General features: G+C 34.4%; 8 protein-coding genes, 1 long non-coding RNA gene and 1 pseudogene across 21 annotated transcripts; 3 read left to right on the top strand and 7 right to left on the bottom strand.

The window, feature by feature from the left end:
* Positions 1 to 25,089: 25,089 nt before the first annotated feature.
* Positions 25,090 to 63,170, bottom strand: LOC123680049 (superoxide dismutase [Cu-Zn]-like). Of its 5 annotated transcripts, none has more exons than XM_045617702.1 (5): positions 63,023 to 63,170; positions 39,904 to 39,961; positions 35,914 to 36,117; positions 26,421 to 26,662; positions 25,090 to 25,243 (listed from the first exon to the last, which is right to left on the bottom strand). In XM_045617702.1, the coding sequence occupies exons 2-5, from the start codon at positions 39,955 to 39,957 to the stop codon at positions 25,171 to 25,173; spliced, it is 573 nt and encodes a 190-aa protein (XP_045473658.1). In that variant the 5' UTR covers positions 39,958 to 39,961; positions 63,023 to 63,170; the 3' UTR covers positions 25,090 to 25,170. The 5 variants fall into 5 exon arrangements, with proteins under 5 accessions (XP_045473658.1, XP_045473660.1, XP_045473659.1 ...); XM_045617704.1 differs by having other exon boundaries at positions 39,904 to 39,975; positions 63,023 to 63,131; XM_045617703.1 differs by lacking the exon at positions 63,023 to 63,170 and adding an exon at positions 40,018 to 40,160 and having other exon boundaries at positions 39,904 to 39,975.
* A 19,566-nt stretch (positions 63,171 to 82,736) lies between these two features.
* On the bottom strand, positions 82,737 to 89,257 carry LOC123680668 (superoxide dismutase [Cu-Zn]-like). The gene is made up of 3 exons (XM_045618673.1): positions 89,006 to 89,257; positions 86,220 to 86,426; positions 82,737 to 83,098 (listed from the first exon to the last, which is right to left on the bottom strand). The coding sequence occupies exons 1-3, from the start codon at positions 89,183 to 89,185 to the stop codon at positions 82,838 to 82,840; spliced, it is 648 nt and encodes a 215-aa protein (XP_045474629.1). The 5' UTR covers positions 89,186 to 89,257; the 3' UTR covers positions 82,737 to 82,837.
* A 15,685-nt stretch (positions 89,258 to 104,942) lies between these two features.
* On the top strand, positions 104,943 to 198,667 carry LOC123680696 (golgin subfamily B member 1-like). Its single transcript, XM_045618728.1, has 11 exons — positions 104,943 to 105,101; positions 105,157 to 105,239; positions 105,302 to 105,414; positions 135,824 to 136,128; positions 136,446 to 137,102; positions 147,981 to 148,273; positions 164,039 to 164,252; positions 176,024 to 176,184; positions 179,897 to 180,140; positions 180,430 to 180,774; positions 198,329 to 198,667. Exons 1-11 carry the CDS (start codon positions 105,084 to 105,086, stop codon positions 198,548 to 198,550), a joined length of 2,655 nt encoding a protein of 884 aa, XP_045474684.1. The 5' UTR covers positions 104,943 to 105,083; the 3' UTR covers positions 198,551 to 198,667.
* LOC123680701 lies at positions 129,747 to 130,072 on the bottom strand. Its single transcript, XR_006747557.1, has 2 exons — positions 130,032 to 130,072; positions 129,747 to 129,977 (listed from the first exon to the last, which is right to left on the bottom strand). It is a non-coding gene; the product is annotated as an uncharacterized LOC123680701 (long non-coding RNA).
* On the bottom strand, positions 155,405 to 174,845 carry LOC123680695. 3 transcript variants are annotated; one of them, XM_045618726.1, is made up of 6 exons: positions 174,603 to 174,845; positions 163,134 to 163,235; positions 162,171 to 163,063; positions 161,746 to 161,917; positions 161,217 to 161,346; positions 156,359 to 160,853 (listed from the first exon to the last, which is right to left on the bottom strand). In XM_045618726.1, the coding sequence occupies exons 4-6, from the start codon at positions 161,746 to 161,748 to the stop codon at positions 157,774 to 157,776; spliced, it is 3,213 nt and encodes a 1,070-aa protein (XP_045474682.1). In that variant the 5' UTR covers positions 161,749 to 161,917; positions 162,171 to 163,063; positions 163,134 to 163,235; positions 174,603 to 174,845; the 3' UTR covers positions 156,359 to 157,773. The 3 variants fall into 3 exon arrangements, 2 of the variants coding, with proteins under 2 accessions (XP_045474682.1, XP_045474683.1); XM_045618727.1 differs by lacking the exon at positions 161,746 to 161,917 and having other exon boundaries at positions 162,171 to 163,235; XR_006747554.1 differs by lacking the exons at positions 156,359 to 160,853; positions 161,746 to 161,917; positions 162,171 to 163,063; positions 163,134 to 163,235; positions 174,603 to 174,845 and adding an exon at positions 155,405 to 155,753 and having other exon boundaries at positions 161,217 to 161,355.
* A 1,139-nt stretch (positions 198,668 to 199,806) lies between the features above and the next one.
* LOC123680697 (zinc finger MYM-type protein 1-like) lies at positions 199,807 to 204,692 on the top strand. 2 transcript variants are annotated; one of them, XR_006747555.1, is made up of 3 exons: positions 199,807 to 200,324; positions 201,225 to 203,952; positions 204,042 to 204,692. XR_006747555.1 is itself a non-coding variant. In XM_045618729.1 (2 exons), exon 2 carries the CDS (start codon positions 201,364 to 201,366, stop codon positions 203,782 to 203,784), a length of 2,421 nt encoding a protein of 806 aa, XP_045474685.1. In that variant the 5' UTR covers positions 199,807 to 200,324; positions 201,225 to 201,363; the 3' UTR covers positions 203,785 to 204,023. The 2 variants fall into 2 exon arrangements, 1 of the variants encoding a protein (XP_045474685.1); XM_045618729.1 differs by lacking the exon at positions 204,042 to 204,692 and having other exon boundaries at positions 201,225 to 204,023.
* Positions 204,693 to 205,670: 978 nt separating this feature from the next.
* LOC123680834 lies at positions 205,671 to 210,418 on the bottom strand (annotated as a pseudogene).
* A 1,672-nt stretch (positions 210,419 to 212,090) lies between these two features.
* On the bottom strand, positions 212,091 to 228,651 carry LOC123680698. 3 transcript variants are annotated; one of them, XM_045618732.1, is made up of 5 exons: positions 228,512 to 228,651; positions 227,955 to 228,052; positions 223,878 to 223,907; positions 216,428 to 217,080; positions 212,091 to 215,534 (listed from the first exon to the last, which is right to left on the bottom strand). In XM_045618732.1, exons 2-5 carry the CDS (start codon positions 228,025 to 228,027, stop codon positions 214,857 to 214,859), a joined length of 1,434 nt encoding a protein of 477 aa, XP_045474688.1. In that variant the 5' UTR covers positions 228,028 to 228,052; positions 228,512 to 228,651; the 3' UTR covers positions 212,091 to 214,856. The 3 variants fall into 3 exon arrangements, with proteins under 3 accessions (XP_045474688.1, XP_045474686.1, XP_045474687.1); XM_045618730.1 differs by lacking the exons at positions 212,091 to 215,534; positions 216,428 to 217,080 and adding an exon at positions 217,111 to 218,249 and having other exon boundaries at positions 223,225 to 223,907; positions 228,512 to 228,650; XM_045618731.1 differs by lacking the exons at positions 212,091 to 215,534; positions 216,428 to 217,080; positions 228,512 to 228,651 and adding an exon at positions 217,111 to 218,249 and having other exon boundaries at positions 223,225 to 223,907; positions 227,955 to 228,140.
* Positions 228,652 to 229,844: 1,193 nt separating this feature from the next.
* On the top strand, positions 229,845 to 231,857 carry LOC123680700. 3 transcript variants are annotated; one of them, XR_006747556.1, is made up of 5 exons: positions 229,845 to 230,774; positions 230,889 to 231,081; positions 231,189 to 231,399; positions 231,506 to 231,722; positions 231,771 to 231,857. XR_006747556.1 is itself a non-coding variant. In XM_045618733.1 (4 exons), exons 2-4 carry the CDS (start codon positions 231,011 to 231,013, stop codon positions 231,533 to 231,535), a joined length of 312 nt encoding a protein of 103 aa, XP_045474689.1. In that variant the 5' UTR covers positions 229,845 to 230,774; positions 230,889 to 231,010; the 3' UTR covers positions 231,536 to 231,857. The 3 variants fall into 3 exon arrangements, 2 of the variants coding, with proteins under 2 accessions (XP_045474689.1, XP_045474690.1); XM_045618733.1 differs by having other exon boundaries at positions 231,506 to 231,857; XM_045618734.1 differs by having other exon boundaries at positions 229,845 to 231,081; positions 231,506 to 231,857.
* A 10,704-nt stretch (positions 231,858 to 242,561) lies between these two features.
* LOC123680086 (syntenin-1-like) lies at positions 242,562 to 266,888 on the bottom strand. 2 transcript variants are annotated; one of them, XM_045617767.1, is made up of 5 exons: positions 266,793 to 266,888; positions 266,337 to 266,591; positions 265,758 to 266,039; positions 244,867 to 245,189; positions 242,562 to 243,272 (listed from the first exon to the last, which is right to left on the bottom strand). In XM_045617767.1, the coding sequence occupies exons 2-5, from the start codon at positions 266,583 to 266,585 to the stop codon at positions 243,218 to 243,220; spliced, it is 909 nt and encodes a 302-aa protein (XP_045473723.1). In that variant the 5' UTR covers positions 266,586 to 266,591; positions 266,793 to 266,888; the 3' UTR covers positions 242,562 to 243,217. The 2 variants fall into 2 exon arrangements, with proteins under 2 accessions (XP_045473723.1, XP_045473724.1); XM_045617768.1 differs by having other exon boundaries at positions 266,658 to 266,798.
* Between the last annotated feature and the right edge of the window lie 11,856 nt (positions 266,889 to 278,744).

Here is a 278,744-nt window from a genome sequence, read left to right as displayed (position 1 = left end):
AAAGAATAGGAATGTGTATTGCTAATCTTGGGAAAACTGTGGAATATATAATTAGGTGTAACATTTTCCAACCAAAATTTATAAATCATGAATTAAGGCGTCTAAGACTTCCTATAGAGTCAAAGGCTAGCTTACTGAGGCTAGCTACTATGTCGCAATATGTCGACGAGTGAGGTTGATATAAATTTACGCTCCGAGAGAGAAAAGAAAATTGTGGATCAAAAATGCGCTTATTGTGCCAAGAAAGTCGTTGATTTCGTTCTTTGTACAAAATACAATGAAAGTTTTCATTCGTCGTGTATAACAACGGCAGCTAACAATAAAAATGCTCAATGTAAACATATTCCATGTGAGAAGAAGTGTGATGAAACAACAGCGTATGAGAAAGTTTTAACGCAAAATAAATTATTGGATATGGAAAATGATTTTCTGAAGAAATTATTGCAAGAAAGTCAGGAAGCATATCGAGTACTGAAGGAATACAACAAATTATTGACTGAAAAGGTTGGTTTCCTTGAAAATAAATACGTAAACAAAAATAATCATAGTCAAGATGTTCCACGTAAAAAAAATCGCAATATAAAGATAAACACAACATCGAGTGAAATGGTAAATACCAATGCTGTCAAAGAAAACGATAACCTTGAAACAGACAAACAAACACAGAATACTAATAATTCCATATTAACCACCACGGTAGAAAAATCGGACACTACGACGTCTTGCGCATCTGTCACGATCCTTGACAAACACATTGCCAATAATGTAAATATAAACAAGGAAAGGAAAGGTAAACAAGATCTAAATGAACGGGACGGCTTTCAAGAAGTCATAAGGAAAAATCGTAAACGGCAAAAGAAAGTGAATGTTGGTTCCAGAATAGAAGTAGATGAGTCAACATTTAAATCATTCAAGCCCAACAAGGGATCAAAGAAGATATGGTTATTTATCTCAAGAGTTAATGAATCTGTCCCAGAACAAGAAATAAAAAATTATATATCAGCTAAAAGCGATTCAGAAATTGATCAAATATCAGTGATGTTATTGAAAACGAGGTCAAATCAAGCAGGTTTCAAGAGCTTTATGGTAGGAGTTCCTTTAACACTTAAAGAGGAAGTATACAAAAATGAATTCTGGCCTGTTGGTATTTCCTTTGCTAGATTCAATTTTATGAGAGGACAACATTTTTTAGAACCTCAACCGAATTCAAAATCGTCAACTCAAACAATGATGATCAAAAACTAAAAAATGTAGCTTTAGGGTGCAATACTCAGTGTTTATCAAGAAAATCTGAATCTTCTAAAGGTACTAGTATAACAATTATTCACCAAAATATTCAGTCAATTGGCAATTGTGTTAATAGATTAGAAAAATTTGTTCAAGATTTTCCTGATTGCTTATTCTTGTGTATATCAGAGCACTGGAAAACAGAGACCCAACTGAGTAACTTCGGCATCAACAATTTTTACTTGGCTGAGGCTGTTTGCCGCAAAAATGAAAACCAGCATGGTGGAAGTGCGATTTTTGCAAGACAGGGTACACAATTCAAGTCACTCAAAACGATTACAGCTCTTTCAGAACAGGGAATCTGCGAATGCAGCGTATGCCAGTTCATAATTCAAGGAGAAAAAATTGCTATTATGTGTCTGTACACACCTGGTGGAGTGGTAGCGGATTTTTTGAGATGCCTGGAGAACATACTGAATAAGTTCGTTTCGTTTCCAGGGCGAATATTCCTAGTGGGTGATTTCAACATCCCAATGCATGAAAAAGATAAAAGTAGTGAAAAAGAACTGTTATTCTCTCTATTAAATTCATACAACATGTTTCCCATGGTTAAAGAATATACTCGGGTTACAAATGTCAGTAGGTCTTTGATAGACAATATTTTTACCAACTATCCTGAAAATTGTGAGGTTAAGGTGCATTTTAATTTGATTTTTGACCATGCAGCACAAAGTATGAGTTTCTTCATCCAAAAACACAATGAATTTGTTTCCAAAAGAATTTTTAATGACTTTAACAAGTTGGATTTCAAAACTAGACTCAAGGAAGAAGAATGGACTAGGGTATACAATGCAAATAAAGCAGATGAAATATGGGATAATTTTCACAATATTTTCCTCTATCATTTCAATGTCAGTTTTCCCATTAGAAGATTTAAACAAAGAAATAATCCACAAAAGCAAATAAGGAACGACCCAGAGATAGAACGATGTAAGAGACACTTGGATGTTTTATATGTGATGAGCTCGGTAGATACAACATTCAAACCACAGTATAAACGAGCAAAAAAAAAATATGAAGATACACTTGCAAAACGAAAGGCAGAACGTTTTCAAAAAGAAATAGAAAACTCAGACAATAGAACAAAAACTGTATGGTCCATAATAAATAACATAAAGAGTGGTTCAGGTATACCCAGAGATATCCAGATGGATGGAGATGGTGAGATGATTGCAAATCATTTTAACAGCTATTTTCTGAACTGTACAGCAGACTTGTTGTCTGCTTCACCTGTAGGAGACCACCAAACTTATTTCGAGCAAGCAGATAGATCAATGTTTCTCAAACCAATAACAGAAACTGAGATAATAAAAGTAGTGAATAGCTTGAGTAATAAACACAGTAGTGGTTATGATGAAATACCAACTTCTTTGATGAAATTTTGTATTCATGAGGTCATTTCACCCCTAACTTTTGCCATCACTGCATCTTTCAGAACAGGGGTTTTTCCAGACAAATTAAAACTGGCAACTGTAAGGCCTTTACACAAAAAAGGAGATGGGTCAGGTGTGGAGCATTATCGACCGATAAGTTTGCTGCCGTGTTTTTCCAAAGTGTTTGAGAAATGCATGAGTATCAGATTGATGGAGTACTTTTTGGATAATGATATGTTCTATAGGGGCCAACATGCCTACATGAAGGGAAGGGGAACTCAGACTGCTCTGTATGAATTTACTGAGTCAATCTTACAAGCACTGGAGAATAAAAGCTACGTGATGGGTTTATTTTTGGATCTGACAAAGGCTTATGACTGTGTAAATCATCAGCTTTTGTTGAAGAAACTGAAGCTGTATGGGATAACTGGGGTTGTTATGTCCTGGTTGAGGTCGTATCTATCGGGAAGGTTGCAGCAGACTGTTGTTACTGAAAAAGGAGTATCTGTGAAGTCAAGGATAGGGATGGTTGAGATAGGCATTCCACAAGGAAGTATAATCGGTCCAATTTTGTTCAATATATATATTAATGACGCTCGGGAGTGTATTGTTGGACAGAATTGCTTGTTAACTAACTATGCCGATGATAAAAACATATTAATAACTGCTCAAGAAATGCAATCATTACTCAATGATTCAGATAGGATTTTTAAATTATTTTCTGAATGGACTTCAAACGAAAGACTGATTTTAAATGAAAATAAAACGAATTGTGTCATATTCAAAACCAACAGATCTAACCTTGAGTGTCCAAATACAATAAAACTAAATGAATCTGAAATTAATATAAGTACTGAAACTAAGCTCTTAGGATTAACGATAGACTCAGTTCTATCATGGGAAGCTCATATAGAAAACCTCAATAAGAGATTGAACTCGGTTTGTTATACTTTGAGAGTTATGTCACAATATCTCGGCAAAGATGGCCTGAAGATGATTTATTATTCAAATTTTGAATCCCTCGTTAGATATGGTTTAATTTTTTATGGTAGTGTCAGAGCAGTGGACAATATATTTAAGACACAGAAAAGAGCAGTCAGGACAATAAATAAACTTGATTTTAGAGCTTCATGCAGAGGTTATTTCAAGAGTAGCAATTTTCTAACAGTAATAGCGCTACACATTGAAGAGTGTATAATGTTTCTTTTCAAGAATAGAGATTACTTCAGTTCAAATTTGCCATCACATTCTTATAATAATAGAAATTGTTTATATGTATATCCAGTTCATAGATTGACTGTAACGGAGAGAGGAGCAAAGTATTCTTGCATGAAGTACTATAACAAATTGCCACCAAGAATAAGGCAAATTGATCAACAAAATAGATTCAAAAAAGAATTACACAAGTTTTTACTAGATCTTGAACCATATACAATCCATGAGTATCTCAATTCTCCAACATAGAATTTATATTTGTTTTTTTCTTTGACATATATTTCGTTCTGATTATATATATATTGTAAAAGTGTATGTGTAAGATTTTCGAAATAAATATTATTATTATTATTATTATTATTATTTATTGGCTTTATTATTTTTTGAGCTACTATTGAATGCAGCAGTCACCGGCTTATCAAGAAATTCCAAGATCTTGAAATTTCTCCATTCAAAACATAATATCATATGTGAAGAAAACGTCAAGATTTCTTGAAATTTCTTTATTTTTACTCAAGACAAGACAAGAAGTTGTTATCAAGTCAAAAAGTTTTGTCTTATCGAACCCTAGTTTTAATAATTATTTTTGGCTTCTTCTTCTTCTTGGAGTGCCTATTCGGGACAAATGTTGGCGACCAACATGGCTATCTTCACTTTATCTGCGGCGGCACGAAAGAGTCCTGTTGTTGTTGAGGAGAACCACTGTCTAAGATTCTGCAGCCAAGAGTTTGCTTCTTATTCCTGGGCGTCGCTTTCCGTAAATTTTGCCTTTTAAAATTTGGTACAATAGGCCATATCTTTGTTCATTTCTTGTTATATTCCCTAGGTATTCCAGCTTTCGCTGTTTGATTTTAGATGACAGTTCTCGTTCTTTCCCAATTCTCCTAAGAACATTCTTATTTGATACGTGATCCACCCAGGATATCCGCAGAATTCTCCTATAGCACCACATTTCGAAGGCCTCATGTTTTTTCATCGATGATTCCGTCAGTGTCCATGACTCAACGCCGTACAGAAGTACCGAGAATATATAGCATCGCAACAAGCCTTGCGATTGAAGTTGGTAAATCATGACTTTTGAATATATTTGACATGTAACTGAATGATGCTCTAGTCTTCTCAATGCGTTGCTTGACTTCCCTTGAATGATCCCAGTCTTCATTCAAATTGGTACCCAGGTAGACATAGTTGTTAACTCTGGTTATTGGTTGTTGATGCACATATACGGTGTTTGCTGACAATCATATATTTTGTTTTTTTTATGTTGAAATCGAGGCCGTATATTCGACTCATTTCTGCTATTCGTGAAATCAACCTCAGTGAACCTTTCAAGATGTTCGCAATGATAGCTGTATCATCTGCGTATCTAAGGTTGTTCAAACGCTTTCCATTTATCAGAATTCCCTCGTTCACGTCCTCCAGTGTCCGCTTCATTATCTCCTCCGAATATATGTTGAATAGTAAGGGAGACAACACACAGCCCTGTCTCACCCCTGAATCTTAACATCCTCTGTAAAATCATTGCCGATGTTGATGTTACCTATTTGATTGTAGTAAAGGTTATTGATTATTCGTAGATCTCGATCGTTCAGACCCATATTCTCCAGTATTGACAACAACTTATCATGCTCAACCTGTCGAAGGCTCTGCTGTAATCGATGAAGCAAATATATACAGGACTATTGACGTCTCTACAACACTGAATCAGAACCTGCACCGCAAATAATGCCTCTCGTGTTCCGAGGGCGTCTCGAAAACCAAATTGAGTTTCGGACATATGCGCTTCACACTTCTGGTAGATTTTTTTGTATATTACCTTTAGGAATGCTTTGAAAACGTGAATCCTAAGGCTATGTTCTTTACACCTTTTGGCATTTTTTTTGGAATTGTCACAAACGTTGACTTCAACCGGCTTCTTTGGAATATTTCCTTCTTCTTCTTCGTATTTTAAGCCTTGGGCTTGTGTTTTTCATTTAACCTTCCTGCGAAATCGACGTCCACGAATCTCTCCATCTTTTTGGAGGTCTTCCTATCGGTCGTCTTGTTCCTGGTGTTCCGTCCCTCGCAATCTTCGCAATTCTTCCTCGTTCATCCTGTCCACGTGGGAATTCCATAGTCTCCTTCTGTTTCGACCCCAACGTACTATATCTTGGACTCCGCATATGTTCCGAATCTCTTCATTTCTCTTTCTGTCTCGTAGGGTGAACCCCAGGGCGTTTCTCAGTATTTTCATCTCGGCTGTTCGAAGTGCGTTCTTGGTCACTTGATTGTCAGCTCTTGTTTCTATCCGCTATTATAAACTTTATTGAAAATTGAGGTGATCCATTTTGTGCCATCGTCATTCATCATATTCAAGAACTCTGAACGGGCGTTGTCTTGACTAGGTGCCTTACCATCTTTCATTCTTTTGATGGCATATCTTACTTCATTTTCTATTATAGGTGGTTATAGGCATTATGACAGATAGAATGCACTCTTATTGGGTTTCTGTAATCTTTAAAGGTGTCCTAGATGTATTTTCTCCAAGTTTTTGCCAGTTGTTGCTTGTTCACAATAACGGTTCCGGTGTCGTCCAATTAACATACAGATTTCTGGGATTGTGAAGTCCTGCCGCCTGCTTGATCATCATATTTGTTCTCCAGCGCTTCTATTTCCCTACATTGGTCTTCGAACCAATAAGTATTTGCTTCTCTAATAGCTTTCCTTATCTATCTTCTTGTATACTAGTTGATCTTTTGAAATTCTTTTCTCCTCCATCATATCTAATATGTGGTCTGTCATCCAGGATTTTCTTTTGGTTCTCTTTGTACCCATAAATCTTTTCTAGATATGCTTTCATCGACGTTATAGCATTCTTGAATCGTCTATCATGATATAATCGATTTGATTTCTTACTATGTGTCCTGGTGCGTCTTGAGGTGACTTCCATGTGTATAAGCGTCTCGCTGGTAATTGGAAGAATGTGTTTGTAATCGCCATTTGATTTTTAGTTGCAAAGGTATAGAGTCTGTCTTCACGTTGATTTCGCTCGCCCAGACCGAATCGCCGACTACTCCTCCATCACCGCCTTTGCCGATTTTTGCGTTGAAATCGCCCTTGCCTATTGTTACCTCTTCTTTAGGAATTTTTTGCAGTACCTTCGTAAGGTCGTAATAAAACAGTTCGATAGTTTCGTCAGACTTGTCACTAGTGGGTGCATAGACTTGGACCATATTAACTGGGAGTTGTTTTTATTTGTAGAAGCATTATCCTCTCAGAGATTGGCACAAAGTTGGTAACATGCTTAGCTATATCTTCTTTTACTATTATACCGACCTCGTTTACATGTTGATCATTCGGACTACCAGAGAAATAAATACGATGATTCATCCTGAGAATTTCCCCTGAATCCATCCAGCGCATCTCACTTATTTCCATCAGGTCCGCCGATAGTCTATTCATTTCTCTTATTACATTGCGGGTCTTGCCTGCTTCGTATAATGTTCGTACATTCCAGGTACCAATTCTCAGAGGCTTCTTCCTGAATATAACGTTAGTCTTTCTACAGGGATTTCGTTTGATGACGACCTAAGAGGCCCTGGGATATGTGGTGAATTCTCCTCCCCTGCCGACTCCTGGTTTCCGATTACCATGAATAGTGATCTGTTTTGATTCATGATCCAAAGCCAAAGGGATATCCTCGAGGATCTTTAATGTAGTGGTTTCTCCTTGCCTTCTACATTCTAATGCCGTTTACCGATCGATGATTTCTCCGCCTTTAGGACCGATTTCTCATTCCTTAAACAAAAGTGTGCCCTGGGTGCTAGTTCTAGTCCACCCGAATATTTGATTTCCTCGGTTCCACACCACCCATATCTGGGAGAGCATTTTTGACATAAGTCAAAAATGAAATCATAATCATTTATTGCCATAGAAGATGATAATAATAAGAATAGTGTATTTATTGCAAAAAAAAAAAATACATGATATAGGGGCGAAGTCTAGCTTAAGCTACTCTACTTCTCTTTTACGTATAAGAAAAATCATAATAATAAACAACAATACAAAAAAACGAGGAAAGCACTGACGTAAAGTCAGGGTATTTAGTACGCTTATTCATATTGATGTTATTTGTTCAAGAAATTTCTTACCATTAATCTATTCAACTTGGAAGTTGCAACGATTTTTGACGCTTCATTCCATTTTACGCTACTGAAATTTTCGAAGACGCGGTAATTTGTCAATAAATTGTATGCGATCGGTCGGAATGCGAATGCGCGTATCTAGAGAGAATTTTCTGAAAGATTTTCAATAATTATCGTGATTTGAGGAAGGATACGTACCTTAGTTTGAGATTTCAGTCATTATTAGTTTAATTTGAGATTTGAAATTTAATTTATCGGCGAGAATTGTGTTGGGATTCTCGGTAAGTGTTGTCATGAATATTTGTATTCAACAAGTAATAATCTCACCGGAACTAATCAATTAAATTTGAAACAGTAGTTTTTTTTTAGAATCATCCTTCTTGTAGAAACGTATTTCAGGTTTGGTAGAATTCTTTTTGTATCAAATAAAGTCAGAAAAACTCCTTCTCAGGTTTATTTTATGATAAATGTAATGATTTCTTTATAATTCCTTGGTTAGAAATCCGAGAAGTAGTTATAAATTCAGGTTAACATATTCTAATATCGTTGTTCATTTTCTCAAAGCACGAGTTTTTGCATGAACAAATGTGAGGATGAGCTTTTTCTACTAGTACCTATTTATTCTAATCCCCTGAATTTTCATTGAAATTAATGAAATGAAATATAAATTATTTTATACTCAAAGGTTCCGAGTTTTAACATAATGATACTAACATAAATAATAATATATGAATTATAATTCTCCTCTATCGTTAGACGATCTAAGCTCATTTTGAAAATAATAATCTATCTAACTATAGTCCGTGCAGGAATTATTGACATCCCGGATGATCATGGAAAATCGAAATTAAGTTGGTAATGGCTCATTCGGTAATATTTTGAATTGCAGATTTCGGGTTGGTATTGAAAATGTCATTGACACAAGATTATATTTAAATCAGACTTCATTTTGTTTGTGTTATTGGTTTTGATCCGAGAAATTGTGAAACTAAAAAGTTGTATCAATTTTGAACATTGATTAGTTATAGAAAACGCTAAACGAGAGCCGACAACAAAAGAACGAAAAATATCCTTCGAACAACGAAAATGGAAAATACTCAGAAACATCTCAGAGTACACATTGAGAGACAGAGAAAGAAACGCGGACATAAGTCACGAATAACAATAATAACAATAACAATATTTATTGATCCTGTGGATTGTAATATGACAATATAGGACAAGTCAATTACAAAGAAAGAAAGGCTCAAAAAAATTAGCAAAAAAAATTACATAATAAAAATAGCCATCCTAGTTCTGATGTAACTCATTATTATTGAGAAACTCTTGAACACAATAGTAACACTTTTTTATTAATAAATTTCTTACAGTACGTTTAAAGGCAACTTTATTCTGCAGTTGCTCAATCGAATTAGGTAACTTATTATATAATACAATACCCATATAGGCAGGGTCATGTTCAAATATGCTCAATCTATGTCTAGGTATAGAAAGCTCCCCACTGTGTCTTGTAGAATAATCATGGTAGTCACAATTTTTCCTGAATTTTTCCAAGTTAGATTTCACAAATATCAATATTTCCATGATATATATATACAAGGCACCGTGAGTATATCGATTTTAACAAACAATTGCCAACAAGGAGCATATCTCTGTGCACCCAGCATTATTCGGATAGCTCTTTTTTGAACGCGGAATACTCTCAAGCTCAATGATGAACACCCCCAGATAATTATACCATACTTTATTCTGGAATATATATGCGAATAATAGTATGACTTCATTATTTCCAAATTGGTCAATCCTCTCAACCTATACAGGGCATAACAGGCTGACGACAAGCCACCACATACAGATTCAATATGACTCCCCCATCCCAAATCATTTCCTAGACATAAACCTAAAAATTTGGTTTTCGAGACCAGTTGGATACTTTTCCCATCTTTTTTCAATAAAAGCGATTCTGTATAATTTTCTGTCCTTGGTGAAAAAGCACACAAATACAGTTTTTTCTGTGTTCAGATGAAGATGATTTTTATTAAACCACTCTACAAATTTGACGAGCATTCCCTGGGCACACTTTCTCAGATCTTCCTTGTTTTCCCTACAGCATAAATAGCTTATATCATCTACATACATTTTGATAAAAATTTTTTCATCTATGTGAGGTAAATAATGGATGTACAGGATAAATAACAAGGTACCCAGTACAGAGCCCTGGGGAACACCGAACTCTGACATTTTTTGATTTGATCTCGTTGAATCGATTTCAACGAGTTGAGTTCGTCTTGTTAAATAAGTTCTCAATAAATCATTCATCCTCCCTCGTAAGCCGTAGGCCTTTTCCAGTAGTAATTCGTGGTGTACCAGGTCAAATGCCTTACTTAAGTCTATAAAAATGCCTAACGTTTTCATATTTCCATCTATAGCATCATATAACCCCCTCATAAAGTCATAAATAGCTGTTGTTGTCGACTTTTTCTTAAGGAATCCGTGATGTGCATCATGCAACAGTTTATGTTTATTTAGGAATATAATTATCTTATCAAAGCGAATTCTCTCAACAACCTTTGATACCACAGATAGAAGCGCAATGGGTCTATCATTTTTCACTCTTTCATGGTCTCCCTTCTTATATATAGGTACAATTTTCGCTAATTTGAATACCTCTGGATAGACTCCCTGCACCATCATCAAGTTTACTAGGTGAGCCAACAGATCCGATAACAGACTAGAATGAAAGGAGGAAGATATTATCAGGTGGGGACTTAAACGTAGAAGAGCCTGGAATAATCACGTGAACAGGATGACTGGAGGAAGACTGGTAAAAACTGCTAGAGATGGTGCACCATGGACACGGCGCCCCTTAGGGAGACCTCCAAAGAGATGGAAAGATTCGTGGTCTTCAATATCTCAGGAGAACTGAGACTTGGAAAATACAGGCCCAAGGCCTACAATTCGTGGAAGAAGAAGAAGAAGATTAGTTAATTTGAGTATTTCTCCCAAAACTATTAGAAGAAAGAAGAAGGTTAGTCATTACTGCCTGGATTTCACCTTCAAACAATCATTGAATGATTAGATTATCACCAAAATCAAAAGCAACGAATATATCAGTCACTCAGTCTGGATAACATTTGATCGAGCATTTGACCAAAAAGTATCTGGGGTTTAATCAATCAAAGATAACATAACATAAAATTAATTGGTAACAAGTTCAAAACAGTTAATATAAGGAAAATTCTTATTGATAAACGGAAAAATTTAATGAGTAGAGTTCGATACAATAATGAATACAAATAAAAAATATTTGCACCAAAATGTGAAATTCATTTATCTGGATTGAACCTGGTTATTTAAAAATGGCAGTCTTATTCAACAGTGGACTCTAGAAAGAAAACAAAAGGTTTTCCAAGTATGTTCAAGGGTTTTAGGTAGAAGAAGCACTATTTTGAATGCTGGATTGAGGGATTTTTACCTGGATGTTTTGACAGTGGTGATCATAAGGATTATATAAATCTATGAATAGAGAATTATTTCATAATTGGATTGTTAAATTATTAATACTTCTTCTGTAGATATCTGGAATAATGTGTTCACAGCTCAGATGACGATTTCAAAAATTCTTTGGAGAATGCCGAAATTATATGATATCAAGCTATATAAAAAATATATGTTAACAAAGTTTTGGAATTGCATCTATAATTCATTTATATTCTATTTTGGAATTGAGTATTGTTATACATATTTATTGTTTTTCAATGAGTAATCCAAAAATCTAATGAATTCCAATTTCTTCATAGAATTTTCATTGAGTATTTAATTGAAAAATTTATTTAGTAGAGTGAATTTAAGAATTTCTTCAGCTCTTAACCACTTGAAGAATATAACAGAATGCAATAAAAAAATTCAAGAATCAAAAATGATTTTATGCAAAAATGCTTTCAGTCAGAAAATCAAAGCAGTTATGAGCAAAATACTCTATGTAATTTAATAGTAAATAGTATAAAAGCATTTCAATAACATATAAGTTTATATGGAAGATAGAATACTCGAGTGTACAAATAGTATATATAGTACATATTTCATACAAGTTCGATCAATCATTCATGTAATGAATATTTTCAATGAAGAATAGTGACTTTAAAAAGTAGTTTACACATAGGCTGATAGATTGATTTCAATTTCGAAAGTACCAGTACAACTGCAATGTTAAAATTCTCATATACTAAATGGATTCTTTGAATTTCATTTCTGCATTTTTGTGATATGACTCCATTTACTCACTATTCAAATTTATCAACCAGTTTCATGGGCGATTATTAAATGAATTAATATATCTTCATTAGATTTCCTTGAAATGTGATAGGATTCTACTATATTTCAACATTATAGAACCTGAATTCCAATAAATGGAAACATGATTGTATGCGTCCCTTCGGGCCTTAGGAATTTCAAAAATTAGGGATCTTTCGGATACAAAAATTATGAAATTAATATAAACTGTTTATTTCTATGATGGATCACAGCCATTTTAAGTATTTTTGTAACCAGAAATGAAGCCGCGACCAGGCGTTCAAGGTCTACTTCGATGTCAATAATTTCTGAATGGACTATACATACCTATAATGATTCGACTTTAGTGTCGAAATATAACAAGTGTTTTTCGTTGGCTTCGAAACAGCAGCTGAGCCACAATCGCCAATAGAGCTCACAGTTTTTCTTGATTTTTTCGATGTTTTATGGTTCTTATCAGCTTGATCAAAAATTTTGAATCACCCGTTGATTAATGCTCAAACTACGCCCTTTGGTATTTATGTATAAAAGTAAATGTTGTCTCGAAGGGAGCAGTCGACGCGTGGATGACGAGCGCTCAAAAGCTTCTGACTACAAGTCAGTGCATTTCTTATTTTTTTCGATGTTTGCATGAATTTTCTATGCTTTTGACGCCGCTTTTGACATGAAATTTCATACGGAGCTTGAAATTATTATTGATACTCAAAAAACAAAAATTGAATTTGTTGAAATTGAATATGTTGTCACTGAAGTGACAACAGTTGCAACTAACCTAATATTTCAATAATAGGTTAGTTAACGATATTCTGATTGAATTTTCTATAATCCTGATGATGCTTTTCACAGGACATTGAATGGTTATTCTATATATACATGCCAAATGTCAGCAGAATTTGCAACAATATTCGGTATTTCTTTCCCTTTATTTTTCTTGAACTTTCTATGGTTCCGATTATGCCTGCTTGGTGCAGGAGGATTGATATTATCATTTCACACCTCAATGCTAATTTTATATCGATAAAATTCACAGTTTTGAATTAAACAGGAATACATAATTTTGATCTGCTATATTTACGTAACCCCTAATCAAATTTTACCCATACGTGACCTGATTCTAGCAGTAAATTTTAATGTCGAACAAAATCGAATTTGGGACAATTTCCATCTGACAATTCAAAAATTGTAGATATTTTGACGAAATATTAGACTGTTACTTTTTTGATATAGGTCATAAGTGCCCGTTATCCAAACAGATTGCTCACATGTTAGCCACAAATAATATTTTCGGCAACCGTCCGGGAAGTGCTCACTTCCCGGACGCTTTTTCTTTGAGAAAGTAGCATTTCCCGGCCTAGTCCGGAAAGTACGTACTTCCCGGACTAGGCCGGAAAAGAATCATAGAATCCATAGCAACCGACATAACGGCTGACAGTTCATATGAAATTAGTTGTCAAAAATTTGCATGTTTTTTTATCGTAATCGCAATAAAATATGGAAAGCAGCAGCGATAGTGTTATTTTACATGGTTGCCGAAAAAATATTGTACGCAACACGCCCGAAAATGGTTTTTTTGGACTCACAGACTTCCAGGACGAGCTTACGCTCGTCCTGGAATTTTGTCTATTCGTCCAAAAAAACCCTATTTTCCGGACTTGTTACGTAAATTACTATTATTCTAAATTTCAAGTTTGATAGAGTAGAGAAAAATTCCTCCTGTTTCACAAGCATTGAAATGAATTCTTGGAATACTCTGGATTTTTTTTTCTGTAGTAACATGCCATACGTATTCCAAAATATATTCATGTGATTTGTTCTTCCATAAATCAATCCTTCGAACTCATCGACACTTCTAATTAAACAAAGAAAAATTTTCAGATTGCTAACTTGCTAATAATCGAAATAATCTCGACGTTCCTTGCGAATTATGAAACTTTTAGTATTTAATCTCCTATCAAGAGTCGGAAGTAATACACATAGCCACTAGGTATGACTAATTGCAACAGATGAAACTAGAGAAAATACTTACCAGCGGTTCAGATTAAATTTGTGGAGTTTCAAGGTATAATCTATTGCGAAATTATTTATTTATCGATAAGAGTTATTCATATTTGACCAGATTCTTAATCTTTTGTGGAAAATCTTGATACTTTCAAATGAACCAGTGATTTCAAGTAATTTTTTATCGTTCTGGTTTTTATTGGTAAATCCTATATTTCTAGAAAAACCTTTGATATAGATGTCCTGGAAGTAACTGTGCATACGCTTATCAGAGGAAGTGTAGGACTACGTGAGTAGGGATTGACTATAAAAAATTAATATCTGCCTCTCCTCAGAAAGCTACAGGTTGAGTTTTCATATTCATGGAAATACTGAGACTAACACCAGAAACAAACTTATTGACTGAAATTATTGAAACTAGTGCTACTGTACCTATGATAAGAGTACAGTTATTCTCAGAAAACCTTGTATACCTTCCACGATTGTTCAATATTCAATTAATAAATATTAATGAATGGATAGAATCATTACTTATCTTTGATGAGAGCGTAGTGTCTGCACTTGGGACTCCGACGTGAGGCCGCTAGTTCAGAAATAACACAAAATCTTCAGAGGAAACTATTAGTGAATATTTCCCTCCTGTCAAAAATTCTATGTATCTGGAGAACAATTATCGAAAATTACAGCGATAATTGCATTGTAGGAAGCGAAACTGCACTGCGATAATTGTTCTGTTCATAGATGCATAGTTTCTATGCATCTTACACAGTTCGAATCTATGGCAATTCCATTCTAAATCAGTTTGACAAGTAATGTAACAGTTTATTCGGGAAATATTCCCCCGAATTACACTCGTGCATCAAAATGACCGGATAATTTCGCATTCCAGCGTGTTTTCTTTGAAAAACTGCATTCGGTCATTTTCATTTTTGGAGAAAGAGCCCTCCACCTTCGGTGTCGGGCTCTTTCTCCAAAAATGAAAATGAACTCATGCAGTTTTTATGACAACACGCTGTCATGCAAAATTATCGGTAATTTTGATGCACTTGTGCAATTACCTACGAAAATTATTAGGTTGAATCAATTAAATAAAGACAACACTGAATACCATAGAACATTTGAATAAATCACTGTGGACATGTATTCACAAGAAAATAATCAGTTTTTAAATGAATTTTCATTATTTGCTCAATTTTTTGTCGCCACACTTTTGTAGCACAGACGAGTTGTCGAGTTATCTTCTTCTTCGTCAGCCTTCCCTTATTCACTCCTGGACGTAGGCCTCTTTCATGTTCCTCCATGCTGTCCTGTCCTGAGCTATCTGAGTTATCTATTTGTAAAAATCTTCAATGATCTTATAAGTAATTTTAAGTATAAGTCTAGGACAATAAGCAATAATCAGTTCTAGGTCCGGACTGAGAATAGTATATTGTGCAGCAAGTGGGGAAAGTCCAACTTTTCTCACGAGCGAGAAAAGGACTTTTCCTACAACTGCTATGAAAAGTAGCGGATTCTTCACAGCTTACTCAATTTCAAAACTATATATTACTCATACTGTTGGAAATATTATTCCCCACGGCACTTTGCCCACACCTCGCTTGGTAGACCAATGAAATTGCGCTTTTGAGTCGTTTCTATGGAAACGCAATAAATTAGCACATACTGTCAACGAAGGCCATTTTGATTTGAATCAAGTCCATTACTTGAATTATTGAAATATGTGCAGTTGTAGGAAAAGTATAGTGTGCAAAATGTGGAGAGAGTCCTTTTCCCGCTCGTGTGTTTGCGGCACTCGCCTTTCAGGCTCGTGCCACAAACTTCCACACTCGCGAGAAAAGTTGGACTTTCCCCACTTGTTGCACAATATACTATTCTCCACATGTTGCACACTATACTTTTCCTACAACTGCCCAAATTTCAATAATTCAAGTAATGGACTTGATTCAAATCAAAATGTCCTTCGTTGACAGTATGTGCTAATTTATTGCGTTTCCATAGAAACGACTCAAAAGCCCGATTTCATTGGTCTACCAAGCGAAGTGTGGGCAAAGTGCCGTGAGAAATAATATTTCTCAGAGTATGAGCAATACAAAGTCCATAGCATCCGACAAGATATTGGGAGGCTCACCCAATTTGCAAAAGGTTCGCCGTCTAGAAAATTTCAAAAAATGGTGAATATAATAGTGGATCGTCGCCAGCAACATACAACGTATGATCCAACAACGAAAATGCTCAACAAATTTTAAACCCAATGAAACAAAAACTTAGTGTGTACCGCGATATACTGAGAAGATATAATGAAAACTATAAAAGAAAACAGGATAATATAATTCTTGAAAACTCCGAAAGGAAATTCTAAAGAATGTTAAACGATAACATGTCAGCAACACCAGGAAGTTATCCAAGCGTCGAGGATATTGAGAATTTTTGGACAGATCAACTGGCTACACCGACCCCCTACAACTTCCAGGCCAATTGGATAAGAAGTGAAGAGAAATCCTGCGAGACAATAGAACATATGCCGCATAACGCAGTTTCTATATAAGAATTCCATGAAATATCGAAGAACGTATTAGTCCCTATTTCAGTGCAAATCGATATTAATAATAAAGTATTCAAGTTGCGCTTTTCATTTTCCTACACCTAGTGCCGCACCTCAATAAATCATTTTTTCGCTTTTTGCATGAACGTAGAAAAAATGTTGTATGCAACTCGTGCAAAAATTGTTAAAACAAACATTCACTTTTTGCACTTGTTGCATAAATAACTATTTTGACGACAACTCTTACTCATATCTGTAATGTTAAAAAAAGAAGTTTGATAACAAAGTTTGAAACCGAATTACTCGCAATAATTTTTTTTATTACTAATTTGGTTGTTCTTACCTTATACTGGGTGTTCTCAAATTAGAGTTAAGTAAGAAAATGAGAAATTACTTGTATAATTTTGAGAAAAAAAAGGTTTATTGAATATGAGTCCACAAACGCTTTGCTTTCAATATACAGGTTGTTTCTAGTGTGTCGTTCTTTTTATGATGGTTATATCAATTTATCAAATATTCATTAATCTCCGCTACAGATTGGGTAAATAAATACCAAAACTTATATGCATTCATTAGAGCTTAGTAGCTGGATCTTTATAATAATTTGGATTTTCCTGGTGATAACTAGAGTTTTTTTTCGAAATCGATAGCAGATACGACAAAACTATAACAAACCAAAAAGTGTAGTACTAGACCATAGTTTTTTCTGAATTTTTCTAAACTAACAGCCATTCACCAAAATATAGTCTTGGAGGAAGGAAGCAGGCATTTTTCCAGAAGAAATATCACCCTGTGCATTCAAAATTAGCATATCACATGGTGAAAACTTTAAACTGGAATACCTATGCCCAATTCAAATTAAATATCTTGTGAAGGGAAGGTTATACGAGAAAAAAAACTTAAACTTTAATACATGTATCACAAAACAAAATGTTTGGGGACTCTTTTTCTTAAAATTATCCGGAAATCTGTCATTGTCATCTCCAATTTAGGAACACCTTGTAATTACCCCCAGCATCCCCGCATTTCTACGCTCTTGTCGTGAACTTTGAGTATAGAACAAAAATATTTTATATTCTATGGTCTGTCATTTGTAGATATTCCATTCATTTGAGTGAAAATTCGAAATGAACTGAATTGTAATTTATTGTGAACGTTTGCAGTGTCTAAAATCAGTATTTCCTTTTTAAACGGCACCTGGCAGATAGCGGGAATTCGAAAAATTTTGAAGAGCGCCACCTTACAGAACTCCAGCTGAACACCAAAGCAACAGGTGGATCTCTCAAAAAGTCTGAAACAAAATCGAATCATTGCACACACCAGGTATTCTATGCATCTTAGTCTAAACTACCAGAACATAATATCCGTTTGAAAAGTTGACAGTCTTTGAAGAATTTTAGAGCTTCTTCGATCTGGTCCTGCGAGTTAAGTATATCTTTGATATCTGCTTTCATTCGTGTTTGTTGGCGATTTTACGCATACCTAATGCGTGCAGCGAGTAAGCAGGTGCTCAACGGTTAGACGGCAGTGCTCGCATCTTGGTTGGTACTCTGATGACATTAATAACCATGGGTCAGCTTGGTGTGGCCTATTCTGAGTCTTCTGAGTCTTCTGAGTCTTCTGACCCGAAACAAAAATTCGTTGGATTAACAATAACAATAACAATATTTTATTGATTTCTCATATATACAAAATAGAAAGAAAAACAGGTCATCAAAAAAAAACAAACACAAAAAAAAAATTCAAATATTGACTATAATTATCCCTACTTGAACAATAAAATTCTTCAATGTTGTATGGCTCAATATGTAAAAGAAAACAATAAAGAGACTTCCCGAAAGACTGATGACCATTTAACCTTTGAATGTTTACTGGTAAACTGTTAAACAGTTTAATTCCCATATATGCCGGTCCCTTTTCAGTTAAAGACGAAGAATGAACCAGAAAATTAAATGGATGTATTCTAGTGTTATTAACATTCAAATGACTACAGAAATAATGCTGGTGTTCACATGCATGAACATCAAGATCTTATAAATGTACAATCCATAGAGTGTCAAAATGTTATTCTGTTTGAACTTACCACGACATGATTCTCTGAAATATTACTCTCAAGGCCGATTTTTGCGTTCTCATAACCTGATGAGATCCAGAACTGCTTCCCCAAAATATGATGCCATAACTTAATTGTGAATGGAACATAGCATAGTAAACCGTTTTTATTACATCAACATCTCGGCGTAGGGAAGTAGCGACCCCACCGCCCAAGAACTAACAACTCTTGCAATCAGCCCACCGAGTGGTCGCCGGTAAAAGCGACTCCCCTTAGAATTGCCAACAGCTTCTTATCGAAGGTGGAAGAACAACTAAGGTTTGGGGCTTTCTCTTGTCCCTGAGGTGAGAAATCACCTCAAAAGGCGGAAGAACTAAGAATTGTCAACGGCATGGGAATGCAGAAAGCCACGGGAAACTACTGCATTAAAGATCTACGTAGATATCCCCAGGACATCATTTGTCCACTCTCTTCATCATGGTAAGGAAATCAAGAAATATGGCCCTCAGTCCCGGGCAGGTGTTAAATCACCAGAGGGTGCTAAGAATCCCCCGGCTTAACATGATGAAAAAACGCATAGGTACATGGAACACTCGAACATTATTTGAATCTGGAAAACTAGACAATGCCATCCAAGAAATGACTAGACTTAGACTAGACATATTAGGCGTAAGTGAAACCAGGTGGCCAGGTAGTGGCATATGTCAGAAGAACGGTGCAGTATTTTACTACGCGGGCAATGATGACCCTAATCACCGAAACGGAGTAGGATTTATTTTGACTGATGAAATGAACAAATCCGTTAGAAATGTGGTGGCGTGTTCTGACAGGATAATGCTCTTTCAACTAAGCGCAAAACCTGTCAACATAAACCTGATACAGGTATATGCGCCTACATTTTAATTAATTAATTAATTTTAATGCGAAGGTTGCAAAGGGCTCTGTCGCGGGAGTGTCTGGTTCTTTTGGACTAGGAGAAAGGAATGAACGTGGAGACACACTAATCCGTTTGTGTCGTGAAGAAAATTTAATGATCAAGAACACATACTTTAAACCCCCCCACGACGTCTTTACACTTGGAAATCGCCAGGGGATCGATACAGAAACCAAATTGATTTTTTCCTGGTTAATCAGAGATTTCAGAACAGCATAACTCACGTAATAACATATCCAGGCGCAGATATCGGATCTGACCACAACCCACTTGTCGCAAATATCAGCTTGCGATGCAAAATGCTGAAAAACCCAACAAAAAAGAGAAAACCTGATATAGGAAAAACGCATGAGCCGAACATACGTGAAAATTTGAAACAGGAGCTCAACAGATTGTGTCTGATATCTGACCCCACAACAGAAGAGAACCCCAACGACATCTGGACAAAATTAAGAGCAAACATTGAAGCAGCCACTGAATCCATAATAGGTTATGAGGAGACGACAAAACACAAACCGTGGATGACAAAGGAGATTCTGAGCCTAATGGAAAACCGACGCCTTGCCAAAAACCATCAAGACCGTTATAAAGAAATTAATCGCATTATAAGACAGAAAACTAAAGAGGCGAAAGAACTATGGATCGCCAAAGAATGCGAAGAGGCAGAGAGCCTGCATATACTTCATGATAGTTTCAACTTCCACAAGAAATTAAGACAAATCACAGGAACAAGAAGGAAGACTCCGCTGTCAGTCCTCCATAACGAACACGGAAAACTAATTCTAGAGGAAGGAGAACTGACAGAAACATGGAAGAAATACGCCTCAACTCTGTTTGACGACAACAGGGATAATTTAACAACAATAACACACCAATTAGATGGGCCGGAAATACTTGAAGCTGAGGTAAGGAAAGCCTTAAACACAATGAAAAACAATAGGTGCCCAGGACACGACAACGTCTATGCGGAAGTTCTGAAGCAAGTCAATACAAAACAGCTTACGTACCTATTTAACAAAATCTACGAATCAGGACATATTCCAACTGATTGGCTGAAATCAACCTTCGTCGCTATTCCAAAGAAGAATAACCCTAAGCAATGTGAAGATTTTAGGCTTATTAGCCTGTTGAGTCATGCACTAAAAGTATTCCTGCGTATAATACACGCCAGAATATACAGTAAATGCGAGGAAATGAGCGGGGAAACACAATTTGGATTTGTGAGAGGACTGGGAACGAGAGAAGCACTGTTCTCGATGAAACTTCTCATACAGAAATTCTACGACCAACTGCAAAGTGTGTTTGTCTGCTTCATCGATTACCAACGCGCATTTGACAATGTAAAACATGACCTGTTACTGCGGAGACTGGGTGAGATTGGTGTCGAGGAAAAGAATATCCAAATAATTAGACAGCTGTACTGGAACCAAACGGCTGAAATTAAAATTAACAACACACTGTCAACGGAATCCTTCAACATTTTTAAGGGTGTCAGACAGGGATGTATCTTGTCTCCAATCTTGTTCAATATTTATGTAGAAAAGATTTTTCAACTGGCATGAAGATGAAGATGAAACAAGAGGTATAAAGATCAATGAAAAACCTTTTACCAATATCCGATACGCTGACGACACCGCCATTCTAGCAAATAGCATAGAAGATCTGCAGATTCTACTCAACAAGCTTAACGAGGTAGGCACTGCATTTGGTTTGAACATTAATATCAAGAAAACGAAAATGATGATTGTCAACCGAAAAGATATAAAAGACGCTACTCTATCATTAAATGGCGAAGATATCGAACGAGTAGTTCGATTTAAATACTTGGGCGCCGTGGTTAACGAAAAATGGGACTGCGATGAGGAGGTCAAGCTAAGGATTGGAATGGCAAAGGAAACTTTTTCAAAACTTAAGAATCTCCTGCTTCAGAGAACGCTACCACTTGAACTACGTCTGCGAGTTGTTCATTGCTACGTGTGGCCAGTGCTCCTATATGGGTCAGAAACATGGTCTCTGAAAGTCAAATCCCTTAACCGCATAGAAGCATTTGAGATGTGGACGTTGCGCAGATTGTTACGAATACCTTGGACTGACCATCTGACAAATCAGGAGGTATTGAGACGAGCCGGAGTGGAAAGACAACTGCTGAACATCGTAAGGCAGAAAAAGGTGTCTTACTTGGGACATATCCTACGAGGAGACCGTTACTCTATCCCTAAACTTATTATCCAGGGTGAAATAGAGGGAAGGAGAGGCCCCGGAAGAAAACAACACTCTTGGCTGCGAAATATTAGAGATTGGTGTGGAGTGCAGGATGCAGAGACGTTATTCCGAATGGCGGAGAAAAACATGCTAACTTTGGCAGCCATTAATTGAAGAGATGGGACATTGACCCCAACGTACAAGTTGTATAAGGGACCGGAAGAAGAAGATTAGATTAGTGGCCATAAGCAATGAGTCTCGTCATATCTTGTTTTAACACATTTTTTAAGGTAGGCAGGAAGATATCGCTTTAGTGATATGCTCACCTATTGCACAATGTAATAAATGATGTAACACTTTGTTATGGCAATAAAGAATTATTATCATTATTTTGGTAGGTTATGCTTTCTGGGTGGTAACGATTTGCTCTTTCAGTCTTGAAAATAATACATTGGGTTTTATCATTATTAATCACAAGCTGATTTTCAATACACCAATTCATTTACTCTATCCAACTTTCTCAGAATAAGTAGTTACTCTTCGGCTCTGATTAGGATTCATGACTTGTTTTTTGATCTTAACAAAAAAAAAAATTTAATTAGTTCAAGATGTGTGAAAAAATGTATGTGGACGGATTCTGTAACATTGACGAAAAACTGCATTGCCCAGTAATCGTACATAATAATGTATGCATTTACTTCTATAATAGGTATAGGGTATAGTAGAGTGTCCACTCACTGATTAGGACAATCTAAATTACTCATTTTATTTGTAGATAATGAGACACACAAATATTAACTTTTGTGGGAATGAATGGACAAACATAAATTCACGACCATATTAACCAGTTATCGAACACATGTCCCGCTACTAGAAATATGGCTAAAGTGATATTCCAGTATTCGACCACTCATTTTTTAATGAAAATTAGTATATTCTTCTAGTTTTTGAAAGTGTTATTATCTTCAGACTGCGTTCAAGGCATATACAGCTGAACAATAATTCAAATGAGGAATAACTATATAAACTCACGGAATAAATTTACTCCTTTGCTATTTTTTCCGTTCAACACAACATACGTCGTTAACATCCAACTTTTCAACGGTAGTATGCTTTAAAATATTGAAACATATGTTCCTTTTAATGTTTGCATCTGCGTTTATAACATGGACAATTATTTATTTTATGAATAAGTTATTATTTGTAGATAAATGAAAGTAATTTTTGGTAGTATCCGGCTTACTGGCATAATCACTCTATTAGGTTTCTTTTTTCGATGAACACCATCAACACAAGAGTTTAAATGTTATATTTTTTTATTTTTTTTTATTTATTGGAATATAAAACTGTAAATCAAACATAGTTTGTTATCACAGAGTAACAACTAATTTCTTAATCTATTTGAAATCTCATAAAATATTTTTTCAATTCTTTTTTAAACTCAATAAATGTTTCTCCTTTTTTAAGTGGATGGGTAACCCATTATATGAGTTTATTGCCGAGTGTGTTGGAAGTCTTGACCCTCTCGTTGTTTTGAATATGAAGTCACTGTAGAGATTATTGGCATGTCTTGTACCATACTTGTGCTTTTCAGATTGCTTCCTTAAATTTACTTTAGATTTTAACAAACCCGCATCAATTTTATAAATCAATTTACATTGCCCCTGTTTCACCACCTTAGAGATCGGGAGCACAGGAAACTTTTCATACAAGTAGCTGGTACTGGTCTCATATGGAATATTATGAATGTTCTTAATTGCCCTATTTTGGAGTCTTTGTAGTCTGCTTAAGTTCTTTTTTGTCTTATTTCCCCAAATCGATGACAGATATGTAAAGATAGAGTGTACACATGCATTGTAAAACATGAGTTTGCAGTTTTGTGACATATACGGACTGGCATGCTTTGCTGCGCTAATCAAACTTGAAAGCTTCCTAATTAACTGCTCACTGTGTGAGTTCCAGTTTGATTCCTCGTCAATCACCAGACCCAGGTACCTATAGGTATTAACTTTTTGTATATTCTTATTGTTCAACTTTACTTCAATTTCATTTGTTTTCTTGTTTTTGGCATAAAATCTCACGTATACAGATTTTTTTTTCGTTCAGTAATAGTTTGTGCACAACCATTCGTGAAATTTCCTTAATGTATTATTAATTAAGTTTTCAAGTTCTTTTTCTGATGTGCTAGAGAACAATAAGACTGTGTCGTCTGCAAACATGAAGTACTGCGTGCCCAGGTGTAAGTCCGATATATTCTCCACATATAAAACATATAGTAATGGTCCAAGGACTGACCCCTGTGGGACACCAAACCTTACAATTCTTTCTGAGCTTTTATTCCCATTTACATAATTATACTGTTTACTCCCCTGGATATAGCTTTTTGTGAGGTCAAATGCCGGTCCACGTGCACCCATGTTATAAAGTTTCTCTAATAGTTTTTTATGGTCAACAGTATCGAATGCCTTCTGTTAATCAGCGAACAGGGCTACTACATGTCTTCCACTTTCCATATTTTTTATTACAGCTTCCACCAGGTCACAAGCTGCACCTAAAGTTGCACTACCTTTCTGAAACCCATATTGATTCTCATGGATTGGAAAAAACCTTCAAATCTATTTTTTATTAGATATACATTCAAAATTATAACCTGATCGGATCAGTTGTCACGGAAATATTGGGTTTCCTTTCCAAATATTCTTCTTTAATTTTCTATGGTTGCAAGTATTTATGACATCAGCTTGAAATTTTGCAAGGAGCTCGGAATTGTTATTTTATTTCTATAACCAAAATAGCATTTCTCTCGGTTTGGTGGTCAATTGGGTTTTTATTTTCTTCATAAATTTTCTCTGATTCTGTTGACACGGTCAACATGATACTTCGCAGGTAGCTTGAAATCGTTAATTGAAAATGCAATATTTCGTTGTGATCGAATCTGTAGTTTTGAATTTTTCAGGAAAACAAAACTTTGAACTAAACTTTACATTCGTGATCCGAACCTCTTCTAAGTGAAGGTCATTCCTTTCATTTTTTTAACATAATTTAGTCGATAGTTATAACTGAGACAGTATTTTGCGAAATATATATTTATATTTAAACATCAGTTCGTACATAAATATCAAATTATTTATTTAATTTCAGTCATTTCATTAGTGGATCAGAAGAACTAATATCATTGAAAAAAGAAGAGTTAAAGATGCAGCATAGGAAGAAGATCCGTTCCTGCAAAAAAAATAAAACTGGTAAAAAGTAGTATTGACTAGTTTTGATAACATTAAAAAACTAAAAAACTGTATTGAAAAATTGAATTTATATTCGTCGCGGCTTTTACTTGATGGAAATACATAATAATCAAAAAAAGAAGAATACGATTGAATTCTCATCAACTCAATTCATCTCGCGAAAAGTTCCGAAAACATAGCTTTTCTTAAATATAAGTACACTTTTTTTTAACCATGTCAAAAAGTTTGTTTTGTTGAATTTTGTATTTCTTCGAGTTTGTAATATATCTAGATCTTAGAATATTAATAACATCCGTCACTCCTAGTGTCACCGGGATACTATAGCAGCAGCGTAACATAATTTGATTTATTTCGAAATGATCAATTATTGCTCAAAAATAATTAACTATGTGTGATTTATTTGTGAAAATTTTTTCGTGAATCAAAAAGGTCGATGTTTTTCTCAGTTTAATGATTTAGTATAGTGAAGTTATGAAAAAAGGATTCCTGATAAAACATTCAACAATCAAATCAGGATTCTACACACCTATGGATTCAAGCAAGCCGAAGCTAGCTTGATTGTTGGCGACACTAAACTTCCTGCTCTCTTGTATTCGGAGTCGAGCGCAAATGTTTACTTTCCATTCCTTCTATCTATATTCTAAGATCTAGATAGATTATCATTATTTTTGTCAATGTCTTTTTGCCTCAAATGATTCAAATGTGGTTATCATATAATAGTTAAAATTTTTGTTTGATTTTCATTCTGACTCTGACAGGCCCCTGTGTGATCTTTCAGCAGCTTAAAGCTTGTACGGATGAAGTTTGTAGAAATCCAATCGTGTTCTTGTTCATTCAATTGAAGAGTCAGGTTTTTAATAACCGTCAGAAATTAAACAGCCCTAAGAATAATAAAAAAATCTTCGTTTAAAAAATATTCTCATAATAATCTATTGAATGGTCTTATCTTTTTTCAACTAAGATTTAGAGTTAGAGATTTTTTTGGGAGCTTCTCATAAATAGGGTACAACTTGATCACAGCTACCATAATTGATAATCATAGGTTAGCTCTTTGCTCCCAGAACTATTGGAGCAGTAAAAAAGGATTGTGGGTTATTCCCTATGTAATGTACCAAATCACCTCTTTCTTGCTCAATTAAAGTCAGTTGTTCACTCACTTGATTATGGCGCACACAATTCTAGCCCCAGCGTGCCCATTAGCTGTCGAATCTTCGAAACCACCTCTGCCCATGTCGTCCGGATTTTCATGTATAACTACAGATCTTCCTATGATACTGGTATTTCCAGAAAGGCTGATCATATTATCGAAGAAGTTGAATTGCGCGACTATTCCATTAGAATCGATATTACCAAGATCTCCGACGTGACGATTAGAATCATCTGGTGGTCCATGTGTTTTCTGTAAAAAAAATTGAGTGATAGATGCTATGTAATTGAAGTATTGAAATGGTTTACATGGGTTGTATCATATTAACCATATGGGCTTATGCGTCTAAAGCTGCTGATATCAAATACATGGTGTTATTCATTTTGAAATGTTACCATGAAAAATATTATGTAATAATAATAATAATAATACACCAAGAAATGGCAACTAAATTAACACTAATTCATTCTGAAAAAGTGCCATACTACAAGTACCGACTGGAAACCATCCTGGAAAACGAACGCTATAAACTGTACTGGGATCGTACAGTTTTGACTGATAAAACAGTCCCTCACAACAGGCCCGATATATTGCTAGTTGATAAACATCAAAAGGCAGCAATACTCATCGACGTCGCAATACCCAATAACAACAACATGCGTCAAAAAGAGGTCGAAAAAATTTCAAAATATAGTGACCTCGAATTTCAGATAAAGCGCCAGTGGGAAATGATATCAACGAGAACTATTCCAATTATCATCTCAACAACAGGAATAGTACCCAAAAATCTCAAGAGAAATATCAAGCAACTAAGACTTAGTGAGTATATATGTAATATAATGCAAAAAGCTGTTCTTTTAGGTACTGCAAGGACAGTGATCAAATTCCTAGGAAGCGAAGGACAGGTCCAAGGATCGCGTGTGAGAGGACCAGAAGTTCGACGAGAACCAGGGGGACCACAAGGACCGGACACGACCGAGCTCTACCCTTCTGATATTTTAAATATCTGGGATTGAGTGAATGTTCCTCTTAGCGAGGAGTGAGAAGCCGACGGCGACGGCGAGGAGAAATCCTACGCGTATAGGCAAAAGTCATAATAAGGCCTTTATTTCTTTATAGAAATCTCATTGAAAAAAAATAATTTCCTTTTTCACCCTCTCGGAGATAGAAGGTGAGTTAGGAGGAACTGAGCAGGTATTCTCTGATTTTTTTTCTGAATCTGTGATCATTAAGTTGTTTCAATTCATAAGTTATAACATTGTACAATTTACATATGTTGTATATCTCAAACTTCTTTGAAATGTTGAGGTTCTATGATGAGGACATGTAAGCAAATTTCTATGTCTGATATTAACATTGTGAACATCAGCTCTGTATTGCAACTTATTGAAGAGATAAGGTGGTCTTCTCTTCACAACTATTTTATCGCAAGTACAGAGAGCATGCTAGTTGAAACGAAGTCTCATAGGAAGCCAACTCAACTCTACCAGCTTATGAGATACATGTTCAAATTTTCTAATCCCGAAGATAAATCTTATACAGTTGTCCTCTACCTGTTGAATTCGACCAAGAGAGTCCTGATCCAAGCAAAAGCTATACACAGGGGAGCAGTAATTGAACTTCGATAATACCAGACTCTCACACAGAAGTTTTTTAGTATAGATAGGTAAATACGATCTATGCGGATATAAGATTCTAAACGCTCCATAAGCTCTACCAACCGTATTCTCTACATGCTCGCGAAACATCAGCGACTCATCCATAATCAAACCCAAATTACGTGCACTATCAACGAAAGAAACAAAATCATTCGCAACTACGATTTTGAAATTATCCTTAACGAGTTGTCACTAAATAAATTTAATCATACTTGTACAATGCGTATATCTCTTTGCTAACAATTTTCAGACATAAGAGAGGGAGAATACTAATAGGTACTTGATACTCTCGGTTAGTTTTACTTACTGAACCCAATCACGAGAATTGAATTGAACGTCCATCGTTCCATCCATCCATTCCGAAGATCATCAAAAGTAAAATACTGAACCGAATCATTCAAATTACAGTTCATTTTCTATATTATTTCCGTCCAAGGCAAACATTTAATACTTGCTCGGAAATTTTTATAGCTTACGTTTTTTAAGTTGCAGAAATTATTTTTGTTGGAAAATTATTATGTCCACCACCCAGAGCTTCTCTCGACAATTATAACAGTAATTTCAATCAAACACATGCTTGAATTTTAAATGAGGAAAACAAGGAAAAATATATAAAAAAATTAGAAAACCCTGGGCTCTCTCCGTGGTTTAATCGGTTTTTCACTAAACGTTTCTTCAGAGGTTTTTCGATAGTAGATTGTATCTCGACATTGTATTTCTCAGAACTGGTTTGTTATCGTTCGGATACGGTATTTATACACAAGTTGTTTCTAAATTGGAGGTGAGTAAAAAAAAGAGAGATTCCAAATCAATTTTAAGAAGAAAACATAAATCGGACCGCGTGATGTAGCAGTTTAACGAATCTTCATGAATCTTTGCTGCATATTGGGTAAATAAATGTAGGCTTGGTTAATCGATCGTCTAGAGGTATGATTCGATTACCTGGCCTTTCGTCTTTTTCTCCGTGACTTTGTTGGATTTGTAATAATTAAACTCTTTTGAATTATTTACATCTATTTACAAAGCCACAATTATACAGTACAAACTCAGTATTGAGAAGATCTTAATTACGTCTTAATTACAAGTTTCTCACTACGGTACTGAATTTCGTCTTTAACTCTAGTTTAATTACTCGAAACGTCTTCGATTATCACGTCTTCGTCGTACTTCCAAGTTTTCGGTGTCTCGTCGCTAACTTGTTCGCGACTCGTCTTAATCTAGTCTGCGACCCGTCCTAAACTGTACCGTCTGTACCCGTCTTTGGTTTAATTTGAACTGTGCTCTCTGTCGATTGGAACAACCCTCTCTCGGATATAGACCTCCCTTCTCTCGGTTTGACCACACCCTTAGGGGAAGGTACCATCCCCTAGTCCAATAAGGGTTTTTGCCGTACCGCCCCCAAAGTTCTTCACGGATTCTTAGAAATCGAATATTCTAGAAGGACTGGAACCTGAGAAAAAGATGTAACACATCTGGTACAACCGTCTTGTTCTAGAACTTTTCCAACCCCAGTAAATCTCTTAAGTTTTACAACCGACATGACACATTCTTCGACACCCCGAAGAATTACACATCCTCTTTACATTATGTACAATAACAATTCGTTCCCTGTAAATTCATTGAATTTGTCATGCCCTTGGCACTTGAAGAGACTAATAGGTCTCCACGCATCCGGTTGGCCATCTCAATTATTTACAGGGAACAATAAACTGGATCCTACATAAATACCAAAATTTATAATTAATTTCTTCTCATCAACTGGATCTTTAAAATAATTCTAAGGCTTGTCGGCGTTCGCTTTACGTTGCCGAATTTTATTGCCAATTGGGGTATGGATTATTTTCTTTTCAATTCTCTAATCAGAATGTTGATTTCTCAGAATGGAATGCAAAATATAAGAAAACAATTCCATTTAATCACTTCCAACTGATCCTTCTTTAGAAATATAAGACGTTTTTTTATTTCATACCATATTCCATTATTTTATAATATTCTTCATTTTTAGATGAAATTATATAGTGTAGGGTGTGGGCGCATTTGAATTAAAGATTGGTTAATCATCCGATTTTTTTACTCGATAATATTAAACAAAAAAAAATGTTCAAGCTTTTTCTGAAATCGAAACTGAGCTAGGAACCCGAAACTGCAGTGCCCACTCTAGGGTAGCGCCAAATAATTGAGGGCGGCAATATCTACTTCTTCTAGAAAATCTGGATTACTGAAAGAACGAATTGATTTTTTTTTTGATTTAAATGAATTTCACTAATGATTTTTTTATCAAATTTACTGATCTTTATCTTAGCATAGTGAATATCTGTAACATCTATTCGAATTTCAATAATAGTTCAGTCGCATCATCCAGTTGTTTAATTCAATCATATCAAACAAAAAACGAATTGTTCGAGCGTTATATGCAGCAGAAGTATCTGAAACCTGAATTCAATTGATATATTTTTTCAGTTATAATTAGAAATCAGTTGAGCACGTTTATTGTTTATTACATTCCACTTATCCTGAATCATCTATTGGATTAAAATTCGAATCCATAAAAAATAATTACTCTTAAAATACATTTTTTCCTTCCTAAAATATGAAAAAGTGTGGAGTTCTTGCCACACTGAATCTTTGAAAGCAAATTCACCAAACCAACTTAGTTGCAAAGTTGTCAAACATCTCTTTATTTTTTTCAGATTATATTTTCATGCAATTTCTTGCAACTAGCAAAGTTTCATTATAATTATAGACTTAAGAAGACTACACCGAGAAGGTAATTGATTTGTTCTCTGCAAACAAAATTCAATTTTGTAATAATGTGTATATTTCTGTGACATATTGATATACAGTGCGCGTCAAAATTATGGAATTCATTCATTTTTCCAGAAGAAAAATATTTGGCAACAAAATCGTGAAACATGTCAATTTTCGTTTCACTTTTACCAAATTTTTATGCATTTTTGAAGAATGTTTGTTGGACCCTGTGCCATCCCCATCAACCCTCTAAATTTTTGGTCTTGGTATCTTCTATACAGGCGTGCAAAAATTTTCAAGAAAATTTTTTTTTTTTTTGAAAAACTATTTAGTTCAAAGAGGTTTTCAGTATGTGCTTTTTGTCATGGCTCATTTACTTTGAGACGATGGTACCTGATGAAATTTGTCACCGAATGAGAGTCGACTAATACAGTTTTGTTCATGCACAAATTTCAACCCCTACGAACCCTTTAATGAAGGAAAAAAATGGAGTGACATTGGAAATTTATTTCGTCATTGAAGCACCATCCGGAGAATCATTGTGCATTACAAGATAAGTTAAATTGAATGTTCAAAATGAGCACCATCGTTCTGGATTCAATAATCAAAGCGCTTGACACATTCTTCCTGTACCTTCTGGAGAGTTTCTGGAGTTATTCTACCTACCTCGAACCGTATTCTGTTTTCAAGTCTTTCGATTTTAGGTAGCCCCATAAGAAAAAATCGAGTGGTGCCAGATCTGGAGACCTGGCTAGCCACTCTATGGGACCGCGTCTTCCAATTCCAATCCATCTTTCAGGAAACGCATTGTCCAGGAACTCGCGCATAGTGCGCAGGTGCTCCATCATATTGAAACCATATTGTGAAATTTGGCATGTTTGGGTCACTTCGGAAAAATATTGGTAAGAGCGGGTAAAAGCTCATTCCGGAAGAATTTTAAATTCCTTGCAACGTTGAGGTTTCCAACGAAAAAAAAAGGCCCTATTATTCTGCCGTCAATGATCCCAGCCCATACATTCTTTTTTCTGTGGGTGTTGCGTATGTGCTTCCCCTATCCATTGCGGATTTTCTAGGCTCAAAAACATGGAATTCTGTCGGTTCACTGATCCATTTAGAGAAAACGTGGCGTCATCCGAGAAGACAATTTTTTTGATGAATTGTGGATTCTGGTTCAACGCATCTTGCATGATTTCACAAAGCTAATTCCGTCGATCATGATCATCTCCGTTTAATTCCTGATGTAGCTGAATTTTATACGGGTTATATTTTTCTGCCTTCAAAATGAGTAAAGCAGTCTTCAGAGAACTAGGTATTATTATGTTCCGCTAACTGTCGTGAAGTACTGCGAGAATTATCTTCAATTTCCACCAAGACATTCAGTTTTTGTCTTCAGAGGTTATGGGTAGTCCGTTATTTGGAATATGTCTAACATGTCCGTACTCCGTGAATTTGCTTTCAGTTTTACTGACCATTGGCCGTTGGTCTTTCTGGATATTTGGCGTTAAAAATATCACAAACCTCCTGTTGAGTACGAACTCTATCGCCCCACCCGATCATCATTGAAATTTCAATTCTCTGTTTTTCATTTAACTGAGGCATTTCTTTTCCGATTTTTAAAACAATGAACTCGAATTTGAGCAACGAATGAATGCAACTTGAATCCAAATTTTCTGAAAGTAAGACATTCATCGTATGATACCGGATGCATTTGAACGCCTTATGTTATACATATACGTTTTTTTTTCAGCCATGAGCATGAAAAACAATTTTATTACTTCGAATTGCAAATCTCTACATGGTTGTACCTGGTTACACATTCATAACATTGATGACATTGCGTTATCAGAAATCTTTCATACATACTTAAGATCATAACTGAAGCGCAGTGTTCCACACATTCTAATTTTTCACTTGAGGGCGTTGAAAGTTGTGCTTTAACAAAACTGTAATGGTCGACTTTCATTCGGTGACAAATTTCATCAGGTACCATCGTCTCAAAGTAAATGAGCCATGACAAAGTGCACATTCTGAAAACCTCTTTGAACTAACTAATTTTTCAAAAGACCTTGCCAAAAAAGTACCACATAACCCACTCTCTATTCAAAAAATTAAGAGGGTTGATGTGGATGGCACAGGGTGCAACAAAAATCCTTCAAAAATGAATACAAATTTGGTGAAAGTGAATCAAAAATTGACCTATTTTAGGATTTTGTTGCCAAATATTTTGTGAAAAGATGAATTGGTTCCATAATTTTGACGCGCACTGTATAATAGGTTATTACTTATTAGCACCCTTTTGTTTCATTTATCGAAAAAATTTATTTTTCTATGAAACCGACCTTCCCCGATTATTTTTTCTGGGCTACGGCCATGCCATTCACCGTTAATACACCAAGAATGGGTTGATTAGCGTGTGAAGTAAAACAGTATTGAATCTTTCTGAAATACTTACTTGAAATACATACCAATTCAATATCTATATTAGGAATTGTTTCAAAATTAAATATAAATAGGGACAATATAGATATTAGATCGGTTCATTTTTAAATTATGTTGTTAATTGGGGTCAATCAATTAAGAAATTATTTTAATAAAATTAAAAAAACAATTAAGTATAAAAAACGAGTGTCATGTCACATTGAATAATTTTTCTCGAAGTAAATAGAAAATCGATCAAGCACGACCAATAACTCCACAAGCCAGTCTTCCTCCAGCGTGGCCCGTTGTAAGCGAATCGCTGAAGCCACCTCTACCTAAGTCATCCTCATTTTCGTGCAGTACAACTGCTCTACCAATCACACATGTTGGACCCGACAGTGCAACGAATTTATCTGCTATCGAAAAAATGGCTATTCCAGACTTGTCAGCAATAATATTGCCTAGATCACCAACATGACGATCTTGATCTTCTGGAGCTCCATGATGCTTCTGAAATTCATTATGGATAAAAATTGGTAAAGTTATTCCATAAGGATGAATGACCTGTTTTAATGTTAGAGGTTATATTCTATTTACCCTAGGAAGTTTCAGAATAATAAACAGAATATGTGGAATGGTCAAGTTTACTCATATTTCAATTCTTCAGAGTCGTGACGCATAGAATAGGGAATTCAATTATAAATACTTCATGCTCTAAATTCTACTTAGACAGATTCATCCCTAAATCATGATCGCACTTATCTAATAGCTGCTTTGAGTAATCTCGATGTCTTATTATCTAATTTTCTAGAGGAAAAGCAGCAAAGGCGTCCCTAGCATCAAATTTTGGGGATGTCACCGTTATGGGCTTTAAGTTTTTTGATGGGACCATTTCGTAACTTGTCTGCTTGAAACGCATATTGAGTGTTAGGTGGTTCCTTTTTGGAGGGGGGTCATGACCCGCTTTACCCTTCCCTGGGACCGCGCTTGAACAGCAGGTAACGTTTCATCAAGATGTCATAAGTTCTCGAATTTTAATGTTTGATTTCAAATCACTGTTCAAAAATCAATTTCATCTTGCCATTCGAACGGATTTTCAGTGAGAAAATTTCTATTAAAACTGTATCTTCAAGTACAGAAATACAAAATATTTGGATATTTCACTTCTAGACCTACAGTTGTAAAACCATGATGTCGGCTCTCATCATTATAGGTAAACCCAAACACAAATATTGTTTCTGTCTTCGTTGGCATGAATGTAGTCCTTCATTTGGGTTTCTGTGTATTGTTTCAGTTCTGATTAACCAGGATGGTGATGTAGGTATTAATTGTTCAACCAATTTCCGGAATTATAACTTGGGCTTTTCTATAGTATGAATCATATTAATCATTATCATCCCTTTGTTTTATTCCAATATTTTTAGATACCATTGTCTATCATCAGCTATACCACATTCCTTCATTGGTTATCACATAGTTGTGTATCTTTTTTTATGTCAATTCATATTTTCTGCTATCTATTTATGCCATTATTTCTAATCTATTCTATGGGGACGATTGATACATTTTAATACAGAACACAGGAAAACACGCATTGAATAATAAAAAAAAATGGAATACCATCAAGAGTATGCAAATCACTGTACTCGTATATACAGTGAGTGATACCTCATTTGAAGGGTATTTTTATACTGATTTCAGCACAGTAATTGTTTTTTCATTTTATGCATTAGTTCTCGAAATATTCTTAACTAAGTAACAATTACTGTGCTGAAATCAGTATAAAAATACCTTTAAACTGAGGTATCACTCACTCCATCTTCCCTATTCAAAAATTGGGGGTGGGGGTTGTAGCAGCAAGGGTTGAAGCGCTATGCGTCCGTAACCTACATCTTAAGTTGTCCCCCTCGAAACAGAAATCGACCTGTCCGAGCATTTCTATCGAAAAACTTTATTTCGTCTGTAATCTCGTCTGTTTCGTTTTCAAATGGCCACCCTGTATATTGAATTTTATTGGAATCATAAATAGTTTATTCGAAATTCGTCACATATTTGTTGTTACACAAATAACAAATATTGAGTGTTCGAATGGCAGTTACCTACCTGATTTACATACTGATATTTCTTCCAAAAATCCAATATTAATTTCAAATTTCTATGTATATTTCATAAAATTCTTGGGGATTTTTTTTTCCATTCAGTGTTGACTTTTAACATTTGAAATTAAAGAATCGGATTTTTCATGTTATTTCATAGTAAAATCAATGCAGTCTAGTAACTGATTTTTGTATCCAATTCCATGCAACTAGCTTCATAAGGCTAGACAACCATTTACAATTTTCTGAAAGTATTGGCATTCCTTAGCAATATACTACAATTTCTTCCGTAATGGACACCTATGTGTATTTCAGATGGAAGACAATCTACTAGAATATTTCTATTGAATATGGATTTCACATATGAAGCCCATAACTTTATTTACCTACTGTCCTACTTCCATTGAAATATTGGTGATAGGTCTATTCATTTGAAAAGCTGTTGTACTGCATTCGATTAAATAATATAGTTATTCGAAATATATCCTTCTCAAATAGATTTGAACAAAATTTAAATCATAGCTTTACGACTACTGACACTACTGTCCAAGTGGTTTCATTAGAAAATTAAGCAGATACTCACATTGAAAGGATTGAAATGACCTCCGGCAGATGCACATTTTGCATCGCTTATATCACCCTTCTCATGGATGTGGAAGCCATGCTTCCCTTCCTTCAATCCCTTGATTTCCCCTTGGATCAATATTCCATGGTCGGTTTCCTCAAACGTTACCTTTCCATAGATGCCTTGTTCCTTATTTTCTAACACCGCAATAGCTTTATGGTGCTGTAACAAATTTTATCATTATTGAACTACAAAATCTGACGTTCCATTTTGTATTCATGCACAGAATCGAATCATATTCTCGAAATGATATAGTTCCGATAGCCAATGAATCAGAATAACATTACGAATGTTGTTAAACAATGATATCATCGCGTTCGGTAGCTCTAACAAAGTAATTTTTGGATAACAAGACCAAGAGACTCAAAATTATCAAAGAATATCAGGTAAATCAGGTAAAAAAATATTTCAAAACCTTGAGAATATCCCTTACTTAGCGCATCGTATTAGAAAAAAATTGTATTTTGTGTGGGTAAAAATCAAAACTGGAAATTTCAAATGGATTCTGTTTTTTTCAAATGAATATTATTTCAATTTTAAATAGCCCATTGATTCTTTCATAGAAAGAATACGAGATGAATGAAGTAAAAAATTACATGAATAAAATTTTGAAAGAGATATATCTACAAGAAATAACTTCACATAAGTATGAATTCCCAAACATGTATAGCTAGGCTGTAATAGATACAATTTGTTTTTCCGCAATGTCGTAGTTGCAATAGTTTTGGAGTTATGAATGAGCTCAATTTGATATTTCTAATATTGAATTTTGAAATATATGATGATATTGAATTGCATGAATTTTCGGCTCAGAGACTTTGAGAATGTTAAACCAATCATTGAACCTTATTCAACAAATTGAGTTGAAAATAAGATATTGATTTCAGATATGAAATAATAATAAAAATGTTATACTGTTACTATTAGCATCCTACTTGACAAAATACAAAGTCACAAGTAATCGACATAAATTGAAGGGATCACGTATTTATTTAAACGAGAATCTATATGCAAGGAGGATCGAGACGATTTAAAACTTCTTCGGTTAGGACTTAAGTCGGCGAGGGCGAATAATAAGAACTCTTACATTAGACAGAAATTCCTTTTTATCGATGGTGAGAAATTTTCTGTAGATCAACTGAGGCGAAAGGCTGAGACTGAACCAGAAAGAAAACTGGAAATAATTAAAAGCGCTACCAATTGTTCGACCCCTATAGCCCCTGTCAAACGGATCATAGATGAATACGATCATCAATTAGAGGAAGAATACTCCAGGATCAACAGGGCAAACTCATTGTCGAACTAAGTTTTAGAGAAGACCAGGGACTGGGAGGAAAAAACCCGAACCAGATCACAGTCATCAGGAAGTGGTGCCTCGATAGCTCAGAAGACCGGTAATGGTGAAAGCAAAACGAAGAGAGGTGGCTAGTTTGAAAAGAAATATTGTGTTCCGACTTTCAAAGTGGTAAAACTTTTTTGTTTATGTTATCTTTGTTCACTTTTTCGCAGAATACAGTTTTTGTTTACTTTGTAGTATAGACCGGAATTAACTTTCTTGTTTATGTTGTATTGGTTGGCTTTTTTCGCTTGATACTTTTTGTGTTTAATTTACTTTGTACCATCGATCGGAATTTCAGGTTATACTCTGAATGTTATATCTGAAATGTAGCCCGACCTTTAGTGAAAATATTGGAAATTATGAATCGTTTTATTAGGGATTACCAAGATGAAAATTTTATCACAAAAACTATTGAAAATGTCATTGATCTTGAGAATGGACATTTTTCAGAAAACTTTAAAATATTTCACACGAACATAAGAAGCCTTGCTATGAATTTTGCCGAACTAATATTGTTTTTAGATTTCATTTCAGTTAATTTGATTCACTTAGTCTAAGCATATTTAGTTTTCTTCGTTATTTTCACATGTTTGGGGTTTTGGATGTTGTTCTAGACAGTTGGGATTCTGGTAAATGGCTACCAATGTATTTATTCATATGATAGTACTCTCTTTAGTTCACATTAGCACTTAATTTTCGTTAGTTACGCACAGGTTACCAAACCCTTGAATTTGGTTACCTCTGCAACATATTTTTTCTGTTTGTTGACTGTATGAGAAAAAATTCGATAAACATTATTATTATTATTATCCATGGAATTAAAATTAAAAAGGAAAACATTTGTCCAAATTCCCGCAATCATAGTTTCAATTTTAATAATAATAATAATTCTCAATTCCTGAAAGAGTACCTCCTCGAGCGGATTGGAACCTACAACCTCCGATTCACCAGTCCAGTGCTCTTACCAACTGAGCTATCGAAGTAGTTGAACGTTCACCGTATATCGAGGAACCGCTTCTCCCAGAATCAAAGGTTAATAGTAGTCTTCACAAATTAAAGTTCTTTTTGCAAGAGTTTGGAAGGTTTTTGAATTTTGTAACGAATCTCATACACTATCAGTGATCATCAAGATTCTATTTACCAAGTCGTTGTCGAAATATAACGACATCAGATGGATTCAAGTTTTTCCAATTCCCCAACTAACCGAATAATTCAAGGCAAACGATTCTAAAACCTGAATCCATTTGATGTCACTATATTTCGAAGACGACTTGAAGTAATGGTGAATAGAATCTTGATGATCGCCGATAGTGTATGAGTTTTCTTCCAATATTCAAAAACTTTTTGAACCCTTGCAAAAAACACCGTAATTTGTAAGGGATTCTATTAACCTTTGAATCTGGGAGAAGCGGTTCCTCGATAACGGTGAACGTTCAGCTTCTTCAGTAGCTAATTTGGTGAGAGCACTGGATTAGTGATACGGAGGTTGTGGGTTCGAGTCCTGCTCGAGGCGGTACTTTTGCCGGAATTGAAAAATTGTCCGCTACGCTGTAATATATTATTATTTAATCATTATATGATATCTAAAAATTTGAAATTTTTATGTCTTTCGGTTCGAGAGTTATCGTGTTTGCAGAAAGACGGGCATACTTGAATATGGGGATGGATTCGACATACTGATCATTTGATGAAATGATCTATTCGGAGAACGAACACGCAAACATTGAAAAATATCAACGAAAAAGTTTCAATTCATATCAAGTAGTAGTAGGATTCGAATTCAGGGCCATGTGTTCCGAAATCCGAAAAAAAAATTTCAAATAATTATAACTCATGAACTATGAGAGCTACGGCTCATGGTGAAGAAAATTATGGTAGCAATATATCTTTCCAATTTCAGATTTGTTTCATATTAAATTTCGGAGAAATTTGCTTCTAATTTTGTTTTTTTTTATTCTTCTGAGAAAAGGTTTACAGATTCTTCTTATTTGATTTTAAGATTCTACTAAAAAAATACAGACATCACGTCAAAATTGTATCGCGCTTTGCTCGAGAAAAAAGCGCTCACATACAATCTGAACATAGTGAATAATCAAATACTCGTTATGTAACCAACTTGTTCCTAAAAAATAATGAAGATAAATGATTAATTCTATCAAAGCAAAACGCAAATAATTGATGATACTGTTCCTTCGAAGCAACGTTATTTGACCTTTAATAAATCTCAAGAAAGTAATCCTTCATAACCGTTTCAATGAAATTCGTCTGATATTTAAAATGTCTCATTATTAACAAAAGAATGAAATAAATGACAGTTATTCTATTTCCACTTTCAGTGGAAAAATTGTTTTTCGGAATTCCGAAAGATTCTGGAACTTGCAGTTATGAAATCGATTCAATTGAAAAAATTTATTTCAACAAACAATTCTTAAAGTTAAAATTTTTGGCGGCATGATTACTGAATTTATGAATCCTTTCATTATACTCCCGTACAATGAGCCAACTCAAAGGGTTCTGTTCGAGTTGGTAGATAATTTACATGTAACATTGATTAATTTCAATAATGGTACTTTCCAAACCAAGAATTATAAAAAATAAAATTTACTCACCGCTGCCGACGTTACGTAAATTAAACTGAGTATTAAAATTCCAATTCGATACATTTTCCTGCAAAAGAAAAACTACATCAAAAATTATAATATTCAGAACAAATAGACTCACACCAATATTTCATATAAACGAACTTTAAGAGGAAAGGAGAGATTCTTGACTAGTGTACTGCTTGAATGATGTAACACGTCTGGACTATATTCAAAGAGATATGAAGAACTGGTTATAAGCGTAAGGTTGTTGGATTAATTTACGTTGATGACATCAAGGTAATTGTCGAGGTGAATCAACATTGATCACCTTTTCTCGTTTGTTTATTTATTTTATACATGTAGAAAGTAAATACCTATTTATTTTTGTTCGTTATTTTCAATACAAAAATTAAACTGGACGGAATCTAGGTTAAAAGTTAACCATTGGGAAACATGCGATATATATGGAAATAGAGGGTATCGGATTAAACATGATTCAATAAAAAAATTCAGTGGAAATGTAGAGATCGAATCCGATCCTGACGGGCGATATGCATATTATAATTAATATTTCACAATATTCTTATCATAAAGGGCGCACCCAGGATTCAATTCAGGAGAGGGCCGAATAAAAAAATGATCCCTCACATAAGATATTGAATATTTCATTATTTCAATATAAAAAATATAAGAAACAACTGTTGGAAATTACCCTATTTTTTAGTTTCGAAATATTCAAGTTGATTTGTTTGTCTCTTGCTAATGTTGTTCTGAAAAATATAAAATATGCCTATCTTTCCCAGTCTTTTCTACTTCCTATCATTTCATCATAAAATATTCCACCAATAGCACCACCTACCGCACATAATATTAACCCGGAACCCCTTGCACATACTGTGCCAAATTTAAAACATGTCCTTTTCAACATTTTGGTTGATCGGTTCAAATGCATTCTGTTTCCTTTTCGGCATACTCGCTTCTCATAATTCAGAAACTTTTGCCGCCATCTGATTATTATTTTGCGAGTTAGATCAATTTTAGTGTGCCGGCTTATACCTGTTAGGAAGTAATATTCGCAAAGTTTTAGTGCTCGAGAAACCTTGAGAAATATGATTTTAGTGAAACAAAAAACATTCAGAAACGGCAAAAAACGCCAGATTCCTGTAAAGATAAACCTTCCACCTTTCTCCTTTCTTGAATGTTATTTGTTAATTTGTTCTATATTCGGCTCGCAATAAAGGCTACGTTATTTTTAATTCGGAGAATATTTTTCCTTTTCCTGGATATGGTGATATTTGGATATTGTGGAGGATAACATGATTAGTCGAAAATACTAGTGGCTATTCACCACCAGCTGAATTCAACTCGGTCTAGTTCTAGCAGATATTCTAACAAGATCTAACATGACACCTAAAGATCACGGTCAATCAAGTTTCTCACTGCAGCCACAATTGATTTAGAAAAATAAAGAAATATCCTTCCTTACAGACACCTGTCCCAGAAATACATTGCGATGAGATTGTAATCTATTTTGTAATATATTTCCTCTATTTCAGTATCGTAATGAGTTCATTACAGTTCTAAAAACAGTGCTGTAATGAACTCATTACAGCATTGTTTTGAGTTATATTTTTCGTTTTGTGGTTGTCTATCTATGACTTCCAATCCTATCAAAATTCAACACACGTCAAATTGTCAATATAATATAATTTGGATTTAGTGAAATGATTTGCAACATTATATTCGCAATTTCTCTTAATTCTGTTGGTGTTAAATCGATTTCGTCAGACATAATTGAAGAGTCATGCGTTATTATAAATTATGTATTTGGAAATTCGAAACGTACGATTCAAATTGAAATTCCGTAATCTGTCAATTTTTGTGAGTCACACCAACTGCCAAAATACAATACAAATGTCACTAGAATGTATAATCTGAATTTTTCATTGAATTTCGACTTGACTGAAATCGAGAAAATATACTCGTTGCAGAAGGCAATTCCAACACTCATGCGTTCCAAAACTCGCTCCTTCGTCGCTCGCTTTCGAATTTATCATTCGTGTTGGAATTAAAACCCATTCTGCAACTTGTTTTAGAATATACTATCAATCTTCTGAAACTGTTTCGGAAATATAAGGCCGAAAGTCACGTTCTCAATGAAAAATCTTTATTATTATTATTTCCAAGTTATGAGTCATTTGACATGACGTACTCTACGAAAAATGTCAATCATCGAGTTTGAACGTTTTCTTGACATATTGCATTGATGTTTCATCAGATATTTTATTCGACTGCACATTTAATGAATAATCTCATAAAATGAGTATTTAACTCAAGTTTTCGAAAAAAGATGATATACCATGGAAGATTAGGTACATTTTCAAAATAATAATAACTAATACTTAATTGAAAGAATATTAGATTAGTTTTTATCTAGACAATCCTTAGAATAAATTCCAAAGTTAAAAGGAATATGATACAAAAATGAGGACTGTACAACAGGGTGGGGAAATAAACGAGGTAAGCGACTATATCTCCAGGATCCACTCATCGACTTGCGGTAAAATTTTTTAACACTCAACTGAACTTACAAGAAAACACACTGGAAATTGTTTTGAAGTTCATACCTCTACCGCAAGGGGGCGTAATAGCTATCGTCGAGTAGAAAAATGAATTTCACTCGAAAATGTTTTATATGAAGTTGAAGAAAAAATATCATCACTGTAATCCTTGTGAAATTCTCCATCTTTTTGAATAGTCACTTTCGATTTTTCGACATCAAATAAGGGTAGGTGAAAGGGAGAAATCTGACTGATTGAAGTGCCTTTAACTTAAAATTTAACTTTAACTTCAACTTTTAACAGTTTGGCTCAACATTTTCGAGCAAATTAGATCTCGTCTGAAAGATAATATCTTGTTGATTGAGGACAAAATATACTCATGAAAAATTTTTTTTTGCTGCTTTCGATAGGGGTCGCTTAGTCAGAATTTCATTGTTTTGTTCATTTTATTTCGAAATTTCAAATGTGATGATAGGATTTTCTTAACAGAAACAGAAATTCCATCAAATTTGCATGAAAAAACCTGAGGGTCGCAAAGCGATAGTTTCAGGTGTTCTGGAGTTATGGCCGAAAGAAGATAATCTTCAACTGATGCACTGCGAAAAACCAAATTATGTCTTTAGATTCTGACAAGAACAGAAATCCCATCAAATTTGTATGAAAAAAACCAGAAGGTCGCAAAGCGATAGCTTCAGGCGTTCTGAAGTTATGGCCGAAAAAAGATATTCTTCAACTGATGCACTGAAAAACTTAATTGTGTCTTCTTTCGGCCATAACTCCAGAACGCCTGAAGCTATCGCTTTGCGACCTTCTGTTTTTTTCATACAAATTTGAAGGGATTTCTGTTTTTGTCAGAATTTAAAGACACAATTTGGTTTTTCGCAGTGCATCAGTTGAAGATTATCTCCTTTCGGCCATAACTCCAGAAGGCCTGAAACTATCGCTTTGCGACCTGCAGGTTTTTTCATGCAAATTTGATGGAATTTCTGTTTCTGTTAAGAAAATCCTATCATTACATTTGAAATTTCGGAGTAAAATGAACAATACAATGAACTTCTGACTTAGCGCCCCCTATCGAAAGCAGGAAAAACAAATTTATTATGAGTATACTTTGTCCTCAATCAACAAGATATTATATCTCAGACGAGATCTAATTTGCTCAAAAATTTTGGGCCAAACTGAAGTTACAGACATTTCAATCAGTCAGATTTCCCCCTTTTCCCTACCCTTATTTGATGTCGTAAAATCGAAAGTGACAATTCAAAAAGATAGAGAATTTTCCAAGGATTACAGTGTTGATTTTTTCTTCAACTTTATATTAAACATTTTCAAGTGAAATTCATTTTTCCACTCGACGATAGCTATTATCCCCCTAGCGGTAGAGATATGAACTTCAAAACAATTTCCAGTGTGTTTTCTTGTACACTTTAGTCGTAAAATTTTTTATCTACTCCTATTGAATTATAAACTCATTATTCAACTGCTTTTGAGCAATTAATAGTATCTATTAACAAACAGCGTGATTTATAATAACTCACTACTTATAACTCTCTGCTTCTGTTCGATTGGCCGAAAGGGAACATTCCATTATTGTTATTGAGGGGAGGAATGTCCGAGGGAATGTCACTTTTGACGTTTTCAAATTAAGTTGATATCTAATTATTGTGAATGTTTTGCTGAAAACGATTAATTCAGATAGTGAAGATGAAATATTATAAAGGTATACATTTCCAAAAGACAAACAGCTAATGTTACCATACAGAATTAATTGCCCGAAAAAATATAAAGGAGTTTGAAAAAATTTTCAAGATTGGTGTAGCAGTAAAATCGTAATCGTTTACAGGGAATATTTTTTGGTATATTTTAATGCATTTTTATTGGCAATTATTAAGGTTTCTATGTCTGTACTATGTACTGGATTCGAGCTAGCCGAAGCTAGTTCGATTGTGATTGGTAGCACTAAGTTCCCATCTCTCTTGTACGGGATCGAGCACATTATGTTTATTTCCCGTTCCTTCTGTCTTAATTCTAAGTCTGTATTTTTTTCTTAGTATTTATTGATATAGTCGTAGATAAAGTATAGTATTCAACTTGCGGTAATGGTCATAACTCACTTGATGAATTACAGCACTCGCCTGCGGCTCGTGCTGCAAACATCATCTGCGTGAGTTATGACCTACATTACCGCTCGTTGAATAATATACTATTACCGCAAGTCTCTACGATGAGTGGATCCCGAGATATAGCCGCTTACCTCTCTTATTTGCCCACCCTGTACAACAGAAGCAATTTGGAAATGAACAACTCCAAAATCACAACAGGTGCGTATGATTGTGTACATGACACTGATCCACAGAAACTTGAAAACGACTAAAAAAGTTTTTCTGTAAATCTCACAGAGAACCTCATAACAGATCCATCTTCAAGCAATGTTCACTCAAACTAGATTAATCATAAGGAAAAGTCGTTCTTTTATGTTCTAGCTCATACGGGGTCGGGTATGAAGTATTGAATATTATTAAGCAGCTGAAAAATATAAATCGATAGGGTATGATAAAATACCAATGAATGCGAAAAAAGTGTCAATTTTATACCAAAACCGTGAAAACAGATTGAAATAGATCTTTAGTTTAGAAGATTTTTCCTGAATCACTAAGGTAAATGGTTAATGTCCCAATTATCGACAATTTCGATTTGTTTTCTAAATAATAAGATGAAGTCTGATGAAAATTTTCAGTCTACATGTTACAACTTTTTAGTTTCCTGAACATATATGAATTTACCACCAACTTCTCCTAATCAATATCACAATTCTCAAAATAACAGCTGATGATCTGTCGAGAGAATATCGTTTTCCTTGCTGAACTGGTTAGTACGCATCCTTTACTTTTATCTCTTTAATTCCACATAATGCTAATGAATTAAAATTTTTTTAACACGAACATACTTCTTTATATTCATTTTCTTCAGTTTCATGGAAAATTTAATATTCATTTCATACTTAATGAGAAATTGGGGTGTCGATAATAGGTACATTCGAAATATGCTGTTTCCAAATATCAACACAGATGTCGATGAATGGGCCTCGCTAGTTGATTTTTGTTTTTCTAACAGAAACCCACTAAACAGGAGATATGTTCGATAACGTTCCAATATTTCGACGGTAATCCTAGTGTTTCGTCCTGAGCTCTCGTATGAAGGAGTTACTTTATGCGAAGCCCCGGTAAATATTGTTTATATTATTTTTCACGCATCTCTGCACGGGTCATATGCAACATATGGGACAGGACAGAAGAAGAAAAAACTCGAAATGTGAGGATACAGAAATCGCCGCTAAAAACTTCGAACACAAATTCTCGCCGGAAATATTAAAGGCTAATTCGCGTATATACACTAGAAAACTGTGATTTTCGCTTTCAAGACGTTGGTGCGCCGCAAATAGGATGTTTGAGGTGGTCGGGAGTGTCCTCCTTTGGATTGACTACGAGTTTCACTCGTTCTTTTGAATCTTACCTTACGAAAAGGCGACTTTGGGGGGTTCGATGTTTGGGTTACAGATCGGCTGAATTTGTTGCGTTGTCTAGTGTTCCCCAGGGATCTATATTGGGTCGACTACTGTTTATAGTCTTCATAAAAGTATTTCTTCATATTTGTTTTCCCAAACTTTGCTTTATGTTGATGATTGCAAGTTGTTCCGTCGAATTCAGTGTGTTGCTGGAATCTCCAGGGTAACATAGATGGACTTAATGATTGGTGTTACGAAAACTTGCTTCCTCTTAACATTGATAAGTGCAATGTGGTTTTCTTTAGCCGTAAGAAATCAAAAGTAAAGTTCCCATATAACGTAGTTCGTAGATGGTCACGTACTCAGCAGAGTCGTTCAGTATACAGACCTTGGCCTTCTATTCGACCAGGAAATTTGCTTCACGTCCCATGTGCGTTCTATTGTTTTGAGTGGCTTCAAGACTCTTAGTTTCATCATAAGAAATTCAGGATGGTTCCGGGAAACAGGAATCAGGAACATATTTTGTTTTATTCAATTCGCTTATGAGGTCAAAGTTTGAGTATGGATGCGTAGTCTGGAGCCCTGGGTATAATGTACACATGAGAGTTTCAAAAAAATATACACAGGCGATTCTCGAAGTAAGTTAGTTTTAGACTCGATGGTATTTATCCAAACCGTGGTATACCACATGATCAGTTGTTGCGTAGATTCCAAGTTGATTCTTCTCTGAATAAAGACGTTATTTATTTATTTATTCTCTAGAGCGGCGTCTTACCTACTTAGGTATACTATTCATCCAGGATATTGTGGATATTTTTCATTGTAATCAATCTGATATAAGGAAGGCTGTTCTTGGATCACGGCTTCGCTGTGGGTAGTTAGGTGTGAGCTTTCTTCTCGATGAGTTTTTTTCGCTCAAGCCTGGCTCCATTTGATTTGTTTTGGATTTTTTTTTTTTTTTCAGTGTAAAGCTCCAAAAATTTCTTTCTTGAATATTTATTTTTCCATTCTGTAATTGGCCTAGGCTGTCGAATGGTCTGATTATTAAATATAATGAAATGAATAAAAAATAAGACTGTTTGCGATTTGGCCCAAAAATTCACATGGTGTCAATCAGAAAATCATGAACTTGGACAACCCAAATTCATCAAAACCTTTAACAACCCTTAAACCTAAATTGAATACTTCAAGAGTTATCAATGAAGAAGACATTTAGAGACATTTAAAGACAGAAATCTAACCAGGGATTCAGCCATCTAAGAGATTTCGTTTGAAAGCAGGCTCCTTGTACAATTAATTCTGCATTTCACCTCATATATTTTCATATATGTCTCTTTCATGCTGCAAAACATTAGAGACTTTTTTCCAAGGTAGAGATCTTATTCAGAGAAAACTGTAAAAAGTTGAGGAAACTAGTAGTTCGGTGAAAGTCCTCTACCATTTTCCAGGAGCAATGGCTGCGTTCGATGAACACAACAGTTGTAAAACAGCCGAAAGAATTTTCGCTGAACGAATATTGTCAGTGAACGCATGCTCAGCATGTGTAGTGGGCGGACGCCATTTTTCTGAGCGATTTTGAATTACGCTCACTAAGCACAACACGTGAAAACTGTCAAAGCAAAGATTTTAGAGGTTAGATATTTTCTAACCTTTCAGAAAACTTCTCTGACCACTTTAGGATCTGTAAACGCTCAGATTTTCAATTGCCAAGGGGTACAAATTGAACCAAAAATCGAGGACGATTACAGGGCGCTGTGTACTATCCTAAAAGAAGTTGACGAAGAATTTCACACTTTTGGTTTGAAAAGTGAAAATAAGCTAAAAGTCTTCCGAGGTGTACTAATGCTAATTATCTAATCGGTGTAATACTACACCGAGTAAGAAATTAAGAACAACATGGCTGATCAGGGTTACCCAGTAACAAAGATAACGAGAATGAAAGGTAAGAAGGGACATCCCGAACTCCTCGTGATTGTGCATATAAAGGATTATTCACAAAATTGAAAGAATGATGTGGAATTTCAATACGAGTGGTAAATCTGAGGATAAGGTCGGAAGTAATCCAGTGCTACCAATGTCAATTATACGGATATTCTCAAAGATTTAGCCACGCAGTCTACACGTGCGGAGAAGTACACGTGACAGCAGAGTGCCCGAAACCTACGACAGCACAACCAAAATGTGCAAACTGTGGACGCGATCATCTTTCGAAATACAGGGTGAGTTTTTGACTTGTACATATATTTTAACCGAAGATTCGTGAAGTCAAAAGAAACACTTTTTTCATTTACCATTTTTTTGCGATTCGGCCCGGTTAAAAAGATATAGCCATTTTAAAATTCTCATTATGAGTTAATTCACCCCTGGAAACCGGAACATTGAAGTTTCTGCAAGTATAAGATATACCAGTTGAACCTTGGAAATAATCTACTAAATTAGAAAAACCATAATAAACACATTTTTAACATTCCATTTGTCGAACAAATTAGTATTTATAATACAATTAATGAGTTATTCCAATTTCATTGACAATAAAGATTAAATATTTTTCTCTTGATTTCAGATAATCATAACGAATTGAACTAGCTACCACCCATATTAGCTGTGTTATTCATAATTCATATCCATTCATTCATTATATCGCATTTATAATATATCGTTATTTATTTCATTTCTTACAAGAATTGCCATTTAACCTTACATTCTCAAATAAATAATATTCATCTGACCATCTGTGAAAGTTCTAACACAGACTAGTAGTCTAAGTCTGTGGTTTTAAGTTTGAACTTCAAATTTCGAGTGTTGCAAATTTAAACACAGCAGTTCGAATAATCTATATTCTAATCTAAAATATTCATTTACAGTTTACACTGTTATTGTTATATGATATTATGTTAGCATGAAATGAAAATCATTGAATATTTGAAGAAACCCAATCGAATATCGAAGTTCCATGCATATTTTCGAGAAATTTAAAAACAAATTTCCAAAATAATTGTGTGGATACAAAATAAATCACTTTGCATTCTGATAGAAAGCAATTCCTTTATGAAATGAAGCATTTGATTTGTTCCAACTATCTTATAAGAATATTGATCAGCATCAATATTTTTGAAGCCATCAGTATGGAAATGAAATGTTATGGCTCTGTAATCAATGGAAAATGTTAGACTCCACTTGTAATCAAATTTGTTCTATAATATATACCTACATTATAACCAACTCAACTACTTGATTCATCTTGATTTTGCCATTGAAAATAAATGAGAAGTATTCAATATAAATATCCACAATTGAATATCCTGTTTCTTTCAACTAAACTAATTTTTTTTCACATAAAAACAATTATGGCACTGTTGGAAATATGTTAATCATATGCTCTAGGATGAATTTATGGAATAGCAAAAGAATAAAAGTATTCAATCTCAATCACATGAAAATTTGTCTAGAATCTACCTAGTGTTATGTTTCGATGTGAGTTTGAATGACCTGAAGAAGAATACAGTAATGTTCGATAGCAGCAGTCTTGAGTGGGATATTGATTGTTGTCATTATAATGTAATTTTTTTTGTGAAAACTTCTTTAAACATGGGCTTTATGGGTGATCTGGACTTTTCAAAATAGAATGTTGATTTCAATGAGGTATGTTCTTATTATCAGAGCTGTTCCAAAGCTCAGTAATTTTTAATCAAATCGAGGAGTTGAGATGAGCTTACCCAAATAACTTCATTTTCAAACTAAGTTGGCTAGTACTTCAATTCTAAAATCTGAGACATGACGTCATAGTAAATATTAATTTCTGTGGTTTTTTTCCACAACAGAATAAAGTTGCATTTAGCCAAAGTACCCAATTTTTTTAATTTTACAGAAAAAATTTTTTTTTGACCAAGTTACTCGAAAACGGCGCTTTGTACGAGAAAATATGAAGAATACTTTTATTTTTCAAATTAGCCAAATATTCTTCAATGAACGTTCAAATTACTTTTAATAGCTGGGTTCTTCAAATTTCTCGTATTTTAATGGGATGTAATGTTCATAATGAAGAAACTGAAAGATGTGTAGGGAATCTTGTGTTCGGAGAAGCTATATTCCAAAAATCATTTCCTTCAGACCATTCACGAGGTATAGCCGAAAATGACATTTTTTTTATCGATTTTCAACAGCATGTATCTTTGTAACCGGGCCGAATCGGGAAAAACTATAAAGGAAAAAAGTATTTCTTTTGACCTCAGGAATCTTCGGTTAAAATATATGTACAAGTCAAAGACTCACCCTATATATAAGATGTGCCAAGAACCCGAAATACCCAAACAATCAAAAACTCAAATATAATGATGCTGCACTACCTGAAGAGAATGCTTGACTAAAATCATGGAGAATGGAAAAAAATATGGAAGCCAAAAAGGAGGAAGCTAAGAAGGATAGAGTAAAAATCATAGAAAACAAAGGAGAGTAATCAAAAGATACGAAAAATCAATTAAAAACGATGTCATCCTAGCAGCCATTCCAGGAAGAATGACTACAATTTTGCGCTATTGATGCGACAATCAAACAAAAGATCGGCTTGTTAGAAGAGCAGGAAAAACTGATTGGATTTTTCCAGAAAAAAATTAATCATACGGATAATAAGAGAACAATTGCGTTTTGGATTGCAAATTCAGTAATCTAAAAAAGACAAGAACTCTATTCTTGGAAAAAAATAAGATTGCTATTCTTCCCTTGGGTGAAACCTATTTGAAGCCTACCAAAGAACTGAAAAAAAGAAATAATGAAGTGTATAGTAATATGTATCTGACTGCTTTGAAATGATAGCGGGTACATAATTAATGATTATACAAATATATAACATATAGAAAAGTCAGAGAACAAGTAAAAAGACGAGATACACCTGTCTTAGTGAAAGGAGTACAGTACATCACGAACTACCATGAAGTTTTGAGTGCAAATATCGAAGAAAAAAAGTATTAAAATGAAAGCAGGTGAAATAAATATTTACTTTGTATACCGATCTCCGAACAATAGGGATAGGGAAGCTGATATAGAAAATTTTCTTCCGAAATAAAAGACCTACTATAATTGCGGAAGATTCAAATTCAAAGCTTCCTGACTGAATTTGTAGCAGGGCCGTCGCTAGCCAAACTGCCTCCCTAGGCAGAGACCCATTTCGCCGCCCTAACAGAAGCTTACTCAGAATGCTAAAAATTAATATTGGATAATCGGGGTCCAGCGCCTGCTCAAGCGTTTCTACCGCCCGCGCCCCTGCAAAAATACAAATCGGAAACCTTTCAAGTTTTTTACTAAGCAATTGAAGGGAGCGGGGGAAAGGGGGTTTGGGGTGGATGTTGGTTTGGTGAATATATTTTCAAAGATTCAGTGTGGAAGTATAAAAAACTCCACACTTTCTCATAAAAAGTATTTAAGGAAGTAAAAAATGTATTTTCAGTGTAATTATTTTTTATGGATTGAAATTTTAATCTGATAGAATTAGATGATTGAGGATAAGTGGAATGCAATCAACAATGAATGTGGTCAACTGAATTCCAATGAATAAATGATAAAATACATTAATTGAATACAGGTTTCAGTTCCTTCTGCTGAGTTTTCAATATATATTACGCTAGAACATTTCGTTTTTTTTTTCTTTGATATGATTGATTTAAACAACCGGATGATCCGAATTCGAAAAATGAGGGGACTATGAGGGGATCACGCCACATCTGGATATTTATGAGTGAAATGTATAATGCGGACTGCGGACCTTTGATGGTTTTTAATGTTAAGTACATTTGTCGGTATTTGTTAAGGCTTACAGAGGAAGAAGAAGAACTCATGTGATTCTACTCGATGGTTTCTCCCACCATGGTCCCACCTCGAGAGAGTGCTTTCAATAATTCAGTATTCATCCAGTAGTATTCATCAGTCAGTAACTCAGAATTCATCAGTCAGTTCACATTCAAATATTCAAGTATTCAATCACTTGGGTTTCACAAGTTATTACTATTATAACATTATAGTTATATACAGTGTTTGTTTCAACATATTAAAAAGTAATAATCATAGGTATTTTCCTTCACCAATAAATCAAGCATACATCCGTACAGTATTCCTTCCTATTGTTGCTGACTGAATTAAAACTCATTTTGGTACTTCGAATTTCTCGAGGGGGTAACCACTTCCGAAATCGATGTAATTCTGAAGACCGAAATCCCGAAATCATCATCCGAAATCACGAAATCGCTGCCGAAATCACGAAATCATCTTCGAAATCCCGAAATCGCTACCGAAATCGCGAAATCGCCACCGAAATCACGAAATCATCTTCGAAATCCCGAAATCGCTACCGAAATCCCGAAATCGCTCCGAAATCTCGCAATCATTCACCGAAATCGCATTTCTCGCAATCAATAGAGTGTGCGCAGTGGCTAAGGCACTGACGTTTGTTACATATCCAGAGGTTAGATAGCAGTTTTAGCACGATTTTCTTTTCTTGAGTTAATCAAGTGGAAGTATTTAGAAAGAGTGTGTAGACGAGGAAAAAGGCAAATTTGGAATTTATGATTTCAATGAGCTCTGATAGAGATGCTGATGGAGATATCGTTTCGGATTTCGAAACTAAGCGGTCATTGAATTCGACGATACAAAGGAGATCGGGGTCGAGCTGAATATACAGAGTGTCTCGGAAGTAACTGTACATACTCTTATCAGAGTTAGAGTAGGGCTAGGTGACTACGGATTGACAGAAAAAAAAATTTCTGTCTTTCCTTGGAAAGCTACATGGGGATTTTTATATTAATGGAAATAATGAAATCAACATAAGAACCAAACTCGTCGGTGGAATTTATAGGAATTTGGGATGTTATTGACACATACCGAGATTGAGTCAGAGAGATATCAATTACTTCAATATCCCATTTAAAGTGTTCAGGTTAAAAATATTACTTTATATTTTAAATTTGAAATGAATCGAAATGAATTGTTTAGATTTTCAAAAAGAGCATAAATTTTTGCTTTAATATGCGGTATCACTCAAAGTTGTCACATCTAACATTCTTTTTTTATGAACTTTTGAAATTGGAAAAAGTTCGAAAAATTTTTTTTATTCAGAATAGAGGTATCTCGTGAAAATCGGGAATGAATATAAAATCTTCTCAAAACACAGTGAACGTCTATAAGATGGTAAGAATATGCTAATATATGGAATAATTCATTCACAGCAATAAAAAACAGGAAAAAAATATGCTCAAAGACGAATTATGAATTCCTTGAAAATATTTTGCGACCATTTTCTATGCTGAAAACATACTGAGAACTGAAATTTGAAATAGTTATCAGTTATTGGTTGGAATCTCGGAGGTGATTCAAATAATGCTATTATATATATGATTTACGAATTATCAAAATTACCAATTTGACAAATAGAGCATTTGCTATAATATTGTTTTTGTTAGGAGTTGAAAATCTAAAATTTTTTATTATGTGTTCAACATTTCCGAAGATGCAATATTTTTTTATGTTTCAAATTAATTTTACGGTATTCAGACAATTTTTCAACTTAAAAAAAAGTACCTCCTCGAGCGGGAGTCGAACCCACAATCTCCGAATAACTAGTTCGAGTTTGAGTTGGGAGGTTCTGGGTTCGAATCCCGCTCGAGGATGTAATTTTTCTGAATTGAAAAATTGTCTGAATGCCGTGAAATTAAGTTCATTTATCAAAACACAGATGTTAAACGATTATTCACGTATTTTTAATAAAGAAATCATCCAAAATCGCCCGAAATCCTCCGAAATCCCCGAAATTCTCCGAAATCCCCGAAATCATGCGAAATCCCTCCGAAATCCCTCGAAATCCTCCGAAATCTTCATGATTTCCGAAATCGATGTATCTTTTTCACGGAGTGATTACCCCCTCGGAATTTCTACATGTGTAATTTTTGTTGAAATGGCGCCCTAGGCGAACGCCTATCCTGTTTACCCTCTGGCGACATCCCTGATTAGCAGGAAACTAGGTCCAGAAGATTCCACTCCTATCCAGGAAACCACATTTACGTTGGACATATTGGACATAGCTTTAATAAAAAATTTACCAGCGCATTATCTAATACAAAACCATAATGAATCTCTCATCGGAACACTTCCCAATGAACTTTACATTAGAAATTGGTACAGACAGACTACACACGGACCGAAAATCATTTAATTGATTCAAAGAAATCTTACAAATAAAAAGTGTGACGATCAAAAACAGAGAACAGTTAGATGAAGCAATCGAGGATTAAAAAAAAGGAATAATCGAAGCTGAAGCACAGTCCACTAAGATCAAAGAACAAAAAATACTGAAGAAGAGTCCACTACCTTTAGACGTAAGAATATTGTTAGAGGAATAGAAAAAGCGAAAAAACTATACTGCATAAATTGACGAAGTGAAAAACAGAGTCAGACGAGTATTCAATGAAGACTGTGGAAAATAACGACAGCATAAACTGGAAGAAAAACAAAAGTGAAAATACCCCTAACCGAAAAAAAAAATTAAGTAGCTATTGAAAATGAAAAGAATCCTGGAATGTTTACAGAATCACTGGAACATCAATTTAAGCCGAATCAAAAAATCAGCGAGGACCAATTCAGCCAATGAGTTTAAATATAACAGAAAATGATCACAAAGAAATGGAAGATCCAAAAGCAGAGATTAAAAAAGAAATTGAAGAAATGATCACAACATTGAAAAAACAAAAACACCCGGAATAGATGGAACACAAAATCGAGCAACTAAAAATTATCAGGAGAATATCGATGTGAAATCATTGAAATAGTCAGATTCACACTAAAAACAGGATATTATCCAAACAAATGGAAAATGGCGGATACAGTCTTAATTTGGAAGAAAGGAAAAGACAAAAAAGAACCACGAACTATCGACCCATAAGCCTATCGGCCTATGGGCAATTAGTAAAGTGATAAAGAAATAATTCACAGAAGAAGAAAATCAGGCGATAAAATGGAAACAGGAAGCAAAATTCCTAGGAGTAGGTAACTCTAAAAGAAAGAATGAATTTTAGCGAAAAGCTAAAAGAAAATAGGAAAAAGGCGAAGCAATTGCACGGGAGACTGTATCTGCTGCCCAACCCGAAAAGTACACTTTCTTTAGAAAACAAGCATTACGTATGCAGGTGTAATTTGGTATAATACGAAAGGCAACAAGAAAGATCAGTTGCAAAGTACACTAAATAGAGTAATCAGAAGAGCGGTTGGTGCCCCATGGTATATAAGTAATCAACAAATCAGGGAAGAATTGAAAATTGAAACAATGGAGGACATAATAAACAAATAATAAACAAAATGAAGTCGCTAAAAGAGCATGAGAATAGGGAATTGAAAAAGATAATACAAATCCCAATAAGAAGATAAGAGGAAATACCTTTTTCAATGAACCAAATAGAAAGAAGTGACATGCAGAAGAAACAAAAGTCTCCCAATTAGACAACAGTAAAAATAGGAGAAATTATAGTAGAGGCGTAGGAAAATAAATTTCAGTCCTTAAGCAAAAAACTAAAAGATTAGCTTGATCATCATTCCTAAATAATAAACCAACCATATGGGATTCATTATTCAATATTATTATTATTATTCAATGACCCTGCGTCACGACATCAAAGATACTGATTGTTTGACCGGTAAAAATCCGGTGTGTGTGAAAACACTTGCCTCCGATAAAATACCAACCGGTGTTTGGCCGGCCGTCCAAAATCGGTATGTATAAAACTACGCTTACTCTTTAATGGTGGGAGGTATGATTGTTTTATCAGCACGATATTTCTTCCAATTGTTGTTGACAGACATATTTGATAGTTCATATAATCAGTGGCGGCACAAGATCATTTATTTTGGGTCGGCAAAAATATTGTAGTTTTACAGCTGGTTAACCATCCAAATTCATAAAACCAATTAAATGCTCTTTTTGATTCCCCGATTCGTTCTGGACCCAACAACTCATTTTTGACAAGGCCTTGGCATACTTCCCTAAAAAAACGAATTCTATTGCATGATTTTCAGCCATCTTTATCAAGTTTCGAAATCTCCCGACCCTGTGGATCTAAACACATTTTACTTTTCAAAAAGTTCTTGGAAATGGTTGGAAATATATGGCTATCATACATTTAGCATGCACTTTCATGCAGAGACTGAAATCCGAGAAAAATTCGTTTGCAGCAATAAGGATCTCTTGTAATTTTTATATGAAACAGAAAAAATAAAATATTCGATAAAAGAATCACTGGATATCAGGCGAATCTGATAATTATCATTATCAGAATGAAGTGCCAATAAAAATGTTTATAATTTGAATTTGTCTTATTTCAGTGGCGGATCCAGGAGGGCGGGGGGCGACTAATTACCACCTATGCCTCGTAGAAATATTCATAGTTTTAGAGCCGAATCAGTTACAACCAAGAGTAAAGTCTGGCACTAATACATCAAGGCCTTAGCCGGGGAGGGTCTGATGTGGTCCGGACCGGAATTTTTTCAGGAATACAGAATTCCAATTTCACCGAAAATAATCTCAACTTTTTCAAATTGAATCTTTCATTTTATTGTATATTCAGAAGTATTTCTCAATTCATTTGGTGTATATTTCCTAAGCTATCTTGAGTTTTTCTCGAGTTATTTGCCTTTTATCGGAAAAAATTACTTTCGAAGGTCTATAAGAAATTGTGTATTTCTAGAGCGCAATATATGAAATTAAATTTGTTTGATGAAAAATATATCAGGTGATTTTTTTGAATTGAATTATTCAAAATATTAAAGAAGAATAATCTTACAGAAAAATGTATCCAATAGAAATTAATGGTTATGACACGGAAGTCTATAAATGACAGAACCTCTTTCATTTAATTTCCCCTCGAGGGTCAACTTCAGAATTTCAAATGAAAACCCATGTTTTTCAATACAGATTCGTATTCTACCGCAAATAATACAAAAGTTTTGTACGTTGTAAGAAAAATTTTTCACGAATCGTCACAGATGGATTTGTAACAGAGTTTAAATTTTCTGTCTATACAACCTAAATATACAGGGTGGCCATTTGGAAACGAAACAGACGAGATTACAGACGAAATAAAGTTTTTCGATAGAAATGCTCGGACAGGTCGATTTCTGTTTTGAGGGGGACAACTTACGATGTAGGTTACGGACGCATAGCGCTTCAACCCTTGCTACTACAACCCTCACCCCCAAATTCTGAATAGGGAAGATAGGGTGAGTGATACCTCATTTGAAAGGTATTTTTATACTGATTTCAGCACAGTAATTGTTTTTTCATTTTATGCATTAGTTCTCGAAATATTCTTAACTAAGTATTTGAAAATGAAGTAGTGTTTTCATGGCACTTGTAGTGTTTTGTGAAAAATCGACATTTCGAGCTTCAAAACAACCATGACTGTGGCTTCCTTCCTAACTAACTAACGCATGAATATTCCGAGAACCAATGCATAAAATGAAAAAACAATTACTGTGCTGAAATCAGTATAAAAATACCTTTAAATTGAGGTATCACTCACCCCATCTTCCCTATTCAAAAATTGGGGGTGGGGGTTGTAGCAGCAAGGGTTGAAGCGCTATGCGTCCGTAACCTACATCTTAAGTTGTCCCCCTCGAAACAGAAATCGACCTGTCCGAGCATTTCTATCGAAAACCTTTATTTCGTCTGTAATCTCGTCTGTTTCGTTTTCAAGCAGTGGGAAATAGGTTGCTGGATGTCGTCAATACGTCATTGGAAAGTGGAATTTTTCCGGAGAAGTGGAAAACATCGACGGTGATACCAATACAAAAGGTCAATGGGACGTTTGTTTGTGAAGAATTTCGGGGAATAAATACGGTGCCAGTGTTAGAGAAGGTGCTTGAAATTGCGGTGAAACAACAACTCGTAGAATATTATGAGCGAAATAAAATTCTCACTAAAAACCAATCAGGACGGGGGATATTGACAGTGGTAAGATGATATTGGTAGTGTTTTTGGACTTTCAAAGAGCATTTGAGACAATTGATAGGAAATTACTGTTACTTAAAATAAAAAAACTAGGGTTATCTGGGAAAGTTTTTCAGGGGTTTGAGTCATATTTGACAGGAAGGACGCAAAAAGTAAAATTCGGAAATTTTGTGTCATCAATTGGGAAAAATGAATTTGGGGTACCTCAGGGTACAAATTTGGGAACAATTTTATTTCTATTGTATATAAATGATGTAGTGAAATATGTATGTAATTGTAAGATAACTTTGTTTGCGGATGATACTATGATATATGTTTCTGGATATGATGTTGAAATTTTGTTCAAATTAGTTAACGAGGATTTAGATAGGTTGTTCATTTGGCTTTGCGACAATAACTAGAAAGTCAATATAAAAAATCGAAGTATATGTTAATAGGTATAAGATGAAATAGAGAGGGTTACTAGAATGAAATACTTAGGATTGATTTTAGACGAGAATTTAAAGTTTCAGTTTCACGCGGATTATATCGCAAATAAAATGTCCAAAAAGGTTGGTTTCATATCTAGAATAAGGGGTAAAATTGGTATGAATACGTCACTGATGTTGTTTAGATCATTGGTACTTCCTCATGTGGATTATTGCTCGTCAGTTATGTTCAATTTAAATAAAGGTAGCATAGATAGGTTACAAAAAGTGCAAAATAGAGGTATAAGAATCATTTTGAAATGTAATAAAAGAACTCCCATAAGAAATATGTTAAATTGTTTGAAATTGATGAGTGTCAATCAAAGGATTATTTATAGAACATTAGATTTAATATTCAAAGCAAGGAATAAAATGTTACCTGAATATTTGAGTGAAAACCTAAAATTTGCTAATGAGATACATAATTATAATACACGACGTCGAGATGATTTTTACATAGAAAAAGTTAATACTACATTAATGAATAAATCCACATTTAGCAGGGGATTAGTTATCTTCAATAATCTACCTGAAAAGATCAAATATTGTAATAATTATAGAGAATTCAAAAAATGTTTAATGAGTTATATTTATAAAGAATTTAATTAAGTTAGTGGATTATATTTGTATTGTTTTCAAAGCCGAGTGCTAAATAAAGTTCATTATTATTATTATTCAAATGGCCACCCTGTATACTAAATGAATAATTAATTGAACGGGTACGCTAAGGTCGTTCAGATGGAAAATTCAAACTCAAGAAGATTCGTGAAAATTGTTTGTACAAAACTTTTTTATTTTTTGCCGTAGAATACGAATCTGCAATGAAAACAGGTGATCCAATTTGAAATTCCAAAATTTACTGCCATACCCCAAACAAGGGAGAATGCAAGAAAATCTGGCCTAAAAAAACTATCAACCTTTTATTCGAAACATTTTTCCGTAATATGTTTCTTTTCCGAAATTTATGACTTACTCAAATCGAAAAAATCACCCGGTATCATGTGATATCCTAATTTTGAATGCAAATCTACAGGGTGATATTTCATCTTTCCTCCAGAACTTATTTTTGGAAGAGTACTGGTAGTTTGAAAAAATGTAAAAGAAACTTTGATCCAGTAGTACACTTTTTGGTGTCTTGTAGACTATAATTTTGTCGTATCTGCTGTCGATTCCGAGAAAAAAATTTCAAACAACTCTCTTGTAATCCACAGGAGAATCCAAATTATTATAGATATCCAGTAAGTAAGCTGTGGTGAATGAATTAATTATGAATTTTGGAACTTATTATTTACCGAATCCGTAGCGGAAGTTTTTTCTTAAAATTATCAAAAGAATCTCTAATTTTTGTATAGCTCCAATTTAGGAACACCTTGTATAAATTATATTATTGTATAATAATTATTGATCACAAACTAAATATTTTTCTAGAGCTCAAGTCCCGAAATATTTTTCTTGCTACGGCCTTGTAATACATATCCACTGAGACATCAATGTCAATGTAGCAAATGTTATAGATAGATTCGGAAAGTTAAAGAAAAGAAAACTGGAAATTTTTGTATAAAATTGATTATCATGATTTTTCTGATGAAGAGATTCGACTGTGCGGCTGTTATATGAGGAATTTTTCACTTGTCTTCACTATGGTTTTTCATTTTCGTGACACATTATTTACACTTCGAATGGTATATTCGAAAAAAAATTCCGAAAGGTATTTTCGGAAGTTTTTTATCTCATTTTGGTTACATACTCAACTATCGTTTGTATTCAATATTTCGTATTCTATTGGAAATATTTTTTTTACTTTTGTCTTATGAGAACTTAAATATCTATTACCTCCATGAATAGTGTACCAAATACCCGCCCCTGTCTTATTTGAGAATACTTTCCATCGATAGATTATGTGGCCATGTCGAACAGAGTGTACCTGAACGAGCGACGTCACTGGCTAGGAAAGTTGAGAACGGGGACGCTTTCGTCTTCGTCTAGTTCGAGAAGAGCATATTTTGTCTACGCATGATTGAGTAGACCATACGGTATTGGAATTGAAACAGCATAGATAAAACATACCTGTTTTTTTCGTTCTTCATAAGATGGATCCAGAGGTATGGAATGTTAGGATTTTCTATACATTATATTCATAAGGAATACAATAATAATAACCATTAAGTATACATACTTCAATTTGGTAATTCGACAGAAGTGAGTATTTCCATTTTTGTTGGCCGATATATTGAAGGTCGGTACCCTGACGTCCCTGAAGAACCGCCACTGCATATAATGATAATTACAAAATGTTGACTATTCAAGGGAAACTCTAATCCGAAATTTGAAAGTTGGTCAAGGATGGAGAAGTATCTTTTTTTCAACAAAAATTCTAAAATATAGAGAACATTATGATATGAACCGTAAGAGAAAGGCACATAATACGAAAATGATATTATTTTTATTACCTAGCAACTACAAAGTACGAGTAGTTTGATCTTCAGGTTAAACACGCTCTTTAGTTCAAACTCCAATACCTATCAATATGAATAAAATTTCGGTCTCCCTTTAGTAAATAAATTAATGTCGAGAGCTGAACTAGTCGGAATTAAACGCGATGATCTTTATCATTTTTGCTTGTTTCAATATCCATTGTGCAATCATAACACAATCGACTTCTTATCGAGATATTCCATTATGTAGGTACTATCCAACATAAATATTAACATAAACGATAAGACGAAACCAAGAGGGCCAAGCATAATATTCAAATCTATATGAAATGCATATAGCATAGTTTGTTCACTTATGGTAGGATCCACGAATGCATAGTAATTAAAAATACCTGTCTAATCCTAAAATTTTCCACTATTGCACAAAACTACTTTTCAACTTTTCTTTTTACACTTTTCAAATGGAAGACTTTGTAGGTACAGAAAATATTCCGAATCAGGGAAGAGGAAATGAAAAGTCCATGAAAAATAGCAAAATGGATTGTCGGAACAGGATTTAGCATTACACAAAACATATTGTTGAGCAACAATATTCTTTTTCATTTATTGCAGAGTTATTTGGATAATAGGTCTCAAGAGATATGAACTCCTTTTCGTTCAAACTTTTTCAATGATATTCGTTCATTATTTCTCATATACTCAGAAATCAATCGTTGAAATCATGAAAAAAATTCAATGCCCCCTTTTAAAATTTCAGAGATTATTTTTTGAAATTTTCAGAATTCAAAACTTAAATGAAACAAGAATAATATTAACTGGGTGTCGAGCACTTTCATGTGCCTATTGGAGACTACAGAACCGTAGTATGTAATACCTATATGAAATGTATGTAATTTATTATAGTGTCATTGTTGTCTGTAATTCTAGAAATTTTAACTCTACTGAAATTTATTGGTAAGGTTTTTCAATATTTTGGTAGAATGTTTCTTGTAACGCGATCAAAATGAAATCCTCGAAAATATTGCATAATGTTTTTCTTTTCTCTTATTCTGTGGCTAAGCCGTTCATTCTTCCGCACCTTGTAGAAAAAAATCGTGCTAGAATACCTATATCAGATTCGCACAGATTTCATGGTTATATTTTATTATTTGTTGTTGATACAGAAAAACTGTTCTATCAACCCACATTCTTCAATGCAAAAATCACTAAACGATATCTTTGGAAATATTTCATTAATTTCAAATGCAGTGGGAAAATAATGTATATTAGTCGTACAGAAGGCTCATTCCAAAACTCGTTCTTTCGAAAACTCGAGGAAGAATAAGTTAATTAACTTATTTATAATATAAGTGCAGAAGGCATTGATATATACATTTTTTCTCACTGCATTTGAAAGAATTTGAAGTGCAATATTTAATGCTCAGATCGTTACAACCATGAGAAATTCAAGATTAATATTGTAATAGTTATTCAAATAACTATGTATTATTATAATATTAATCTTGAATTTCTCATGGTTGTAACGATCTGATCAGCATTAAATATTGCACTTTGAATTCTTTCTTTATATCTACACCCCAAATCGTAACTCGATTTTGTTCTGACCAAATATTGATTAATTTTTTTCAATATTCTTATTGCATTTCTCTGAATCTGCAGACAGCGTCATCATAAAATTTTGCATGGAACTTCGAATTGTTATCCTACATCAAATTGTAAATTTTATTTTCATCGAATCCTCATTTTGAAATTTTGATGGAACAAGATACACTGGATTTTGTGCATTACCCGAAACTGAACCGACATCCTAACCTAGACCAAATATTCGAGTTTTTAAGGTTTCCATTCGCGTGTTATCTTTCCTAAAAACACCTACCTATACCTACAAAGAAGAGAGCGATCTTTTCGGGGAAATACCGCCAAAAAGGAAGTTCATCTATGGTCCAGAATTTTTTTCAGAATTTATAACAGCTATCGAAATGAAATTTGGTTGCCATCGGTACCATTTGATACTCCTCAAATGATTGATGAATTTTTAAGGCTTAGAATCAAGAATTCTCTTCCTTAAGCACAAAAAAAATATTTTCGGTTTATAGTGAAACAGGTACATTTTTAATCAAGAAACAGATCAGAAGATTAGATGAAAATAGGGAAGATTTTGTGGATTAAAGGATAGAATTAACTTGTTCAAAACTCACTTTTATTATTTCAGTCAAACTAAGAATTCACAATTTACACTTTACCGAACGAACACGATATCCCGGCAATTTCTATTGAACTCGATGTTATGTTATAACCTAAATCGCAATCATTCCAAGAACAATAAACACACAACTCACGCGCATTTTCTTGATTCTCTTGCGCTGTTGCCATTTGTAGTGAATAATCTCGCCGTTCATTGTTTTTCGTTGATGAGAAGAACAACCGTTTTCCCTATTCTAGGAAGCTTGACAACGGTGCAACAAATAGATGATGGTTTGCTGCAGCACCTGACTCCGACAAGTCTCTTGAATGATACTATTCCCGATAATTACACAGATTCATGTTTTGCTGAAATACTTTAAATATTATGATATTATTTTTCTTATCTCACAGAAAATGTCTACCAAACTCAAATTTGAATAATACTATATTAAATCGGAAATTGGGAAAACCTTCAAAATTAAGTCGAACCAAATTCTACGCGTCGCTGTCGTGAAAGGTTCGTATTATTTGATGAATTGGGTAGGTACCTAGGTTTGATCTGTAGGAATAATAATAATTAGATCTTTCAGCAGTTCCTTTGTTTCGGTTTCAACTATATTGATTATTTATGCCACATAAATTGAGTGGTTAACAATTTGTTTTCCAAGGTTCAAATACGCAGTTATGATCTTATATTTTCGAACGAAATAATTCTTCTGATAAAATATTTGTATACATCATGAAAGTGCTTTTAAATTTCCTCATCTAAGCCCCTTTTCAAGAGATCAATTGGGAGAAATGGATTAGAAAAATAAAGTAGTATTGATCGAAGACTCAAGGAGGTCAATAGTAACGGGCAACGGAAAAAAGTTTCGATCGGGATCACGTCAAAGTTGGTTGTACGGTTGGCTCGGTTTTCGAGGAAAGAAGAAAAAAATCAGTTCTAATTGGAATCTAATATTTTTGACGAGGTGAAAAATTTTTTTCTGTATTTTGTTCATCTCGAGTGAAAAAAAAATCAAGGCTTATCTAAACCGGACGAAGAGGATTCCGGCAACGAGGAAAAAACAAATCAAAAATGTCAGTTCACTTTCTATTAATATTAAGCGAAATTGTTCTGATTTTGAGAGTAAAAAACAAATAACTAAAAAAGTCCAAAGTTCTGAATTCTGCGAACTGTTAAACATATATTGATGAGTGTTCAAATTTTTCTTGTTGTTTTTTGATAATTTGGAAAGAGGTATTTATTTTGTCATAATTTGAATGCTAAATTTTACAAGACATCATCTGAGCCAATGATTTCCGATTTGCTGTTATTATTGAATATTAAAATTATTCAAAGCTTTTTCTTTTCAATCTTTATCACATCTTTTATAGGTAAAATAAAGCACAAGAAGAGCTGTCCCTAGTGCGACGAGCCGCAACCCACAATATTATTATAACATCATTTTTTTAAGTTGTCAGTGGAAAGCCCGAGGGAAAGCCGCTCTTCCATTGACAAACAAACCCCTCCAAAAAGAAGGGGTTTATTACTGCAATATCGAAATAGTTATTGATGTAATACGAACTCCAAATGAGGGGGAAGATGTATAATTTCTGATAATACCTAAACCTTAAATTTCGTTCAAAAAAAGGCTGCAAATTATTTACCACGGTTTATAATTACATCCTACCTCAAAGAATATCTTGAGTGAAAAATTAGAGAAACCACTTACACAGTTGAAAAAATTATTTATTTTCACCTTCGACTAATTCAAACCTTCCTTTTTTCTTTTCTTCTAATGATGTCACATCAGCTAAGCATATGGAAATATTCCGAAGTTCATAACTTCAGAATCATAATAGTTATTTATAATACAAGTGCAGAAGGCATTGATATTCTTCCACGAGTTCAAAATTCAAAAACGAGCCACGAAGTGGCGAGTTTTGGAATGAACGAGTGGTAGAATGAGCCTTCTGTACGAGTATTATACATTATTTTCTCTAATTCATTGCATTTTCATTGAAATTAATGAAATATTTCCATAAATATCATTTAGTGATTTTTGCATTGAAAAATGTTGGTTGGCAGAACTGATTTCTTTAAGGCAATTTGATGAATTGACAGATAAAGCCGTAGCGGAAAGTTCGGAGTGCCAACATAGAATAATAAAATATAACCATGAAAACTGTGCGTTTCTGATATATTCTCGCACGATTTTGTTCTACAAGATGTGGAAGAATGAACGGAATAACCACAGAATTAGAGAAAGAAAATTACAGGTCATAAAGAATCACTTCGTGGTAAAAAGAGATTATCAGTTAGCATTTGCTAAATTATTCATTTTTCGATTTCTGGCATTTATAATTCACCAATCAAGTTCAAGAACTAGAAAAGGATCAATTCGATATAATTAATTCTTGTAACCAACGAATAAAATGTAGAATACTCCGCCAATTGTTGTGACACTATGCTTTCTAGTCGTTCACTCAAATATCTACACGAATTCATTATTATCGAACACGTGAAAAAGTTCACGTCATTGCATTTCTCAGCCGAAGACAATATTTTTTAGCCACCATTATACTCGGCTTTCAAACAGATTCATTCTACAGAGCGTTCACTTAAATTCGTGGTCAAGAGTGCTGTGGAGAAATCAGAGTGGATTTTCTGTGATTACAAGTAGCGCTTAGCTCGTATCATGTCACAAACATTCATTTATACATACTTCGAGACTGAGAACTATATGGTACAAGCTAAGCGCTACTTGTAATCACAGAAAATCAACTCTTATTTCTCCACAAAACTTTTGACCACGAATTCAAATGAGCGCAGGTTACATGTTATGAAGATAAATAACAACAGAATCATCATTTTTACATACATATATTAACATCCAACATAGTTCTATCTCATCAGATATACCCGAAAATATAACAATGATTAAATGGTGTAGGTACTTGTTCACGCCAAGTGAACGTTCTTTTTTTTGCAATTTGATTTTCTCAAAACTTTTCAATTTTTCAGTTTTCAATTTCGAATGAATTTAAATGCGGTATTTATCGCAATTTTAAAACAGCTGTGATCTCTGCCGCTTAGCGCACATGTTGTGATTTCCCTATCAATCACTATCCTTCTTAACGTATTATACGAAAGATTGATTGTTTTCCATTCTGCTACCAATTAATAATTATTGTTCTAATTTACGTACACAAATTTCGGAAAATATCGCATTTTCAACGCATTGTTCGCTGACAATCGAAGTTGTGTATATCAGAAATACAGTGTTTCTGTTCCATGAACATTAAATCAAAAGACTCCGTTTGAGAAATAAAGTTGTCACCAGTGGCGTACTCTGTGACATTCCTAAGGATAAGTGGAGTCGAATTAATAATTTTCCAGCTTGTCAATCATAAAGGATCTACCACTTCTGGTTCAGTTTGTTGAGCTCAATCAATTTGCTTCTGGAAGCTGAGGACTGCTGCAAGATCCATAACTTAAGTTCACCCACTTCTAGGTAAGAATATTATTTTATTATTACTTTGGTTTCACTTGTCTTTTTCGTTTTCGTACTGTGTTGGGATAAGATTTTACTCTGAATACAGTCCACTAAAATTTTCTTGATAAATCCCCAACAGTACTAATTTAAAAAAAAAATTGTAATTATAATTTCAATTACAATTCTTGATATTAAAGAAAATTTGCAATATGATCTTATACTTATAATACACAATACTGCCTAAACCAAATTTTCACTAGTCGGTCAACTAATAACAAAAAAAAAAATACTTAATAAGTCTTCCAATTAAAAGAAGAATTTTGTAGAGATACACTTGAAATATAAAGTGAATAACCAATATGTCTAGGATTTTTTCTGATCGAGAAATAATATCAATGTTTTGGCATATTATTTTTGACGAAATTGGTAAGACTTATATTCATGAAGGAACGGTGGCCATGTGAAACTCAATATTGAAAACAATTATTAATTATTCAATTCTTGTTTTTTTCACCATGACTTCTGAAGTATGGATAAAACGATACTCAGATAATTGTCAAGAATTATATTCATGAAGGAACGCTGGCCATGTGAAACTCAATATTGAAAACAATTATTAATTATTCAATTCTTGTTTTTTTCACCATGACTTCTGAAGTATGGATAAAACGATACTCAGATAATTGTCAAGAAGATAATGAGATTATACACTATTTTCGGATGCATAAACCTTTTAGTTGAGTAGTAGGTGGTACAGACAACCAGACAAAAAAACAATTAGTTCTCATTTGAAAAGAATGAGATTCGAGGTTTTTGTATGGATGACTTTGACACCCTACATATTCAATTGAATTTTCAATTTACAGGAGAGAAGCATTGGCATGTCTTCGGATAGAAGCTAGATAATTAAAAATCTTCAAACAAAAATCTCAAAGTAATGAACACTGGAATGAATCAAATATTTGAGAAAAATTGCAGAATTTTTCAGATTTCTGACCAATTTTCTGGGAAAATATGTGAATAATATACTAACTGACAAAGAAACTGCAACACCCAGAAGAAGCTGTACATAGATAGTATAACAAGGAGTAAATTATTGAATTTGGAGAAGAAAATCGTGAAGGTTTGTGAACATTTTTGTTACTTGAATATTATAGTCCTTTTTTGCAAGTTTTCAAAATTTTACAACAAACCAGCTGTTCGAGGATATCCAAAGTCGATGTTTAATTGTTGTTGAAATGCCTAGAGCTCGTGTACGCGAAATTTATCGCCAGATAAGTGAATTTGAACGAGGTCGAATTATTGGTCTACGGGAGGAGGGGATGTTATTTCGTGAAATCGCTAACCGTACGAACAGAAATCCAACTACTGTTATGAGATCAAGCTTGGTTTGATAATGCCCAAAATCGAAGAAGAGTAGGCACCGTACGTCGAAGGGGCACAAATGTTCAAGTTCAATATCGACGTCTAAGACTTATTGCCACTAGAGACCGATTTGCGACAACTCAATATTTGGCTAATGAGTGGTTAGAAGAACAAGGCCGAACGGTTTAAGGCCGGAGAAGGTCTTTCGGGCTGCAGCATTATCCACCCCATCTTGTGTTCCCTCAGACGGTAACGATTACAGTGGTGCAGAGAATGTCAACATTGGAATGTGGAATGGCATCATGTCGTCTTTTCTGATGAATCTCGATTCTTCTTGGGTACACATGATGGTCGAAGGAGGGTTACACGATGTCGATCAGAAAGACGTGAACCTCAGTTTGATGTTGTGCGTCATATACACCGGACAGTAGGCATTATGGTATGGGGTGCTATTGCACATGCAAGTAGGTCACCTTTAGTATTTATTCGAGGTAACATGACAGCGCTGCGTTACCTTCAAGAAATAGTGGAGCTATATCTTTTCCCTGACCTTAACCGGCCCAAGAATTCAATATTTCAACAAGAAATGCTCGACCTCCTGTTGTCAGAGTTAGTTCAAACTTTTTCGAAACGACCCATGTGAATCTTCTACCATGGCCGCCCAGATACCCTTATCTTTCACCCATAGAGCATATTTGGGATATCATGGGTAGAAAGCTTGGAAATTTACCCCAGCCCTCACTGACTTTGGTGGCTCTGTGACATGAAGTACAGGTAGCTTGGGATAGTATCCCTCAAGAGGAAAGAAACCATCTTATTGCACCAATGCTGAAACCTGTTGGGGAGTGTATAGATAATCGCGGGGGACAAACACATTATTAACAAATTGATGAATAAAATTGTAAACCCTTCGTTTTTTTCTCCAAATTTCAATCCTTTACTCCTTGCTCTACTAGGTAGATATCTATATTTTACAAAAAAAAATGAAATTTAAACAGCTCTTTCTGGGTGTTGCAGTTTCTTCGTCAGTTAGTATACCTTTAAGCAATGTAGAAGTCAAAGAGTGTTCTGATTATTAATAAAAAAACAGGGTGTTACATTCATAAAGCGTAAGTCATTTCCTGTGAAACTTGAAGTCGAATGAAAGTTTTTTCCAAGAATTCGTCTTTCATAACAAAGTTTCTATGAAATTTCAAGTCTATATCCCGAGTTTCATCTGTTTGAAATATTCTTTCCATTCTTCCTGAATCATCCTGTATAATTTTTAGACATATTCCAATACATTCTGTCATATCGGCATTGCAATGACTATAATCTGCTAAAACAAAGAAGATAAGTTTTCTAAAATGAGGCCATTGTTCGATTCATGAACATTCGCTTTCGATTGTTTTTGCACCCGAAGAAGAAAAGAAAACCACAGTTATGCACCCATGACCCCTTATTTCGGACGCCATGGTTGCAAAGAATTTATACAGGTCAAGCCAATACGATGGGGCTACAAATTTTGAATGGGAACAACTAGATTATAATATATTGGATTGATCCCTATCAAGGATCATCTTCTTCTCTCCCAGAAAACTACAAAGACATGGGGTTTAGTTCAAGTGTCGTATTAAAATATGTCAATACCCTCACAAGTGCGAATTATCGCCCCTAACAGATATTTTGTGATAATTTATTCGCCTCATTCCTTTTTACAAGAAGCATTGAAAAATAGAAGCATCAAATGCACGGAAACCATGAGAGAAAATATAATCTCTTTGAATCCAATAGACAAATCAAAAGTAATGAAAAAAATCATTGGATTCATTTACTCATAGAACTGAAAATAGAAATGCACAAGTTTGCAAATGGCATGATAACAATGTAGTTTCAAAAGCCACGAATTTCTTGTCAGTGCATCACATAAATGAGGTAAATCGATACTACAGGTCTGACAAGAGGCATATTTATAATATATAGATCAGCCCAACTTATCCAACTATCAGAGAAAAAAATGGTATTTTCCACTAGTTTGTCAATGAATCGACATGGCTATCCAAAATACGTGACAGCTTCACCCAAAAAACAATGGTAAACAAGATCAGTTGTCATTCAGGAGAAGTATAGCGACCAATATTTTGGACCTACAAGAGAACTTCTTCAAAAGGAGTCCTTGCAAACTACCTCAAAACCATCATGAATATTCTCGATATGGCAGGTAAGATCATTTGGTTGAATATCGAAATAAACAGGCAAGATGCCTCGCCTGCCATTAGAATTCATCAATCTTTTCAATTATATTCGGATTCCCACCCACCTTTCGGAAGCTATTGGCATAGTAAACTTTCATCACATTCTCCAATTTCACGATATATTGCTCTCTACGAAACATTTCAATTATCGAATATACTATGCTTAATATTTGACCTTTAGGCATCTGCCCAACTAAATTAAAAACCGACATTCTAAGCTCCAATTTATGAGCCATTACAATTCAATCGATTTCTTGAACTGAACCGTCCCTAATTGAAATGACAAATCATTGAAGCCGATGTTTTGGTTTTTTTAAATATTAAAAATTGTTTTCAAAGCTTTAAAGTCATACGTTACCATTTTGAGACTAATACTCTTAGATTTGTTCAGGCAAAAAAATTCGTGACGATTTCACCTACTTACGCCAAAAAGCTCTTGAAGCTGTCACGAGCCGAGTTTGGGGTGATGGTGGGATTGCTGACGGGGCACTGTCGGTACAAACATCATTTGTACCGTATGGGAAAGTCAGCAGACGAGATTTGCAGACTCTGTGGATCGGAAGCAGAAACAACCGAGCACATGGTATGCAAGTGTCCGCCGTCCGGTGCTGGCTGGCCTAAGAACCATTCACATGGGTAAGCCGGTCCTGGATACCAGAGAGGTAACGGCCAAGGCCCCTAAGGAGGTTGTCAGTTTTATTAACGTCATTGACGACCTCCTTGTTTCTATGAATGAGTAGGGTAGAGAACAAAAGATCTGCATGGTCGCAGTTCCCGGAAGGCTTACCGAACCAAAACGACCCCAGTTCAAATTAATTGATCTGATTGATAATAATAATAATAATACCATTTTGAGGAATAATGATGGCCAATCTTAATGGAAGCATTCTCTCCAATCATCATGATGCTGATGCCTCCCGATTTTGTATTTTGTAATTCACTAGGAGAACGAAAACCCAAAAATTGAGAACATATACCTAATATCCGAGGGATCCATGGTTAATAAAGCTATTGTGTACTTTTCGTGTCGCTTCCGATGTAATTATTCAATATAATATTATGCCATTGTCTTTTTGTAGTATATTGACAACTTATACTGATACATAGCATCATAGCGCACTTTTCATTTCCCAAAATCCTTCAAACTGTGAAATCTTCAAGGGTCATGAAAGTAATGACGAAATTCATTAATTTTCACCGCATACCCAGCAGGCAAATGTTATGAAACAGAAACGTCTCATCATTTGGGTATAAAAGACAAGTGATACGACTCGTTGGTTCCTTTTTCTGGTTATTACAAATTAACATATAGTAATCTCCGACAAAATGAATATTTTCATATTTCATTATCTACTATATTATTACATCAAAACGGATGCAAAAATCTATTCACATGACTTATCATCATCTTATTATTTAAGGATAATGTATCAGTTGATGTGTATCAGTTTTAATCGTTAAAAATTCAATAGGATAGTCTCTTCGTTGTCCTGATTATACATTATTACTTTTTTCGAAAGACGTGCTAACTCGAAATTGGCTACAAATTTATAATTAAATCAGCCACGATCTGAATTCGGTAATATCTAGGAGAGATATCTTGAAACAATTGATTTGATTGTTTGTTATATTAAAGAAAAAGTTTATAGTACCTACTCCCGTGACAACCCGCGACGAGCTGATCCAGCGAATAAAAGATGTCTGCGTTGAGATGAGGCAAAATCAGGAAATAATGAAAGATGCAGCTAATTCTGCTGTCGGCTGACGGTCTGCATTTTGAACATATGCTGTGATGTCATATCTATTTTTCGTTACCTCTTGATTTTTAATAAATTTTCTATTTGATTTGTAGCTAATTTCTAGTCAGCACGTCTTTCAAAAATCACTGAAACATAAACTTCAAATTCTGTTCTGTAAAAACAAATTTCACTCGAAATCAAAACAGCAATTCGAAATTGCCTTTGTATTCCTAAAAATAACAGTGGCAAACTTTTTTATTCGAAATAATATAAATGTTACCGAATTGCACGCCACTGGTGTTGCCTCAAAATCGAAAATATTTTCATAAAATGGCCCTTAGGGAGTAGGGTAGTCATGCAATATTTCGTTTGACTCCAAGCTATTTTATGGAAGCTATTGCATAAAAATTATGTTTTCTTGTGAGGGATCGAGATAGAGGTATATAATATACATTTTTCCGAATCAAGACAATGAGGAGACTATCCCATTAAATTTTTAACGATTAAAACTGATACACCCGGTATATTAGGTATAGATGTGAGAGAACGGCAATATCATACATTATTCATATAGGTATCAGTATTTCAACAATGAATATTGGTTTTTCATTTAATTGATTATTCTATAAAAAACAAAGAGAAATAAAAGTTTATAGCACTTGTAACAGTTTCAGAGCGCAAAATGATTGGTCGTAATAAAGCTGACGTCTAACCGATTATATGTATACGACAGTTTTACTTTACTGAAATATTAGATTATTTCTTGATGTTTTGATTGGATATCCTACGTTTTTGATTTTGTTATTAACACAACATTTCGCACACAGCTTCAATTCTTATTTTATATTTACTTGCAAATTCCCAACTGGATCGAGTCTATTGAGAATAGGTATTGGGTTTTTTCTTGGATTTTTTTTTCGCAGACGAGTTTTTACTTGTGCGATTTTGTCTACTTCTGAATCTGCAGCTATCAAAATGCCTACTTTGCCTGCTTTGACCGTATATATTCAGATTGTAAATAACGTTAGTTCTGTCAATAAATAAAGTTATTACATATTATATTATTAGTGTAACGTTGTGAGTTTAATTCTTAGGTAGAACATCTGTTGATTTCACATCTGTTGTTATTACTGATAAAATAAATCAGTTTTAATCCAAACCTCGTTTGAGATACATCCCAGTTACCTAAATCATCACAGAGGCGACGAGGAAAATCTGAATTTCAAAGAAAGTGTTACAAATAAATAAATTAGCCCCGAAAAATGACCATTGGGGACATTAAAGAGTTCAAAGTGAACGTAAATAATTGAAGCACGTATATTACACGTGTAAATCAGTACTTTAAAGTAAACAATGTGGCGGATGACATTAAAACGGCAATTCTTATTACGGCGATGGGAGATGAAGCATTCGAACTATTAACGGATTAATGCGCACCGGAAAAACCGGAGACTAAGAAATTCGACGAAGTGGTCCAAATTTTGACAGACCATTTGGAACCCAAACCGTCAGGGATAGCCGAGAGGTATAAGGCCCGGTGCACACATCCGACTTTTGCAGTTACGCCACCGTTGCTGTGTCGTACTTGCGGCCTGTGGTACAAAGAATCAAATGGGAGCATGCACACTACCCGCCGTGCCGTTGCGACGTCGTAACTGCCATCATGCGGGCTGTGGTACAAAGAATCAAATGGGAGCATGCACACTACCCGCCGTGCAGTTGCTACGTCGTAACTGCCAGCCTACGGTCGTTTTTTGGTAGCATGTCCCTCTAGGCCGCAACTGTGCCGCAGTCGTACATGCGATCTCTCAGTACTCTATTCCAAATTGACCTGTGCACACATACGACTTTTGTCGTGAGTTCGCACAATGGTAGCGAGGGAATTGGATATCGAGTTCTTCATTGAAGAAACTAAAATGAGATGATGTCATCAGAAAAATTTATTGGGTAGTAGTATGTTTTCATCAATTCTTCGAACAACAGGATTTTCAACAATTCATTTCTATTTTTCATGATCGGTGAGTCCGCTGGTAGCCTATATATTTTCTTCCGAACGATTTTATCATTGTCTATAGTTTTTGCGAAAGTAATAAAGTGTCTTATTCAAACTCTTATTGATAAAAATTGAAATTCAATTTTTGAAACAGCTAGAGATTTCAAGATCATATGAGTGAAAGTTTCGTAGAAATCATGAAAAACTGAAAAAGTTTCAAATTTTTATGATCCAACAAATACTATAATCAAATAAGTCCAGAAAGTATTACATTCACGATGCTGAATGGGAAACTAGTGCGCATTGAATTGATCCGGCTCCGCAACCACGCCGGTGTAGTATGTAGTGTGCATTGAATAGGTACGACACCGTTGCTGTGTCGTACTTGCGACCTGTGGTACAAAGAATCAAATGGGAGCATGCACACTACCCGCCGTGCAGTTGCGACGTCGTAACTGCCAGCCTACGGTCGTTTTTTGGTAGCATGTCCCTCTAGGCCGCAACTGTGCCGCAGTCGTACATGCGATCTCTCAGTACTCTTTTCTATATTGGCCTGTGCACACATACGACTTTTGTCGTGAGTTCGCACAATGGCAGAGAGGGAATTTGATATCGATTTCTTCATTGAAGAAACTAAAATGAGATGATGTCATCAGAAAAATTTATTGGGTAGTAGTATGTTGTTCTCATCAATTCTTCGAACAACAGGATTTTCATTAATTCATCTCTATTTCTCATGATCGGTGAGTCCGCTGGTAGCCTATATATTTTCTTCCAAACGATTTTATCATTGTCTATAGTTATTGCGAAAGTAATAAAGTGTCTTATTCAAACTCTTATAAAAATTTAAATTCAATTTTTGAAACAGCTAGAGATTTCAAGATCATATGAGTGACAGTTTCGTAGAAATCATGAAAAACTGAAAAAGTTTTAAATTTTATGATCCAACAAATACAATGCGCACTAGTTTCCCATTCAGCATCGTGAATGTAATACTTTCTGGACTTATTTGATTATAATCAAATAAGTCCAGAAAGTATTACATTCACGATGCTGAATGGGAAACTAGTGCGCATTTAATTGATTTAATTGATCCGGCTCCGCAACCACGCCGGTGTAGTATGTAGTGTGCATTGAATAGGTACGACACCGCAACGGGTGTCGTAACAGCAAAAGTCGGATGTGTGCACCGGGCCTTACAGTTGCGACAACGTTGCGGTGTCGTACGCTAGTGTGCATGCTCTCATTTGATTCTTTGTACCACAGTCCGCATGATTTACGATTTACGACGTCGCAACGGCACGACGGGTAGTGTGCATGCTCCCATTTGATTCTTTGTACAACAGGCCGCAAGTACGACACAGCAACGGTGTCGTAACTGCAAAAGTCGGATGTGTGCACCGGGCCTAAATTCCGTCAAAGGAAACAGGAAAATGGCGAACCCATATCCGACTTCATGGCCAACCTTAAAGAACTGGCCAAATATTGCAATTTTGGAGACAGCTTGGAGTCAAATTTGAGGGACCAACTTGTATTTGGACTACAAAGTGAAATAATTCGTCAAAGGCTTTTTGTGGAGCCCTCGTTAACTTACAAAAAGGCTCTAGGAATTTCTTTAACCATGAAAAGTGCTGAGAAAAATGCGGGACTCATGGAAGCCACCGGGATCCACAAATTAAATAGTAAAATGGACCTGCGAAGAAAATTTGTGTGGAAGGAAAGAAATGCTCAACAAGGAAATGTTCAAGAAGGAGGGAAATGCCGCCATTGCGGAAAGGTCAACCATCTGTCATTTGAGTGTTACTTCAAGAATGCGCAGTGTCATAGTTGCAGAAAGAAGGGTCACGTGAGTTATGTGTGTCAAAATAAAATAAAGAAGAATACTTTCAATAAATATGTAAATTTAGATGAGGACAATAATAATTTAAATGAAGTAGATAATTCCAGTGAAGATTATCCTTTTGAACATCAATTATTTAATATAAGGGATTCCGCTGTAAAACCTATTCAGCTTAAAGTTCAAATTAATAAATTACCTGTGGAAATGGAGATCGACACTGGATCTGCCATTTCAGTAATTTCTGAAAAATTTTATCTAAAAAAATTTTTTAATATAAAATTATTACCATCTAAAGTAAATCTAAAATCAAATGTAGGAACAGAAATAAATTCTCTAGGTTCGATCCAAGTTAATGTTAATTATATGAATAAAACTAAAGAAAATTTAAACTTGTACATTATCCAGAGGGGTGGTCCTCCTCTCATGGGTAGGGATTGGCTGAAAGCTTTAAGTATTTCAGTAGATAATATCTTGAATTTAAATAATTTACAAAATCTGAAGGAAAACCCAGAATTAAAAGATCTCCCATAAATATACTGGTGAAACTTGGTTACCCCAAAGATAATCGACAAAGCTTCTTTTTCGATTTACATTATTGACGGATCATAAACCGTTAATGAGTATTTACCCATTTTTGCATCAAGTAGGCTGCAAAGATGGAGCATTATTTTAGCAACATATCTTTTTAAGATTAAATTTATTAAATCCAGAGATAATTGCATAGCTGATGCATTGTCACGATTACCTGTGGATGTCCAAAATAAAATTGAAGTAGATCAGAGTCACATATTTTATTTAAATGAAGATTTAGTAATAGATTTCAAAGTAATTTCTAGAGAAACAAAGAAGGATTTAATTTTGAACCAAATTATAGGATTTTGTTTACACGGTTGGCCTGAGGCAAAGGACACAAAATTAATATGTTATTACCAAAAGAAAGATCAATTACATGTTGTACAGGAGTGTTTACTTTGGGGATATCGTATCGTAATACCAACATCTCTAAGAGAATCAATTTTGAGGGAGTTACATCGTTCTCATTTGGGGATAAGTAAATGCAAATCGCTTGCACGTTCTTATGTTTATTGGCCGGGTATCGATGAAGATATTTGCAAAATTTGTGCGGCATGTAAAATTTGCAGTAAATTCAAGGACTTACCCCAAAAGACAACCTTATCGCCCTGGCCTAGTCCAAATAAACCTTGGTCACGAATACATATTGACCTTTTGGGACCCATAAATGATAAAAAAATTTTAGTAGTAATAGATTCATTTGCTAAATGGTTGGAAGTTTTCGAAATGAATAATACTCTAGCTTATAGTACGATTTTTAAATTAAGAAAACTTTTTTCAACTTTTGGTTTACCTGATACATTGGTTTCGGATAATAGACCCCCATTTGCGTCCACAGAATTCAAATCATTTTTATTAAATAATGGGATTAGGCATTTAACTATAGCTCCTTACCATACTGCTAGTAACGGCGCAGCCGAAAACGCAGTAAAAACAGTAAAACAAGCGTTAATCAAGGCAAATTATGAAAGACAGAACTTAGACATTTTTTTTATCACGATTTTTACTTGATGATCGCAATACACAACACAGTATAACAAATCAAAGTCCAGCAGAGGCTATGTTCGGTAGAAGGCTCAAGTGTCGTTTAGACTTATTAATGCCCGATAAAAACGTAAGTATTGAAAAGTCTCAAGCTAAGCAGATACAAAATTACGGTGGAAAACCAAGAGAATTTGTTTCTGGAGACAAGGTTTTAGTAAAAGAGTACTCCATACCAAATAAATCGACCTGGGAGGAAGGAACCATAATATCTAAAGTAGGAAATGTAATGTACGAAGTTGAGTCTTCGAGAGATGGAAAGAGTAAAAAAAGACATTCTGATCAAATTAAAAATCAGGTTATTATGGGCTCTGAACCATCTGACGAAAATTCAAATGATAGATTTAATAACAAACAAAACAAAATAGATTTTTCTGTTAAAAACGAGGAAAATGAAAACGATAATAATAATGATGTAGACGCTCTAATAGAAGAGACGCCTGCTAGGTATAATTTAAGACCTGGAAAAAATGTATAATGACTTCATTTCTTATATTTTGAATTATTTCCTTTACTGATTTTATATATAGCTATGTTATGAAATTAGTTGTTAAATAGGGGTAAGGGTGTAACGTTGTGAGTTCAATTCTTAGGTAGAACATCTGTTGATTTCACATCTGTTGTTATTACTGATAAAATAAATCAGTTTTAATCCAAACCTCGTTTGAGATACATCCCAGTTACCTAAATTATCACAATTAGTACATCCTACTTGAATTATTTCCGATTCTGAGAGAGTTCAGTATGAAATTTAACAAGTTTGAAATTGATATTCTATAGATATAAACACACAAAATATTAAATCGGTTGGATCTGTGGTCACTGAAAGATGAAGGATTTTTCAGTATTCCATTTCATTACTCAATTAGTCAATTAGTCATTCCTGAAAGTACAGACAACACAATAACCAGAATTTCAAAAAAATGCAATATTAAATGAATAATGTATTGGATATAAAGTCACTCAAGGATCTTATTGAGTTCTTTATTAAACTTGGCCCAGCTTTCGGTCATTTACATGGCCATCTTCAGGGCACTGGAAACAATTTTTTTACAAGACGAAAAAATATATAAAGACTCATTAGTTATCTAAATCTGGACATTCAATTAATCTGAACCTAACAATGCAAAATTAGGCAGAACCATAAAAATGAGAGTCACCTTCACCTTGTCATAAAATAAAATCTTAAAAATGTCAAAAATGGTAAAATTACAATTCAATCTTCTTAAACTAGATATCTGTTAAACACATGGCAACAAGAACGTAAACACTCGGAAACTATGAAAATTGACACCGACAACAAATTAAAAATACTGAAACTTCAGTCGACCACAACAGCGTTATGTTAGCTATACTATTATGATAAATTATACAACAATTATCTTCATTTTATTTCTAATATTAATCACTTATTTTATCTTATTTAATTATTTTTGTTCATTATTAGGTCAACCACATTACAATAGATGGCGCTAACACTCTCCGACTCTGTGACTAGATTAAACGAAGTATTCAAGTATTTAATCTCCAAAGACTCAATAAATAATCGTTTAAACTTATTATCTACCGTTCTTAATATCGTAGCGTCCTCAAAATTCATGCGGTGACCCGTCTCAAATTTGTGCGTAGACAGACCAGTCGATGACTTCAAATTCTGACAGTCTCTCTGGTGTTCTTTCAATCTAGTTTTAAAGTTTCTTCCAGTCTGTCCGATATAAGACCCCTCACAAACTCCACAATCAATTTTATAAACTATGTTATTCCTGTTCAATTTGTTAGTTCTTTTTTTTATTTTAGTAAACACCAGTGAAGCCAAAGTATGAGGCACCCTTTTAACCACTTTTATATTATTTTCTGTTGGTGAGGAACCTTTAATAACAACCGAACAGATTTTATTGGTTAAATTGCGGATAAATGGTAGCACAAATATTCTGATGTTATTACCAGAGTCCGGAGTAACAACATCATCAACCACCGGATCTGGAGTCCGAAGTCTCGCTTCCAATCTACTGGGAGTATTAAACAGTAATTTGTTAAGCAATCTAACAGGATAAGAATTATCCAAAAATAAACTTTTCAACTTATTGAGGTTAGGTTATCCTGTTAGATTGCTCAACAAATTACTGTTTAATACCTACTCCCAGTAGATTGGAAGCGAGACTTGGGACTCCAGATCCGGTGGTTGATGATGTTAATACTCCGGACTCTGGTAATAACATCAGAATATTTGTGCTACCATATATCCGCAATTTAACCAATAAAATCTGTTCGGTTGTTATAAAAGGTTCCTCACCAACAGAAAATAATATAAAAGTGGTTAAAAGGGTGCCTCATACTTTGGCTTCACTGGTGTTTACTAAAATAAAAGACAGAACTAACAAATTGAACAGGAATAACATAGTTTATAAAATTGATTGTGGAGTTTGTGAGGCTTATATCGGACACACTGGAAGAAACTTTAAAACTAGATTGAAAGAACACCAGAGAGACTGTCAGAATTTGAAGTCATCGACTGGTCCGACTACGCACACATTTGAGACGGGTCACCGCATGAATTTTGAGGACGCTACGATATTAAGAACGGTAGATAATAAGTTTAAACGATTATTTATTGAGTCTTTGGAGATTAAATACTTCGTTAAATCTAGTCACAGAGACAGAGAGTGTAAGCGCCATCTATTGTAATGTGGTTGACCTAATAATGAACAAAAATAATTAAATAAGATAAGATAAGTGATTAATATTAGAAATAAAATGAAGATAATTGTAGAATAATTTATCATAATAGTTCTTATAGCTAACATAACGCTGTTGTGGTCGACTGAAGTTTTAGTAGTTTTAATTTGTTGTCAGTGTTAATTTTCATAGTTTCCGAGTGTTTACGTTCTTGTTGGCAGGTGTTTTACAGATATCTATTTTAAGATAATTGAATTGTAATTTTACCGTTTTTGACAATCTTAAGATTTTATTATATGACTAGAAAGTTTTATTGGAAGGTGACTCTCATTTTTATGGTTCTGCCTAATTTTGCATTGTTAGGTTCAGATTAATTGTAAGTCCAGATTTAGATAACTAATGAGTTTTTATATATTTTTTCGTATTGTAAAAAAATTGTTTCCAGTGACCTGAAGATGGCCATGTAAATGACCGAAAGCTAGGCCAAGTTTAATAACGAACTTAATAAGATCCTTAAGTGACTTTATACCCAATACATTATTCATTTGCAATTTGTTACAAAGTCGATAATTATTTTCTTGCAAAATGCAATTTTATTTGGTATTTATCAATTTTACCAATTTTATCGATTTTTTTTGGTTCACAGAAATGAAACACAATGAAGTTCAGAGGTCTGTATCTATTGACGAAATCTTCAATGATTTCAATTGGTGATATCACCACTGAAAATGATAGCATCTAGGATTAAATTAATTTATTGAATATCTGGATTGAAAATAAACAATAAAGTTAGTTCTGAAAAACATAAACTTTCAATGAAAAACCTTAATACAATAAAAAAGCCTGAGAAACAAAAAATTCACAATAATTGCTGAACCTCTCTGATCAATGCATTTCTACGTTCCTTCAATTAGAAAAGTAATTGATTTTCTTATCATTTATTGATTATTTTTCAATTCGTTACAAGCGTCCTAGATTCTCTTAAGTACCTAGGTAATTCTATCCTTTATTCATGTCGAGAGAACTTTTGATTTTGAGTAACCCCAAACAAAATAATTGATAGGATTCAAGTCGGAGTTCCTTGCAGGCCAGTTATGAGGTTCAGTAACTATCCAACGATTGGAACATTTTCGTTCAAGAAATTGCTCACAATAGCCTTGAAATGAAATTGAATTGTAAACACCACACCAAACATTAAATGAAAACCTGTTTTAGAAATGGGCGTTCTGTAGCAAAAGGATTTGGTTTGGTGCAGACATGTGATTTTTAAAATTATTATCAATACCATCTCTGGTGAATTGTGCTTCATCGCTAAATAAACATATGTATCAAATTTTCGCAACATCCGCCTAAGAACTAGTCGATCGATTTCATCGCTTAACTATAACTTCTCCTATTACTTTACTATGCACTAAATTGATCGAGGATTAAAATCGCATGCGGAAGTTCGAGAAATATTTTGCTCTCTTTAGTTGTTTCTCCTCCATTCGAATATCTTATCAGATTAAAAAAAAAATGTTGATACACAGGGTTTTTTTTTGTTTGAATCCTATTCATCAATTTTTCCTAGACCGGATCTGTAAAACATTCAGTTGCTATGTCTTCATGAAGTAGTTGTTGCAGAAAATAAACGTACTAAATATCATGAAAATCTATAGGGTGGTTCGAAAGTTATGGATAATGGAAGTTGACAAAATCAATAAAACGCTCTGTGTATTGAGTATAAATGAAGATAGACCCTTCACCTTATTTTCCGCCAATTTACCAATGAATCACCCTGTATAATTTAAACTACGTCACTGCGACGGAAATATTGTGCGATTTTCTTACCATATTATTCTTTGATTTTCTAAAATTCCGATTAAGCGATGACAATTGTCATTCTATATCCAAATGTAAATTTTCATCTAGACTAAACCACCAGTTTTGCAATTAATAAGAATACTAAATTTCGAACGAGCAGTTGGATTTTGCTTCCCTATTAAAGAACTAGACCACGTTATTCAAGATTCGAACCAGCCCTTGAAATTTCAAATTTTTAGATTTTTCTGTTCAGTAGTTATATTTTACGGCTTGTCGGACATAATCGAAACTTAAAATTTGAGACCACTCCCGGCTCAAAATTAAATAAAATACAAATATTATAAACGAAATGATAGAGCGATCGGTACAAAGATCCAGACTTCTGCATGAGGCATCAATTATGAAGCTTGAAAACCGTAAAGTGGCCGAATTATATCAAATATCGGCTAAATTGTGAAACCCTAAACGATAGAGTTTTGAAAATTGTGCATTCAATATGCCAGATGATTTGGGAGACAGCGGTTTGACGAAGAGTTTGGACGTCGGTTTTGCTGGCACTTCATGGAAAGGTCCCCAAATATATATAATAAAATCATGCTAAACTTGTTGCAGGCGAAGTTAATGCTTTGATTGATCATCAGATTATAAGATCATATGATAATATATAGAAAAATATTTCAATAATTTTTTAGAAACCTCGAAAACGAATCAACGATACATTCTATGATCTGCGTTCTGATATCTTATGATTCTGGAAAAAGTCTTTGGTGCCTGTTATGCTTTCTTCATCGGAGAGTGGAGACTTAGACTGTTCGTGCAGTGAGACGACTTGATACCGTCGGAATACGTATCCTCGTATCCTTCATCCATTAGACACTTTTGAACTTTATAATAATTCTTAGGAATCTTCTAATGTAATTTGTGAACATTTTTCACTGCGACTTCCATATAAATTCATAATAAGGTAGTAAATGAAAACAAAGCATTTCAAACTTCCACCTCTCAGAAGTGATTTTTAATTTGTTAAGTTGTAAAAAAATATAATTATGAAAAACATAAAAATTGGACTGAAAATCACCATAATAACTATTTTATATATGCTATGACACCACAAACAATAGGTTTTCCAGAGTTTCCATCAACAAGACTATTAGCATCACCACCGCGTCCATAGTCATCTGGATCTGAAGTTATTACAACAGCTCTACCCACAACTCCTCTAGGATATCCGGTCAATTGTACCAAATTATCGATTATATTCACTTCCACTGTTCCGTCATTTCCAGCTTCTACATTTCCAATGTCACCAACATGTCGTAAAGGGTCGAGTGGACCACCATGCTGGACCTATGATAATATATTCAAATTTAATCAAACTACAGTAGGTCATTCCAAGAAATAGTTGTTATTATAATCAACTACCGAATATAATAGGGGATTTTTCTAGGCAGCTGTCACTTTGAACAGTCATCTATTGACATATGACAAATGAAAACTACAATGTCGCAGAATAAAAACACTTTAGTTCGGCGTGAAACACCTTCTCTGCCGGCAATAGTTAAATCGGCTGAAAAATTTGAGATAATATTGCCCACCAAATGGCAATACCACTAAAACACATTTTTTTTTTTTGAGAATTCGACTTTCTTCATCAGCTGACTCTCATTCAAGATTGAAATATTTACCCAAACGTTCCTCTAACTTTTCAATAGCTTTTCTGTAGCAGGTCCATCTCTGCTTTTGGCAGCCATTCATTTGATGTCCTCAGTCTCCAGTAATCACCGAGGGTCAGAACTAAATAATAGGCAGGGTGATCAAGAAGTTGGAAGCGCAATTAATTCAATTCAACCAAGGCTTTCATCTATTTGTGACAAGGAGTAGGTATTCACGGCTTGACTTGATATCCAAGCTACTTGGCTTGATATTCAAGCTACTTCGCTTGAGCTTGACTTGAAATCAACTCAAGTTCAAGTCAAGTAATAATTTTTCAATGACAAGTCAAGTATTTATTTATCCAGTACTGAACTTAACATTGAAAAACTACTATTTGACTTGAACTTGAGTTGATTTCAAGTCATGCTCTAGCCAAGTAGCTTGAATATCAAGCCTAGTCATGAATCCCTAACAAGGAGAGTGTTGGTGAAAGATATTTTTTGTCTTATGCAGTCGATGACGTTTCTTAAATTCTGCACTTAATCGATAGGTGTTATTCATTGTTGATGATTTTATATTTGTCAAGATAGTCAATGAACAATATGATAATAATAATAATATAATTTGTTTTCCCAATCTGAATACAGTTCGAAAATAAAACAAGTCAAACTAAATACAGATATGAAAATGAGAAATGATTGAAAGAGACCGATCAGACTTGGAAATCACAGTTAAAATACTCAGTTATCGAGTAGGGTTCATGGTTCAATTCTTATCAAAGAAGATATAATAATATAATATAATAATAAGATATAATGTACGAATACCATAACCCTGCCAGCTGATGTTTGAGATTTTAGTCGCTTCGGACAGCTTTCACCGACTAATTTCCACTCAGCGGGCACTATCTTTGACTCACGATTGTAGAGATGAATTCATGTTTCATCCACTATTACATATCGACGCCCAATTTCTGTTTATTCCACTCAATCAGCTGCAAACAGCGACGAGACGTTGTTCCTTTTTTTCAATCAAATCATCAGCGTTGAGCGAGACTCGCCCATTACGGACAATGTTTCCTCATGAAATATTATTTAAGCAAAAATAAAATGAGTAAACTGCCTTCTAATGACAACTTTCACTCAACTTCAATTGGCGCTATCTCGAAACCATTTCGTGGACATGTTGGATGTTTTCAGAAATAACTTCCTATTTCGAGCTATCACAATGTTCAGCATTGTCGGTGGTTCTTCGAACATCTATAAAATCATCAGTATACCACTTTTTGAACGTTGATGTTGATGAAATAGAGTCTGAATACCAGTTATCAAGCTATTGCTCCGCGTGTACAATGCTTTTTTCACTAAAAAACATTGTTTCGTCAATAATTATCAATTTTACAAACAACAACAAATAAAGCATCACTCAACCTTGAATATCTTGATCCAGCCTTAACTTCATGTACCTAAATTTTAACACGCATCTTTTGAAGCTTGATGCAAACAATCGTAACGAGGGTGGTTATTGAGTCCATTGATTAGAAAAAATAATAGTATATTCTAAAACAAGTTGCAGAATGGGCTCCTATTCCAACACGAATGCGAAATTCGAAAACGGGCGACGAAGGAGCGAGTTGCCTTCTGCAACGAGTATTAGACGATATTTTCTCTATTTCAGTCAAGTTTTGTGAGATATTGTCGAAATTCAATGAAAAATTCAGATTATATATCCTAGTGACTTTTGTATTGTATCTTGGCAGTTGGTGTGACTGTTACGAACATTGACAGATTACGGAATTTGAATATGAATCGTACGTTTCGAATTTTGAAATAATTTACAATTAAGCCTTAAATTCGTTAGTTATGTCTGATGAAATCAATTTAAAACCACCTGAATTAAGATAAATTGCGAATAAGGCTGCAAATCATTTCACTATATCCAAATTATATTATATTGACAATTATTGACGTTTGTTGAAATTTGATAGGATTGGAAGTCAGTATAGACAACCACAAACCGAAAAATATAACTAAAAACGATGCTGTAATGAGTTTTTAGAACTGTAATGAACTCATTACGATACTGAAATAGAGAAAAGAAATTATAAGTAAGTAAGGGGTTGTCCATTAATCACGTGAGGCTTGAAAGGGGGGGAGGGGTTTGATAAAAATCACGAAAATATCACAAGGGGGAGGGGGGGTGTAGTACGATATCACGTGTATTTATTTTTTCGTCAAACGCGCGATTTTTAAACAAATATTAAGCGGCACGGCGCGGCGTGTAGTGACCTTGACTACATTAAATATATTCATGTACTAGTACAATACATGTTTTTGCTATGATTACACTCTTCGTTTATTATTATTGTTATGGCAATAAAAAAAAACTTGCAACCTGGTGTAGACATTTTTATTATGGTCCTTAATTTCAGAATAAAATAAGATTATAGTTTATACCTGTATTTAAATTAAGATAATATTCAGAAAATTTTAAGATTCGTTGTAGGTACTAAAAATACACGTGATGTTGAGAAGGGGGAGGGGGGGTGATCTTAAACCTCACTACGTATCACCAATGGGGGAGGGGGGGTTAAAAAATGCTAAAAAAAGATCACGTGATTAATGGACAACCCCTAATATAAAGTAAAAAAAATCATATTCAATCGAAAGATTTTGCACCAGGCCCAGAACTTATTGAATGATCTCGTAGTTGGGAATTCAGAAGCAAATCACCGTCAATTCTAAATATTGATGTAGAAAAGATAATTAAAGGAAATTAAGAGATTATTAAAAAAAGTATAATGTAATCAACTCACAAAGTATGGATTGAAATGAGATCCTAATTTTTCACAACCACTCCTCAGATCTCCAGAGTGGTGAATATGAAATCCATGTTTACCTAGAGGTAAACCTGTAATGTTGCCTTTTATATGAACCGGACCGGCTGGTAACTGGGTAAAAGTTATTTCACCAGACACTTCATCATTTTTCAGAACAGCAATTGCTGTTATTTGATGCAGATCCTGCAACAAACATAATTAATTGAAGCCATTATAAATTAGCTATAGAAATAACTATGGAAATAACACCACACTTTGGATGTTATAATAGGTACCTAACTGAAATAAAATCATTCTTGAGCATAAATATTGAAATAAAATAATAATCCTATTCAGCCTCATTCTCAGAATTTATATGCGAAATCATTCCTGAGGGGAGGGGTGGATTACGAGAGATGATTACCTCCCAATAGGGAATTTTCAACAAACAATTTTTCACCGAAAATATTTGATCGATATATTCGATCGTCTTGGCATTTTTAGGCTCAATTTGAACAAATTGTCGCCACTGTGTTTACTCAAGTCGATGTAAGTCATTCCATGTTAAAAAAAGCTCACTTTTCATCATTTTACTATATCTCGTTGATGTCTATGATTTCGGACAGCCCTGTGTGATTAGTGTAGTATTTTATTACACGTAAATGATACACGGGATATTGTTAATCTATACTCGAAATTTCAGCTTTCTAGGATTCAACTACCAGAGCGATAAATATTTTTTTTTATCAGATTATAGAAATTAGTGGGATAAATAAGTTTCAATAAATAATATTTATTTGAAGCTATGTTTGGCATACAAACAGAAGTAAATCGATCAATTACTCGAAAGACTCTAGATATAGGAACAGGAAAGTTTGTACATAAATAATTAATAATTATAGGGCTACAGTGATATATTTTGAATATCGAAGTTGTTAGTACTTTTTGATATAAGCGGCAACACCGCATCGTTGAGAATATTTTTGATCGATATAGCAGTGGTTCCCACCTAAGAAACCGAATTTTCACTGAGAGAAGTGTTTATTTGATATTATCGAAAATGCATTATAGTTAATGAATCATTTATTGGATATATGGACAAACAAATATTAGTTTCATGGAAATAAATAATTTATTTGAAATCTCATCAATAATCATCATTTATTATTACACTTCATTCATTTACGCATAACTTATATTATTAATGCTGAAGAAATATCCATTTGAAGGAAATAAATATAGTTGAGGTTAGGTTAGGTTAGTAATAATTAATAAAACTTATTTATATGTAATATGCTGAATAAAAAAAAATATTTCAATTTAGTAATGGTTAACATATTTCTTAGATAATTATTTTGGTTGTTTCTATTATCCGATTGTTAGGATTTGAGAAGAACCGTTTGCCAAACTAGGTAATTTTTTAGAGTTCATTTTGAGGGTATCCGGGTTTGAACCCTAGTCATCTTGATTACATCTGTTCACTCTAACCACTGTTCTGCCAACATCATTAATAATTGAGCAGGTACAAACGATGTAAACCCAAAATTCAGTACAGATGTGCAGTGTTCAATAAGCCCATAGTAACACAGATTTTATGTTTAAAAAGAAAATTCAAATCAAAGGAAAAGTTCAAGGACAGATCCTTCAAGGAGATGCGCTTCTCTTTGAGGGATGTGTCCTTAAACTTTTCCACAGATTGGATCGCTAGAATTATGTTAGTTTGTTAATTATTAATAAATCCTGTATTCGGAGTGAATAAATTATTGAAGTTTTGTGAGAGTTTATTCATAAATAGCAAATGTTCGTTGACTACCATTTGAAAATTTGTTGTTATTTGTGGAGATAACGTGAGTTCATATAAATTATTTTTCACCGAAATTTATTAAATATTATCAAATTCCTTGTGAACAAATATTTTATTCTCTATTAATAAACTTTTTTGAATGCATAATTCAACTATTAATGAATATATTAAATATAAATCTGCTGTGATAGTTGTGAATAAATAACCTACAAATAAGCGCTTTATCAATAAAAAAATAAGGATTTCTCTCAGTGTTCGATGAAATCGTACCTTCCGTTCTCCGAAAAAGACTATGGTACCATCGACCGTGGTCCACCCTGTAATATGCAGCCACGATGTATGTGTTCACAAGTTCAGGGAATGATCGTATCTCGAATGCCGTGGTTGAATTCGTTGATCGACTGAATCCGAGTAGGTGTTACATGATATAAGTAGTCGTTCGACAAGCAGAATATTGGAAAAACTAAACAATATTTTCATAACAACAGATCTGACCTGATTGAAATTAAGTTAGGTATGTGTAAGATATTCACTCGGATATTCATTCAGGATGATCTTATCATCTAGAAAAACACATCTCATTTGAGTTATTTGTGTGGTCCTCAAGGGCAGTTGAATGAATAGGCGCTCAATAACTTCTTTACTCAGTATAGTACAAATTTTCAAATATAATTCCTCGAGTTTCGCCTAAAAAAGTAAGGATCTTCCAGAGCAGCTAGGAGAGGTTCAATTTAAGTAACGAAATTCATACAAATAAAATAACTCCAATACTTCATGAAAAAATATCCTGGAATGATTCTATACGTTCTTTATTGAATAATAAATCAACAAAAGGGTAGAAACTCTGAGTTTCCCTCGATTTTTCAAGTGGTTGTGCATACAAGCTTTGCAAATGCTCAATTAGTTCTTTTCCTTCTATTGAAATAACGATGTAAATTTATGGTCCCAAAGTTTTCAATTCCTTAAAAAGAATACTCACATAATTATAAGGTTTCGCAAAAACTTCATAAATGTCACTTTGAAACTCCTCAACCGCTGGCACCCTTCTTATTAAAAGATGTCTCCCTTGTCTATCAGAATAGGCTTTTTGTAGTGTCGCACAATCAATACTTGAAACAATTATAAGTAAATTAAAGGAGATATTTACAAGTCGGTCCATGCCTAATGAGATCTATGGAACGAATCCTCACAATGTCTACACACACAAGAAATTATTCAATGAATGAAATCAATAATATATATCAGAGATTTTAAATAGCATATTCTTGAAAATGATTCAACCAGTGATGTCATAATTATAGTATTATTCATACAATAAGAAGAAATACGAAAAAACGTGATTGGGGGATCTGTCGGTTCAGGGCTAGATATATTTCGCGTTTCCTTCCTTCTTACTGTGATGTCTCATCATTAAAAATAAATAATGGTCTTTTTCATATTAAGGATAATTTTGAATGGCACGAGAGTAATAACAAGGAAAAATTGCTATGCGATATCGACCCATCCCCTCATCCTTGAATATTGTTTTTCGATGATGTGTATACATATGTCCCTCCATGACTTGAAATACATAAGAAACATTATATTCATTATATGATGTATGTTCCACAGAATAGTTTACTATTTCCTGAAATTTTTGAAGTCATCAGTATATACGAGTATTAAACAAAATCGGGTTAATTATTCAAGTCAAAAAAATGTCGACCGATTTTATGATATTCAAGTTATGAGATGAGACTTGTATTCTAAGTATGTATTTAATGAATTCAGTCCTTAGGTACTTGATTGAAATTCATATTGATTTGATAGAAATGAATATAAACATTTTCAATTATTATGTCTAGTAAATCAAAACTTGCATTTTTCGAATAGCAGAATAACTATCGAAAAAACGGATATGATTGTCGTAAAAAATTGAAAATTGGGGGACTACAAAGTAAGTACAACGTTTTTTGAAAATTTTGTTTATCACACGGTCAACCTGTCCTCTTAAAAATCTATATTATATACAATCTAACAACAATTTTAAACCTCATGTATTCAAATTGGTGCTGGAATCGGAAGGTATAACAACAATCTTGCGGAATGAATTCTCACATTTTTGTGTATCTTTGATTGTATAATAATTCTATCAAATAGCTTCATTTTTAACAGTTATTGATTTTTTTAGAATGAACAGTTTTAGAGGAAGAGAATAATTTTTTAAACTTGAATGAACCTTACATGATTTGTACCATTGAGTAGGTAATTGAAGGACCTTCAATTAAGGTGTCACATGACATACTTTCCCATTTCAAAAAACAGCTGATGACGTCATCTCTCTCGCATGAATGTCAAAAATTGAATAATCAGAAATATAAATTGACATGTTTCAGCATTTTTCACAAAATTGGTTTTTTTGGTAGAAAATGAATATATTCAGATTCCATACATTTGCACCATACACATATATAAAAGTTGATTCAACCCTTAGAACATTAATAAGAGGAATGGAAATCGCCTTGTAACTGAAGCATTTATTTTGATGCCAACATTCGTAGCTCATTGTCTGACCGGCGTCTATAGCAGTGGCGTAACATATTTTGAAATAATCAATTGATGCTCAAAAATAGTTTAGAGTGTGATTTATTTATGAAAATTCTCTCGTAATTAGAAAAGGTCAATTTTTTCTCAGTTTTATGATTTAGCCATTGTGAAGTTAGGAAAAAAAGGTTTCTGATAATTATTACACATAAATACAGATGAAATATTTTTCACTGTCCGAATTTCAATTTAACACTCAAATTATTATTTCACATTTCTTAAGAGGTGAATGGCAGTCGGAATTCGCAGAAATTCTTTTTTTCTATTGCATTTTCTCATATAAAATATTTTCTGTAAATTTTTCGAGAATCTGATTTAACGTTTTATTCAACACTGAATGGCATGATCGGCTGGTGGATTTGAATTGAATTTATTCAACTTTTTCAAAACATAATAAACTAGTGAAAACTATTTTTCATGAACAATGATTTACTGAAAATTTGAGGTAAATTGTCTTAGGCCCCATTTTGTATTTTCAGAAAAGTTGAAACATGACAAAATGATGGAGTACTGCTACTTTTATAAAATAATTAAAATTACTGACAAAAAAAATTACTATTTTCCCGTGCCTGACTTCAAGTTCCCCAATCTTTCTCTAAAACATAAAAATCATTATTTGCAATTTCATGTCTTTTCATTTCTGCTTTTATGGGTACAATAATATTCTCAGCAAATATATATATATATATATATATACCTAATATAATATATATAATATATACTAAAATTAATAATGCGCGCAGAAGACTTCCTAGATTTGATATAAGGAAAATATTACTGTATATTATTCAATCATATGAAAACAGGTCATGAATGTAGCAATAGAGAGAAAAGACATCAGAAAAAATAACAGAATATATTTATCAAAGAAATACAGAATATAAATATAAAATATTGGTTTACAAATATTATTAGAAAAATCTATTGGTTCAATAAAACAAAGGAATATATTTATCATAGAAATACAGTATAAATAAAATTATTGGTTTTAAATATTATTAAAAAAATCTGTTGATTTTGAAATATAGTTTTTGTCAATCTACTTCTCAACGGATTCAAATCTAATTTTGCACTCTGTCGATTTCTCAATTCGTGGTGAATCCTCAAATTGAAATAAGTTTCCAGAATCATTTAGAATCATTTTCGTTATAGGAGGACCATGGATTCTCTCTGGTTCATCATCAAACAGATGCTGATTGAAAACATTAAACAATTTTGGATCAACACTGTTCAATGTAGTGAGAACCAGACGGGATAACAAGTTCGAATAATTTTTATCGAATAAATTGAAAACTCTTTCTACGATCTAAATGTCTTTTCAGCCTGAGTACAGATATCAACTACAAATTGAGAGGCATTGGTAAGATACCCCAAGGTTTTTCTCAACTGTAATTTTGACTCGGTGCTGTTTGACTTCAGGATGGTCACACGCAATTTTTTATTTTTGACTTTGAAATTGGACAGGATTCTTCGAGACAACCTTAAGTATTTCTTTCGCAGCATAGGGTTTTCCAAATGACGATGTGAATAGTCTCCAATGTAGCGGGGATTTGAGAAAAACCTAGAAAAGTAGAATTTAAAATGGTGTTTTTTTTATATATCTCACTTCATTTTGGATATTCTTCATTTCCCAGAGAAAGAAGTGGCACTAGAGCTAAATGATGCACATTTTGAAGGAGAGCTTAAAGTCAGTGTTTCTTCTGAATCATTGGTAGTTGGAGTGTCAATTCTCAATCGTTTTTTTGATGGAGATTGTATTTTAGAATCTTATAGAGATTTTGTCGAGTCCTGTTCTTCAATACTTCCATTCCCTTCTGAGTAAGTCCTGCAAATTGCTTTATGTTATATGGTAATATTCTGAGGAAGATTTTCATTGCAAGGAATTATAATAAATATGACAAATTATGAAAAAAAGTTATCGTTACAACTTACAGAGGTATTTCCAATTTGATTTCAGAAGGAGAAGGCAAACTTCCTCTTTCTTAGGTTCATTAGTCGGAAGCAATATTCAGGAAAATGATTTGAGCAAAGAAAACATTTTTTTTTTCTAACATCGGTCGGTTCCAAGAAATTCTCTGCAACCATTTTTCTCGATCAAGTTGATTCGATGGAAGTCTTAAAAAAAAATTATTAGTCGTATAAATTATTGGATTGTTTTTAATTATAACTGAATATATGCTTTAAGGAAAAAAATCAGGATTCTGCACGCCTATGGATGGAACTCACCTGTGAAGACTAATCTCACCTCCCACAATATAAGTGAAACCACACAAAAAACACTTGCTAGGCATATCTGATGTCACTTCTAATGGTTATTAATGAAAATTCAAAATAATTAAAACAAGGAATAATGAAGATTTAGCCAGCTGAGGTGGTCTAAAGCCAGAACAAAATGACAGAAGTCCCGAATGCACGTTGCCACATCGACAATTTATCTGAATTGTCGGAAAAATTTTGTTTTTTCCTTCGTTCATTCCTTCGTACTGAAAATAGAGCTGGCAACGTTTTCAATTCGGCTAGCTCAATTGTGATTGGCGCGTCTAAGCTTTCATCTCTCTTGTATTCGGGATCGGGTTCGAATGTTTATTTTCCGGTCCTTCTATCTATATTCTAAGATTCAACCACATATCTTACTCTGTTCAGTGTTTATTCAAATTAAAGTTTCAATGACATGTTAATTTTCTACTCCCTAATAGGAACATAAAACTTTGCCATATCTCTATGCTCCGAACGACTGGAATTGCTAATGTCGGTATCAAGATGAAAAACTCTCCGTAAAAGTATTTTATTTACGCCAGTAGGAAAATATTGTTCCTAACTCATATGGAAAGTGCTTCTTCTGCACTTGACAGCTTGACCAATATCCGCTTCGCATCGTTAGTCAACTGCAGTTTCTTGCGAAAAAGTACCACTTTCCACACTTGTTAGGAAAATAACTATTTTAGTAGATTTCAGGCTATCTGTGGTAGATAATTTTTTCATAGTAGATTTTGGTAGATTTCTGCCTTTCAAGTCTGAGATGGTACTATTTATATAATCTAAGCCTATAATGAATTGATAAACCTTAATTGTTTTATCATTGATTTCAAGTTTTGTCAACCTTTATCATAGCATTCCTCCATTATTTCTGAAATCGATCTGAAATCAGATCCGGACTAGGAAAATTTCAAACCTATTTTCGTGAATATCGGATCGCACTGTACGTGAACATTATGATTTTTTCCGTTTTCGTAACCTCAAGGAATTAATTCATTATAAAAATTCTACATCTCTGCTTGGCACGGTCATACAGGGTGATTAATAAACATTCACCTATGAGTTAGTTCATTAACTCTTCAACTATTCCACCGAATAATTTCGATTTTTGAAGTTTTATCACCCTTCACTATCGCCTTCCTTCAATATTTCTGAAATCGAATAAATCAGATCCGGACTAGGAAAATTCTGGACTCTTTCTATTTTCGTCACTATCGTTAATATCGCATGATTTTTCTCGTTTTCGTAACCACAAAGAACTAATTCATATCCAAATTCCAAAACTCTGCTTGGCACCGTCATACAGGTCCCTCATGAAAAAAATTTCTCAGTTCAAGAAATCTTGATTTTTCGGTAGAATTATTTCCAAAATTGCAGTTTTTTCACCCTTCACGAATGCCTCCGTTCAATATTTTTGAAATCGAATAAATCAGATCAGGAAAATTCTAGACTTTTTCTATTTTCATGAATATTGGATCACCCTCTTCTTGAACAATACGATCATTTTTCTCGTTTTCATAACCACAAAAAGTCAATTCATTATAAAAATTCCAAGTCTTCTTGGAATCGTCAATGAACATTCCCTTATGAGTAGAATTTCAGTTCAATAAATGTTATTCTTGTCAGAAAAAATGTTTCGAATTTTGCTGTTCGCCATTCACTAGGAATGAAATCAACAATTCCCTTTATTTTCACGTATGAGCTTAGGATAATCCAAAATCAGTGATTAATAATAAATTTGGAAATAGGTAGACAAAGGGAATTTTTGAAGATTTTTATAAACATAATTTCAATTCTTAGAAAACATTTCAGTGGAAACATTGTGGTTGCATCTTGCATCAAGCTAATGCGCACTAAGCAAAAAAGTGCTGAGAGTTTTAAAAACAGATGGAGTGGCAGAGTGGAAATGTGGCTTTGCCTCCTCGATCCCTTCATCTGACACCCCTGGATTATTTATTATGGGAAGGTCTATGCGATACAGATTAACAGTAGGGAGCAACTGCTACAAATAATTATTGATGTTTGCGATATTATTAAATCTCAACAGAATACGATAGCAAAGCCGAAATCTGTGAAAAAACGTGCTCGAAAATGTATTGAAATGGGGGGATACCATTTTGAACAATTCCCGCTGAACTGAAAATGTATCATTTATTTTGTTTTTGATTAATTGTTTTGTAGTTCGAATATTTTCAATCATCTTCACCGGGCCAGAAACATTTTTGGCTTTCCAGACAGTCATCAACCGATGGCAGTTAAGGAATTGGAACAAACAGTTAAGGAATGGAAAGAAAAAAAGCTTGTGTTCAGGCGGACAATAAATGGTCAAAGACAGGCTTTTCTCTTACTCGATGAGCTGGACTAAAAAAGTTCTCTTACTCAGTAAACAGGAACTAAGGAAGCTAACGGGCGCACTAAAGGGACATTGTTCCGTGAGGTATCATCAGAAAACATGGGAAAAGCATCTGAGGACACATGTCGCTTTTGTCAAGAAGCCACTGAGAAAGCCGAACACTTGCTATTCGAATTTGAAACTGTTCACCGGAAAAGGCTACAGCAAGTGATGGAATTATCTCCCAGAAAAGTAATGAAGTTCATTGAGACATTGTCATAACTGCCGGACTGGTAAATAGCATGGGGATGCACAATAGATCTTCAGCTCAAGGTGCATGCGAGGTCGGAGGATCGCCCCTCCTGTAATCTAATCTAGGTTACGGTTACTATGGGTGCGAGTTCTGACGAATTCTCTCGAATAAATAAACGCTTGCTTTCTAATGGAAGTGGTTACTATGGAAAGGAAAGCCTCGTAACAATACGCACGTCGCCGTCAGTATGATGTGAGAATATGAGGAGTCATTTTTTTAAAAATTTATTACAAATTTACAATCTACTCAATTCGGTAATAACTAAATATTTTGTGTGATCTTTATTTGAGAGAGTTACCATCCGATTACGGAGTTCTATCCACAAAGATCTTCTGGTCATGTCCTCTTGAGTCTTCTTGTATGAGTAAGATTGAAAAGTTCGTTGACGAGTGAGTTTTCATAAGTAATTGCACAAGTGCATCAAAATTACCGATAATTTTGCATGACAGCGTGTTGTCATAAAAAGTGCATGAGTTCATTCTCATTTTTGGAGAAAGAGCCCGACACCGAAGGTGGAGGGGGAATGCGAAATTATCCGGTCATTTTGATGCACGAGTGTAATTCGGGGGAATATTTCCCGAATAAACTGTTACATTACTTGTCAAACTGATTCAGAATGGAATTGTCATAGATTCGAACTGTAAGATGCATAAAAACTATGCATCTATGAACAGAACAATTATCACACTGCTGTTTCGCTTCCTACAATGCAATTATCGCTGTAGTTTTCGATAATTGTTCTCCATGTACATAGAATTTTTGACAGGAGGGAAATATTCATAAGTAATTGCACAAGTGCATCAAAATAACCGATAATTTTGCATGACAGCGTGTTGTCATAAAAACTGCATAAGTTCATTTTCATTTTTGGAGAAAGAGTCTCTTTCTCCAAAAATGAAAATGACCGAATGCAGTTTTTCAAAGAAAACACGCTAGAATGCGAAATTATCCGGTCTTTTTGATGCACGAGTATAATTCGGGGAAATATTTCCAGAAAAAACTGTTACATTACTTGTCAAACTGATTCAGAATGAATTGCCATAATTTCGAACTGTGTAAGATGCATAAAAACTATGCATCTATGAACAGAACAATTATCGCAGTGCTGTTTCGCTTCCTACAATGCAATTATCGCTGTAATTTTCGATAATTGTTCTCCATATACATAGAATTTCTGACAGGAGGGAAATATTCGCTGTAATTTTCGATAATTGTTCTCCATATACATAGAATTTTTGACAGGAGGGAAATATTCGTGATAATTGCTGCGAGTCTCGTATTTTGTGGAATGTTGTCGTATTATCTAACAAACATATGAAATTTCCAAATCATTATGGAGTGTTTGGTTGGACACATACCATGGAGCATTTGGTATCATTCGCAAGGTCTTGGATTGAAATGTTTGGAGGATTTTCGTATTTGATGGATTGCTGCATCCTCAGAGCTCTATTCCGTATGTCCATTTCTCGTCCATATGAAGCCCTAGATATTTAACTTCTGATTTTCGTGGGATAGGAATATGGTTAAGTGATACTCGGGGGCAAGTGTTCCTTCTTAGAGTGAAAGTAATGTGTGCAGACTTACTATTGTTGACTTTGATCTTCCATTCCATAAACCACTTGTGTAGCAAGTTCAGGTGTAATTGGAGTTTATTAGATGCTTTTATTGGGTCGACATCTGATGACATTATAACTGTATCATCTGTGAAGGTTGCTATCAAAGTGTTGTTGATTTGTGGCATATCTGCTGTAAATATTAGGTACAAAATGGGTCAAAATACACTACCCTCTGGAACTTCGGCTGGAATATTGTGATAATATGAATGTGCATCTTTCACCTTCATTTGAAAATACCTATCACTCAAGTAGGACTTCATGAGTAGAAACAACTGGTCTGTCATATGCTTCTTGATTTTGTATGAAAGACCGACATATCTAGGACAACAAATGAACACTTTCTTGTTTTCTAGGCTTTCTCTTATTTTGCTCACTACTTTATGGCATTGCTGGATTGTGGAGTGCTTCTGCCTGAATCCAAACTGATGATCGGGTTCAAGCCATTCAGAATGCTCGCTCTTTCTATTCTATTCAGTAGAAGTCTCTCAAATAAGTTCGATAGAGTAGGTAAAATGCTTATATAGGTCTATACGTGGTTGACTCAGTAGAGTCTTTTCCAGGTTTTTCAGTCATAGTGAGCGTGTTTTCATTGATTGAGTGACTCTCTGATATTAATATAATGTCTTTTTTTCTAGATTTAAGAATAGCGCGATTTCTTCGGTATGGTTGGATAGCCCATTTGCGTTCCAGACCGTTATTCTCATGGAGCCTTCTTTCAATTGGAAATTTTGTTGATGGAGTAGTTGGCATGTTCAATGTCATGCTGTTTTGATTTGAAAGTTGAATAATGTCTTGAATTCGTCTAGAAATTTAGTCAGTTTGTTTTCAACATCTTAACTTTCAACGTTTGTATGGGTTAGAGATTACCTGAGCCTTGTACCTCCTTAGTTTTTCTCAGGTTTTTTCTCAGAAGGGGACAACAAAATGAATTGGAATGATACGAATAATATTTTTCAGCTTATGCAGCTGAATGTTCAGGGACTCACGCAGAGAAAATTCATGGAGTTTGATGAACATTTTTCTATGATTGGGTATGTTTGTCAGAACAGGCTGTCGGCTGATGAGAGTGAATCATTGCGGCACAACGCATGGCATTGGCGTCGTTTTGTGCTGTAGTAATAACTGGTGATTTAAATAATATTTTTCGAACTGATGAATCAAGTGCTGATGCAAACGCTTTATCCCTCGTTGAGTTGCTCAGTACTCATGGATTTGTGCAGAATTTTTTTTCAGGAACCAGAGCGAGCAATTGTATAGATAACACTAACTAAGACTACTCATTGTAAGTTTCATGCTGTAAACCCGAAACTGAAAAGATCTTTCACGTCTCTCTGAAATGAAGGCCCCTTACAATGGAGGGGTTTTCAGTGTTTCACGCTCACCTTGGAAGAATTGATATGTCATTTCTGTCGTACGACTCATTGAATGCGAATATGTGCTTCAAGATTTTCAGTTCGATATTTGTCAATATTTTTGAGTTGTTTTTTCCTGAGAAAACTATGAAGGGAAAAAGTAATGATGCTGGAGTAAAGTGGTTCAACGGAGGTTTAAGACTGATGCGAGAAAAACTAAGATTAATAAATGAAATGTAGTTGAAGTTTAAAACCGAAAATCTAAAGCGGGCTAGAAGTTTGCTATCTAAAGAGTATAAATCCCCATTAAGACAAGCTAAGACTAAAGCTAATGATAAGTTCATTTTCAAATCAGACAATCCGGTTCATAATATGTGGATATTGATCAACGCGAAGAGAGAAAATAAGTGTAAGGAGTCAAATAGTATTTCTGCTAATAGCTACAGTAACTTTTTTCCTCCATACCGAGAAAAATACTCAAGTCTCTGCCACCCACCAATTTTAATCCCCTGCATTTAATGCCTAACAAAACTGATATGAACTTGAAATTTAAATTCAGAGAAGTAAGTCTGATGGAAGTACGAGATATAATAAATAGCCTAGAATATAGCAAAACCACGGACTATTTTGGATTGTCAACAAGTGCATAAATGAAAGTATTTTTCCTGACTGTTAAAAATTTGCCAAGATAATTCCAGTCTACAAAAGAGGAGGAAAAAGTATTGTAGAAAACTATCGCCCGATATCAATATTGCCTGTATTTTCGAAGGTTGCAGAGAAAGCTTTATATTTCCAAATAATGGAATATTTCGAATCAAATGTGTTATTCTCAAATAAACAATTCGGATTCAGGAAACATAAAAAAACTTTGGATGCAGTTTATCAGTTTCTGACTTTTACACTGGAATGTTTCGAGAAGGGCTATCGCTCACTGTCACTATTCTTAGACCTGAGTAAGGCCTTTAATTGTGTTGAACAGTCAGTATTGGAGAAAATGAAACGATATGGTTTTGAAGTAGCAAGCTTGGACTTTATGAGGTCATACTTCGCAAACAGACGTCAACGAGTGTTCAGTAAAGGTATGTGGTCGCAGTGGAAGTCGGTGAATGTGGGAGTACCTCAGGGCTCCATTTTGGGACCATTCATGTCCTTATATTCGTCAACGGTTTTTCTGACTATATGTCTGATTTTGAACATCTTTTATAGGCGGATGATTCGATATTATGGTGGAAGGACGTGATATGTCTGTTGTCTGTGAGGACGTTCAGATGGCTGAACTAAGAGCCAGGAAATGATTTAATACAAATGGTTTATGTTGTAATTATGACAAGGCAGAATATCTACTTTTTACTTTCAGAAGGATCGCTGATAAGTCATCGATGATTGGATCATCGAGGTTCCTGGGAGTTCATGTGGATTCTTAACTGACGTGAAACGTGCATGTTGAGAATATAAACACGAAGACTAATGAAAATATATTCGTGCTGTGGAGACTGGTGGGAAGTTTATCATTGCCTTTACTCAGAGATGCATAGTGCTCTGTGTGAATCCCACATGAGATACTGTGTTATATTATGGGGACACAGTTCAGGTAGGGAACGCATTTTCAGGCCACAAAGGAGAGCTGTAAGGCTGATGGCGAATCTTAGATACAGGAACGATTGTGAGGCAGCCTTCAGGAGTTTGAGGGTTCTGACATTTCCATCACTTTTTATTTATGAGTGCCTTATGTATGTTCACGTAAACAGAAATACCTTTAACTACAATATTCATTTTCATGATCACAATACTAGAAGAGCTAATGATATAAGATCCGATTATGTGAAACTGAAGAAATCGCACGTCGGCCCAGCATTCTTAGGCCAGAGATTTTTCAATAAATTATCATCGTCAACTAGAAATCTACCTAAATAGATGTTTCTAAGAACTATCAGAGAATATTTGATTGAGAAAACCTTTTATAGCACTGAATCATTTCTTTCTGCCACTATTGAGCTGTGAATTCGAACTTTTATGTAACTTATGATACTACTGATACTTTATACTCGATTTTTCTTCAATGATTTTGAAAACGAATTGTGAAATAGTGGAAGTTTCATGAAGGAAACGTGACTGCGAAAAAAAATTTCTGAAAAACTTCCCAACATAAAACAACTTTTTTAGGATAGGTCTTGGAACTAGACATTACATGCTTAAATTGATATATAAATTGACCAATAAAGAGTCTTACTTACCTTACTCACTTAGGTACTCCTTGTAATTTGTGAAGGATTTTGTTGAGCGTTGTAATGAGCTTGTGTTCCAGTATTTATTTGTGTTTAGCGTGGATGGTTTCTGTTTCGTGCTTTTATTAGGTACCAATAGGTTTCACAACCTATGAAGTTTGAGCAGAGCAGAGAATTTAAAATCAGGAGATAGAGCTCCACCGGTTAGAAGAATAAAATACAGGGTGTTCTATTTTAGAACACCAGCTCACATAAAATTCTTATGTTCATAAGGCTTCGTTGCATTTCCTAGTACTGAATTCTGAATCCTCAGAAAAAATACAACCTATGAACACTTGACTTTGTTGATGATATGAACAGAGAACAATTGTTATCGGACTCGCAGATGTTTTTTATGAATTCTCTTCTGTTATGAATAAAATTAATTCTTGCAAATTTGAATTCTCTCATACCTAAATGGAGCGCTTTTAGAAGGAAAAGTTTACACTTTCATGTTCAGTGATTTTTCCACAACATTTTTCAAAGAATTTCTTTCAGAAAATTTTTTTTGAAATCGAACAAAAAATTACATAGAGTGGTTCGGATGACGTCAAGTGAAACAACATTTGGCTCTTTGGGAGCAATACCATAGTGGTTTTTGATGATTATCCTAGTGGGATAAACTATCAAAGTCCCAAGGTAGTAAAACATTATCGGCATTCCTTGCTGAACCCCTCTACTGAGTTTGTTTTCAGTCAGCACCATCATGCAGGCAACATTTCTCTCCACTGACACAAACAAGATGAATATCATAACTATGCTGAAGGGTGAAATGAAAACCGAGGGGATCCAAGTTAAGCAGGCAGTAGAAGACACTGATGTTTTGAATGTACATACTACTGATTCAGTTTCGGAGGAGTAAGACAGTGTAATTATTACAGGGGAAGACATTGATCGTCTAGTGCTGCTGAATGCTTCAGAGTTTTCAATGAAGAAAGTAAACTCCCAGAAGAGTGGAAAGGGTAACCCCAACTGTCCTTTATTTTTTCCACTTTAATCACGAGATCCAAGACATACTTTTCCTGCACTCTATAAGTGGGTGCAACACCACCCCAGCACCCTTTGGTATAGGCAAGAAGATGGTGATATAGATGTATCAAATGAACCCCGGCCTTTCCGCAATCTCAGAAATTTCAAAAAACCCGAGGCAGTTTCAACTCAAAGTGCTGACGTTGGTAGAAGTTCTTGTTGAAACTGTATGGGGGGAATATTGAACGTGACAATCTCGATAACCTTAGATACCGCATTTTTACCACTGTCACGACAAAGCCAAAATGCCTACTTTCCAGACTGCCACCAACCATAAATGCCGCTATGTATATAGGGTATAGAAAAGCTGCCATCTGCTTCCAGGTGGAAGATCACCAAACAAAGTGGGTATGATTATGCTTACTCTTGTGACTAAGTTGCCAGTGTTAATTAAGTGATTTATATGTTGATAGGTAAGGTTGTGCTTCCTATCACCACAACAGTTCATGCTGCCCCAGATTAGCTGCTCCGCATAGTACGCTGCATGTGAACAACTAGGTTTACCACCGCTGGCTGCCGCTGTAAGGAGGCTGGTCTGTTGGGCTCCGCAATATACAATACAATACACAATATAAAAAGTGATGCGCATACGCAGATGATACGGCATTCATGAAAGAAGCTAGTAATGGGGCATTGGTAGAACTAAAGTCAAAAGACTCTCTCGAGGACGCTGAAATATGGTTCAGTGCTAATGGGTTGCAGTTGAATAAAGAGAAGACACAAAGCATTATATTCACCGGCGGGAGTCGTGGAAATTCCTCATTAGTCTATCTGGGGCTGGAGTTGCAGAAGTCACTGGGGTGGCAAAATCATATCGATACCGTTGTGCAAGGTTGTCAACAGCAATTTTCATGTTCAGAAGGATAAAGCAGATCTCAAACCTTGAAGTGACAAAACTAACTTATTACTTTGGTTTTCACAGTATTGCAACCTACGGTATAATTATCTGGGGCCTCTCAACTGAATCCGAAAGAGTTTTTATAAAACAAAAAAGAGCCCTGAGAACTCTGTTAGGCCTAAACAATAGAACAAGTTGCCGAGAACACTTCGAGAAGGAAGGAATATTAACGATACCGTCATGTTTCATATTCAATTGCTTGAAATACGTGCACCAGAATGCGGCTAAATATGTTACCAACTCAATCTTTCACGAATACGACACCAGAAGAAAAAATAATATCGTTGTACCATACAACCGAATAAAGAAGGCACAATTAGGCCCCAATCACGTAGTGGTCAAGTTATATAATAAATTAACATTGGACATCAGAAGCTCCACACCGGCTGTCTTTGCAGGGAAAGTCAAAAACCTTTTACTTCAGAAAACGATTTATAGTGTAGATGAATTCCTATCAGATTGACTGAGATTGTCTCTTCTGTTTGTTCGTTTCATTTATTTGTGGATATTTAATTTATATATAGTTATTTATTCGTGGATATTTAATTTATATATTGTTGTATATTTGTGATATTTTTCTTGTAAATGTATTTTTCGGCAACCGTCCGGGAAGTGCTCACTTCCCGGACGCTTTTTCTCTGAGGAAGTAGCATTTCCCGGCCTAGTCCGGAAAGTACGTACTTCCCGGACTAGGCCGGAAAAGAATCATAGAATCCATAACAACCGAGATAACGGCTGACAGTTCATATGAAATTAGTTGTCAAAAATTTGCATGTTTTTTGATCGCAATCGCAATAAAATATGGAAAACAGCAGCGATAGTGTTATTCTACGCGGTTGCCGAAAAAATATTGTACGCAACTCGCCCGAAAATGGTTTTTTTGGACTCACAGACTTCCAGGACTCGCTTACGCTCGTCCTGGAATTTTGTCTATTCGTCCAAAAAAAAACCCTATTTTCCGGACTTGTTACGTAAATTACTATTACACATGTCGTGTACATAGAATTGCCTTGTATTTTTTGATGGCATTTTTAATATTGAAACTGTGAACTATGTATATTTTATGATACTCATCAGTTATCATTTAATTGTTCTCATATTCTGTTTCAATAAACAATACAATACAATACAATACAATGCAATATAATACAATACAATACAATCACTGCGTGGGCACAGCATGCTAAAACAGCCTGACACCATCGAAGTTAATACTAAAGTTGAGTTGAGAATATGAGATGAAGTTGATACTGACGACAAGAGCCCTCACCCTTGAAATTTTCTTCAAAATCTCACCCTTACACCTATTTTAGATATGTGCACATGGACTCCGAAAACAGACTACAACGACGAAGAGGAAGAAGAAGGAATTTGTTAGTGGATCCAATAAGTTTTTGTCCATAAATTGTTCACCTATATGCTTGTAATATTGTATGTACTACCATTATTTTTAATCCAATTAGTTTTTTCAATCAATTCATGGTTATTTATTGATATCGCCCAGCTGATCTGATTATTGAGGTTCAAAATAATTAGGGGTTGATAGGAATTAACAATAAGGTGATAACACACCACGATAACATTGAAATATCTACACTTCACAAAAACAGGCTCTTAGTTAAAGCTACTTTCCCTATCCCTATGGTTGAGTTTCTAGATATTGATTACCAACTATAATTACCTGCTGCTGTGGGAGGACTCTGTCAAGTTATTCAACACGAGGACCCTGCGCTTACTTGAGGAGGGCCGAAGAACCTCAACATCGGATTTTTGTGATCATAACTTCTAAATAAGTAGTTTTAGATCAAAACGTTCATTTTCAAAGTTGAAGAGAAATATATTCCCCACAATTGACATTGCTTTCAATTTTGTATTCATAAACTTTTTCCTAAACCTTATATCAATTATCATCGATGGTAATTGATACTTGGAGGGTCAAAACCTTCGTTTTTTGCCATCTCGAGAAAATTCCTTCAATTTTAATCGGCTGTATCTCCGTTGATATAAGGTTTAGGAAAAGTTTATAAACACAACATTGAAGCAACGCGAATTGTGGGGAATATATTTCTCTACAAATTTGGAAATAAATGTTTCGGTCGAAAAATACTTAGAAGTTATGAGAAAAAACCGAAAAAGTCCGAAAATGTTGAGGTTCTTCCACCCTCCTCAAGTTAGCATAGGTTCCTCGTGTTGGATAACTTGACAGAGTTATCGAACAGCTTCCCCGAACAATCTGTAGAAGTTTCACACCCCACTTTTTTGTTCTGTCTACTGAACTAATAGTATTCTATGAAAGTTTCAATTTGATTGATATATCTGTCAATTTTCGATCAATTCAGTGCTGGATAATTTGAATTTACAAATACGAAGTACTGGAAGTGAAAAAATTCATTGTCTGAGAATCTTTCAAAATAATGATCGCGAAATGCAAGGTAAATTCTTTCATGTAGATTGTGATTTTTAGATCTATTGGGTCTGTTTTTGCAGGATATAACAACCAAAATTAATGAGTTAGAGAATCGAGTCAATAGCATTTCTAAACCAAAATTATCATTGTCTGAAGATGAATCGTAAGCTTCAAAATCCTCATTAGGTATATACTTAAGTTCATTAATTTGTAATATTTCCACAGAAAGAGGCCATCTACTGCACCTGTCGATTCTTGTCAAACGAACTCCCGAGTTAAAATTGCCCATCAAATGATTAGCCAAATACAGAGACAAATAAATAAAGAAATGGTTGAAGGTAAAAAAATCTTAACAATTTATTTATTTGAGAGGCAGTTCAGAAAATGAATTGAAGTCATCAATCTTCAATTTTTGTCGCACTAAATTTTGAAGGAGCTACTGTCATTCAAGGCTGTCCAAATTCAAATATATTCGATCGATTTTTTGTTTGTTTTAGGTTAAATAGATTTATGTAACGTTGAATTTTCACTAGAGCAATTGCGCAATTGTGGATCGTATTTACTTTTTACTTATGTCTAATAACACTTGTATTAAAATCTTATTGTGACACTCGAATATCAACCTCCTTAAGGGGTGAAATAATTACCATGCAGAACAAACTCCTTTAGAGGTTTTAACGAATGGGTATTTATGAACAAGAATATAATTATGCAAAGGATACCACAAAATCATAATGGCTAAATTCGCTGAAACTTGAGTACTGAAAGAGTATTCGGTATGCTGATCAAAACTTGCAATTGCTGACTTCTTATAGCATGAGGTCTGTTGATAAGTTGCAGAACCTTCAAGAGTACATTTAGAAAACAGCCTTTTCCATTTAAATGATGCTTACAACCGTTGTATAGATCTTTATCCAATGCTACAAATACGTACATTATCTGGATTTTTTTATGAAAATCGGAGACCTCCATTGAATGATAATCAATGAATGTCATATTTAACTTTGTAGAGGAGTTGAAACTTTTATTCATTAACACACCGGAAAGTGTAATTTGGGGTGATGTAGTTCTGAGGTTAGAAATGGATCATTATGATTTAATCAGTATGCCGAATAGTATCTCTTCGCAAAGTTTCAGTAAATTCAGTCTAAAGCCATTTTCCTTTAGGAATTTCGCGGGCTTCTTTGTGCTCCAGCATTGAAGAAGAAATAACCTTTCGTCTATACAAGTCAATATGTTACTAATCTCATTTACTTAGAGAGCATTCATAGGCACTATGAGTTTTGTTGGGTGTGGAGGTCGTCTTATTAATTGAATTTGCAATTGGAAAATATTGAGCTTCGTCAACTTTACGATACGATAATTACCTATACCAGAGATGTTCAATTATCAAATAAATTTTATTTGTTGAAAATTTCTAGGAATATGTTGATTGTGGATTCCCCAGTTCCAGCGCTACGACGATAAATGAACGACAAACCTTGACAATCAAAATAACTCCAAAAATTGAACTTCTTCTTCAAAATGATTCTCTTCGATATTTCGATTAGCATTCTCAGTAAATTCTTTCGTCTTTTATTCTAGATTGTGATGTTTCATACCATTACCACAGGGGAATAATATTTTCAAGAGGGGCTTATACCATGTGGCGTTCTAACGAATCGTGATCTGTCAAAGTTTACCTGGTCCGCCCTCCTCAGCCTCTCTGAGATCCCTCCACTTTTCAGGATGAGTGATGCAATCTCAAACGTTACTCTGATTTTCTCTTCTTTTGTAACACATGCATGACTTCAAATATGTCTGACATATACGAATGAGAAAATATGGACCACTGGCATCGAAATGTTATTTGAACATTTGGCAAAGCTGCTCAATAGATAGAGATGACACTAGTTTTATCGATGTTCTTGGTATTTACCAGATGTGAAAGAAAAAACACGCATTTTACTATCATAGGCAATACAACTTATTTTAGAGAGGATATAGAAATACGAAATTGTGAAAAATATCAGTTAGGATCGATAATCAGATGGAAAAAAATGGATATACTGAATTTATTCATATAACAAGAACATATAGAGAAATATTTTAATTCCTTCAATCTAACGAAAATTCGTTTGATTTAGAAACGTATTCAGTGGAAAAATGAAAAAAATTCAAATATGACTCTCAAGATCTCGACGCACAGTATATTTCAGGTAATTCACATTCATTGAGCAAAATTTTGGTATTGCTAATTTTGGTTGGCCAAATCAAAATAATCAAATATGATATGGAATAAATGATAGAACATGTGCATGGAAAGTTATTCCATATTTTCACGAAGAAACTTTCTGTGAATTCGATTGGTTATTAGTATTATTAGTAATAATAAATTGCTTGACCATCAGATTCATCACTTGGAAAGTCATAAGAGTACAATATCCATCAAAGAGGATAAAGTATGCAACCTCAAGAAGAGATTTATAACATGTAGAAAAACGAAACAATAATAATAAAATAGTTACTATTCCTACAAATATTGAACGAATTCGTTAATGGCATAACATCATTTTGAACCAGACAAAGCATATGGGGACCACTTGTTGCGCACGAATTTCATATATTTCTATGAGCTAGGTGATGTTATCCTCTCTTGGAGCCAGCTAATTGGATAACGAAATTATTATTAGAAAAATAATGAATGGATGATGATAGGTATATTGATAACATGAATGTGCTTCATGCAAAATTTCGAGCTGATCGCATCATCAAAATCAAATAAAATTCTGTGAGAATATTAGGCATATACATTAAATTAATCTTATTCTCAGTTACTACATCTCTAAGAAAGTGCTACCTTATGTCGATGTGTTTGGTTCGATCATGAAATTCGGATTGCTTGCCAAGTTCTGAGCGCTTTGATTGTCGTTGAATATATTTATTCGGTCCAATCCTCCTGTCAACTCATACAATACATATATTATTCAGGTATATAGCTTCTTTCGCTGCCTCACACAGTGCTATGTATTCTGCTTCGGTAGTAGATGAAACAAAACTTCCTTGCTTACAACTTTTCCATGACACGGAAGCTCCTGAAAATTTGAAAGTATATCCTGAGAATGACTTCCGGTCTGTTCTATCCGAGCCCCAATAAACATCTGCATATCCTACTCAATTAGATTCATCTTTTTGAAATTTCATAAATAAGCGTTTAGTCCCTTTCAAGTATCTGAGTACACGCTTGGCACATTGCCAATGATCTTTTATGTAACGAGTGTTATATTGGCTCAAGAGACTAACAAGCATGAGATATATCTGGACGAGTCATAACAGCCCGGTACATAAAACTTCCTATCCATTCTTGATATGGAGTTTTTAGGTCACACGTCTTACCTTCAGAGTTACACAAAAATACACCATTGTCAAGTGGAGTACTAACAGTTTTACAATCAGACATTCCAAACCTTTTCAGTAAATTTTCAATATACTCTTCTTATCGATAGCTATATAATCATTGGTCCTCCTTATTCTATTGCCTAAACATTTTTTTGCTTCTCCTAAGTTTTTGATTTTGAAGTGAGAGTTGAGATTTTCATTGACAAAATCAATTTCATTCTGGTCAGCTGAAAAAACAAAGAAATCATCTACATAAAGTGCTATTACAGACAATTTATCCCTATTTCGGTTTACATATAAACATGGTTCAAACTTTGATTTTTTGTAACCAATTTCTGACAAAACACTATCGACTTTCTCGTTCCATGCACGACTAGCCTGTTTCAAACCATATATAGCTTTCTTCAATTTGAAAACCATACACGAGCTCCCACGTGGCATTGTCATCAAAAGACTGGATTACCTCCTTCATGGCCTGCATCCACTGGTTTTTATTTGGTCCGGAAAGCGCTTCACTCACTGTATGTGGAAGATTCACTGCATCTCGAACCTTTGCATTAAAATTAGACGAACCATTGAAATAGATTACATAGTCCTCGAACACTTTCTTCTTTGGTTGTCTCTGAGACCTTCGTGTACTCACTTCTTTTATATGGTCTGGTGGTACATAGTCAACATCAGATGAGTTAATACTGCATGGTAATGATTCATCAAGTTCGTAGGAAAATAATTCATGTTCTTCCCCCACTGAGGCGGAATTCTTTCTGGACTATGTTTTTCTTGTGATTCGTCTACAATGATTTGTTTGAGTCTTTCAATGATGGTGACATCACGGGTTACAACGACTTTTATGTTGACTGGATTAAAGCATCTATTTCATTTCGTTGTCTCATCGTATCCGACCAACGTGTGCTTCATAGACTTCTGATCCCATTTCTTCCTGTCATCATTCGGTACATGAACCATAGCCACGCTTCCATACACTCTCAAGTGGCCAAGGTCGGGTTTTCTTCCAGTTTAGAGTTCATAAGGTGTTTCTGGCATTTTTGAACAAGCAGAACGATTCTTCAGGTAACATGCTGTATAACAAGCTTCGGCCCATAGAGACTTATTCAAGTTCTCATCAAACAAAAGACATCTGGCCTTTTCAATCAATGTCCTGTTGAATTTATTTATCTATTTAATGCATTAATTCTACAAATCATCAATACATTGATGTTCCCATAGAATGAATATGTTTATTTGTAAAAATTAGTACAATGCAAAGGTAAAAAACCCCCATTATGAATGTGTCATTTTATAATTTTTAAGTGATCTAATAAATAATTTTAATGAATTTTTCTTCTTTACTATTCTCATAAAATCCCTTTTTGAAGTGTTGAGTATAAAATTGAAGGAAAAAGTCTATAAAACACTTCTGTTGTTGGAACCTTGTATATCAAATCATCCGGTTACATGTTTCGGCATATTCGCCATTATCAAACCAAAGATTCTGAAAAAGATTATACTCTTAGGTACAATATATGAAGTTGAGCGAAAAACTTAAAGAAAAGGTGAAAAAAGGTGGATAACATAATTCAGCAGTATGGTTAATTGCTCACTGAAACTTACGATTTTTAGGTTCCATAGTCATATGGTAAAACATTGATAAAATATGTATAAGTCACGAAGTGAAAATTAAGAATATAAATAAATAAATAAATATCAAAAATACAATGATCAAAAAGGCATACTGTGAAAAGTCAAATAAAATGACAAACAAAACATAAACAAAACAAAACTGACGTTCATGTTGACGGATTCCTCTTCTTCCAATCAAGGTTGACTCAGGTGTTGAATTTCCCTACGATGCAGTGGCGTCCTCGAGGAGCATCAATATAAAATTTGATACGTGTCTTTAAAGTTGTTTGTTAACATAGCATTTAGTGTCCTGTATTCTTTGTTCTTCATATGTTTAAAAATATCTACCTCCTCTAGAATTTCTTGTTTGAAGCCGAACTCGCAGTGATGAATAAGTTTGGTGTTATCTTCCATATCAAAATTATGTTCTTCTTCCCTTACGTGAACACCGAAGATAGACTTATGGTTGTTTGGGTTCCTGGCGCTAGTTAGATGTTCTTTTGTCCTAGTTCGAATGGATCTACCACTTCTTCCCACATAGAATACATTGCAGCCTGGTTCGCCGCACTCGAATCTGTAGACGCCAGGTGTGTCTAGGTTATCGATAGGGAACTTATTCTTTATTCTAAACTGATACAAGATGTTATCTGATTTAAAAGACACTTTGGAGTTCTCAATCTGTCCGATTACGTTGGCAATCTTATGTGAAATGCTGCCATAGAAATGAATGCAACAGTATTTATTGTTCGGAGTTGTACCCGCTTCCGAAGTCGATAAGTTAGATCTTTCCGTGTTTTGTTTCCTCCTTCTCTCCTTAATCACTTAATCGATGACATTCGGGTGGTAACCATTCTCCTCTGCTAAGTACTTCGGGGTGTTAACCTCTTTACTATAATCATCTTTACTCAGAGGAACATTGAGTAGTCTATTAATAGTCTATCAATAAATGTGTTAAAAGCAGCCATTTTATAACCCATGTAATGAAATGAAGTTTTATGAATTTTTGTGGATGTTTGAGAGGGTTTCCTGTATATGCCAAAAATTAATCTATCTAGGTGTCTCTTAACTGTAAGATCTAGGAAGTTGATTTTTTGTTCTGACTCGATCTCTAACGTAGAGTTGATATTCATATGGAGTTTATTGATCCATTCATGGAACGCTTTCAGTTTTTCCTCACTGCCAGTCCAAGCTATCAGAATATCATCCACGTATCTTTGCCAAAAAAAAATTTTATCCCTGAAAGGATTGTTCGCTATGAAAATCAATTTCTTCTCAAAGTATGACATAAACAGTTCTGCGAAGAAAGGAGAAAGGCAATTACCCATACTTAGGCCTTCTAGTTGTGTGAAAATTTCTCCTTCATAATTGAAAAAATTTTGTTGAAGGCATAATTCTGTGAGTTGGAATACACAATTAGTCAAGTCATCAGACATCGAAGAATTGATCAACTTGTTTTTAAATATCTGTAACGTTTGTGGGACTGGTACTGTCGTAAATAGATTGCTTACATCGAAAGAAGCAAGTATAGTGTTGTTAGGGATCTGCAAGTCTTTGATTCTACTTATTAGTTTAAGAAATTATTAACGTTGAATTCTGATGGCGGACATTAGAAGTTTGTTCAGATGTTTTGACAGTTTATAGGCTAAACTATTACAGAACGATACCACTGGTCTGATGGGGATGCCATCCTTATGGACTTTCGGAAGGCCATACAATCAAGGGGTGGTGAATGACATAGGCATAAGTGACTTTCAATTGTCACATAGAAATGGGCCAAGAGAAGAAAGTTTATTTTTGAACAAAATGTTGTACTTGTGGACGCTTGAATTCGTTGTTTTATCGAAACCATTGTTGGAAAGGAATTCATAACCTTATTAATGTATTCAGTCTTATTTAGGATAACTATACAATCGCCTTTATCTGCTTTGGAGAAGAACAAGTTATTGTCCTTGATCTTTTTAAAAATAGTTGTGAGACTCTGTTCAAGATCATTTACATATTTAGGTGTTTTGATTTTGGTTTTCTTGAATGTGTCAAGGATTGAAATTATATGGCTGCGTATTATATGAGGGTTAACTACTCTGAAGATTAGGATCACTCCATTGAGGTGAAATGTAGAATCGAGAAAGCCCGAAGTGCCTTCCTCAAAATGAAAAAGCTTTTTACGAGTACCTTAGCTATGAATACCAAAATAAGACTACTGAGGTGCTATGTCCTTCCGGTGCTTTTGTATGGTGTCGAAGCATGGACATTAACAGAAGCGTCCTGCAAGAAATTAGAGGTGTTTGAGATGTGGTTGTACCATCGTATTCTGAAGATCTCATGGGTTAACCACATCACGAATGCAGAGGTTCTCCGCAGATTAAACAAGGAGAAGGAGATCTTGTACCAAGTAAAAAGACGAAAACTTGAATACCTGGGTCACGTTATGAGAAATCCGGAGAGGTATCGACTTCTGCAACTGATACTACAAGGAAAAATTCAGGGAAAGAGAAGCATTGGACGACGAAGAATATCGTGGTTGAAGAATTTGAGAGTTTGGTTCAACTCAACAACCACAGGGCTATTTCGGGCAGCAATTGATAAGGTCCATGTCGCCATCATGTTAGCCAACATCCAGAATGGAGAGGCACCAAAAGAAGAAGAAGAACTACTCTGCTAGATCTCAGGAAAGTCTCAACCGCAATTACCAGTTTTTCGGTAATTTTTGACTTATTAAAATTTGGAAAAGAAAATTTCAAACCCAAGGTTAACAGTTTGGTTTCTGATTCATCGAAAATTGTATCCGACAAGTTGAGTATTGGCTCTTTGAATTTTACATCATTGTTAAGATACGTTGTTGATCTCCGGGTCATGTACTGATTTGACAACTTTTCAATCTTTTGTCGTTGGATTCTGGCATTTTTAATTTTGAGATTGTGAAGTTTTGACCTGTTGGAATCTACTAACTTCTTGTAATCCCTCTCTGACATCTTATATCTTAGTATATCCAATACTATTCTCAATTTCTTATTATTTTTGTGGAGGCGGTTGAACCATTTCCTAATCTCCCATTTAAGTAGTTTCCTTTTTAGTAGGTGGACCTGGTGTTCGGCTTCAAACAAGAAATTCTAGAGGAGGTAGTTTAAACATATGAAGAACAAAGAATACAGGACACTAAATGATATGTTAACAAACAACTTTAAAGACACGTATAAAATTTTATATTGATGCTCCTCGAGGACGCCACTGCATCGTAGGGAAATTCAACATCTGAGTCAACCTTGATTGGAAGAAGAGGAATCCGTCAACATGAACGTCAGTTTTGTTTTGTTTATGTTTTGTTTGTCATTTTATATTATTCGACTTTTCACAGTATGCCTTTTTGACCATTGTATTTTTGATATTTATTTATTTATATTTTTAAGTTTCACTTTGTGACTTATACATATTTTATCAATGTTTTACCATATGACTATGGAACCTTCAGTTTCAGTTTCAGTGGGCAATTAACCAAACTGTAGAATTATGTTATCCACCTTTTTTCACCTTTTCTTTAAGTTTTTCGCTCAACTTCATATATTGTACCTAAGAGTATATTTTTTTTCAGAATCTTTGGTTTGATAATGGCGAATATGCCGAAACATGTAACCGGATGATTTGATATACAAGGTTCCAACAACATAAGTGTTTTATAGAATTTTTCCTTCAATTCTTTACTATTTCTTCTCTATTTGTTCTTATATTATCTAAATGGTAATTGTTTATTTGTCTTGTCTGGTATTTATGTACGTCTAATCTTTTTTTGAGTTCCGTGTTAAATTTGAGCCGGCCATGTTCCATCTTGTATATCAGTTTACACTGCTCAACGACCTTTGTGACCTTCATGTTGGGTATCTTTAGTATGTCATATAACTCAGTTGATGGTAGATTATGTATAGCCTTCAAAGCTCGATTTTGCAATCTTTGTACCCTCTGTAAATTGCTGACTGATTCATTTGACCACACACGAATCAAGTATGCCAGCACAGAATGAATAGTCGAGTAATATAATGTCTTTTTTGATTGCTTACTAAGATACTCAATGCTCCAATAAGAGGTGTAAGTTTACGTGACAAATATTCTATATGTTCGGTCCATACCAGTTTTGTATCAATATTCAATCCGAGGTAGGTGTGCAAATTTTTTTGATTGATTTTGATTCCATTTATTTCGATGTTTAGCGGCTTCGAGGGTTTATTTTTCTGTTTGAAAAGGAGAGCAACCGTTTTTTCACATTCAAGATAAGTCTGTTTTCAGTTAGCCATTTCTGAAACTTTCTAAGGTCAACTTCAACTCGCTGCTGTGAAGTGTTTAAATCCCTACCCTCGTAGAACAACGCTGTGTCATCAGCAAACATATAGTACAGAGCCTCCAATCCCGCTGTCTCGAGATCTTCTACGAACAGAAGATACAACAATGGACCAATCACTGATCCCTGCGGTACTCCCTTCAATACCCTTTCCTCTGAGCTTCTTGTCGTTTATATTACTGTGTGATGTCTTCTATTCCTTAGAAAGGTTTTTATAAGGGTATAGGCTTTATTGTTTATTTCACAAGATCTGAAGTAGTGATCCAAAAATTTTACTTCACTATAGATTGATGGTGTAGGATCAGAAAAACAGGAAAATGATACTCTGTTAGTTCGCCGACGTTTCGGAAAAATTTATTTCCATCCTTAGGGCTCATAACGGTGCTTGATGTCCTCCATAAAACCCATATAAGAGATGATGTTTTCAAAAAATAACCATAAACTATTTCACAAGCCTTGTAGTGGTGATCCAAAAATTTTACTTCACTATAGATTGGTGGTGTAGGATCAGACAAACAGGAAAATGATACTCTGTTATTCCCAAAATTCTGCAACATGCATCGATAATTTCTTCACAAATATAGATCCTTGCTGGCCCAAAAAATGGAACTAAAATTAATGAAAATCCCTGAAAAAAACACATATCGTAAGGTTCGCAAAATTAATGAATTCAGAACCAGTTCCACCAAAGACTGAGCAGTGTTAACTGCAGCTCAGTATATTCCAACACGGCAGGAAAATCATTCGAATTATTTCATAAATATTTTCTCAGCGCATTTTATGAATGCTTCCCTGAAACAAATATGAAAAATGAAGGAGTATCAAAATCGAAAAAAAAATTTCAGGAACCTATTATAAAAAAGAAGAAAAATGAACTTGACGCACTTTTTACAATCGCAAAATATAAGGGACGAATCAGCATTCAAACTGTACAAAAAAATGAAAAAGGATCTCAACGCCACAATGAACAAATTAATCCAGGACGAAGATACAGCATTTATTGAAAACAGTGAAAATAAAACTCGAGCGATCTGGTCGGTGATCAACTCGAAAATAAAGAAAACCAACAAACAAGGAAAAAAAAGCATCTCATTTCCACAAGAGCTCAATATTTTTTTCACCACAGTTACCGAACAGCTGACGACAAAATTTGGATCAGTTGAAGTGGATGAAGGAAATAAACGGCTACCACCAACAACATCAATGTTCCTAGCTCCAACCACACCAGATGAGATTATTAAGTTGGTGTCAAGCATGAAGAATAAAACATCCAAAGATAAATATGGCCTAACAACTAATATTCTAAAAAATGTAATTGAGATATTAGCAGAACCAGTTGCTTTTATAATAAACCAGTGCTTTGAGCAAGGATATTTTCCCGATGAACTCAAGATTGCCAGAATAATACCTGTTCATAAAAAGAGAGATGTGAATACTTGTAATAACTTCCGACCAATTTCACTACTGCCGGCATTGTCAAAAATCTTTGAGGCAACAATAAAATCCAGGCTAGTGAATTATATAGAAGCAAACAACCTCCTCAGTGATATACAACATGGCTCAGAAAAGGAAAATCTACAAAGACCGCATTAGTAGAAATAGTGAAATTTCTTATTGACGCTCTGGATAATATAGAGGCAGCCACAATATCCAGCATGGACCTAAGCAAGACTTAACGACTGAGTTCATAAGGAGAACCAAAAACATCTTGAAAACAAACCTCAACAGCAGGAACATGACGAGAGCTATCAACACATATGCATGTTCAATTCTAACATACTCATTCGGTATAGTTCCATGGAGCAAAACTTGCAACGTGAAATGAGAACGTTGATGACAAAAGCAAACAAGCACCATCCGAAAAGCAGCATTGAGAGGACTACACTGCCGAGAAATAAAGGAGGCAGGGGTCTTACGGACATCATGAACTTGCTAGTGGGCAGATAGAAAGCCTACGGAAATACTTCAGAGATCAAGCAAGTACATCAGAGTTTTACAAAATTCTGTGTGAAGCAGACGAATCACCACCTTTACAAGTTCACAAGGAGCAATTTTCATACAACCACCAGACAAACATGACATTTTCACTTAGGGAACCAGATCAGCCGCAGTATCGGTTAATACACCTTCATAATGATCAATGTAGTCAGCTGGGTTGTGAATGTCCTGTGATTGAGAAAACTGTTTCAATAAAGTATCTCGGTGTTATTATTGATCAGCATTTGAGATGGAGTGAACACGCTTTCTATCTAGTCAAACGGCTCTTTTATATTTTCTACAATATCAGGTATGTTCTCTCCGCTAAAGAATGTTTAAAAATATATGAGGCAATTGTTCTTTCGATCTTGAGGTATGGAGTTGTTGTTTGGGGTAGTATGTGTACAAATAATATGGGTTGCCTTGATGTTGTCCATAAGACCATACTGAAGATAATATTAAAATTGGGTAGAAGATTTAGAACGGAGAAACTTAACGTGGAATCTGGACAATTAAGTATCAAACTGCTATACATATATGAAGTGATTTTATATCAAATAAAATCAGAAAAGAAATTCATTAATCACATATTTCAGACACGACAGATTTTACGTGGAGACCTTTTCGTTCCGAAGTTCAATAAAAAACATTCGCAGAAAAGCCTCTGTTATCATGGCCCCAAATTCTATAACATTCTTCCCTATGAGCTGAAGGCATCAGCTAATATAAAGAGTAAGTCATTCAGAAATACGCTACGTTCATATATTATAGTGAATTCTAGTAGATTCGAGGCAATTCTTTCATCATAACTTGGTTTAAATTATTCTTGTTTTTTTTTTTTTTCTTTCATAGTGTTATCTTTTTTTGTTTTGTTCTTGATTATGTATGCAGGCTCAATTTTTTTTTTCTACATATCAGTTGTTTATTTGAATATTAGTGGTAAGCAGGGAATGTTCATCACTTGTTTTTGCGAGAGTATTGGCAGTATACAAGCCTAGCTTAGACTGCATACTCTACAAATTGGCAATTCAGTTTTAACTTTTAATCTATTGTATATATTGATGAATAAAATTGAATTGAATTGAATTGAAACCAAGAAAAACTGGAAAGATGGAGAGAGAAGCCCCTGCATGGAAGACATTTCAACGAGGTGAACCAGGATCATGTCGACATTGAAGCGTCGAACTATTGGCTCACTCAGGTGCAATGTACCCAGAAACAGAAGGTTTTCTTTTAGCCATCCAAGATCAAGTGATCTCAACTAGAAATTACTGCAGGCATATCATAAAGGATCGAACTATTACTGACGATCGATGCCGATATGGGTGTCCAACAAATGAGACAATACAACATATCACGGGAGGATGTCAAATGTTTGCAGGAAATGAATATAAAGAGAGACACGATGCAGTAGGAAAGATACTACACCAAGAAATGGCAACTAAATTACTACTAATTCATTCTGAAAAAGTGCCATACTACAAGTACCGACCGGAGACCATCCTGGAAAACGAACGCTATAAGCTGTACTGGGATCGTACAGTTTTGACTGATAAAACAGTCCTTCACCATAGACCAGATATATTACTAGTCGATAAACATCAAAAGACAGCATTACTCGTTGACGTAGCAATACCAAATAACAACAACCTGCGTCAAAAGGAGGTCGAAAAAATTTCAAAATATAGGGACCTCGAATTTCACATAAAGCGCCAGTGGGGAATGATATCAACGAAAACTATTCCAATTATCATCTCAACAACTGGAATTGTGCCCAAAAATCTCAAGAGAAATATCAAGCAACTGGGACTTAGTGAGTATATATGTAATATAATGCAAAAAGCTGTTCATTTAGGTACTGCAAGGACGGTGAGAAAATTCCTAGGAAGCGAAGGACAGGTCCGAGTATCACGTGTAAGAGGACCAGAAGTTCGACGAGAACCAGGGAGACCACAAGGACCGGACACGACCGAGCTCTACCCTTCTGATATTTCAAATATCTGGGATTAAGTGAATGTTCCTCTTAGCGAGGAGTGAGAAGCCGACGGCGAGGAGAAATCCTAAGCGTATAGGCAAAAGTCGGGGAGATAAATCGACTTTATTTAATGAAATATGTACAAAGACATATGATATGATTAGATGTTGGACTAACCATGCCGAGGCGGAGTTTAGTCAAAGACTATTCTTACACTCGATGACTATTACGTATACAGCGGTAATATAAGTGTAAATTTATGTAGAACCGATATTCCAGATACATTTCAGGATGCAATTAAATAAGATGAACGCAAATTTTAGTTAAAAGCAATGGATAGGGAAATAAATTGTCTGAAAAAAAAAAAAAATTGGGAATTAGTAGAAAACGTTGAAAATAAAATGATGTTAAATGGGTTCACACAAGAAAGTCAGAGAATATTCATAAAGCTAGGTTAGTTGTTAGAGGATTTCAACAAACGGGTAAAATTGATGATGTTAATTCTCCTGTAGCAAGAACACAAACTATGAAAATACTGTTAGCTTATTGTTGTCAAAATGGGTTATTAGATAGATAGATAGATAGATAATTTTCTTTATTTCAAGTTTTACACAACAAAAGCTACATAAAAGATGAAATGACGTCAGAATAAAGAACTTAAATACACAAGTTTTCAGAAACAAAATAATCCCCACAATTGTAAGGTTCCAAATGAATTAACATTCTCTTAACAATTTTCTTAAATCTATATAAACTATCACAGCATTTAATATAATTAGGTAGTCTATTGAATATTTTAATACACATGTAATAAGGACCTTTTTCACTCAAGGTTAATCTATGATAAGGATATAATAAATCTTGAGTTCTTGTATTATAAATATGACTAGCTCCCATATCAAACTTATCTCTATTTTTAAAAACAAACAACAAACATTCATAAATATACAAAGCATATACCGTCATTATATTCATATTTCTGAATTTACCTCTGCATGAATCCCTGTACTTCATTTTGCATATAGTTCTAATAATTCTTTTCTGAGCTATGAATATTGATTGGACTCTAGAGTTGCCACCCCAGAAAATGATTCCAAATCTAATGATCGATTCACAATTTGCATGATACAAAATTTTCAAAGTACCCTCATTCATATACTGAGCAACAACCCTGATTCCATACCCAACACTGGCTAATCTTAAACAAAGTTTATTTATATGTATCTCCCAATCCAGAAATTCATCTATTTGTATGCCAAGGAATTTTGTACTTGATACAGGTTCTATTATATTATTTTCAAGATTAATACTGCTTGGTGTAGATGTTTGTGATTGTTTAGTACGAAAGAACACCAAACTTGTTTTTGAAGTATTTATCACTAGCCTATTCATAGAAAACCAACTATCAACCTCATTGTAGCAATTCTTTGTTTGTTCAATTATTTCATTGGAACTATTTCCATGTAATAAAATGTTGGTGTCATCAACGTAATTAGTGATGAGATATTTATTCAATGACAATGGCAAATCATTTATGTAGATTATAAACAGAATAGGTCCGGCAAGACTACCCTGAGCTATACCCACATCAATAAAAGAAACTTCAGATTTAACTTTATTATCAACAACGATCTGTTGACACCTATCTGAGAGGAACGACCGTATCCAATCATTAGCCCTACCCCTAACACCATACCTATCAAGTTTCTGCAATAAAATATCGTGATCCACACAATCATAAGCTTTTTTCAGATCTATAAAAAGACTCAAAGCTAAATTTTTGTTTTCTAAATGATCTATAATTGCATTTATGAACTGATAAATAGCAGTATCAGTCGATCTCCCTCGCAAATATCCATGCTGACATTGGGAAAAAAGATTACACTCATTCATAAAACTGAGCACTCTTGAACACATCACTAATTCAAAAATTCTGGAAAAAGCGGGTAATAAACTTATCGGTCTATAGTTGTCAAGATCATTTGGATCACCCTTTTTGAAAAGTGGTTTTATCAGAGCATGCTTCAACCTATTTGGGAAGATTGAGAATTTCATTGAGTTATTCAATATATAACAAAGTATAGTGGAAATAACTGTAATTGATGATTTAACGATACTAACTGGTATATCATCATAACCACTGCAGTGTTTATTTTTCAAATGATTCGATAATTCAACCAACTCAGCAACACTTACAGGTTTCAGAAACATTGACCTATCATTTTCTGGGATAATATTAACAAAAGGGGTATCTTCCCGACCTAATTGAATATCCTGAATAACTTTCACTAGGTATTTATTGAAGTCATTAGCTAACTTTAATGGATCTTCACAAAAATTCTGTTCATGCGTTATGTTCTTTCCTGTTATTTCTCTACAAATAGCCCACATAGATTTTATTTTGCAGTCAGATTTTCCGATTCTTTCATCATATGATTTGCGTTTTTCTAACTTCAACAATTCATCATACTCTCTTTTACATTGATTATATCGTATTTTATATGAAACATCAAATCCAGATAATACCATCAGAGTATCTAATTGTTGCTTCATACTTTCTATATTATCATTTTTCTTAATAACTTTACGATTTTTATACACTGGTGTTAATGGAAAACATTCATTGAATATATTCAAAAATTGATTAACAAAAACAAGCCATTGTTCATTTACATCATGCTCGTCAATGAGATAAACATTATCCCAAGTTTGTTCTTCGAGCTTATGCATGAAAATTGTTTTATTGCTCTCATTAATGAACCGTTTCCGAACAATCTCAGTTTCGACTCTATTACTAATACGAAAACAAACTTTTTGAGCCATGTGGTCAGAAATATGGTATTCTAAAACCTCTGCTGATATTACGCTAGAGAAATTAGTGAATATGTTGTCTAAACAACTCTTAGAGTGTTCTGTTATTCTAGTATACTCATCAATCTGAGCTCTTATTGAAAAATTATTGAATAGTGTGAATAACCTATTTTTAACACTGTTTTCATCTTTCATTTCAATATTGAAATCACCTACTATAAAGATTATGCTATTAGGTACAATTTTCTCAAATAGAATATTCTCCATTAAATCAAAGAATAAATCCATACCTCCACCAGGTGGTCTATACACTGAGAGAATCACCAAAGTCAACTTATTTATAACGCATTCCACAGCACTGCACTCAAATTCGCCTATAACTGATAGATCACTAATAATTTCACGTTTTCTTGCCATGACAGGATTTCTTACATAAATAGCTGAGCCCCCATGTTGTCCTGCTTCTCGGCATACACTTGCAATTGATTTGAAATTTTCCAAACCCAATTGATCCTGTGATTTCCAGTGCTCTGTAATGCATAATATCATACATTCAGGATTGTCCTTCAGAAGTTTTTCCAACTTATTTACACTACTCGCTCTGCTCGCCGAAGGGGCTCCGCCCCTTGGACCCCGTCACTATGCCGGTAGATCCTTCACTGGGTATCCCTCTAGAAAATAAAAGATTTTTTTCGGAAACCATGTATCGTTAGCTAATTTTAGACGATTCACTCGGTATCCTATGCTGATTCTAGGGTAGAATTCTATAAGACTTCTTTCCTAGAACATACCGGTTCGCCCTTGCTCACATGAAAATATTATTATTATATTATGATGCAAATAACTTTCCATGACGACAAACCAAGGGCGGTCCTAGCCTTAAATTTTGAGGGGGTTCGCCGTTAAGGGTTTCGAGTTTTTCTATGGGACCAAATCCCAGATTACACCGATATCGAGCTTAACCTCTCAAAAATATTTATATTTAGATATTTATATGAATATTTATACAGGGTGTTTCAAGTTCGAAGGCCTATTAGACGTTTCTGGAGAACGGGGCCGATTTGAAATCTGAAAATTCAGAATATGACATTGTTCATGATGCCCTATTCAGCTAAAATATTTTAGAAGTTCTGGCACTTCCGGTTATACAAGAATTTAAAAAAAATTCTTCGAAAAAAACATTTTTTTTCATTTTGTGTCTCAGATATTATAAAGATTTCCATTCTCAATTACTCTCTGCTAAAATTATTGCGTTAGTTCTCATAGTTTTCAAAATATTAAGAAAAAACCGTAAAAAAGAGAGAATTTCCTTAGTCACTATCACGTGAATTATTTTCACTGTGAATATCCTATGCGTATACTCAATTCACTTTCACAAACTAGAATGATGTTGGAATATCGTGCATATCTTGAATTTGAAAAATATCATCACAGGGTGTTTCAAATATTGTGCCAAAAATTGTGAACAAAATTTGATCATAACTTTCGATTTTCAAATCAGAACCCTATTTTTTTGTGATTTCGTTGAATTCTACGGTAAAAATAAGGGTAGTGTTCAAACATGATTATGCTCCCAAATTCAATAATTCAAGAGTTATTCCAGATTTTATGAATTTATGTTATACGTAGGGTCAATTTCATTCAATCTGTTTCTAGAGTGCGTTTCAAATATTCAATTATTTCAAAGTGACAGGTGTACTCATTATTGAATCTAGTAGATTATAATTTGATGATATGAATCCCCGTTATTCAAATAATGAAATTCTGGATCTATTCCATATCCACGGTGAATGCAACAGAATTGTTTCGAGAACTTGTCGAGCATTCAATCAGAAATATCCACATTTACCACCAATTGACGAGAAGATAATTCGGAAGGATGTTTCAAACTTTCTGTTACTCCCTTTTCATCACCACGCTGATTTTTTCCTGAATTCATAAAATGTATTCTACCGCTTTTTCATATGAATAGAATTGGCACACAGGAGTCCTGCATGATTTTATTTCATTTGGTAGGTAGAGGTTTTTTTCTTCTAGGTAGGTACTCCATCCAGTATAATGGATATTCATGAAGTATGCAACATCCTTTCAAGTAGATAAGGAAATTTCTGATTTAAAATTTGATGAGTTCTACCAATAATTCTATTGCATTCATCGTGAATATGGAATTAGATATTTATAATACAAGTGCAGAACTTATTGATATTCTTCCAAGAGTTCAGAATGACCGAGTGGTAGAATGAGCCTTCTGTACGAGTTTTAAACATTATGTTCCCGAATTCACTGCCTTTTTATTGAAATTGACGGAAATTTCCATAAATATCTATTAATGATTTTTGCATTGAAAAATGTTGGTTGGTAGAACAGTTTTCTGTATCACAAATTTGACAAATAATAGATAAATCCGTTCCAGTCTATTTTGTTCCACAAAATGTGCCGGAAAGAACTGATTTGCCACATAATTAGAGAAAAGTATATCCAGAATTTTGTCATTTGAATATCGGAAATTCAATTCGTGAAATCAAATTAGTGAAGCTTTGATAATGAAAATACCTGTCACATGTAAAGTAATTAGATATTTAAATTTCTATGGTCATGCTAGTCTGTCTGGAAACAGATCGAATAAAATTGACCCTACGTATAACATAAATTCATAAAATCTCAAATAACTCTTGAATTATTGAATTTGAGAGCATAATCACGTTGGGACACTACTCTTATTTTTTACCGTAGAATCCAGCGAAATCACAAAAAAATAGGGTTCTGATTTGAAAATCGAAAGTTATGATCAAATTTTGTTCACAATTTTTGGCACCCTGTGATGATATTTCTCAAATTCAAGATATGCACGATGTTCCAACATCATTTTAGTTTGAGAAAGTGAATTGAAATAGGCATAGGATATTCACAGTAAAAATAATTCAGGTAATTGTGACTAAGGAAATTCTCTCTTTTTTACGGTTTTTCCTTGATATTTTGAAAACTATGAGGACTAACACAATAATTTTAGCAAAGAGTAATTGAGAATGGAAATCTCGATAATATCTGAGACATAAAATGAAAAAAAAAGTTTGTTTTGAAAAAAATTTTTTTAATTCTTATATAACCGGAAGCGCCTGAACTTCGAAAATATTTTAGCTGAACAATGTCATATTCCGAAATTTTAGATTTAGGCGTACAACGTTGCTCTTGCCGTTTTGCAATAGCTGGCTGTAACGGTAAGTGGTAGTCGAAATAAATATATCGTAGATGTCATACAATAAGTTTAGTTATTTGTGAACATAACGCCATCGACATGTTAGTCGATTTGTGTCTGCATCATAAAGTTATTCACGATTAACCATGTCAGCTTACGAGTCAAATTCTCGTCATTTGAGGGAGGTTTTAATTTTCTACTGAAATATGAATAAATCTGCGGCTGAGGCTCATCGAATGCTCTCAAATACCTATGGTGAGGCAGCTATTAGTGAAAGAACGTGCCGAGAGTGGTTTCAACGCTTCAAGAATGGTGATTTTGATGTCGAAGACCAGCATCGCGGTGGAAGAGAGAAGGTTTTTGAAGATGCAGAATTGGAGGCAATACTTGATCAAGACTCATTTCAAACGCAACAATAATTGACAGGATCATTAGGACTACAAGCCATTTCAAAACGCCTGAAAGTCATAGGAATGATTCAGAAACAAGAAAAGTGGGTGCCGTACGAGTTGAAGCCGGGAGGTGTTTGAACGGAGTTTGTTTGTTTGTGAACAGCTGCTTTCGAGGCAAAGACGGAAGGAATTTCTGCATCGGATTGGGACTGGAGACGAAAAACGGGTTCATTACGATAATCCCAAGCACATAAAATCATGTGGATATCCCGGCCATGCTTCCACGTCGACGGCTAAACCGAATATTCTCGGTTCTAAGGTCATGCTCAGTATTTGGTGGGACCAGCTCGGCGTAGTGTATTATGAGTTGTTAAAACCGACTGAAACGATCACAGGCGATCGTTATCGAACGCAATCAATGCGTTTGTGTCGAGCATTGAGAGACAAACCGCCGCAATACGACGAGAGAGTAGATGAATGGATTTTACTGCATGACAATGCTCGACTCCATGTTGCGAAAGTCAAGATATACTTGAAAAAGTTGAAATGGGAATTCCTACCCCACCCGACGTATTCTCCAGACGTTGCTCCGTCGGACTATCACTTGTTTCGATCAATAGCACACAGCCTGGCTGACCAGCACTTCCTATCTTATGAAGAATTAAAAACTTGGATCGCTTCAAAAGATGACCAGTTTTTTCAATTCGTACGCTGCTCGAAAGATGTGAGAAAGTAAAGTGACCAGCGATGGGCAATATTTCGAATCATAAATGTATAACCAGTGTTTTACAATAAAGCCTCAAATTTCGGTAAAAAATTTGTACGCTTATGTATTTGTTATATTATAATATATTTATTTACTTATCACGGTTTTAGCTATTCAGGTAGAAATTAAAAAAAAAATAGTCAATCTATTGTTTCATATGAAAAAAAAAGAAGACAATTGGCAAGTATAACACAACATCTAATTTGGTCTGTGAACCCTTTGAAAACCTTGTAATCACAGCGTCCTCGTCAACATCAATGTCCCTGTATATGTTCAGGAGTACTAAACCACAGATTACTACAGATGTTTCACTCTATGCATTTACAAAGGAAATCGTCACCGGCGTTTCGTTGACCTCGAATTCGCTCTACTCGTATTTATGAATGAGTTCGGGGTGATTCGGGGTGACCAATCAGAGAGCTAGATTGATTCTTTCGACTAATCGCAGCGATAGTTCAATTTGAATCGTGGATTTTGCGTTCGCTTAGGTTATGTTATTGAAAATGACGGTTCTAAGAAAATAAATTTTATTTTGTTCTTGCTTGATTTAAAATATTAATCGCATTTCTACATTCAAATATTTCTCTCAATGTAGGATCGCTGCTCGAGCTCTCCTTGCAATCATAGTCTGCCGTAAACAGTCATTCATCAGTAAGACGAAAAAGATTTTTTGAATCTCAGAGATACCAAGCAACCCTAAGAACATTAATGAGATTCTAAAAAGCAACCAATAGACGTTTTTTTTTAGAATCATGCTAGTATTCTAAGGAATTTCATTTTTGATACATACTTTCATACTCAGTTATTTTAGTGTATTGTTAGAAGTGTGGTGTAATTTTTAATTCTTGAGGTGTGATAAATTTAGCTTAGCATTCAATATTCAAGAAGAATAGGAGTTGAATATAAGCAGTCGGGTGAATTCAAAAATTTGAATGGGTTAATCTGACAAATCACATGCGTTTTGAACCTTTTAGAAAGAGTGGGAAGTTCGGTTATCTTTGTCATTTCTTACTACAGTAGTTCATAGTGAAATTCAAGGTCAACGAAACGCCGTGCCTAAAAACGGCAGAGTGAATTGTCTGGTTAGTCTGTGACTAAACTGAATCCGATGCCAATATCGAAAAAACCAGAATAACACCAAATGAACTACCATTTATTAATTTCGAAAATAAACTTGCCGAATTTTCTGCTCGAATAGCTGTGCGAAAATTATGAGTTTCCATACAGTTTTATAATACGTCATAATCTCAAACAATCTATTAATATGAATTTCCACCAAGTAAAAAACCGATCCCATCAAGAAGATCTGGCATACAGGGAACGTTACAGATTATTAGACCTAATATTAGGTCTATGCATCTGACAGACGTTACGTATTAAACATGATGGCCGCCGCCATATATAAACAATCGGTAAAACCATCGATTTTGACGAAAAAAAGGCATTTTTATTTCAGGGAAAGCTTTAAATGTGATTAATTAATCATTTCTAACGAGAATCAGTTAATAAAATAAAAGAAAACTAGCTATTAATGTGGATAACCTCACCTTCATTAGGCCAATTTCACAATTAAAAAAAAAACTAGCTGAATTAAGGAATTTATGACAGCGGATTCGTGATCTAAGACCCAAAATAAGTAAGTCTGCAAAATTTCATCACTTTTGAATCATTATTAAAATTAATTCTATATAGTAAACATTGTTTTTCTTTTCAGAAGATGGATTATTCTCGTTTGGATGGATAATTATACAGGATATTTATTTGTCGAATATCAATTAGAAGTATCTAGAGATGTTGGACCAATTTGAGTCTGAAAATTGAGATTAAAGCTTCAAATTATTAACTAATTTGTAAAGAAATACACAATATTTGATCAACAATTATATAGGGTGTATATATATTTGAAGTAGTAATTAGACATTTTGAAATCTGAAATTCTCATTTCTCTAGAAATGGCAATTTCTTCCTTCTTTAAAAAATTTGGGGATAATGCATAAGCAAAATGTGAGAGTTATTATCAGTCAATAAAGATACTACCTGAAAAAGAAACTGCATTCAATGTTTATTTTCAGTTTTGACAAATATTGAATTTTCTTAATCATTCGATAAGATCTATGAAAAGACCTACAGTGAAATTTTTGTTTTAGGAATATTCAGTATAGCTTTAATAACTTGAAAAGCAGCAGAATGAATAGATCTACCTTTCAAAAACCCATGGCTTATGTTACCTCACAAGCAATCGTAACATTTTTGAGAAATCAGGTTATAAGAAGTCCCTCATTTCCAAGGTTCATCAATACTTTTTTCAGTTGAGCAACAAATTATTCTTCTATTCCATAATTAATTAATAAATACAATATATGATCAACAATTATATAGGGTGTATATATTTAGAATACAAGGAAGGACACCTTTTGAAATCTAAAAATTTGGTTAATAGTAGGTTATTTTTCATAATGTATAAACTAATACAATATATAATTTGCAATTATAAAGGTAGGTTGCATAGATTTAGAATACCAAATAGTGATTTCTATTTTGCTTACTCTTCTGTTGCATATTTCTTGAAGGTATATGGACAAAAATGATTCTTGTGGGTTCTGGTGAACGATCAAAGGGATACAGAATATAGGTAACAATGTCATCAGTCGAGATGTAGTTATCATAGATAAGGGATGATATAGAAATTTCACTAGATAATTCTCATTCAGTGGAGGACAGCTTGTAGCTCTGGGTTTTACTCAGAAGTAAATTGAACAGGGCAATTTATGTCCTATATAGTAAATAAAATTTTGACAGATATTAGTAGAAAAAGATCAACAATTGAGCATTGTATTTACAATCCAAAAATAACTTGCTAACTGTTGTTGCATTGTACGTGGATGATTTCTTTGTTTTAACTAATGTTTATTCTGAATGAATATATCTGATAGAAAATTTAAGTGATAATTTTATCATAAAGAATTAAGGGAACGCTAAAAAATGTTTAGGGATGAATATCCCTAGAAATTATGAAAAAGGTAGTATAGTAATTGTTTATATTCTTCAAATATGTATTGTAATAATTCAACATGTCTGATTGTAAACACATGAAAACTCCTTTGAAAACTTAATTGAAAATTGATTCAACATAAGAGAGTTGTAATGATTAACCATATAAAAAAATTAATAGGTTTATCAACGTCTTTAGCAGTATTAACTAATCCTGATAAAGCACACTTTGTTAATCTCTTGATTCAATTTAATAATTATCTCATTATTGAACACAGGAAAAGTGCAAAACTCATTTCAAGATGAAAGTAAAAAAAGATCATCGTTCAATGTTTACTTCAGGACCTGTGTTCAGTATTTGAAATGACTGCCTCGGTACTAAAATTGTGACTTGATTTTTTCAAATGTTAACTTTGGATCTGAATCAATGAATAATTTAATTTTCACCAAAATGAAAAGCAATTACTAAATCAGTAGGATAGCATTTTTGAACTGGCCATATAGTACCTATTCCTATAACGATTAAAAGATTGGAAACTTTAGTGAACAAATAGGTATATACATTTTTATAAAAGTTTAATCATTCATTCATGACATGGCAAGTATTAATAAATAGTTACCTTTTAAAGTATTTTATACCTACATTGAATTGCTGGAAAATTTATACCAATTTCGAAAGTAACTGCCATGTCAAAATTCTTCATATACTGAATGATCCTTCAAATTTTATTTCTGTCGTAACATTTTGACTAGTAATTCAAGTGAAAAATTTGAACTGATTTTATATATGTACATAGTATAGCTATAAATGAACAACCTGAAAAGAGACAGAATGAATAGACTTGCCTTTCGAATACCCATGGCTTATGTTACCTCATAAGCAAATTTAATATCTAGATAGAACCTTTTTGAGAAATCAGGTTATAAGTTTGAGAGTCTCTTAATTTCCAAGGTTTCAGTTGAATGACAAATAATATTATGATAATATAAAAGGGTATATATGGTTGAAATTATTCGTATGAAAGATTTCACAACGATTTGATTTCTTCATTATAAATTCAACAGCACTGCACTCAAATTCTTCAAAAACTGATAGGTCACTTATATTTTTGCACTCTTCAGTCGTAAAAGTGTATATTTTAGATATTCAAAAATCACATGGAAATTTTTGAATGTCATCTGACTAACTTCGCTCTTTTTCCAGTAATAAAGCCAATTGTGAATTATCTATAAGGAGTTTTTCTATCTGTTTAATACTGTTTCATGGTAGTACAACTTTTACTCCAATCCAAGACTGAATTGACTGGGTGATTCATGTTTATTAAAAGTTTACAATTTACGAATATCGGTATTCCTATTGATGATCAGATGAAACTTCTGTTCTCTTTTGTAGTTCCATCTTCTGTCGCAATAGATTCAAATTCTCACGAAAGAGAATGTAGTTTTATAGTTTGTGGAAAATAAACTAAAAATTCCTGAAATGAAGTAACATTCATCCAATTGAATCAATATTACGAACCTGAATTGAGGAAAATGCATTCGATGATATCAATGTTCATTTCCAAATTTTGACAAATATCTATCGAATTTTCGATTCGCCGAAGACTTTGCATTTTATCTGTCGGCATTTATTTAAATATTGAATAACAATTTTGTGAAACTGCAAACTTTTTCAAGAACTTTCATATATGGAAATGGAATATTTATTATTAACATGACACTGACAGCCAAATTGTCCACAGATACCACAGAAATATGGGACTTGAAATGTCAAAATGATCCGAAACACCCCGTATACTCGAAAACCGCGGGGAGAATCGAAGGTTTGGGATTTTTCCCGGGATCTCCAGACGATTTTGAGGGGGGTCTTATTCTTGTCATTTTTGCTCTAGATGGTCCCGTTTGGGCTGTGATTTTACGTTTAAAGTTTGACGTATATGTGCAAGCGGATTTATATATACTTAGATTTCCCAGAGACCGCACATTCTGATGAATTATGCTCGCCACTTGGAATGTACGATCACTAGGAGCTACTATTCTTAAGGGTCTAATTGTTGCAGCCTCTTCTTGACAAAAAACTTCGAAACCAACGCGCCTGAGGGCCAAACTTCTTTTTTCCATGCGTCCTTGAGATTTTCTTGACGAATATTGACTTTCATTGATACGTATTTATCAGGGTGTCGTGATTCATGTATCTCACAACTGACTCCAGGAAATTTATCTTTCAGAATGTTCAGTACATCAGTGGCTTTAGTCTGTGGATGGAGTCTTGTAACATGCAGAGACACATATTTGGGAACAGTTGTAATATTCCCCATATTATTGTTCTGCCCTACAACGAATTGACGATTTCTCTTACGTTTTACGTACTTCCATTCTGTGTTATTATCGTCGTCTTTCGTGGTTGAATTCTCCTTCATTTTATTTAGTTGATTAGCTTCCATTATTGCTGATCGAACTTGTTCTATTCTGAAAACTGGTTGTTTATTATTGTTACTCATTTTGAGGTTATGATTCGAGACAGCTTGACTTTTCTGGTTTTGTTTGATTGTCACATTTGAAGTATCTCTGTCTCTTTCAACCACACTGGAATAAGTACACATGGGAATCCGATGAACACCGATGAAATCCGATGAATTATCTTTGTTTACACCGGCAATCTCATGATTTTTTTGTTGCATTTCCGAAATTTGCAGTTTTTGTACAAGATTTTCAATTTTCTCTTTGAGAAGTACTATGTTATCCTCCAAGATCAAATTCTTAGAATCTTTTTCGTCGATAAGTTGACGTAAAAGCACATTTTCAGCGGAAAGAACATCATTAATTACTCCACTTTTCTTGGTTGGATTTTGATTTTCTTTACATGGATCACAAACCCATAACATATTAGCATTTTCATTGAAAATTTTTAGCCAATTATCTTTGATGGCCACACAGCTAGCATGGTACTTATTTTCACAGAAAAAGCACTTTATATACTTGTTTGAAACTATAAAATTCTCCGAGCATCTTTCACATACGTCCGCACTTGGCGCCATCATAACTATAACATCTATAACTATTAATAGAACAAATGGACGTAGAAACAGCATTTTTGAATGGTAACATAAAGTCTGTATTCATACATCAACCAGAGGGATATATATATATATTCTTTTGAGAAAGAGCAAAATACAAAATATTAATTTCAAACAATCAAGCATATGTGGCCGATGAATCTCAGTATTAGCAGAGGAAATGTAACGGGGCATCATACATTTCAACGTATGATATACAAGAGAACAGATAAAAACCTCAGCAAAAACTCTGTCTCCCCGTATCGGTGTAGTGACTGGTTTGTATAAACGTTTACAGAATAAGCTGACATAATTTATATTGAAGGACTTCCTCTTCAACCAAAACAAAATTTCCTTTATCCTCTCTTTTCGGTTGACGACTCTATAATTTCCAATTGGATCCTAAAACAAAAAAAAAAAAAGAAGCAGAAAGGAGTACTAAATATTAGTTTTCATTATATCGATTTGAAGTTAACTACCCATTCTAAAAAAGAATCTGAAACTGAATGGATAGCTTGGAAACCATCATGAAATTTATAAATCGGACAATCATTCACCAAGTGGTCAATGGTCTCTTCTACACCACACTCACATAGTGGGCTATCAATAGAACGCCATTTGAAGAGGGTACTATTACCAGAGGGATATGATAATGGTACAGAAAGAGTTTGTAAATTGAAGAAGGCATTATACGGTTTGAAAGAAAGTCCAGGGTCATGGTACGAATGTTTTGATAAATACTTGATTAGTTTAGGTTTTGAGAAAAATAATTTTGACTATTATTTGTATACTTACAAGAAAGCAGATAAAACTCTGTATCTATTGATTTTCGTAGATGATTTGTTGATATGCAGTAAGGGCCAAACGGAAATAAGTAGAATCAAAAATTAATTGTCACAGAAATTCCGTATGAAGGATTTAGGAAAAATAAAAGAATATTTACGTATAATGATTGACTATAATCCGTACCAGCGCGAAATGAAACTGAACCAAAGCAAATATATAAAATCTTCAGCTGAAAAATATGAATTATAAAACAGTAAATTATATAATACATCAATGGAAACAAACTTAAAAGTAGATAGAACCAGAATTTGTGAAACAAGTCTAAATTATAGAAATCTAATTGGAGCTCTTTTGTATATAAACCAATCTACAAGGCCTGACATAAGTTTTAGCGTTAATTATTTAAGTAGATTTCGAAATGATTATGATAATACACACTTCAATTATGCTTTGAGAATCCTTAAATATCTGTACTTGACGTAAAATTTGAAATTAACATATAGAGGTAATAATGGGAATGATATTGTTGATTGTTATATTGATGCTGACTGGGCAGGTGATGATTTAGATAGAAAATCCACAACAGATTGTTTGGAAATATAGTGTATTGGAAGTCTAGAAAACAAAAATCTGTAACCAAGGCTTCAACTTTTGCAGAATATGTAGCCTCATCAGAAGCTGTAAGCGAAATGATATTTGTTAAAGAATTACTAAAAATATTTGATGTTGAAATTGAAAACCCAATAAAATTCTATGAAGATAAATCAGGTGCAATAAGCATAGCTAACAATGGAAATTTGACAAAAAATTCCAAACATATTGAAGTTCACAACCACTAATTTCATGATTATGATATGATGATGATAAGTCCCTTGAATGAAGTTATAACGAAAACTTAAGTTTATTCCACCCCTTCACATTAACAGTTAGGAAAAATATCGGATTGCAAATATTCAAATTTGAATTTTTAATCGGGAAAATGAATATACTATATATTCTATATATATATATATACTATATATTATATTCATTCAATATAATATACATTCATAACGATATACCTAGTAAAATTGTGGATTTGAAATTATATCACAATCCGTAAAATGTAAAAATTTATTTTACTCCCTCTATGTTTATCACTCTATGGATCTTGCAGATAAATGGAAAATGGCAATTTTATCTTGATCACGCCATTAGAATCATAGAAAATTCAAGAAAAATTATTGTGTAATTTTCTTCGATATTCTCTTTAAGTTTTTTATGGTTTTGATGACGCTATGAAAATGAAAACTTTAAGAAAGCTTAGTAAACTTAAAATGATTATTATTTATGTATATACCTACTTGCAAAGTCTCAACACGATCGGATCTTTAATCATGGAAATTTTGAATATATCTTATGCTTATTTTATTGTTAAATTTTCTATGATTTTGAGGATCTTCTGATCTACTTTCCTCATTTTCGACAAAATTTTCACGTACAATCCTTGATCGATCATTGTTATCATTTTTAGTTGTTTTCTACTTCTTCAGTTCCTCATGACTTCAGTTGATCGGGCTATTTCTACCCTTCTTGATGCAATTTGTAACTTTTGTTTAAAAGTGAGATATTCTCTATCTCTGTTGTTTATTTTCTCCTTTTTTTAGATTTGATCATCACGGTAGATCATATCATAAATATTGATATAATTTCCAGTTTTCTCAACCATCGATGAGAGTACTCCAGGTTCATTGTTTTATTATTAGTTACAATGTTTTTTATGTTTTTTTTTTTTGGTGAGTATCTTGTTTAGAGATTTGAAGGCGCCTAGTTGAGACCACTCCTTTGTATTTTGAATTTTCTGAAGTACCCATATTTCTCAGCCCTCCAGTCTTTGATGGGTTTGTCATCCTCGTTCTGGAATACTCATCTACCTTCTATCTCTACTTCTAGTTATTCAATCTCAAAAATCAAATTGGAGGTTAAAATTTTTTTCGAAAATATTTTAAATAATTGCTCATTATAAATTATACGAAGGAAAGGATATATCGGGTGTCCCAAGGTGAGTGGCCTATTAGATTATTATGGAAACTATTGATGGTGAAGATTTCAAATTTTGTGGATAGATATTTGGCCATGTAAGGTACATTTTTGAAATAATTTCACATTTCCAGTGTTGCCGGATGTACGACAATTTGGCAACAACTTTGTTATTTTAAATGGGACATCCGGTATTTCTATTTTTTTATGATACTCCATAAAATATTAAATCTATTCACTCTTACTTTTCCATCCCTACCTTCAACGGTTTTTGAGTTATTAATTATTTTTCGAAATTTTAGATCAAATTGGCGTATTACGAAAATGACTCTAGTTCGCTCAATATTTGATATTTGAGTCAGAAATTTTGCAAGTCGTTAGATATTGATCTGATCTGTGTCACTGCTTTTGAATTATGGTTGTCAATAATACAGGACGCACCAAAAAAAAAATCATCATTTGCCAAGTTACAAAATTGTAATAAAGTCTATTTTTTCAAATTAGACACCTAGTATATTTTTCAATTTTTGGAATCAGTACAACACTCTCTACAATTTTTCTATTCACGTCCCTATACCTATCTCAACTGGATTCCGAGTTATATGCGTTTATTAGATTTCACATTGATTCAATAAGCGTTAATTTCTTTTGTATTGTTATTTTCTCTATGTCGCTTATAGATCGATATATCAACGAATCAGTTCAATCCATAAATGTCAAAATAAATAATTATTGCCTAACAGGTGTTTTGTTCCGAGGTTTTTCTATAAATAATGGCTCAAGAAGGATATACACATATAACGCATATAACTCGTAATCCAGTTGAGATAGGTATAGGGACGTGAATAGAAAAATTGTAGAGTGTGTTGTACTGATTCCAAAAATTGAAAAATATACTAGGTGTCTAATTTGAAAAAATAGACTTTTTTACAATTTTGTAACTTGGCAAATGATGATTTTTTTTGGTCCGTCCTGTATAATTGACAACCATAATTCAAAAGCAGTGACACAGATCAGATCAATATCTAACGACTTGCAAAATTTCTGACTTAAATCTCAAATATTGAGCGAACTAGAGTCATTTTCGTAATACGCCAATTTGATCTAAAATTTCGAAAAATAATTAATAACTCAAAAACCGTTGAAGATAGGGATGGAAAAGTGAGAGTGAATAGATTTAATATTTTATGGAGTATCATAAAAAAATAGAAATACCGGATGTCCCATTTAAAATAACAAAGTTGTTGCCAAATTGTCGTACATCCGGCAACACTGGAAATGTGAAATTATTTCAAAAATGTACCTTACATGGCCAAATATCTATCCACAAAATTTGAAATCTTTACCATCAATAGTTTCCATAATAATCTAATAGGCCACTCACCTTGGGACACCCGATATACGAAGGAAAGGATTTAATTTGATCACGAACGTCTATTTCTTCTTTTAGATTGCATGAAAGAGCCCTTGAGTTTTCCACAAACTGTAAAATGTGACGCCGAAAAAGAAAGTGATGCTTTAGAAATGGATGTGAAAAATGATCAATCCATAATTTCAATAAAGAGTCCACCAACAACCAACCGAAAAACTTTTTGCGAATGTATGATGTGTAATCCTATCAATAAGGAAAGCGGAAAAATTAGAGATATAACAGTAATGGGAATGGTAAACAATTTTTCTAGCAAATGGCCGAGAGTGAAATCATTCGAGAAGACTTCTTCAAAACTCGAAAAGCCATTGAGTGACGATGATAAGGTATGCATATCCATATCAACTATCGAATGTTATTTCAAGAATGAGTTTTTTCTCTCTCTCTTCAACAACGGTTGATGACTTTATAATTAAATCCTAAAATATTAGTTTTCATTATATTGATTTGGAGTTAGCGTTATACCTTCTGGTAACTGGTAACAATTTTTGAAATTATAAACGATAAACTCAGTTATTAGAAGAGTTCACGCCTTATGAAATTTTCATTTTTATCAGTTGGAGTGAGAAAAGAAATTTTATTATAATTATTTAGACTTCGAAGTGAAAATATCCATTCATCATTCAGGAGTTTTTTCTTCCAGACCATGGATAATTTCCTGATCGACAGCCTGAGAGGTGAAATTGAGAAGGTGAGGCACAGACTTTGTGAAATTGGCAAACGCCCCTGTGAAAATCAACACTTAGATTCAAATATATTGAAAGAAAAAACGATTGTTTCTATCAACCCATCAGGAGATCATGACTATGAATCGCAACTCGTTAAAGAAATTAGGAATCTTCAGATGAAAAATGAGGAACTTACTGAAAAACTTGAAAATTATAAAGATATACAAGCAAATTCGATGAAGAAGGCAAAGGATACTGCTTATCTTTTGAGTGCTTATGAAGATAAGGTAAATGCTTTGCATGAGCAGGCCTTAAAATCTTCCAAAATAATGGCTCATAGTAAAGAAAAATTTTGTCAAATATTACGAACAAGAAATGCACAAATCAAAAACTTATTCCATATAAACCAACAATTAAGAAAAACCCTCGCTATTAATCAAGAACAAATGAATCAACTCAATGAAAATTACAAATTATTGAAAGATAATTATAAAGAATTGGAGAATAACGATAAACAGAATCAAGAGGAGAATTTAGCATTCCGAGAAACAATGGCTAAGCTAGAAGAAGAGCTCAAGCTTGTTTACAAGGAATGCAAAGAATTGAAAGAAGAAAATGTTCGATTTCTGAAGGTAATTCGAAGAATGTACAATTCGGTATATTTTTTAAAGCTCTTTTAACACTATCACATCCAAGAACACTGCAAATTTACACTATCGTTTATATTAAATCTGACGGCTCCTTGGAAACACTTTGGAGCCGTCCCAAAAACGGATTAAAATAGGTAAAGCTTATCGAAGAGAACGCCAAAAAGCCTGATGAGTGCATAAGTTTTACGTCAATAACTAGTAAAAGGGTTTTATGAGGGGGATTATACGTCATCTGAGTGGAATGAGCGGAATGCAAACCTAATGCAGTACTGTCGACACCTTTCATAGTTTTTTATGTTGAACTTTTCTGTATTCCTTCCTCTTGTTTCTGAGTGAAATACATTCTCATTCGACACTTTGAATTTCCACACATGAGTTTTTTAATGAAATTTGAAATGCCGCTGAATTTTGGCGTTCTAGGCGACCGCCTACTTCCTAGCGACGGCCCTGGTTTTTCTCTGTCCGAGATGCAGTTTACGTGTTATCTATCACTCGAGAGACGTTACCTTAGGTTCAAATTTCAGCCAATGATGAATTTATTCTGAAATCAAACAACGCAAATAAAACTATGTGCAAAATCATAAACGGTAAAAGATCGTGCCCAAAAGTGTCTTCAATACTTATAAGCTCAGATGATTTGAATGATTATTTTATTTTTATATCGTCAGGGCCGTCGCTAGGGGGTAGGCTGGGTAGGCGGTCGCCTAGGGCGGCAAAATTCAGGGGCGGCATTTCAAGCTTGATCAACAAAAATCACACGTGTAGAAATTCAAAGTACCAAATGAGATTTAATTCAGTCAGCAACAACAGGAAGGAATACCGACAAATTTAAATAACATCAAAAACCATAAAAGGTCCGCATTATACATTATATTCATAAATATCCAGATGTGGTGTGATTCCCTCATAGTGTTGTTTACGAGTTATTGATGCTAAAAAAACACATGCACTCATCAGGCCCTTTACGACTTTACGTTGCCGAATTTTATGGCCACTTGGGGTTCTGGATTATTTTCTTTTCAATTCCCTAATCAGAATGTTGATTCCTCAGAATGGAATGAAAAATATAATGCCCGCCACTCACGAAGCGTTTCTTCCAGCGTTTGGTAGCTAGCGTCTAAGAGATTCCATTCAGACAGCTCGGGACACGGCCGTACGACTGTAAATCAGAGTATGAACTTGACTGCCCGACTGGAATCTCTTCGACGCTAGCTACCAAACGCTGGAAGAAACGCTTCGTGAGTGGCGGGCATAAGAAAACGATTCCATAGAATTATAAGAAGTTCTATTTCTATCTCATACGACATTCCATTATTTTATAATATTCTTTATTTTTTATATCAAATCAACTAGTGTTGGGCGTGGGCGCTTCAGAATTAGATAATGGTTCATCAGCATTATCCGATTGTTTTACTCGATAATCTTAAACAAAAAAAAAATTTCAAGCTTTTTCTAAAATCGAAACTGAGCTAGGAACCTGAAACTGCAGGGCCCACTCTAGAGGAGCGGCAAATAAAGGGAACATTTTTTTTATATAAACGACATAGATGATTTTTATTATCAAATTTACTAATCTTTAAAATCTTTGTATCGTGAATACATATTCATCATATCAAAAAAAAACGAAGGATCAATTCATATATTTTATCATTCATTCAATAGAATTAAGTTGAGCACGTTTATTGTTTATTACATCCCACTTATCCTAAATCATCTATTGGATTAAAATTTGAATCCATAAAAAATAGAACGGTAGAAACGCTTGAGCAGGCGCTGAACCTCGATTATCCAATATTAATGTTTAGCATTCTGCAGAGTTAGCTTCTGTTAGGGCGGCAAAATGGGTCTGTGTCTAGGGCGGCAAAATGAGTCTCTGCCTAGGGAGGCAAAATGGGTCTCTGCCTAGGGGGGCAGTTTGACTAGGGACGGCCCTGTATATCGTTGCCTCAAAAATTGAGGGAGTGTTTTGCTGGGATATACAAACGGAATCCCTCAGATTTCTTAGCACCCAGCCTAAATGCAGTGGGAGGCTTTCATTTTCGCGAAGTAATATTCAATGATGTTAGACGAATTGCAATCATGTAGTTGTCCTCTCACTAAAATAATCAAATAACCAAGTGTGTTAAATCGAGTGAATTTACTGATGTTTCAAAAATATCAGAAATTATTCCATTATATAAAAAAGACGATAATAACGAACTGTCGAATTATATGCCGATCGCTCTTCTGCTAACGTTTTCTGAAATTTTTGAAATATTAATAAACAGGGTGAGAATTTGACTTGAACATATATTCGAACCGTAGGTTCCTGAGGTAAAAAAAAACACTTCTTTCTTTATCCATTTTTTCCGATTCGGCTCAGTTAGAATTAAAAAGATACAGGCTGTTGAAAATCGTGAAAAAATGGAATTTTCGGCTATATATCGTAAATGGTTCTATCAAAGGAAATGATTTTTGGAATATAGCTTTTCCTTAATGGTATGAATCTTCTTCAGAAGCAACATTCCACGCACATCATCCAATTCCCCTATTATCTATTTACAGAAAAGAGTTGAGGTAAACCTATAAAAGACTCAGAATATAAATTTAACAAAAATGAACACAAAATTCTAAATAATCAATCGAAATTTGTGAAAAAAAGGTTTGCTCTCACTATGTAACAACAAAATCAATCGAAATTTACGCAAAGCCGAAAGAAGTAACACAATTAAATATACCACTAGATTAAATCAAACATCATATAACCTAAGAATATCTAACCGATTTTTGAACACATTAACACTGGGTGAGTTCACTGCTTCATTTGGCAACGAATTCCAACCTTGGAAAACTCGGTATGTAAGAAAGTGCTGTCTTGGTGTTGTCCGGAAATTTTCTTTGCGGAGCTTCAAATTATGTCCTCTCAGGTTGTTATGGTTGAGTGTATATAGCTCAGATAAATCAAGTCCAAGACTCCTGTGCAAGACCCTGTAAGTGAAAATCAGATCACCTCAATCCTTGCGGTCAGTGAATCTCGGTAAATTCATGATCCTCAAGCGGTCATTATTAGCAGGTCTAACGGGTGACCCAGCGCTGGACCGGCTCCAACAATTCAGCATCACCTTTGAGATTGGGACACCAGACTGGACCGGCATATTCTAAAATAGGGCAGACATAGGTCTTATATATGTTGCTGCATACTCCAGGATCACAATAGCGGAATGATCTTGAGATGAGATGTATTATCTTTCGGGCCTTATCACAAATATTTTGTATGTGTTGGGACCAAATTAATAACCATTACATTTCACAAAAATAGCAGAAATTCGAAGAACCCAACTCTTACATGTAAGTTGAACGCTAATGAATATTCGACCATTTTGAAAAATAAAAGTGTTCCTCATATTTTCTCGTATAATATGCCGTTTTCTAGTGATTTAATCTTCAAAAAATTGAGTACTTTGGTAGAATGCAACTCTGTTCTCTGTTTAAAAGAATAAACCACAGAAATGAATATTTGCTCTTTCATGTCTCAAATTTCAAAATTGAAGTACTAGCCAACTTTGAAGTTTGGGCTTTCAAGTTATTGAATGAAGTTATTTGAATGAGCTCACCTCAACTCTTCAATTTGATCATAAGTTACAGAACTTTGGCACACCTCTGATAATATGAAGATTTCCATAAAGAATCCAGATCATTATTATTATTATTATTATTTGAACTGGAGTCGTTTTGCTTCGGTGAGCCTTCCGGGAACTGCGACCATGCAGATCTTTTGTTCACTACCCTACTCATTCATAGAAACCCAGGGAGGTCGTCAACGACGTTAATAAAATTGACAACCTCCCTAGGGGCCTTGGCCATTACCTCTCTGGTATCCAGGACCGGCTTGCCCATGTGAATGGTTCTTAGGCCAGCCAGCTCTGGACACTTGCATATCAAGTGTTCAGAAGTTTCTACTTCCGATCCACAGAGCCTGCAAATCTCGTCTGCTGACTTACCCATACGGTACAAATGATGTTTGTACCGACAGTGCCCCGTCAGCAGTCCCACCATCACCCGAAGCTCCGCTTGCGACAGCTTCAGGAGTTTTCTGGTGTAAGTAGGTGAAATCTTCACGAATTTCTTTGCCTGAGCATGTCTAGGATTGTTAGTCCAGTGGATTGTCCTACTGTTCAACTCCCATAGCTGGACCGCAGCTTTGTATTGGTCTTTTCCTATCCCACAGAAAGGCTCAGGTCCAGCAGGTCTTAACCTTGATGCACTTTTTGCAAGCTCGCTCGCTCTCTCATTTCCTTCAACCCCACAGTGCCCTGGTACCCATAGTAGAGTCACCTTATTTCCTCTGGCCAGTTGCTTTATGGTGTTACGGCACTCCCAAGTCAGCAGAGACCCCTGACAGCACGATTCCAGGGATCTCAGCGTGGCTTGGCTGTCCGTGGTGATGTAGATATGCGCCCCTTTGAGGTTCATTTTGAGACACTCCTGGGCGCATACATAAACAGCCATTATCTCGGCTTGTAGAATCGAGGGCTCATTTCCCAGGGCTTTAGAGATCCTCAGTCAAGGTCCATATATCCCAATGCCGGTGCCCTTCTCTGTTTTTGATCCATCTGTAAACCATATGGATGACTTTTTGTCTAGACGATTTATGAAACTTATTGCACTATGACGGTCATTTATAACCGTTTCAAAGGGCGTTTCAAAATCGTAGGTGGTTGGCATAATATCTGATGGTTTTGCGAGGAGGTTTGAATCTAGTTGATTCAGTATCCTCATATGTCCAACCCAGTTCCCAGGAAGGAGCTTTCCATTATGGGAAATCCTTATTGCTTCGAGCAGGCTACATTTCCTTACATGTAGGTGTAAGGGAGGCAAGTCTAGTATGACCTCCAGCGCTGCCGTAGGAGCTGTGCGCATAGCTCCTGTGACACCAATGCACGCCAGGCTTTGCATTTTCTGCAACCTGATGCGTGTGGTGACCTCCTCGGTTTTTGTCCACCATGCTAGGGCGTACCACCGCTGTGTATAACCACAGTACCATTTTCGGTTTCACTCCCCATGTCTTTCCAAAGAGTCTTTTACATGCCCACATAGCCGCCGTGGCTCTGGAAAGAGATGCATAGGTGACAATAGGGCGTACCACCGCTGTGTATAACCACAGTACCATTTTCGGTTTCACTCCCCATGTCTTTCCAAAGAGTCTTTTACATGCCCACATAGCCGCCGTGGCTCTGGAAAGAGTCTTATCTATATGTTTCCCCCAGTTCAGTTTACTGTCCAGGATAACACCTAGATATTTACACTCACTAGAGAAGTGCAGAGTCTGACCATTTAAGACCAGAGCTCTGAGGTCGAGATTCCTTCTTCAAGTGAACAGGATTATTGATGTTTTCGAGGGGTTGACAGTAAGCCCCTCTTCCCCGCACCAATTTTCAATAGTTTTGAGAGCAAGTTGCATTCGGCTACTTATTGGGCCCCCATGCTTGCCTCTAACCGTCACCACTATGTCGTCGGCGTAAGCCTGGACGTTAAATCCGCCTGTTGTAACCAAGCTCCACAGCAGGGGTGATAGATCCCCTCCCTGAGGGCATCCCCTGCACGTCAGCACAGTCACTTCGGTTTCTCCCAGATAGGCTGTAACGGTTCGTCCTTTCAACATAGCTGATATCCACTTTACAGTGGAGGGTTCTATCCCTTTCCTTTTGGCTCCATTGCATATGGAGGTATGTAGGGTATTGTCAAAGGCCCCTCCGATATCACCGAACATTGCAAGCAGAATCTCCTTTGCGTTGAGGGTGCCTTCCACCTCTCTAAGAAGATGATGAAGGGCGTCTACAGTAGATCTACCCGCCCTATAAGCAAACTGTTTGCTGTGGAGTTTTACACTGCCTCGTATGTTGTTGTCAATTATTTTCTCCATGGTCTTCAGGAGAAAGGAGGTGAGGCATATGGGTCGATAGGATTTAGGCTCTAGGGAGCCTTTTCGACCCCCTTTGGGTATGAATACTACCCTCGCCTCCCTCCATGATTTCGGGATATAGCCCCTTGTAAAGCTGGCCTTGAAGAGCTCAGTTATCGGGGCTATAAGCACTTCAACACCTTTCTGAAGCATGGCTGGAAAAATACCATCCATGCCTGCTGATTTGAAAGCTCTTTATCGCCCATTCAATTCTTTCTGGTGTGAATAGTCTACCAGCTTTCTGAGAATCCCACCTGGTGGGGTTGTATACTTCCCCAGCGGGGGCCCCATCTTCACTGGTAATCTGCCTGGAGCCAGGAAAGTGAGTCTCTAGTAGAGCTCTTAGGCTCTCTTGAGGATCATTCGTAAATTCCCCACAAGGCTTCTTTATTTGGCCAATTGGGTTTGAGGGATCCTTAGATAGTACCTTTTGAAGTCTAGCTGCTGGGGCCGTTTTATCTATTCCCTCACAGAAGCTTCTCCAGGACTGCCTTTTGGCTTTCCTGACCGCTTTGTTGTAGTTGGTCAGGGCTAGTCTGTAGGCATTCCAGCTGCCTTCTCGCTTAGCCTTATTGAAGGCTTTTCTAGCAATTTTCTTGAGGTTTTCAAGATGATTGTTCCACCAGGGGACGTCTCTGGAGATCGTTTTCTTCCTGAGTGGACAACTGTTTTCAAATGCCCTCTTCAGACATGATGTGAAGTGAGCAGAGGCGTTCTCCAGATCCTCATTGGAGCTGATGTTGTATTTCAGGCCCTTCAGATCAGAACTCATGTGAGCTATGTAAAGTTCCCAGTCTGTCTTCCTGGGTATCCTGCACTCAACATCAGCTGAAGCAGTTGCTTCAACGTTGAATACTATTGCCATATGGTCTGACATGGATGGCTCTTCTGAGACCCTCCAGTTCTTGACCATCCCCGCAATTAAAGGTGTCGCCAGTGTAAGGTCAATTACTTCCCTTCTGATCGCATTCATGAAGGTTGGACTATTACCCACATTTACTATCTCTATGTTAGTAGAAAATAGAAAGTCAAGTGAATCCTCACCTCTATGATTTATATCTGTGCTGCCCCATACTTTGTGGTGTGCGTTCGCATCGCAGCCCAGAATCAGTTGTTTCTTCTCTATGCGGCACCATTCGATGAGGCGTTGTACTTCCTCTGGTGGTGGGCTGATGGCATCTCCTGGAAAATATCCTGAGGCGATAACAAGCTGCCTCTTGATGTTCTCAGTTCGCACCTCAACCAATGACGCAGCAAGATCCCTTGTCAGGAACTCTGTAAGTGGAAGACAGGTTAGTCCTCTTCTGAGTATTATTAGGGCTCTTGGACTTACTGCCTTATCGCAGTATATCGTCTGATATACTTTGTTTGGTAGGCCTCTTACTTGGCCTCCATTGATCCAGGGCTCCTGTATCAGCCCTATGTCAACATGCCTTCTAGATGTTCTCCAGCATAAGGCACTAGAGGCTGCCTTCGAGTGCTGGAGGTTTATCTGAAGGCATGTCAGACATCTACTCCTTATGAGGTAGGATGTCCGCTAGGCTTTTCGGAAGGGACCGCCGGTTTTTCTCCGTTGGACCCCCCTTATCACGCCCTTGCGGATCAGCCCTCCCCCCAGAGCTGGTGGTCAGTGTTATGGCCTCTTCATTTCCTGGAGGCTTCACCACCCTCTTCTTTACCTCCCCTTTGGGCCTTTTCGATGCCGGACCAGAGGTTGGGGCCTGAGATGCTCCTCTCCTCTCGGCCATTGTCTTTGATCCCTTAAGGCGGAGATTTGTTTGGCCGAAAAAGTAATTTATCTGCCAATTCTTTGCTCTAAGTCTCTCGACCGATGTTCTATCAGCCGAGATGATAATCTCGAGCATGGGTCCTGATGGTCCCCTTCGAAGGACTCTCCAGCTGGAGGTTTTGAGCCCTGCGTTCTGATTCTCTACCGCCTTGAGAATTTTCTCATTGGAGAGATCAATGGCTGTCGGGGAGATATCCGACCAGGATCTCCGGGTGAGGCAGTTCTGCCTCTTCGGCTATCCTTAGATCAGCTCCCTCCCAAGGTTTGAGTTTTGGCTGTATGCTCTTCAGCCACTCCACAGTGGCTTTGTCAGAGCATGTCAGCCCAAGCCAGCCTGCCTTTATCAAGATGAATCAAGTAGTAGAGTTCAGGTGTATGTACACATAAAATACATTTGATCACAACTGGTATCTAACTCATTTATTATTCGTTGAATACAATGTCATAATATTCTTTCAATTCATTTTCATATCGATGGCTTCAGAAATATTGAAGCATGAATTACTTTCGATGAGAATGAACTGATATATTACAAAGTAATTCATTTTGTGTCCACTCATTCTTTTGGGAAATAGTACTCAAATTTCTTGAAATTATGTACGGAACTTCAATATGGCAAAAAGATTGAAAAACAAGAACTGCAAAAACTTTCACTTATTGTCAGTAACATTAAAGAAAACCTCAATAATATTCTTTGATGATAAGCTCAACCCCATTCTTAATGAAAACTCAGACTTCCATGATAACAACAAGCATTGGAAAAATACCAGCAGCTAGAATAGGGAGGAGCCAACTCGACCCAAACCACACATGTCTCAAATTAAACACAATGAACTTTCAAAATCTCTCAAGAACTTATATTTGACCGTTTTTTGCAAGAGAATGAGAAAGTCGCTTTTAGAGAAAACAATATACAGGTTGAGTGATTTTATATTATATTGAATTTATTACTAACTAGGTATTTGTTTGATTATATGTTTTCTCTATGTATAGTCTTAAACAACCAAATGTTTTTTTATACTTATTGTATATCATCATCATCATCATCATACAACCCTTTGCGTCCATTGTTGGACATAGGTCTCTCCCATTTTATTCCACTCGCTTCTGTCCTGTGCTGTCCGAATCCAGTTATAAGACATTCTTTTTATGTCGTCCGTCCATCGTGTAGGCGGTCTTCCTCTACTTCTTTTGTCTGATCGTGGTCTCCACTCCACCAATCGCTTTGTCCACTGTTCCCGTCTCATCCGTGCGACATGACCTGCCCAGCTCCATTTAAGTTTGGCCACAACGGTGACAACATCTTCTACGCCAGTTCTCCTTCGTAGGTCTTCCTTTCTTATGTGATCTCTCAGAGTTACACCCAGCATAGATCTTTCCATCCTTCTTTCACCACTTTAAGTTTTCTGGCAGTTGCAGTTGTCAATGTTAGGGTTTCGGCACCATATGTTAAAACCGGAAGCACGCACTTATTAAACGCCTTTCTTTTGAGGTGGATAGGAATATTACCCTTGAAAATATCCTTTAGTCTTCCATAGGCCGCCCATGCGAGAGATAGTCTTCTATTCAGTTCAGTTGTCTGATTATCTCTCGAAATACGAGCTTCGTGGCCAAGATATATATAGGCTTCGACTCTTTCAACCTCACAACCATCGATGTCGATGTTAAAACTGGGAACTAGATTTGTCATGAATTTTGACTTACTCATATTAATTTTTAGCCCAATTCCCTCGCATGCCTTCATCAAGTCAGATATCATTTCTTTTATTTCCCCGAGATTATCAGAAATAAGTACGATATCATCTGCAAAGCGTAAGTTAGGATTAAGGTATCTTCCGTCAATACTTTTTTATCCCAATTCATCTGTTTGAATGCTCTCTCGAGGACTGTTATGAACAATTTTGGGGACATTGTGTCGCCTTGTCTCACCCCACGTCCAATGGGTATGCGGTCAGTGTTCTCAAACAACTTTACCGTCATTAAAGCATTTTTATATATGTTGTTAATAAGTTTGGAGTATCGAAAATCGACTCTACATTCTTGAAGTGCCTGCATAACTGCCTTCAGTTCAACTGTATCAAAAGCCTTGTGGAAGTCGATGAACGCCAATACCAAGGGTCTTTTATATTCATTTGTTTTTTCAATGAGTGTTTTTATACTTTGGAGGTGATCATTTGTTCCGAATCCGCGGCGAAAACCCGCTTGTTCTACAGGTTGTAGAGGTCAATTTTGTTTTCTAGCCGAGTGGTTATAATTCTAGTGAAGAGCTTATAAAGGTGACTGAGTAGACTTATTGGCTGGTAATTCTCTAAATCGGCTGTGTCACCCTTTTTATGGAGTAATATGAAGATGGGATCATGCCATCTCTTGGGGATCGAGCTATTGAAGAGGCAGAGGTTAAAGAGATATCTTAATTTTTCAAGTAAACTCTGGCCACCTATTTTGATTGCATCCGACATTATATTGTCTTCACCTGGTGATCGGTTGTTTTTTGTTTTCTTTAAGGTAGGTAGCGGGTAGGTACTCATCTATGACCCCGATGGGTGACAGACCTATCTCAGGGATGCGACCCTGCCTACGCGAGCCGTGGTTCATCCCCTAGTACCATACAGGGGAAACCATTGTCCTATCCTAAATCCTTGTTTATTCCCATAAATTTCCTTCCGATATCCACGTAAATCCATTCGCCAACTCGTTTGGCCAACGCGGCGAATTATGGCTAATTCACCTCCTATTATGATAAAATCCCAATGATTAAAACTTCAGTACCCCAGGCGAGTAGAGCAAAACGCTCAAAATCTCGCACTGATTCTATATCAGTCTGTCCCACGGATTCTGGGGGGGGGGGGCAAAAAGTTGGTAACGAGGAAAGCATCATCAAAGATTTGGAAACTGTACCTTATTGTATATATAATTGAATAATTTATAAGATCCTTACCATACCATGTAAATTTTTGATCTCAAAGTTACCTCATATTTCGTCATGTTCAAATAAATATGTATAATTATTTATTATAATTATTAGATTAATTCATTTTTGGGTTTTTTGACGTGTAGAAATAATAACACAGTCAGTTTCATAGTTATTAATTACATTATTTCTCTTATTCATTATTTCATTAATTTTCAGGAACTTAGTGAGACACGAGAAGGAATTGACAGGAAATACTCTTCACAATTTGATAAACATAAAAACCATTGTCATAGCCTAATAATGCAAACTGCACGAAGTGGGGCCAAATTAATTCAGGAAGTCACTGTTATATCTGAAAGTTTACATAGTCAAGGAGATGATCTTGTGAATCTCAGATCAGAAGTTAGAAATGAAACATTTGAACTGGATTTGAAGTACAATAAACTATTATACCAATATGAAGCCCTAGTAAGAAAATTTCGTGAATACGAACAGTTCGATGAAATCAAGTAGGTAATATTTCAGTAAAACTCGTACTTAGTTACTTTACTAACCGAGGTCCGCACTTTACTGTTGAATCATGCAACGAGCCTTAACCGATAATGATGAGGCGATATATCAACGAAACGGAAAGGAACAGAACTGGAATATAAATTGATGAACCTCTGCACATTATAATTATCAATTGATCTTCAAATTAATTTGAATGAGATATAATTACTTCAAAACATATGCATTCACAATGATATTCATTTATTTCATAATATGTTCAATTTTTCTCTAAAGCCAGCTAAATTAGTTCGATTTTTGGCAATGAATATTTTAACGAAGTTGTCTTCAGTTATAACATGAAATAAAAATTGGAGAAACGATAATAAAAAGCTAAAAGTGTTAACGAAATCGACTCGAATTGTCAACAGGGAATACCACCACGTGACTGCTCAGTTCAAAAATTATAGATTTTTCTCTTACAACCACCGATTCTTCGAACAATAATCTAAATTGTGAAATGACAATATTTTCAATTTGCTAGTGAAAAAAATTTTGGTAACTTTTCGTACATTGCTGCCCTCTACTTATATGCTTCGTGAAGAGAAAGAAGATAAAAAATGTACATCTTCATACACCGTACAAATTTTTGTCATAGCAGGAGCGTCAGAGGGGAAATGAATGGGTTCATAGTTGTCCGTCTTTATTATTATTATTGAATCGGTGTCGTTACGACCTTTCGGGAATTGCGACCAAACTGATTTTTTGTTCTTACCCTACCTAGTCATAAATACAAATAAAGCAGTCGATACTGCTAACGAAGCCTTAGGCCTTAGCTGTTACGTATGGTTGGGTATCCATGACTGACTTTTCCATATGAGTAGTTCTTAGGCTAACCCCAAACATTTGCACTGTTCGGCTGTTTTTACCTCTTTTCCACAAAGCCTACAAATCTCATCTGCTGACTTACACATGCGGTACAAACCGACAAAGTCCTTTTAGCAATCCCACCATTGCCCGAAGTTCAGCGTGTCAACTTCAAGAGCTTCTTGTTATAGGTTGGTGGAAGCAGCATAAATTTCTTTGCCCGAACAAGACCAGAAGTGTTTCTCCAGGGGGCTATTCTGTTGTTCCTCTCATATTATTAGACCGCTGTCTTATATTGCATTTTCAAACCCACATGTAAAGCTCAGGACCAAAAGGTGTTGACCTCGATGATTTTTTTCCGCAGGTTGATGGGCTTTTTCATTTTTCGAACTGATTGCTATGATATCGTCAAAATGTCTGGAATTTTCGAATTTTGTGGCGGGAATTGTCTGAAACGAGTTTCGACTTGTTGATTGGAAAATAAATACTGAATATTTCCATGATTTCAAATTCGATGGGGTTCAGATTTGGCGTCTATATTTAGAAGAACCATTGCAGGCTGCGAGTTATGTGGATAGCGTAAACCTTATTATAGAAAAGTAAGGAATAATATTTAAAAAAACAGAACATTCAACGAGTAACGAAAAATATGAGGAAAGCACTGAAGTGAAATCTGCTGTAGACTCGCTGCTTACTCGACTGTTTGGGTCAGACAGCGATGATCTTTCGGCTGAAATATTCTGATACAAAATTTGAACCATGATAGTTGAAGAAATGATTTCTGGAATATATGTTGTTTGTGTGACGAAAGGGAGAAATTTTTTCTATAAGCATTTTCATCTCTCAACAAAATTCATAATAAAATTTCTTATTAATAGCTGCGCCAGAATCATAGAAAATTTATCGAAATGGTTAGGAAAGTAATGACGTGAGGTGGTTTGACCGTATGGTCATTGAAAATTTGGACCAGTTAATCTCTGAATAATGGATGTTTTCCATTTTGCACATCATTCGAATGATTTAATATTTGTCTTAAATACTCAAATTTTAGGATTGAAGAAGTACTTTCTTCAAGTGAAAATGATTATTAAAATTCATTGTAACGAATATACTTGATTTGAATGATTATCATGCCAAATGTGAATTACCTACGTCCTACACAAATAGAGATACCGTTCTGGTTTAGAGATAAACATGATATTTTCAAACTTCATTCAAATTTGTCTCGATCGAATATGAAGTTTTGAAATAAACAAAAAAAAAATTCGAACGGCCATTATTACAGAACGACATGTCAAATTGTGCTCATTATTATACTCAACTGCGAAATTCGAGATGTGAATCTTCTTCTTCTTACTTTCATCGTTTGGCAGTGTTTACGGACAAACGAACAGAATCGAATCTAAGAACAGATTCTCAGTTAGCTAGTTAAACCTTTTTGTTTGAAATCATTCATGGTTCAAAACTCGAAAACCATAGACATTGTGACGAAATGATAGACCAATCTGTTCGGAGACGAGCGCTCGAAAACGTTTGTTATGAATACAGATTATGAATCTATATAATCTGTTGAAATGCAGAAGGTATAGAATTCTCAACACAATTATAAATGCTATCATGGTCTATATCGAAGGTGGTCTCTCAGTGATTATTGTGAACGATCTGGTCGCATTAGTGATGTCAATTATTTGAGATATATTCCAAAAGGCTACTCATCCAGTACATCTTGAAAAATAATTTTTAATACCTACCTATATGTAAATGTTTACATATCAATCAGAATCATGCTCACAGTTCCATTAGCGCAGCCGCTAATGAGAAAAGTTTTTCAAAGTAAATTTTGATTAAGAATTATGTACTTAAGAAACACGGTGAGAGACTATCTGCGGCATCAGTTTTGTCGATTGAAACTAAAAATAGCGCCTGGTGTTAATTATGATTAGATTTTGGAAAAATTTGGTGGGAATCAAATCCAAAAAATTCGTTCATTTTAAATCTGTTTATACATTTTTTATTTCATTGATACTCAAACATGCGGTTATTCCAACCTATCGTTTTGATCCTGACCAGAAAATGCAACTGGCCTCGCGATGAACGCCTGAAACAGGAAAGCTGTGGGGAAGGTCTGTTTTATATTCTCAAGATGAGTTACTTAACTAAATAAAACAAGCGGCTAATTGGTCAAATTTTGCAAACCATACCCGAAGATGGAATTATGTAGTGAAGTGATAAGCTGTTCCTCAATAAACTTTGAGCCTTTGAAACTCCGAGGGAAAACGTTCAACAAGAAACTAATGCCAGTTGATAGGCTTTAGTAATCGGCTTCAGCAGTGGATCGATCGGGAGGCCCACCATTTGAAAGATCTTTAAAACGGAATTGACTTTTTGTGTGTTTGAAATTCCAACATTCCATCCAAATCGGAAAATTTCTTCGAATAATCTCGTTCAATTTAGAAGCTTATTTGATGGGATGACCAACCAAAATTCGCTGAATGGAGAAAATTGTTGTTTTTAACCATAAAAACAACATTGTTTGTTCCTTCGAGCGAAAGAGATTAAGGATTTAAGACCCTTATATATTTCACACAACCAGCGCCCGTGAAAAACTTCCAGAACCCTATCGCAAAAATCCCAGAGAACATCACGAGTCTACTGGCAAGAAACCAGTAACGAAACATTCTAGTGCCACCACATCTAGCGTCCGAGAAGAAACTTCTAGAGCAACATATGATCAAAAATGCCGAGGAACATCAAGAGTCTATTGGAACTTTCAAATAATAATGAATAATTTTTTTCAAAATCCGAAAAAAATTTTTTTTTACATATCTACAGCGAAACAAAAATTTCAAAAAATTTCACCCGAAATCAATGAAATTTCTCACGATTATACTTTTTTTATACCTAACACGAATATGAAAACAGAATCGAAAAATATCCAATGGTTCCTTAATAACGGCCATCCAAATTTCTCCTTCGGTCCTCTAACATAATTGAAAAAAACAACTGGTTGGGCTATGATGGGCAAAACTTTGAAATTGCATTGTCAAAACATTCTAGATGGTAGTATAAAATTATCAAAATGCGAAAAAAAAATTTCGCTGTAATTTCAATGAATCTCTGTGGGGGAGTCGAACTCTCGACCTCTCGAGTTATTACCCAGAATGTAAATTTGAACTGATGCAATAATATTAATTTTCGTAACCAAGCACAGAATTTGACAGTGTAATCGCATTTCACCGAATACTATTTTGCAAGTTCCTTGGAACGAATTTAAATTTGAAGTGAATTCTTCAGGTAGGAAATTGAGGGAAATTTGCAGCTGTTGAGTACTTCAATAATTTTCCAGATATTAATGGTATTTTATTATTCTAGAAATTTTCAAAAATAATTATATTTCAGAAACCTGAGAATTAACAGCACATCAGCAGAAGAATTGCAAAAAAATATTCAAATGTGGATACAATGTCAAATTCTCTGAATTGTTGGTAACGAAAATTAATATTGTTGCATCAGTTCAAATTTACATTCTGGGAAATAACTCGATAGTTCGACTCCCCCATAGAGATTCATTGAATTAAAGCAATTTTTTTTTGGTTTTTGATAATTTTATACTACCATCTAGAATGTTTCGACAAGGCAATTTCAAAATTTTGCCCCTCATAGCCGAACCATTTGTTTTTTCAATTATGTTAGAGGACCGAAGGAGAAATTTGGATCGTGGTTTTGGAGGAACCGTTTGAAATTTTTGGATTCTGTTTTCATATTCATGTTAGGTATAAAAAAAAGTAGGATTGTGTGAAATTTTATCAATTCCGGGTGAAATTTCTTGAAATTTTTGTTTCGCTGTAGACATGTAAAAAAAAATTTTAGTTCAATTTGACCACCAAGGAAAAAAATTGAAAACGTTGCAGGTCTTCCGCCATTTTGATTTTTTTTTCAAGGTTCTTTACCTTTTCTGAATTGAGCACTCGAAAATACTACTATTTGACCTAGAATTGTAACTTCAAAGGTTATACATAACTGACCACACTCAATAGATTATTGCTCAGAAAAATGTTGCACACCCTGTCTCTCGCTTATGCTTCGAAAACGAGTTATATGTGATAAAGCAAAAATGGGTCTCCTACACGCCATATAAGATTGTCCAGTTTATGATGAAACACCCTGTATGCATGGTGTCCCGGGAAGAATGCGACAAACGGATAGTACCGTGAATTGAGGTCATTGTAGAGGACTCGTATCAAGAAGTTTCAAGTTTCAATCGCCTGAGTGCCTTCGTTTGCGATATACAGGGTGATGTTCATTTTATGGGTGAAATTTCACAGATCAATAACACCTTAACTATTCGGACGAATAATTTCAAATTTTGAAGTCATGTCACCCTTTACTATCGCCTCCCTTCAATATTTCTAAGATCGAGTAAATCAGATCCGGACTAGGAAAATTTCAGACTTTTCCTATTTTCGTGGATATTGGTCACCCTGTACGTGAATATCCTCATTTTTTTTCGTTTTCGTAACCACAAAGAAATAATTGATAATAAAAATTCTGAATCTCTGTTTGGCACGGTCATACAGGGTGTTCAATAAACATTTCCTTTAGAGAAATTTTTTTATTTCAATAATTCTTCAATTAATTCACTGCATAATTTCAATTTTGAAGTTTGGTCATCTTTTACTATCGCCTTCCTTCACAATTTCTGTAATCGAATAAATCAGATCCGAACCAGGAAAATTTAAGACATAAATATTGGATCACCCTGTACGTAAACAATAGGATTTTTTTCGTTCTCGTAACCACAAAAATTCAATTCATTGTGAAAATTCTAAATCTTCTGCTCAGCACGTCATACAGGGTGATCAATAAACATTCTCGTATGAGTGAAATTTCATAGTTCAATAAATCTTGAACTTGTCGGAAAAATTATTTCGAATTTTGCAGTTCGCTATTCACTACTAATGGAATAAACAATTATTTTCACGTATGGACTCATGATAATCCAAAATCAGTGATACATAAAAAGTCCCAAGTTAGATTCTCTATAAGTATATAGTGCGGTGTATACAACAATCGTTGTAGGAGAATTTATGAAAATTTTCAGAAACATAATTTTGTTTGTTAAAAAACATTTCAATGGAAACGTTGTAGTTGCAACATGATGGATCTAATGCGCACTAATCAAAAAAAGTGCGTGAATATTTGTCTGTTGAGAACAAATGGATTGGCAGAGGTGGAAATGTGGCTTCGCCTTCTCGATCCCTTTATCTGACACCCTTGGATTATTCATTATGATGAGGTCTACAGACTAACAAGGGAGCATTTGCTACAAAGAATTATTGATGTTTTAGATATATTATTAAAGCTGTGACACTATGTCAACGTGCTCAAAATTGTGTTGAAATGGAGAAATACTAATTTGAGGATTTCCTGCTCAACTGAAAATATTTTATTTATTTTTTGTTTGATTCATTGTTTTCAAGTTCAAGTTATTCAATTCAGTTGCTGTTTTTGTTTTGTTCTTCATTCAGTTTGTTGATTAGAAGTTTTCTTGAATAATTTGAGCAAAATACAGGGAAAGCATTCATGAAGTGTAAAAAAACTGTGGTTCTCGAAATAATTTACCGATAAATTCAAGATTTCTTGAACTACGAAATTTCTTTCATGAGGGAATGTTTATTGATAGTGCTGATCACAGCTACAGAATTGAATCTTTGTGATTAAGAAAACAAGAAAAATCATGATATCAACGTACAGGGTGATCCAATATTCACGAAAATAGAAAAAGGCGAAAATTTTCCTAGTCCGAATCTGATTTATTCGATTTCAGAAATTGTGAAGGAAGGGGATACCAAAGGCTGAAAAGACTTCAAAAATTGAAATTATTCAGTGGATTAATTGAAAAGTTATGGAACTAAAAAAAATCACTCTCAGGGAAATTTTTATTGATCACCCTGAATGACCGAGCCAAACAGAGATTTAGAATTTTTATCATGAATTAATTCTTTATGATTACGAAAACGAACAATAATAATAATAATGAATTATTATTAAAAATCATAATGTTCACGTGATCCAATATTCACGAAAATAGGAAAAGTCTAAAATGTTCTTAGTCTGGATCTGATTTACTCGATTTCAGAAATATTGAGGAAAGGCGCTAGTAATGGGTGACAAAACTTCAAAATTTGAAATTATTCGGTCGATTAGTTCAAAAGTTATTGAACTGTGAAATTTCACTCATGAGATGAACATCACCCTGTATATCCCTATTGGAATATATTTAAGGTATATAAGATACTAATACACAGTTGTTGATATTAATCGTTTATTATTAAACACTCTAGCTAGTCTCTAAGCAAGCTCTGTTCAGAAGGGAAGTTTTGAAAGGACTTGCTAACTCAGGTTATATCGCTGACATTTGCTCTCGATCATTGAAGGTCTTTCTTGTTCTTCCTCTCGATGGCCTCGTAACTCGCTTGAGCGCTAGCAGCGCTACGGTCGTGAGATGAAGTAACAAGAATAGGTAGCGAGTAATGTTGGTTGCCTCTCTCGGGATTTGTTCAGATGAAGTAATACTCTAACACTCCCTCCCTTCATCGAACTACAACCAGCATTATCCACTCTAAGATTAATCTGTAAACAGAATTCAATAAGCTTATACTCTAGAAATATTCTGAAAACAAAAATTCAATTAAGTCATAAGTTTTTGAGTCAATCTCTTATGACCGTCTGATGGTAAAGGTTTTGTCATTATGTCAGCCACATTCTCCTTGGTTGGAATCCATCTCACTGTGATTTTCTTTTCTTCAACACATTGTTTTATGAAATCACCATGTGTTTCAGCCATGTGTCTTCTAAGTCCAGATTTCTCTCTATGTAGTAGGTCGTCATTTATTACCTCTAAATGATCATCAAATACTTTTAGTTTGTGGCTACCATCTTTCTTGGTGCAGTCTCCAGCGGATTTGTTATCACACCAGACTGTTATAGGAAACATAGTTTTTCCTACCACAAATCTAAGTGCCTTATCGAGAGATATTAATTCTTGACACGCATCACTCATAGCTAGGTATTCGGCTTGACAGGTGGACAATGTGACATATGTTTGTTTATGGCTTCTCCAAGCTATTACATCTCCAAACAATGTAATAACATACCCTCCAGTTGATGAAGAGTCAGTATGGTCCCTAAAGCTTGCATCGGTAAATGCTTCTAAGCCTTCAGTTTGAGTTTGAATTTAAGGCCCAAATTCACAGTACCTTTCAAATACCTGAAGATCCTCTTTACATCTTTCCAATCAGCTTCGGTGGGCTTTAGTTGTTTTCTCGCTAAATAGTTAACGGCAAATGTTATATCTGGCCGTGTACCATTTGAGAGATACATTAGGCTACCAATCGCTTCTCTATAAGGAACTCTCTTCATCTCTTGTTCATCTGAGTCATCTTGTTGATTTGCTGATTGATTTTTCTTAATCCTGTTTTCTACCTGTCTGGTTACCATAGGAGTATTTTGAGCATTGCAATCATTCATATTAAATCTCTCTAATATATTCAAAGTATAATTTGATTGATCAATTTTTATATATCTATCTTCTCGGTTTCTTTTTATATTTATACCTAGAAAGTTTTTAGCTTCTCCCAGATCCTTCATTTCAAATGCTGCTCGCAAATGGTCTTTTATTTCTTGCAGTTTTTCTATGTCATTACTGGCTAGCAGTATATCATCTACATATATGACTAGTACTGCCATTTTACCATTTCTCCTCCAAGTATATAAGCAGGGCTCATGTAAATCATTCTCCAAACCTAGTTTCTTGATTTCTTCGGTGAATCTCTTATTCCATCGCTTTGGACTTATCTTTAGTCCATAGAGAGCTTTCTGGAGTTTACATACATGAGATCGTTTGATCTCATTGTCGATGTCTACTCCATCTGGAATCTCCATATAAATTTCCTCCTCTATAGTGCCATTTAGAAAAGCAGTTTTTACATCTAATTGACAAGCATGTAAGTCATACTTATTTATTATTGCGAATGTAGCTCTAATTACAGGAAGTCTTGATACTGGTGCATACGTCTCTTTAAGGTCATAAATATTTTTGTCCTTGAAGCCTCGTATGACTAATCTTGCCTTATATCGTGTAAGGCCGTTTGCCTCTAATTTTCTCTTAAATACCCATTTCGAGTCTATAATGTTTGCCCGTTTTCCAGATATTTGAAGATTCCTTTTATCTACCAAAATCCAAACCTTGTTTTGTATCATGGAATCAATTTCTTCTTTTATAGCTTTCTTCCATAAGTGGCCTTCTTTAGAATTTATAGCTTCCTCAAATTTTATTGGTTCTTTATATAATGAAGAAATGAGATAAAGCCTCATTTCTTCTTCTCTATCGGTTTTCTCATATTTCTCTAAAATATTATTCTCAGAGTAATTAAGAAACCTCGCATAGCTTACATCCTCTACGGTTTTCTCTAAGTGTACCAGATTCCTTGCCTTTTCATCGGCATTTCCCTTATTTTGACTCCTCGTATATGGTTTCGAGGTGTTAACTGTATCTCCAAGTTTTGGAATATTTGATTCAGTTTCTTTTCTAGGCCTGCCTCGTTTCCTCGGTTCAGCCAGCTCTACCTCTTGTTGTTCCTCATTGGTCTCTTCAATGTTTTTCATCCAATCCCAGTCTATTATATTTTCCTGGGTCTCTAATTTTGCTCTTGTGTCTTCGAGTATCTTTGTAGACAAGTTTCTCGTTACATCTCACATGTCGAGATTCGAAGAACTTTCCGGAGCTTGGATGCCACATCAAGTATCCTGTAGCGGTGTAGCCCACTAAGACAGCTTTCAGGGCACGTTCTCCAAATTTCAAGCTGGGTTTTGGAATTTTTACGTATGCAATACATCCAAATCTCTTGATTTGATCAAAGTGGCATTTTGCATTTGGTACAAACTTTGTCAATGGTGTTTCATATCCGATAGACTTGTGTGGTGTTCTGTTGTACGCATGTATAGATGCATCAACAGCAAGCTCCCACATACTCTTAGGTAGTCCGGAATCAAACATGTATGCACGAACCTTCTTTTGGATTGTAGAGTTAAACCTTTCTGCTACTCCGTTGTGTTCAGGCGTATATGGTGCTGCAAACTCGTTCTCTATATTTTCTCTACTTAGTACTTCTAGGAATTTCTTTCCGGTAAATTCTGTTCCTTGATCTGACCTGATGTAACACACCTTCTCATTTTTCCCCAAAAAGTTTCTTGTTGATATTAGGAATTTTTCTAATGCTTCAGCCGACTCGTCCTTTGTTTTTAATGAGTAGGCTTTAGCAAGTCTCGAATAATCATCTATGTAGACGTTAATGTATCTTTTCTGACCTGGATGAGATGGTGGTTTGATAGGTCCCATCGTGTCAGTGTGTATCAGCTGGAGTTGTCTCTCAGCTCTCATTCTAGTTTCTTTAAACGGTAGTTTCTCCATTTTTGACATAATACATACTTCACATTCTAAAATAGATTCGTCAAATATGACTTTCTTAAGTTTGTCATTTAACTTCTGCATTTTCTTAAGATAGTTAAGTGAAGCATGTCCAAGTCTACAATGCCATAACATTGCTTCGTTAATTTTTCCTGAATTATATGAGTTATTGTCTAATGGACTTACGATACATAATTCCTCTAAGTTTTGCAGTGATTCCAAGTCATCGATCTTAATTACATTTCTACTGATATGACTGCAGTCCCAATTTTTCTCTTGTTGCTCAGATTTCATTTCGTCTGTTTCGTCAGTTGACACTTGTAGAACTTTCTTTTTAGGTGAAGAGATGAGATTATTCTCTTTCTCCCTCCCAATCGCAGATTCCGGTTCTCCCTCCGAACCTAATAACTGGTTATTGGAATGTGTCTGCGATTGCAAGCTCATCTCATCTTCTTCGCTTATCGTTGCTCTGCAACAATAAACTTCGTACTGATTTTCAGTTTCAGTTTCATCGGAAGTCTGCTTTCTCACTTTGAAGTTTAGAATCCAGTTCGGTTTTTCATACTGTCCCTCTAAAACAATCTCATTATTAACCTTGTTGTAAACTCTTAGAACTTTGTTATCTAGGTAAATCTTGAACCCAGAGTCTGCAAGTTTACGTAAGGAAAGCAAATTCTCAGAAACATCTTTGGCTGCAAATACATTTTGCAATTTCATCGTTTTCTCACCTCTAAAATCTGAATCCAAGATTAACTCACCTTTACCATCGATTACAATATCTGCTATCTCCTTTTTATTAGCACTCTTTATACTCGTATTTTGACATCTCTCAAAATTTCTCAAAATCAGACTATCATTTACGATATGGTGTGTTGCTCCAGAATCTGCAATGAAGGTAATGGTTCGACTGAGCTTACCTGTTTTGTTTTTGGGTTCTCTCGACTCTATACTTCCAACCCTTCTTGCCTTGACATGAACATCTTTGACGAGTCTTCCGTTTCCTCTCATTCTCCTCTGGCCTATGTGGCCCTGTCTCGTAGTCCTCGTCTTCGTGTTGAAGCTCGACTTGATTAACCTGCCTCCACTCGATCCTCTGAATTTAACAGGCCTAGTCTTGTTCGTATTACTGTTGTTAGGGCAATCCTCCTTCTTATGGCTCTTGATTTCCCCACAGCCGAAGCAGTACCAGTGTCCCTCTTCGTTGCAGCGGAAGCATTTCAATTTTTGTACCCGTTGAATTGTTGGGATCTCCTCTTTAATCTCAGACCTTTTCTCAGCCTCTAATCGAGAGATGAAAGTCTTGATCTCATCTAGGGTCATTTCTTGATTTGAGGTCTGTCTCCGGATCAGATCTGCATTTCTTAGTTCGGGTGTGACTGGTGATACAGCCTGGTAAAAAGCAGATCTCATCTCTTGGGCGGTGAGCTCGATCACATCCTCACACGCTTCATATTCTCTCACTATTGAGTCAAATCTTTCACAGAAATCATCTACTGTTTCGTGTCTCTCCATTTTGATGGAGTACAAGCGAGATCTGACTGAAGTGTGCGTCACATTTGATTCGCACTTCCTGGAGGACCTCAAAATTCTGATTATCTCAACAGGATCTCGGATATTGAGAATTTTCTTATGGTAGTTCTCGTCAATCCTGTTGATGATTATATCTCGTACCCAATTGCTTCTTTTGGATTTGTTTGCCTCTGACCAAGTGTGGTCACTCGAACTTGGCTCTATGACATCCAACAAATCATTTGTCAAAAGCTCGGATCTCAGACTGTCGATCCAGATCTCAAAATTTGCATTTTTCTTGAGCTTATATTCCCTCTTAATACTCATCTTGTAGCTAAGCAGCTCTTGCTCCGACAAGTCTCTCGATCCTTCTTCCTGGTTTGAGCTGTTGTCCACAGAAGTTTTTGCCCTTTTTGCCGCGGTCCCATTGTCTTCCGTGGTTTTTCTTTTTGGGGCTTGAGCTTCCGCTTGAACAAGGTTCCTGTTCTTTTCTTCGATAATTTTGAGACGGGTTTTCTCTGCTTCCAGATTGTTTTGTGATAGCTGTGTTAGAGCCTGTACCATTTGTCTAGCACTGTTCATCACTTCCTTCAATATAATGGAGGACTCTAGTAATTGATCAGCCATCACTTTATTCCTCTTGGCCACCTCTTCAGTCCTATTCTCTAACAATCTCAGCCGTTCTCCAGCATCTTGAATTGTTATATTTTCTACTAGGTTAATTTCATTGTTTTGTCCTACATTTTCGGATCCCTCTGTAACATGGATTTGTTTTATAAACCTGGGTTCTCTCACACTCTACATCTCTAAAATTAACCTCTAAAAAAATATTCTCACAACTCTAAATCTCTAAAATTTAATAAAAATTATTCTCATAATACTAGTTACCTCTGTAACATGAATTAATTTTTATATACCTGGGTTTTCTAATACTCTTATATTCTCATAACTCTACTCTCTCTATTGTCGACAATTTCTCCTCTCTCAAATCTCTAATATCTCAAAAGGGGTCAATTCTCTAAAATATTTCATTTAGTCTCTTAAGTATCACTCATTGATACTGCTCTAATCAAGTAAAATCAAGTAAATGGCAACTATTAATCTCAGAAGAAACTTACGTTGGTTCTGCCAATTCTCTCTTTCCTCGTTATGTATGAACCCTCTGTGTTCTGCACTTATGGAAGTGCTGGAATCTGAATCACTATCATACTCCACCAATGGGTTTCCTTGATTTTCTTTGGCTGCCATCTATTTCAGGTTTTATGAAACAAAAATATTTATATCATGTATTTCAAGCAATTTTTGTGAATTATATGCTCTCTTAGTACATCTAATATTTTCTACTACCAGGTATAGGATATAAAATTATGTTTCGTGCTTCTGAATTGTCTCAGACGCACAGCAATCTAATACAATTCGAAACAGGCTATGAAGTTTTCAAAATATCACCACCTCATATATATACACCTTACTACAAAAAGCGGTATCACGCACTGCAATGAATACCTGTTGAGTTAGGTATGGCCATTGTACAGATACGGGGTGAATACTTGAATTCTATAATAACCCTAGCTTACAAACAAACAACACAGCACAGCAAGCATTGTATGAAAGAAGCCCTGAAATATTGATTATCACTAATCTTACCATACTGCAGTTTTTGTAGTTTAGTGAAATAAATAGTTCCCCAAAATTTTATCAGGCATTATGAATATATATACTTTCAAAATATCTACATCTCTGGCTTATTTATGTGGAATGTGAAACATCCAATTTTACATTACCAAACCTCTAGGTGCTGTATGTAGAATCTTCAAATCTAAAACAGACAGTATGTTAGCAAAATCACTACAGTAAAACTAAATTTCAACCTCTGAATCTAAATCTATAAATCATGTGTATAGTAAAATATCTCATTTCTCTAATAGAAAGGTAAACACATTATTTCCAAATACAATATATACTGTATAACAGGAATTCTCTATTTCAGGAATGAATGTGAAATAATTCATTTCCATTCACTGAACTAAATAAAATATCTAGTATTGTAATTTTGTTGAAATTCAACTCACCTCAATATTTTTCTCGTGTGTACAGAACAGTTGTTTACCTCGTTGCGCAGTTTAAAGCGTGCACTGAGCCTATAACCTATTGGAATATATTTAAGGTATATAAGATACTAATACACAGTTGTTGATATTAATCGTTTATTATTAAACACTCTAGCTAGTCTCTAAGCAAGCTCTGTTCAGAAGGGAAGTTTTGAAAGGACTTGCTAACTCAGGTTATATCGCTGACATTTGCTCTCGATCATTGAAGGTCTTTCTTGTTCTTCCTCTCGATGGCCTCGTAACTCGCTTGAGCGCTAGCAGCGCTACGGTCGTGAGATGAAGTAACAAGAATAGGTAGCGAGTAATGTTGGTTGCCTCTCTCGGGATTTGTTCAGATGAAGTAATACTCTAACAATCCCAAACTAAGGCACTCAGGTGATCGAAACCTCTTGATACGAGTCCTCCATGATGACCTTCATTCATGGTATCCGTTTGTCGCATTCTAGCCGGGACACCCTGTATAAATTCTCTTTTTCTTCAACAGCCGCCATGGAAGATAGAATAAAAGAGCAATTCAAGATCGGTCAATAACTTAGAAAAATCCTATGGTCCTTCAAGAAAGATGAAAAAGAGATCAGGTGACCTATAAACAAGATTTGTAAACTTTCAGTCATCCTGTCAAAGCGGGAACTTCATCAAGACCCCGTCACAAACTTTCTTGTTCAGTTCTATACCGAGGAGTCGAAAACAGAATTTAAGAATTAAGAATTTAATAACAACTCATAATACAACATCATCAGTTCCTGACTACGCACAACAAGAATCATATTACCATTTGCAAACTGGCATATCAACTCAACCTTGGATGGCACTCGATAAAGAAGTCACCTGTCTCCATGACGCCACAGAAAAGTCTGCAATAATGGAATAATGTTCTAAAAGCAAACATGAATTCGAATTATTCAATTCACAATGAAAAATTACTTCCATAAATTCTGTTCAACTTATAATTGAATTCCATGGGATGACCAATCGAAACTTGCCTACTGGAGGAAATTCCAGCGAAACTCAATGACTGCGGATGACCTGAAAATAATAATAATAACTAATATTGTTATCATTGAAAATAGCATAGAAGCTCAGATTATAATCAATAAATCGTCATTCCCTTCAAGTCTGATCATTTAAACTTGTGGACAAACTGTGCAGTTTAGAGTGTCTCTTGAATTCCTGAGCCTGGTTATTCAGTATATCGCACAAAAATCATCCTCAAGTCAAGTTACGTTTCAAACCATAAAAACAAAATTCGAATTTCTAACGTTTCAACAACGTTCTTGCTGAACTAATTTCGATTAGAATAAAATTATTTTGGGCTGAAAACTTCTTAGTATTAAAAAAAAAATTTATAATGATTATTAATTCGGTGATCTCTAACAGGTTTCTAGGTCAGGGATTCATTCACAAAACCAACTTTCTGTAAAAAAGAAAGAAAGAAATGGAACAACAAGAACTACAATCAAATACAGATGCACGAAATTACAATGTATTTGATTGTAGTTCTTGTTGTTCCATTTCAGAGCCCTGATGAAGACTTTGAAATAAAGTCGAAACTAGTTGGCCTTTTTTACAGAAAGTTGGTTTTGTGAATAAATCCCTGACCTAGAAACCTGTTGAAGATCACCGAATTAATATACATAGGTCTTATCATCATTCATCGAATGATTATTAATTTATAATTCGTCTTTCGCAGTAAGCTTTCGATGATAACACTGTAATCTGATCGTCATACACCCCAATAATGTTTGGTTTTACTCGTTTTATCATAATTTCTGATGCTTCCATTGATTCATACATCATAGTACTTATTATCCACGTTTTTCTTTCTATAGATGTAGCTGCATAGAACAGGAGCTCAAAGAATTCTCCATCAAAATGAAGGAGAAAGAAAGTATAATTTTAAGAGAAAGAGACGAGCTCAGAGCACTGGTTGAAGAACTTGCTAAAGCAATAAGACGCAACAAGACTGCTATACAAGAACTCAACTCAACTAATGAGCAACAAGAAAATGTTATTGACAATATGAATGCAATAATCAAAATGAAGGTTTGTAGGCTAATTCCCAAAATATTGTCAATGCGTGTATGCGTATACAATAGGCAGAAAAAGTTCTTCCTCTTTCATTAGGTTTAAAACCTGTTCATTATCCCTTCCACGGGCGTAGCCAGAAAAGGGGAGATATTACCACAGTATAGAAACTATATATAGTTCCTATACTGTGATGTTACCATGTTGCTGTGCTGTGCTGGCGTTCAGCAGAACTGTCGACCTACCTTCGCGCAGACGTAGTCGATAATCTGAATATTGAAACAGTTGCAAAAGAGTAGTTCACACAGTTATGGCTGCGTTCAGCGGAAAGTTGGACGAATCTGATCAGTGAGCGCTTGCTCAACATGTTTAGTCAGCGGACGCCATTAGTCTGAGCGACTTTGAATTATTTATTTATTTATATACAGAAAAGAGTCGAGGTGAAACCCATACGAATTACGCTCACTAATCCCAATACGTTTTGATAACTGTCAAAACAGAGGTTTTAGAGGTTAGTTATTTTCTAACCTTTCAGAATCATATATTATTCATGATTCCCTATTCAGTTAAAATATTTTCGAAGCTACGGCACTTCCAGTTATACAAGAAATGATAAAATGTTTTTCAAGAAAACCTTTTTTTATTTTAGTTTTTATATATTAACATTATTTACGTTTTCAATCTCTCCTCAAATTCTTGCGTTAGTCCTAATTCGAAATATTGAAAAAAAAAACAAAAAATAAGAAAATTTCCACTCACTATTATGTGAATAATTTTCACTATAAATATCATATGATTGGACTCGATTAATTTTTTTGTAGTAGAATGATGTAGGAATATCGTGTATCTCTCGAATTTGAGAAATATCATTACAAGGTGATTCAAATATTGTCAATAAAATTTGATCAATCGTATTTCAAATAAAATCCAATTTTTGTACGATTGCGTTGGATGCGTTCGATCCCCTAATCCACCAAAGGATTTTTTCCAGTGGAAAACACGAATATCAATGAATCAATTGAAGAATTGTGAATGCTTTAGAAACATCAGAAATATATTAAGTTCTATAAAGACATCTTTATGCACGTGCTTGAAATGTTTAAAAGTAGGTAGATGGATACCACTTGGAGCAATATCTAAACATTCTAATCTAAAAATTATTTTGGTCAAGTGTTTTTGTTGGATTTATTAATGGTTTAATTTAATTGATCGATTTATATACCTCTCTTCTCTCGGTTTCTCTCTATATTTATACCTAGAAAGTTTTTTCAGTTACTAGCTAGCAATATATCATCTACATATATGACTAGTAGTACCACTTTATCATTTCTCCTCCAAGTATATAAACAAGTAGATCATCATGTAGATCATCCTTTGAACCAAGTTTCTTGATCTCTTCAGTGAATCTCTTATTACATCTCTTTGGACTTATCTTCAGTCCATAGAGGGCTTTCCGGAGTTTACATACATAAGATCGTTTGATCTCATTGTCGATGTCTACTCCTTCAAGAATCTCCATATAGATCTCCTCTATAGTGCCATTTAAAAGAGGCAGGTTTTTACATCTAATTGACAAGCATGTAAATCATACATACAGTCTAGATACTGGTGCACATGTCTATTTAAGGTCATAAATATTTTTGACCTTAAAGCCTCGTATGACTAATATTACCTTGTATCGTATAAGGCCATTTTCCTCTAATTTTCTCTTCGTGTAGTAGGGTACTTGCCTTTTTATCGGCAGTCCCTTTATTTTGGCTCTTTGGAGTTTTTCATCCAATCCAAGTCAATTATATTTTCCTGGGTCTCTAATTTTTCTCTAGTGTCATCGATTTGTTTATTTCTATAAACATCTTTGTAGACAAGTTTCTCGTTAAATCTCACATGTTGAGATTCAAAGGGCTTTCCCGAGCTTGTATGCCACGTCAAGTATCCTGTAGCGGTATAACCCACTAGGACAGCTTTCAGGGCACATTGTCCAAATTTCAAGCTGGGTTTTGGAATCTTAATATATGCAAACATTACAATATATAATAATACATACAAATACATCCAAATCTCTCAATTTGATCAAAGTGGCATTTTGCATTTGGTGCAAACTTTGTCAATGGTGTTTGATATCTGATAGACTTGTGTGTTCTGTTGTACGCATCTATAGATGCATCAACAGCAATCTTCTACATACTCTTAGGTAGTCTGGAAGCAAACATGTATGTACGAACCTTCTTTTGGATCGTCGAGTTAAACCTCTCCGCTACACAATTATGTTCAGGCGTATATGGAGCTGCAAACTCGTTCTCTATATTTTCTCTACTCAGTACTCGATATAACACACCTTCTCATTTTTCTCCAACAAGTTTCTTGTTGATATTAAGAATTGCTAATGCTTCAGCCAACTCATCTTTTGTTTTTGATGAATAGGCTTTAGCAAGTCTCGAATAGTAGTCTATGTAGACGTTAATGAATCTTTACTGACCTGGATGAGATGTTGGTTTAATAAGTCTCATCGTGTCAGTGTGTGTCAACTGAAGTTGTTTCTCAGCTCTCATTCTCGTCTCTTAAAAAGGTAGTTTCTCCATTTTCGATATGATACATACTTCACATTCTAAAATAGAGTCGTCATATATGACGTTCTTAAGTTTCTCGTTTAACTGCATTCTCTTCAGATAGTTAAGTGAAGCATGTCCAAGTCAACAATGTCATAACATTGCTTCATTGATTTTTTCTGGATTACAGGAGTTATTTTCTAATGCACTTACGATACATAATTTCTCTGAGTTTTGGAGTGATTCCAAGTCGTCGATCTTAATTACCTCTCTACTGATATGACTGCAATCCTAATTTTCTTTTGTTTCTCGGATTTTATTTAATCTGTTTTGTCAGTTGAAACTTGTAGAACTTTCTCTTTAGGTGAAAAGATGAGATTATACACTTTCTCCCTCCCAATCGCAGATTCCGGTTCTCCCTCCGAACCTAATAACTCGTTATTAGAATGTATCTGCGATTGCAATCTCATCTCATCTTCTTTGCTTATCGTTGCTCTGTAACAATAAATTTGAAGTTGAGAATCCAGTTCGGTTTTTCATACTGAATCTCTAAAATGATCTCATTCTTAACCTTGTCAACTCTTAGGAGTTGGACTTGTTCTCTGAAACAAATTCTTTATTAACCTTATTGTAAACTCTTAGGACTTGGAATTGTTCTCTAAAGCAATTTCATTATTAACCTTATTGTAAACTCTAAGTAAATATTGAACCCAGAGTCTGCGAGTTTACGTAAAGAAAGTAAATTCTCAGAAATCTCTTTCGCTGCAAATACATTTTGCAATTTCTTAGTTTTCTCATCTCTAGGATCTGAATATGAGATTAACTCACCTTTACCATTGATTACAATGACTGCTATCTCGTTTTTATTAGCACTCTTTATACTCTCAAAGTTTCTCAAAATCAGACTATCATTCACGATATGGTCTGTTGCTCCAGAATCTGCAAAGAAGTTAATGGTTGGATCAAGCTTACCTGTTCTAGTTTCTCTATGCTCTATACTTCCAACCCTTCTTGCCTTGGAGCGACACTCTTTGTTGAATCTCTTGCTCTCTCTCATTCTCATCTGGTCTACGTGGCTCCGTCTCTTAGTGTTGAAACTGGGCTTGTTCACTCTACCTCTACTCTATCCTCTAGATTAAACTGGCCTAGTCTCGTTCGTGCCACCATTGTTAAGGCAATCCTCTTTCTTCTGGTTCTTGATTGCCCCACAACCATAGCAGAACCACTTATTCTGTTGCCTCAAATTGCAATCAGTTGACCAGTGTCTCTTTTTGTTACAACGGTAGCATTTTAGTTTATGCACTTTTTGAACTTTCGGAGTCTCCTCTTTAATTTCAGACCTCTTCTCAGCCTCTGATCCCTCTAATCGAGAGATGGAGGTCTTGATCTTGTCTAAATTATATCTTGGTTTGAGGTCTGTCTCCCGATCAGATCTGCATTTCGTAACTCGGATATGACTGGTAATACAGCCTGATAAAGTGCAGATCTTATCTTTTGAGCAGTTAGCTCAATCACACCTCACATGCTTCATACTCTCATACTATCGAGTCGAATCTTTCACAGAAATCATCGACCGATTCGTGTTTCTCCATTTTAATGGAGTACAAGTGGGCTCTTACCTGAAGTGTGTGTCGCATTTGACTTGCACTTCCTGGAGAACCTCAAACCTCTACTTACTTCAACAGGGTCTCGGATATTGAAAATTTTCTTTTAATAATTCTCCTCAATTCTGTTTATGATAATGTCTCATACTCAATTACTTCTCTTGGATTTGTTGGCCTCTGAAAAAGTTTGAGGAGGTAGCTCAATCACATCCTCGCAAGTTTCATAGTCTTATACTATCGAGTCGAATCTTCCACAGAAATCATCGACCGATTCGTGTTTCTCCATTTTGATGGAGTACAAGCGAGCTCTTACCTGAAGTGTGTGTCAGATTTGACTCGCACTTCCTGGAGAACCTCAAACCTCTAATTACTTCAACAGGGTCTCTGATATTGAAAATTTCCTTGTGATAATTCTCGTCAATTCTGTTTATGATAATGTCTCGTACCCAATTACTTCTCTTGGATTTGTTTGCCTCTGACCAAGTTTGGTTACTCGTACTTGGCGCTATGACGTCCAACAAATCATTTGTCAAAAAGCTCAGATCTTAGACTGTCTATCCAGATTTCGAATTTAAATTCTGCTCTGTAATATGAATTAATTTTAAATACCTGGGTTTTCTAATAATTTTTTCTCTCAACTCCAATTACCTCTGTAAATTGAATTGATTTTTAAATACCTGGGTTTTCTAATACTCTAAATTTCTAACATTCTCATAACTCTAATGTCGATAATTTCTCCTCTCTCAGATCTCTAAATCTCTAATATCTCGAAATGAGGTTTCGTCTAATGACTCTAAACTTTCTTTAGCATCTTTCATCTAGTCTCTTAGGTATCACTCATTGATACTGCTCTAGTCAGCTAAACTCAATGAAATGGCAATTATTAATTGCATGAAACGGACTTACATTGGTTCTGACAATTTTCCCTTTGCTAATATTGCATGAAACCTCTATCTTCTGCACTTACGGAAATGATGGAATCTGAATCACTATCATAACCCACCGATGGTTTTCCTTGATTTCCTTTGGCTGCCATCTCAATTTCAGGATTTATGGAACAAAAATATTTATATTATGTATTTCAAGATTTTTGTGCATTATATGCTCTCTTAGTACATCTAATACCAGGTATAAGATATAAAATTTTTTGTCGTGCTTCTGAATTGCCTCAGACGCACAGCAATCTGATACAATTCGAAACAGGACTATCAAGTTTTCAAGCAGCACCACCTCGTACATGTACACCTTACTTCAAAAGCGGTATCACGCACTGCAATGAATACCTGTTGAGTTAGGTATGGCCATTGTACAGGGTGGGCAAATAAGCGAGGTAAGCGGCTATATCTCAGGATCCACTCATCGTAGAGACTTGCGGTAAAAAATTTTACCACTAAAGTAAACAAAAGAAAACACTGGAAATTGTTTTGAAGTTCATACCTCCACCGCTAGGGGGCGTAATAGCTATCGTCGAGTAGAAAAATGCATTTTACTCGAAAAATTTCCATATTAAGTGGGAAAAAAAATATCATCACTGTAAACCTTGGAAAATTCTCTATCTTTTTTATTTGTCATTTTCGATTTTGCGACATCAAATAAGGGTGAGGGAAAGATAGAAATCTGACTGATTGAAATGTCTGTAACTTCAGCTTGGCTCAACATTTTTGAGCAAATTAGATCTTATTTGAGAGACAACATCTTGTTGATTAAGGAAAAAATATACTCATTATGAATTTGTTTCAGCTGCTTCCGATAGGGAGCGCTAAGTCACAAGTTCATTGTTTTGTTCATTTTTCTCTGAAATTTCAAATGTAATGATAGGATTTTCTTAACAGAAACAAAAATTTCATTGAATTTGCATAAAAAAACCTCAAGGTCGCAAAGCGATAATTTCAGGCGTTCTGAAGTTATGGCCGAAAGAAGATATTCTTCAACTGATGCAATGCGAAAAACCAAATTGAGTCTTCAAGTTCTAACAGAAACAGAAATCCCATCAAATTTGTATGAAAAAACCAAAAGGTCGCAAAGCGATAGCTTCAGGGGTTCTGTAGTTATGGACGAAAAAAGATATTCTGCAACTGATGCACTGAAAAACTAAATTGTGTCTTCTTTCGGCCATAACTCCAGAACGCCTGAAGCTATCGCTTTGCGACCTTCTGGTTTCTTCATACAAATTTGATGGGATTTCTGTTTCTGTTAGAACTTGAAGACTCAATTTGGTTTTTCGCAGTGCATCAGTTGAAGAATATCTTCTTTCGGCCATAACTTCAGAACGCCTGAAATTATCGCTTTGCGACCTTCAGGTTTTTTCATGCAATTTCAATGAAATTTTTGTTTCTGTTAAGAAAATCCTATCATAACATTAGAAATTTCAGGGAAAAATGAACAAAACAATGAACTTCTGACTTAGCGCTCCCTATCGGAAGCAGCTGAAACAAATTCATCATGAGTATATTTTTTCCTTAATCAACAAGATGTTGTCTCTCAAATGAGATCTAATTTGCTCAAAAATGTTGAGCCAAACTGAAGTTACAGACATTTCAATCAGTCAGATTTCTATCTTTCCCCCACCCTTATTTGATGTCGCAAAATCTGAAATGACAATTCGAAAAGATAGAGAATTTTGCAAGGATCACAGTGATGATATTTTTTTTCCAACTTAATATGGAAATTTTTCGAGTAAAATTCATTTTTCTACTCGACGGTAGCTATTACGCCCCCTTGCGGTAGAGGTATGAACTTCAAAACAATTTCCAGTGTTTTTTTTTGTTTACTTTAGTCGTAAAATTTTTTACCGCAAGTCTCTACGATGAGTGGTTCCTGAGATATAGCCGCTTACCTCGCTTATTTGCCCACCCTGTACAGGTACGGGATGAATACTTGAATCTTATAATATCCCTAGCTTAAAAACAAACAACACAGCACAGCAAGCATTGTATGAAAGAAGCCCTGAAATATTAATTATCACTAATCTTACCATACTGCAGTTCTTGTAGTTTAGTGAAATAAATAATTCCCCAAATTTTTTATCAAGCATGATGAATATATACTCTCAAAATATCTAAATCTCTGAGTTATGTATGTGGAATATCCAATTTTACATGCTTCAAGCAATGTATGTAGAATCTTCAAATCTACATGCTTCAATCCTCTAGGTGTGGTATGTAAACTCTCTAAAATTATCCACATCACCTAAATCTCTCAAAAGGTGGATGTGACATCTCTCGTTAACAATGAATATATAAGATCTCAACAGTTACATATGTGAGCGATGAACAAACATCTGAGACAATGAATTTGCAAAATCTCTACATTTGCATAATCTAAATCTCTTGATGGTGAACATCATCTTAATCTATAAAACATGTGTATAGTAGAATGTCTCACCTCTCTAAGCATCAACGGTCAATAACCGTTAAGAATCAAAGTTACAAAATCTCTACATTTACAAACATTGACTCTCTTGATGGTGAACATGATCTAGATCTATAACACATGTGTATAGAAAAATATCTCATTTCTCTAAGCATCAACGGTCAATAACCATTAAGAATCAAAGTTGTATAATCTCTACATATACAAACATCTGATTCTCTTCTCTGATAGATATAGAGCAAGAGTCCGTGAGTGCCAGACCTTCGGATTTTTATAAAAGCTGAAAGTTCTTCTATGTGTGCCCCTAGTACAGGTAAGAATGATCCCCACCCATGAAGCTAAGGCAGCGATGGTTTTGGCAGGTAACAGGTAACAAAGGTGTGTAAAATTCCATCTCGAATTCATCATAAAACTGAATTTTTTTATATTTGATTCATAATGATATCAAAACTCGCGTTGCTCATTGCCAGACAGTTAGTATGGTAACAACCCTCTGCCGGACACCCCTAAACTATTATAATATATAATTTTACTTACGTTATATTATAAAACCTAAATTTATATATAATTTTTTGGGAGCCTATTAAACTATGTTTACATAGTAGCCAGACAGTTTCGAAGGTTCTATCATCTTGCCAGACGCATTCAAAGTGAGCAGTAATCGGGAGAGCAAGGAGCGTATACAAATTACTGCGAGTGAAACAGAGCGCTTGGTCTATTGCGGCTCTTCACTGCGCATCCACTGTTATTAATTTCAAATTGTACAGTTAATTTTTTCCTTAATCCAGAAATTTCATTAAGTAAATTGTTACAGTTTGAATAACAATTATTTAAAATAATACTCAGTAAATTTTTTCTAATACAATGTCAATAATGTCGAAAATCTAATAATTTAATTGATATCATTTTTCATTTTTAAGAAGTTTATTATTTTCAATGCTATTAAAATTATAAAGCCAATGAATCAATATTTTCATCATTTTCATTGTTATCGTCTATATATCCATATTCCTCGTCACTATTATTAAATTCTGTGGATTGATCGTCTTCAATATTGTCTTCTCCATCTGTTTCTGTTTCTGCAATAGTAAAAAGACCAAGTTAATTTAATTACAAACAGTCCCAAATGAATGTACAATAATTTAACATAATTATCAAATACTTGGAACTGTTTTTAGAGATTCGCTGAAATAATTCGGTCAAACCATTTAAAATAGTAATGGTTATTTCCCAGTATCCAAACATTATTTACTGGTTTATATGCTGTTGGTTTTTATAAGTGAGCATTGTTCCATATGCTATAATACATATGTAATTCGCTCGCAAAAATTGCTGCAATAGCTCACTTTTGCAAGGTGCTAAACTGCTAGCATCGAAATTTTGAAACTTTTTTCGATTAAAAGCTTCGTTCACATCGGATACTGTATACGAATCAATAAACATTTGTAGCCTAGCAGCATCAACATCATTGATACTATCCATATTGTATAGATAGCATATAAAACTTTGAATTATATCGAAGATTAATACTTGTTCATTGTTATTTTCGATGATATTGCTGTCACCAAACTTCATGAATGCTTGTTGAAATTCTACATGTTTTTTTAACAATTTGAACGGTTTCGAGTTTGCTTTTCTGAAAAATGCAGGATTGTAATCACATCCTGTGAAAGCGTGTAGTCCAGGTATGCTTCTGCAAATAGATTCTCCTAATTTGGCGTGTATTTTAGTAAGGTCCACATATCTTGAATTATTTCCAGCTCCTGTAAGCATCCAAACGTGCGATCTATCATTAAGACGATGCATATGACTTAGCATTATAGTAGCAACATCGGTGTCAACAGTTCGAATCACAATGTTTGCTTCATGATTGATTTTACACGCATGATACACTATCTTGGTGTCTGCTTCGTCATGCTCTGGGCAAGGCAATTCCTCATTTATATTTGACATTACTTTGTTGGCCTCATTAACAGTAAACGAATGACATTTTCTGAAATTTATATGTATCATTTTATTGCCAATAAACGGCGCCATTTCGTCAGAAGCCCAATGTAAAATAAAAAAATCAACTAAAGCTTCTTTAAAATTAGAATTTTTTAATTCTTTGATAAAGTCACTAAAACTTTGTATACTCCAATAGATCAAGGACTCTGTTTCACTCGCACCAGTTACTGTATATGCTCCTTGCTCTCCCGATTACTGCTCAATTTGAATGCGTCTGGGACCGTATTCTCGACAAGTGATCTTTCAAAACGTATACGTTCATTCAGTGTAATTAGCACTGGCAAGATGATAGAACATTCGAAACTGTCCGGCTACTATAGATAAACTATAAACATAGTTTAATAGGCTCCCAAAAAATTATATATAAAATTCAGGTTTTATAATATAACGTAAGTAAAATTATAAATTATAATAGTTTAGGGGTGTCCGGCAAAGGTTTGTAACCATTCTAACTGTCTGGCAATGAGCAACGCGAGTTTTAATATTATTAAAAGTCAAATATAAAAAAAATCAGTTCTATTATCATGATCAATTTGTGATAAAATTTCACAAACCTTTGTTACCTGTTACCTGCCAAAGCCACCGCTGCCTCAGCTTTATGGGTGGGGATCATTCTCACCTGTACTAGGGACACACATAGAAGAACTTTCAGCTTTAAAAAAAAAGGTCTGGCACTCACGGACTCTCGGACTAATAGGTAAACAGATTATTTCCAAATACAGTATATACTGTATAACAGGAATTCTCTATTTCAGCAATTAATATGAAATAAATCATTTCCATTCACTGAACTAAATAAAATATCTCTAGCCTCAGAATTAAGTTGAAATTCAACTCACCTCAATTGAAGTTTTTCTCGTGTGTACACAACAGATTTTCAGAATAAGTGTTTACCTCGTTGCGCAGTAAAGCGTGCACTGGAGCCTATAACCTGTTCGATTAATAGGTTTAGCAGAGTATTCACTAATACACAGATAATGTTTTAATAGTTTAATATAGTCTCAAGAATGTCTCTCTCCGAGCAAGTTCGATGTCGAATAGTCTTATCTTTTAGATTAGACCTCTGTCATCTGCTCTAGATCCTTGAGGATCTATTCTTGTTCTTTCTCTCGATAATCTCGATGGTCTTGTCACACGCTTAACGCTCGCGCGCAGCGCAACGGTGACGTGATGAAGTAATATTACCAGTGTAGGGTAGGATGTAATGTTGGTTGTCTCTCTCGTAATTTGTTCGGATGAAGTAATATTCTAACAGTTTTTATGCACGTACTTGAAATGTTGAGAAATAGGTAGATGGATACCTCTTTGAACAATATCTATCTGGATTTTTTTTTAATTTTTCTCCTTGTTCAACTTTTTTCTAATTACTTGTTCAATTGTTCCTTTTTTGTTTTCTAATTTTTGATGTGGAATTAAAATTTTTGTAGACTGATTCATTCTAAATCACCTACTTAAGATGAAGCCAATATTCGAGTGAATTCTTGAATAAATTATATACGTAACATATTTCATCATCAAGCTTATATTGGGCATCTAGTACTTTTCCTTTTACAGAATATTTTATGTTTAATGATTGAATTATTTACATTTCAACCAACACATTAAAAATATGAAAGAGTATTTTGTAATCATTAGCTGAATAGTTATATTTTACACCATTTAAAGAAAGGAAAATTAGGAGAAAAACTATTTATTCAAATCCCCGTATATTTCCGAGCAAAGTTTTTAGATTTTCTTCTCGAAATGCTTTGCATTGATTATAAAAATAAAGAATATGGTCTGATATAAATGTAAATAGAAACGTCGAAAATTTTCCTTCTTCAATCCTGGTCAATTTGAAAAATGTTAAATGGCGAAGGACAAAAAGAGTGGCAACTATAAAATTTGAAATCGGTTTGTTTAAGACTTATTGAACAAAGAAATTTTACTCATTATCCGAATATCAACTGTCGGTTTAATTCCTGAACAATTAAAATCTCCTGATACGAGTCTAGCTATATGTTCTCAGTTTATGGTTTCCATTTATCGCATATTTTTCGACTTCCGTGGCACTCTGTATACACATAAAATTTCATTGTTATCTGACTGATTCTGATGGCTGTTTACTGAAATTTTTCATATATACATACTCGTCTGACGAGGTAGCATTTGTTCAGGATATTTTCTGTTGTTATGGAGGTTATGATTCCATGATTTACGAGTACGAGTTGCGAACGCATATAGTTAATGATGGATAATAATTGAAAATATTCTTTTTTAGGATGAGCAATTGCTGAAATATCAAAAAAATATTGAACAAATCAATAACGATTATGTAATTGCTCAAAAAGAAATAGATACACTTAAGAAGATCCTGAATGAAATAGATCACAAAAGTTTACCAGAACATCAAGATATGGAAAAGGAATTGGCAAATCTGAGGTGTATTGATGATTTCATCATATTAACTTGAAATTTGTTGACTATATCGAATATTTTTATTCAACATAATGATATCTAAAAATATAATGAAAAATGTATTTCTCGACATTTCGTCGTACACATTCTTCTGAAAGTGTATGTGAAGAAGTTCTGTTTCTCCGATTTTGAATATTAATTCAAATAGAATATAGAATTTGCAGCGGAAGAACAATTATTGAATGAGAAATCGATAAATTTCAGGAAGATAGGAATAATGTACTCGAATGGCGTTTCTTGTAAATAACCCACAAATAATAATTCTTTATTTATAGAGCAACATTCATGTATGATATTCCATTGGGAAACAGAAAAACGACAACTGTAAATAGAGAGCACCGAGGTGAATCTGCCATATTGGTTGGGTTATGGGTCAATTGCACCGTTCAAAAAATAAACACTGTTTACGTTATCAATATTTAGTACTAACCGATGTTTATGATTTCTACCGATTGCACTGTTTGATAATTATCGATGTTTAGCTAAACAGGATATATAATATATATTTGTCAACAGTACAAAATTTCGTCGATGAGCACAGAAGAATCAGGAATTTCAATTTTCTTGTATAATTTTTTCCTGCTCTCATAGTGGTAAAGTTTACAAAAATTATTATTACACATTGTCTTTAAATGATAATTAACGATCTGAACCTGAATTCTTATTTCAATTTTGAATTTTCTCACAAAACCAAACACAGAAATACATCATGTGACAGGTTATGTCCATAGAGAAATCATGTTTATGATTATGTAATAACTTTATTTTTCGACGTTTTGATTGGTGCAGAACCCTGTTCGAAATTAATCGGGAAAATAAACGTCCAAATATTCCTGTTTAGTGTAAACGGCGATTAGGCCACATCAAACGTCATTTAAAAGTTGTTCCAACAGAAATTAGAAAGTAATCAATAAAGTTGAAGGAAAAGTCTATAAAACACTTTTGTTGTTGGAACCTTGTATATCAAATCATCTGGTTACATGTTTCGGCGTATTCGCCATTATCAAACCAAAGATTCTGAAAAAGTTTATACTCTTAAGTAAAATATATGAAGTTGAAAAAAGTGGAGAACATAATTCTGCAGTTCGGTTAATTGCTCACTGAAACTTACGATTTTCAACGTTTCATAGTCATATGGTATCACATTGATTAAAATGTGTATAAGTCACAAATAGAAAAATAGAAATTAAATGAATATCAAAAATACAATGGTCAAAAAGGCATAATGTGAATAGTCAAATAATATAAAATGACAAACAAAACTGACGTTCATGCTGACGGATTCTTCTTCTTCCAATCAAGGTTGACTCAGTGTTGAATTTCCCTACGATGCAGTGGCGTCCTCGAGGAGCATCAATATAAAGTTTTATATGTGTCTTTGAATTTGTTTGTTAACATATCATTTAGTGTCCTGTATTCTGTGTTCTGATATGTTTAAAGATTTCTACCTCCTCTAGAATTTCTTGTTTGTAGCCAAATTCGCAGTGATGAATTAGTTTAGTGTTGTCTTTCATATCAAACTTATGTTCTTCTTCCCTTAAATGACAACCGGAGATAGATTTATCATTGTTTGGGTTCCTGCCAAGAACCCAGAGCTCAACTTCGTATATTTTACTTAAGACTTCTTCAAAATCTTTGGTTTGATAATAGCGAATACGCCGAAACATGTAAACAGATGATTTAATATACAAGGTTCCAACAGAAGTGTTTTATAGACTTTTCCTTCAACTTTATACTCAACACTTCAAAATGGGATTTTATGAGATTAAAGTAATCAATGTTTGAATTTTCAATCAATGTTTAGGCAAACGGTGCAACTGGTCATATACGTTTTATAATTGAGATATAGGGTGGTTTGTCGAGACCAGTCTGTATATTTTTTTTATATTCGGTAAACTCGGTCTCCTACCCCTATCCAAGCAACTTTTCTATAATTGAACTTTTTTTTGGATTCTCAAAAAACATCCCGAATTCTCCGAAATACGCGCACATATTCGAAAAAAAAAACAAAAAGCTGAATCAAACTGTGTATGTTTAATATCACCACATACTTTAATTTTTGTGCTTAATTTCTGAATTATGATATAAGCTTTTATGATTTGGATATTTAAAAATGGAATATTTCCAAATATTCACATAGAATTATAGAAACTCTGTAATGTTCTTTGATATTGTATTGAACACTCATTGTACGGATTCATGAGCCCGGAGAATAGCCAATGTTTCTCGATATATTATTTCAAGTTTACGAATTAATAACTGTTATTGAATTATTTTTGAAAAAAAATCAAGAAAGCAATCAACATAATACATATCATTGTTGAAGTTATTTTATTTTCTCAAATCTGTATAAGAACCATGAAACAACTCGCCTAAAATCATAAAAATGTCTTTAACCACATTTTCTATGATCTGTTCAAAATATTTCAAGCTGATTTTCGAAACAGACCCTGATTGTTATTCATTCCCCTCCATGCTCCTTTAGTTATTCGAATAAGCTACTTCCTGACATTAATTTCGAAAGAATACACTTGCGATTCAAGATAACCGCACAAATGATAATCCACGGGATTTGAATCGAGCGATCCTAAGGGCCAGTTGCACCATTTGCCTAAACATTGTTTTATCTCCGATTTTTCTTAGAGAATCAGAAAGTAATCTATGATTAAATTTTTAATCAACGATTAGGCAAATGGTGCAACTGACCCTAAGGGCCGCCTCGTTCAATTATGAAACCTTCCATGTATTAGCAGCTAATAAAAGAACTGTGTCCAAATGTATTGCTATTGGGTAGTCTTCAATCAGGAAACCACTTTTCATGCTCTTTTCTTGTAGCTAGTCAATTTTCATCACGAAAACCATTAATATATTTCCTATCAGCATATTGTCGGTTGGAAAATTGATAATAAATTCTTGAACAAATAAATCACTAAATAAAAACAATGAATATAAATTCACGGTGATAATAATTGATAGTCATTAGGTAGGGAAAGAGCATGTGGAAAAATTAAAAGCAGCTGGTTCGATTCAACTCTATCTGAACATGTAGGCGGATTGCGCCTTTTTTTGCTAATTCAGAAAAATGTTGAAATTTTGTTAATCCAAGCCTGGATTTATCGCCTGACTTTTAAGCAAGTCGCTTGGGTAGGAGCAGTAGAACGTTTGTACTAAATATATATCATAAAAATATACTGAGTGGCTCGTTAGTAATGAAGATATATTTCCACAATAAAACTAGTGAAACAACAAATATATCTTCAGAACCATCTTGGTGCCTTCACAGCCTTCTGTCCTTCGTTTCCTTTTTCCAATAGAACATTGTAAAGTCTTTGAACAATATAGGATACTCAAATACAAAAACACCAATATGATTCAATTACACTTAAATATTCTTCACCCAAAAATCATACTACGTACCTACCAATAATAAAAAATGTTGAAGCCTTGTTTCGGAACAAAAAAGTATTACAGATAATAATTGGCAAGGACTCTCTGATCATGGCTTCTGGACTTTCGCACTATCTCATAATTACAATATTCAAAAAATGTCAAGAGTTTCAAAAAGGTGTTTATTAGAATGTTTTTCCTTTTCAAACTATGAGAGTATAATTATTATTTCATTATAAAGTCCAAATACATATCCATCAAAATCATATACTGACTGATATTGTTTCAGGGAAATAGTGAACCAAGAGAAAGATAACAATTTGATCAAGCAGAAAATCATTGAAGGTCATGAGGAAACTATTGGCGAACTAAAAGAACAACTAAATAAGAAATCTAACGAAATTGAAAACAGAGTTCAAAGCCTCTGCAAACTTAGGGATGAAGTTGGCCAACTCGCAGAAAACCTGAGGTATAAAGATATGGACCTAAAGAAAGAAAAACAGGAGAAATCGAAAATACTACATGAGTTAGAGGTGATGATATTTCAAGATGTATTACAGAAGAAAATTCCAAATAGTTTAGATCAAATCGCTTGTATTGTATGTCCCAAAAAATACGTTCACTTTGAAAAGTCTCGACCCCCTTTATTAGCAGACTTATGTAAACTTGCTAGAACCTTCGAAAACCCAGGGTGAAATATTTTCGAAAGCATCTACAAGAAAGTAATCAATAATTTTTATTTTTCTATTTTCAGGGGTTATACAGGACGGTCCTAGTTATTTCAGCTTTCATTTTCTCATATTTAACTTTAATTTTTCACAGAGCATTAATACATACAAAGAGTCCCTAGTCAAGCAGATCTCAGATTTGGAGAATATAGTCAAAGGTCGTTGCATGGATGATGAAATTAATCAAATAAATCAACAGGAAACCATAGAAAAGTTAGAAAAACAAATACAAGATCAGAAAGAAGATTGGGAAGTGCAAAGAAAAGTTTTGCAGAAAGATAAGGAGAAGGCTCTGCATGCCGCTAAATTTGCTTCCCAAAAATTACTTGACACGGTGAATGATTTTCAAAAACAAATGTCCCAACAGAAAGTTGCTCAAACAAAGTTAGCAATGCTACTTCATGGAAAGGAGCAACAGTTAGAATCTTTAACAAAGAAAGTAAGTACATTATTTACTTGAATAATTACTGTTTTTTTTTTGGAAAATGTCATTCACTGTTTTCGAATTGTATTTTTCCAATGTTGTTGAATTCATGCTTCCTGCAAAAAGATAGACATGGGTAAAATTATTAGATGCTAATAATTCACTTCATTGTGATAAAGTAGTAAAGACTTTATACATCATACCAATAGAGCCACGTTGAAATAACAAAATCAACGGGATGCTATAAAGAATGAGTTTTTGATGTCAAAAAATGTATCTACCATAAGAGGTATCCACGGGAAAGCAAGTCAATTTTTATTTGAAGGGCCAATTCATGGGTTTACGATTATCTCCTTGAGTGAGTGACTAAACTCTTGAAAATTTCAATATGACAATAAGGATGATAATTTTGAAGGTTTTGCAATAACTACTATTTATGAAGATGCTAGAAAATTCTGTTTGGCCTTCCTTTCGGTATGGAAAACTCGTTGGGAGTGATGGTTGAAGTGTATTATGTGAAATTGAAAATTAAAAATCAAGAAATCTATAAAGAAGGTACGGCCTCTTTCAGTTAATTTTAACAATTCCAGAAATCATAGAGTTTGCACAAACATGGCCGTTAGGACAGATAATTTTTCCGAGTTCATGGGAGTGACAATCGATGTAAAGTTTCAGAATACGAATTGATGTCGCATCGACAGTTGGCTGTCGAGTGTCGATCATAGAACGGGTTGGTTCACAATATTGTTCTGTATTCGAAAGAAGTGAAAGGACCACGCAACGCATCAAAGGAAAATTGGCTTTCACTCAAATGTTTTATATGTTGTAGAACTCGTGATGCTGATCAAATGTCCTCATTACATCACCGATCCAAATTCGACCGGCGTTTAGGTTATACAGGGTGATAATCGAAAAAAAAAATTTCCATATGGAAGACAATGAATAAAACTTCTGAAGCCATTTATTTCCTTAAATAGTTTAAATCCGACATATGTTCCCAAAATGTTCGTTAAAATTATTCGATTTTTCATATGGCAAAGTTTGTTGGTTAGATAATAAATCACCCTCTAGGGTGTTAAAAATAACTTTTTTTAAATATCAAATGGCCATTGTGTTTCGAATATATGAATCTAAATCGATTTTCCATACATCTGATTGAAGTCCACTTTAGAGAAAAACGGTTCCTGCACGCACAGAGGATATACAAAGTGAGTTCAAAGATATCAAGTTCTTCAGTGATTTCCAACAAAACGAGCGGTGGAATTATATTCATTTTCAGATTTTGGGATATCAAAATCAGTTGCGATTGATGATATTAATATCTCCTTATTTAAATTGAAATATTCATTACGTTTGAATTTATTATCAAACTGCATATGTATATCTGAATGCCTGAAATTCGGAAATAGTCGATTATCAACTCGATCGTTCACAGTGAATGATCACTCGGCAGTTAGTCACATAAAATATACAGGATGGATCAGAAAATATTGTTCTTTACTGATCCTTTCCTCGAAGTAATTACATTTGATTTCAATTTCATTGAAGCATTTCCACAAATATGTGTTCAACGTAATTACTTCGAGGAAATTATCAATAAAGGACATAATTTCTGATCTACCCTGTATATTTTATGTAACTAACTGCCGAGCGATCTTTACTGTGAACTATCGAGTTAGTAGTTAGTAATCGACTATTCCAAAACTTCTTCTATCTATGCTATCCGTTAACGGATGTTTGCGACCACATATTATGATACACATTTATGATACAATAAACTACAATATTATTACATTTTCCATTTCGTCTCTATCCCTAGCGGTGTGGATTAGTGTTTGTATGTTGTGCATTCCCATCCATTGTCTGATATTTCGCAGCCATGACATTTTTTTCCTTCCTACTCCCCTTCGACCCTCTATCTTACCCTCAATTATCAACTGCAAGTATTTACATTTTTCGTTTTTCATGACGTACCCTAGGTATGCAGTTTTCTTCTTCTTAATAGTAGTGAAAAGTTCACGCTCTCTACCAACAGAATCCAGCACGTCTACATTTGTTACTCTTGCCGTATTTTGAGTATTCTGCGGTATAACCACATCTCGAACGCCTCTAATCTGTTGATTGCGTTTACTTTGAGAGCCCAACCTTCCATCCCATGAAGAAGAACCGACCAAACGTAGCATCTCAGGAATCGTTATCTCAATACGCTCTATTAGTGTGACGTCACACACCGCCATTTTTGGTTCTCCTGTCAGTGTTCGGAATCCAAACAAATAAATTGTCATTCAAATTAGTACGGTATCGTTGAAGAAATTGGCTTATTTTCATGAAAAACAGTATTTGAGGAACGATGTCATTATTAATTGATAGACAGAAGGAACGAGGTTAATACCAGTAAGTTTGAATCCTGTATCATTCCCCTGCAGATTTTGTAAAAAGCCGTGTTTATTAGTTGAACTAGTCCGAACTCACTGGCATTAATCTCGTTCCTTCTGTCTCTCAATTAATAGTAAAATCGTTCCTTGAATTATCTTATTTATCAAAATAAGCCAATTTATTCAACGACAACGTACTTATTTGAATGACAATTTGTTTGTTTGGATTCCGAACACTGACAGGAGAACTTAAATGGCGGTGTGTGACGTCATCACTAATAGAGCGTATTAAAGGTCGAAATCCGAACAAGTAAATATTCTCCTCAACCTAAGAAAAGCCTGTCGGGCCTGTTCAATGCGGCATTTAACTTCGAAATCTGTCGACCAGTCCTCAGACAAGACAACCATACGCCCAAATACTTAATTCTGTTAACCCTTTCTATGCGCATTGCATTGAATGTTATTTCGCAAATTTGAAACTGATTTGGCTCTCTTGTGATTACCATGAACTTGGTCTTCTTATGTTGAGACCCACCGATCTACTGTGTTCCCTGACTATGTTGACCAATCGCTGTAGGTCATCCACACTATCAGCGATTAGCATTGTGTCATCAGCATAGTAATGTTGTTGATCCACACCCGTTAACCTTTATACCGATTATTCTCCCAAAGCTTCGCGGAACACAGCCTCTGAGTAGAGGTTAAACAACAGAGGGAATAAGACACATCCTTGTCCTACACCTTTCCGGATCTGTATGCTACCTGACATTTCGCCACATACTGTAATCTTCGCAGTCTGATACGAATATAGATTTTCGATGCATCTTATATCTTTTTGATCTATATCAAGGCTTCTTAAAAGTTGCATTAGTCTGTGATGTTCAACTCGATCAAACGCTTTTTCGTAATCGACAAAGCACAGGCTGATCTCTTTTTTCACATCGTAACAGTTCTGAACAAGCACTTGTGCGGCCATCATCGCTTCCCTTGTACCCATTCTTTCCCTAAACCCAAATTGTAAGCCACTAATATCTCTTTCACACTTTTATAAATTTTCTGATGTATTAATTTTAATAATATTTTTAAGGTGTGGCTCATCAAGCTGATAAGTCGGTGATCTTCGCATTTTCTGGCGTTTTTTCTCTTGGGCAAGGGAACAAAAATGGAACTCAGCCATTGTTGAGGATAGTGTCCTGTTTCATAGATGATGTTGAATATCCTATGTAGAACTTCGATTTGATTTCTTCCCTCGGTAAATCCCAGCAGTCCCCCTCAGTTTTTTATGTAGGTTAAAACCATCGTTTCGCTTTTGCAGGTGTTTTTATACATTCGACGTTTATCCATAAGTCCCAATATCTCTTCATTCATCCACTTTCGTCTTCCAACTCTAACCCTATATCCTAACTTAGTCCTGGTTACATCCTTTAGAATGTTTTATATTTTCGTCCAAGAATATGTCAAATCATTTTCGATGCTCGTACTGATGTTATGTATCTGTGTGTTGATCTCTCTACTTACTTCATCTCTTGTCATGGGGTCTTCCATTTTTTCTAAAGCTATTTTTTTATTGGTATTTAATTTCTTACTCTTTGCTAAGGTAATTTTAATGACCGCCACCATCAACACATGGTCAGACGGTACATCCGCTCCGGGATATGAGCAAGCTCCTTTGGCAGATGATTTGAATCTGCCGTTGATAAGGATATAGTCCACTTGATGACAAACTAGTTTCTGTGAATTATATGCAGAAGATTTCCAGGTGTATAGACGACTTGGGGGAATCTGAAACCAAGTGTTGGCTATCATGATGTTTTCTTCTCAGCAGAATTCCAATAGGCGGTCGCCTCTTTCATTCTGGCGCTCCGTTTTGGTTGTGAAATTTTGATGGGTCATTGGCCGTTTTTAAGATTGAATTTTTGAGGGATGAAACTTTTGAGTTTATTGCATACGCAGGTGTGTGTTTGAGATGATTGGATTAATTCAATTTCATTGAGAAGTTCTTATTACTTATTTGCATACATTAATATGGCTTTTTTTTTCGTCGATAACAGCGAGCATCGTACGTTCCCCGGGTGGAGCATTGAACACATTTATCGCGTGACTCATTCTCAGAAGGGGACTGTTATAATTTGACCTTTCGTTCGCACCGAATTTCCTGATTCCTCCTAACCCGTGGCCTTCATTGTCTGTCTTGAGTCTTCCTTAAGGGCCTAAGGAAGTGAAGTTTGTCCTCCTGATATCCTTTTTGTGTGTTAGGGATATTACAGCGGTTCGGTTGATCACAGGGTAAATTTTTAGATAAATATTTATTGAGTACTAAGGATGAAAAAGCAGTTGAGCATATATTGAAAAAAAATTATAAAGTAAAGAACGAATTAAAAAACAGTTTTCAGGAAAAAATTAATAACGTGAAGATCGAATTGAAAAACATAATTCAGGCCTCCGAAGCTAACATATTACTAGAGTTCGAGGATTTGAAGTTCCGATTGCGTCAGATCGAGACCGAGAACGAACATCTAAAAGATAACATTGAACAGTTAGAAAGGAAATCTAGAAGAAAAAAAACATCATTGTTCTTGGATGGACTGCGTCAAATGGGGATATCAAGTTGGACTTCATTTGTACTGAATTCAATAGGCTGCTTGGGGTTGAAATTCACGGCGGGGATATAAACGATTTCTTCTGTTTGGGTAATAAATCGGGGCGACCAGTGAAGGTGGAGTTCGTTTCATACCTCCGGAAGATAAGTTATAAAAAATACTAAAAAACTTAAGGGAACTGACATTACAATTCGAATGATTTGACAGAACAACAGCGTAACCAATATCAGATGTTAAGAAATTTTTTAATTGAGAAAAGGAAGAACGGTAGGACGGGCTACATAAAGGGCGCTAAACTGGTGGTCGACGGCGAGGAGTTTTCTATTCAAGAACTGCAGCAATCCGAAGGCGAAAACACCAAAATCAGTAGTACTCCGGCGACACCTACGCAGGCCCTTGTTGTGCGGCCGGAAAGAACAGAGGGGCAGACTCGAGTTCACCGAGCTGAAGCGCGACCGGTGATTTTAGAAGTTGGTCCACTGAATAATACACCGATATTTACTATAGCGGAAACATTCATTCAAACTCTGACGGATTATATTACGTCAAATAAGAATACGGTTCGCAAAAAGAAGGAACAAGTGATCAGGAAAAATTGGATTACGAAAACACTACTTAAAGCAATCAACAAAAAAAAAAAAACTTCACTTTAAACTAAAACATGACATCAAACATGAACAGTTAAAACATCATTATTCATCACAAAAACGTACAGATCAAACAAGCCAAAAAAAAACTACTTAGAAAAATGTGTAACAAAAATAATTCGGAGACCAAGGGCATGTGGGACTTGCTGAAGGAAACATGTAATGCCTCTAAACTGGAAAAAAACATAGAATTAATATAAAAGATCTAGAGGGAATTATTATTGAAAATGAAGAAAAAGTTGCCAATATATTCAACAAACAATACTACGCAAATAAATTAAATGCACCGATTGACTATATTAAGGAAGATGTTCATCAAACAAAAACATTTTATTTGGAACCAACAACACCCGGTGAGAAGGGGAAAGCAATTGATGAATTGAAGCCACGGAAAGCACCGGGGCATCATGGGCTGAAGGCGAAGACACTGACAAAAATAAAAAAGGAAATCTCCCATCCCTTGACATACTTGGTAAACCATTGTTCCGAAACTGGATGTTTTCCAGACATGCTAAAATTAGCAGTCGTTAAACCCCTTTATAAAAAAGGAGATAAGTTCCAAGTCAGCAATTATCAACCAATCTCGCTCATATCCAACCTGGCCAAAATTATAGAAAATATTCTCAAGGTCAAAATAAATATCCTAGATAAATATATCTATATACCTATCGAAGGTATTTGATAGTGTTTGTCTTGAAAGATTGCTGAGAAAGCTCGAAAATTATGGATTTAGGGGAAGGATACATCAACTTCTAGGGAGTTACCTGAAAGATCGTAAGCATCACACGGAGATAAATGGAATTAGAAGTCATGAAGACATAGTTTCTTACGGAGTACCTCAAGGCACAGTTCTTGGACCTGTTTTATTTATATTATATATGAATAGCCTTTTCCATCAAAAAAATAAAGGTAACATCATTAGCTTTGCGGACGATACTGTTGGTCAGTACCACGCTGAGTCCTGGGATGCCTTGAAGGAAAAGGTTGAAATAGAATTTGTCGACATCAAAAGATGGTTTGATTATAATGGACGCACCTTAAACCTCGACAAAACAAAATATATGCCATTCTCCTCATATAGCTCTGGACTTGTGAATGATGTAAAAACCCCTGAAACACATACGATAAGATACCTTGGTATAGAAATAGATGGAGACCTGAAATGGAAGGAACATGTGAATAACCTAGTAAAGAAACTTCGGGGGTTTCTGTATCAGTTTAAAATAATTGCTAGATATGTGACGAGTACGAAACACCTTAAGATGATATATTGTGCTTTGTTGGAGTCACAGATAAATTACGGAATCATAGGATGGGGTGGTATTTATAGTAGTCACCTGCAGAAACTTGAAGTGGTGCAAAAATGGATTCTGAAAATTATATTTAGAAAGAAACTTACTTTTCCGACTGAGCAGATATATACCCTGTCGGGTGTGTTTTCGATCCTAGACAATTGTATACTCAAAAGATTCTACATCTTGTGTTCATGAATAAAATTGAAATTAAATTCCCGGAACATGAACACAAAACGCGAAATAGGGAAAGAAATTATAGGACAGACAGGAGTCAGAAGAGAATAGGACAAAGAAGTTTCATGAACCTGGCGCCAAGGTTATATAAACATTTACCTGGTGATTTGAGAATTATTGACAAAACAAGGACCTTCAAAATAAAACTTGAAATGTGGATTACTGAAAACAAAAACTTGATAAAGACAATAATAAATTAGTTACGAAAAATGATAAAACAAAAATCTAATAAAGATTAATCAAGTTAATCAATTAATTAATTAGTTTAGAAAAAATGTTTGTAAAAAAAAGGAACTTACCTAAGAAGGAAAATAAAAATAGAAAAATTCTAAAACTCACCGATTGGGACTAAAAGCACGATGACGACACTATTTTCACTATACAAGGATCTGAAACCTCTAAAGAAAAAACTTGAAACGACAGATTAAAAACGGTTACACATATTGGCAGGATTCTGATTATAGCAGACTGCACAAGAAAAGAAATATTTAATTGTATGTAAATAATTTCATGTATATTAGAATTAGTTTTTGAGTTCAAATAAATGTAGGCACCACGTACAGGTAATTTTTTAGCAATGAATTATTACCTCTGTGGTAATCATGTTTATTTATGTTACTGTATTGAATCATGAATGAACTTTATTATTATTATCCCAGACTTTTGCCTATACGCGTAGGATTTCTCCTCGACGCCGACGTCGGCTTCTCACTCCCCGCTAAGAGGAACATTCACTCAATCCCAGATATTAAGAATATCACAAGGGTAGAGCTCGGTCGTGTCCGATCCTTGTGGTCCCCCTGATTCTCGTCGAACTTCTGGTCCTCTTACACGTGATCCTTGGACCTGTCCTTCGCTCCCTAGGAATTTTCTCACCGTCCTTGCAGTACCTACAAGAACAGCTTTTTGCATTATATTACATATATAATAATTATAATATGGGGTAGCGGTAGGAATTCCCTAGCGATTCACCTATCAGAAGAGTTGAATCGACTCCTGCCCACCGCAGATTCTAGGAGCTCCCTGACCCGGGAAGCTGTAACCTGTCGAAGGGTCCCTATCCAGGGTAACGGACGAAGCCGTGTGGACAGCAGCTCAAGAATTCTCCCACCGTTGCTCTGAAGACCGTAATAAGCGATCAAAGGCCGTCTCCCCCACGACACAGAGGAACCCATGAATGATGGTGAATTTAAGGAATAGAAATATAGAGCCGCTGCCTGAGGTTCGTCAGGGCGTGTCTGGAGCCGGCGCTGGACATGACAGTATGCGGGACGTCGGTGACAGAGTGCTAAGGAAACGGGCGTCTGTCGAACAAAATGCTACGACTCCACAATCTCAACATTCTAGGAGAAGAATAACACGAGTTTCTTCAACTGCTGAAGGTGCTGTGCAGGATCCCCAACCAGCACTCACCCAAGCAGGTCTACCAAGAAGACGCATGAAATGGACAAGATTCATAAATGAAACGATCATGCGCATATACTATGAAGTAACTAATATGGAAGAGGATAAAATAGGCTACCGGCAAAAGATGTTTGAAGAATTTCACAGAAACTATCCCGCAAGTTTCTGAACAAAGAGTAGCCGACCAATACCGGGTCATATTGAGAAATAAACTTGTACCCGATGAGAGACTTAACACCATAAAGAATGAAGTCCACCTGAGACTAGAGAATAGGAACCTCACTAACAACGAAGTGACAATTGAAGAAAACTACGATTGTCCTGAAAACCAACACAACATCAATGCACAAATTAATACCGAGGAACAAAACAGCAGAGATTTGGCACTAGTAAGAGATGAGCAATGGCGGAATATACAAACTGCAACTATGGTAAACCGAGAAGGGAGTCGAAGAGATCTATTAGAGCAATTACAATGAATATATATTCCATAGAATTCGAGGGTACTGATCCTCTTAAACGACCAATTCTTCCTAGACTGAAGACATCGAAAAAACTCTCACAAATTCTGCACATAATGAACAAAGAGATAATTCCACCGTTTTTTTTCGAATGACCAAAACCTAGAGTAATTGCATCTTATTACCTACTGTGCAGCCTCTACAATATTAGCAGTGCTCGGCGTGAAGCCAAAACCTAGAAGTGAGCAACCAGCACAGAAAAAAACATAACAAACCACATTGGCAAAATAGGCTAGAAGCAAAAGTACATAGCCTACGACAAGATACAGGAAGGTTAACACAATTTGAAAAAGGTTCTCCGTCGAGAAAACTACAAAAAATAGTGGATGCAATTATGGATCGCCATAGGTGACATGCAAACTACGACGCCAACAATGAAAGTGCTCAAGAAACTCTAGATACAATCAAAAAAATTAAGTGTATACTCTGAACGACTGAAAAGATACAAGGATAGCTATAAACGAAAACATGACAATATGATTTTTGAAAACTCACGTCAACAAAATTAGGGAGTCCTCCAAGCGCCGAAGACATGGAGAGTTTTTGGGCCGATCAACCGTCAACACCAACTCCTTTTAACTCCAAAGCGCGTTGGATAAGAAGAGAGGAGAAAACATGTGAGACCATAGAAAGTATGCCACATAGTAGGTATAATAACGTCTGAAGAACTAGCCCAGATGGAATTCACAACTTCTGGTTGAAGAAGTTTTGGTGTCTGCACGGCAGGCTAGTCGAATAACATAATACAACAGAAATGCCAACATTTTTGACAACAGGTATCACTTACCTAATACCGAAGGATTTTCAAAACACTATAGATCCATCAGAATACAGACCTATAACATGCCTACCAACAATACACAAAATCATCACATCATGTTTAGCATCTCGTATCTACAAACATTGCGAGAAAAATAAAATAATTACAACACAGCAGAAATGATGTTCCAAGAATGCTCAAGGATCGAAGGAACAGCTGGTAATAGCTTCCATCATATGCAACCAAGCCTTCAAGAAACATAGAAACCTTTTTATGACTTATTTTGATTAACACCAAATTCATTGTGTGCGATTTTTGTGGAGCGGAACAACACGTCTAATGCGCAAGAATAAAGGACAATTTATGGAAGGCAATTTTGGAGTCCAAAAATCTTCAATTTTACTGCGATGGTTGCATGAGCGAAGTGCAGATTAAGTTGAGCATTGGCTCTAAGGAGGATAAGCTTATTGTGGATTGTTCAGCAGATCAACATCAGAGTAACCGAGAGAATAAAGAAACCATGGCGATCACCGAAATTATTTCAAAATCCTTTGCTACTCTCAAAGATGAAATATCGTCTTTGAGGCAGTCTAACATTGATTTGGTACGAATAATGTCATCTGAAGATTTTCGTAAACCCCATGGAGAAGCTACCATCAATAAGAACATTATAGTGGAAGGTGACCAGAGAGAATTAGCTGAAAAACTGATCGATAACAGAATAGATCACGACTCTGGAAACAGAAGCCATAAAGTTAAGCAAAAGAAACAAAGTTTCGTTGAAGCTGTCAAAACCCTCAAAGTATCAAAGGATAAACCGAAGATGATCCTCAATAAACAAGTTAGAAAATCTACACCTGACAAGGACCCTGTAAATTCAAATAAGAAGAAAAGGAAGAATGCACTCAATGGTACGGGAGACTAAAATGACCTTTTACAACCGGCACCAAAAGGCAGGAATTGGATATGGTTGGGAGCCAGGAATTGGTTTGGATTGGGAGGTTTACATTCAAACACCACCGTTGAAAACATCAAAGCCTACACTGGGATGAAATGGCCCGACAGGGACGTGCTTTGTTTCGATCTAAAATCAGAGTCTCCAAAGAAGTCATTCAAGGTCGGAAGTATTGATATCTCGCAGGAAGAGCTTCTACAACCCGAATCCTGGCCCAGTGGAGTAAAAATTTTTTCGTGATAGGATGGTCACTCATCCTGTAAGTTATTTTCAGTCTCAAGTCGATCTCAACAATAAAACCTCTTGTTACTATCAAAATGTAAGAGGTTTACGTACCAAATTAAAAGAGCTAGCTCTTAGTGTTTCCATTTGTGATTATGATGTAATTATGCTTATGTATTATGCTATTATCAGCTATCAGCTGATTTCGATATTGCTGAATTGGGTTTGAATAATTATTCAGTCTTTCGGAAGGCTAGAGATGCTAATACTAGTAATAAAAAGCTGGGAGGGGGAGTTCTAATTGCAATCAAAAAGAGGTTTCATTCCTGTTTGATAATGTCTGATCCTTATATAGAGCTATATTTGTTTTCGCAAAGTTCTTTTCAGTTAAGTATATAATTTCAAATGTATATTTCCCTCCTAATACCGGAGAATGTTTGTTCGAAACTTATCTAAACGACCTAGAATTAATAGTCGACGAATATAAAGGCGATATAAAACTGATATGCGGTGGCGACTTTAACTTGCCAGGAGATCTTTGGTTCGATTTATCGAGGGATTCCATATGTGTCATGTCGAGACCACAGTTCATGATAAGTAATGCAATGCTTGATGTAAAACAGATCAACAAAATAAAAAACACAAATAATACTATATTAGAGCTGATTTTTGTCTCTCAGGATAACGTCGAGGTATTTAGAGCGAATGATGAATTGATTAGTTGCGATCCTCATCATCCTCCACTGTGCTTCGATATTCCATTTGAGAATAATAATAATAATAATAATTTTATTTAATCCTTTAGGACACTACATGGTGTAGAGGACAGGTCACAATAAGAAAACTAAACAACTAAGGAGTCACATAAATACTCATTTACAGAATAGAAACCTTTTTTTAAGAGGAGGTTCTTGATTTCTTTTTTAAACAATTTTAAATTCAAAGACTTCACAGATGGTGGCAAATGATTGTATAACTTAATACTTCGGTACAATGGAGAGCATTCAAATTTATGGGTCCTATGTTTAGGCAATACAAAAATTTGCGTATTTCTAGTTTCATAATTATGATGACTTGATAATTTCATCCATTTGTCTTCATTTTCCTTTGCGTATAGCAAGCATTTGAAAATGTATATCGAGGGTAGGGTTAAGATTCCATTCCCAATAAAGACTGGCTTACAAGATGCTAACATATTGAGGTTGAATATTGTACGTAATACTCGTTTCTGAGCTACAAAAACTCTGGAGAAGTCAGGGCTACTTCCCCAGAGCAAAATGTTATAAGACAGATGGCTATATACCAGGCTGTAGTATACACTCATTACAGAGGACCTAGGTAAAACATTCCTAATTCTAGCTATTGCAAACACTGAACTGTTTAATTTTTTACATAACACGTCAATATGAGTAGTCCATCTTAAATTTCTGTCCACATGGATTCCAAGAAATTTAGTTGTTTCTGATGTTGTGATAGTGTTATCCCCACATTTCAAACTAAAGGTACTAACTTCATTATTTTTTATAGAGAAGTAAACACATACAGTTTTATCGACGTTCACCATCAAATTGTTTGAGCGGCACCAGTTAACAAATTCCCACATAATAAATTCACAGGTACTCCGAAGTTCCTCAGGACTCCTGCCAGAAACCACCACAGACGCATCATCAGCAAATAGCGTTATTAAGGAAGAAGCTAATTTTATAGGCAAATCATTTATAAATAATATAAATAAAAGGGGTCCTAGCACGGATCCCTGAGGAACTCCAAGACCAATATCGTGGTTTTCAGAATAATTAGATCCTACTTTAACAGACATAGTTCTTCCATTTAGGTAACTACGCAACCAGTCCAGGAATACGCCCCTAAAGCCCAAATTATAGCACTTTTCGAGTATGAACTCGAAAGAAAGTGTATCAAAAGCCGAAGATAAGTCAAAAAATAGACCTGCTACGGACAGGTTCCTATCCAAACACTCGTAAACGGATTCGAAAAAATTTACAGCAGCTGATTGGGTTGAATGACCGCTCCTGAAACCGTGCTGAGCAGAATGGATTATGTTAAATCTATTTAGAAAACACATCATCCTGGTGAAAACTATTTTTCGTATACTTTGGAAAACACGCTCAAAATGGATATTGGTCTATAATTCATTATTTCATTCAGATTGCTCTTTTTCAATACTGGGATTACTATGGATTTCTTAAGAACATTTGGGAACTTCCCCGTTGTGATTGAAGCATTGATGAGATATGCGAAGTATTCACTAATAATTAGGCTTGCGACCTTCAAAACTTTAGCAGATATGAAATCGATACTGACGCTTTTTTTATTTTTCAAAGCTTTAATGGCATCCTCAACTTCGATTTTAGAAACAGGATTGAAGAAGAAACTACTGTTCACTAAAGGAGTCAATGTGCAAGATTGTGATAACTGATCTCCATAACGAACCATCAATTTCGAAGCAGCAATTGTGGAAAAATGTTTAACAAAAATACTAGCTAACTGACTTGAACGCTACACATAATCCCATTTAGATGAACGGTGACATCATTTTGACCACCACTTGATCTCCCAGTAAGATTATTTACAATATTCCAAACCGTCTTATTTTTATTTAGGGAAGAATCAATAGTTGAACTATAAAACTTATACTTCGAGGTCTTTATTAGTGCCTTATGTTGATGTTTGGCCTTTTTGTAATTATTATATGTCAGAGAGAAACCAATATGCCTATGCAGCCAATGAAGATTTGACTGAATATTAGGAATGAACGAAATTGTGAATATTTTAGGGATTTCAAGGCAACGAATTTTGAAGGAATCATATCGTGTTTGTCTCAAGCGGATTGGAATCTTTTAATTCATAATGATATGGCCTAAAGTATCACCGCATTTTACGAGGTGATTCCCAAAAGATTGAAGCCAAAAAACAGATTTCCTTATTGGTTCTCCGCTGACTTAAAAAAGCTGATTTCAAGTAAAAAAGCAGCCCATAAAAAATACAAGCAAACTAGTATCAGTGACGATTATGATGATTTCGTCGTAATAAGAGAAAGGTGTAAAGCTGAAAATAGAATTTGCTTCAGTGAGTACGTGGCTAAAGTAGAACAGTCTATTCGCAGTGATCCCAAATATACCTGGAAATTCATTAACGACCGCAAAAAGGGTAGAGATATACCTAATTCTATGGTGTTGAACGATTTAGTATCCAATGAAACTCTTGAAATAGCAAATTTCTTTAAAAATCATTTTTCGGGTGTGTTCAAATCAAGCATTTCAGGGATGTAAACATCGAATATGAGGATGAAATCGACTTATATGATTGCACTTTTAATGTTGAAGAAGTGTTGATAGGTTTGCGATCGTTGAAAGAAAAAAAGGACGAAACACCAGATGGCTTACCAGCTATATTTTTGAAGCGATGTAGTGATTCCTTAGCAGGCCCTTTATGTGATTTATTTAATCTTTCAATGAAATCGGGCATTTTCCCAGGTCAGTGGAAGCTCAATTATATATTTCCAATTTTTAAATCGGGTAACAGAAATGAGGTGAAAAATTACAGACCTATTTGAAAGTCTTCTCACATTACAAAATAATTTGATTCGTTAGTTGTTGCAAAGATCTCCCCCCTCTACAGCAATGTATTAATAGATGAACAACATGGTTTTATCCGGAAAAGATCGGTTACAACAAATTTACTGATTTATACGGATTTCATATTCGAAGCTATGAAGAAAGGAAAGCAAGTAGATTCAATATATACAGACTTCAAAAAAGCTTATGATTCGGTAGCGCACTGGTTGCTTATCGCTAAATTAAAAGCATTAGGAGTTAAACCCCCGCTTTTAGATTGGTTAGCTGAGCGTATCAGCGGTATCATTCTGAGAGTCTCATATTGTGGCGTGCTCTCCGACGAATTTGTTATGGAATCCGGAATTTTGCAGGGATCGCCACTATCAGCACTATTATTCCTTGTTTTTATTAACGATATTGGAAGGGTGATCAGATTTAGCATCTTCTTGCTGTTTGCTGACGATTTAAACGGGATTTCAATGAATTGACAGGTGATGAGGTTTGGAAGACTAAAATCTCCGTGCAAGTTTGAGTTATCATTTGAGGCAGGAATCTCTTATGAGCACAAATGTAATTAAAGATTTAGGAGTCCATTTCGATTCAAAAATGAGTTTTATTCCTCACATCCAATTCATCACTAATAAGGCTTTCAAAATGCTGGGTTTTGTTAAGAGATCAATGCAGGAATTGAATGATGTAAATGTATTGAAAACAGTTTACTGCTCGAATGTAAGAAGTATTTTAGAGTATTCAGCAGTGGTATGGGCGCCCTACTAGGCTGTTCATAGACAAAGTATTGAAAGGGTACAGAGGAAATTTCTGAAGTGGGTATCATTCAAAACTGGGATGTCAATGTCATCCGAAAATTATAATCAAGAGATAATCGGGCTACGATCTTAAGATTTGAGAAGAGATAACTTTAGCATTATGCTTATTTTCAAACTTATCAATAACCTCATCGATTGTAATTATTTAATGAGCAGAATAAATCTCTACTGTAGTCCAGCGCTCCTTAGAACTCGAGAGGTTTTTCACATTAGCTTTGCGCCAACAAATTATAGTTTCCACAGCCCATTATCTAGAGCTCTTCGCCTAGCTAACAAATGTTAGGCTGATATATTTTCAGTATCTATATTCACCCTGAAGAAGCACTTCGAATCCCAAGCTCTTACTAGCCCGCTGGCATCTCAGATCTGATTTTTGCCTATTGCACAAAATTAGTGAAAACATTTTTGATAGTGTATATTTCTGGAAATTTTACTTTATGATTGAGTTCTTGTGATACTTATGTGCTTGTTTATCTATGTTCTTATATATCATAATGAAGATTGTTTTTGTTGAAATTTTTCATCAATGTAAAATGGCTTTGCCGTCTGATCAAATAAATAAATAAATTAAAAGAAGGCTTTCGACTCACTTCCACATGGCTGACTGAAAAAAATTTATGAGATATACAAAATCGATCCAATTATAACCAATTTTCTAAAGCTTGCAATGGACAATTGGAAAACGAACATCGAGCTTTCCACGGTGAACATAAAAACCAAGCTGATTCCAATTAAGAAGATGCCTGCTATTTCGTTTGTTTGTCATCTTGGGTAGGGTTATGCGGTACTGATGATCCCTAATAAGGGTGAAACCGGTATATCGCTATCCTCCCTTGATGACATGCATTCTCCTTGGGTTGCTTTCGATTATGATTCCTACGTAATGGCGTGGAGACCTTCTGTCTGACAATGGTTGTGTTGATGGCAATTTATATTGCTGATACATTAGATAACCAGATAAATAATTAATATCATACGATGATATTACTCGTTTGGAAATTGTACTAAATATTGTACTCATTGTTAGTTTATGCGAGCAGTTGTTATCATTTCCAACATTTTAATTATTGACAACGGAACCACACAAAGTGAAAATGTAAGTCGACAACTCTAGTCAAAACACGATATTTTTCTAACATGTTTCCTCACTTTCTGAATTTATATGTTTGTAAATATTTTAAAAATAAGATTTCAACTTTTAATGTTGTAATTTCGTGCATCTGTATTTGATTGTAGTTCTTGTTGTTCCATTTCAGAGCCCTGATGAAGACTTTGAAATAAAGTCGAAACTAGTTGGCCTTTTTTACAGAAAGTTGGTTTTGTGAATAAATCCCTGACCTTGAAACCTGTTAAAGATCACCGAATTAATATACATAGGTCTTATCATCATTCATCGTATAATATATAAATTTCTTATCAAACTATAAGAATCATCAAAAGTTTAAGTCTCACACGCCAAATCGACCAAGTGGCTATCTATAATAATTTGTATGGATAATTTAAATATTCGGTGGCTATCAAGGTTTCCGAATTTGACTTCGTTAGATTTTTTTCATTTGTCACATTTAAAGACCAACATTAATCAATTTGAAAATTTGAAAAAAAAATCTTACGGTGTTATATCCGGAGACCTTGGTGGCCGCTGAAGTGAATACGCCTAGGCACTATAGTAAAGAGGATCAGACTAATTTTCCTCTATAAAAACACAAACAGAACAATAATTAAAAGTTCATAACCAATGTCTAGAAAATAACACTAGTTAAAATAAGTAATGCTTAATATTAATTCTACAAAAATGGATTCTTACAAAATATCTAATGAAAAATGATTTGTTCGTTGAACGAGCGTTGAAAAAAGGGGCAAAGTTCTATACAAAAGCATTCTCCCATAAATGGAATTGCAAATGAAAATCAATATTATTTAACGAGATAGCATTAATCACATATGTTCATGTTTTTGAAAGGATCTCATCATATTTTATATTAGTTTTATATTGATGTATTGGGATATAAGTTACGTGGTAGATATTTGGCTCTGATAATTATAAACATATTTCTGCCGTTTTCAATTTGAAATGTGGTAGGTATGTATTTATTTAAGATAGTGGTACAGCTAGTGTCGATTTCACTTAAATGATATTTCTTTATTTTCAAGGTCAGATCCCTTCTACCATCTCACAATGGAACAGATAGTATTTTACCGAATAAGACTTCATATCCACAAAACATCTGCACAAGCTTCTGTCAAATTAGACAAATATTCCCTGGTCCTGAACGAATGAATCATTCGAATGCTTCGATCGAAGAAGAAGATTCCGAATCTTATTTAGACGGATCGAATTCCTGTTCTGGATGTTGTGATTTTTCTGATGCTTGAAATCATTCTTCGTCACACCAAAATAAAAACAAAATCTCTTCCCAATAAATGAATGTCAAAAAAAAATATTAGTGTCAACTATTTCTTCAATAAAGAAATACATAATTCAACCAATAACCAAATAATTATGTAATAACAGGCAGTTGTAGCTACCAGTGAAGCTCAAGACAAGACGGAAATTTTTTGGTTTCGATGAACCATTCAAAAATTAATGGCGATGTTAACAATAATTGGTGTTGTAACTGAATTTACACTAAGATACAAAAACTAAGTTAACATGGAACACATCTAGTGTTCCTCTCAATTGCACAAGACGAAAAATAAATGAATCTAATAATGTTAAATGAATGTCGTAGAATCTCTTAAACTCAATATTTATCAGAAAACAACCAAAAATAAATCGAAAAAACATCGAATCGAATTGGTGCCAGGAGCTTTTGGACACAGAAATGTTGTGTTGTGATATACCTTCCATATGAAATCAGACTAATTAGGTTAGTTTACCTAGATGAGGAATCTAGAAGAAGGATCCTCCTCAAATTTGGCATGGACCTTCTAGGGAATATTTCACATAATGTATAAACTAAATTTCAACTTAGTTCGATCTGTTGTTACGGAAACAACATGGATTTTTTCGATATTCTGGTTAAATTTTCTAATAGCTGCCATCGACATTAAATATTGTGTTGATCTTGAAATTGTTGTTATGCATCTATCCGAAATTTTGCACGAAACGTGAAATAGCTTGTAGGGACTCCGAGATTGCCCAAAAGAATACATCGTGGGCTGCGCATCTCTCTCTAAATTGACACCACTGGGTGTATAAACGTATAAACCCAAACGTGTTACAGAGTCACCATTCTCTGCAATTAAATGGAAGATGTATTTGGCAGAGGTCACTGAGAGTTGAACAGATGATTCCATCACAGTGATTCCGGGAAGAAACACCTCCCAATTCCACGAGTGAGAGGGAGAGAAAGAGAGAGAGGGAGAGCGCACCTCCAAAATTGGCTGAGGTCGCATCGCAAAAGTGGTGACTCTGACGTGTGGTGGAAAAGTCAAGGTTGCAGAGGCAATAGCCTCTCTCAACATCATGGACATGGCTGATAGGACACAAACGACCAATATGTGCAGCTCAGGGCAAGACACTTCAAGACCCCCACAGCTTCGCAGCGACAACGCCAATAACGAATGACACGCTAAGGCTTCCATTTCCGTTCTCACAACTCGCTTGCGAATATGCCTTCGTACCATCTCCTCTGGGCAGGCCCGACGAGAGGGCGGTACAGCCGGTACAAATTACCGGGGCCCGGGCTCATGGGGGGCCCGGGCTCGAGCTCCAGCAACAAGAATTTTTTCATTGATATTTATAATTACATAAAAAAAATGGAACTGATGAAGATTGTGTGATTCCTTTCAATCTTATAAAACAACAATGTAAACATTCAAGATTGTCCATGCTATTAGATAGCCTACATAGGCAATCTTGAATACATAAATCAGTACAACATTGCCTAAAGTATTGACCCGCTTCAGCTCTACGCTCTGGTCACGTTCCCGCCCCTATCGTCAATTCAACGTAGATCGTTTCGTTTACTGAATTTTCGGGGAATCCCTGACCTGATCGATGTTCATTGTCATTGTTGTCAACCGAATTCGTTGCTTGCTATTCTATTAGTGAATATTTCTCCGAGTTCATAATCATATTGATTGGATATTGGATTATCGTTAGTGTGTTTTGTGAAGTACGTTGTTTGGAATAATCTGAATGAAGGTAAGACACATCAGTATTCAGCAAAAGCATAAAGCATACATAAAACGGGTGAGTTTGTTTCAATGAACGTCAGAACTTTATACTTTGACGCGTGCAAATGAACGTCATATTTCCGTACACATAGAAATCTTTGAAGCTGATACCTTTAATACCATTTTCATTACCTTTAGTCCAAAATCCGTCTGTAGTACTGTAGTATTATTGCGCTCTTCGGTTTCTTGCTGAAAACCAAATTTTTATGTTTATTTATAATAAGGAGAATATACCGGATGGTTCAAAAGTCTGGAAACGGTGAAATTATGTCGCGCACAGGTGGAAAATCTGAATTCTGATACTGGGGTCTTCAGTTATTCCCAGTGAGAATAGAATCAGTGTATTCAGCAAAAATTTTACAACCGCATTGGTCGAAACCAAATTTTTTTGTCCATTTTTGGGCCCTATGCAGCGTTTTTTGATCGAAAATCCGGGGGCGTTCATTCAGATGAGGATGCAAAAATTTGTATTTTGATACTGATATATAGTTGAAATCTGTGATATAGACGATATTTCATTAAAAAAAAACAAGTGAACGGATTTTGTTCCGAAAAAAAATAGAAAATACAAGCTTCTTTTTTTTTCTTCCCCTAGCAGAAAACCGATGAGTGCAGTAATTCTGCAGCCGGATCTCGTACTACTTCACACTTCATGCTCTACATTTATTTGATTTTGCCAAAAAAATTCATTATGAGATGGTTGTTTTTCATGCAGTTTGCAGTATAGTATGTATTACTTAAACAAACCAAAGTGTCCTACTAATTTTAAAATGTGGAACTGAATGAAATGTGAAAAGCGCCTTTTCAGTTAAATAAACTCACCGAAAACGAAGATGGTTGTCTAATAAATATCAATTTATTTTAATAGATGAGTTATCATCATAAATCTGGCTCCCAAAAACGTAAAGAGCAACAGCAGAAGTTGGAGCACATGAGAAAAGGAAGAAGAACTCTTGAAAACCTTGGGTTTACTACCTCAAAAGTAACTCCAGGCATTTCAAAAGTGAATGAAACCTGTGATGAAGTTTCAGAAACCTCCAATATATCATCGCCTGGTCCTGTACCTTCACCTTCAAGCCCCATTTCCAGTAGTTCTGTTGGGCAAAATGATGATCTCCTACGAAGTGGAATCATTTCAAACGCAGTTAAAGTTGATAGCAATCAAGATAAATATGAATATCGATAGTGGAGTACACTTCGATATAGGAAATTTGAGAAACGTTACTCCCGTCATTATTGAAGAAGCTGTGAGAAAAGGACCTGAACCCATTCCATCACAACTTCCTCCTGATAGCAACGGAATGCCATTTCCCAAATATCTATTAAATTTAAACATGAAAAATGGGGAGGTTGTATCAAGAGACTGGCTAACTTCCTCGAGGCAAGCACTGTTCTGTTTTCCCTGTAGGTTATTCAATAAAGCAACAAGGTCACAACATTCTTCTCGGTTTGTAACTGAATATGGTTGGAGTCCTACAAATTTCTACAGAAAATTGTATAACAGAATTCCTGAACATGAAAATAGTATCGGTCATCGATCATCATACCTAGAGTGGCGGGGTATAGAACAAAATATTTTCAATAAAAAGAATATCGATAACTTAGTATTGAAATCTTTAGAAAAAGAGAAAGAGAAGTGGAAAGAACTATTGCAAAGATTTCTTCAAGTGATTCTATTTTTATCTGAAAGAGGACTAGCATTAAGAGGATCATCTAGTTTGATTGGTAATCCAAACAATGGCAATTTTCTTGGTACATTGGAGTTGCTAGCAAATTATGATACCATATTAGAAGAGCATCTAGATGCTGTTAAAGATTCTCAAGAAACTAAGAAACGTATGCAAGTACACTATCTCTCAGCCGAAATTCAAAATGAATTCATTTCACTTTGTGCTGAACATGTTATGGAAAAAATTTTAAACGAGAGAAAGCTGGCGAAATATTTTTCTTTAATCGTCGATGCTACCCTTGATAGTTCTCATGACGAACAAACAACGTTTATATTACGTTATGTCTGGCTGAATGAAGATGGCAAATACCAAGTGTTTGAAAGATTTTTAGAATTCATCAACTGTAATAAAAAAACTGGGGAAGATATAGCAAACATGATTTTAGAAAATTTGAAAAAGCGCAATATTAGCATAGAAGATTGCCGTGGACAAGGATATGACAATGGAAGCAACATGAGCGGACAATATAAAGGCGTGCAGGCAAGGATCCTGGCCCTCAATCCCCTTGCCATATGGTCTCCTTGTGCTTGTCATAGTTTGAACTTATGTGGTGTCCATGCAGCAGAATGTTGTCCCCAGGCTGTTACATTTTTTGGAATAATCCAAAAGCTGTACAATATATTTAGTGCTAGTCCTTCCAAGTGGGAGATTTTAAAAAATAAAATAGATGTATCCCTGCATTCTCTTTCTACAACTCGCTGGTCAGCTAGAGTAGAAAGTGTCAAACCGGTCTGCAACAAGTTGCCCGGAATAAAGGATGCAATTCTAGAGGTATTTGAGCTCAATTTGACATCAGAAGTGCGAGTTGAATTGAATGGTATTTTATCATATTTGGGATCATTTGAATGTCTCTTAATGGCTTCAACGTGGCTGAAAGTACTTACAGCTATCAACTATAGAAGTGTTATTCTTCAAACGGAATCCATAACTTTGGACATTGGAACCGAAAATTTGAAGTCTTTGCTGGAAGATCTTAATATTATAAGAAATAGTTGGTCGAAAATATTGAATGAATGTAGAGAAGTAGCAAAAAATTTAGAAATGTCAACCGAAATGCCTACGTCCGTGAAGAGGAAACGCAAAAGAAAGCAATTTTTTGACGAAACGAATTCAGAACAGGATTTTTCATCAGAACTTAGTGGGGAGGATTACTTCAGAATAAATGTATTTTATTCAATTCTAGATGCTGTTATTTTGAATATTTCTACAAGATTCCAAGCAATTAAAAATATTGTGCATATGTTCAGTGTCTTATGGAAATTTTTACACTTAGAAGATGCAGACATTGAAGAGAGGGCCACTAATCTCCAAATTCAGTACCACTTAGATACTGATTGTAAATTAACAGAAGAGATCAAGCACCTCAAGGTTATCTTTTCTGCTACTTTTCAAATGAATGATCTTACCCCACTAAATCTTCTGAATGAAATTCACAAATTAAAATTGGATACCTTGTTTCCAAATATTGTGATATCCTTAAGAATATTTTGCACTTTGCCTGTGACTGTAGCCCAAGCTGAAAGGTCTTTCAGCCACCTTTCAAAAATTAAAAATGTTCTTAGATCTACCATGACTCAGGGACGATTGAGTGCTCTAGGCTTATTATCGATCGAGTCAAGAGTAGCTAGAAGATGCGATTTTTCTAAAATTATAGCAAATTTTGCTACTGCAAAATGCCGAAAGGCTCACATAAAATGATTCGTGTTTTTTGTAGCGGTCTTCGAAGTAATTTTTACCTAATTTTTTCAGTATTTAGTGCAGCTGTGTTTCTCAACTCTTTATAGTATATACTTAGTAAGCCAATTCATGTTTCTGGAAGGTTCTAATTCCAATAATTTTACTTGCATAAAGCAGTATAAAGTCCATGTAAGAAAAAATATGATAAACTTTTATTTTTCCTTCCCTAATTTCTTCTACATTAAAAAAATTACAATGTTCAATGATTTTGATTTCAGAAGGCATATATCCTAATCTTATTATACCGATTATACGGTTAAGTAACACCATCGGGGGGCCCGTATTTTTGGTTTGTACCGGGGCCCGCCGAAGCTCTCGACGGCCCTGCCTCTGGGGCTAGGATTCTATGATTATATGATTGCCTGCACTAGCGCAGCTAGGGGTTGTGACGGCGAGTTTCTCCGGATAGTGGATTGTATACTCTTTTATTTCAATATTCCCTCGGGCGCCAATTGCGATAGGTCTTGTAAGGTCGCAATTCTCTACGTCGCTCACTATTATTGACCCTGGGTAGCTTTTAAACAGTCGGAGAAGGGTTAGATTCAATCTGAGATAAGAGCGATTGACCAGTGATGATTTATTTCATTGAAAATGGCAGTAACTATGTCTATTGTCTATGAAACAAATAAAAGACACTGAGGAAACACACTATATTTAACACTATTCGTTCTCCCATTTAAAACAACAGATTATACAGGGTGTACGTTTAAAACGGACTAACTTCAAGGGGAGATTATACAACAAAAACTGTCATATAACACATGGACGAAATGTTGGTGGTTTTTCTTCATTTTAACATTTTTTGATTTCATGGAATTTATCACTTCTTTCCATTAAACCAATTATATCTTATTCATTTCTGCGTTCTCATCGAATTTGATCATATATTCAGAAATTTCACTGACGAGAATGGTGAAGTGGTGAATATAAATATTTTGAAGAGAGCGAAATAAATCGTATCTTTCCAATCGTTTTATGAATGAAAAACTATAAATGAGAGTATGTTCTCTTTGCAGTAAAAACTTCTCCGTTTTGCAGGCTTTCGAACGACATATCTAGTTCTGTGCTAGCTACTTTCCTTCTGCTGTAATATCTTGGCTAACGTGATGACAATGAAAAAGACGAAAATACTCAAACTTTCCTTTGCCCTATTTCAAAGCTTCTTTCGATTGGATAGTGAGATAATTCTCATGGAAATCATTAATTTCAACTAAACTTAATATTTTATACAAACAATTTTGTTTTTTTTATACAAACAGTTTTGTTTTGAATGTGGACTAATCATGAAATAAACATTATTACTATTACTATAGTAATTTTAAAAAGATAACCAAATTTGATTATTAAATACAAAAAAACGGAATAGATTCACTATTCACTACGTTTTGGACGCATTTGTTCACAACACGAGTGGATTATTTCAATAAGATTTTCTTCAGTCTGAACGCGAATTGTGTACACTTTCTTTTTTGAAGTGTTCCACACATAAAAATCTAGAGGGGTCAGATCGGGCCTCTGGGTGGCCATGACACTGGACCGTATCTTTTGTTGGTAGTAAATCAACATTTATATACCGTGGTATATTACTGCGAACGCCACCTATGTAATTGTTGTATCTACAATATTTCCTTGAAAAACTTCGATTAAAATACTTTGTGACAGCTTTCCAAGAATTGTTTTATTTCAATATTGTTATAACATCTCTATAGTAACAAAAACATATCAAATTATATAAAGGTAATAATTGAAATGATTACATTGTTTCAATTATTACCTTTATATAATTTGATATGTTTTTGTTACTATAGAGATGTTATAACAATATTGAAATAAAACAATGTAATCAATCCATTTCCAACATTCTCCCCCCGCAAAATTATTGAAAACCATAACGATCAGGTGGTTACACCACAAGTCCCCTTCCCGTAATTTTGATTTTCTCCTCTTCCTCTCTATTCCTTCGGCTTCCCTCTAAATTCATCACTTCATCTTCTACATTCTTCAATTTTGGTGGGTCAGTTTGATTTTCTGTTAAACTCGTGGAATCGTTGATCTCCATGGTGTACAAACGTTGAAAATGTCTCAAGAGTTCGGCAGTTTTTGTTTTCACTTTCGCTACTCTCGAAACTCCATCTCTTCCAGGGTATACTTCTAAAACTCTTCCAATGTTCCAGTCTGTCCGTTTTACATTTTCTTCACCAATCAGAACTACGTCGCCTACTTTCAATTGACGTGGCTTTCGTCGACCAGAGTTGATCAGTTCTGCAAAATATTCCTTTTTAAAGCGTGTTCTCAATCCTCCCTGAAGTTCTTGGATATATCTTCGCCGTCGGATCAAACTGCTTCTGTCTATTTCATCAAATTCAGGTATGTCACTGTTGGTCACGTCATTGATAAACATTGCAGGAGTTAAAGGGCTCAGATAATTTTGATCATCGGACGAATAGGTTAAGGGTCTACTGTTTATAACAGCTTCACAGTCACACAAAAGGGTAAGTAATTCTTCATAATTAACCAATGCTGTTCCTAAATACTTTCTCAGTAAATCTTCAACAATGCGAACCATACGTTCCCACCATCCTCCCCACCAGGCAGCAGTTGGTGCATTGAAAATCCATTTTATTTTATGCAGTGAGGCATATATTGATACCCTATCCCAGTCGATTTTTTGCAATAGATTAAATGCGCCAACAAAATTACCTTGTCCTTATCCTCCATATTTTCTTCTCGTCTTGGAATATCTCCAAGTTCAAGGAATCAACATCATGACCGAAAACTTCTACTTGTATTATTCTCAGCAATCTGGTTTCTGCTTCACTAATTTCATCACTTGAGATTTCTCCGGATATTTTTGAATTTCTTGGCCTAGAGTTGAATGCAAATCTCAAAATCCATGCGATCATCCTCAAAATTTTGGAGTATTTTGAAAAGTATTGAAATTTTTCAGTCGTTGAAATCATTTTTGATATGAGAATTTGTGTTGTCTTCATATTTTCTGTGTTCACTTCTTCTGGACAAATGATTTCTGTATGAGGCCATTCTTCCGGATTCTTCTTTAACCATGTTGGACCAAACCACTACTTAGTTTCCAGCAAAGTTTTGGCACTACATCCTCTAGAAGCTATGTCTGATGGATTTATTTTGCCTGGAACATGATACCAATCATCAGTTTTTGTATATAATCTTATTTCTTTCACTCTGTTTTCCACAAACGTTTTCTCCACTGTCCTTTCGTTCGGATCCAGGGACCGTATTCTCGACAAGTGATCTTTCAAAACGTTCTTTCAGTGCTAACAACACTGAATGAACGTATACGTTTTGAAAGATCACTTGTCAAGAATACGGTCCCAGGTCAAAGCCACCATTGAGTCACTCCAAAAATAAGTCCTAATATCACGAAGTTCATTTATTTTTGCAACACTTCTGTATAATTTGACACCTAAGAAGGCCGCTAACAATTTCAGCCTAGGTAAAGTGATATTTTTTGGAGCTAGTCTAGATTTAGCCAGAATCATACCGGCTGACGTTACTCCATTAATAATAGCTCTAAGAAATATGCAACTTGCGTATGCGTATTTACTAGCGTCACAAAATACGTGGATGGTTGAGTCTGAAGAATCCTCTAAATTTGAATTTTGACAAAGTGTCCTTGGAATTTCACAATAAATCAATAATTCCAATTGTTTTGTCCAGTATTGAAATTTTTGGGATATTTCAATTGGCAATTCTTGATCCCATTCAATATTCATCTTCCAAGAATCTTGTAGTAATAATTTGGGAATCAGTAATACTGGACACAAGAAACCTATTGAATCAAAAATTTTCTGTGCCACTGATAGCAGACTTCTTTTAGTTAATATAAGTTGGGAATTAGTCATGCTATGGATATCACAAAATAATGTATCCTCCTGTATATTCCAAAGTAATCCTAGTACCCCAACTACGTTTACTTGATCAGAAATTTCTTCAGATTGTTGTTTATTGTATACCCATCCTCGTAAGTTGAACTTTGCAGACGACATAATAAATGTTGCTTCTTCGATTAATTTTGCGCATTCCGATTCATTTCTTACACTTGAAACGCAATTATCTACGTAAAATGAGTTTTTCAACTTTTCCGCCGTCTCTTTAAACTGTAATGCAACATTATCTAAATGATAACCAATTGAAGCTGACAAAATAAATGGACTGGACTTGACACCGAACACTACTCTGCAATGCTTGTATACCTGAGGTTCATTTTCTGAATTATTATTTTTCCACCAGAAAAATCTTAAATAATCTCTATCTTCTGGTTGAATTCTTATCTGTAAGAACGCCTTTTCTATATCAGAAATTATGTCTATTGCGTTGATACGAAATTTTATTAATAATGATGGGATTAATTCTAAAAGATTTGGACCCTTTTCCAAACAATTATTTAAAGAATTGCCATTTTTGTCTCTAGCTGATGCATCAAATACTGGGCGAATTTTAGTAGTTGCACTCGATTCTTTAATGACTGCATGGTGTGGCAAATAATGAATGGAATTTTCTCGTTTTATTGCTCTCTCGTCTGTCACTTTTTCAATAATTCCTAACTCCTCCCATTCATCAAATACCCTAGAATAATCATCAAATTTATTCAAATTCATCAATCTCTTCGTATTGGATTTTAATCTACTAAGAGCCATTTCCTTATTGTCCAAAATATTCATACCTCTGATGTTTTCGTCTGCGGAGAATAATCGGTCACCCTTGTCTTCTAATTGTCTTAAAAGGGATAACACGTCGTCATTAACTTGCCGAGCTCGTACATATGCACACGCACACGTATATTACACTGTTCTGATATAATTTATTCGCACGATTCCGCATGCCAAATATGGTTGTGCTCCGGCGAACGGTTCCCTACTTATAAAATTTTCGGATATAAGGGATGACAAATCAACCCCTGTATCCCTATGCGAGTCGCTGATTTTTTCAGTGGTTAATCACATCAGAATAGCGATTCCGAATACCAAAAATAGTTATGCTCTGGCGGACGGTTCCCGACTTATAAAATTTTCGGATATAAGGGATGACAAATCAACCCCTGTATCCCTATGCGAGTCGCTGATTTTTCTCCTGGTTAATCATATCGGAATAACGATTCCGCATTCCGAATATGGTTATGCTCCGGCGAACGGTTCCCGACTTATAAAATTTTCGGATATAAGGGATGACAAATCAACCCCTGTATCCCTATTAGAGTCGCTGATTTTTTTCCTGGTTAATCATATCGGTACAACGACTTCACATTCCAAATATGATTATGCTCCGACAAATACTTTCTGAAATAGAGAAATGTAGATAAACATGAATGAAAACTTCATTAATTCCCAGAAATAAATTCTATAATTGATTTTTCTGTATACCATTCCATTGTTTCGCTTCAAAATCATCAACTACGAAATCCTCATGTCCTCTATTGCATGTTGTAACGTTATTTCAATATAAGTTTCGGCTTTTGTCAGTACGCCACTGGTGACCGCGTTCGGGTATTTCCGTCAAACGGTCTGCTAGGTTCACACCCGTATATATTTATAAATATGCAGGTGGTGCAATAAGCTGGGAATCTCGGAAGCAAAAAACTGTGGCTCTCAGTACGACCGAGTACATGTGTTTAACAGAGTCAGCAAGAGAAGCCATTCATCTCCAGCAGCTCGCATCAGACATGGGCATCTCCTCAAGAAAAATAACAATTTTCAATGATAACCAAGCTTCACATAAATTGGCTTCGAACCCTCTTGTTAGTTCTCGTTCGAAGCATATCGCCATAAAGGAACATTTTATTCGTAATGCCATCCTTGATGGAGAAGTTGATGTGATTTACTGTCCCACGGAAGATATGGAGGCGGACTTACTCACTAAGGCACTTCCTGGACCACGTTTCAAAACACTTCGTAACAGAATTGGACTAACTTCTTTGTCGAGTTCATGAGAGGGAGTGTTGGGATTAGACATTCACTAGATTATATTGTTGGGATATATATTATTGGTTGTTCCCTGTATAACGTGAATTGTCAAATTAATTCTGACAAAGTGTCAGTTTAGATAGTTGTATTATAAAGTTGAATAAATTTCACATTTCTTATTCTCAAAGTATTATCTACAAATCTATATACAAGTCGAATTGATGCAAAAATACATTGTCAAAAATCACAAAAAAAAATCATCTATTTGAGTCGATTTGTGAAGGAGTGAAAGGTTTTAAGACGTTCATAGGTGGCAATAAGTTATGTCCCAACATGAATAAAGAAGAGATGCTCAGACCAGTTCAAGTCCCCAGTCTCTATCAATCCAAGATTACAATGTGTATAAGGATTTGCAGCTTAGAGCCTTCTTCAGTTGGGTCAAGGAAGAAGGCATAAAACTATGAGATGACTTCATAATAATAAACTTCATTTCAAATACAACAATTCAATTTTTATCACAATCACTTTACATCATTTCTACCTTCAAACCAATAAATGTTTTCTTTAGACTGCCTCGGTAGTGCAGTGGACAGAGATGTCGACTGAGGTGCCGAAGGTACCAGGTTCGAATCCTGGCCCTGGTCATGGATGTTGTACATGTCCGGTAGTGGTTAGGTTAGAGGCTAATGACCAGAGCAGTCGATGCCTTCAACGAAAGAAAAAAAATGTTTTCTTTAGCACTGTAAGAACTTATCTGAAGATTATGAATATTGAATGAAACATATTTGTAAATATAGAAATTTTATTTTATTTTTTATTTATTTATTGAAATACAACAATCATTCAACAATTATGTTGTTATTATAGTTGACTTATAACTAAGTTTTTGAAATTATTAAATGTACACTTTAATGAATTCTTGATATGACCTGGCATGCTATTAAAAGTTGTCAAGCTGGCATATATGGGACCCCTCCTTCGACTTTCTGTATTTGCTCTGTATAAGTAGTATGAATTGTTTTACCTTGTTTCTCGGTTGGTCATATTTTGGACTTTCTTCAATAGATTTAGACTCTTTATATGATTGTTTTCTAGCTTATATATGAGTTTGCACTGTTGTAATTTGATCAGTTTGTCCAGCTTCATATATTGATAATTTTTATATAATTCTTTGGTTGGATATTCATAGGGAAGGTGTGAAGTCTTTTTATTATTTTATTTTGTAATCTCTGTAATCTTTTTAGATTAAATTTTGCCGAGTTTGGCCATATTACCGATAAATAACTGAGCACTGAATGAAAATAGTCATAATATATATTTTAACTTGTCCTCTCGTCAAGGTATGGCTGTAAATGACGAAGCTTCGACAACAATGGCGAAAGTTTGTCTATGATCATGTCCACATGTGCATTCCATTTCAATGTCTCTTCTATGATCAATCCCAAGTATTTAGTTTTTTCACTTGTGTAAGTTTCGTATCATTAATTATCAGATGTGGATGGATGTTGGTGCTATTTGTTTTATTCTTAAACAGGATGTATACAGTTTTTTCTTCATTGATGACAAGTTTATTCGAGTTCAACCATTCATTGTACTTCTGCATATCCCTATTGACCATTTCCTCCAGAGTACTTATACTGTCTGCGCTATATATCATGACTGTGTCATCCGCAAACATGAAGACTTCACCCAGTAAACCTGATTTGACAATATTCTCATCATATATTAGGTAGAGAAGTGGTCCGAGCACTGTGCCCTGCGGAACTCCAGTTCTGATTTTTTATAAGTACCCTTTTTACCTTCAACAACCACATATTGTTTTCTATCGGTAAGGAAGGACTAAAACAGTTTGAGAGCTTTTCCTTGTATTCCTATTCTTTTCAATTTGTTCAATAAGATAGCTATGTCGATTGTATCAAATGCTTTATGCAGATCAATAAAAACACCTACGACTTTCTTTTTTTCGTCGAGTTTTTGTAATATGTGTTTGATGACATCAATTGCAGCACCTTCTGTTGAACTTTTTTCCTGGAATCCATATTGATGTTTAGATATTTCTAGAAATTTCGCTAATCTTTTTTTCATTAATTTTTCTATTATCTTAGCAAATATTGAAGTATTTGATATCAGCCTATAGTTAGCCGGTTCTTCCTTATTCCCTTTTTTAAACACAGGTGTTATTCTAGCGATCTTACATAATTTTGAAAAAATTATACTTTTTATACTCTTATTCACCAGAAACAATAGATGGTCTTTAATAATGGGGTACAAAACAATCAGATCTCTTGTACTTATATTGTCAGGACCTGGTGAGGTGTTTTTCTTCAGTGACATCACTATGTTCTTTTTCATCACATCTTCCCATATAGAGTGACTGGTCTTGGTCAATTTCATCAAATTTTGTTTTATTTTTGTTTACTCTTATAGTTTGATCAGCTGCATGGATGAAAAATCTGTTGAATAAATTTGCTTTTTGACTTGCATTTTTGTATGTTTTTCCTTTATATACAAAAATTGCTAGTTTTGTTTGTGTTTTGTTACTCACTGGTAGGATTTCATTTATTGCAGACCATAGTTTTCTTGTGTTATTTCTTGCAATTTTTCACTGAAGTATTTTTTCTTTTGATGTCTTATCAGATTGTTTACTTTTTATCTTTGGATTTCATAGCTAGGCTGATGTCTGGGGTTGTATGGAAACTTCTTCATTCTTTTGTATAGGCTGTCCCTTCTCATAATGTTTTTATGTATGGTAGAATTGTACCACCAGTTATTATTTTTTATTATCAACTTTCTTTTCATTGTGCATGTGCTTTTAGCTTCACTCAGAAGACCTATCAATTCATCAATGCTTTCTGGTGGTTTTTCTTGTAGCAATGTGTGAACTGTCTCTTAAAATTTTTCATTATCAGTTTTATAGACAATCTTTTTTGACTTGACAATGTTCACGTTTGTTGGCAGGTTAATACTTATATATAAGCTTTTATGGTCAGATATTGCTGTAGATTTGGTCTTTACTTTGGAATTGATATTTGTGGGTGTTATGACATGATCAATCAACGTGCCAGTACCATCTTTCTTTATTCTAGTAATTTTTTCATTTTTTATTTCGTATGAATTTAAGTTTAGTATGTCCTTATACAATTTGGTATTTCTATTGATTTTTCTGGTGTTGACATTCATATCGCCAATTATTACCATTTTTTTGTGCTTATCCAGTATTTCTTCTAGATCTTCCAAGAATTTTGGTATGTATTTAGTTTTGGAGACACGAGAAATCGCATATATTGGTATACCGAGTCCTGGCAACTCTATACATATTATGTTTGCTTTATTTATTTTCGGAGTTTTAACTGCCTTATATTGTCTGCTCTTATGAATATTGAAACACCACCACCTCGCGATGATCTACAATCATACTCTCCACGGTAGCCCTGTATACTGTATAAATTTTTGTCCTTTTCACTGAGCCATGTTTCAGTTAAAATAATTAAATGAGGATAATTGTGCTGATGTATGTAATGACGTAGGTTATCTATTTTATTTTTTGCTTTATAAGATCTTATATTGTAGTATAATATAATTATGTTTTGATCTTCTGGGTTTTTGGGGAGTTTTTTAGTTTTTTTGTATTAGTTTATTAAGGTCTTCTTCAGTATTGATTTCAATAGTTCTACCTGTTTCGGTTTTCTTCAGTAGAATTCTTCCTTGTGATATTCAGGCAAACTTATAATTAAACTGTCTCTTGAAGTCTCTCTCATTTTTGAATAACAGCTGATTTTCTGATGTCAACTCGTGATTTATGTAGATAGGATGTTTTTCTACAAATCCTAGTTGGCTTGAGTTCAAATTCGTCTTTTTCTTAGCTTCTATAAATTTCTTTTTCAATTCTTCATTCTCAAACATGACCTTGAGTCGACTATTTGCTCCTTTTCCAATTCTTTTGCATGTAACTACTTCTTTTGTAAGATTTACTTCAAGTTTCTCACCAATGCGAAATACGGTGTTGAGGTTTTCTTCATTATTTTCCTTAATCTTCGGCAAACCACTTATAATGACATCTTTGTTTAGTTTTGACTGTTCATCTTTGTTTCTCTCACTTTTCAGTACAGCTACAGCTCCTTTCAACTTTTGCTGTTCATTCCTTATTTCCTTTTTTTTGTGTCTCTACCTTGTTCCTCAGGTCCTCCACGTGAGCTATGAGGAATTTCCATAACATCATTTATTGTAAACTGTCGGTTTGTTTTATTCAGTGATTTACGTTTTTGATTTTTATTCCGTGATGATTTCTGCGATTCTTCTTCTGTTTCTGATACTTCAGATTCCTCCCCTGAATATGTGGAGTCCTCAGAAATTTCATTTTCACAGTCTTGACAAGTCCAAGATTTTTTTTCCTGAAATTATCAGCTTGACTACATCCCCCGGTAAATTGACAATGCACTTTCGATGGAACCATTTTTTGCATTCACCATCACATTTGAACTTGTATCCTTTACTGCCCAATTTTTTCTTACATTTTCCACAATTATTCATGTTGCGAAATTATTCGAAGTACGCCCCTGATTGGTGTTTACCTGTTGACTGATAAAAACAATCTGAACAACAACAGATGCCGGTCTTCCTTTTTTCGATCAGATAAGATTTTTAGATGAGTGATAAGGTCTAATTTCTCGATTTTCTGAATAGATGTTTATGAGAATCGTTCAATTCCTTCAGAAATATATAGGAAACTCTTCTGACTGAATGGACACTATTTTTCACTTTTTTACTGTAGTTAATTTCTCGACAATTTGAAGATTATCGGGACGCGAGAAATACAACGTCTACTTGCTCCTATCTTCGTACACAGTGTGCCAGATATTTTATTATTCGTCTTTTTTTGGCCATCTTCAAGATACTGTGTCTCAAACTTATTGGTGAAGAAGAGTGTAATTAAAAACATTAATATGCCAACAAGTATCATATATATTTTATATTTGTTAACAAACTCTTATACTTCAACAAATTTAACAAAAATATTCTGATAATGACAATTCCAACATTTGTCATACATGTGTATTTACTTTTGATGAAAATAATACCTCAATTAAATTTTTTCTTCTATTTCCTTTTCTTTTTATTTGGTGCAGTATTTTTGTTGGTAGGTTCTACTGCCGGCACCTTTCTTTTAAGGTTTTTTTTATTAAGTACTGTCTGTTTGCTTTTCTTTTTTTCCTTCAATCTTTTCTCCTTATGATTGAAAGGTGTAGATTCCCCAAGTGGAATGAAATCAGTTGTGACAAATGGTTTATTTTTAATGCTAGATGTTTTTGAGACGAATTGAACACATGAGTCATCATCCGATGATGAAATTATTACTTGACATGAACTTTTGTTTTTTTTGTTTCTCCTTTTACCTGATGAAGCAGAAATATTAGAAGAATCCTGAATATCGTCTGAAGAAATTATTTCTCCAAAGTCAACTTCATGCTGTGTGTATTGTGAAGAAGCAACAAGAGATTCTGAAGACTCATCATCAGGCATAATTTCTTCCCCAATATCTATGTCTTGAACTATATCACCTGTTTCGTCATTTTGATCTTCCACTGATGAAATTTCATTTACAACTTGTGACCCGCTTTCGTCACTAATTTGTTGCACTTCTTCATCATCCAATATTTCTTCGCCAACATCTATATTTTTTCCGTGATAGTTGATAGGTTCATCAAAATCTTGTTTTTCCACTCTTGTTTTCATTATTTTTCTAAAATCTTCAATTATTTTTGAATCTTCATCAATCTGAAATAAATATGTAATGGTCACCATAGATAATTAATCAATCAAAAATAAAAGAAGAAATACTCTGGTATGAATGAAGTACTTAATCTCCATTTCAAAATTTACATATTATTAATAAAAATATATAATAGGAATTGTTGAAATATTCTAATTCGAATATTATTGTGATATTTTATTTGATAGAATAATTTTAAATACGTAGTTGAATATATTTGAATGGTCAGTTATCAATAATGTAACGAATTCGCAACCCCTACGCCACTGCCTCTTTTTAGAAGGTACCGGACGCACCAAGAGCTTGATAGAAAGATCAAGTTCTGGATAGAGATGCCAGCGGTATATAACCAATGGAAGCCGCAGAGCAGTGTCAACGTAGACGACGGTCAGTGCCTTACACTCAAGTAGATATAAGTTGTGAAAATAAATTAATGTAGTAGTTTGAATAAATCATCTGTAAATAGTTGTTTATGGTTGTGTATCTGAAATAAATTAGTGTTAGTCAGAATTATTGATTTAATTAACCGAAAAATGTAACAATTGGTGTCGGGTCTGGGGTTCGCGTGTGTTTTCGAACCTAGAGTTAATAAAATCATGGACATTTCTGAGGATAGTTTTGTGGATATTCTCGTGGGAATTTATGTGGACAGGATTGTGAACATTTTTTTTGTGGCCATATTTTTTAACTCAGAGACAGAGTACGGTTCTGAGTCTATTAATAAATTGAGTATTTGCTTTTTGAATATCACAAAATAACGGACAACTCTATCCAATATCTATTTTTTATTCAAGGAAATAATTTGGCAAAAATGGAAATTACCAAACAAATAAAATCGCTGCTGCTTTTTTACTAGGCGTCATCATTATAGTAGTTATATTTCAATAGAAATACTCACCTCTATATATTCAACATCATCATCTGAATCATCTGCTAAATCAATCATGGTGAAATTGAAATCTTTATCAAGGATTTCTATTACTTCCTCTAACTTGGTCCATTCAACATTCAACCAGGTCTGCAAATCTTTTGGGAACGCATATTCCTTTGGTAACCAGTTCTTTGTCACATTCTTCAATTTGTGAGAAAAGGGAAGAAGTCTTAAATAAAAAAGACATGTGAACTTTAAGATGTTGAGGCATAGGATATGTATTCTTGAAACTAATGATATAGCTATTAATGCTAATTTCCAAAAATGACCCAAATAAAGTCTATGTTCATAAAGTATGAATGTAAGTTTACATTGTTCAATAACTGAACACAATATTTTGCCAATTCCTTGTAATTGGACTAAAATATAGTCTATCATATTTTTGGTTGGTAGAGACACTATAACTTGCTGATAATCATAGATTGGCAGAATTGACAACAAGTACTCCAATTTTTTCGATATATTCATCTCATGGAAAATTAATATATTCTTCTTAACTTTCTCAAGTCCTTGGAAATCTTTTGAATTCCGAAATTTAGTTTTCATTCTGTAAACAATTCTTGTTAACAAAGCAATATCAATGTTCAATAGATTCTGCTCATTATAAAAATTCATTCCATCTTGAAGAATTCCTTTTTTCGATCAGATAAGATTTTTAGATGAGTGATAAGGTCTAATTTCTCGATTTTCTGAATAGATGTTTATGAGAATCGTTCAATTCCTTCAGAAATATATAGGAAACTCTTCTGACTGAATGGACACTATTTTTCACTTTTCTACTGTAGTTAATTTCTCGACAATTTGAAGATTATCGGGACGCGAGAAATACAACGTCTACTTGCTCCTATCTTCGTACAAAGTGTGCCAGATATTTTATTATTCGTCTTTTTTTGGCCATCTTCAAGATACTGTGTCTCAAACTTATTGGTGAAGAAGAGTGTAATTAAAAACATTAATATGCCAACAAGTATCATATATATTTTATATTTGTTAACAAACTCTTATACTTCAACAAATTTAACAAAAATATTCTGATAATGACAATTCCAACATTTGTCATACATGTGTATTTACTTTCGATGAAAATAATACCACAATTAAATTTTTTCTTCTACTTCCTTTTCTTTTTATTTGGTGCAGTATTTTTGTTGGTAGGTTCTACTGCCGGCACCTTTCTTTTAAGGTTTTTTTTATTAAGTACTGTCTGTTTGCTTTTCTTTTTTTCCTTCAATCTTTTCTCCTTATGATTGAAAGGTGTAGATTCCCCAAGTGGAATGAAATCAGTTGTGACAAATGGTTTATTTTTAATGCTAGATGTTTTTGAGACGAATTGAACACATGAGTCATCATCCGATGATGAAATTATTACTTGACATGAACTTTTGTTTTTTTTGTTTCTCCTTTTACCTGATGAAGCAGAAATATTAGAAGAATCCTGAATATCGTCTGAAGAAATTATTTCTCCAATGTCAACTTCATGCTGTGTGTATTGTGAAGAAGCAACAAGAGATTCTGAAGACTCATCATCAGGCATAATTTCTTCCCCAATATCTATGTCTTGAACTATATCACCTGTTTCGTCATTTTGATCTTCCACTGATGAAATTTCATTTACAACTTGTGACCCGCTTTCGTCACTAATTTGTTGCACTTCTTCATCATCCAATATTTCTTCGCCAACATCTATATTTTTTCCGTGATAGTTGATAGGTTCATCAAAATCTTGTTTTTCCACTCTTGTTTTCATTATTTTTCTAAAATCTTCAATTATTTTTGAATCTTCATCAATCTGAAATAAATATGTAATGGTCACCATAGATAATTAATCAATTAAAAATAAAAGAAGAAATACTCTGGTATGAATGAAGTACTTAAGAGTCCGTTCACGCGGCGCAAATTCAGGCGTTTTCTTAACTAATTCGGTCTTGATTTTCTCAGGAACGGTAAACGCTATCGAGATGATTCAAAACAATATTGGAAGGTCTTTATCCCTTGTATGTTCGTTAGGTAATAATTTCACTTTAAGTTTCAAATTAATTGTTTTATTGACGTAGAAAGTACGATTTTCAATACCAATTTTGAATAATTTATTGTCGCTTCAGTTGATCTAAATTCGACAATCTAATACAACATGGTAATACTCTATTTCTTCTTCTTTCCAATGATATCAATTAGAAATATATTAAATCATAGTTACGCAAAATTCTATGTGACGTTGTAAATCTGTTTCAAGTGCCAGAATTGTGAACTAAAACTCGTTGCTCCTCCCTGAGGGGCGTGGCTTGTAGCTATCAGGACCGTCTTTTAGGAAATATATTCTTGAAAACCTGAATTATTTGTCACAAGCAAAAAAAATATTTTGTCGCTCATACCTGCATGTTCCTATTGCAGCATTGATTATCTTTAGAGCCATACGACCGATTTTCATGTAACTTTCTCGAATGAAGAAATGGATTCCTCATGGAAAGTTTTGGATTGGATCCAATAGTCAAATAATTACTTCGGACCGAAGGTTTCGTAGGTTTGGGAAAAAGTAAATGTCTGTTATTATGAAGGAAAGCCATTCGGATGTAATGATGACTGGCAAATTACCTTGTTTTTACCATATTTCATATAATACAAAATTTGGGAAGATCTGAAGCTCTCTTAGATTCGGTATTGTGCTTGAGGATAATACTTTGGAAGTTAACAAGAAGTGATTTCGTGTAAATTCATTATTATTTCACGATTTTATTGCCACATTAGATAAACATCAGTTGTAAATAAAGGTTATTCGGTACTCTTATGTGTACCGTATTATTTCATTGCTGGACAATTTGACAGTTTCTAGGTAGGTTCAGCATTGCACAGGTACCTGAAAGAAGGCAATTTCGGAGTGAAGATTTTAAATGGTCTATTTTTGTACCGATACGTATATTTCTACTTACTCAATGATTTTATGTAGAAATGAAGAATATTAACTATACCTGACATTAAAATAACGCATTTTCAAACTGAAATTTCGAGAATGGTATTTTCAATTTGGGGTTGAGCTATTACTAGAAGTTTTCATATCTATTTGGCCTGTGCAGTTCTTCTTATAATTTTGTTTATGTGTTTTGAATCAAACCTTTTTTGCTGGGAAATATCTTTGGATGAATTCCGAATTGTTTATATTCTGCAATTCATAGATTCTCTGAAAGAACTTTCTAATCACTCCGTTTTTTTTTCAATCAAATTTATCTAAGATGCGTTTGGTGAAGGAAATGAAAATTGGGTTTCAGTCGAAATTAGTTTTCATACGTGATATGTGTAGAATTTCGGAAACAATATGTACTTGTCCAGAACATCCAGAAATACTTGATATAAGCACATCCGCCGTCAGTAGTGTCTTGAATCCTGGTGATGGTTATGCACAACTGAAGAAAATAGAAATGATATGAATTTCCCTTGTTTTTCATTTTCACTGTAATAAAGAAAAAAGAAGAAAGAAAGTTTATTCAGAAGTAGGTAACAGAAAATCATTCAAAATTTTTTACAATGATCATAACTATAATAATTTCAAAATAAAAGAGTACACAATGAAGTATGTAATGCCTGGGAACAGATAGCGTTAAAATCTATGGAAGAAGCCGCAGCAGAAGAAGTGAAATAAGCGATCGAATGTGGAAGTATCGACATAAATGGTACACCTTCAAAAACGGTATTTTGTGATGGTAGTTGGGCTAAACGATCTTATCGAAACTGGGGAAATTATAATTAACTCCCGGAGTTCCTACAATTGTTGGGATGCAAACTGGAAAATATATGCTATAAAAATTGGAATTCATCTTCGACCGCCATGGAAGCTGAAGGATTTTGTTCCAGTTTACCTATGTACAACTTGATACAGCAAAATGATTGTCGATGGGGACAAAAAGTCTTGATAGTAGACCTTATGAACATTGTACAGTTCAGAAAATAAAATGTACCAATCATTTACTGAGGAACTACTGTAACAAACTACGAGAACTCTCGAAAGCATGTAGTGTTCTAGGGCCGTTGAAGAATGTGATCAGCAAAAATATTTCACGATGCAGAACGGCTATATTAAAATCTGTACAATTCAGAAAGGGAAAAAACGCATGAAGATAAAATCAATTTTTTGAAGATGGATATTATTGATAGCGTCAGTCATATATTTGGTGAACATAAGAATTGTGCCATATTAGGCTACTTTTGTGAGAAAAAAGTAGCTGATTAAGACAACTATATGCAAGATTTGTGACAGTTCGATATAGAGGAGAAAATTATGCAGGCGGTGAGATATTTAGCACTACATGCCAGAAGTCTCATAGAAAATGTAACAACGAACATTGTGGAACAATTCAATGCTATGATCAAAGAGTAAGAGGTAAAATAATTAATTACGCTTTGAGAAGATGCTACCAAAGTCCTTGTTAGGCAGTAGTTGTTGCAAAGAATAAAAAAAAACCGCTATACGCTATACACAAAGATATGATAGGTCGTAGTCCAGGACAAACGGTGAAGAGAATGGAACGAAGTAGTGTCTTCAAAAAGAAAAAGAAGAAGGGGCTGGAAGCTACAGTTCTCTGCAGGGCCAGATAATAATTATTGAGAAAACTGTGAAAACCCAGACATGGATGAGGAAATATTCCAATTATATAAGGCTGAATTCTTGAGGGGTTTAATCAAAACAGAAGAAGCTCATAAAGAAATTGAGCTGAAAACACGGCTTCAAATTGATTCCGCTGATTGGCATCAGCAGAGGAGGAAATTGTTGACGGCTTCAATATTTGGAAAAATATGTAAAATGCCTCCTATGTCAAGTTATTGCTCAACAGTTGAAAGCATTTCATATAAACATTTTTCTGCAAAAGCTATAGATTGGGAAAAAATAATGAAGATCGAGCGAAGCGTCTATTAGAGAATGAATTGTGCTCGAAGATCACAAACAGTGGCCTTTTTATTAATAAAAAAGGTCTAGGTCCTTCTCCAGATGGCATTTTTGAAAAAGGTATTCATTCAATTAAAATCAAATAGGACGCTATTGAAAGGAAACAAATCACCTATTTGGAAAAAATGATGATCAGGAATATCGATTGAAACAAAGTCAGAATTATTATTTTCAAGTTCAGGGACAATTAAATATAGCTGAAAGAGAAAAATGCTTTTGTCGTGTGAACTTTGAAGGACACTTTATTCATCGAAGTCAACATCGATGAAGAGTTTTTCGAAGGAAAATTTCATTAGAACTGTGTTTTACCTGTAATAATTGACCTAAGACATAGAGGCTTAAAAATGAGGATCCTCAATACAAACTAGATCTTCAGGATAAGAAAAATTGAAGAAAACAGAAGGCAATTAGAAATATATCATTATGAACCAAGCTGATTTTTTTTTAATTATAAAAAAGTACTATTCCCTGAAACTGTAGATATTTATGGAATGAGTTCATCAAAATTCTCAATGAAACTTTTTCATTTCGGATTAGATATTTCAAAATTCATTCCATTTAATTCATAAGGGTTTTTAACAATTCAAAAAATGAGGATAATGGTATATCAAACAAAGCGTATTTGAATTCTCAATTCGATATCAAGTAATTATGGAAAATAGAGTCTTTTTCAAAACCTAAAAAACAGTTCTTGTTTCTCAACTCTGTTCTTATTATAATGAAACCGTCTTTACAACCATAATCATAGGTGACCATTTGACAATCATTTCATTTCATCAAAATGTCGAAAATGCGGCTGCATATTCCGACACGCACTAGTAGAACTCGAGAAAGAAACGAGATCATCCCAATGCGTTACAAATTCATTCTATCTGGGCTGAGGGCCTAATACGGTCTCGATATTTTCACTACGATAGTCGACGCCCACCCGCTCTTGCCCCTTCACGTTGCGACCCCTGTGCTTCCCAAGCAGTGTGGTGTAAACAGACTCTTAATCTCCATTTCAAAATTTACATATTATTAATAAAAATATATAAAAAATAATATTTTTACTACGTGGAGATAGGAATTGTTGAAATATACTAATTCGAATATTATTGTGATATTTTATTTGATAGAATAATTTTAAATACGTAGTTGAATATATTTGAATGGTCAGTTATCAATAATGTAACGAATTCGCAACCCCTACGCCACTGCCTCTTTTTAGAAGGTACCGGACGCACCGAGAGCTTGATAAAAAGATCAAGTTCTGGATAGAGATGCCAGCGGTATATAACCAATGGAAGCCGCGGAGCAGTGTCGACGTAGACTACGGTCAGTGCCTTACACTCAAGTAGATATAAGTTGTGGAAATAAATTAATGTAGTAGTTTGAATAAATCATCTGTAAATAGTTGTTTATGGTTGTGTATCTGAAATAAATTAGTGTTAGTCAGAATTATCGATTTAATTAACCGAAAAATGTAACAATTGGTGTCGGGTCTGGGATTCGCGTGTGTTTTCGAATCTAGAGTTAATAAAATCATGGACATTTCTGAGGATAGTTTTGTGGATATTCTCGTGGAAATTTATGTGGACAGTATTGTGAACATTTTTTTTGTGGCCATATTTTTGAACTCAGAGACAGAGTACGGTTCTGAGTCTATTAATAAATTGAATATTTGCTTTTTGAATATCACAAAATAACGGACAACTCTATCCAATATCTATTTTTTATTCAAGGAAATAATTTGGCAAAAATGGAAATTATCAAACGAATAAAATCGCTGCTGCTTTTTTACTAGGCGTCATCATTATAGTAGTTATATTTCAATAGAAATACTCACCTCTATATATTCAACATCATCATCCGAATCCTCTGCTAAATCAATCATGGTGAAATTGAAATCTTTATCAGGGATTTCTATTACTTCCTCCAACTTAGTCCATTCAACATTCAACCAGGTCTGCAAATCTTTTGGGAACGCATATTCCTTTGGTAACCAGTTCTTTGTCACATTCTTCAATTTGTGAGAAAAGGGAAGAAGTCTTAAATAAAAAAGACATGTGAACTTTAAGATGTTGAGGCATAGGATATGCATTCTTGAAACTAATGATATAGCTATTAATGCTAATTTCCAAAAATGACCCAAATAAAGTCTATGTTCATAAAGTATGAATGTGAGTTTACATTGTTCAATAACTGAACACAATATTTTGCCAATTCCTTGTAATTGGACTAAAATATAGTCTATCATATTTTTGGTTGGTAGAGACACTATAACTTGCTGATAATCATAGATTGGCAGAATTGACAACAAGTACTCCAATTTTTTCGATATATTCATCTCATGGAAAATTAATATATTCTTCTTAACTTTCTCAAGTCCTTGGAAATCTTTTGAATTCCGAAATTTAGTTTTCATTCTGTAAACAATTCTTGTTAACAAAGCAATATCAATGTTCAATAGATTCTGCTCATTATAAAAATTCATTCCATCTTGAAGAATTGTTTTGAAATGATTGATATCTGAAAAAATAAAAAAAGCACTGCATTCAATATTTTCTGAAATATTTAGTTACTTCAAAGTTTCAAGTTTCAATATCAACAGTACACAAAGTATTAAGACACATATTAGATGACTCGGTTTTCCTTCTCTAAAATCATAATTATTCATTACAAAAGGTTAAACATTACAAAAGGTGAAACATTAAAAGTTCATGAAAAACCAAATGGAATTTAATTCGGAAAATTGGCATGAGATGATTTTAACCCATAAATATTTGTGTTAAAATATCTTTATTGTTATGTGACTCATTATAAGAGGTATATTTCAAATTAATTAATTCAAAATCAACAAGATACAACCCATTCTCAAGTGAAAAAAATTATCAATATCACCTAATATCTGACAAACTATTTTCAAATCTTAAAAGAGTTCGCCAACCTCATCATCCTGAGCAATGGAAAATGGTACACATATCCTGTTCTTCTGAAAGAAATCTTGATAAGAGCTGCCAAAACTCACTCAAAGGCGCAAAAACTTTAAAAGAAACAGGTTTTCTCGTTGAATCGATTAAGCCCATCAGTTTTTGGGTGCAAAAGGGCCTTATACGAGATTAGGCCCTTTTGCGCCCAAAATTCTGTGGGTTCAATCGATTCAACGAGAAAAAGAGATGACCTGATACTAGGGACCTCAGAATCAGAATATGAATTTTTGCATCTTGATTTGAACAAAAAACGCTGCATAGGGCGCATAAAAGGACGAAAAATTTTTGGTTTCAACCAATTCGTATGTAAAATTTCCCGCTGAATCCGAATCTGCAATGAAAAAGATGGGTTTGCATTTGAAATTTCAAAGTTGTCCCCATATCTGATGGGCCATTCGATTCCTAGGGCGAAATTACTAAAGACCCCAGTATCAGAATTCCGATTTTCTACCTGTGAGCGAAATTCCAGTTTCCAGACTTTTGAACCATTCGGTATAAAGATTTCTAATGGTATCAAGGTCACTGAAATCACAAGGTATCCAATCTTTAATGCTCTATTCATAAAATACATATAATGTATATTACTTTTCAAAATTCAGAACACACTTAAAACTCCAAAATAAAAAAGCAAAAACACGAACTGGGCATTTTAGATCTCTTACCTATAAAAACACGGGAATCAGCACTAAAACAGCTAGTACGATATACAAAATGATATGCAGGCCTTTATTGGATTATGGACATAATATTCTCAAATTCAAAAACAGCTATGAATACAATTGAAGTAGTGGAAAGAACTTGCTTATGAAAGATTACAAAACTAAGACATTCCAACAACCCACTCTACAATCAGCTTCCATATCAGACAACGAAAATAGAACCAATACTGGAAAGAATGCAAAAAATAAGCAAAAAATTCATTACCAACCAAAATAATATAAACATAATGGAGCCATTGATACACCATTACAGTAGGGCAACTACACCAAAGGCAAAGTTGCCAGCGTTGCCACTTTTTGAATATTTGGAATCAGAGAGGATAATAAATATTTTTCTATTTTTTTAAATATTTTCTAATAATATGTAATATAAAACTGGCTGGAAAACTGCAGTCGATAGCCATTTCATTACGTGTCAATACATTTAATTTCTCTCTCTCTCTTCAAAATTTAGATCCAATCTGTTGAGGTGACACCATTGGACAACCAAGTTCATAATGGATTGTAGGTGATGATTATCCATCATATCTCTAATTCAATAAAGAATATGATTTACAAATTTTCAGAATATTTTGAGTCGATTTCGAGAAAGATTTTCCCTAACATCTAGTATAATCATCTTAAGGAGAAACTTTTCTAAATGCATGAGCTCTGTAAAACTAGATCTTTTAGATCTAGGAACTCAACTACTATCTTAGCAACAAATTTTTCCATACATTTATAAACTTATAATAGAGAAACTCAACACTGAAACACCCTATGAATTTTTCATGAATATTACCTGCTAATTATTAATTAGGGTTTGAGTGGAAGAGCAGGGGTGTATGGCTTCATCACCATCTGAACTCCGCCCTGTGATTGATTTTTTCTGATGTTTTTTTTTTGGAATTGTAATATTTTTTATTCACTTCAATAAAGGCATTATTATTATTATTATTATTAATTTGATGACTACTATCAAATAATGGGGTTTAATAAAAAATTTCTGCAGTTCAGACTACGGAATTAAATAGAATGTTCTAATAATGTATTATTCAAAAAAAGATTAGCCATATTTGTAATGTAAAATTGCAGGTTATCTAAAACATGGTTCTGATACATTATGGGGGTTGACAGCAAATTTCTGAAAATCTTAAAAACACATGTTAATGATTTTTTAATATGGCAACCATATCATTGTTCAAAATTGATTCACCTAAACATTGCACATAAATTAGCCAAATGAATAATTTTCTAGGAAGAAAAACTGATTTGAAAAAATCGTTTTTAAAAGTAAAAGATTTTATCCATATCATCAGAACTGTTTTGGATACTTTGTAAATTGTAACAAATGTTATACAGTCGATCACTTTCTAACGAGACCTCAATTTTCTTCAAACTGATGGCTTGAACTGTAAACGTTGTTGATAGAATAAAACCTTTTCAATCTCATACCAATTTTCAGCATTCCACTTTTAATCACTCAGGACATATATTAATGATAATTGATGGAAAAAAAACTATAACCCTCACGAAGATTTTTATATATACATATATATATATATATATATATATATATGTCTTAAAATTATTTCAAATAGATCTAAAAAAAGTTATGCCAAGAAGTATATTCAAGATGAGTTTGGATGATAAAATAATCTACTCTGGATTCTCATAATTTGATCACACTCTTAAGATTAAAATTCAGTATTTGTTATGAAATATCGTTAAAACATCACTTTCCAAACATACAATTTCAATCTTTTATTTGAAAAAAATTTAATTACCTAAAGAAAAACGAAATTTTTAACACTTGTGATACCTTATCAAAGTTTTGAGGATTGTTTTTCAAATTTTTTACCTTGACTTTTAGCATTCCAAAACAATTTATTACAATAGTTTCCGAGCTGTGGACAGAATAATTTTTAGTCAATTCAATTTTAAAATAATAAACAAATTAGATTAGTGGAAATTAGTTTGTTTTATCATTTTATGTAACACTAAAATTTGAGTATCTTCCAGTAAAGCAACACTCGCCACTATAGAAAACAGAAAAACTTTTATAGGAACATATGTATACAATTCCAAGAATTCCGATGAATTTATAAAACGTATTACCATTGTTTGAAATCTCAATGTTTCATTGGTTTCAATTGTGTTATATAATAATAAACTTTTGGAATCGGTTCACAAAACAATACTGGGTCTTTATGAATGATTATTGTACTACATTTGGCCAGATTTATAAATGTTAACTCTACCTACTTGGACCTTTTGATCACATTCGAAGTAGATGCTTATGGAATATTGTGTTTCCCTCAACCAACTGCGATATTCCAATCATTTTGAAGACCCTGTATTTAACTAATTCAACTTGGAATGTAGAATCCAAAAATCAAATTGATAAAAATTCATCCGTCCGCAGCTGGGAAACTATGTGTTGTTGTGAAAATTAATATAATATTAATAATAGTTTATTACATAAACATGAATCACAGAGGCTGAAGCCTGTACGCGATATATCCAATTGTTTTTTAATTGAGTTGAACTACTTAGATTCCAAACGTTCATTAGCGTTATACATAAATATCCAAATAAGTAGGTAATAATTGAACATATGAATTAGATCTCTATTCAATATGAAAAATATAGAAAGAAATTGTCTATATTACAACTTGTCCGTTTAATGTTAGTTACTTTGTGATGTTTATTAAGGATGTTTATTATATATTTTCAGGCTTGAAAAAGGGCACTGCCCGAAACGTTGCCATATGACAATTCTATAACAAACAATAAATATTCAGTATTAACCCTGAAATCAAATTTCTCCTTACAATTAAAAGCGAACAGGGTAAATTTAATTTAATAAATCAATAAGTTATACATACCTATATCATCTACACTCGTTTCGTATAGGTATGTTGGAGGAGCAAGCATTTTTCTTGTGTTCCAGAATTCCATCTTTGATGTCTTGGATTCTTTGCAACTAAGTAACGAAATTAAAACATAAATCAGTAAACAATGAACAGTTCAACAAAATTTACCAAGTTAACCTTACAATAGATATTCTGTTTACTACTTAGAGCATAGAATATATCAAATAATTTGACAACTTTGTGTCTAATCCTTATAAATAAAAATAATAATAATAATATAAAATATATCTGTATGATATATTTAGTTTATTTTGTCTTGGAATATATTCCAATTCTAAAAATGACAAATTCAATAATCAACCAAAAGAAAATTCAAAATGACTAAAACTGTACAAATTTACTAAACAGTTAACAAATTGAATAACTAAATTAACGTAAAGACAGACGTACGTTTCGAAATTTTTAATAATATAATAATAATATAATGTTTAATGTTTTGTATTTAATAATACAATTTTTCTTCATCAGTGCCTTATGGTTCAACAAAATTATTGAATTTACAAACTCACCTCTTGTATATCTATTTCACAAAAATTGAGAAACTACAAACTAAGTAATGGTGGACCGTACCGTACCTAAGAACTAAGGACTAAACCTAAGCATTCAGTCATCAGCAGGGGGGTGAAACCACAGAATACTAAATATGAAACCCAGTGTGGCCATCTATAGTAGAAATCTACTATTAAAGTAGATTTCAGGCCACCCATGGTAGATAAATTTTTCATAGTAGATTTTAGTAGATTTCTGCTTTGTTTATCTCTTAGGTACTAGATGGCAATATTCGCAATGAGTTTCAGTGGTTTCAAAATTTGAAACCACCAAAACTCTGGCTAAGCCAACATCGAAAAATATTCGCACATTTCGAAATTTGCTAAGCAAATGCTATGTTTGCCATTGCCTTATGTTAAATGCGAAAGAATATTTTCTCTAATTCTGTGGTTATTCCGTTCATTCTTCCACATCTTGTAGAACAAAATCGTGCGAGAATATATCAGAAACGCACAGTTTTCATGGTTATATTTTATTATTCTATGTTGGTACTCCGAACTTTCCGCCACGGCTTTATCTGTCAATTCATCAATTTGCCTTGAAGAAATCAGTTCAGCCAACCAACATTTTTCAATGCAAAAATTACTAAAATATATTTATGGGAATATTTCATTAATTTCAATGAAAATGCAATGAATTAGAGAAAATAATGTATAATACTCGTACAGAAGGCTCATTCTACCACTCGTTCATTCCAAAACTCGCCACTTCGTGGCTCGTTTTTGAATTTTGAACTCGTGGAAGAATATCAATGCCTTCTGCACTTGTATTATAAATAACTTTTCCGAAATCAATAGAATAAAAACAAAAGATAGGAATAGATTCATGAACAAAATGTTGCTTCGAAAGGGCCAATAATATGTTGAGATATATAAATTTACTTTATGTGATAATGCTATGAATGAATAAGACGTTATTTATTTATTTATTTTATATTTGGATCAGTATTTTGTCAGCTTTAAATATAATTGATGAATTTTATGGAAAATAGAATATGTTTCAAATAACAATGTATTTCAAGATTTTTCATTTGAAAAAATGGTTAAAGAAACCTACAAAAACAGTATACGCTGCTACCCTTAGAATATAGATTATTAATGTTCTAAGCTCGTAGTAGATTCGCTTTTCGAAAGATGTATTTAGTATGCTGTGGTCATCAGTGGCGTTTATGCACTCTCTCGTTGGTTGGTTCTTAGTTAAGGCATGCGCACGTGCTCGAACTACTTTCTATTTGTTCTACAGTCCATTCAGGAATTATCTTATGTAAACATTAATAAGAGGAATGAAAATCGCCTTGTAACTGAAGCATTTGTTTTGATGCCAACATTCGTAGCTCCTTGTCTGACCGGCGTCTATGGCAGTGGCGTAACATATTTTGATTTATTTCGAAATAATCAATTGGTGCTCAAAAATAGTTTAGAGTGTGATTTATTTATGAAAATTCTTTCGTAATTAGAAAAGGTCAATGTTTTTCTCAGTTTTATGATTTAGCCATTGTGAAGTTAGGAAAAAAAGATTTCTGATAATTATTAAACACATATACGGATAAAATCTTTTTTGCTGTATGAATTTCAATTTTGCACTCAAATTATTATTTCCCATTTCTTAAGATGTGAAGGGCAGTCGGAATTCGCAGGAAATCTTTTTTTCTGTTGCATTTTCTCATATAAAATATTTTCTGTAAATTTCTCAAGAATCTGATTTCACGATTTATTCAACAATGAATGGCAGGATAGGCTGGTGGATTTTAATTGAATTTATTCAACTTTTTCAAAACATAATAAACTAGTGAAAACTATTTTTCATGAACAATGATTTACTGAAAATTTGGGTTAAATTGTCTTAGTAGAAGGAACGGAAAATAAACATTCGAACCCGATCCCGAATACAAGAGAGATGAAAGCTTAGACGCGCCAATCACAATTGGGCTAGCCGAATTGAAAACGTTGCCAGCTCTATTTTCAGTACGAAGGAATGAACGAAGAAAAAGATCAAAATTTTTCCGACAATTCAGATAATCTGTCGATGTGGCAACGTGCATTCGGGAATTCTGTCATTTTGTTCTGGCTTTAGACCACCTCAGTTGGCTAAATCTTCATTATTCCTTGTTTTAATTATTTTGAATTTTCATTTATAACCATTAGAAGTGATATTAGATATGCCTAGCAGGTGTTTTTTGTGTGGTTTCACTTATATTGTGGGAGGTGAGATTAGTCTTCACAGGTGAGTTCCATCCATAGGCGTGCAGAATCCTGATTTTTTTCCTTAAAGCATATATTCAGTTATAATTAAAAACAATCCAAAACTAATTTATACGACTAATAATTTTTTTTTAAGACTTCCATCGAGTCAACTTGATCGAGAAAAATGGTTGCAGAGAATTTCTTGGAACCGACCGATGTTGGAAAAAAAAATGTTTTCTTTGATCAAATCATTTTCCTGAAGATTGCTTCCGACTAATGAACCTAAGAAAGAGGCTTATCCCAGGAAGTTTGCCTTCTCCTTCGGAAATCAAATTGGAAATACCTCTGTAAGTTGTTACGAGAACTTATTTTCATAATTTGTCGTATTTATTATAGTTCCATGCAATGAAAATCTTCCTCAGAATATCATCATATAATATAAAAAAATTTGTAGGACCTACTCAGAAGGGAATGGAAGTATTGAAGCACAGGACTTTACAGAATCTGATTCTAAAACACAATCGCCACCAAAAACACGATTGAGATTTGAGACTTTAGCTACTTTTAACTCTCCTTCAAAATGTGCATCTTCTAGCTCTAGTGACACTAAGAACCTAAGGCTTATCCAGGAGGTTTGCCTTCTGAAGTTAATTGGAAATGCCTCTGTAAGTTGTAACAAAATTTTTTTTCATAATTTGTCATATTCATTATCATTTCTTGCAATGAAAATCTTCCTCAGAATATTACCATATAACATAAAGCAATTTGCAGGACTTACTCAGAAGGGAATGGAAGTATTGAAGAACAGGACTCTACAGAATCTCTATATGATTCTAAAATACAATCTCCATTAAAAAAACGATTGAGAATTGACACTCCAACTACCAATGATTCAGAAGAAACACTGATTAAGCTCTCCTTCAAAATGTGCATCATTTAGCTCTAGTGCAACTTCTTTCTCTGGGAAACGAAGAATATCCAAAATGAAGTAAGATATATCAAAAACAAAACACCATTTTAAATTCTACTTTTCTAGGTTTTTCTCAAATCCCCGCTATATTGGAGACTATTCACATCATCATTTGGAAAACCCTATGCTGTGAAAGAAATACTTTAGGTTGTCTCGAAGAATCCTGTCCAATTTCAAGGTCAAAAATAAAAAATTGTGTGTGACCATCCTGATGTCAAACAGCACCGAGTCAAAACTACAGTTGAGAAAAACCTTGGGGTATCTTACCAATGCCTCTCAATTTGTAGTTGATATCTGTACTCAGGCTGAAAAGACATTTAGATCGTAGAAAGAGTTTTTAATATATTCGATAAAAATTATTCGAAGTTGTTATCCCGTCTGGTTCTCACTACATTGAAGTGTTGATCCAAAATTGTTCAATGTTTTAATCAGCATCTGTTTGATGATGAACCAGAGAGAATCCATGGCCCTCCTAAAACGAAAATGATTTTGGAAACTTATTTCAATTTGAGGATTCACCACGAATTGAGAAATCGACAGAGTGCAAAATTATATTTGAATCGGTTGAGAAGTAGATTGACAAAAACTATATTTGAAAATCAACAGATTTTTTTAATAATATTTAAAACCAATAATTTTATTTATACTGTATTTCTATGATAAATATATTCTTTTGTTTTATTGAACCAATAGATTTTTCTAATAATATTTGTAAACCAATATTTTATATTTATATTCTGTATTTCTTTGATAAATATATTCTGTTGTTTTTTCTAATGTCTTTTCTCTCTATTGCTACATTCATGACCTGTTTTCATATGATTGAATAATATATAGTAATATTTTCCTTATATCAAATCTAGGTAGTCTTCTGGACGCATTAGTAATTTTAGTATATATTATATGCATCATATATTATATTATATATATATTTGCTGAGAATATTATTGTACCCATAAAAGCAGAAATGAAAGACATGAAATTGCAAATAATGATTTTTATGTTTTAGAGAAAGATTGGGGAACTTGAAGTCAGGCACGGGAAAATAGTAATTTTTTTTGTCAGTAATTTTAATTATTTTATGAAAGTAGCAATACTCACTCCATCATTTTGTCATGTTTCAACTTTTCTGAAAATACAAAATGGGGCCTAAGACAATTTACCTCAAATTTTTAGTAAATCATTGTTCATGAAAAATAGTTTTCACTAGTTTATTATGTTTTGAAAAAGTTGAATAAATTCAATTCAAATCCACCAGCCGATCATGCCATTCAGTGTTGAATAAAACGTTAAGAGGTAATGGTACCACGTGCGTTTGAGCGCATCTGTCAAAGTTTACCTATTCAGCTCCCTCCAGCCCCTTTGAGATGCCGTCACTTTTCAGGATGAGTGGAGCAATCTCAAACGTTCTTCTGATCTTCCGTCCTTTTCTACCACATCTAAGAATTCAGATACGTTTGACGGCATTCAATTCTTACACGCCAGCCAATGAAATCGCAGCGAACTGTACGAACGGTTGTTCGAACATTTGGCAATGCAGCAACTTCGAGCTCGAAAGACAGGTACAGAGATGGTATTAGGTATCTTCCTAGGACGGATTGACCAGATGTTTTGAAAGGAATAACTCGCTTGCGAAGTTGTGAGAAATATCAATTAGGATCGACTATTATCAGATGGGTTCGAGAAAAAATGTTTATGCTAAATTTGTTCAGATTCCTTCATTCTTACGAAAATTAATTTGATTCAAAAACGTATTTAGTAGAATAATAAAAAAAAATCAAAACAAATGCACCGAAACTTTTCACATAAGCGGGTCACATTCATTGAGCAAAATATTGATTTTGCTCATTATGGTTAGCCAAATCAAAATGAACCATCAATATGATGGTCATCCAAATATGATATCGGATGAATGATAGAACATGGGCATTTATGACCAATATTCATTTCAAGTCAGTTGTTATATCGTATTGATCAACATGCTGAATATTACGATTCATTTATATTGAAGGCAAAAAAAAAGTACTAAAACTTTCAAAAATTCTTATTTTCACAAACTGCCTTCGTACAAAAAACAGTTGTTATATCGTATTGATTCTCCATGTTCAGGATTACGATCCATGAATTTTGAAGGCATAAAAAGTAGTGGAATTTGAAAAAAAAGCCGATTTTAAAAAATTGACCACGTACAAAAATCAGTTGTTATATAGCAATATCGCATTGATTTTCCATGCTCAGGATTACGATCCATTAATTTTGAAGGCAAAAAAAATTAATAAACATTTTTAGAAATTCTTATTTTAAGAAATTGCTTACGTACAAAAATAGGTTGTTATGTCGCGATATCGCATTGATTCTCCATACTCAGGCAATAATTTTGCATAATTTTGAAGGCAAAAAAAAGAATTAACATTTTCAAAAATTTTTATTTCCAGAATATAAATATATATATATATATAATATATAATAGTTGTCATAATTATTAGAATGACCACGTACTAATGAGATTATTCTCGGAAAATGTGAAAACTATAAACATGAAATTTGGTAAAAAATCAGTTCTTATATCACTTATTGATCTTTCATACTCAGGATCACGATCCATTAATTTGGAAGTCAAAAAAAGGACTAAAATCTTTTTTGAAAATTCTCATTTTCAGAAATTGACTATGTATAAAAATCAGTTGTTATATAGCAATATCGCATTGATTCTAATATTCAGGACGCTCAGGATTACGATTCATTTTTTGAAGGCAAAAAAAAGAATGGAATTATAAAAAATTCTCATTCTCAGAAATTGACTTCGTACAAAAATCAGTTGTTATATCAAAATATCGCATTAATTCTCAATGCTCAGGATTACGATCCAACAATTTTGAAGAGAAAAAAAGGACTCTAATCTCATTTTCAGAAATTGACTATGCAGAATCAAGAAATTTCTAAACAATAATAACATCTTAGTACTGACCTTCAATATTCCCCTATAATTACCAACCAGTTCAACTGAAATATTAATTCTTATTGTGCTTATGCACAATATGATTATGTGATTATTTTTATAAATAATCACATTTCCATACACTGAAAGATATTGGGATTGACTGAATATCTACGGAACAAATTTACATGATTAAAAAAACTAATAGTTGTCATAATTATTAGAATGACCACGTACTAATGAGATTATTCTCGGAAAATGTGAAAACTATAAACATGAAATTTGGTAAAAAATCAGTTCTTATATCACTTATTGATCTTTCATACTCAGGATCACGATCCATTAATTTGGAAGGCAAAAAAAGGACTAAAATCTTTTTTGAAAATTCTCATTTTCAGAAATTGACTTCGTACAAAAATCAGTTGTTATATAGCAATATCGCATTGATTTTCCATGCTCAGGATTACGATTCATTTTTTGAAGGAAAAAAAAGAATGGAATTATAAAAAATTCTCATTCTCAGAAATTGACTTCGTACAAAAATCAGTTGTTATATCGCAATATCGCATTGATACTCCTTGCTCACAATTACGATCCATTTATTTTGAAGGCAATAAAAGGTTCTCAAATTTCAAAAAATTCTCATGTTCAGAAATTGACTCACATCGTAACATCGTAGTACCTACTGAACTTCAATATTACCATATAATTATCTACCATTTCAACTGAAATGTTATTTCATGTTGTGCATGAACATAATCTCTTTCCCATACACTGAAAGATGAATTGGTATTGAATGAATATTTACAAAACAGATTATGCATGATTAAAAAACTAATAGTATTCTTCTTTCAAGGTTACCCTTATTGGAAGGGCAATTTGGGCTAAACTAATAGTATCATCATAAGAATGACCATGAACTAATAAGATTCTTCTTGTTTTCCTGTAGAAATCAAATTTGATATTTTTACATGATACTCCCAAAAAGCAAGTAATAGGATCAGAATAAATAAATCCTTGAATCTCTTGTTACCCATATCGAGAAGAATTGACAGCTAACTAAACTGAATAAAGGTATGAACAGACCGACGCGTGACTGCGGGAGCGGGAAAGAAACTTTTGTGGGATGGAAATCAACGGCTTTGAGCAGTAAAACTTCTTCCTCCGAAAAACTGTCATTTTCATACATAATTTTAGATTCATACTAATAATCGTGTCTCATTATTTTCGCGTAGGTGTGCATGCTATGCAATCTGCCCGCTGAACGCATCGCTCCCGTTCCCGAAGTCCCGCGTCGATCTGTTCATACCTTCAAACTTTCGAAAAGAAACGAACAAGCTGGAAATCTTTCTATTCACCTAATACATACTGTTTACGACTCTAACTGAGAACTGATTCATAACGCAGCAACGTTGCCGGAATTATCAAATTGTAGGTAGTATTGAAGAATCTGGTGATTCGTTGCGAATTTATACAGTAGGGGCAGCACTATACGACGGTAGATAATTCTTTTCTCTAATTCTGTGGTTATTCCGTTCATTCTTCCACATCTTGTAGAACAAAATCGTGCGAGAATATATCAGAAACGCACAGTTTTCATGGTTATATTTTATTATTCTATGTTGGTACTCCGAACTTTCCGCCACAGCTTTATCTGTCAATTCATCAATTTGCCTTAAAGAAATCAGTTCTGCCAACCAACATTTTTCAATGCAAAAATCACTAAAATATATTTATGGAAATATTTCATTAATTTCAATGAAAATGCAATGAATTAGAGAAAATAATGTATAATACTCGTACAGAAGGCTCATTCTACCACTCGTTCATTCCAAAACTCGCCACTTCGTGGCTCGTTTTTGAATTTTGAACTCGTGGAAGAATACCAATGCCTTCTGCACTTGTATTATAAATAACTATTTTATTACGACGTGATTTCAGCTCTTTTGAAATGTTTTTCTGTATTTTTTTTTTACGAATAATTTTAAAATAAATCAGTGATAAGCCCTTTCATCCATATCATCAATTCCTTTATGAAAACGAAAAGTTACCAACTTTTTTTTCTGTTTTTTCATTCGCAAATTAAAAATAGCCCGTCCCTGCCTTTCAGACCATTGTTTGAAGAAATTATCAGAAAACCCCATACAAATCGGTGATCTGCAAGAATAGTTATTCCCCTTTAAGTTTTGAACTGACCAGTCAAGTGGTACCATTCCCTCTTAAATCAGATTCTCGAGAAATTTACAGAGAATATTTTATATGAGAAAATGCAACAGAAAATGCACCTCTTAAGAAATGTGAAATAATAATTTGAGTGTTAAATTGAAATTCGTACAGTGAAAAATATTTAATCCGTATTTATGTGTAATAATTATCAGAAATCTTTTTTTCCTAACTTCACAATAGCTAAATCATAAAACTGAGAAAAACATTGACCTTTTATAATTACGAGAGCATTTTCGTGAGTAATTGCACAAGTGCATCAAAATTACCGATAATTTTGCATGACAGCGTGTTGTCATCAAAACTGCATGAGTTCATTTTTATTTTTGGAGAAAGAGCCCGACACCGAAGGTGGAGGGCTCTTTCTCCAAAAATGAAAATGACCGAATGCAGTTTTTCAAAGAAAACATGCTGGAATGCGAAATTATCTGGTCATTTTGATGCACGAGTGTAATTCGGGGGAATATTTCCCAAATAAACTGTTATATCACATGTCAAACTGATGTAGAATGGAATTGCCATAGATTCGATCTGTGTAAGATGCATAGAAACTATGCATCTATGAACAGAACAATTATCGCAGTGCAGTTTCGCTTCCTACAATGCAATTATCGCTGTAATTTTCGATAATTGTTCTCCATATGCATAGAATTTTTGACAGGAGGGAAATATTCGTAAGTAATATCATAAGGGCATCTAATTTTTCCGAAAAGAATCGAAAAAACACGTTGCTAAGTAATATTTTGACAAGAAGCACGAGTGCTGGTGGCAACAAAAATCCGAGTCGAAGACGAGGATTTTTGCACCTGCACGAATGCTTTTTGTCAAAAAATATTACTTTGCAATGTGTTTTTTCGATTTTTTTCACAGGAAAAATTAGATGCCCGAATGGTATTTGACAAGACTATTTCCTGAGTAACAGTAATCTGTTACTCAGGTAATGCATGCAGAATAATTTCTGCATGCATTACCTATGTATTGTAATTTTGGTGACAACAACTGTCAAGTTTTGCCGCGGGTAAACGCGAATAAACTGCTGACAGGTCCTGCCAAACAGTTTTTCCACCTAGAAACCATTTGTAATTCAAAATTGCGCGTTTCTGATTGGTGCAAATTACGACGAGGGAAATAGTCATAAATAAATCACACTCTAAACTATTTTTGAGCATCAATTGATTATTTCAAAATAAATCAAAATATGTTACGCCACTGCTATAGACGCCGGTCAGACAAGGAGCCACGAATGTTGGCATCAAAACAAATGCTTCAGTTACAAGGCGATTTCCATTCCTCTTATTAATGTTCTAAGGGTTCAAATGCTTATTTTCCGTTCCTTCTATCTATATTCTAAGTGTTCTATGCTTTGATGTTTGACATTGACAATCATTTTGTTTCAGGTGTAATTTTACCAATCTGGGTACATGCTAAATGCGAACCCATTAAATCACCAATAAGTGATTTGAGAAGAAGAAGAAGAGAAGGTGTAATTTTGATTTTATTGAACACACATTTCATTAACATGTTTGAATAAATTCCTTATTAATAGTACTAAAAAATGGTACCAGGTACCAATATGGTTCCATTTGAAAAAAATTAGTTTCACCCCAAAAACGATTACGATGAACTGTATTTGCTCATAAAAAACGCAATTTAGTAACTTTGACGAGATTTCGATTTTTCTAGTATTAGACGGGTCAATTGGAATAAATCAAAACCATCATGGCACACTTAAATGGAAAACTAAAAATTAAATTATAAAACATTTTGACGTTTGAAATGTCACTTATGTGGTATCATTGGATTCAGAAAATTATGCAGATTTCAAAAATGTAATAATATACGGGTGTTCCATTTAAAAATCGAAAGTTGGCATCACTTCCGTCGAAACAGGAAGTGAAAAAAAACCATTTGTTGATTCAAAAGTGTCGGTTATTATGTATATGGGATATCCCATATTTCAATCTATTACCTTCAAAACTAACGGAGATAAGGGAGGTGTACCATGATCCTGTTACACCCGGTATACTTGTTTGACATTGCTATTGATTGTGAAAAAATTAAATTTAATTTTTTCAGATACACCTAATACTTTTCATCGATAAACACGAATAACGGAACATAAAATGATAGAAACTGGTACTCATAAATATTGAAATGCTATGTGGTGCACGTGCACTTATATATTTTACCTAAGCCCTTAGTTGGCCAACTTTCTAGTCCTAGTGTTAGTTCTTAGGTAAAGTGCATAAACGCCCTCATTGATTTGTTAGCGTTCAATTCTTAGTTCTTAAAATGGTGCATAAACCCACCATTTGTCATCTTTCTAGTGCTAATGTAATGGTGGGTTTATGCACCGTTCCTAAGAACTAAACCCAATAATTCGGTCGCGTTTATGCACACTCTTGTTAGTTCTTAGTGAGGTAAAGCGCACGTGCTCGAACTACTTTCTATTTGTTCTATACTTTGATGTTCGACATTGATAGTGAAAAAATTGAATTTAATTTTTTTCATATACACCTAATACTTTTCATCGATAAACACGAATAACGGAACATAAAATGGTAGAAACTGGTAATCCTTAATATTGAAATTCTATGCAGCGCATGTGAACTTCATTACTTTAACTAAGAGCTTATGGTGGGTTTATGCACCATTCCTAAGAACTAAGAATTGAAAGCTAACAAATCAATGAGGGCGTTTATGCACTTTACCTAAGAACTTACACTAGCACTAAAAAGTTGACCAACTTTCAACTGATGTTGGGTTTATGCACCATTCCTAAGAACTAAGAATTGAACGCTATCAAATCAATGAGGGTGTTTATGCAGGTTTCCTAAGAACTAATGGTGGATTTATGCACCGTACCACTATGAACTAAGAACTAAACCTAAGAATTCAGTGGCGTTTAAGCACTCTCTTGTTAGTTCTTAGTAAAGGCATGTGCTCGAACTACTTACTATTTGTTCTATACTTTGATAATTGACATTGATATTTATTGTGAAAAAATTAAATTTAAATTTTTCAAATACACCTAATACTTTTCATCGATAAACACGAATAAAAAACATAAAATGATAGAACTGGTACTCATTAATATTGAAATTCTATGCGGCGCACGCGCACTTCTATATTTTACTTGAGCCCTTAGTTCTTATGGTGGATTTATGCACCCGTCCTAAGAACTAAGACTAAACCCAAGAACTTAGAATTGAACGCTAACAAATCAATGAGGGCCTTTCTGCACGTTTCCTAAGAACTAACACTAGCAGGCCAACTGTTAACTAGAACTAAGGGCTCAGGTAAAATATAGAAGTACGCGTGCGCCGCATAGAATTTCAATATTAACGAGTACACGTTTTTTCATTTTACGTTCTTTATTCGTGGTTATCGATGAAAAATATTAGGTGTATTTGAAAAAATTTAATTTAATTTTTCACAATAAATACCAATGTCAAACATGAAAGTATAGAACAAATAGAAAGAAGTTCGAGCACGTGCACATGCCTTAACTAAGAACTGACAAGAGAGTGCATAAACGCCACTGAATTCTTAGGTTCAGTTCTTAGTTCATAGTGGTACAGTGCATAAATCCACCATTAAAAGTTGGCCTGTTAGTTCTTAGGAAACGTGCATAAACGCCCTCATTGTTTTGTTAGCGTTCAATTCTTAGTTCTTAGGAATGGTGCATAAACCCACCATTATAAGTTGGCTAACTTTCTAGTGCTAGTGCTTAGGTAACGTGAATAAAAGCCCTCATTGATTTGTCAGCGTTCAATTCTTAGGTTCAGTCACAGAATAGAGAGGTAATACCTCTCTATTCTGTGGTTCAGTCTTGGTTCTTAAAAATGTTGCATAAACCCACCATTAGTCAACTTTCTAGTGCTAGTGTAAAGGTGGGTGTATGCACCATTCCTAAGAATTAAGGACTAAGAACTAAACCCAAGAATTCAGTGGCGTTTATGCACACTCTTGTTAGTTCTTAGTAAAGTAAAGCGCACGTGCTCGAACTACTTTCTATTTGTTCTATACTTTGATGTTCGACATTGATAGTGAAAAAATTGAATTTAATTTTTTTCATATACACCTAATACTTTTCATCGATAAACACGAATAACGGAACATAAAATGGTAGAAACTGGTAATCCTTAATATTGAAATTCTATGCAGCGCATGTGAACTTCATTACTTTAACTAAGAGCTTATGGTGGGTTTATGCAACGTTCCTAAGAACTAAGAATTGAACGCTTACAAATCAATGAGGGCATTTATGCACTTTACCTAAGAACTTGATTTGTTAGCGTTCAATCCTTAGTTCTTAGGATTAGTTCTTAGGAATGTCGCATAAACCCACCATAAGAACATAAAATGATAGAAACTGGTAATCGTTAATATTGAAATTCTATGCAGTGCATGCGAACTTCATTAATTTAACTAAGAGCTTATGGTGGGTTTATGCATAATTCCTAAGAACTAAGAATTGAACGCTTACAAATGAATTAGGGTATTTATGCAATTTACCTAAGAACTTGATTTGTTAACGTTCAATCCTTAGTTCTTAGGTTTAGCCTTAGTTCTTATGAAGGGTGCATAAACCTACCATAAGAACTAAGGGCTTAGATATGCGGCGTGCGCCGCATAGAATTTCAATATTAACAAGTACCAGTTTCTATTATTTTAAGTTCCGTTATTCGTGTTTATCGATGAAAAGTATTAGGTGTATCTGAAAAAATTAAATTTGATTTTAACACATTTTAAATTATACAATGCATTATATTCATTTGAAACAGAAAGGTTATCGGGTATGTAGTCAAAGTTGAACAATTTTAGCTCTTTATTGCTTCAGCCAAGCTTTCGGACAATAACTTGTCCTTCTTCAGAGCTAATCAATGTGAGTCTTAAATGTTAAAATTATTACAATGTCCATATATAATATGTAACTTGCAAGGAATAACTATACTTTTCTCAATCTTAACAACAGAATCAAACAACTAGTCAAATCTTAAAAGACATATAGAAAAGTATAGTTATTCCTTGCGAGTTACATATTATATATGGACATTGTAATAATTTTAACATTTGAGACTCACATTGATTAGTCCTGAAGAAGGACAAGTTATTGTCCGAAAGCTTGGCTGAAGCAATAAAGAGCTAAAATTGTTCAAGTTTGACTACATACCCGATAACCTTTCTGTTTCAAATTATAAATTGTTAGTCGAGATTAACAAGTAGTTAATTATATTCATTGTCTAGGGGAATTCAAGATTTCAATTGTGAAACCCATCAAACTATAGACTCATATCACAGTCACGTTTGTCAAGATATGCGAGCAAATTATTGAAAGGAAATTGCTATCTGGAGAAATGCAATATATTATCAAATGCCCATTTTTTATTTCGTGAAGGGAGATTTACTACGGATGCTATTTCGTGCCTACCTGATATGGCTCTGTTTGCGTTCTTGGACCTCTCAAAGGAGTTTGACTCTGTCAGTCATGATGCAATGCTGAGTGTTTTGGAGAACGTCTGTGTTTGTGGGGTACCCTTTCAACTCTATAATAATAATATTCTATTTACAAAAAAGATCTCAGATGTTACAAATTGAAGGCATCCTCAGTGATCCTACTACTACTGTGACCCGTTTTGTTCACGCTTTATATACCAAGCAGTGCCATTTCAACAAATAAAACAACGATGATATATACTGAATATATTATAATATATATATATATATATATATTACATAAAATTAAAAAAAATAGACATATATAAAAAATATCTAATACTACAAAAAAGTTCTGTCTGAATATAAAATATTTTAAATGAATTCTGAATGTTGAACATTTTCATGTATCACCGATAATTTGTAAGAATCTCTCTCAGAGCCACCTGCTCTATTTTTACTTTATAATAACTGACTGAACTTTTTCAGTTGATCGAGATTCATTGCATGAGTTGATTGATCTCTTATTCAATTCGTAGAAATGTTATGATTACAGAACATCAGTCTTACAGAAAGCATTAAAAGTAAAAACAGATACAAATGCCATAGTTTTTGATTACTCCAAAAGTAAAATATCTTAACATACTTAATTGGGTAATAAAACTATTATTTATTGAAGTCGAAACTGAAACAATAACCAAATATAAAAAATAACCAGCATTTTACAAAATTATTCTCAATTCTTGAATTTTACATAAAAAATAATAACCACAATGAATAACCTCTTATAGAAATATGAATAATAGATTATTATGAAACTACTAAAATATATAAAGCAATCAATATATTGCAAAATCTTATAAACTAATAACAATTAATATAAATATGGCCAGAAAATTTAACAATATAAAATTCAAAGGTTTGGAATAGAATGGTCCATGAGATCCTTGAGAAGAGATCCTGCCATTCTGAAAATATAAGAGCTGATTTTATTTGAAATTAACAACCTTTTTGAAATTTCTATATACTTAGTTTAGAATGTGTTCATATTGAAGAATAGTTATGCGAGATATAATTTTTTTCAGAAAAAAAAAAGGCTGTTTATTACCTGAATAAAAAACAACTCAACCAAAAAAAAAGAAGATTAATATTATGTTGCAGGATTTTAACTCAGTGGTCATAGGTTCCAAAATTACCAGTTCAATTTCAATTAATCTCATAAACGGTTTTTTAAATTTCTTAAGGCTTGGGAAATGATATTATTTTATATTCTCTACTACGCTGAAATATTTTTGGGACCTAAGCACTTCCGATTTATAAGGGAATGAAACTAAATTATTTAACAAAAAATAATTCGCCAACTGAGCATCAGTATCAACCATCGAGATAGAATATTCTATCTCGATGGTATCAACAATGAAATAAGGAGAATCTAAAATCACTGTATGAATGCTAAACACAATGATTTTAGACCATAAATAGGTTGACCAATCACTCCAATAGAAACCGTCGGAAAAACATTTCAAAAAAATCGTAAAAATCTGACTGAAAAATTCAATAGGGTACAACATTCCTCAATTTTAATTCGAATTGAAGAAAATCACTCAACCATCCACATCTTTGTAGCTCTAATGTTAAATGTACAAACATTAATGAAAAACAGACAGTTAGTTGCTGTATTCATGGATATCAATCTGACTGTACCAAAATGCATACAGACTAAAAGAAGACCATTGTTAAATTGAAGCACTTCAAACCTCTGACTTCCAAAAACAGTGATAATAAAGACGTTATTTATTTATTTATTCACATAACCTTACAACTACAGAACCTAGAATCCACAAGACCAAGGTCTATAGATTAAACAGGTTGTCTAGTAAAATAGGTTAGAGTGTGGATAACGCATCATTTGGCCAAGATTAGGTCAGAAATACTTCTCTGATCGAGATGAAATTTTCCAGACTTCTCTAATTTGGGGTGTAGATTCCGAATCCGCTTTAGAAAACTGCAATCGAATTTGGTTTTTCCAAAAAATTTTTTTTTCACCAATGTAACTTACCCTCTTATACACTGTTGCTTTGTGGTGCATTTGAAAGGTTTTCGCCCAATATTTATATGAATCATATTTTACGCATTTTCAACATCTGTATATCCAAAAAACCTAAAAAATTCATATTTATTTTCGTTTGAAGTCAGCCATCATCCAAAAAAAAATCATTATGAAAATTCATGATTGGCGACTTCAAACGAAAATAAATATTAATTCTTTAGGTTTTTTTGATATACTGAGGTTGAAAATGGGTAAAATATGATTGATATTGAATAGTGGGCGAATACTTTTCAAATAAACCATATCTCAATGAAATCAATATAAGAGGAATAAGCCTTAATTCACCTTGGTGATTTTTTTTTTGGAAAACAAAATGCGATTGCAGTTTTTTACAGCGGGTTCGTAATCTACACCCAAAATTTGTTGAGTCTGGAAAATTTCATCTCGATCAGAGCGTTATTTCTGATTAATTGGCTTTCTCTAAATAATTACCCAGAATGGAAATGACTCACCTTTTAATCATATGATCATAAATGAAGCTTGGCATGATTGTTACAGTTACTGTTCTTTCACAATGATCAATTATTTTTGACAAATCCTTATCTTTCAAACCAATGACATTTTGGCCATCAATTTCCAACAGTTGATGATTGATCAAAATACCATTCCTAGCAGCAGAAGAATCCTTTACCACAGTAGTTATTCTTCCATTCTTGAATCGAAAACCCAACAGACCAGCACTGTCTTTATGCAATGTTAGGGTGCGCTCAAAAGGGCGGTCACGTACTGCTATAGAGATACCATTCACAGAGCTTTTCTTCAAAAGATCATGAACCTGAAGCAATAATATTTACATAAAACCCCAATAGGACTACATTTGTGAATGATTGTTATAATAGTCCCTCAAAAGGGCGGTCACGTACTGCTGTAGAGATACCATTCACAGGGCTTTTCTTCAAAAGATCATGAATCTGAAGGAATTAAATTTACATAAAACGCCAAAAATTGATTGTTTTAATAGTCCTCGAAATTACAATCAGGTGTCATTTTGATAAATAATGGATTTATTTTCGAATTAATTTTTTTGTTGTTGATTTTAGATAAAGATTTTCTACAATATTTTGAGATAAACAGGAACCCTGTACGCAGAGGTGCTCATCAAAGCAATTTTATCTTCATAAACAAACATAATAATAACCTTTATTCAACAAATACAAAAAAAACAATGTTTCACAATAAAATAAAATGAATGAACAAGATTGACGAGCGATAAGTGTTCTTGTTTCGCATAAATTTAATGACTGAGCATCGGAAGATAGGTAAAAACAAAGGGACAGGTATTTGGGATGATAGGTACACATAATTCAGATAATCAATTCGTTAATATTTATGAATTTATATAGTTCATAGTAGACTCTAGGGTCGTTGAATGCCAGGATACTGCACAGATTAAAAGGGTGTTGAATATTTAAGATCCTACATATATTTATAATCATTGAATTCAAATTTCTCTTGTTTGGGTACCTGAGAATAATATGCTGCAGATCACCCACCTCTCCACAATCACAGAATCTATCACTTCTCTTTCCCATACGAAAAAGGTATTTGAGGATATAGCGTGTCTGCTTCTCCATCTAGCTATAACTAGAACAATGTCTCTGGTCTCAATGTCTTCATCAATTTGATTGTTTTGCTATCTTTTTTAAACCAAGGAAGTTTCACAGAAGTGAGCTGAAGGAACTTATAGTAATTATTGTTAGTTTGAGTTCTCCTGTAAGCGTTATTCCATTTCGTATTTATAGAACTCTTTATGTGTTGTGTAACATCTCGTGGTGAATATATTGTGTGATTCACCAGGTCCATTTTCAAAGCCTTTCTGGATAGCTCAGCCACAGCCTCGTTTCCTTTCATTCCCGCGTGTGACTTCACCCACAAAAATTTAACCTGCAGACCCGAAAACTTCAAATTGGCCAAAGTCTCCGGAATATATTTGTGAATAATTGTGAAGGAGTAATCCAAATTGAGATTTGAGAGAGAAGATAAACAGCTGCTGTTGTTAGTTAAAACCAGGATTTCTTTTAGGTGAAACTATAGTAATTTTCTTCGATATATTTAAGGCCCTTATAAATTGAAAATATTTCTCCTGAGAAACCTGAGTGGTGATCACTTGATCTGAATTTCCTATTGGTGTTGTATGGGTCATAAATGGCACAGCCCACGCCATCCCGAGACTTGGAAGCATCTGGGTAAATTTGATAAAACTCAGCATAATAAGAATCAGTTGTACGCAAGAAGTCTAGCCGGACCGGATTCGTGTATGTAGGAATATGTATCTTACCGACGTAAAAAAGTAAGAAACGTTGGTACACACACAGCCGAAGATGAAAATTCATTCAAATCAACCAAACCAATCAAGAAGGACAAAAGACTTTGGCTTTTCATCTCAAAGGCACAAGAAAGTGTTGAAGAGAAACATATAAGAAGAATATATTGCAAATAAAAGTAAATACGAAAAAGAAGATATATCAGTGTCAGCTCTAAACACAAAACCAATGGAAGATAACTCGAAGTGTTTCATGGTGGGTGTTCTTTTAGATATGAAATAGACTGTATACAGTAATGAATTTTGGCCAGTAGGGATCAGATTTGAGAGGTTCAGTTTTTACCGTGGCAAACATTTTCTAGAACAAAATGCAGGGGAAAAGGAACCTCACACCCAGTAGTGAATACAACAATCACAAACACTATACCCGAGCCAATAGAAACAATTAAAACTAAGGTAGCACCTTATGCATACCCAAAATACCTAGGAAATGCAGGTTCATTATCAAAAGGCGGGTGCAGTTCAAGTCTTGGACTATTTCACTGGAATGTCCAGGGGTTGGGTACTGCATTTAACGAACTGGAATGTGAACTGAAAAATCATCCAGAGTGTACTATGGTGTGCATAACTGAACACTGGAAGACTGAAGAAGAATTAAAAGTCATGGCAATCGAAAATTTCAAACTAGTTTCAAGTTTTTGTAGGGACAAAGGTAAACATGGAGGATCAGCAGTCTACATAAAAGAAGACATAAAATGTAAACCATTAAAAAAACTAACCAACTTGAGTATCAGTGGTATCTTTGAGTGTGCTGCTGTCGAGTGTAATATTGATGGTACTGTCTGCATAGTGGCTTCAGTATATCGTCCAAGTGGCTCAGGTGTCAATGTTTTTTGATAGGCTGGAATTGTTCTTAATATCCACAAGAGAATATAAATTCGATTGCATTCTGTTAGCAGGCGACTTCAATATACATATCGAATATACAAATAAGGACAGAACCGACTTTATCAACCAGTTAGCATAGTTTGGATTACATCATACTGTGAATGAAATGACCAGAATAACACCAGTCAGAAAGTTGTTTGGATAACATTTGTACGAACATAGTGAAATTTCAAAGTAGTGTTGTGAGAATGCATCTTTCAGATCACACAGCACAAAAGTTAACTTTTGCAGTGCAAACAACAAGAGAAAACGTAAGAGAGTATACCAGATTTTTTAACGAAGAGGCGAAGCAGACTTTCATATCAAGACTAAGAGAACAAGATTGGAAGACAGTGTATAGTGTAGATGAAGGTGAAGTGAATGAACAGTGGAATAATTTCAGCTCTGAATTTTTCAGACTGTTTGATGAATGTTTTCCGTTAAAATTGAAAATTAGAAAAAAACAGACTGCAACAAAACTAAAACAAGACCCTCAGGTGGTAGAATGTAAGAATAGGCTAGATATTTTGTTGGTTTTAAACAATCAAGATAGTAGATACAAACAATTATATAAAGAAACAAAAAAAGAATATGATGAGCTATTATGCAGGTTGAAAGCAAAACATTTTCAGGAGGAAATTAGAAAATCTGACAACAAAAACAAAACTATATGGAAAATATGTAACCAAATCAATGGTAAACATAAAATAAAAACAAATTGTGAAATTGAACGCAATGCACTTGATGTTGCTGAGAAATTTAATTTGCATTTTGAAGACAGTGTGTCTAAGATACTGCATAGCTTTGATTGTTCTTCAGTAGATCATTGCAGTAATGTTACTAGGAATGATAGGTCAATTTTTTTTTAAGCCTACTACTCCGGATGAAATTGTCGAGCTGTCGAGATCTTTGAAGAACAAAAATAGTAGTGGTGAAGATGAAATTCCTATATTTATTGTAAAATTCTGCATAGAGGAAGTAAAATATGTTTTATCATATACAGGGTCTTTCACGAGGAACCTCACCCATATTTATACGCGAAACTACTGAACGTATTTTCATGAAATTCAGCACTTATGAGTATTTCACGGTGCTGATGAAATCTAAAATATTTTCGAAGCATGAGCACCTCCGGTTTTTCCGGAAATGACGTCAACTTCCGTTTTTCAAATTAGAACACCATTTTTTTATTGCAGAAATAGATTCCTTAGAAAATTTCAAGTTATTTTGATGTAACATTTTTCAGTTTTGGTTGGAAAATTCTCTCTGAGCGGGAAAATTCGAAAAAAATCGAAAATAGAGCTCCGCTGAAACAAGAATAACTTCGAGGTTTTTGGATGGAAAATTTTCATTTTTGGGATTTTTCAAGATGTAAGATTGATGTATCCACTTTAAAAATCGAAATCGCGATTCATGATACAGGGGGTGAAAAAATCGCTTTCAAAGTTAGGGATGACAAAATCGTGAAAAATCAATTTTTTCAAATTAGAACCCCATTTTTTTATGGCAGATATTGAATCTACGTTAAAAAATAATGTGAGTGTATTCATCACACCTTTGCCCTAAAGTGGATATTTTCTGAGTTATTCACAAAAAACTGTTTTTCGTCTTGAATTTTCAGCTATTTCTTTTCTTCACGCCAAAAAGATGAAATTTTCAGGAATTGTAGGACGTTTTACCTCTCTAACTGTATTACTTGCGTCACCATGAAAAATTGAGCCATAGTCGAATACTGAACGAAGGAAGGATCTATAGAACATTAAGCTCTTTGATTGATCATCTCTGATTTGATTGACCTATGACGTATACTTGCCAGGCGCGGATCCAGGCCCCACTTTTGGGGGGGGAACTTTTAGATACTCAAAAGCCAAAAGATACTGGAATTTTGGAGAATGATAAATTGAGTAGCTCCCAATAAAAACACCATTGGCAAAAATATTTAAGAACTGCATTCATAGAAAAATAGTGATTATTTGAGCCTTAGTATGTCAAATTCTAGAAGGCTGGCAAAATTTAAGAGGTGCCCGGGCCATTTGGGGGGGAACGTTCCCCCAGTTCCCCCCCCCTGGATCCGCGCCTGATACTTGCTTGGTCTTTGAAGTGTATTCGTAGGCTTGCCGATGAGCTAGTTCCATGATGTCCAGCAGACCCCTGCCTCATTTATTCATTGATAGTGTTGTCCTATCGATGCTACTTTTCGGATGGTGCTTGTTTACTCAAGATTTTTGATATCTGTTTTGGTCCATGGAATCTTATCGAAAGAATATATTAGGATTGCAGATGACTCTCGTAATCTTCCTACTGTCAAGGTTGGTTTTTAAAATTTTTCTGATTCTCCTAATGTTCTTAAGTCGTTGAGTAAGACAATTATTATTACAACAGAATAATCCCTAGAATAACCTTCTAAAGGAAAATCCTCGAAACTCAACTCCGGATTTAATCCGGGAAGACTTCGAATGGAGACATCGAAGCGATCCCCGTCGAAATAACCAATTACATTTGTTGTGGCATATGAAACGTAATAGTTGGATGATTTTTCCGCTCTGTTAGAAAGATATACAATATGATCACTACATTTCAAACTGCTGTCCAAAGTGAGACCAAAGAAACGCACTGAACTCTGATGAGGGAATGTTTTATTTCCAATTTGTACCGAGCTTATTTGATTTTGCTTTTTTCTGCTAAATGTACAAACAACTGACTTCGATGGTGAGAGTTCCAGTCCTGAATAAGTTAAAAAAATTGTAACTTATCGAGACCAAGAATTGATTTCAAATTTGTTAAGGCCTCCTGTTGGTCCAGGCTTCTGGTATATATGATAGATAGATAGATTCTTTATTGGTCAAATTATCACACCTTAGTGCTATGACAAGTCTACAATATAAATGTGTATGTAGATTAGAATTGAAATATCACTTTTATCGTGAAGCAGTAAATTGTCAATTAAAAATTGTATATGAAAGAATGGAGAAATAATTAATAAATAACAATAATAAATTGAATAATTTAAATCAGAAAGGTATAGGGACAGTACATTGACTACAGTCACTCAGTAAGATTGTATATGACACAACACAAGTAAAAATATATGAGTAAATATATAAATGTGAAAAAACAGAGATGCTTAGAGGCAGTGCCCACATAAACGATAGTAACCCGGCAAAGCTGAAGTCAGACGCATCATAGTAAGCATTTTCCGTGAGGTGTTTTTCCAGTTTCCTCTTGAAATCAGTGAGGGTTGCACTTTTCATTGATTCGGGCAGTGAGTTGTACAATGATATGTATGAGTTACATCTCCTTGTCATTTCTAATCTTTGGGTTGGTGCTCTAATATTATCCTTGTATTATATGAATGGTTGTTCCATTTGTAGTATACTTTGGTAAATTTTCTTTAATATGTACCAAATTGCAGTAAATTACACATGATGGTAGGGTTAATATATTGAACTGTATAAACCAATTTTTACAGCTTTCCATCTGCACTATCCCAGCCAAAGCTCTGATAGCTCGCTTTTGAATCGTGAAAATTCTCGAGATATGAACAGTTATGCCCCAGTTTATCAATCCATAAGTTAAAGAACTATGAAATATTGCATGATAAGCGGTATGGGCAGCTTCATTACCAACTTTATTTTTTATCTGCCTGATTGCATAGACTTGCATGATAGATTTTTTGCAAGTTTGTCAATATGAGCTTTCCAATTTAACCTCGAATCAATAGTTAAACCAAGACATTTCACATCATCTGGGGAATTATGAGACAGCGAAAACAAAACTGTTTGGGTTTACAAATATCATCGGCAAATTCCAAAACTCTAACCAAAGGAACTGACAGCATCCCCCCCACACGATGATAATGGATGATGTAGAGCAAAGGAGAAAGTATTCCCCCCTGAGTAAGTCCTAAACTAGTGATTCTTGGACCTATTAAGTTTATCTTTATGAAAATTTTTCTGTTCGAATACAGATTTGTGATCAAAGAAGCGAACCTCCTAGGTAATCCTATATTCAGCATTTCTGTCTCCAACACATCCAAGCAAACATTGTCATAAGCACCCACAATATCCACGAACAATGCTGTCACCACATTTTGCTCCATAAAAGCTTCTTTTATGTCGAGGATAAGGTTTCCCAAACTATCATTAGTCGACATTCCCCTGGTGTTTCCCAGATTTCAAAATTGGAACTATAATATAGTTCTTCCATTCTTGAACAGCATGATATTGGACATTGTCGAATCCCGGGGACGTGTAAGCACCATGTTCAAGGCCTTTTCCTAACTCAGACATGTGGAAAAGACAATCAAAGAAATCATTTTCGTCGTAGGCGTTCAATGGTTTTCTAATCTGTATTGGTCTGAGGTCAATCTTTTTAAAAATTCATCTGTGCATTTGCTTATTTCGATTGGATGTTCAGGTTCCGGTGATATATTTTTTAATATATTTTGATGTTTTTCCACACACTGGAGATGGAGTTCAGTGAGCTACAAAATTTTCCCAATGAAATGAAAATATTTAGCGGGAGTACTAACACACACAACTGGAAATAGTGAATACTACATAAAGAACTCAATACATCTGAAAGAACAATTAAATAAATTGAAAATTGACAAAAATAATAAAGTATATTCACTTGATGTAGTATCTTTATATACCAATATCCCTATCTAGTTAGTAAAAAAAAACGATAAAAGAAAGATGGCACCAACTAACATCACACACAGAAATACCTGAAGACGAATTCACGGAAACGCCTCAACTAATAATTAATAAGAGCTACTTTCAATATAGAGATGAATTTTACAAACAAGTAAAGGGAGTAGCCATGGGAACCCCAATTTCCAGTGTGATTGCACAGAGTGAAATGGAACACATAGAACAAAAAATTATGTGGGAATACAACAACAAAGCGTTCTTCAGAAGATATGTTGATTGTCTCCTAATTACCACACCAACAATTATGCAACACATATTACAAGATTTCAACGGTGCTCTTACACTATTACAATTTACAATCGAGGAAGAAAAAGACAGAACATTGGACTTCTTAGACATGACACTAATCAACAGAGACAACAAAATACTTACAAAATGGAAAAATAAAAAACAAAACTCCGTAGACAATTTTCAAGGAATCAAACTTCTTTCACACCGTAGATAATCAACATCAACATCCATCAAGTTATCCATCAACTACAGAAGTATCATCAGCGAATAAAGTTAACAAAAAGCAGGCTAACCACACAGGCAGATCATTTATGAATAATATGAATAAAAGCCTAATATAATGGCTCTCGAAATAACTTACGCCTATTCTAACTGACATCGATCTCTCGTTGAGGTAACTACGTAACCATTCCAGGAATACTCCCCTGAAACCCAGATTATAAAATTTTTCAAGTATGAACTCAAAAGATAGCGAATCAAAAGCGGAGGCAAGGTCAAAAAATACGCCCGCCACAAACAAGTTCCTATCCAAACACTCATAGACCGATAAAAAAAATTAACTGCAGCTGATTGTGTCAAGTGACCGCTTCTAAAACCATGTTGTGCAGGGTTTAACATTTGAATCCATTGCGATAATTCATCATTCTGGAGAAAACAATTTTCTTGAATACCTTCGAGAGCAAGCTGAGAATAGATATTGGGCGATAATTTGCTATTTCATTTAGGTTACCACTTTTGAATATCAGAATAACTATAGACTTCTTTAAAATACGAGTTGCAGATGTTATGGAGAGATTGATGAGATGTTCACTAACTACTTCACTCATTGTCTTTATTATTTTAGTTGATATATCAATAGGAAAAAAAGGGCGAATGAAATCAACAAACGACATAAAATATTATGATGAAAAGTTAACTTTTCAAAAATGGTAACAACGTCTGTGAATCACTTATCTGACATTTCAGCCAAACCTATCGGTCAACTTTAGGTGACAAGGTAACACCATTGTTTCACCACCTTTTTCCACGTCCCGGATAGAATATTCATAACTTATCTAACATATACCTCTGAAACTTGTGTTTCACAAGTGCCTACTTCAGGTGACAAATATATTGTTTTCCAGCAAAAAAACAACTTTTGTCTCAAGTCAAGACAGGCAACATTGTCATTTGTCATACTTTGAATAAGTGAGAACAAGAATAGGTTAGTTATTTAAATATTTTTTTGAACTATTTTTGAGTTTTTAGAAGACGAATTTGACGATTTCCTTGTACAGGGTGTCCCAAATTCGATGCTAACTGAATGCATCTCAAAAACTATAAGAAGAAGAGGAAGAAAGAAAGTTTATTTTATACCTAATAAGACTTAGAGAAAAGATCTTCAAGGACCCCCAAGATCTTTTTTCGAAATAATAAAATATCAGAAGGCAAATCATAAATATCTCGATTCGTTCTCGAGATACTGGGCGTTTTTGAAAAATTACTGTGATATATTTCGCTTTTTTCAATAGTATGTATTTATGATTTATATGAAACTCATAACAGACCATAGAAATTAATTATCGTTTTAGAGTAAGTTGGTGTTTCTTAAATGGGAGGCCAGAGTAAGTAAGAAGCATTCTTCAGAGTATAATTTTATTGAAGGCAGTCAGCGACGGATTCAAGAAGTGGCCATACAATAACGGTAACTCTGAAAACTCCTAGACTCCAACCAAATGCTGTTCCAACTTTCTTACCTAATTGGCCTAAATATCTATAGAAAAATATGAAGATTAGAAGTCGTGATTAAAAAAGTAGAAAAAGAGTATCCATATCCAATTCATAATTACATATTGTGATGTTAATTCAAATTTGCAGATAGTCATAAGACAGGTTAAGAGCAAGAGTCGAGGATACAGAATGGGAAGAAAAGAAATTAAAATCATGTGCTACGCGGACGACGCTGTGATAATTTCTGAAAATGAGGATGACCTTCAGAGACTTCTCTATGCTTTCGAACGAGCGGCAGACTGTTTCAACATGATTATCTCAACCCAAAAAACCCAATGCCTTTCTGTATCTAAGGAACCGAGAAGATGCAAGCTGGCAGTGTATAATAAGAGTATCGAGCAAGTAATGTCGTACACATACCTTGGCTCTAAAATAACAAGTAGCAGAAATTTAAAAGAAGAGGTGCAGAGCCAAACAACAAAAGCTTCCCTGATATCAGGATACCTACGCGATATAGTATGGAGGAACAAACACTTGAGCACAGCTAGCAAGGTCAGAATTTACAAGACGTGTGTGAGGCCAGTCATGACATACGGCATTGAAACACGAGCCGAAAATGCTCAAACCAAAAGACAACTGAGAACAACGGAAATGCGAGTACTGAGAAGTATAACGGGCTATACATTGTACGACCATAAGAGAAGTGAGGAAATCAGAGAGATCTGTGGACTACAAGACGTGGTGAGATGGGCCAGAATAAGACGAAGACACTGGAGAGACCACGTAGATAGGATGCCCGACAACCGACTACCCAAAATAGCAAAAACAGAAAAGCCCAATACCTCGAGACTCCCAGGAAGACCACCAAAACGATGGTACGAGAGCTGGACGTCGGCATCCCAAGAATGAGGAACATTGCAGAAAACACAGGACTAAGTCCTAACGTAAGATGAAGAAGAAGAAGAAGATAGAAACGTTTTTATTTGGTGAGCACATGAAAGTATCCTTTCATAATGATGAATCCAAATATACACCATTCAAATCTGATGATATCAACGAAATAGACATTTTATTGGGGAAAATAGATAAAAATACGAGTGTACAGAGAATCAGAAAGATAGAGTTTAAAATCATCTGTCGAATTTAATACAATATTTTATATCTAATATGACGCGATGAAAGGCTCAGTTAACGGCTGGCATCCTCTTTAAACCAACGGTCTTCCTGAATGTTATCCATATAATTATTGTTGAACGAGTCACAAGTCTAAGGCCCGGTGTACACATCCGGCTTTTTAAGTTGCGGCGCCGTTCTTACGGTCTGAGGTACTAAGAATCAAATGGGAGCATGTATACTACTCGCCCACCCGTTGCGGCGCCGCAACTGCCATCCGCGGTCGTTTCCCTCTAGGCCGCAACCCCGCCGGAATAGTGTGCATTGAATTTATCCGGCTCCGCAACTTAAAAAAACGGATGTGTACACCGGGCCTAACGCTCACAGTTCAGCCACCTATAACATCCGTATGATGAGAGCACATGAGAGCGCCCAGGCCTTCTTGACTGAGAGGTATTATTTACGCGCGTTTACAAGTACATACATGCATTTTATTCGAAGCGTACGCATGCAAACACGCGTTTTAATGAAGCGCGCGTTGAACGCTGTGCCAGCGCTCGATCGTTGTCAGCGCGTGTTAACGCTCGCCTTGAGATCATAGGTTTCCTATTGTACCGTTCAGAATAACGCGTCTGCGGGTGTTGATGAAGCTGATTCCTTCCTGTTTTCCTTCGGTCATTTCATCAGGAAATTGTCCAAAATGAAAAGGTAAGCATTTAATACGGAATTATCAATAGATGGAATAACAATAACAATATTTTATTGATCACCCATATATACAAAGTAGAAAGGAAAAGAGGTCCTCCAAAAAAGAAAAACACAAAAAAAAAGAATTCAAATATTGACTACATTATCCCTACTTGAACAATAAAATTCTTCAATGTTGTATGGCCCAATATGTAAAAGAAAACAATAAAGAGACTTCCCGAAAGACCCATGACCATATAACCTTTGAATGTTCACTGGTAAACTGTTAAACAGTTTAATTCCCATATATGCCGGTCCCTTTTCAGTTAAACCTTAAAGACAAAGAATGAACTGGAAAATTAAATGGATGTATTCTTCTAGTGCTATCAACATTTGAATTACTACAGAAATAATGCTGGTGTTTATGCATAAACATCAAGATCTTATAAATGTACAATCCATAGATAGTAAAAATGTTATTTTGCGTGAACTTACCACGACATGATTCCCTGAAACCTAGACTGAATATTACTTTCAAGGCCGATTTTTGCGTTCTCATAATCTGATGAGCTCCAGAACTGCTTCCCCAAAATTTGATGCTATAACTTAATTATGAGTGAAACATAGCATAGTAAACCGTTTTTAATATATCAACATCAACTTGATCTCTAAGAATCCTTAATGCAAAAATGACCGATTTTAATTTCTTATTAACTTCTTCTGCATGGCTATGATATTTCATGAAACTATCTATATGAACTTCCAGAAACCTAACACATTCGTTGATTGATACTACAGTATTTCGGTAGGTTATGCTTTCTGGGTAGAAGCGATTTGCTCTTGCAGTCTTGAAAATAATACATTGGGTCTTATCATTATTAATCACAAGCTGATTTTCAATACGCCATCATTTACTCTATCCATAGTATCCTTAAATTCTCTTATACCAATAAAAATGTTCAGAGCCGAGATGATGATGTCCGCATCATCCGCAAATAACAAGGACTTGATGGAATCAGAAAGAAATATGTTAGGGAGGTCATTGATGAATATAACAAAGAACAATGGTCATAAGATACTGCCCTGCGGCACGCCTAACTCGATAATTCTCTCTGAAGACAGGTGATGACGTTTTCCGTCTAACAAAACTACTTTTTGTTTTCTATTCTGAAGGTAGCTCTCAATTATTTTAAATTGTTTGTCTCTTATGCCGTAAACACTCAACTTGTAGAGTAAAAGTTTATGATTTACACTATCAAATGCTTAGTCCAAGTCAAGCACGATAGCTATGGGTACCTCACATTTCTCAAGTGATTCGAAAATCTTGCAAGTAAGTTCAAAAATAGCCGTTTCGGTACTCTTTCCCTTAATAAAACCATGCTGGCAGCCCGCGAAAACATCAAATTTCCGAAAAAATTTCACAAATCTATTAGCTAAAACCTTCTCAAACACTTTTGCGAAAGAGGATAAGAGACTTATGGGCCTATAATTACCCAAATTATCCCTTGCACCTTTTTTGAAGAGAGGATTTACTACAGCCACTTTAAGATCATCCGGAAATATTCCAGACTGAAAAGAAAGATTCATAATATGGCACAGTGGATCCATTATAAACTCTAAACAGTGATTGATAACACTCATAGGAACTTGATCATGTCCGCATGATCTCTTATTTTTCAACTGTTTCACGGCATGATAAATTTCCGACTTTTGAACCTCAAACATTAAAAATGATTTTTCCCTACGTTCAAGTTCTCTGCTACAAGATCTTGGCAATTTCGAAACCAGGTTAGGCGCAGTTGTAACAAAATGTTCATTAAATTTCTCAACATCCCCAACAATCTGAAAACAGTTTTCACGCGATTTACCTGAAACACGACGGATAACATTACAAGTTGTCTTGGATTTGTTATTGGATTCTGAAATTTTGTCGCCATAATACGCTCTTCTTACTTCATAAATCGCTCTATTATATTTAATTGTTTTTTTTACCGCTAATGACCTAGATGTCGAAGCGGCAAACTAATAAATAATAATAATAATATTTAATTTTTAAATCTTTATATTCATTCCTGTAGGAAAATCTATCCTAGACATGACCAGTAATATATCAAGTTGATTTTTTAAATTTTCCACCTTAGAATTTTTGAACTTGGGTTTTATTCTTGGCTTTATACACTTTCTCTTGAAAATTATTTCTGAATAGAGAACTAAACCTCTCTGAGAATGTGTGCCATAAGTTGTTCACGTCTTCTTCTGTGGAATGAAGTACGTCATGCCAATTTTGATAAGATAATACAATATTGAATGAATTTAAACTAGTTCCATTAATCTGTCTTACCCTTAATATAGTAATAGAACAAAAACAGCAAAGAAATTGAAAATATTTGAACTTAAAAACAATGAATCAAACACAAAATAAATAAAATATTTTCAGTTCAACAGGAATTCCTCAAAATAGTATTCCACCATTTCCACACTTTTTGAGCACGTTGACATAGTTGTCACAGATTTCGCTATCATATTCGGTTGAGATTCAATATCTCAAACATCAATAATTCTTTTTTAGTAAATGCTCCCTGCTGTTAGTCTGTAGACCTCCTCATAATGAATAATCCAATGGTGTCAGATGAAGGGATCGAGGAGGCCAAGGCACATTTCCACCTCTGCCAATCCATTTGTTTTCAACAGACTCAGTCAAATATCACGCATTTTTTTTTTTGGTTAGTGCGCATTAGATCCATCATGTTGCAACTACAACGTTTCCATTGGAATGTTTTTTAACAAACAAAATTATTATTATTATATTTCTGAAAATTTTCATAAATTCTCCTGTCTACCTATGGTCAAAAATATTAGGGCGAATCAAACGATTGTTGTATAAACCGCACTATATAAGAGAATCTATGTGTTATAGTCCTTATATTGTGACTGGAGTAGTTCACGGCCAAGGATAATTTAGGGAAATAAAAGAACGGGATAAACACTTATTCAATTTATTTCAACCCACTAAAAGAGTTTGAAGAAGATGATAATTTGTATAATCGATTCTTAGGGTCGCTGGACACTTGGGTCGTTGCGGCTCGGTCGCAGGTAGTTTTTCGCCGGTCCCGGGACAGATGTGCAAATCTTTATTCTTCTCGTTGTCGGTGCAAGTGTTGCACATATGTTGTAGATGTAGTTACTTTCTCGTAGACTGGTCTCTACTCAATTGAATTATTCGCCCTGAAATGCCGAGTTTTATGGGCATTCAGGCCGTTTGTACACCGAATTCTTCAGTTCTCGGACTTAAAAATATTTTCGAAGGAATCGATAGATTCCCTACAAATCTAATATAGGGAATACAGAGAATCTAACTTGATACTTTTTAAGTATCACTGATTTTGGATTATCCTGAGCCCATACGTGAAAATAACGGGAATTGTTTATTCTATTAGTAGGGAATTGCGAACTGCAAAATTCGAAATAATTTTTCCGACAAGTTCAATAATTATTGAACTATGAAATTTCACTCATAAGAGAATGTTTATTGATCACCCTGTATGACGGTGCCAAGCAGAAGATTTAGAATTTTTATAATGAATTGAATGTTTGTGATTACGAAAACGAAAAGAATCCTATTGTTTACGTACAGGGTGATCCAATACTCATGAAAATAAAAAGCCTTAAATTTTCTTGGTCGGGATCTGATTTGTTAGATTTCAGATATTGTGAAGGAAGGCGATAGTAAAGGGTGACATAACTTAAAAATTGAAATTATTCAGTGGATCAATTGAATAGTCACTGAACTAAAAAAATCACTCTTAAGGGAATGTTTATTGATCACTCTGTATGACCATGCCAAACAGAGGTTTAGAATTTTTATTATCAATTAATTGTTTGTGGTTACGAAAACGAAAAAAAATCATAATGTTCACGTACAGGGTGATCCAATATTCACGAAAATAGGAAAAGTCTGAAATTTTTCTAGTCTGGATCTGATTTACTCGATTTCAAAAATATTGAAGGAAGGCGATAGTAAAGGGTGACTAAACTTCAAAATTTGAAATAATTCGATCGAATAGTTAGAGTTATTGATCTGTGAAATTTCATCCCTGAGATGAACATCGCAATTGAACGATAAGGAGAGGGGTCACTGATACAAAACAGTGAGAAAGAGGAAATGAAATTGAGGAAATCAAATATCAAGCGCGTCGCGTCGCTTGAGCTCAGGCGCATGCGCGTAATATGGTAACAATTTATGCGGAATTATTCCTTACAAAGAAATACGTTCAATCATTATCTCACAAATGAGAAAATCGTCGGTATATATATATATATATATATATATATAGTCAATAGAATTTTCTTTATTTGGAAGTGTCAGGTTTTTTTTTTATATTAAATAAATAACTTCATTAAAAACCTGACACTTCCAAATAAAGAAAATTCTATTGACTATTGAAAAGCAGGTAAATAACATAATCAAAATATATATATATATATATATATATATATATATATATATATATATATATATATGACGATTTTTTCATTTGTGAGATACTGATTGAACGTATTTATAATATCTGCATGAAAAATAACCTTACTTGTAACTGGTATATCGAAAAGGTAATGAGATAATTAATGTTCTCTTTATGAAACTGAAAGTCTTTGCAGTTTGAACCTGAGTGGTAATAAAGTTCTTAACAAATAGTTATATCAATATAAAGTAATTAGTAATAGGTAACTTTCATGACTACAGATATTTCAACAATCCACAACTTGGGTTAAAATCCTCAATGGTCCTCAACTTGATGGTTCTTCTATCAGGAACCACTCCTTCTGTACTTCCCCAATCTTCTCGATTCCAAGTTGGCTGTCCCTTGAAATCGATCTCCAGAGCTGTAGACAACTCAGCAATAATCTCAGTCCTACGCAGAAACGTGGTGCTCCACCAAGACGTTACGACACAACGACGTTCCACTAACACCATGTAGATAAGGAGTGCAAATGAGGTTTCGACAAAGTTAAAGGGTTTAATCTCCATCACGTAGAATAAAAATAAAAAAAACATCATACACCAGAAATAATGAGGAACCCTTCAATACACACCCTGTTGGTCGGGGCAGTCAATGAGACCTCCCTTCCACCGAGTGGAACCCTTCAGTGAATTCCAACCAAACTTCACCAAATGCAATACGGCAACGACTATTAAAGAGGAAACATCAGATGGTGAGAAGCATTGCAGAAAGTGTATACCACGAAACACACCTGATTGACGGAAATTCCAAAGATCACCACATACAACTAAAGCAGTAGAATATTCAAATAAGCTTCATTCGAGAAAAACACGGAAAATACCAGCCTCTCCAAAACGAAAAAGGGCTTGGGTTGCCAATAATGCACAAAATACGATCAACAATACAAATCCCACAATGGACGACTCTAAGTCAAGAATTCGAGAAATCGCAAATGATACCATCATTACCATCAGCTCAGCTCCTAACCAAAATTTTCCATAATCAAAGAGTCCCTGGCCCAGCGTTGCCAGGCCGACAAGCCGAAAATATCGTACCGCGTGTTCAAAATTATCGTACATATTATCGTATCCCACTGATTTTTATCGTACACTTTCGAAATAAAGGAAATTTTTGCGAGAATATGATAATTTGTGGACAAGGATGAAAAAAAAAGCAATATATCGAATAAGTAATATATTTTTTATTTAAACAAAACGGTAAATGAATGATTAATTAATTATTAGGCAAGATCAGACAACTTGCATTATCCTATTCACAGACTGTCGGTTGAATCTGTGGATGAAATGAAAGTTTTCAAAGACAAATATCCCAAATGTGCTTTTTTGCAGATACGCCCTTTTCAATTGAAACGGCAGTATATTTTTGATAGTCTTTTTAATGTGCTTTCAACAATTGAACATTTGCTCCCATAACCACATATAAAATAATATGAATCTAAATAATTGAATTGATTGGAAATACAGAGATATATCTTCGTAAAAATTCTCTATAAAATAAAGATCATCAAAAAAACGATTTTGTTATATGAAATGAATATATTCAAATCTGAAATATTCAGCCAGACAAATTTGTCAATGAAATTCCAGTTACAACATTTTTTTTTCACTAAACAGAATACCAAATGAGAGATAATGGTATTTCAACTGAAGTTTGAACACCATCTATTTTTAATGAGGACCCTTCGTCCCTCCGGAGTTCGGATATTCCATGATTCTTTGTATTTATTTTCAGCTGACAGCCACCAAAGGAGTTTTATGATTTTATTATGTTTAAGTAGGTTCGTTCTCCTAGATTCACGTAGAACGTAGAACCCCAATGAACAATGAATTGATTCATCGGAACATTCTTGAGTCTAGACATTCCCAACCGTCTCGGTTAGATTTTTTAAAACTACTAAAATCTATCAAATTATTTCTTCCTACTAAAAACTTCCTGAAAATGCAAAAATCTACTGAAAAATTGGATATCTACTAAATCTGGTCATACTGAGTGTCATTATATTTTGAGTATCTATGGACACTTTAGCTCAAATGATAGGTACACTGAAATTATCGTACAAAACGCTATTATCGTACATAGTATTGAGCAGCAAATTATCGTACAAAACGATAATTATCGTACGAACGGCAACGCTGCCCTGGCCCGTCAATTTTTCTCACTCGAATATCTATGATCGACAGTTGACACCGGTAGCGCTAATGCACGTAGTACGAAATATAAACAACAACATTAACCTCAATTGATGGAAAATTTCAAAACAAATTTGAGCACGTAACACCCTGTCGGTAAAACCATTGTTATAAGAATAATCAAACTGAATAGTGCAAATATAAAATATTTCATAACCTACAATCACCTATCATTGTTTTATGTTATAACTGTGGTTGATATATTGATAACTGATATAATGTCATAATCTATATTCCAGGAACTCTGCTATCCCTCAAGATAATAGATGGCTACTTATACTGCTTTATTATGTAACTGGATGTTTGAGCCGTTGTTAACAAATCATCTGCGTCAAGAATTATTTCTATTGCAATCGCAAAATTAAGCCAGAATTCGTAAAATTTCAAATTTCATCAAATTTGTAGCCTGTGATAATATAAGCCTTTTATAATATTGCAGATGCCCAAGAATAATAGACCATACTCATATTAATATAAAATCACCAGGTCAAGATAATACTGAATATAATCGAGACAGGCATGCTAAATTTTCAACCTTGTAGATGTTGATCTTTGGCCTGTTTCACCACTTGTTATTTAAGTTTTGGATATGTAGCCAGCAGACAAGATATCTGGTGGAAAAATGTGTCAGATAATTTTTTCCATTTCACAACTCAGGTACTGTAAAATAACAACCAGATAGCTATCAGATAATTTGATAGAAGGAAGGATTGGCATCTCAGCATATATTCTTGATATGGTTAAAGAATCTTAAAGCGAGACCTTTTTACCTGCTTATTCTTGCCTCTGTGATGGTTTGTGTTTAAAATCAACATGTTTTGTGAAGATTACTATATCATTTTATTTGATAATGAATTTTCATCAAGTAAAGATCGAATGCATTGAAAATGTTTTCTGAGGTTAGACTTGTCATGAAAGTTATATTTAAAAAAAATTGCAGTGAAGAAGTGAAACCAATGTACTTTTATTTCAATCACACAAAATGTTATCCCAAATGATTCAAGAAATATTGAAATACCCAACCTATTTTTGTTCATGTTGCCTGTCATGACTTGAGAAGAAAATTAGGGTATTTGCTGAAATAGAATATATTTGTCACCTTGTCTGGTTGTCAAATTATCCGAGAAATGTGAAACACAATTTTTCAGAGGTATATGTAAGATAAGTTGTGAATAGACAATCCGGATGTTGAAGGAAGGTGTGAAATAGGCCCTTTTTTTGTATCAATTGCATTGTATACAGGAAGAATCATAATGATTCATTCAAATTCTTGCAAAATCAATATTTCTTATAAATGCTGATTAAGTTGAATGGAGCAAGTCATGTCATTGTTTAAATAAATTTATCATACTATAGTTTATTCATTTTAAAATTAACTCTGGGGATAGTTGCTCGCCTATTGTTCTGATTGTAGTTCAAATTTTACGTTGTCATTTAATCAAATTTGATGTTGTCCTTTAATTCTTTCAAAACTGGTTTGATTACTTGAATAATGTAACATTATTAAATACTATGCAAATTTACCAGTTTTTGAAATCGAACACAATTCAAAGTCAGAGACTATTTTGACGTTGTTGATTTATGTGTGATACTAAAGAATTCAGTCATCTAACAATGCTATAAAACGTTCTATGAGTCATTTCACTGCTAAGATGAATATACTATACAGTATGAGTGCTGGAAAGTGTGGATAGTTCAAAGGAATTTACGTAGGCATCTAGTTTTTGAGTCGCCATTCGGAAAAAAACTTGGATGTTTGGACGCCATCAAGGTTGAATGCTACTGCCATCTTTCAATTAAATAGCCTATATATATATATATATGTTTTTTCAACCTGCAAATTTAATCTGAACTTATCATAATTCCCACCTTGTATTTTTGAAGAAGTGTTAGAATTATTGAAAGTAGACAATCATATTATTCTACACCGAAAATTTCATCAATATTGATCAAGCCATACCAAAGTTATGAATAAAAGAAAAATCGGTCGATTCGGACAAATCACCCTGTAGACTCTTAATAAAGGTCCCCAACCATTGTTTCAAAACTGCCTTGACTAGTGTAAACTTCTCCTAAAATCTGACGATTTCCTCCGGAATCACCCTGTATATAGGGTATAAGGGAATAAGGTATAAAAACTACACCCTACACTAAAACGCTCGTAATGAGTGATTCAAATATGAAAATCTGAATGCAGATTATTAATGAAACTTTGTAAACGGGGATATGAAACTCATCATTTTATTTGAGATTTTATAAAAGGGCTCTTTAACCTTTTTAAAAATCTCAAATAAAATGAGTTGAGTATTCCCATAGAGTAATGAACATAGATATAGTGAGTATACACAATTTTTACAAGTCCCCAACATGGTTAGATTACATTGTTGGATTGTGGTATATTTTCAAATCCACAATTTTACTATATTCTTATGAATGTATATTATATTAGATGAAATATATTTATTTGAATGATTCCCAATTAAATATGCAAATTTGAAAATTTGGAATCCGATATTTTTTCTTATTGTCGAATTTATAATAAGCAGAATATTTGTTATTTTCTGTATTTACCTGCTAAAATCCAAGGTTTGTTAACTTTTGCTCTCCTAGTGTCATCGCTTGTTTCACGTCGTTTGGCGTGCTTGAAGTTTGTTTTCTGAATTTCTGATATATTTAGGTATTTATTTCAATATATTTTGAGTTAATATGAAACATTGATTCACTATAAGACACAAGAACTGCGTTCTTTGTGGAGAAACTTGTGAATTGAGTGAAATATAGTATCTCTGATCTTTTCATTTCCGCTCACTTCATGTAAAATTTTATAGTTCATGTTGGGGACAAAATTTGCGCTACTGAAAATGACATATGCCCCCTCTTTCTATGTTTATTACTCTGAGAGTATTCCCTATTTTTGAGTCTAATTTCAAACCTGACCGAATGGTTTTTCAAATGAAGAATATTATTGTATACATAAGAATTTACCTTTTCCATGGTAAAACCAGCAACACTAGTTCCATTTATTTCAAGAATTTGGTCCCCAAATCTTAATCCAGCTAAAGCAGCGGGTGATTTATCTATAACAAGGTTCACAAATATTCCATTATCTACTGCTTTGACTCGAAGTCCAATTTTATTATCCTTATCCTTGCATAGAATTAGTTGACGAATTCCATGAGTAATTTGAGCTTTTTGAAGACCCAATGATTGGCAGGAGAGGGGCGCAATAAAATTATTACCACTATATCCAGTAGTAGATGGAGAAACCTAAAAAAAGAATTTTGGTATACCAGTATTTTTTCAGATAACCTTATTCTTAATTGAAAATAAAAGCAGGGTAGTTCCTTCCAAATAATTAAATTTTTCATTTAATTATTATTAGTTAATCATCATCAAACATGAGAGTTCGTAAAGTTGATTATTGGTGAGGTGATTGAATTTTTACATAAACTTAATTAATATTTTCATTTTCGAAAATTGTTTTAATTGCGCAGAATTATCAAATATTGAAACTAGCAAAAAGTAATTATATTTTTATTGCCTTCAAAATGCTGCTAATTTTACCTGACATACTAATGCAGTGGACTGACTGTGTTCTGGCATATTCTGGGCAATAAGTTCTGCAGTTAGATCTAAACCCATAAAGTCTTTCAGTGCTGGATATACATTGGCAAGAGGTAACGACGACGAAGCATTGCTTGTACTCTGTATCTTATCAACTCCAAAGTTATTGAAAGCTGGTTGAACATAATTTTCCTGTGCTTTAATGATTTGGTCGATCTTCATATCCTCTAAGCTTGGATAAATCGACATTTTGGCCTAAAAATATAAAGTAAAAGTAATAAAATGTGTGAACATTTACACGAATATCAATTTTGCCAATACCTGCTCTGAGTTAAACAAAAACAAATAAAATGTCAACAGTTGATGTACTAAATACGCAATGTAGAATGCAGTGAAATTGATTGTGTGATGAGTAAAAATTTTATTACTGTATATTATATAGGTTCGGTAAATTACCCAATTTCTGCAATATAAACCTAACCACAGATCACGCAGAAATAAACTTAGTCCATTCTGGAATTATTGACATCCCGTAGAAAATCGAAATTACGCCAACAAAAGCGCTACGCCACCTGGTGACAATCAGAGTAACTGAAAATGTTGACATGATTTTTGCCTCAGAGGTAGTCAGTCCTTTTCATTCCTCTGAGGTTTTTGCATTCTGCTTTGTTTTTGTGTGATATTCCACAAATATTCATATTTTTTTTAAATCATTTCAATATTTATGAGTCGTTCGAATCGCTATTGTTCAGTTCCTCAGTGTTCTTCCTGGGAAAAAAAAGTTCAAATATTAAGTTCCATGCTTTCCCTCAAACTGGTAATAAATATAGTGTTTGGGTGGAAGGGAAATTAGGGAGTAAAGTACTGATGGATCGACAAAAAGCTTGGCAACTGAAACTCAAAATCGATAAACCAGTGACAAGAAATATGAAAGTATGTTCCCTGCATTTTATCGATGATGATTATTTTTATCGAGGTGAGCACTGAGATAGCATATGAAATTTTAAATTATATTTATGGGGATGATAATAATAATAATCGTTTACAGATTCCAGTTTTACAAAAATGTTTGAAAAAGACTGCTGTGCCTTCCAGAAATCTTCCTGTTGGATCTACTACCACAAAGGAAGAATCTGAATGTTCTAGTAGTAGATCTGAAAGATTGAAACAAAGAAAAACTTGTTGCTGAAGAATGTTCTTGTGAAGAAATCGAACCTACTCTACAATCTACTTCCAAAGAAGAAATCGAAGCTGCACAAGGTCTATTACAGCTTCTTCAGGGTCAGCCTGATTATAATGGGCTTAAAACTTCGAAGTATTTCGGAGTGTAAGTGAATACTCCTAAAGTATCTTCTTTGTGTGACCTGATAACAACAGATAGTGCTCTAAACATTTTTACTGGTCTCAATAATATGAAACTATTAGATACAATAGTAGAAGGAGTACAATATATTTACAGTGATCAAAGATCACATCGTTTAACAATCAAGCAGTGTATTGTTTCAGTTTTAACAAAATTGAAAAGTGATCTTTCATATTATGTGACAATATCTGTTTTATTTGGCACTTCACAAGAATTGTGCCAAAGATACATTTCTGAAATGTTACCCATTTTAAGTTAAGAGTTCTAAAATGTGTCATAAGATTTCCGGATTTTCTCAATCTCATTATTTTTGATGATTCATTAGTCAAGCAATACTATAGTTAGATAAAGAGGTATCAATATGAGTAGTTTTAGGTAACCTAGTTATTAAAATTAATTTTTTGAATTATCTTATGTAAATTGAGTTATCTCTTAATAAATAAATAAAAATGGATATGCGACTTTCTGTAGTATTCCTGAAAATATTCAATACATTAGCATTTGTAATATTTTGTTGTTGTATAATTGAAGGGTAACGTGAAATGATCAATTCGGATAAGTAAAAAACCTTTCAACTAAAGTTTATTAGCCATGCAAATAACATGTAACATTTTTATTATGTGACCAGCATTTAAAACTTCTTCGTCTTCATAAACACTTCTAGAAGTGTTTTTGCCTTTAAGATACCCCAAGTATTCTACTTAACTCAGTCTTGGCATTTGGACCTAAAAATGGTACTATTAAAATCCTGTAGTATAATAATGTTGATTGAACCGTTCACATATTATATGCCAGGGCCGGATTAAACTCTTTTCCGCCCCTAGGCCAAAAACAATTTGCCGCCCCTATGAGTAAAGAGAATTTTAAAAATTCAAATTTTTTAAATCTTCTTCTGACAGATGGCTATTTCTACATTTTCGTAGAGGAGTTAAAGAATATTTTTTTATTCACCGAAAAATTTGCCGCCCCTAAAATTGTGCCGCCCCTAGGCCATGGCCTATGTTGGCCTAGGCGGTAATAGGGCACTGTTATATGCACACGATTGTTATTCATCATTTTCCGAAGTCTTTAATCCTTGCATAACTTTCAATATCACTAGACTGAACTGAAACAAATGATGATACCTACCGCCTTTACTTAAAATGAAACTATTATATACACAGTAACATACTTGTTCACTATAGAAGTCTGAAAAGTTTTCATATTTATTGTAAAATCAAATTTTAATAACGCAAATACACACACAACTAATACAACAAAATACTCCAATGTCAACATTTATAGTTCTACGTCTGATCACCTTGGCGCTGTATTCTTATTTTCAGATGTCTAATGTGCGTACTGGCTCATTCAGTAACATTTTGAATTGCAGATTTCGGGTTGGCATTGGAAATGGAAATGAAAATTTTTTGATAATTTTATCAAGTAGTAGTAGTACTCCTACTTGATAGAATTATCAAAAAATTTCGCATCCACCATTTCGTAGTTTCAACACCTGAAAATAATAAACAAAATTAAGAAAGTGAATATAATTCTGTGGAACCTAACAGTTGTCATTTATATATCTCTTTGACGGATGGTGTCATGGTTTGTTTACCTTACACGGATTGATGTCTGACAGAATATATGAGTGTTATCAATAATATTAGTTACTTGTTTAATCTTTATTACTGTGAGAGAGTAGTTGGGTTGAACTATTTTGTTTTTTGAATATTTTGAAATAAGATCAACAGGAAGGAATAAAACCACAATATATGTACGTTAGTTTTGTGAACTTGCTATTTGTAATGTTTATATTTAATATGTATTGCAGATCCTTGAGAAAGGTAAGAAGTCTTACCGAAAGCTTGGATGATATAAAAGTGTATCACTGAATTTCCTAGATCGAAACATCCTAACATTCTTATCTATTATATATATATATATATATATATATATATATATATATATATATATATATATATATATATATATATTTAAACCGGGTACCTTTTGGCATTCCCCCATGTTAAAATCGCGGTAAGAGTGGCATCCGATATACGGATGCCACTTTACCAACAGCTAAAAATCATTCAGAATGGTTCATTAGGGCATGCCCTACACGTTGCGATGATAATCGGCTGGACGCCAAATTTTACCCAACTTGACCGTCGTGTATGTCGGAGGTTCACACTGATCGAGTTTGGTGGCGCTCTCGTCATTCTCCTGTATATTATCTGTATATTTAAGGCTATACATTTAACGTATAGTCTGACATCCGGAGCAACCGGCAACGCTGTTATGTGTTTTGCGGCACGAACTCAAAGCGTTTAACTCGCTTTTTATATCGTAATAAAATGGAGCAGCTGCGATAAGATATTACGGCAGGAATCCAACATAGCGAGCGTGATCCGAAACAAGTAAACTGTTTCTGATTCTACACTTATAATGAAGAATTCTTTATGAAATACATTCATTGAACCCGTGAATTATAATATTCTGATGGTCAGATTATCCTCTTCGCTAATAATCATAAGAAAACTTTTTTATTTAATTTTGGCTATTTTTGGTAGGTCTAAGCGATAAAGAGAAAAATGTTGAAAGGGCACACGATCTCCAATTTCGTGAAAATTGCAAAAATGAAAATCTTATCTGATGAATATATCTGCATCAGAGCTCAACGAAATATTCTTCTATATTTTGAGTCATTCGAAACGGTGGAATGATTCTACCTTCGCCTTTTAATAACATGATGATGTTTTACTCTATTATTTGTTTCACCTTTTGGTTATAGGGCGAAACAGAAAAAAATTTAGTCCGGCTACATCTGTATTATCCATATGATAAAAAACAAACATATCACAAGAGGTAAATGCCAATTTATCATTCTCGCTCATCTTATTGATTTCATTTTACATTTCCCAAAAAGATAGAGCACAATATTTTCAAACTCATTTATAATAATAATAATAATAATAATAATAATCTTTATTGGTCCCTCAAGACACCTTAGTGTATGGGACAAGTCAAATACAAATATATATATATATATATACATTTCAATTTACATCAACTATATGGGGACAATCCTGGTGAAATTCCTGTACAGAGTAATAACACTTTGATAACAATGTAATTCTCACCTTTCTCTTAAACGCTAAGAAGTTGAGAGATTTCAGAAATTTAGGAAGAGAATTATACATTTTTATGCACTGATACATTGGGGATTTTTCAAACTTTTGAGTTCTGTGTTTAGGCACAAGTAAAATATCTTGGTTCCTAGTTCCATATTCATGGTTATTTGACAATCTGGTCCACCTTTTTTCATTTTCTTTGGCATACAGCAAACATTTAAATATGTAGATACATGGCAGAGATAAAATATTATTTGCGATCAAAGTTGGCCTACAGGATGTACGAGAACATAAGTTGAAAATTCTACGAATGATGCGTTTCTGAGCGATGAAAGCTCTATTGATATCGGCACAGTTACCCCAGAGTAATATGTTGTAGGAAAGTAAACTATAAACAGTGCTATAATAGACCTGAATCAATGAGCTGAGTGGTAGCATATCCCTTACTCTACAGATGGCAAAAAATGAGCTATTGAGTTTTTTACAGAGCATATCAATATGCGTGGACCAGCTAAGTGTCCTATCAATATATACACCCAAGAATTTACAGCTTACAGCCGATTTTATCAAGAAGTTCGAATGATAAATTTCCAAAGTGTCAACAGGATTATTTTTGATACCGAAGTGAATACAAACTGTTTTATTAACGTTCACTATCACTCTATTCGACCGGCACCAAGCAACGAACTGGCGTATAATCGCCTCGCACGCGTAACGAAGCTCCTCAGCAGTCTCCGCTGAGACCACAACGGAGGTGTCATCGGCAAAGAGAACCAGCATAAATTGAGCCAAGTGAATGGGCAAGTCGTTTATCAGCAAGAACAATAGTGGTCCCAGCACGGAGCCCTGAGGAACTCCACAATCAATTCTAAATTTGATCGAATAAGTGGAACCAACCTTAACACGCATAGTTCTCTGATGGAGATAGCTACGTAACCAATCGAGAAATATCCCCCTGAATCCCAAGCTGTAACATTTATTCAAAATGAATTCAAAAGAAAGCGTGTCGAAGGCACAAGACAAATCAAAAAACAATCCAGCAACATGTAAATTGCGATCCAAACACCCATACACGGACTCGATGAAATCAAGTGCAGCCGTTTGAGTTGACCGTCCACTAGTGAAGCCGTGCTGAGCTGGATTTAGTATTTTGTATTTATTTAAAAATTTAAATATTCTTGTAAATACGATTCTTTCAAAAACTTTTGACAAAACACTTATGATCGAAATGGGACGATAGTTGGTGATCTCATCCAGGTTGCCGCCCTTGTGTATCGGGATTACTATGGACTCCTTGAGAGTACTAGGAAATTTACCGGTTGATATTGAAAGGTTAACGACATGGGCAAAGTGCTCGCTTATGGTTTCGGAGATGCTTTTTACTATTTTAGTTGAGATGGAATGTAAACCTACGCTATTTTTGTTTTTTAGATTCTTAATTGCATCAAGAACCTCTAACTTAGTTACCGGATAAAAGTAAAAAGTATTATCAACCAAAGATGCTGTGGTACAAGAAATGGACAAATTGTCGCCATAACAAGTCTTCAACTTAGATTTAGCCATTGAGGTGAAGTGGCTACCAAATATGTTAACAAGCACCGAAGGACTATCGTATTTCACACCATCTAAAATGATACTAACTGGGTGATGTGCCCTCGTATTCCTACATGTAAACTTATTAACAATATTCCACAGAGTTTTATTCTTGTTATCAGATTTATCAATTTTTGAACTATAATAATTAATTTTAGTCTCCTTTATTAGTAAATTATGCTGTAGTTTTGCATTTTTATAATTGACTAAAGTGGACGGTGAACGTACGACTGAATGGAGCCAATATAAATTGGTCAAATTCTGTTTACTCTGCCTGATCTCAGATGTTATCCAATTTTTCCGAGAATTAGTTGCAAAAATATGTTTGACAGGACAACATACTTCCAAAAAGTACAAGATTTCATTGCTGAATGACTCGAAGCATAGGTCAACATCACTTTCCGAGTAAAGATCTACAAAATTACTATCGGATATGCAGGCTTTCAGCTTGTTAAGGTTGTTCTGATTAACATTTCTTATGGAAATTTTGGTCTTTGGAGCAGATATAGGCTTTAACGACATTTTTAACAACATTGCCTTATGGTCACTTATATGAGGCTCAAATACAGTACACTTATAATTACAAAGATCTGAACTGGAGATAATATAATCAACCTTGGATGTGGAAGTGATACCATTTATATTAGTGTAAACTCTGGTTGCAACTTCAGTCGTTTTAGTGAGATTGAAGCAATCTAACAACTCGTTAAGAAGTTTAGTCTTGTTGCAACCTGGTGTAAGTGAATCGATGTTAAGATCACCACATAAGAAAATGAAATCAACATTTAACATACAAAATTGCAACGAACAAAACATTTTTTCAAAGAACTCATTTGCCATCTGGTGTATTTCGATAAGAGGACGAATTCAATACTGAAGGCAATACTACAGGGTACTCACCCTGTATAGTTTTCTATAGCGTTATTTTTTCTTCATTGTTCAATCCTGTGTTGATTAAAAACTTAATCTGCCAATACAAGACTGAATAATATTGATGAGCATTCCCAATCAGGGATGGGTAATTAAAAGTCTTTATAAAAAATTATAACTTATGCCTCAATCTAACAATTATAATTAATAATTCGATTATTTATGGAATGTTTATTTTAGAAGAGCTACGTGGCACAGATCGAATCCACAATTTCATTTACGCTTCAAATTTTACAAGGTGTGACAATTTAAAGAAATCAAACTACTGAAATACATAGTACTTTCATTAAAACATTGGTCACACTTGATGAGGCGTGGATAAAATCGAGACCAGTCAACTTTGATCACCTTATAATTAATACAGACAATAAATAATTTTGGATTTGAAGTAAAGCTATATGAAATAGAATATAAACTTTTAATTTTGAATGATAAATTTTTGATTTAATTGTAGAAATTGAAAAAAAGAATGTTGAAACAAAAAATATGAATTGAATCAGAATATTAAATTTTCCCGAATGAAGTCATTACGAGTGATATGTGAAATTGAGAGTTGAAGGAGACCACGAAAATTAAAAACGTACAAAATGTAAAATTTTAAAAACAGATGGATACTCAAATTGAAATTTATAGGTGACATCGAAAGTTAAGTCCATGCGAATCACAAATTATGAATGCATATAAAGAAAAAAATATGATAAGGGGCTAATGTTAAAAGTCTCTCCCAAGCGAATGGTATCAGAAATGAATAAGTATAAAGGAAAATTTTCCAGATTTTGCGACTTGACCGTATAATCCATTAACCACAGGAGGAACTAATTCACCATTCACCCAAAATTTCCGTATAGAATTCGAAAAGTTTGTTTTTCGTCAAGATGTGTGAGTTTACCATGAGAAAAAAATCAGGGAATGAAATGACAAAAAATAATGTTCTACTTCCTAATTTAATTTGCATTGAACACTGGTTAAGTGTTTATCTGAGGTACATTCATTGTCCAGGATTTTCACCTTATTGCAGCCTCAGGAAAACAAAAACTAGAATAAAATCCAACTAGGCTATACAAATTTAATTGACTCAAAAGTAAAATTATTTCAGATACCAAAAATTATGAATTCAAGAAAATGCTGGTTTAAAACTTAACTGTTCGTCAAAACTTTTGTTTTCTAAACTCCGCAATGGATACGATGAGAAAGAAAGAAATTCGGAATTGATTTTTTGCAGGATTCGAAAGAAGATATAGGTGCAGCAAGATAAAAAAATTTTCAAAAAAACCAAACTTATTGATATTTGTTTCAATGTTTTGAATTAAAGAGTATTAAACTATAAGATAACTGTAGTAAATCTACACTGAAATTCAAACTGTCTTTGACTTGCATAAGATTTGTCCTTTACCATTTTTTCAGATTTAGCGGAGCTAAAAAGATGAAGCCATTCCGAATTTCCATAAAATTTAGCTTGCAACCACCCATAATATTCGAGATTCATCTTCAGTATTTAATTATTTATTTACGTTGTTCATTATTTTTCCTACAAGAGTTATCAGATACAAACAGAAACCTCCAAAATTTAAACATAAAACTATGTCAATTCTATGGGTAGATTTGAATACTCGATGATTCTGAGATTAAACTTCACTCTACACCATAGACATGTCTTTGCTCTACACATGACATGTGTTGTTTGAAAGTTATGTCAAGGACTGTATCATGAAAAATTTGAAGAGTAATATCAACATTATCAACAAGAAAAGCAGTTCATTGAGAAATTTACTATGGAACTGATCAAGCCAGAAAAACAGGCAAGGTCGATTGTAACGTGTACACTCGCAGAAGATTGCCTGTTTGATTGATTAAAAAAAGTCGGTAAATTCAATTGAAATCCTCAGACACATTTTCAGTTGTAATATCCCTAGGACCTTGTTAATAGACGAGATAATTTTATGACCATCGTTCATTCAACGAGCTTGAGATATTTGTCATAAAATTATGAGGCATTTATCAATGTTCGAGGAATATTCAGCAGAAAAATTTTTGACAGAAAAAATGTATAACTCAACACAACAAGACATTTATTTATTTATTGAAAGTACAATTAGTGAAAGAGCAATTATTTAAATTCAACTCAACATTACATTCGTTGCCGTTCTCTTGTATAGAAGATCTATTTCCACACATAATACTTATTATCTTGTTGTGGTGTTCTTGATCGAGGTTTAGGTATGGTTTGATAGAATTTTGATTGCTATGACCAGTAATCTTCAGCAATTGTTGTTCCTCTACACCACTTTTTGCCAATTGACTGACAGCTGTTGATCTTTTGAATGATTTGTTATCTTTTTGTCTTTGACGTTCAAGCCAATTGCTTCGGCAGCATATTTAGTCCATTTATTTATGGTATTTCTTCCAACAGGTACATTATCGTACCATTTGTCAGTTTCATTTTTCCAATATGGATTTCGTTTCAAGAATAATCGTGGTGAGGTAATATTTTCGCCTCGCTTTGATATTATTTCATGAGAAAGACGTACAGGGCAGGTTTGTCTCTCATTATTGGAAACCAACCATTTACTACTTGTGCAGCTTTTAGAACCAACTTGGAACGTTTTACTGAATAACGGATTGTATTCAATGCGATTTGTTGGAGAACCATCGTTATTTTTCTCGATTTTAAACCTAAATTATCTTTCGGTGATATAACCTGGTGTGTTTACGCACACTCGACAATCCCTTTTCTATGAAAAATTTCGAGAAAAAATAATTATCGCATTCTTTATATGAACTGAAATACTTCAAGTTTGTGGCACTAACATTATAAATAATGAAAAACTGCAATATCAAATTAATAAACCTTTGAGTGATCTGAAATGTTACTTGGGAAATCGGATATCAAAAACTTAATAAAAGGTAATCTATCAGTGAAAATAATTTCTCGGATGTTGAACTGAGGGCATTGATACATCTAGGAAGTGTGAAATTTAATACTTTGTAGGAAAATATAAGGAATCACTGAAGCCAGATATTTCCTGGCAAATGTTTCGTTGTGTTGGTGCTCCAGGAAAGGAAAGATACAAAAAACAAACGTTCAAAATAGGGGGAGACATGGATCTACTAGACGTACCTAATCAACAACCCTGAAAACTGGCCAAGAGGGGTGAAAATAAAAATATTTTTGCGTGAATATAAAAATCAGAATTCAACAAGGACCCCAAAAAACCCTTAAAATGTTACTATTGCTACTATGAATGAACAATCTTTCAATAATGAAATGGATGGATAAGCCGACATTTTGAATGGAAATAACATCGACATTGTCTATGTTACAAGGCACTGGCCCCGAATAGCATAAACATGGACAATTATACGATAGGAAATTCTTACCGTCCACGAGAATCACGACATCGTGGTGCTACAGTTAATATAAAACAGGCTATCTCAAATTAAGAAATGAACTAATTGCGAGATCTGACCATTGAAACGATAGCTGAGGTAGCGGCAGTTAAATTGCGTTAATTAAAGATTTATAGACCACCATCAGGGAAATCTTCACAATTTTTCGACAGTCATTAATGATGTTCCCTGCTGAAAAAATATGATGACCACAAAATTATAGTAATACGTGAATTCAATGTTATCTTCATTGAATAGTCGATTGGAAAACAATAACTGAATGAAATTATCTTTCAGTGAAAGATTGTAATCAGCACCTCCAAAGATTAAATACAATCATTCAACGCATTAGCTTGATCCCAAAATGACGACTGAAATTCTGAATGAATATCATATATTATGCAGTCCGATCACAAAAGTAGCATTAATCTGAATAGGCAACATGGCAACATTGCTGGAAGTAAAATTACCTAGAAATAGAATATATAGAGGTCAAACTGTTTCCGAGTTGTAACAAAATATACGGATGTCAAACCATGCGCAGAAAATAACTGGAAGTCTAAATGTACGGAAATACTTTTTCGTGATATACACGAATATACACGGGAATGCAAGCCTATACCGTTTTTGAAAAGATGCCACTTTGTTCGCTGGATAAAATTATATATATATATATATATATATATATATATATATATATATATATATATATATATATATATACAGGGTGTCCCGTAAAGACCACGTCAAACCGAGGGAGAATGTAGATCAAAGGATAACCCACCTGCTATGACAAAATTTCCATTATAAAAGTCTTACCGTTTTCGAGATATTTTTTTTTTTTTTTAAATAATGAATTTTTGCCCCTTTCAATAGTTTTGCCCTTACGGTTGGTACAATTTTACATCTTTCTGGTTAATTTTTTCTGTAAAATATTGCTGAAGAATGATTTTTACGTTTGCATTAAAAACGTCCTCCGAAAATTTTAAAGGGGAGCTATGAGAAATATTTTTATTGGGAATTTTGGTAGTGGATTATTTTGTTCATGAAGTTTAGCCCATCGTAGTGGAAAAAAAATGTACCGAGCTACTGCTGCACATTACACCAATAAATTGTCTATTTTATAGTGATTTCAAAGAGGTATCACACAAGTCATTTGTTATTCAAAGAAAAAAGATATGGCTGTTTTTATTCAAATGGGTACGTTTCTGACAAAATCAAGTTTGTCAATTCTGTTAAGAAATCTCCGATGTTGCATTACTTAGTGAACAATGGCAATTTTTTACCTGCGAAAATATTACTCGGATAATTATTCACCTCAACGAAATTCAATTTCGCCGGCAAATTTTGGAAAACATCATGCAGATCCAGATTTTTTTAATAAGATCATTTGGAGCGACGAATCTTCCTGTGCCAAGGATAGGTACATGAATCTCCACAATTTGCATAGCTGGAATATCATAAATCCACACGAGGTGAGAGAAGATAGATCATAATATCGATTCAAGATCAATTTAGGGACTGGAATATTTAATGGTGCAATTTTGGGCCCGATCGAACTGCCGCAATCACTGAACGCAAACAATTATTTGGAATTTTTAACCAACCAGCTGCCCATTTTATTGAAAGATGTGCCACTGGCGCTGCGACGTAGTCTGTGATTTCAACATGATGGATTCCCAGCACATTACGGACTCGAAGATACCGCACATTTGAATAGAACTTATCCCCACCGGTGGATTGGAAGAGAAGTTAAAATTTTGTGGCCTCCTTGTTTACCTGACCTAAATCCTATGGACTTTTATTATTGGGGCTGCCTAAAAGACAAAGTATACGCAACACCCATACGTGATGAAGCCGAACTGAGAGAACGCATCCGAAATTCGGCTTCATCACGTATGGGTGTTGCGTATACTTTGTCTTTTAGGCAGCCCCAATATTAAAAGTCCAGAGGATTTAGGTCTTCATGTACCCATCCTTGGTATAGAAAGACACGTCGCTCCAAATGATCTTATTAAAAAA

Source organism: Harmonia axyridis, chromosome 5, assembly GCF_914767665.1.
Source record: "Harmonia axyridis chromosome 5, icHarAxyr1.1, whole genome shotgun sequence".
NCBI classification, from domain to species: Eukaryota; Metazoa; Arthropoda; class Insecta; order Coleoptera; family Coccinellidae; genus Harmonia; species Harmonia axyridis.
This window is presented reverse-complemented; position numbering and strand designations above follow the sequence as displayed.

Bases quoted from the DNA above. Each gene is read 5' to 3' on its own strand.
- LOC123680700 (XM_045618733.1), top strand. From the start codon at position 231,011: ATGAACCTAAGAAAGAGGCTTATCCCAGGAAGTTTGCCTTCTCCTTCG. The intron at 231,082-231,188 runs GTAAGTTGTTAC...AAAAATTTGTAG, and splicing joins ATCAAATTGGAAATACCTCT to GACCTACTCAGAAGGGAATG. The intron at 231,400-231,505 runs GTAAGTTGTAAC...AGCAATTTGCAG, and splicing joins AGTTAATTGGAAATGCCTCT to GACTTACTCAGAAGGGAATG.
- LOC123680086 (XM_045617767.1), bottom strand. From the start codon at position 266,585: ATGTCGATTTATCCAAGCTTAGAGGATATGAAGATCGACCAAATCATT. The intron at 266,040-266,336 runs GTAAAATTAGCA...TTCTTTTTTTAG, and splicing joins CCACTGCATTAGTATGTCAG to GTTTCTCCATCTACTACTGG. The intron at 245,190-265,757 runs GTAAATTCTTAT...TTATTGCTTCAG, and splicing joins CTGGTTTTACCATGGAAAAG to GTTCATGATCTTTTGAAGAA.
- LOC123680697 (XM_045618729.1), top strand. From the start codon at position 201,364: ATGAAACCTGTGATGAAGTTTCAGAAACCTCCAATATATCATCGCCTG.
- LOC123680668 (XM_045618673.1), bottom strand. From the start codon at position 89,185: ATGGACCGACTTGTAAATATCTCCTTTAATTTACTTATAATTGTTTCA. The intron at 86,427-89,005 runs GTGAGTATTCTT...TGTTTGTTGCAG, and splicing joins TTGCGAAACCTTATAATTAT to GATCTGCATCAAATAACAGC. The intron at 83,099-86,219 runs GTGAGTTGATTA...ATATTATCATAG, and splicing joins CTCATTTCAATCCATACTTT to GTCCAGCATGGTGGTCCACT.
- LOC123680696 (XM_045618728.1), top strand. The intron at 105,415-135,823 runs GTAAAAAAATCT...TTCTTCTTTTAG, and splicing joins AAATAAAGAAATGGTTGAAG to ATTGCATGAAAGAGCCCTTG. The intron at 137,103-147,980 runs GTAATTCGAAGA...ATTAATTTTCAG, and splicing joins AAAATGTTCGATTTCTGAAG to GAACTTAGTGAGACACGAGA.
- LOC123680049 (XM_045617701.1), bottom strand. The intron at 36,118-39,903 runs GTGAGTAAATTT...AATTTGTTACAG, and splicing joins TTTACGTAACGTCGGCAGCG to CACCATAAAGCTATTGCGGT. The intron at 26,663-35,913 runs GTGAGTATCTGC...TTTTTTTTACAG, and splicing joins GTCATTTCAATCCTTTCAAT to AAAACACATGGACCACCAGA.
- LOC123680698 (XM_045618732.1), bottom strand. From the start codon at position 228,027: ATGGAATTCTGGAACACAAGAAAAATGCTTGCTCCTCCAACATACCTA. The intron at 217,081-223,877 runs ATGGAATGAATT...GAATTCTTCAAG, and splicing joins TTTCAAAACAATTCTTCAAG to ATGGAATGAATTTTTATAAT. The intron at 215,535-216,427 runs GTGAGTATTTCT...TATTTATTTCAG, and splicing joins ATGATGTTGAATATATAGAG to ATTGATGAAGATTCAAAAAT.
- LOC123680695 (XM_045618726.1), bottom strand. The intron at 160,854-161,216 runs GTAAGTTTCTTC...TCCATGTTACAG, and splicing joins AGAGAATTGGCAGAACCAAC to AGGGATCCGAAAATGTAGGA.